The 288,358-nt window shown below is 40.7% G+C and overlaps 2 protein-coding genes across 2 annotated transcripts; one reads left to right on the top strand and one right to left on the bottom strand.

Annotated features, from left to right (window-relative positions):
* Positions 1-89,253: 89,253 nt before the first annotated feature.
* Positions 89,254-253,772, bottom strand: LOC125898586 (uncharacterized). Its single transcript, XM_049592428.1, has 19 exons — positions 253,739-253,772; positions 217,375-217,456; positions 163,939-164,045; positions 157,754-157,890; positions 129,595-129,766; positions 122,798-122,983; positions 122,481-122,616; positions 119,949-120,046; positions 112,970-113,089; positions 112,607-112,683; positions 109,242-109,414; positions 105,933-106,194; positions 98,095-98,207; positions 96,020-96,111; positions 95,519-95,711; positions 91,523-91,665; positions 90,956-91,170; positions 89,812-90,563; positions 89,254-89,348 (listed from the first exon to the last, which is right to left on the bottom strand). Exons 3-19 carry the CDS (start codon positions 164,023-164,025, stop codon positions 89,290-89,292), a joined length of 3,015 nt encoding a protein of 1,004 aa, XP_049448385.1. The 5' UTR covers positions 164,026-164,045; positions 217,375-217,456; positions 253,739-253,772; the 3' UTR covers positions 89,254-89,289.
* A 4,523-nt stretch (positions 253,773-258,295) lies between these two features.
* Positions 258,296-277,855, top strand: tmem218 (transmembrane protein 218). Its single transcript, XM_049591639.1, has 3 exons — positions 258,296-258,807; positions 259,996-260,098; positions 275,970-277,855. Exons 1-3 carry the CDS (start codon positions 258,698-258,700, stop codon positions 276,102-276,104), a joined length of 348 nt encoding a protein of 115 aa, XP_049447596.1. The 5' UTR covers positions 258,296-258,697; the 3' UTR covers positions 276,105-277,855.
* Positions 277,856-288,358: the final 10,503 nt, after the last annotated feature.

Raw genomic sequence — 288,358 nt, 5'->3', positions numbered from 1 at the left:
CCTGATGTGGTTGTCATCAGGGAGACACATTTATCACCATTGCCTTCTCCTGTTGTTTGTCAATCAACACAATGTCCAGTTGGTTTAGCCGTCACCAGTTTGTCAGTTTGGATCTGGAGTCCCTGAGGATTTTAGCTCTGTCATTCTCAACCACCTTAGGAGGTGTCTCCCATTGTGACCTTGGGACCTTCAGCCCATACTCAGTGCAGATGTGTACAGAGACTGTTATTTTATTGTACACTGGCACAGTGTACAGGGTTATGGCAATCCATGTGTGCTGTTCCTGCCTGCATCTTACACCCTGCTATTATGTGCTGAACTGTCTCAGGAGCATCTTTGCACAGCCTTCACCTGGGGTACTGTCTGCTGTGGTAGACCCTTGCTTCTATTGATCTTGTACTAAGTGCCTGTTCCTGTGCTGCCATGTCTCGCACACTCCTGGTATACACCTTGATGTCATCCACGTAGAGGAGGTGACTGATGGTTGCTCCACTTTGGAACTAGTATCCGTAGCCACTCTTTGTGATGAGTTGGCTGAGGGGGTTTAGGTCTATGCAGAACAGTAGCGGCGACAGTGCATCACCTTGGTATTTGCCACACTTGATGGGAACTTGTGCAACTGGCTTTGAGTTAGCCTCCACAGTTGTTTTCCACAGCCCCACTGAGTTCTTGATGAAGGCTCTTAGTGTCCTGTTGATGTTGTACATTTCCAAGCATTCCTGTATCTATGTGTGTGGCATTGAGTCATAGGCTTTCTTGTGTTGTTTTTTTTTTTTGTCTCCCCTTTTTACCATGCCAGTAAATCTGAATGAATTTTAAGGTCTTCTTTGGTGTTCATGGTTATATTTGTGTGCACCATTGAAGCAGCAAAACAACATTAACTTAAGTGGGCCAACAACTCCATTTTATACATCCCAGAATGAATATAAAAATGAACTGCTTGGCAACAAGACCAGGCGTCTATATTTGAGACAAGCATTGTATTTGTTAAAATGTGTCGCCACACAAGGCTAGTAAAAGGGACTTGGCATTTAATTAGGACTAGGCTTTAAATGAAGTTATATGGTAACAATATTGGCCACTATATTGGTACTGGAAACCTTATACACCCTCAAAAATACTGATATTGGTCGGGTTCTAGTTTTGTTATCTGATGGTCTCTAACAGTGCAGCTTGACAGGTGTCTTGCCAGTGTGGCATGCCATCCACAATGCCCCATTGACAAAGTCAGCTCATATTCTACATCACTTCAGAAACATAGATACGATATGTAGGAAAGGCACATATGTAACATATCCGTGGTGCAGAGAAACACACAATGCAAGCATTTTCTTCTGTTGACCGGGCTGCCATTCCTGCACAGTATACTTTTAACAGCCGACTGAACTCATTGAACCGTGACAAGGTTTTCATACAAGGAATACCATTCAATGAAATATACCCACAAGTATTACGACTGTAGACTATGGACTAAAATAACCAAATCTAAACAACTCTCCAAAGTTTAAAATTTGCAAATTAAGATCTAACCTTGTAATCAAGGTATAATGTTGGAGCTGTTCATTAATGCCTTCCAGATTGGGGACCGTTAAACAAATTATACACATAATTTGTTTGCGAGAGATCCCATTATATTCTATAACTGCACCAGACTGAACGCTGCATGCATGCATGCATGCATGCATGCTGTATTACTGAATTTGAATTTACATTTCAGTTGAGGATGGAACTCATCAGTTAAAAAGGCCATACTCCTTTTATTGGTAGTCTCTTAGGGTATTTAAGCTGACAGGTACAGGCTCAGCATAATACATTGGTAACGTGTCCTGCATGAGTAGTTTTGGAACAGTAGTCAACACAGAGAAGCAGAAGCAGGTTGAAGGTGCAGGATGAATGAACTCCACACAGCCCTTTACAGTGCCTTGATACGAGAAAAAAAAAACACTGAAAAATGTGTCAACCCACAGGTGCATAATATGAAAGGTTTTCTAAACTGAGATATCAAAGTCCCAAGCCTCGCTATCAGCAAGCACACTGGGTTACAGTTCCAAATTAACACAGCAGCACATTGACAAAACATGCTAATAAGATCTATTTGCTTTGAAGAGGAAAAATAATGACCATCCTGGCCCATCAGATAAATAAAAGCCTACAAACCCAATTAAAGCTAGCTTTTATGATGGATGAAAGGCACTCACTGTAATGGTTTGTTAATAATAAGCGCAACTGCCCGTTTGTACAACAATGGTCTAATTAGGGGAGACTGTTGGGATGTGACCCATTTGTATGAAACATCTGCAGCCGCTCAGCATCGCTGTGATTCACTGGTGTTTGAAGCGCCCAAATTGTGACAGATGAGTGGAAATAACGGTAGGTAGCAGAGCAGCCCCGTGAACGAATGCTGGGCATTGTGGGTAGGCAGTCATGCGTGTGCTGTGGGCAGACAAAGGGCCAACATGCCAGAGATACAATCGAAGTATTGAGAGAGCTTTGTGACATAACTGGCATCTTTCAGCTGCTGTTTAAAACTAAAGACTAATCAGTGGGCATATGGAGTAACTGGCAATTATGAGTCATTCAGTCTTATTGTGATGCATTTACCTACAGAAAAATATGGACAGATGATAACAGGGCAATGCATCTCTGAAACTTTTGTGCAATTTGTGTAAAGAAAAGAACAACATTGATCTATTCAGTCACACCAGTCTTCTAAATACAAATTGATTTCCAAATGATTTTGCTAAACATGCAATCAGTCATGTCCCCTTCTCTTGTTGTGCTGTAGACATGCAAGAGCATTTTGGGATGCGGAGCAGACTTATTTTGAAAATACTGTAAAATAAACTGTCATTTCTGGGACCTGCAGACTCATTCCCTTGGAGCAACCTTAGATGCAGATGCTAAATACTAAACATCCCCCTAGTGGTGTTACTGAAGCTACTAGCATTGACAGTCATTATTTTATTTAACTTTTTGTGTATGAAGATGTTTGATGTACTATAGGCACAATTTGCCATTGACTAAATTCTGATTCAGTGCTAATAAAAAGCTTGAATTGAAGCAGTCTTGAACAAAAGCCCCTTTTACACTGCCAGATTTTCCGCGAATGTTGGGCTGTTTTGCCAGCAAGCTGCAAGCTCTGTGTTTAGACACACAGAGTCGGATTGGCGAGTTGATCCAAGGTGCCCAATTTTCGGCCTCGAAGGGTAGACATATTGGCGGAACCTTTTTGATTTAAAAAAGAACGAGGCGGCCTTCAGCCACAGGAGGGGCTGTTGATGACTTGTGGGAGGAGCAGTTGATGACGCTGCATGTGTGACCCACTGGCAGTGGATAAACAGGAAACAGCTGAGAGCAGGAATTAGCAAGCTGCTAGTAGCAAGAGGGAAACGCAAACCTGACAGACACTAAAGATGAGCAACGGGGGAGACAAGGAGTTGTGCGCCCTCCTTGTCCTCGCAAACGAAGAGACCATTAACCGTCAGATGACGGGGATGGTGAAGGAAGGGCCAACTTACAAGAGAATCACCCAAGGACTGACTAGCCACGGCTTCCCTCACACGTCACTGTTTACGTCACACGCTGAGCTACACGTTTTGTTACTTGCTCACGCCCCCCCATTGCCCCGAAAAAGGCACATTCTGTATCAACAAAAGTAGACAGGCGGCATTTTGCTGCACTCCCCGATTTTGCTTTTATACTGCCAATGCTGAAAGAAGAATGATTCGGCTTTCCTGCAAATTTGCACAATTCCTGTTTAAAAAGGTCTAAAGACAAAGTCAGAATTTTATGCATCATGTTTACCATCTTTGTTCAAAATGTTAACATGCTAACAAGTAAAGCTCAGGCTAACAGGAGTTTCACTTATTTTTGAGGAATTTCAGTCATAAACATTCAGGTCAATATTTTTGACCTGAACATGGCACTAAATTAAAAGTTTGACAATCATCAATAAACACTTAACTGAATACCAAAAATCTATACCTCATGCTGGCAGGGAGGATCACCGAAGTAAGAGGATTTATCATCTGGGGACCATGAATGTCCATCCATCCATCCTTATCCATTTGTTCGGGGCCAGGTTTGTGGTGGCAGCAGGCTAAGCAAGGTATTTTAGATAACCCTCGACCCAGCAATGTCTTCCAGCTACTCCTAGGGGATACTAAGGCATTCCCAGGCCAGATGAGAAACATTAACCCTCCAGCTTGTTCTGGGTTTACTGCTGGGTCTTCTACCAGTTGGACGTGCCTTGAAATCCTCTGACAAGAGGCGCTTCAGAGGCATCTTGATCAGATGTCGGAACCACCTCATCTGGCCCCTTATGATGCAAAGGAGCAGCAGCTCTACTCTGAGCAGTAACTCAAATTCAGAATAAGTGCCCATTCATGTTGTTGCAGCATATCAGTCTGTGCCAAAGTGGTGGACCAACCGACCTAAGAGCTATGGTGCTAGCATGACTAAAATAGATAAATGTTACTGGAGTGAAATTACTGACTTGAAAGTTTTACAAGAGAAACAGAAAAAGCTATATTACAGTAAAAAGCAGGGATGCGCGATAATATCGGTACATCATCAGTATTAGCCAATATCGACTTTAAAATTAACTAATAAAACCGCCCAACATGATTTTCTTACTTTGCAAAATGAATGAATGTAACATACATTTAAAATCATTCTTTTTCATGTCTCCATCTGCTGGTGGGCCATCATGATTAGAGCATGCATGTATATGATAATATCATTACTTTTTTGGGGAAAAAAGTGGATTTATCAATATAAGTATCTGTTATCAGCGAAGTGATTCGTTAGATATCAGCATATCAGATATCAGTAAAAAATCGAATATGGTGCATATCTAGTAGAAGGGGATTTTCATATCAGCAACCTTTGTTCCCCACACACACACACACACACACACCCCTAAAGCACACACACACACACACACACACACACACACACACACACAGAATATAAAAGTTGGCTCCAGCAAAGTTATTTCATTCCCCTGTGCATATGCTGCTGTCATGTTCACTGATCCTGGTCTTGAAACATCTGCTGGTATTAACTACACAGGCAGATCACAAGGACATCTGAGTTTGTATATCACACTGGATGACGTATAGGTAATGAGGCCTATACTTTGAAAAACTGTCCTGCACAAGGGTATGTTAGTTATATTTGTTGCTCAAACTACTCTGAAATGTTTGGTCGTTTTCTGGTGGGTAGATCTCACCACAGTGTCCTTTTCATTAAATAAGTTACCCGAATAGATATTATGGGCTGGGGTTTGACCAAGTATTTATCACTAATTAGGGAATCTGAATGTGCCTATTAGCTATTTATACTCTACTCCTGTTAGCTTAACACACAAGGGTGCACCTGTAGTATCTCAAATAACCATAGGAACCAGGACATATCATTAAAATACATGTGTAGAAGCATAAATTCCATGCCCAGTCCATGTCATTGGTCCGACAGCCCATTGGTCCGACATCCCATTAGTCCAATGGTCCGCGGTGCTGAATGGCTCCTGGTGGGCGTATTTCTACCTTGATGGTGCGCCGCGACCGGCTCTGGGTCAGCTGGGAAAGGCTTGAGGTGAAGCAGGCTCAGGGCTTATGTGTTTGCCAATTTCTTTTTCATTTTAACCCACACCATGATCTTTTCCTGACCCTAACCAAGTGTTTTTTGTGCCTAAACCTAACCAGACCTTAACCGCAGGGCATCATGATGATTTTGGAACAATGGGACTTCGGAACAATGGGTTTAATATGGTCAGAACAATGGGATGTCGGACCAGTGGGCTGTCGGACCAATGGGCAGACCCCTAACTTTTGTACCGTGGTTTTTATTTTTTGAAGTAAACAGGTGAACTGAATCAAGAGGATCCTGTGGAGTTTTTTGTATCATTTTTGTGGATTACGAGAGGGATATGAGAGCGTCAAGCTTAGGCTTCATTAACTAGGAAACTACAACATGTATCTGCAAAGCAATGTCAAGCTCTAACATTCAAGTTTATTAATAACTCTACATTATATAACAAAGCCACTGCTCAGTTGTATTATGTGTCACATATCATCATAGTGTAACCACAGCAGTATTAAAGCAAGCAGAGGTTTGAATGACATGAAAGGACACTGGAGGACAAGCATATCTCCAAGATAAAGCAGTTTTTGCCATTTGGGTGACATCATCATCAAGTCTGTGTGCGCTCCCACTGTTCATCTGATCTAACTCCTGCCCATATTTCCATCAGAACTGAGTGCTGATGTCCGTCTCTTGGACTCTTTAAACGTTCCATTTATCATAATCCAGCAATGAGATTCCTATGACCATGTTATCAGCTGAACAATCAAACAGCTGTAGCAAACAGCAAGGGTGGATCACACTCATATACTGTGCTCATTATATGGCCTTCGCCCTGCCCTGAATGGATTTGAAGGGGAATAAAAAAAAAAAACAAAACACAAATCCCAATGTGCCGACAATACTGTAAGATTAATACTGCATTTATAGCAAGGCCCCCCAAAAATAAAGAAAAAACCTCAATATTTGATAATAAGTAAAAGTAGATAGCTCTCAGCGCATCAGTTTTTGGACTGTCCTCACTTCATGTTCAACAATCTTGTCGAGACATTCATGGTCCCCAGAGGATCAATCCCACTGACTCAAATGATTCCCTGCCTGTTCTCAAGTGCCACGCCTATTTTGACATTTTGTGATTCAGACTGATATCTTTACAAGTATTGGGTGGATTGCCATGAAATTTAGTACAGGTATTCAGTATCCCCACAGGATGGCTTTGGTGATTCTTTGACCTTCCCTGTTCCACCAGCAGCAGGTCAAATTTTCCACTTACATGGATTGGCTCATGTTTTACAGACACTCAAGATTTACCAACAATGCATTTTAATGTTTTTAGTGATCCCCTTACTTTCCCTCTAGTGCCACCCACAGGTGAACATTTTTGTTTCCAAGTGAAATGTCAGCTACTGGATGGATTGCGGTGAAACTTGATGCTGACATTCATGGTCTCCAGTGATGAACTGTTGTAACATTGATCTTGTGACTTTTCATCTCATGCCATATTTGTCCAGCTCTTTGGTTTATGACCAAATACCTGCAGAACTATTGACAGCTGTACTTTCTGTTTAGTGCTAACTAACAAAGGTTGTTGTCTTTAGAGTCTCATGGGGCTATTCACACATACAGACTCAAAAGTGCACCAGTGATAGGCTGGTATTCATTCTGAATGGGAACTGGCTTTAGAGAGATTTACAGAGCAGCATTACAGGGAAAGCTAAAAGAGCTAAAACGTATGTGAATGTTCTCTTAGGCAATACAAGTGACAACCACTGGGGTTGGCATTATGGCCCTAAAATAATAGCACAATCTTTCAGGGTATTATTGCGATAACGATATTCTTGACAATATGACAAATTAGTTAAAAAATAAATAAATGTATTTTGAATTTAACAACATAGAATTGCAACAAGGGCGGCACGGTGGTGTAGTGGTCAGCACTCTCGCCTCACAGCAAGAGGGTTGCCGGTTCGATCCCGGGCGTGGGAGCCCCTCTGTGTGGGGTTTGCATGTTCTTCTCGTGTCAGCGTGGGTTCTTTCCGGGCACTCCGGCTTCCTCCCACAGTCCAAAGACATGCAGATTGGGGACTAGGTTAATTGGTAACTCTAAATTGTCCGTAGGTGCGAATGTGAGCGTGAATGGTTGTTTGTCTCTATGTGTCAGCCCTGTGATAGTCTGGCGACCTGTCCAGGGTGTACCCTGCCTCTCGCCCGATGTCAGCTGGGATAGACTCCAGCCCCCCCGCGACCCTCAAGAGGATGAAGCGGTTAGAAGATGAATGAATGAATGAATTGCAACAAAAGAAGTGATATAGTTTTACATGTCAATCCAACAGTTTGCCTCCAAATATTCAGTAAAAACTAAACACATGATCTCTCATTTCTCTAGTTTGTAAACAACAACAGTACCTCAGAGTGAGATTCAAATTCTGTATGTAATATTAATAGTAACATAATCCTAATTGATTGAGTTGGGTTTTTTTCACCTGGACCTTCATGCGCTGCCATTTCTTGTCTAATCATCAACCTATAACCTGTGACAGGCTGTTATGCTACCATAACTATTGCACATTCACATACCATTTTTGTTGAGCTCAAAGATTTTTGACAATTCACTTGATGACACCAACTCCCTTGTGCACCCGCAGAGAGAGGAGAGGGAGAGATGCTGTGCTGCTGCCAGAGGAGCCACTGAATGAGTTCCTCCTGAGCTGTAAGTCACTAAAAGTGTCTGAGAAGTCCGGGCTGTTGATAAAACATTCAAGATGCCCAGGGGGATATTCCATCAACATAGCTAGGAATATCCAGACTAAGGTGTAATTTTGAAGTTTGACTAAACACCACCTCCCAGTCTAGCGCCAACCCGTTCCATCAAGTGAAATCAGCTGGCTCCAACTGACGCTAATTCAAGCTTCACCTGTTAAGCCTCAATTCATGCAGGCGCCCAGGGAAAATAAAAAGCCCAAACTAGTTGAGTGCTGAAAATGTGACAAAATGTCAAAAAGCAAGGGAAAGGAGCGAGCGGAGGCTTTTTCAGCAGCGGAGCAGACGCTCCTTATGGAGGTGTACGAGGACTACAAGGATATAATTACAAGAAAAGGCAACACTGCAGCGATTAATAAAGCAAGGGAGGTGGCGTGGCAGAATATTGCCAACAGGCTTAATGAAAATTCAGCATTTCAGCATAATATCATGTTATATAAATCCCGCATCAAAGGGACAAAATATATGTAGATAAGAACACCTATTAAATCTAACAGTTCAAGTATGCCTAATGAAATTCACCAAATGTGTAAATTAATATTAGTGACAGACTATTTATCACATTTATCTACTGATTCCTATGTACATTTCAGATGATGCATTTAATCAAACTATTTTATGTCAATCATCGCATTTATCATATAATTGATTGTAGATTATGACATTTCTGAAATGATCAGTTTATAGGAAATAATCACGACATTTATCTATTGATTGTAGAAAATTCCATTTAGCAAATCCATCAGTTCAGTGGAGATGAGGAAACCTATTAAGTGAATGCAGGTGATAGTGAATCAGTTATCTATTTCTCATCATTTGGGAGTCAGTTGTAAGCTCTATCCCTGATTATATCAAAATAAGGAAAATCCCCTTAAATGTATGACATGTGCTATAGGATGAGGAACAGACAGACCACAGTGGTGTGTGTCCCATTTTCATCTCTCACTGTTATGTCTCAACAGAAGCAATCTCAGTAGCCACAGGAGGACTTGGCAGCAGGTCAAGATAAAATATAAGAATATCCTGTTGAATGGTAAGTGCTCCAAAATGAAATGTGAAACGTATCAGTCAATATAGGTATAAAGCTGTGACTCTGTACCTTGCAGCTACCAGGAAAAAAACTGCGACAATGGCTACTGTTGGGGGACCCCCTCCTGAGGACTTTACTCCAGCAGAGACCCTGGCCCTCAGTCTCAATAAGGGGCCCAAGATCGATGGGATCCGGGGGGGAGTTCCTCCAACCCTGTGGCCCCAGAGATCCGGGCCCCATATGTTGAAGGTATTGTCCATCAACGCCCCTCAGCTGGTGACAGCTCCTCAAATAATCAAATAAATCTTCTGGATCCTCCAGTACTACCAGGGCCTGAGGAGGCAGTCGGGCCGGAAGACGATTCAGTAGGTCCCAACCTGTTGAAACACTGCACTACATGCAGTCAAACCCCTTCCTCTGCTCCGATAACTGCTGTTCCTCTATTTGCAGGGAGAAGGCCCCAGCCATCCAAATGATAATGATGATGAAGAGGAGACTGTTTCTGCCAGAGACAGCAAACTCCAAGATGTAAGCCTGATGATTAAATGTACATGTACTAGTTGTGTTTGCAATGACAAAATCACCTTAATAAGGAACCACACACCCTGCTGCAGGAGACTACCCCAGCTGGAAGGACTGCCACCACATCTGGCAGGAGTGAAGTGAGTAGCCGTTCCCTTTTACCCAACTTAACAACTGCATATTTGGCTGCACTGACACATTTCCTCATCATAGGACATCCACACCATTTATAAGAGGTACTTGAATTATGCCACAGAATATAAAAAAATACAAATAAAGAAGATTAAACTCGAAATTAAAAGGATGGAAAAAGATGTAAGTGTGAATTCAAATGCACAGCAAAAGGTAATTGTCTTTACTATATGTAATTGTCCATTCTGTCTCCACAGGCTGACCAGCATGACCCATCATAGATTAAATGTTTTTTAAGTCAACTTTGTCTACTGTGTCCAGTCTCTACAGTGTGGAAAAAAAGATTAATTAGTTTAGAAACATAATAATTGCATGGTTCTATATAGAACCCAAAGCACCTCAGTTAATGCCTGAAATTAATGGAAGTTGGCACCAGCCAAATGCTGGTGGAAAATGGAAGAGACCGGTTGCTTTCAGACACAAACTATCAAACATTTACTATTGTTGAAGGTGAAACATTTATCTGTCAGTGACTTGTGATATATCCTTTTTTTTTAACAATATCTACCCTAAAATTCTCTAAATTCATAGGTTTCAGGTGTCGTTCAAACAAAATAGGCACACATGTTCTAAATGGCATATTTATTTATTCACAATTTAGAAATACACAAAATTATATTTCAACAGAAAGTAATTGGGAATTAGTTGAAATGTGTGTCCCTATACAGGTCCCTCACAGTCCTCCCGTCTAGGGGTCCCAGGACTGGGTCGGGGTCCTCCCATCTCTCCTCCAGGACAACCTCAGGTGGCCTGTCCTTCCGGATTGTTGCAATATTGTGGAGGATGGCACAGGCAACTATAATTTCGCATGTCCAGTCAGGAGCAACCCTGAGGTATTTCAGGCACTGGAACCTGCAGGGACTGAAGTAAGAAGACATGCAAAACTGTAGGGTTGTCTGGGCAATATTGTTTTGAAGGCTATAATCTGAATTTGAGGCTGTGCAATGCGGCCTGAGAACTGTTGAGTTCTGAACCTGGATTTTAGCTGGCCAAAAACCATTTCAATCCGTGCCCTGGTGGTGTTGAGGGCTAGGTTGAAGGCCTCCTCTGGATCAGTCCCTGGCTCAGTGCAGGTGGTCAGCAGGTATGGGAGACATGGGTAGCCTCTGTCCCCAAGTAGGACTCCCTCAAATTCCCCTGCAGGGTGCAAAAGGACTGAATGTGATGTACGTGACATTCTTTTGAGTTAGGTAAATCACAGACCCTCTCCACATTACTGTTGAGACATAATGAAGGCTGATTTTTTAACATTCTCTTACTTTGTGCAAGCCTCTGTGCCAAAGGAGATGCCCTGAAGATTCTGGCATCATGGGCACCTCCAGGCCATTTTACCTCAATGCTGGTGATGAGGTAGTTTGCATCACAGGTCATCTGTCAGCATGTAGGGTGACAATCAGTGACACTTGACACTACCAGTGTTGGGACATCTGAGATTCCACATAGTCCCTCTCCACAGGTCCGGGTGGGGCCTGGATGCGGACATGGGTGCAATCAATGCAACCAAGGACATTGGGGAAGCCTATGTGAGATAATGAAGGTATGACATACTGTGTCAACCTGTGAGCCACTTTCTATTTTCCATCACATGCATTTGAATGTCACATACCTGCAATTGCACAGAATGCCTCCTTGATCCTCTGGGTATCATGATGTCCAGGGAAGGTGATAAAAATGTTCAGAAACTGTTTCAAGGCGAGGTAGACTGCTCTTACATGTAATTTGGTTGCTTTGTGTCATGGTTAATTCATAAATATAAAAGATAACCATATGTTAATGTGATCATCTCAAGCTCTATGCATGATGTGTGGTGATGCTAGAAATAATCAAAATGAATAGAAAGCATCGCCAACACTATACAGGAATGTACCGCTAGCAAAGAACCTCAGTGCAATACAGACTGACTGCACAGTGGTCAGAGACTGGCTGCGGCATGTGAACTTTATAATGTGTAGCTATGCAGCAAACTGCATAGATACACTATGCTTTGCCTGCTGAACCAGTACCTCTTCCACAGATAGGAGTCCGTCTGTATCAATGGGTTGGTCCTGTCCTGGAAGACCCTTGGGGCTGGTGGTGGTTGGAAGGCCCTCTGGACAATTTGAGCCTCCTCATCCACAGGATCCTCGATGAAGGGGCATGCCATTATTTCCTAATTTACTCTCTCCTGCTCTGTCTCTGTGTCTCTCTGGGTGTGTCCCTTTCCTTCTCTTGGATGCACTCCTTATATGGCCGTTGTCAGTTGACCTTAATTGGCTGTGAATTTGCTAGCCAATTGGAAACAGAGTGGGGTGGGGATGGAAGGGCAATCACATTCATGTGGTTTAGTGTACATATAAAGTCTTTTTTTAATGCCTCAGTTTCATTCTATTATAGTTTTTTTATCACTTTGATTTTGGCTTTATTGTTGTAAAAAAAATCTTATTTTTATCATACTTTAATTTGTTTTTTTAATAGTTAATGTTTTTTTGATAATTATATGATCTACATATTATTTTATCATTACATGACAGTTGTGAGTGTGTAAAAGCACTGGCAGAACTGTCTTTTAGGTGTCTGTTCTTGTCTATTGAACATTTTTTGATCATAGATAGAGCTAATCCTCACCTTAATACTGCTACAGACCAGGATTGCCTGGCAGCATAAGTTACCATGGTTACTAGGCTGGGATTCAGGTTAACCACCTTGATGGAACAGAGCTGGGGCTCAGTTTGATGGAACGGAAACCGGAGTTTAGCTCAATGTATCACGCTTAGCCAGAACCATGGTTTCCATGGTTACCGATATGAGGCTAATCTTAGCCACTTTGATGGAACAGAACTCTGGCTCACATTAGCCAGACTTGGCCATTTAAGCCTGGATTTGCCTTTAGCCTGCTTGATGGAATACCCCCAGGCCTAATGATGCCACCGTTTGTTCCACACTACTGAAGCTGCTCCTCTATTTGAACCACCGTGAAGTCCATAATAATTTCACTTTCAGCCATGCTTGTTGTTGCTATGAGTAACAGTTAGACGTCAATACGTAAACATGTCGAAATATTGCGAGTATCACAATACAAATTTTTCAAATCATATTAAAAAACTACGGCATTACCGTGAACAAGATGATATGGCACACCCCTACCAACCACACTGATTTTGATTCCCATAGAAATGAAAGATCTAAACTGCTCTCTGCTCCACTTCTGCAGGGCAGAAGAACCCACTTATTCATGTATTTTCCGTAACCGCTTATTCCAATGGGGTAGCAGGAGGGCTGGAGTGTATCCCAGCTGACATTGGGCAAGTGGTGGGGTAGACCCTGGACAGGTTGCCAGACTATCACAGGGCTGACACATAGAGACAAGTAGCCTTTCACACACAATTTAGAGTCACCAGTTAACCTAACCTGCATGTCTTTGGATTGTGGAAGGAAGCTGGAGTACCCTGACAAAACCCACACTGACACGGGGAGAACATGAAAACTCCGCACAGAAGGGCTCCCCCACCCTGGGGACCCTGACCCTTGTTTGGATAGCCAAACGACAAAGGAACAAAGAAGAAGTGGTTGGAATTTAATTTTAGCCCCCTTTTCACCAACATTTCCAGGAACTTTTATTTCCAGGAATTTATTTACCTGGGTAAAAGAATTCCTGGTCATCTGTGTGGTTTGCATTTCCACTGCACCTCAAAGTTCCTGAACATTTATTCAAATCAGGCTGATGACATAGATGATTCAGCGTGTGCCCTATATTTTTGCCCTGGTAACATGGTAATATTAGTGCTGATATAGAGAGTTGGGGCTGTTTGTCTCAGCCAGCAGCTAAGTTTAAAAGTATTTTAAGATGAAGAAGTGCCAAACTAAATAAGTCAACATTGAGAAAGCTATCATTTGAGCTTATACAATTCACTATCAGCCGAACTAGCGTGCTTGCTGAACACATGTTGATAAATTATTGGCTTCTTACCTGCTAAGGGTTAATGGCACTTACAGTAATGAGTGTAGTTGCCGTCAACTCAAGTAATTTGTCAAGTGTGTGCGTGTGAGTGTGTGTGCATATGGAGGAGTTCAGCGCCAGCACAGAGAGCAGAAGAGAGGCTGCAGGATGATAATGAATTAAACCAAAATGTGTAAAAGAATTGATACCGTTAATGCTTATCAATACTATGGTCTTTGAAATTCAGCCCTGGGGCTACAGCCACACTGGTGCAGAAGTGTGGAACGCTGCAAGTGTGTGTTCCACCAATCAGCGTTCTTCAGCAAACAGCCCCGTCCCTCAAGAATTCCAGGGAATCTGAAAAGTCCTACCTCCCTACTAGGTACTTTTTTCAGGGAAAGTTTGGGGTTGAGGGAAAGTACTTTCCCCAGGTAAGTTTGGTGGAAATATGCCAAGGTTTTCAAAATCCCAGGTAAATGTTAAAAGTTCCTGTGGCAGAAAAGGGGCTATTGATACAATAGACCATTTACACACTTCTGCATTTTTTGACCGGAAATACGAAGACGACGTGTAAAGTGATTTCCTCTCTATATTGTGGCAACTAATATCCTATGGAAAATGGCGGAAGCATTGAACAAGTTTAAAGCTAGCAGCTGTTGTAAGGATCCCTTTTCTCCTTTTATCTTTATACCTGTTAGCTAGCTCTCACACAAACACCTGTCTGTCTAGTACATTTGATACTATGGTGACACACTCACAAACACAATGTTATGAGAGAAAATGTTAGCTGATGTTAGCATTCGGCTAATATTATTGAAGACCTTCAACAACCATAAACACAACAATTTGATGCCATATTGCTTCATTCAAAACAGACTATGGTGCTTTAGTAAGGCCGTCTATATCCTCTAATACTTACACATAAACTAGGTCTTATAGTAGGCTCACTAATGATTTGTCATTCTAGCTAACAGTTCAATAACAGTTAATCTGATATATCTTTACTTACCTGGACAATTGTGGACGAATTCTTCGTGGAAGAATTTATATCCTTTATCCAGTTTGTTCCCTTTCGTGCTACAGTTATGCTTGACAGTTCTTACCACATCTGAAAATGTGATTTTTGGTAAAACCATTAAACTTGTTGAGAAAACTCTTTCCATCTCCATTTCTTTCAATATGTGTTTACGTCTGACAGGAAGTCACGTTACTCGTCGTCTACGTATTTCTGGTTAGTGTGTAAATGGTCTATTCCTCCACATTATAACCTGGACATTTATTGGGTTCCCACCATTTTCCTGAGGACTGTTTCACAAACTGGCAACAGTTCACTGCTGGATTTTCACTGCAGTTACAGCTCAAAGACGAGGCAGTTCCCTTTGTTGGACAAATCTGAAGATTCAGGATCACAACCTGTAAGTATGCTTTATGAGCTGTGAATATGTTGTGTAAAAACAAACTAGGAAGCTGTTCCCGAGAGTTGAAGCGTGGAGTAGATGGCTGTATGAGCTAACGTTAGGCTGTAACGTTACACCCAGTGCTTAGCTGTAGGCCTTGGCTAAATGGCTAACCAAAGCTAACTGATGTTTTTTTAAATTGATGTAATTTTAAAATGCTTTTGCTACTCGGCATACAGTTAAGTGACTGTATTGTGGAGAATATAACAGAGCTAAGATGTGCAGCATGTCCATATTGACAAAAGTTAACACATAATGCCCGAGCTAAGCAGCTACTGCCACTAGCTCGAGCGATTAGCCGACAGGCGGCAATCACACTTGCACTGATTTGTCAGAATGTGTGGCTGCACTCAGAGTTTGATTGTAAATCGTCTTTCATCATACATTTTATGTGTTTTAACTTGTTTTTTTATTTGGAGGCCGTTCACAATATCGTTACTAAACATTGTAGTTAGTCTGAGTTATAAAGCTGAGGAGGTATTTGTGTGATTAAAGGACGCTGTGTGTGTGTGTGTGTGTGTGTGTGTGTCTGTCTGTCTCTACATGTGTTTGAATACGTATGTTTGGTCTGCTGATTTCACAGGGAGGGGACAACACTGTCTAGCGTTTTAGATTTTGACTATGAATGGGTACCGAAATCTGGTACTAAGTTAGCCCCGGGGCTAAATTATGAAAGAGCATAGCATTGATAAGCTCTGACGGTATGTTCTTTTATCGGTACTTTAACACATTTTGGTTTAATTCATTATCATCCTGCAGCCTCTCATCTGCGCTCTGTGCCGGGGCTGAACTCCTCCACATACACACACATCCACAAATACACGCACACGCCTACACGACACACTAATCTGTAAACAGCTAAGCAGCTGTGGTAGAAACAAAGTGAAGATAACTAGGCTACTCAAGTTGGCGGCAGCTACACTCGTTACTGTAATTGAAATTAAACACACACACACACACACACACACACACACACACACACACACATATATATATATATGTATGTAGACACACATACTGTACATAGGGTAAACATCCCTATTAAACCCACCAAATCTGCTTTTGAGATATTTTAATTTAAGTGAGAACATTTTAGTTAAAATGACAGTCTAATCTCTCATTTGAAGTGTTAATAATTAATTTATACCAATTTTTAATGTTTTTATTGTTTAATTTGTCAAAATAAGTCTGGCATGGGCTTAATGGGTACTTAATGTACCCATTAAGCCCATGGGTATTCCAAATAAGCCCACTTCATGATTTGTTGATAAATAAATATATATGTATTTAAAAATCTTAACAATCCAAACTTGTTCTATTAAAATCCGTAATCTCTTAGCTCTCAATAGCTATTTTCATTTTCTCTCCACTCCTATCCTCTGCCCTGTAAATGGCATTTGAAATAGGCGTGATCAGCCTTTTTGCTGTGTTGTCAACACAGAAAAAGCTAAACTTACAACATGTATTCTTTGGAATGTAGCCAAAAAACTATTCATGAACAAAATCAAAATTATGCTGGCTGCAGCTGGTTGAAAGTGCAGATGTTTTTATCAAGATTTCTTAAGACCTAATGACTAAAAGAAAAACAGTTTCCAGGTTCAATACTAATATTTTAAGGATAATAAATGAGTCAAATTCAATATATCCAATTAAACAAATAACTTTTATTGATTTTTAAAACATTATAAAAACACAGCTTAAAAACAAACAATTAAAACCATTGTGGAGCAGACGCACTCCAGGTAAAATCCTCAGTGTGGGAGAAAGAGTAGTGGGGAAACCTATGTTAAACCAAATATTAATCAACAGAGTATTTTTTATATAAGCTTACTTTAAAACATTTTACAACAACAATTATTGCTAGGATAGAATGTAGGCCTATCCAGAATGAACTGACCTATGCAATATCACTCATATTTAAATTTGGATATTTAAGTATCTGAATTATGGAGCTGATTGATTAAGTGAGGTCAAAGTTTGGCAGGAAAATGGTTCAAAAGTCAAAAGGGAGTAAATCTCCATTGAAACACAGTCAAGTGGGCTTAATGGGAGCAGGTGAGTTTAAAGGGAACATAAGTGAATTTCTGGTTAATAGTCAGAATATTTTATTCACACACGACTGTTAAAAAAAATATCTACATGAAATAAATCAATATATGCTGCACTAACATAACATGAAAAGCATCAATTGATCATGCACTGAAGTAATTAGCTATACTCATTTACATCCACCCTTAACAGTGTGATTTTTTTGCTAGTGTACCCGTTAAGCCCACTTGGTAAAAATGTTAATTAAAAATAAATAAAGACAAATATACACATTTATTTAGGGGTGACCCCAAATAGTCGATGATTCTGTAATTCAATTCGGAGAAGTCTGATTCGACTGCCAGTCTCGCCGTCGAATCGTTGCAAAATGTAGTTATGAAACAAGACCGTACCATTCTGACTATATGGGGGTGCTCACTGTTGCTGAACATCTTGATTTGACATAGAATGTATTTAATTCATGATATATAGCCTATTTTGATACAAACATCAGCCTAATTTCTGTTAATCAAAAACTGAAAATGACGTGTGTTTAATCAGTAGGCATAATCATTACTATGCATGAATAAATCACCCAGTTGCTCGATCCAAATAAACTGAGGTGAGTGAGTGCGCTGCAGGACCATCAGAGCAGCATCGAGGCCTACGGTGATTTAAAGTTAAAGTCCCACAGATTGTCACACACCTGAGTGTGTGAAATTTGTTGTTATGGTGGTGGAGCGCATAAACAAACACTTAGAAGGAGGTAGCCTATGTGCTCTCAAATCAAACTTTTTTTTTTTATGGGCATTTTTTGCCTTTAATTGATAGGATAGTGAAGTGTGAAAGGGGAAGAGAGAGAGGGAGTGACATGCAGCAAAAGGCCACAGGCTGGAGTCGAACCCGGGCCGCTGCGGCAACAGCCTGGTACATGGGGCGCCTGCTCTACCAATAAGCCCCTCAAATCAAACTTTTCTGAAGGATTATTCGTTTACCCGAAGTGTCTTGAAACAAATTTCACCGCTGATTGTTTTCTTGATAGACTCTTATTTATTTACTATCACTAGTCTGTCTGACCGGCTGGGAGTGCGGCCAGGAGTGGGGATTTCAGCCCCACCAACAGCGCGCGCAAAAAGACTTGACAAGTGTCTCCTTTTAAATGTGTTTGCTGCTAGAGAAATTATACATAATAAATGAAGACAGTGACATATTTTTAATAAAAAACAATGAGTTGAACGTTCATTTCAAGCTTTTGTAGTACAACAAATTTCAGAATTGTGCGAGTACGGCCGGAGAGCGGACGGCAGTGTTTGATGCAGGAAACTCAATATGGACTTGGATGGATTTATTTAACAATATAATAATATTTTGCACACATAAATGTAAACTATACATGCTTATCAGTACTCCCAAGTTTCTGGAAGTGGGTTTTACATTAGCAGACAGTGGACCAAGGCTATTTTCAATGAGAGTGGTGTTTGTGTTTGGGTGACTGAACAATATGTTTTCTGATTTTGAGTTATTGAGTTGAAGAAAATTTTGTGCCATCCAACAGTTGATATCACTAAGACAATATAAAACAGCAGTTAGGCTTCTAGGATCATCAGGTGTCAGGGGAAGGTATATCTGTGTGTCGTCAGCTTAGCAGTGAAAATTGTGTTGGTGAATGATTTTACCGAGTGGAGTAAGTGACTATATTGTTAGAAACCTTTTGCACTCTGCAGCAGACATTTCAACTTCATTCAGTCAGAGGACAAACAATCTGAAATATAAGACAGCTACAAAATAAAAACTTACCACTGTGAAACGTCCGGCTCCAGTCTTATGGTACATTCACACCATAAGCGACCTGAGCGCCAGCGGTCGCTCAGGTCGCTGGCATCGCGCTGCTTGGCAGCAGCTCCAGCAGGCGCTTGCAGCGGCCAAAGGGGCGGGGCCGGCTGCTGCAGATGTGTCCATCAAGGCTGACACGGCTGTTCACTTTACAAGGATGAACAAATATATCATATATGTCGTCACTTTGTATTATCCATGACTTTCATTACACAATTAAAATAACGCTAATAAACACAGTCAATATAGAGTCCTTTATAATTATGATTTTACTCTCCTGTTGGCACGTAGGACCACTGAGAAATGTAATTAAAATAAGTGGTGGTAAATAAGTGGGAGCTCTTTAATCGCACTTTCGGAAGCCTGCTTTGTACTGCATCGGCATATTTGCTGAGGAAACACAGGGACCGGAGCCGTCGGGCCGTCTGGGTCCACAGAGTCCTGCAAACCCGGCAACTCCACAGTGAATTTCACCGGCTCGTACAGCTCCGGGAGAGCCCAGACCTCCGTACCCGAATCCCAGTCTGCAATTGGCTGCTGCTTCAGCAGCGGCGCTGCTGATTTGCATAAAGTTCAGCTTCTCTCAACTTCTACTTGACGCTCTGGTCGCTGGCATCGCACCGCTCGCTGCAGCCGACGCCCCTGACGCCCTTTGTAGCAAGCGTACATTGAAAATGAAAGGCTGCCGGGCCGCTTATGACGCTCATGATGCTTTTGGTCTATCGGCTTGTGTTTATTCACTCACATTGATGATGGCAGACGGCCGCCGTCTCTAGCTTAGCCTCAGCTATTGTTATTGCGGCAGCCTCCAGAGGTGAAGTCAGACAAGGTTAGGGGCGTGACGTTTCCAGTACACACCCTAAGCGTTGCACCATCACAACAGACTGAGCAAGCAGACCAATCAGAGCAGACTGGGCTGCTGGGGAGGCGAGACATAAGCCCAAACACAGCGTTTCAGACAGAGGTGCTGCAATATTGAGCAGTACAAAACAAATAATGTGTTTTGAACATTTATGCACATAAATCTATTCCACTAGAACCCAGTATTACATATCTTTATCAATATGACCTTGAAAATAAGCATAATAGGTCTCCTTTATTTTGAAACTTTAGTTTGCTGTCTAAAACACAAATGCTGCAGTTGGATAAGACTCCACAGTTTAATTCAAAGCTGGTGTGTGAGGTTTGCCTGAAAATGATGTTTTTCTTTGCTGGATATATATTGGGCATTTATTTACCCTCGTTTCGAGCTGTGAGCGAGGAGATGATTCAAGGTGAACATCAATAAAGGAGTTCCATTCACTACCAAAATGAAGAAGCTTTGAGATGATCGAGTTTTTCACCAAGGACGCAGCTTCAACAACAAGGAGAATGCTTGCATTTCTGGCATACACCCTATTTTACCTGTACTATATCTGTATTGTTCTCCTTTCCAGTCATTTTGAATTCAAGATGCAATTCTCCTCTATGAAAATAATCTACTCTGGTCCACTCCGCTGTCTTTTATGCCATGCTAATGAGAAATTGTGCTCAAAAAGACTGATTTACCTGGATAAGCTGAGGGTTGGATGCATGAATAAATGAAAATTGTGATCCCAAATGGAAACAATGAATATGTTTTTTTATTCTGACCTTTGACTGTGTGAGATGAAATCCTGCTGGGTGATATTGTGCTTGAACTTTAATTTAAAATACAAGTAACAACTGAACATAAGCATCATAACAGCTACAAGGTACAAAACATGTTTTGTACACTCTCAGTCAGTGTGCAGAAACAAAGGAGTAATGGCATGTGTTCTACTACCTCCCCGCTTAAATGAGGGGGTCAAAGAGTAAATCTGCCTAAAGGCAATGCCCTTGTACACTATCACAATTAACTAATGATTGCAGTGTTTGTGGTTTCTACTGTACCGCATATGTCACGTATGTTGGTTGAGAAAAAGGTATTTAAACAGCATAATGTCAAGAATGATTTCTATTTTAACAGAGTGCTCATGGAGAAAATAAGACCAAACTTGAGTGGAAAGGCAAATGTTAATTACACACACAGAGAGCAGGGGCAACAAATCATTTAAATCTAATCAAGAAGTTGAATGAGACTAATTAGATATGATGATATGAATATACTGTTTTGCAGATTCAATGAACTTGATCAGGACTTTGGAGCAACAAATCATATTTCCGATCTCTAGGCAAATAAGGCATACAAATTAACAGCACATGGTATTTAAAGTTACCATTCTAGGCCAGTTAAATAAATACATGTAGGATCATTTACTCTGCTATGGGTCTGCCACACAAGATAATCCAGACATAAAAAGTTATCCAGAGCTCAACCACACAAGTTGTCAACTCAAGTCATCCAAAACCTTCACTGATTACCTGTTTTATATATATATATATATATATATATATATATATATATATATATATATATATATATACATACAGTACAGGCCAAAAGTTTGGACACACCTTCTCATTCAATGCGTTTTCTTTATTTTCATGACTATTTACATTGTAGATTCTCACTGAAGGCATCAAAACTATGAATGAACACATGTGGAGTTATGTACTTAACAAAAAAAGGTGAAATAACTGAAAACATGTTTTATATTCTAGTTTCTTCAAAATAGCCACCCTTTGCTCTGATTACTGCTTTGCACACTCTTGGCATTCTCTCCATGAGCTTCAAGAGGTAGTCACCTGAAATGGTTTTCCAACAGTCTTGAAGGAGTTCCCAGAGGTGTTTAGCACTTGTTGGCCCCTTTGCCTTCACTCTGCGGTCCAGCTCACCCCAAACCATCTCGATTGGGTTCAGGTCCGGTGACTGTGGAGGCCAGGTCATCTGCCGCAGCACTCCATCACTCTCCTTCTTGGTCAAATAGCCCTTACACAGCCTGGAGGTGTGTTTGGGGTCATTGTCCTGTTGAAAAATAAATGATCGTCCAACTAAACGCAAACCGGATGGGATTGCATGTCGCTGCAGGATGCTGTGGTAGCCATGCTGGTTCAGTGTGCCTTCAGTTTTGAATAAATCCCCAACAGTGTCACCAGCAAAACACCCCCACACCATCACACCTCCTCCTCCATGCTTCACAGTGGGAACCAGGCATGTGGAATCCATCCGTTCACCTTTTCTGCGTCTCACAAAGACACGGCGGTTGGAACCAAAGATCTCAAATTTGGACTCATCAGACCAAAGCACAGATTTCCACTGGTCTAATGTCCATTCCTTGTGTTTCTTGGCCCAAACAAATCTCTTCTGCTTGTTGCCTCTCCTTAGCAGTGGTTTCCTAGCAGCTATTTGACCATGAAGGCCTGATTCGCAGTCTCCTCTTAACAGTTGTTCTAGAGATGGGTCTGCTGCTAGAACTCTGTGTGGCATTCATCTGGTCTCTGATCTGAGCTGCTGTTAACTTGCGATTTCTGAGGCTGGTGACTCGGATGAACTTATCCTCAGAAGCAGAGGTGACTCTTGGTCTTCCTTTCCTGGGTCGGTCCTCATGTGTGCCAGTTTCGTTGTAGCGCTTGATGGTTTTTGCGACTCCACTTGGGGACACATTTAAAGTTTTTGCAATTTTCCGGACTGACTGACCTTCATTTCTTAAAGTAATGATGGTCACTCGTTTTTCTTTAGTTAGCTGATTGGTTCCTGCCATAATATGAATTTTAACAGTTGTCCAATAGGGCTGTCGGCTGTGTATTAACCTGACTTCTGCACAACACAACTGATGGTCCCAACCCCATTGATAAAGCAAGAAATTCCACTAATTAACCCTGATAAGGCACACTTGTGAAGTGGAAACCATTTCAGGTGACTACCTCTTGAAGCTCATGGAGAGAATGCCAAGAGTGTGCAAAGCAGTAATCAGAGCAAAGGGTGGCTATTTTGGAGAAACTAGAATATAAAACATGTTTTCAGTTATTTCACCTTTTTTTGTTAAGTACATAACTCCACATGTGTTCATTCATAGTTTTGATGCCTTCAGTGAGAATCTACAATGTAAATAGTCATGAAAATAAAGAAAATGCATTGAATGAGAAGGTGTGTCCAAACTTTTGGCCTGTACTGTATATATACACACATGTATATACAGCCTGTACTGTATATACACACATGTATATACAGTACAGGCCAAAAGTTTGGACACACCTTCTCATTCAATGCATTTGTAAGCTTTATAACTAAAAACACTTTTCACTACTCTCTATCGACGAACTACTAACACTCTCTGCTGTTTCCTCCTCCTTCTTCCTTCCTTCCGCTGTCTTCGTTGGTTCATTTATACACGCACAACGCGTTCTCTGGCTGGCTGGATTGTCCGCTCGGTCTGCCGTACATACATGGCGGCGCAAGATGGCGACCTCTCTAAAGCAAGGCCCTTGCTATATGTATATATATATATATATATATATATATATATACAGTCAGGTCCGTAATTATTTGGACAATGATACAGTTGTCGTCATTTTGGCTCTGTACACCACCACAATGGGTTTTAAATGAAACAATGAATACCTGCTTAAAGTGCAGACTCTCAGCTTTCATTTAAGGCTTTTTTCAAAAATGTAGTATGAACCGTGTAGGAATGACAACCATTTCTTCACACAGTCCCCCAACTTTAAGGGCTCATAAGTATTTGGACAAATTAACATAATCATCAATTAAACAGTCAGTTTTAATACTTGTTTGCAAATCCTTTACAGTCAATGACTGCCTGAAGTGTTGGACACATAGGCATCACCAGATGCTGGGTTTCTTCCCTGGTGATGCTCTGCCAGCCCTTTACTGTAGCCGTCTGCACTTCCTGTTTTGGGTGTTTTGCCCTCAGTTTTGGCTTCAGCAAGAGAAACGCATGCTCAGTTGGATTCATTTCAGATGATATGACTTGGCCATTGCAGAACATTCCACTTCTTTGCCTTAAAAATGTCTTTGGTTGCTTTTGCAGTATGCTTCAGATCAATGTCCAACTGCACTGTGAAGCATTGTCCAATGAGTTTTGAAGCATTTAGTTGAATCTGAGCAGATAATGGTGCCCCAAACACTTCAGCTTTCATCCTGCTGCTCTTGTAAGCAAGACAAGACTTCACTAGAATAAATACAGAGGGTTTATCACAAGATGCAAACCATTGGTTAGCCTCAAAAATGGAAGGCCAGATTAGAGTTTGTCAAAAACCATCTAAAAAGCCTGTACAGTTGTGGAACAGCATACTATGGACAGATAAAACAAAGATCAACTACCAGAATGATGGGAAGACAAGAGAAGGAAGAAGGGAAGGAACTGCATACCACCTCATCAGTGACGCATAGTGGAGGTACTGTTATGTCATGGCCATGCATGGCTGCCAGTGGAACTGGTTCTCTTGTATTTATTGATGATGTGACTGCAAAGAAGTGGAATGTTCTGCAATGGCCAAGTCATATCATCTGACCTGAATCCAACTGAGCATGCGTTTCTCTTGCTGAAGCCAAAACTGAGGGCAAAACACCCAAAACACAAGCAGGAAGTGCAGACGGCTGCAGTAAAGGGCTGGCAGAGCATCACCAGGGAAGAAACCCAGCATCTGATGATGCCTATGTGTCCAACACTTCAGGCAGTCATTGACTGTAAAGGATTTGCAACCAAGTATTAAAACTGACTGTTTAATTGATGATTATGTTAGTTTGTCCAAATACTTATGAGCCCTTAAAGTTGGGGGACTGTGTGAAGAAATGGTTGTCATTCCTACACAGTTCGTACTACATTTTTGAAAAAAGCCTTGAATGAAAGCTGAGAGTCTGCACTTTAAGCAGGTATTCATTGTTTCATTTAAAACCCATTGTGGTGGTGTACAGAGCCAAAATGACGACAATTGTCCAAATAATTATGGACCTGACTGTATGTATATATATATATATATATATATATATATATATATATATAAACCATGCCAAATATTACACACTGGCCCTTTAAAACAGAAAACACGTATTAGATTGTGATATTTAATGGAAATGATGAACAATAGCCAACAGCAAGTAATGTTAGCCTATTAGCAAGGGTCATTTAGCTCATCAGAAACATTCCCTGGTTATCTTGCTTCAGCCAGCCTCCATCTTATTTAGGTTTTTGTAGTTAAATACAGAGGTTTCATGTAGAAAATTCTTCATCTTAACTTCATGTACCTGGTCAATTGTGGGGCTTTCAAAGCAAGAGTAAGATATAAACAGGAAATGGGGTCTGATAAAAGTTCAGCATTAGTGTTGCTCAATCTCACTTATTGAGGACACCTCTTTCGTTGGCTTCAAATACAAAATGTTGCCATATTGATGGTTTTCTCGCCACGTCTCCGTGTGCACCCCCAGACCATGTCATAATAACAAATGCCAGTTTAGCTGGCTTGCATAAAATCAAACTGGTTTAAGCTCATACACCGGACTGCACTGGCAAAATGAAAAACAATAAAAAATAAAAAATAAAAAATATAATACTGTTGCCAGGTTGTTGTTTAAAACAGTTATCAGTATCAGCCTCAAAGGTCCAGCATAAGTTGAGCTACAGCAAAAACTGATACAAAACTAACACACACGTTGCACACACACACACACACACACACACACACACACACACACGGACAAACACATCAAATGCTTTGATTACTACAATGTGAACTATTATCAACATCAACCACAAATCAAATATTATTTTATTCTAAATATTAAAAATAGATTTTATCAATGGAGAAACTTTTTAGACTTTGAGTCCCTAAAAGAAGATTGAAAAACACACATACACTATTTAAAAAAAAGCTTTCAGAGAAGCTGAGAAGCCTCCAATTAAAAAGACAAAAGATGTGAGTGCTATTTGTTTGTGTCTGCAAATCAAAGTGCTCAGCGTCATCACGCTTTCTGTGTACAATAGCAGAAAGCCTGACAGAGAAAAGCTGTTTGTTGCTTTCGAAGTTCCCAAATCAGCATTGCAAATAGATTTTTCACCTAGCGATTCAAGGCACCCTCCTGCTGGGCCTGATGTACCATGGTCAACAGTCGCCGCAGACTGTCCACCACACTCCCTCCCGAGATTGGCAAATTGCCTTACACTACATTACACAGGAGTTTTCAGAGAGAAAGAGTCTCCTATTTCCTATTCGTTGTAAATCAGTTTGATACAAACATAAGTACACAGTAATTCCTCAAAACAGGCAAACAAGGTTGAACTAAGTGCTTCACTGGCGTCTGGGTTTTAGGGAAATGGGAGACTAAATAATTAAACTGTGAGGGTAACTACACCAAACAAGTAGAGGCTACATTTTATTGATAATGCAAGAACGTCCATGCTGACTAAGTTAATAATCCATACATTAATAGTTTACAGAGACGCTACTACCACTAATTATTACAGTTATAAGCACTGACTAACAGCTAGTACAATAATAAGCATTAAGTTACTGTTAACAAATGCCTCTTCTTAGCATTTAATATTTACATGTTAATTAAGGTATTCACATATTAGTAAATGCTTAAAAAATATGTTAAAAAATATGTTCATGTATGTCATGAAGCTCACAACTACTGCAGCCATTTCATTTAAGGGTAATCGTTGTCCACCTACTTGTCCATCTTCCAACTCATGACATACGTTTAGTATAAGCTCAAACAAGTGGGCCTGTGGCAGAGCTGCCCGGCCCCTAAAAACAAATTCCTGAACAAGGCAGGTGGGGGGTTGGAGAGTGATCAAGTCGTTGGGGGTTCTTGCAAGCAGTTGTAGCCCATGCCAAAAAGGCAATGAGGAGTAATGCTTAAAATTGTAACATTATAAGTGGCATACTTTGATTCACACTTGGGGAAACTTATTGGGTCACCACAACTTAGCCAGTCAATGGAGACTCCCAACTCTGTGCCATCTTGTTGCTCACGCTTTGGTGATATCACCTATTTTGCTCAGATTCTGTGTAGGCTGAAATCACACACTGAGGTTTAATTACAATTCTGCTGTCCTGTCTCTATAGGTTGTAGAGACCACCAGTTATTAAGCCCTTTTCACACAAAGCGTGCAAAGCGCAGACCTCCGCCGATAGACCCATTCATTGTGTATGTGCTACTGCGGGGCAAGAGCGCACCGCTCTGCCGCTGGGCTGAGTGGCGTGCGAGAGGGCACATGCCGCGGCGTCTGTGCGCCGCCAGCCTGCGCTTGAATTGAAAATTGAAAATTGAAAATTTCACCGCAACATGCTGTGACAACACCTCGGCGCGTCCAATAGCAGAGAAGAGCCTGAAGTAGACCCGGAAGCGGTCACCATGGAGCTGTAGCTCCTGAATGAACCTGTACTCCCCCAAATCCTGTCTTGCGCGCCTTGCTCTCCGCTTGCTCTGCGCCCTACCCCGCAGTGGGTGCCGCGAAAATCGTGCTCTGTGTGAAAGAGGCTTTACAGTTATAAGCACTGACTAACAGCTAGTACAATAATAAGCATTAAGTTATTAAATGTATACGCACAACTGTTGTCACTTAGGCTAACAGAACAAAGACTTGAACACCACTCACAGAAACTTCACACAAATGACAGCAATAAAGTCCATATCTGTGCCAAGACGTAAACACCTTTATTGCTCTCCAAGATGAGAAGATGATATGGTTCCTTTGTCCTAGATATCACTATCATTTGTAAGCTACAGTTCATTTTAAAAGTCCTTATTATTGCTGTGCATTGGCCTCAAAGTTTCTCAATCATGAAACTGTACTTTCAAATAAATTCAAAAAAATCTATTTTCAGTAGTATGTATCCACATACTTCAGGTCAATGTATTCTCATAGAATGGTTTGTATGAAATTCTACAAAAAATGCATGCACCATAGATTCCAAAACACATGGGACAAGACGTTAAAATCCTTTGTGCAAGCACATACAAGAGTTCATTGGTGAACAGTAGATAAGAGCTAAGATTAAGTTGTAAATTTGGGATGCATTTTCAGTAGTGTTCCTTTGGTTCCTGGGGTGTTTCGCCCATTCACACTATATATCCTCACCACAGGCGGCCAGCTACAGGGTGATCCGTCCTGAGCTTGCATCCCATGCCCAATTATTCATGATTATTTATTGTCATTTATGATTAATTATTGCTATTTGGAGACCAGCAGGGATCCTTCCTTTTCAGCCAGAGCCACTAGCTGCTTCTCTCTGCTGCCTCCGATGCAGCTTTGATGGCCAAGTGCTGGCTCTGGCCCCTGATTCCTAGGTCCCTCAGTAGTTTGGCGGTAGATGTTACCACAAACCCTCTGCACCCAACCTCCACTGGGCGGACTTCAGTTTTCCAGTCACGATGTTGAGCTTCAGCAGCTAGTTCGGCTAGCGCAGGTGTTTTTGCTCATATGCCTCATCCACTTGATCTTCCCAGGGTATGGAGAGCTCAATGATGTAAACCTTCTTTAGAGGAGGGGACCAGAGCAGCAAGTCAGGTCTTAAGCCTCTTTCACACAGAGCGCGATTTTCGCGGCACCCACCGCGGGGTAGGGTGCAGAGCAAGCGGCGAGCAAGGCGCGCAAGACAGGATTTGGGGGAGTACAGGCTCGTTCAGGAGCTACAGCTCCATGGTGACTGCTTCCGGGTCTACTTCAGGCTCTTCTCTGCTATTGGACGCGCAGAGGTGTCGTCACAGCGCGTTGCGGTGTAATTAAACAATTTTCAATTCGAGTGCAGGCTGGCGGTGCACAGACATCGCGGCTTGTGCCCTCTCGCACGCAGCTCAGCTCGGCGGCAGAGCAGTGCGCTCTTGCGCCGTGGTAGCACATACACAATGAATGGGTTTGTCGGTGGAGGTCTGCGCTTTGCGCGCTCTGTGTGAAAAGGGCTTAAAGGTGGTGGCGTGGGTGATCTCTGGAGGGAACACAAGCTGCCGTCCTGGTGGTGGTTGGGTTGGGAATTGATGGTAGCACGCTTGTCCTCCAGGGTGGATGCTAGGGTCTTTAAAACTTGGTTGTGACACCAAGTGTACCGCCCTTGGGTGAGGTTGGTTTTGCAACTTGTCAGTATGTGCCGGAGGGAGGCTGGCAAACCACTGATAAAGATTGGTTGGTGTGGGAGGGACGTCGTACGTAGCTCTGATTGCAAAGCTCAGGCTCCTTGCTTCCATTTCTCACACATCCTTCCAGCTGAACTTCCTCCTCTCCACACCATCCAGTCGAGTCCACTGTCTCTGTTTGGCAAAGGAAACTGCCTTGGCCCACCTTGCAGCCTACATATATATATATATATATATATATATATATATATATATATATATATACATACATACATACATACATTCATTCATTCATTCATTCATTCATTCATTCATCTTCTAACCGCTTCATCCTCTTGAGGGTCGCGGGGGGGCTGGAGCCTATCCCAGCTGACATCGGGCGAGAGGCAGGGTACACCCTGGACAGGTCGCCAGACTATCACAGGGCTGACACATAGAGACAAACAACCATTCACGCTCACATTCACACCTACGGACAATTTAGAGTTATCAATTAACCTAGTCCCCAATCTGCATGTCTTTGGACTGTGGGAGGAAGCCGGAGTGCCCGGAGAGAACCCACGCTGACACGGGGAGAACATGCAAACTCCGCACAGAAGGGCTCCCACGCCCGGGATCAAACCGGCAACCCTCTTGCTGTGAGGCGAGAGTGCCAACCACCACACCACCGTGCCGCCCACATACATATATATATATATATATATATATATATATATGTGTGTGTGTATAGTTTCTACACCACCTAACCTCTTGTAACTTTATTGGGTCATGAAACAGCCACCTGCATAACATTAAATAACGTTACTTTCGTCCAGTGTGTTAATATGTTTACAATGCTGTTTGGGGCTTCTTCTATTTTTTTCTCTTTGAAATTTTTACCGAGGTCCCTCCTATCTGGCTACGGCTATGGCTATTTACTTATTTATTAATTTACTAATTTGTCAAATTGTCAAGAATTCTTATCGCAAAATACCCTAAAATATTGTGATATTTTTGGACCATATTGCCCACCACTAATTTCATGTTGTATTTCCAGGCTGGACTCAGACCAGTAGACCAGAGGGACATCAGTTAGGCTGTGACCAAATTCGCTGGGAAGGGGAAGGCTGTTGGGGAAAAAAAATAAAAAATTCTACACCCTATGGAAACTGTTATGCAAAATTTGTTCAAATGATAGAAATAATTTTTAAGGGCTTATCTTACAATGACAGAGGAACACATTTATATGCACAAGACATCCCAATCAATGACATCAACTTCATGAAAGCCTCTGCCATTTTCCTGTCAGCTGTTGTGGATTTACAAAGATCACACAAAGGCAAACACAGTCATTTAGCTTTCCAGCGAATTAATATGTGCAATCATCCTGGCTTACATTGTGTTTACCTAACGTGATATGCCACTTAGCACAATATTTACAAGAAAAAACTGATTGTACAGCCCCTGACTGTCTCACATGTGGACAAGGGTTTTCAGTGAGAGGGATGAAGACAGCAGTCTCTTTGTCTCTCTAACATTTGAGTAGGCAGTCATCTTGGAAGCAAATTAAAATATTTGACAAGAAGAACAGCCTGGAAATGACAACACCAAGTGATTCTGCATTCTATAATATTCACATTAGGAATGGGGCTGCCTTTGCCCTGCTGGAGATACTGGCAAAGAAAAATTAGCATATTCTCTTGTAAGAAGAAAAAAGCACATAAATTGTGTAGGTCATGCTTATAGACTATTGATTGAGATTAATGCCCAGGCTTATGAGAATGAGCCCTAAAACAATAAGCCATTACATTGGGTAATTGATCATTTGAAAAATCTATAGCAATCCTTTCCCAAGGCAAGAATTAATGTCTCTGTGGACCATAATTCATTAACTGCTTGGCACGCTAGTTGGCATTTTTTCAAGACTAAGAAGCTGAAATGCAAAAAGAGGAAAATCTCCTGCTGACCTGTTACATAAAGTCACTGGACTTCATGTAGTGGACAATGATCTCAGCATAAAAGGTTGACAAATTATGCTCTATATGTCTAGTGTGTTCCACAATGTGATAAAAGTGTAGTTGTGAAATGCATGATTTAAATTAGAAGAAGGCTATAATTTAAGTGATAACTATATTAGTATTCTTCTTATGTAAACCCTGGGGTCCCTTGAAGGTCTCTATAATTAAAGTACCATAATGGCATGCACAGTTTGAATCAGTCTCACAGTGGAGGAAATCTATAATCATGGCTGAACAATGGTTAGGTTCAAACCTTTTGTGGTGGACTTGGATGACCTGTCTAGTGTCTGGTAGTTCAGGCAAATTTAACTCGCCCAGATTTTCTGTTCTCGAGGCAGCAATCAAATTTCAAATGTGGGGCACATCCTTTGAGGGTGCTAGAAAACATGCTGATGACCCAGTGACTGATATTACAGTGTAATGAAAAAAACTCTGTCAGATCGTGTGTGATGATGGTGAGCCAAGTTCAAAAGTTTAAAGATTGCACTGTTCTGTGGCTCCTGATTGGTATTTTAACTTCTTTTAATCTACAAAGGGAACAGCAGAGTCAAGAGTCCCTTTTACATGGGCTGTTTGAGGCTGGAATGTTACAGTGTTATTTTACCTCACTGTTCCGTATAAAAAAAAACATGATCATGGAATCGGGGGACAAAACTGTCTCGCCTTTAAGACGGCTGCAGCATCGGATCAAAACCTGTACAAAAAAGGTAAGTCTGCAGGACAGGGCGAGTGTGACGTTTTGATGACATGTTATATATGTGACCCACTACTGAGAAACTGAAAAAGCAGCTAGCAGCAGTTAGAAGCTAGTCTGATTAACTGGATGTAGACTGTAGCTATTAGGCTGCTATTGGCTGGCAGTGGCAGTGAGACACTGATGAAAAAAAGCTGTCATTTCACAGCGGTATGATACGTGGCCAGTCGTCATTATTGTTTAACAGTGCCCAGTGGGGTCTGGGGGAAATGTGGTGGGATAACAATGCAAGGATAAGTCCAACTAGAGTGGGCAGGAAGGGTGATGGAGGGGTCCAACAACCACAGACTTTCACCTGGGAGGTCGTGTTCACTTCCCGTAAGCCAAACCCTGTTCTTTTTTCCCAAACCCAACTGCATGCTTTGTTGCCTAAACCCAACCACGATCGTGTGTTGGCTAAACGTTACCACGTGTGTTTGTTATTGAAGGAAAAAAATGTCAATTTGTGATGTTGTACCGTCGTAGTGCATTTATTTTGAAAGAGACTGTATGCAAACTGTACATTTCCTGTGAAAACAGAAGTGTATTTTGAAAACAGGCAATGCATGTGACAGGCTGAAGATGACACGGCGTCTCAGAATGTCAAGAACCAACGCACCCAGGGCACCTTGCACATCATATGTTGAGGTGGAAAGTTTATAACCAAACGTCGATACGTGACGAGGTCAGAGTGAGGCTGTGTTGTACAGTCTGGCTTCACCTCTGTGCACCAATTATCAAATTATGTTTTTGTTTTTTGTTTTTTACCTTCGAAATATGTGTGTTACTGTTGAGGAAAATTAGCCATTTTTATGATAAGGCTTGTCCCCCCAACATGCAAATGCTTCACTAAAACAAGCTCCCCTGACACTATTTTGCATGGGCAAGATAGTTGTGATTGTTTTAAAGAAATACAAATCTATCCCCTATAACAGAATGACAATGTGTGCTTCTAGACTGTTCTCTAGCACTGACACAGCAGTCTGAAGATAAGTCTGGCTACTCTGCACTAGTCTGCAGCTAACTCAAAGAAGATGAACAGCAGCCAAACATGTCCACGAACTGGGGAGGCAATGAGGTCTGGGAGCTCATTCCCCTCTAAGCAGAGGGCGATGTCAATTGCAATATATTAGGGAAGATAAATTATGCTTATTGCCATGTTACAACAATTTTAACTGATGAGAAAGCACCGCCTGCCATGTATGTTAACACCGCATGCTATCTAACTTCTCACACTGGTGCAGCATCATGTCACTGATGTTCTGTATAAAAGAGTAAAGGCAGCATAATGAGGGGACTTAGTTGAAGCAGTAATGCAGGATGTCTGTGTATAAGGGGCTAAGGATAGCCAGGTCATGAGAGAAATCTAAAGATCTATGTGGCCTCATTTGGAAGGTGGGAGGCTGGGATTTCACAGACTTCTGCAGGCAACAACATTGGTACATCCAGGATGTCAACACACCCTGCAGGCACAAAGGTCTTTTGAAATCTGCAGGCATGCCAGACACTTTAATCATCACAGGGGAGAGATAAACAAACACATGCGCTATATCAAAAGTGGACACATAACCAGCTGTCAGAGTTAACATTATTAAAAAATATTAAATCTGATTAGAATTCACCTAAATTCATCCTTTGCATCTTGCTGTTTTGAGGGATAACTGATATACGTTTATAGGTTTCTGATGGAACGCAGTTGTTGGATCTAGATGAAACTGTTATCTTATCCTTGTTGCTGTCATGTTGTGACGTGTGTGTGTGTGTGTGTGTGTGTGTGTGTGTGTGTGTGTGTGTGAGCAAGCAAGGCAGCTCTGTCAGTCTCCTTCTGAGGCACTGAGAGAGCTGAGACTGACGTGAAGGACAGAGCAGACTGAGCAGCAGAGAAAAACTAGTCTTGCCAATAGTTCTTGACAACAACAGCACCAGACTGCAGCACACTGCGAGGACCATGTGTTGGTACTTTATGTAGTGCCCAAGCAACTGACATCCAGATTGATTTGCTGGCCAAGTTTGAGGTGTTGAATAGCAAATCGACTGAACTTGAGCAATCCCTTTACGAGAGGAGAACATTTAGGCCAAGTTAACCAGACTGGCTGAGGGAGCAGATTAGGAATCTAACTTTGAAAATGAGACAATTGTTTCAAGATAGTTTCTACTGTACATATCAAATGATGTAGCTTTAAAGATACAGTTGATAACTTTTATAAAAATAACTTTTTGTCATGTTTGCGCAAACTGTCACTACATCTACACAGAAGCATATGAGACAGATACTCTGACAAAAAAAATCAGGTTCTCCCATTCCTTGTGCTTCCAACAACATTTGCTAGAATCTACCACAGCTCTTACTCAGCTGTCATGTCAATCACTGCTCATGAACTGCGGTCAAACTGTCAAACTAGACAGTGCTGATCAAATATGAATTAAGACTGTTATTGCATTGCCTATTTCTCTCCTAAAATGTTTACAGAAACATATTTTAGTGTACTGTTTGGCTGTGAAATGGGAAAGTTTGCACCGACTGTTTCTAACATGGTGGCTGGGCAGAGGCATAAATACAGGCACTGCAGGGTTGCACTGGGGCCCATAGAGTGAGGGGGTCCATAGAGAGAGTGGGCCCTCCAACAATATGTTGGACAGAAAACAGGCCCTTGCGAGTAATTCAGATTCCCACCTTAGAAATATATGTCTGTTTTCAAAGAGGAACTCACATTAACTTAAAGCTGCAAGCAGCAATAACAAGCTCTTGCACCTTTGCGCCTGTCAGAGGTACTGACAGGACCCTGCCTAATGCCACTGGTCATCTCTGTGAAAGTCAGACAATGCACACAGGAGTGAGATGGTATATATTGTTAACAGAGTGTGGGCACTGGAATGACCTATGTCACATCTGGTTCCACTTCCTGTGTCCACTATGTGGCGCCCTGCAGAACATACTAATTTTAGGTCATGTCTTTGTACATCAATTGTAGACCACCCCGTGTAGATTTCATGTAAAAGAAAAGATAATTGACAAGTACTTATCTGGGGCAGAGTGGACACACAGAGATGTTACAACAGCTTTCTGTTTCATGGCAAATATGGGGTCACCATGACAACGCCCTTCAATTTAAACTCACAATCTTCAGTAGGAAGCATCATCAAGGTCTTTTTTGAGGAGGATCTGGTCACCCATGTGGGACAAGTACGTTCAAGTATAAAATGTTATTTCCTTTTGCCAGTAGGAGACGCTATGACCATAACTTAATTTTGGCATGTAGTCGCCATGAGGCCAGGACTCTTATCATGCATGAGCATAAGATTACACAATGTATGGTCAATTTACAACAACTTCCCGTTTTATGGTGAAGGCAGTTTTTGATTAAAACTCACATGATCGATCACATGATCGCATGATCAAGGTTGTAAGACTTTTTCCGAGCCAATTTGAGGTGGATCTGGTCAATCTGCTAGGAGAAAAAAATGAAAGCATAAAGGCAGCACGGTAATACAGTGGTAAGCACTCACAGCAAGAGGGTTCCTGGTTCAAACCCAGGGTGGGGGAGCCTTTCTGTGCGGAGTGTGCATGTTCACCCCATGTCGCGTGGGTTTTCTCCGGGTACTCCGGCTTCCCACATTCCAAAGACATGCAGGTTAATTGGTGAGTCTAAATTGCCTGTAGGTGTGAATGTGAGTGTGAATGGTTGTCTGTCTCTATGGGCTCTAGTTTCCCAGCGTGGCGCAGTGCGGCACACCCTGCGCAGAGCTAGTTTCGAGTGGCGCAACCCGAGGCGCGCTCAGTTTGGTAGTTTGGCAGGCCGAGGTGCGCTGAGATGCGTGTGGCGGCGCAGCAGGGGGAGGTGTCGACAGATCCAGCTTGGCGCAGTGACAGTTTTGTGCCAAAAGGCTTCGCCGAAGGTGCGCTAAAAGCTCGCCAGCTGAAACCAGGTCTACTGTCAGAGCAGGGGGAGCGCAGCCGATGTAAGCTGGCACATTTGGCATGCGTAATGGAAACCCAACCTGATTTGATTAACACATCTGCAAACTAATAAGTTCACATCCCTCTCAGCCAACCACAAATAGCCACAGCATCAGATAGGGAGTATATATTCAGCATCTGTCATCTTAGAAAAGTCAAAAGAAAAGAAACAGAGTGAGACTGCGAGAGAGAAAGAGAGAGCGCACTTTAGCATGCGTTTTGGCTCCCAGGAGGGCACTTCGGCTGCCAAGAGGGCACTTTAGCGTGCGTTTTGGCTCCCAAGAGGCCACTTTAGGGTGTGTTTTGGTTCCCAGGAGGGCATTTTGGCTGCCAAGAGGGCACTTTAGCATGCGTTTTGGCTCCCAGGAGGACACTTTAGCGTGTGTTTTGGCTCCCAAGAGGGCACTTTAGCATGCGTTTTGGCTCCCAGGAAGGCACTTTAGGGCGTGTTTTGGCTCCCAGGAAGGCACTTTAGCGTGCGTTTTGGCTCCCAAGAGGGCACTTTAGCATGCGTTTTGGCTCCCAGGAAGGCACTTTAGCATGCGTTTTGGCTCCCAAGAGGGCACTTTAGCGTGCGTTTTGGCTCCCAGGAAGGCATTTTGGCTGCCAAAAGGGCACTTAATGCGCATTTTGTCTCCCAGGTGGGCACTTTAGTGCGCATTTTGGCTCCCAAGAGGGCACTTTAGCGCGCATTTTGGTTCCCAAGAGGGCACTTAGGTGTGCATTTTGGCACCCAGGAGGGCATTTTGACTGCCAAGAGGGCACTTTAGCGCACATTTTGGCTCGCAGGAGGGCACTTTAGCGCACATTTTGGCTCCCAAGAGAGCACTTTAGCATGTGTTTTGGCTCCCAAGAGGGCACTTTAGCGTGCGTTTTGGCTCCCAGGAGGGCATTTTGGCTACCAAGAGGGTACTTTAGAGCATGTTTTGGCTCCCAAGAGGGCATTTTGGCTACCAAGGGGGCACTTTAGCGTGCGTTTTGGCTCCCAGGAAGGCACTTTAGCGTGCGTTTTGGCTCCCAGGAGGGCACTTTAGCGTGCGTTTTGGCTCCCAAGAGGGCACTTTAGCGCGCGCTTTTCAACAATTGGGCCACGAGGGGGGGGCAACCCCCCCCCCTGTGCACACCACTGCTTCAGATGGCACAGACAAAATTTGAAGTCAATTGGAATGTATCTCTAAGAGAAATAGTGCAACCCCTGATAATGACTAAAAATGCACAAAAAAGAAGGATATAATTAAAAATGGCTGACTTCCTGTTGGGTTTAGGGTATGGCTCCAAGAGACTTTATTTGTTTGTTTGTTTTTTGGAGGTTACATATGCCCACCAATTTTTGTATAGTAAGATAAACGTACCGTGGAGGCTGCTTTGTTATGGAATTGCAGGGGAAGTTACTGAGCCATTTTTTTTTAAAATCAGAATGCATCAAATTTTCCACCACTTCTGATATGTGTGCAAGTTTCATGAGTTTTCAAGCATCTCAAGCCCCTTAAAAGAGCAATTTATTTCTGGGAAGGAGACAGAATAATAATTCCTTCAACTTAAAAAGGGTCCCTGCACCGCGTGGTGCTTGGGCCACAATTAATTTTTCTTTATTTGCCATTGAAAAAGCAAAACTATGTTCATCCCCATTCTTACCCTTAAGTCTGAAAAATAGTAGAAATGGAATCTTGCAATGCACATGATATTCATGTTTTTTAATCATTTTGATCAATCTGCCTGATTTGCTCTTCAACATGGCTTTAATCTAATATCACTTAGCATAAAGGTACATCATGCACCACACAGAGCAGAGGCCCTGTAACAAATCTTTCCATTATTCTTCAGCATGTCTTTACTTTGTAAGATCTTTACGTCGGGGTGGCTATGGCTCAGGAGGTAAAGCACGTCATCCGCTAATCAGTAGATCAGCGATTCAATACCCAGCTCCTCTTGGCATTTTAAAGTATCCTTAGGCAAGATTCTGAACCCCAAACTGTTCCCAGTGGCTGTGCTATGCGTATAGCTTGGGATAATACCACAGTTACTGGTCCAGTGTGTAGGATTAAGGAGCATCTATTGACAGAAATGGAACATAACATACATAACTAAGTTTTGGGTTTCAAAATATATCTCTAGATGCACTGGGATGCATCATCAGTGATGTTCCTGGGGTCATAGGGGGTTTCAGGTCTTTCAAGATCGAACCCCTCACCCAGGTGACCCATTCGGTGGTCATCAATTCCTGGATTGCATCCCAGCAGCAGCCGTCCACAGGCTCGACCTGTTTATCCAAAGCCCCCGGGTGGCTTTCTCTATGGCTTCAGTGATGGTTCATATGGACCCAGTCATTGCAGTTCAAGCTACTCCAAGTCCGGTCAGAGCTTTACAGATAGAGAGCCCAGCAAACCCCCTGACAGCCTCTTTCAAATGACTTGCAGAGAGCCTGCCAGACTCGGCTTTTGCACCACAACACCAGCTCTTGGTATTTGGTGAGCTTCCTCTCATGAGCCTCCTCTATGTGCTCCTCCCAGACAGCTTCCACATGATCACCTGCTTGGTGGAGTCTGAGAAGATGATCAAGTCTAGGCGGAGACTCATGTGCCCAGTGTGATCAGAGAGCTTGTATTTTTGTTTTTTTTTCTTCCAAGATCCATTTTCAGTTGCCAGTCTGGGGCTGTGAACAGTCCATACGGTCTTGTCTGTGGTCAGGAATAGGGCTTCTCTCCAGCCATTAGGAAAGAAATGCTTTTCTTATCGGGGTGGCGTTTACTGGACTGAATGGCTGTGGAGACTGTTTCCGCAACTGCCTTGAACACCTGGTCATGGTGCCAGTTGTAGTGATTATTGGCCAAGGCTTTGGGGCAGCTGCTGAGGAGATGTTGGAGGGATCCTCTTCAAACACACAAGGGACTGTCTCATTCTTGCCTCAGTTGTGACGGTTTTTTGGACTTGGTAAGGTGTCATAGACAGCTTGGACCAGAAATCTAATGCAGATGATGTCAGCCCACCAGAAATCTGACCAAGTGATCTTCCACTGCAGTGTGTTTTTCACCTCATCCAGGCTCCTTGCTGCCTGAGCCCATCATCTTGCAGACTCGTACCTCCTCCACTCCTGCATGCACTTCTTCCTGGAGGAGTTGTTGTCGCTCCTTTCCATTTGCTTTGCTGATTTGGCTGCTAAGAAAATAGCCCAGGCCTGACTGCACTGTCGCCCCTGTCCCAACAAGGGCGATCTACCTTAGCCGGCCTCTGCCACCTGTAACCCTCTGGCAGCACTCCACTTTCTGCCCATGCAACCCTCAATGCCAGCTGCTGCCACCTTTGGATCCCTGGAGTGTCTGTAATGCATGGTTTCTCTTGTCTGTGCCACTAGGAACTCTTCCAAGAAGCTGTTGGAGGGGAGTTGTAGGGTGATGGTGGGCCCATACAGAGCAACACTGCTTACTCTCCTTGGCAAGCCAAGCCACCTTAAATACATATGGAGTGGGTCCACAGAGTCCGCCATGTTGTTTCCACAGTAGCCTGGAAGGGACAAACCAAACTCTGGCTCTAGGTAGGGCCATTAAGTTTTTGCATTGGCCTACATGCTTGACACACAGGTCACGTTTCAGTTGGTTGCAATCTACAACCTCACCACTAGATGCCACTAAATCTAGATGTTAAACCTAACTTCACATTATTAATGACAGTATCACTACACATTAGTTACTTTTCTAAAGCTACACCTAACAATAAATGTTCACCAGAATTTCACACACACACACACACACACACACACACAAACACACAAATATGTCCAGGCCATTTTCTATTGGTTTTCAGTGACATTCCTGTTAGGTTGATTGGTTTTGTAGATGATACAAATGGTTTATTATCTATTAACTTTAAAACTAGGATTTTCTAGAATCAGCTGTCAGCCAGCTGTCTGTGATGTCTGACAAGAAAGAACCCAGCACATGCAGTGCACACCAACCTCGGCATGTGTCTCTGCCTGCCATGTTTTTTTCCTACCCCTGCAGGCACCAAAGTTTTTCAAATCGTATATATTTGGGCCTTAAGAAACTATTTTTGAACAACCACTGTTTTTTATGTGTCATAACTGTCTACACAGCTAAACCTAAATCTAATCTCCACAGCACAACCTTGGGCCTGTAGCTGCAGCACACTGGATCCAAATAAAGAATAAATCATGAATAAAGAATAGTGCCACTACTGCATAGCATAGCACTTCCTGTCATGCATTAAAGAAATAGTTTGACATTTTCAGCAATAAGCTCATTTGCTTTCTTCCCAATACCTAGATGAGAAGACTGATGCACTCTCATATCTGTGCATCAACTAGAGTTGGGTCCATTTCAGGTTTTGCCTGTCCGGTCAGGTGTACAAGCTTAAACTGGATTGATTTAATGTAGGGCTGTGCGGTATACCGGTTCGTACTGAAAACCGGTATTTATTTTCGTTATGGTATGACTTTTTCATATACCGAAATACCGGTGAATAGCCCAAACCACGTCCGGAACGTGTGTGGCGGGAAAGTGTTTCAGTGGGTACCCATTTCACCGCTGCACACCACAGGTGTACCAGAGCCAGCTAGAGTGAGAGCATAGAGAAAAGTTTAGAGGCGAGAATGGCTGCTGGAGAGAGCCCTGAAAACAAAGCAACTGTACACGATGACCCAGAAGAACTCATACGAAAAAGCAGCAGCGCACGACAATTTACAATTCTCCTCTGCTCTCTGTGTCGCACACAGCAGAGTTTCAACCCGAAAGGGTTATATTAAGAACTGTGTGTCTACAGAGAGAGCTGCACAAAATCTGACAAATGTTCTCAAGTTATGTCACTTCAGTCAGCAAGACAAATTTCAAAATTTGAGAGAGAAAAGGTGTGGAGTTATGCTGGGTTCACAGTGGACGAAGAAGCATCGTGAAGTGCAATGATTGTCTGTGGAGTGCTGCCCATGTCATTTGGTTGCCCAAGTTAGGTAATTTGCTGTTCACAGTAGTGCCAAGCTCTCTGGCCAGCACGCGATTTGCAGTGATACTTTTGTCGTCTGGAGTGAATCTAGCAAGAAAACACAGTGATAATCTGTAATGAACAATCTAAAGGAAATATTATGTATCGTATAAATGAGCTGATTATGATATATGATAAAATATTTATTGCTTCCACATTTTTTTCAGTTGTGCCTGAACAAGAGGGCAAGAGAGAGCAAAAGATGAGCATGTGTTTTAGGGTGAGGAGAGAAGACATGGCAATCTCTCGAGAAAACAAACTGCACCAATATGGTAACATTTTGGATTTTAAGCTTACGAAAGAAGGATGTTACTGGTTGCAGATAATGCACAACGTTTGGTCATGGACCACATTGACACATGACATGCCAGGTACCCTTAGTGTGTTGGTTGCTGACGTTCTGGGAATCATGTCAATTCCAGCATGTTACATGCATTGTCTGTATTCAAAATAGACTTCATTTTCACAGGAAATGTACAGTTTGGATAAAGTTTTTAAAAACAAATCATCAGTACAACACCAAAAATTCACGTTTTTAACAAACAAACGTGGTTACGTTTAGCCAACAAAAAAACGTGGTTGGTTTAGGAAAAAAGAGTTTGGGTTTACAATAATACGGGATGTGAACACCAGCCTCCCATGTGAAAGTTGGTGGTTGTTGGACCTGCTTGTCCTAGTTGGACTTCCACCCCCTTAACTAACATTGCCATCCCACTGCATTTCCACCTGATGCCGCTGGGAGCAATTAAACAATAACGGTGACTAGCTGTATGCTGACATGAAAGGATGCCTTTTTTCGCTGGTGTCTGATGCCAGAAGTCACTGACCAAGCACCACTTTTCAACGACTTAGGAAGAGACAGGGTTTGATTCATTAAGCTGACTTGGGGAATTATCTACAGTGTCTCTCCCTGTTTAATGACAAAAAACCAACATGGGTATAAGCTTGCTGGAGTGATTTCCCCAGGGTGCTAAAGGTTCTGGTAAGGTAAATGACTATGCTAATAACAGCATGTGATGGCTATAATGTGTGTAATTTCTAGTAAATATCACAATACAAATGTTGTCATGTTTTCTGATTAAAAAGAAATATTATAAACTTACCCACCCAGCTGTAAAATGGTTACGTCTCTGATCTGATCTCAAGTGCACAGCTGATATTTATCTGGTTTGTTTACGTGATGTGACTGAAGTGCATATTTAATGGATTCAATGTGGACAGAGAGCTCTGATGTTACGCAAAGCAACGGCTACAATAGTCGGATGCTCATTTGCTGTTGGGACACAATGTCATTCTGTTCCACTCAGGACTGTCTGCCGAGTCAAGTGCATAAAATTCAGTACACTGGTCCAGTCCAACTCTTACTAACAAACCAGATTGAAAATTTTACACCAGCCCAACCCTAGCATCAACTATGATATTAATCTCTTACGCAATCCCCACATTTGTTGTATTATTTAGATAGTAGTACTTGCATTACAATCTCTGACTGTTAGTGCAGTATGTTGACATAAAGCCCAGCAGGTGGAGGAAGGTGAGAGCTTTGTCAGGGTTGTTAGGCTGTGGTTATTTTTTTTTTCGGGAAACAGTTTGAACCAGTGCAGTTCCGGAACATACACAACTTGCAAAAAAGACTCTGTAGAGAAGATTTGTTTTGCCAGCCCTACATAACATAGTAAAACTCTGAGCACAAAAGCAAAATGAAAGCCCATTTCCCAAAATAGCAACTATTTTATTTGATGCTCAATTTGATATTTGTGCATCCTCTATCACAAGTGGAACCTTGTGGAAAATGTTGCAAATACTAGGTAAAAAATCCTGCACATTTATAATCCAACACTGAAATAACACATTACCCCAGGTAGTAAGACATCCATGTTTTCAAAAAAGAGCAAGAACACACAGATTGCTGGTAGGGGAGACAGAATGGTGTTATGGTGCTTGAAGAAAATAGTGAAAGTCAAAAGCAACAAAGGATGATCCAGATGTGGACGTTTATCGACACAAACAGAAGCTGCATTTGAGAAAGTGCCACATGGTGCCACTTTGAGGTTTCAGTCAAGAGAAACACCAAGCCTTTTTTTTCCAACTGAGCCAGCCTTTTGCTCTTCAGAGTACCTTGATAAATAGCTGAATTGACAAGAGGCCAAGGGCATGTTATCAGCAGAAAAGAATGTGCTAAGGAACACATAGTGACAGGGGGAGGCAATAAGCATCACCCAACACCAACGCATACAAGTATGCTTAATTCCTCAAACCTATCTGGTGCCTGATATGCCACACAATGAATATATAGAGCGCAGACACCGAGGATTCAACACTTGCAGGTGTTCTGTTTTTCTGCTTGGCAGGAACAGACAAAATCCCTCGGGCCTTGAATAATGTCACATAATCAGTAAAAGTCTGAGAACAGATGCACAAACTGGATGAGGCTCTCAGTTATTTTGGAAAGGTAATGTTAAGAAGGCAAAATGCAGGTTCACCTTGAGCACCTAGATAAAGTGAAAGCTTTTATGTAGCTGATATATTCTCCTTACTGTACAAAGGCAGCTGTTTGAAGTCAGTCATGGTAAAAAAGGAAAAAAAAGAGGAAAGACTGACTCATGACTCTTTAAAATAAAAACCAACTACACCATTACAATGCTCTTTAAAAAAAAATCTTTCACAGCAAGGTTTCCCCACACATGCATTTAACTGTGGCAGGCAGCCTGCCGGAATTAAGACATCTGCTGCTGAGCGTTCATTAGGTGCGCTGTCCATGGATACTTTTTTCTTCAGTGATCTGATTGGACAGAAGTCACGGTGTTGACAGGCTGTGATCCGATACTCTGAAGTTAACCTGCTCTGGAGCAGGTTAGTTAGAGTGACAGAGCTGTTCCTGCTTCACAGTACAGGCCTCAGCTCTGATCGAAAACGACTGATCTTTTATCCTCCTTGCAACTTAAAATCAACAAACTGCTGCTGAGGGAAAAAAGAAGATTTGTGCCTGCGCTACGTTCATGGACCGGCAAAAATCTCCAAATTTAGCAAGGGGACTCAGACTGATACACAAGGACAAGAAAGGGGAAAAAAGCATTTAATGGGTATTTATCCAGTGCTGTACTTAGATAATATACCTGGAATACAAAGACATCAATCAGAGTACATGAATACATCTGGGCAGCTGTCTTTCTACCACCTATCAATGTACACATAGACACAGCTACATGAACACATATACACAAACACACACACACCTCTCTGGCATGTGATGCATCAGGACTGTTGACAGATAAAATAGATGCAGATGGGCCAACACTTGGCACATTTATATCAGTCTTCCCTTTCCTCCATCCTTCCCTTTCTCTCTCTCTAAAGCAAGCCATCAGTCAACATGGAGCTAACACTCAGCCACATCAGGTGGACTGCCACGATATTTATTGTATGGAGGTGACATGCAACTAGCACCACATGTGCCCTCCCCCTCCAGTCAGTAAAGGAACCAAGCTGCTTTCTGCAGCCCACTTCGTTTAAACAACCACAGCGGACCCTGGTGTGCCAGGAAATTCCCCACCATATCACCCTCTCCCGCAAGAGAAAATGAACAGGTCTGAGAGCTTTTTATGTGAGCCTCTCTCTTGAGTGGTAGGTGAGAAAAAAATGCATAAAAGGACATGAAAATCACAACTGGCAAATGCCTTATCTTTCAGTGCAAAGAACAAAAAAAACAGAGCAGCAATTTCCCATGGCTTTCCTATTCTTGTAGTCATTTTCAGACACTAAGAATACAACTTGAACCTCCAGCACAGTAAAACCCGCGAAGTGAAATCTACCGGGCACCATTTGGTACAGAGTATACCAGTGGGATTTGCCATTGTGTGGTAGAAACACTGAAACAAGATATGTAGGCAATGCCAGGAGATTTCTCTGAATTGAGAATTGGGAAACAACAATAGCAGTAATGACAATAAATATTTATTAGCAACACCAACCCTTTTCAAGGTGTGGCCTTTATCAGGATTTCTCAAAAGCAAATATTAATTCATGAGGCTCATGAGCCTGAATTCAACATTAGGGGCAGCTGAAATTAAAGCCATACAAAAACCGAGGATCATGTTACAATAAGACAAAGATGGCTCGCGCACTCTTCCTAGCATGAAAAAACATTATTATGTATTTGTCCACAAGGCTGAAGTGTGTAGGATCCAAGAATCAGAACCTCAATACGCTTTAAAAATAAAACTCAATAATGAGGCAAGCCGGTGAAAACACAGGAGACGTGTGTCAAAAATAAGCAAAACTGACTAAAACTGACAAGTACTTCAAAAGCAAAGATACTGTGGGCTCTCCCTTCAATACATCGGTGTCATCTCCGTGCAAATATTGAGTGGGAGATCATAGACTGTAAACAGTGTATGAGAATGATGCTGTAGTCTGGTAGAATATTGTACAAAGCAAGCTGACAACACACTGCTAAAACAATGACAGCATCTCCATTTCCAAGCACAAGAGCTATTAAGACAACTCTGTTTCTACTGGCAGACTGTGTTGATGCACAGGTCATAGAAGAATAAAAGTTGAACTATGATCTACAAGTCTGCTGAAATGGGCTGGAGTTCACAACGAAACAGGAAATGCTTTCTTGAATTTGCCAGTCATATGGGCTTCACTTAGTGGATGGGAGATGGGGCCAGTATTTAGAGACTGGTTTGGACTGAATTAGTTGTGATTATACCTGTGGCGCGTTTAAATACTGGTTCCAATACTGTGAAAAGTCAAGTGCACTTCTGTATCACTGATCCTCTATGGGCCATTGGAGCAAGTGAATAATAGTGTAGGCTCAAACTGAGTATGCTACCCAACATGCATTGTGTCCAGAGGGCAGATTCAATACTGTATAAAAGTCCAAAGTGTAAAATTTTGGGGGATCTATTAGCAGAAATGACATCCAATATTTAAAACTATGTCTTCTTTAGTGTATAATCATCTAAAACTAAGCATTGTGGTGTTTTTGTTACCTTAGAATGAGCTGTTATATCTAAACCTGCAGCTCTACACCTGGCAGTGATGACATAAAATGATGATTATTAAGAGTCTGAAATTAATCTCGATCTAATCTTGATTGAAAAGAAGTAGCCAAATGTATTACCTGTTTTAGATTTGTGGCTGTCTGTCCGTCCGTCCGTAGCACAAGTCATGTGCGCCACTTCACTACTGACCCGTGCGTAAAAGCGCAAACAGTCCCTCAGCCCTGCAGGCAGGGAGAGAGCAGCCCTCGTGAGCTGCTCTCTCTGTCCCTCCTTGAGGCAATGAATGAGGAAATAATCGCCCCAGCGTTTAATCGTACCGGTGTTTAATAAGCAAAATGGGGCCAAATCCCCAGCGGCTATTAGGTGCCCGGCGGCTATATGCCACCGGGCGATTATTTGGAAATATACGGTATGTGACAATAATCATTTGTGTATAATAACAGTAGAAGTGTGACTAATATTAACAGCAGCAGCAGCAGCAGCAGCAGGAGGCATCTAGCAGGACCGCAGCAGCTCTTGTAGGCTGAAATCAAGACGATCACATTAACCAGTGCGCAATCATCAGACTTGACAATTATCACAGGAAAACAATCTTTGTTATATCGAGATAATGAAATAATAAGTCGTTATCATGAGATAACAGTGCACAAAAAAAAAAAATACATGGCCGTTCTTGTATTCCGTACTGGACAGTTGTCTATGTAGGCTAATAATACGTCGGTTATGCTCAGGTATTGAATCAAATGTGTTTTAATTCATTTTTGCTTAGTTCACCTTATTGTCTATTTTAGGGTGACCATATTTTGATTTCCAAAAAAGAGGACAATCGCCCCGGCCATGACATAGCCTACTCGCAGTTTACTCAAAGATGCCTTATAATTTTAATATATTTAAAATTTATATGTATGGATAGAACATTCAGTTATATTACAAAATAATATCTCTCAAAGACAGAAATTTAGATAGGCTTCTCAGAGGTTACTCAACTTGCTTTTATTATGCCTGAAATAATAATCTTTTTACAAGTTTCAATTGTACAAAAATAAATATAAATGTAAAATAAATGATAGAAATGATAGAAATAATGTCTCTTCCCTATTAGAAAAATCAACTTGTAAAATAACAGCTATCTTTTCAAGTCTTACTGGACAAATAAATAAATAAATAATGTGAAATAATGTTCTAAATAATACCTCTTCTGTATTAGAAAATCCAACTTTGAGCTCCCCGGCACCTTTAATAGACACAAAATCATATGTGTCACTCACATAGACTGTATAAAATCAAGTCACTCAGCCTCCCATACATCCCGACCGGGTCGGGACGGTAAGTTGGGAATTTTTTCTGCAGTTCATCTGTGAAGCTGCACTTGCGCTTTGGCATCTTGGAAGCTTAGAATGCTGCGCTGCCGGTGTCTGCTGCTTCCTCGTTGTGAGTGTTGGAGATCCGCCGATAAGGCAGCCTCTCGGGGATTACGCACACACACACACACACACACACACACACACACACACACACACACACACACACACACGGAAAACCGGACATTATCATCAATTTATAAACACCCCCCGGACAGGACGTGAAAAGTGGACATGTCCGGGCAAAAGAGGACGTTTGATCAGCCTAGCTATTTGTCTCATCGTGTTTCATGGACACGGCGATGTGAATAGCGCTGTTTCAGCTCATTTCTGCTCACTTTTGAGGATTTCCGGGTCTGTTTTCCTCTGCTGAATGAAACCATGGCGACACGAAATGCGGGTACCTTATTGGTGTAGCGCGATCACGTGACGGCCGTGCCACCACTCGCGTACCAAATCGCATTACGCTCAGGCGGAACAGATCATTGCGCTCAGACGGAACAAGTGCCGAATTACGACCCCGATCACAGGACTCTTATGGGGTTATGAGCTACGAACTCCCGCTGGTTAGCTGAACATGTATCAATCTTTTTTATGAAGTAAAGATCGTGTAGTCCCCAGATGTCGGGGCGGAAATCAGTTTCTGTGAGACTGATTCACCTTACAGTCTATCACAGCCGTCATTTTGACCAGCAGAAAAACAGAACAATCTGCTGCCGTAGACAACTGTATGACAACAACACCCCAGCCTTTTTAATATTTCCTCTAGGATGTTACCACACAGAGTAAAAGGGGGAAATGATGGTGTGAAACAGCAGAGGCTTTGTAAAGTTAACATATCGCGTCGTCATTTCAAACTCAACACTTGTTTCAAATTGAAAGCCCCTTATAACCTCGGCTGAGAGAATCCCTCCATTTTCTAAATAGGCTTTTATTCTGAAACATTTATCAGAACTTCCTGTGGAAGATAAAGTAGCTTGACAGTTTACGTGTGGCGCTTCAAATGTAGGACTGCCATCTGCTGACACTTTTAGGTGACTACAACAACAAAACAACATTTCAGCTGGCACATGAACAGACACAGTGACTCAAATAATAGTAAAAGTAATAAAAATAGAACAAGAATATCCTGATGACATCACACACGCCATGAAAGATGACCGGGGATAATTGCTGAGTACCAGCGTGTAGCGTGTACCAAGCATAATGCAAGTCCTGAGTCTGACCTGTCTGTCAGCGAGTCCTACTCCACCTATTTAGACTCCACCGTAGACAACGGCAGCATTTCTCCGACCACGTAGCGAGCCACAAGCTCCATGGCTTCTTTCAGACTGACAGGTTTAATGTTATCTCCATTATTAGAACCAAACGACAGCCGTTGCTGTTTCAGAGCTGAAGGACCAGCGTTCTAAAAGTAACGGAAGTAACTGATGTCTTGTTTGAAAATGTACTCAAGTATTTGATTACTCAAACAGCAAACTAACGCGTTAGGTTACTCGTTACTGCAAAAAGTAATCAAAGTACTCTAACGTGTTATACCCAGCTCTGTTGAGGGGACAGGTCAAACTGATATGATGCTGATTTACAGGAGAGTTCATGTCAAATGGAGGATATACCATGAACATAAACTACAGATCACCTGTAAAGCATTTTAATAAATTATCTATCAAAACAAAAACAGCTGGAGACTGAGAACAAACTGATATATGGGTCTGATCACTTTTTTAATGAATTGACATCATTCCAGACAGGATGTTAGTGTGTCTGTGACTTCCTGTACGGGCTGAAGGCTGCTGGAAACTGTCGGGAAACTGTCTGACTTCACTGCGGCTTTTTGTCACCGCCCCCTGCTGTGGCCGCCTGCTCTCGTCTACTTTCCAGGCGAGGCGCAGTTCATCTCGAACGAGACGCATACAGCAGCCGACATCTCCCCCACAACAGTGTTCTGCTGACTCTGATTGGCTTACAGTGCTGTCAATCTCGTGTTGGTGGGTATAACATCATTCTATTGGCTCTAACGAATGAGGTGTCAATCACTCAAATCCTCCAAAGCACAGAAGAGTAAATCTGCTCCACATTTAGTTACTGTGTATTGGTCAGTTTGGAGTGGGAAAATGAAAATGAAAAAAACGAAACGGACAGTTGTATATGTACATACTAAACACCATTAGGGATTGACAAAAAACAAAAAATTAAACATATGGTTTTGTACATGACAAAAATCACATGCAAACATGGTGCAATTTTGGAGAGCTCGTCTGAATTTTCTGTACTGAAACCTTGCAGTATTGTTCTGCTTCACTTTATCAGAATCAACCTTTGCAGAGATAATGTTCACAAATCTATCTTCATTTACTCTTCACATATAACACATGTACTGATATTTACACATCTTAACAGATCTCACAAGTGCTCCCTTTACCATGACACCAAAAGTATTCAAATAGACCTTGTGGTTGCAGAGATATTTCATTTCATTATGGGTATGCAATTTTTGAGCAGAGGCCCATAAAATAGGCTCGGATGGACATTGTATACAAAACCAGAGCTGATACACCTACACTTTTCCTGCACTGCACGTTTCTTTTTTTTGGTTTATGACCTGTGAACAAGGGGGCCCCTTTAGCAATAAAGTCAACCGAGTGGCATTTTTTTTGCTGGCATGTGACTTTTTTCTATAATATTTTGTTAAAATTCCATATCACATGTAGCTACATTTTTTTTTACAAAGTAAAACTAACTGAACTAACTAACTAACTAACTATACAGTATTTCCCTGTAGGGTAGGCTCGCTGTTGTTCAACTTTTCCCATTGTGAAGTCATTGGCAGCCTGCAAAGCTATGCTTTCAAAGTAGCTTCCCCAACACTGCAAATTAATATAACTATCAAGTTAATAAAGTTATTACTTTGGCTTTACAAAGATATGGCCGGGGAGTATGGCTGCCATACAAAGTGCAGGACCTTGAGCCCCAGGTTCGCATCCAGGTTCGCATCCAGCCTCCTATCTTAGGTCAACACAACAAAGCACTTTGGTTAAGGTTAGGTAAAGACTGATTTCTGATAAATGTTAATAAGAAAGGTAATGATAAACAATGCTGCTTTGTGATTTGCCATGTTTGTTAATTACCACCACCTCCTTAAACTGTTACTGGGAAATACAATTCTCTTTGCATTACATCCTTGAAAATGTTTTTTGCTATTTTACATTTGTACTAGAAAAACTAGAATTACCACCTTGCTGTTGTACGCCTCCACACATCAGTCAAGATGCACTCATAGTTTGCATCCATGTCTGTGAAACAGAGATGCCTTACACACACACACACACACACACACACACACACACACACACACACACACACACACACACACACGCACAGAAGATCCATACAATCAGCACAGTTTCAAGGTGGGCACCTAAGATTGGTGTCACCAATTTAGTATCTGACTAAATGTCATAATTAATGTGTGAATTCTTGAGTTTGGGTCAAAACATGTTCTGTGAAGTAACAGTGACCTTTGACCACCAAATTCTAATCAGTTCATCTGTGAGTCTGAGTGGATATTTGTGGCAAATCTGAGGAAAGTCTCTCATGGTGTTCTTGAGATATTGCGTTCACAAGAATGGGATGGACAGGCGGGCGGATGGACAGACAACTCAAAAATATAATGCCAGCCAGCGCTGAGACATTAAAAAAAAACACATGGGGGATTGCTTTAAAGTTTGTAAATGGCACACATGTAACACACATCCCTGTGTTTTCAGTGGGTTTACTGTGCAGTATGAGTTTTCTGATAAATTGGTTATGCTCTTTCCTACTGATACTAAAGGACAACGCAACTAATTGAATTTGCAGCTACAAGGCAGAGGTCAAACTGTTTCTCACTGTTCCACTTATGCTAATAAGTCTGGGTCTTTGAAAATCATCTAACATCAAACTGAACAGATCTGACGCACACTCCAGCTTGTGAAGAGCTGCATAACGATGTATCTGATTCAGCATGAGCAGTTACAACACCGACATACACTCATTTGAAAAAGTACTGTGATGTCTTCTGTTGCATTCAAAGCCTTGCACAGTCTCGTTCTGCATGTGTGTTATATTAGACTCTGACACTGTCAACATTTATACAAATGTTGATATAAGTTCAGATTCAGATTCAGTTCATTTATTGGTCTCCTTAGAGAAATTTGACTTGGAGCTAGGGGTCAGCATACACATACAGTCAACATATAGTTACCAACATAAAATACACACATTACAACATAGAGTCACCCAATTACCTCAGTGCATCAAATTAAATACATAATACATACATAATACATCAGACACACTCCTCATTAATCAATTTAATCGACAACGGAATAAACGAGTTACATGAAATTTGGCACACATGCTCATATCCTGTCCTTGTGTTATAAGTAATCTGTCTCAAGTTCTATCAACCTACACCAAATTATTTTTTTGAACACCAAACTTTGTACTTATCCTTAGTAGACTATACATATCATTCACAGATACCCACTAGAAAATGCAGTTAAGGAGGTGGTGGTGAAAAGGAATGCTTATTGGTTGATTGCAATCACTACAGACTGACAGGGACTAAGCAGTGTGTATGTGGTGTCAAAAAAATGTATATTACTAACGAGTCTAAGTGTGAGGATCAAATAAATTGCATTACTGCTGCCAAGAAAGCAATGTTTTTACCCATCAGCTAGATTGTTGGTCTATCTGATGGCAGGAAATGCCAAGAGCCTAAGAACAGATTTCCAATAAAATCTGGTGGACAGATTGGACCGATTGATTGGATTTTGGTAGTCATCTGGACCTGGGATTGCTGCCATTTAGAGAATTACCATTTTCTAGCCATAATTATGAAACTAACAGAAGTAGACTTGATTACAAATCCCCAAAATATGTTTGCAGAGTCCAAAAAGATCAGCTCAAGTTAAAAGATAAGTGTTTGGAATGAAGAGTTTGAGTGCGACAGCAAGTTGGGAGAATTGCTCAGTGCTGGCAGAGCTTTGAGCTTTTCAAGTGCTTTTTAACTTAAACTGCATTTTGTACAGATGTCTCAATAAAACATAACAAAGTCGCCAAAAAAAGAAGAAAGACTGGTGTTGCATAATCACAAAACCACCAAAACTGTGCATTTAAAAAAAGAACGCAGCAGCAACACGTAATCAGTATTACACAGTTGCTTTTGAATGTGTGCATCTTGTTTTAGCACTTGTTTCACTAATGTGATGTGAATTCTTTTCTCCAACAACCTGCGTATTATTTTGGAGCATGTGGTGCAAATAACTAAATGACTAAATGAGCTGAAATGATACTGTAGCACTTGCTCTGTGTTCTGCTGAAGTGAGTAGAGTAGAGAGGAGATATATCCACCTGTCAGGACTTTATCAGTGTCAGCAGTTGACACCACTGACTGAAATACAATGTCAGCCCCCCTTTTTTCTGTGTCATCCCACATCCTTACCTGCTGACAGCTGTACTTGACTTTGACACCTGAGGTAAGCAGCTTACTCACTTGAGTCAAGAGTGAAGGGGGGACTAGAGTCACACTGGAGGTCAGACTTAGCTTGGTATTCTCTAAATGCAGTTTCAATAGCATAAACATACATTGTATTTATTCTATTACATTAATTAGTAGATAACAAATAGTATTTGAGAATTTTGTGGTACTAAAATTGCACCATCATTACAATCAGTTTAAAATAATGAGTCTACAGAGGGGGAAGAGCTGTCATGTGGTTCCATCTGTGTAGAAATTGGATCAAATAGAATATTCTACTTAAGTAAAAGCATTGTTACTTTTAACAAAATGTATCCAAGTCAAAGTAAAAGTGTTTCTTTAAAAATGTACTTTAGTAAAAGTAAAATGGAGGTCAGTCAAAATGCACATCCATCTTCCTATTTTCTTCCGCTAATTCTGGGCTCTCTCCAGCAAGGTTTTCCAAATACTCCTTAGGGATCCCGAGGTGCTCCTTGGCCTCCAGTGTGTTCTGGTTCTACCTTGGGGTCTTCTACCAGGTGGATGTGCCTGGAAAAGCGGGAGGCACCCAGGAGGCATCCTGATCAGATGCCTGAATCACCTCAAATGGCCCCTTTTGACATAGAGGTGCAGGTCTCTACTCCAAGCTCCCTCCAGATGTCAGAAATCCTCACTCTAAGGCTAAGCCCAGCCACTTGGTCTCTACCCAAAGCTCATGACCATAGATAAGGGTCGTAACCAAGATGGACTGGTATTGTATTCCATTTACTCACCATTTACCAGTTCATCCCTGTTAAGTGTGATTAAATGAATTGCATTAAATGTCAGCATACACCCTTGTGGAACACCATCAACAACAAGGGCCTTGAAGTCCAAATCAATAACAAATTCCTTTTATATAGTCGCCATTTTGCACCCTGTGAGTAAAGCTTTTTATCAGCTCTAAACACACACCCACTTTCCTAAGTGTGGCCGCACAAGAATTAAGGACAGGAGACACAACTCGGACAATTAAACAAATATACTATAAATGAAAAGAATTGTAGACACTGTGGCTGCAACAAGCAATAGTAGGCTACATACATTACATTGTTAAAATAAACATCACCAAGGCGTATAGCATGGACATGTAGGCTATAAACAATGTAGCTCCACAGCTGCTACAGCCAATAACACATATTAAAGCAAAGGAGAGACTGCACAGTCTTTACACACACACACACACACACACACACACACACACACACACACACACACACACACACACACACAATGTTATGTTGCTAGGCAACTCAATGGTTGTTGACCTTCTTATCTGCTTGACTATGTTCATTAGCAACTCAATTATCAAGGCATTTTATCTATTTTTCCTGGGCTGTGGGTCAAAAAATTCAAAAGTTTTGCAACAAGTTTTTTTGTTTGTTTTGTTTTTTAAATTGTATCTTCAGTACAGATTTTTATGTTTAAGGTCTATGGTTGTTTAGATTTAAGACCAAAGATGTCTTTCAAAAGTCCAGAGGTACATGAAAGTGACCATGTATCCTTTGAGACTAACCTGCTGTAGGTCCATCTGTCCTCTGTCTATGATTCCCTGTTCAACAGGCCTGACCTTTTTAGTCTGAGAGAAAAGGTGTATACTCCTGAGCAATTACTTTCATTTGTTCAGCCTAACTTGTTTTGAAGTGCAACAGTTCTTGTTTCATATGAGGGGAAAAAAAGGATTACAGCCATGCAGTTGTATGCCTCTGCATGTCAGTCAAGTTGCACTTAGTTTACATGCATGTCCGTGAAAACATGGACACTTCACACACCATCTTCTCCCCAGCAGCACAGACGGTCTATACAATTAACACAGTTTCAAGGTGGGCACCCAAGATTAGTTTCACCACTTCCCTAGCAAATTTCAGCCTCATTGAGAGAGAGTGGGAGTACTTGTAGATAGATACTTTACAAGAATGTTAGAAATTTTAAGGAATAATTCCCCACTTATTAATGCAATAGAACAGAATAGAAGCCGGTGTCAGGTAGGTCTTTTCATAATATAACTCATGCACTGTGCAGCATCAACAGTGCTTTATGTGAAAAGGGAGGACCATAAATTGTTTCAAAATAATGGACCTTGCCAACATGATGGGACCCAGTGGTTTGCGAACTCCGGTTTTTAATCCTCGAGCTTGGCAAATTGGCCATCACCATATTTGATATTTGGAGCCAGAAGTGACCCAAGGTGACTATATCTGGACAAGAGGGTAGAGCTATGGAGGAGCGAGGGGTGGATCAGACAAAGAGCCCAAGGTGACACTTAGCAGGCACCCTGTCATGCCTTGAAATTTAAATTGGTGAGTTAAATTTAAAAAAAATTAGGGGTGCCCTGCCAATAATGTGAAAGGCGAAACACTGCACATCATTCAAATGAAGATCAGTGTGAATCTGTTAAATCAACTTTTAATCCCAGGCCTCGTGAAGAACCTGTTAGCAATGGCACAACCACCTGGAACAAGCGCTCCGCTTGGTTCTTTTAAGTTCATGTCACTGACCCACCACCAGAAAATTGACTCATTAAACAAGACTTTTGGTTCACCAAGCCCTTTCCACCCCATGTGTAAGTAAGGGTGGAGTACAAGCACTTACTTTTTTCCACTTTGAGTAATGAGTGGCAGTGAACAAGCTAAATAAAATGAAGCTCACAAAAACGCATAAAGCGGTGTCAACGATAATAGTGAAAGCAGTGAATGCTGAAACAAACATGAGTCTTGGAAACCAAGGGTAAGCTTTCGTAAAATGAAGAGAAGGGTTACTGAAAATGAATGAGCAGAAAATGGAATGTTGTATGAGAACTCCCAAGTCAAAGAACTGTGGAAAGAAAAAAACTCAATTTGAAAGAGAAGCTTCCATAGAAACAAAACATTAAAAATTGACTTAAAGGGCCAGTGTGTAATATTTGGCATGGTTTATTGTCAATCTGAATCTGAATCTGAATATTCTACCCATTAATATGTTTATATAATTATGCTTTTATATATATATATATATATATATATATATATATATATATATATATATATATATATATATATATATATATATATATAGCAAGGGCCTTGCTTTAGAGAGGTCGCCATCTTGCGCCGCCATGTATGTACAGTAGCCCGAGCGGACAATCCAGCCAGCCAGAGAACGCGTTTCGCGTGTATAAATAAACCAATGAAGACAGCGGAAGAAAGGAAGAAGGAGGAGGAAACAGCAGAGAGTGTTAGTAGTTTGTCGATAGAGAGTAGTGAGTAGTAAGTTTTTTTAGTTATAAAGTTTGTGAATGGACCACACTTACCACGCAACAGGAGAGAATGAACCCGAACCGTCATCTGTGAGGAAAAGAAGACGCAACTTCACTCCTTGTGATGCACTCTCTGCGGCGCTTTTCCTCCTGATGATATATCTCCCCAACGATGGTAGCAGTAGCACCGAATCCCATTCTGTGCATTCAGCCTCTCTCGCTCAGCATCAAACACATGGAGTTCCTCATCTGTATGCTCCGGCTCAAACAGGTATGGCTCTGGGTCTGTGTCCGTTACAAGAAACTCTTCAAAATCGCGTTCAAAGTCGTCCATTGCAGCTACTATAGTCCGGAGATATTGCTAGGCTAAATAATCAGCTGAGCTCTGTTTACAGGCTACGCTGTCAGTCAGTGTGCGGGCTGGAGATTGGTGGAGTACGCTAGAAGAGTCAGAGTTTGGGACGGAGTCTTTTACCCCCTGGAGTGTTACCGGAGTTTCTGGAGTGCTCAAATAAACTGGCCTTTTCCCCGAACGCTCCTCTGGTCTCCTGCTCGTGAGGGATTCATTACAATATCGTAACATGGTTTAGATTTCTAAATAAATATTCACCTCGTCGCTAGATAGACCTACTCCTGAAAAACTCGTGCGCAAGGCTTTTTGTCCCTACGAGGCCACCGTCATTTACCCGACGGTAAGGGTGAGCGAGTGAGCCATGCAATCTAGAATTTGACCACTGATGTCACTGTTTTCAACCCATTTTACACACTGGCCCTTTAAGTTTTCAAAGTGAATGGCTAAAAGCTCACATTCAGGTTAGATACCCGAGCAGATTGCAACATGATACTTTTTACAAACTTCAGAAAAGTAGCTAAAAAGGATGCTCCATTATTGGAGTCAAGCCCCAGGGTGGTGATGTAATCCTGCCACAAGGTTGTGCCTTTTGGCATGGAAAAGCCCACTGTGAGTACAAAACTGAAGTGCATGAGTTAGAATTTCACAATTAATAGAAGCCAATTTCCAAGTTATCTTAGGAGGAGACTCTTGCACACAAATGGGACTAATAAAAAGACACTACAAGGTGGACAGAAAGATGTGTTCATAGGGTTGGGGTGTGTACCTGCCTGGACAGCATCACATTCACATTGATCATGCAGTAGCTCCAGTTATTCGTCCAACCAGAAAGCTGGCTTTAACACTGACAGACAGAATCAAAAGTGAACTGGAAAGGATGGAGAATCTTGATGTAGTTCAGTAATAGACATAACCCACTGACTGGGTTAACAGCATGGTAACTATCCAAAAGCCATACAAAAAATAAGAATCTCCCCCTCCCCCAGAACCTCAACAAAGCCATATAGAAGGAACACCATTCCCTACATACAGTAGAGAAGGTTGTAAAAGAGATGCCAAATGCAAATACAACTAGATGAGAGTAAGTTTAAGTTATGTCCCTTAAAGTACCATTTGGTAGGTACCAAATCAAACTGCTACCCTTTGGTGTCTCATCAGCTTCAGAGGTTTTCCAGAAATGCATTGCTCAAAAACTGAAGGAGTTGGAAGGAGTTGTGAATGGCATGGACAACATTCTGCTGTTGGGGTGCAGACACTGAACAGCACAACAAAAGGCTGAAAAAGCTACTTGAATAAATAAGGAGCATCAGTCCCAAACTGAACACATACGGGTGCATGATTAACAGAATAACAGTCTCTGAATAACAAAGACACACAACACGGGACAGTGCAGAGGGCAGGAAGCCAGACCAATGAAAGGTCAGAGCAATAAAGAACATGCCACAACCACATGACAAAGATGCACCGATGTGGGTCTCAGGCATGGTGCAGTATCTGTCCAGCAATTGAACACGAACCTGTCTGACGTGAGTACACTACTACACTTTTAGATGGGGATGCTGTGGGGCACTGGGAAGCCCAACAGCAACACAGAATTGAATGTTTGAAGAAACTGGTGAGCAATGCCTCAGTGCTCAAGTTTTTATGATGAACAAGGAAGTCACATTGTCAGTGGATGCAAGCTCGAAAGGATAGGGAGCAAGGACAACCTGAGGCATATCGCTCAAGATCCCTTAATGACACAAAAAAAGGCTTAAAAACATATGCAAAAACAGAAAAGAGCTCCTTACTATTGTGTATGAAAAATTCACCCAGTATTTGTATGGAAAACAGGTACAGATGGAGATACTGATGAGATTCTAGGCTTTTGACTTACGTGCAGCTTACAACCAGGAAGACTTGCACATTGGGGATACACACACTAGAGCTTATCTGCAAGAACAGACTGCTACAGACTACTATTAGAGGACAAATTAGAAGTTATCAGCACATCTTCCAATCTCAGTAGAAAAAAAATGAGTCAGTTCAAAATTGCAACAGCAGAGGATGATGAACTGCAATTAGTGATGAAAGTGGTTCAGTCAGGGTGGCCGGTGCAAGTTAGCCAAGGTCTTACTGAACTAAAGAAATATTGGAAATTGAGAGAAGAACTTGGTCGCTCAGAAGGACTTGTTTTTAAGAACTGCAGACTTGTCCCTCAAAGACTGGGAGCAGAAATGCTTATGTTAATGCATGAAGCCCATCTTGGGATTGTCAAATGCAAAGATAGGGCAAGAGATGTATTGTTTTGGCTGGTCATGCCCAAACACACTGAGGACATTGTGTAGGGGTGCCATCTGTAACCGTTTTAAAAACAGCAGTGTTAAAGAACCACCTCTGTACAATAACATTCCAGACAGATCATGGAGCTCTGGGGGAGCCCTTCTATGCGGAGTTTGCATGTTCTCCCCCGTGTCAGCGTGGGTTTTCTCTGGGTAGTCAGGCTTTCTCCCACAGCCAAGACATGAAGGTTAGGTTAAATGTTGACTCTTAATTGGCCATAGGTGTGAATGTGAGCATGAATAGCTGCCTGTCTCTGTCTCAGCCCTGTGATATTCTGATGACCTGTCCAGGGTGTACCCAGCCTCTGGCCCCAAAGTCAGCTGGAATACACTCCAAGTACAGGCCCAGGATTCCCATAATCCAATGGTCAATGCGAACAGTATGATAAAGGTAGAACTCAACCATGAGGGCAGTGCAGCACCCACACAGAATACAGCATGGACACACCAGAATTAACTTGTAATTCATCTTCCCAAAAGTCAGCCATTGCAAGTTTGTAATTTGATGCCTTAATAGTTACAATTTGCAAGATACACATCAAGTAGATTGTGAATACTTTCTACACCATTACTCAGAGACTAACAATAAAAAAGCAAAGCAGCAAACAGCAGTAACATAAACAAATGAGACCTGCTGACCAACATACACTGAAGCATTAGACAACTTAAACCAACTCTTTAGTGAAGAAAATAGCTCTCTGCTCAGTGTGTTTTACCTCAAAAACACTGCAAAAAGCCTGCCCAGCGTCCTGGCTTTACCCAGAACTAATGGATAGTTGCAATCTGACTGGTTTAAAAGCTCAAGAATGGAATCATTTTGGCTATAAAGTTGAAGGGGAAAGGGACATGTACAAGAGCACAAGAGCCACACTGTATGCAGAAAAGGTATATTTAAATGTTGATCACTACAGATACAGTGTGCTATGTTTAAAAGCAGCAAGTACTCACACTGAGGAAAATAAATTGTGTATAGAAAGCACAATTTTAGATGCATCCAGATGCATCCAGATGCATCTTTATGCATCAATGCTTGTGATGGAATGGAACTGTCTCTGCCTAACTGTTGATGGGTTAATGACTGAAAAAACTGCAACTGCTCAGCTGTTAAAGCCCCAGATGCAAAGGAAAGTGCATAAACAAATGAAGAGACAGATTAAATAAAATCTCTACTTTGATCGCAAAGTGAGAGACCTTCCAAAACTACAGGAGGGAGAGACAGTTACATGGCAGCCACCTGTTGTGAAACATAGCCATGTTCAGAGTTGGTCCTTTGTGAACCAAACACCTGAAGGCAGTATAATTCAGAGAAACAGACCTGCTGAAGGGCATAGAAGACAGTTTTCCAGAACCTAACAGAACAGATCAGGAAATCTTCCCAGCACCTACAAGTGAGCCAGCAGACACCACCTTGGTGATGCCAGCACCTGTTCCTTTCCCTGTGAAAGGAATTGTAACTGAAATGACTACAGCAATTCTAGTAAAGACATCATGCTTTGGTAGACAGATGAAACTTCCAAAACATCATTCACTATCAATTAAAGAAAGTGGAGAAATGTAAAGTTGAGTTAAGATTAGTACATTCTAGGTAGAATAGTTGGTTACAGTTAATACTGAGTTATCAGCAACATCAATCAATCAATCAATCAATCAATCAATCAATCACTTACTTGTCACATGGAAGTATACAAAGAACAACTCGTGCACTACAATTTAGTCCTTTTTTTGCATCTTCTTGAATTGTTGGCTACTGCTTCATAATAGTCCATGTTTCCAGATGGTTCTGCTAATTTATGGTTTCTGGTTGCTGCAAGATTTAACTGTCCACTGTCCTCAACAAGACAGCAACATGGTGTCTTTTCCAGAACAGGGGAGCACCACGCTGCAGCTGCCTCTGAACAGCATATAGCAGTGATCCACAGCAGCATCAGGACAACACCTCAGAGTCCTCTGCTCTGTCAGATCAGCAGATATAGAGAAAGAGCCTCCTGGTTGAATAGCACTGTCCAGCAGCAAATGCTAACACTGGCCAAAGCCAACAACATAAAAAAAAACTTGCTAAATGGAGAAATGAGCATAATTTTAGCATAAATTTAGCCAAAATGTGATGGAGCTGACAGAGGTGACTGAAAATGTCTGCGCCTGCATGACAAGATGATAATGTTGAGTGAGCCAATTACAAGCTAATTATTTAAGTTAAGAAGAAGCATTACTAAGCAAAAGCAGAGACATGCCTGGGGCAGCAGTCCATAGGGACTTGCGCCTGTTCAAGTCCCCGTCCGGACCAAAAATATGGAGCGTGGACTGGTAGCTGGAGAGGTGCCAGCTCACCTCCTGGGCACTGCCGAGGTGCCCTTGAGCAAGGCACTGAACCCCCCAACCGCTCAGAGCGCCTGTTATAGGCATCCCACTCTGACATCTCTCCACTTAGTGCATGTATAGGGCCAGTTTGTGCATGTGTGTGTTCGGACCTGTGTGTAATTGACAACATAACGCATAAATTAAAAAAAATGCTTTAACAATTTTTAGGTTATCATTTGTTCAGACTAGGGTATATCTGCAATGGTTATAAGTATATTCTGATGTTCTGCTTGAAAGATGGGAGATGTGATGTAAAGTAACCTGGCCTAACCTATAGGGGCACTGTTAAGTTAGTTACCTGCTGAATGACCTGGAATAATGAGGTAAAATAAGCATTCATGAAAGAGTCAAGTTAAAACCCTCAGTGCTCCCTGCCTGAGTTTATATGCACTCATTGTTTCACAACAGTATATGACAGAGTGAACATTTATTCCCTCTAAAGATGAAGAGCTCTCCATGCTGAGAGAGACTGCTGGAGATTCAGCCCTTTTTTTTGGGTCAAGTGTCTCTGATTAGCCACCATCTACAGTGAGTCACTATACTATTTACGCCCCCCTGGCTCAGTGATTGGATAGTAAAAATATGTGAATCCAAGCATCCCCATTGGCTATTCAGGAGACAGCGTCAAATGTGGGACAAAAGAACAAGGCTCGTTGGTTTGATTTGTACTCTGAAATTTGATTCGTATCTGTAAACGTGGGATTCACACTTACAGTTAAGTTCTGTGTGAACTTTTTCCACCCACAAACAGATTGATGTGCAACTGCAAACCTTCTTTTGTAACTCAATCCTTTGTGCAAATCTTCTTAATGCATTAACACATTGATAATTATGTGTGAAAATCTTTTTCATTTGCTCACAAAATGTCACGCACAGCTACAAATCTCCTTACAGATTCAAAAATTAAAGCTATTTGTTCAGATATTTGACACATTCAAACATTTGAATTCATTTGATCAAAACGATTTTACATATTCACACATTTCAGTGTATTCATACAAAATGTTTTCACACATTCAGATATGGTGATACACAGCTATACTTTTGACTCTACTTTGTTTCTGTAATTATTGAGGATACTGTGTAAAAGCACCGAAGCAAAATAGAATTTTGAAGTTAGCTTCTGGTAAATGAAATATTTTCATTTTAAGAAACAAGTCCACCAGCTCTGTTGATTTTGATCATATGTCCAACAATAATCACATTCTTCCCTGACAGGCAGCTAAGGCTTTTCAAGACTCTTCTTTTCACTGCAACAACAACACAAAACTGGGGTTTTCTGCTCAGTGTGGCCATCACTTTTAATTTAAGGCTCTGTCTTCATCAAGTTGCCATCTGAACAAGGAAGTGAGAAACAGTAGATCAATTGTGTCATGAACTGGAGGTCACCTCAATTGTGCTTAACGGTTTACTATCAGCTCCTGTTTTGCATGCTGTCAACACTTTAAACCTACTTTAAATTCCAAGAGAATCTCATCTGTAGGCTTCTGACCTTGAGTCTTCTACAGCCAGCAATCTAAATGGCATAGCAGGGTATTTGTAGAACCACAACATGGAAGAAGCCAGCTGTGTTTCAGGTAGCTATTACTTGACATGTAGACAGCATCTGTCATCACTAAGAATAATCCATTTTCAAACACATCAGTCCTAAATAGATACCGGTCCAATCCCCTACACACACAGCCCTCTTCTCTCACAGCCTGTTCTCATTCCCAGGGTGACAAATATGGCAGCTTGGTAAGTGGCCGTCCACATTTGATTCCAACGGACAAGGCACTCTGCATTGCTTGTTTAGAACTGGTATTAACACACGTTTCGGGGATCCAAACAAATGTGGACTATTCACACCTGTGCCTACATTTGTCTCCAGCTGACCACTTGTGTTCAGATTTCGTTACTGCTCCACCAATAATGTCCACATTTTTGCTAGCTGCTCTGCAGCATGCTTGCTACTTATGTTAGCAGTTGTGTCAGTACAGTTGGAGATATCGCTGTCAACAGAATTCAGCATGTCTCCTTCCATATGGCAAAACAACGGATGGTCACGTAATACTTCGTCCAACTGGACTTACACTGTGCCCTAACTGTATGCAACACCAGCAAACCTCAGTAACTAAATCAGATTGATTGCATTGTTTTCTGTTGGACTGTCCTAACTGCCCTCGAGTGACATGGCGCAAAGTAGCGTGCCATCTTGAGCTGAACTTTTGTTGGACGCCCCATTTCTATTTCTATTCCGTCACTCACGTTGAAAGTGCTCTAGTGGATGAAGAACAGCTGATTTATCAGATTGAAATGAGGAATTACCCACATGATACCTGCTGTTTCACTACAATAACCTAAAGAAATTGGCATCTGGCTGGAGAGAGCTCGCCAGGGAGATGAACATTTCTGGTAAGAACTGTGTAGGATGTTCAGCCGAGCTAGCTTGTTTTACGAAGTGGTGATGGTGGTACAATATAGTATGGAAGCTACAACAATCATATCTATAAGTTACCTGCAAATAGTATTGCTGTGAGTATGAACAAAAAGAAAGAACATATTCATCTTTTCATTGGTTACTCTGAGACAACAGCTTATAGGTATGTGGTTTGTTTATGCGACGTTCCATATTTAACGGATCCAGTGTGGACAGAGAGCATCCGTAATGCAATAGTCTGACACTCTCATCCAGTTAGGACACGGTGATAGAATGGGTAAGTTATACAGCATTAATGCACTGTCACCAAAAAACCACCATGTTTTTTTTTTATCATGACTGTTGCAATTTATAATGAAACAGAGCTGATTGGGAAATCATAGTTACGGGCACTAATATCATAAGTAGTGGTAGCATTATCCGAACCCGGGCCGCTGCGGCAACAGCCTTGTACATGGGGCGCCTGCTCTACCACTAAGCCACCGACGCCCCAAAATCACCATAAGTTACCGTATTTGTTAAAATGAGCCAAAGGGAGGTGCCTGCTACCGTAATTAGGATTCTGGTATTCTGGTATGCAAATCAGAGTATGAGAATAAAATGGGGGGGTGCGGTCTCTGCTCCTTTTGGTGTGGGGAACGGAGTTCGCCAGGGAGGGATTCTTTCTCCTGTCCTCTTCAACATTTATATGGACGATCTTTCTGCCCAACTTAAGGGATGTAACACTGGATGTATGATTGGTAGCACTGTGGTCAACCATCTTATGTATGCTGACGACCTGGTTATTATTTCTCCAGTAGTGCAGGGTTTCAGCAACTGCTGAATATTTGTTCTGATTATGGTGTTAAATTTGATGTAAAATCTAATGCAAAAAAGAGTGTGGTGTTAATCTGTAGGGCTAAGGGGGACAAGGACCTCAGATTTCCTCTTTTCTATCTCTCAGAGGAAATTTTATCTGTCTGCTATAAAGCAAAGTATCTGGGATGCATAATAACTGATCGCCTGCTGGATTATGATGACATGTATAGACAGCGCCGTGTGCTGTATGCACAGGCTAACATGTTTGCTAGGAGATTTCACTGGTGCTCTGACTCTGTCAAATTCACACTTTTAGATCATTTTGTACATCATTGTATACTACCCCCTTGTGGGTGAAGTTTAGGAAAGCGAGCCATCACAAATTACGGGTTGCGTACAATGACTGTTTTAGGATTCTCATGAACAAGCCCAGGTGGAGTAGTGCCAGTGAACTATTCTGCATGGCCAGAACTCACACATTTGAAGCTCTCCTGAGGAACTTGATGTACAAATTTATATGTTGTTTAAATGGGTCAATGAATTGTGTAATCCAGGTGCTGACTAACCCCAAGCTGAGCTCTGTTAGATATGGTTCCCAGTTTTGGATTTATCGGTATCAGTGCCTTGTGTTTTTTTATGTCCCTGTGTGTTTTTAAATGTAGTACAGTATGTGCTTTTTATGGACCCTGATTCTGCTCAATAAACTTGAATTGAATTGAACTGAATTGAATTAAAATCAAATTGGGCCAACCAGGTATTTGCCACTTCATATTACTCCAAGAGAAGAGGTGTTACAGTGTTGATCAATAAAAAAAAACACCATATAGCAATAACTCAACCATTGTAGATCCTTGAAGGAAGGTACATAATTAAGTTTGTATTGTTTCTATCATTGTTAGCAGCCACCATTTGCCACGACACACAAATCACCAGAATCACTATAGACCCATAAGGTCAGTTTATATGGTGATGATTTATCATTATACATACAAACCCATCAACATCACTTCCTGCACTGTTTAAACTCATGGAAAGATTCTCTTCCATTTCAGACTATTCTGTTATGTGGTCCAAATCCCCCATCCTCCCAATAAATCATTTCCATGCAAAGACAGCACCTCCCAAACTACCGTTCAATATCCAAACTGGTAACAATCGATATCTGGGCACTGATACTGTCCGACAATGTTAACGTCAGTACTCCATTGATGGTTCTTTTGTGGACATTAAAGACATGCACAATAACTTTAAACAGAAACGCCATAAGGAATGACAGGAAACTCCACCGTCCTTCTTGCTCTTCACACACAGAAACATCTCTTATCAACTCCAGTCCAGTAACTGGTCCCAATAGGCTCTCAATTACTTGGACATGCCCCTTTTCAATCCAACATCGGTTTAGGTAAGCCCCACCCACCCCACCAAACCTGACGGCCACACTGGGCAGCCAACAGGGAGACAGAATGTATGTTCAATTCCATTCTATAGAAATTTATTTTCCCGAAGAAAATTCTCGTGCCAGAGAAAACTTCGATAACAGTAACACAAATTACAGGAACAACAATTAACCAACTAGTACAATCAGTGGGCTCCCTGCCTCAGGGTCACACACTGTTTAAAACAATAGAGTATTAAGTATCAGTCAGTATTAAAAACAGTAATAAGACAAGTGCAAGAGTAAATAAAAATGAACTAAAATGGTAGAAAAATGCAGATTGCCAGAGTAATATATGTGTGTGTGTGTGTGTGTGTGTGTGTGTGTGTGTGTGTGTATATACATATACATATATGCAGATATGTAGATGCAGTGCAATGTATAGAATCTAGACCATGTATATGTAGACTTAAGGTTTATGAGAGTCATTTATTTACAGGGGTGTACAGGGTGAGTTGAGGAGTCTGAAAGCCTGAGGAAAGAAGCTGCTCTGTAGTCTGGTGGTACAGCAGTGGATACCTCTGTATCTCATGCCAGATGGTAGCAGGGTGGCGTGTTTCGTTTTTCCAACCAACTTGAGATTAAACCACATGACTAAAGCCTCGATGTCTGCATTCCCATGAAAAATACTACTACTATTACTGCTACTGTGATTACTACTGCTGCTACTATTACTACTACTACTACTACTAATAATAACAATAACAATAAAAATAATAACTTTATTTGTATAACACTTTTCAAAACACAAAAGTGCTTTATGGGACAGATAAAACAGTACACACCATCAAGATAAAAACAGCAATGTCATACATTAAAAAAAAATGAACATAGGCTAAAACCAGATAAAACAGAGTTTATAATAAAAATAAACATATAAAATTAATAAAAGAGCTATAGAAACTAGGAAAACAACTTTACTGTAATTTTTTTTTTTTTTTTTTTTTTTAAAAAGCCTTATTGTAAAAGTATGTTTTGAGGACTGTTTTAAATAAAGACACTGAGATTGCTAACCTAAGTTCCACAGGTAAGGTGTTTCACAGCTGCGGGGCTCTAACGGAAAATGCCCGGCTTTCCTTTAACCTGTAAAACTCCACCAGCTGGCATCCATAACGTTTCTCATTTGGCCATAATGGACAAGAGACATATTTCATATGACATTTTCATTTGACATTATAATCGGCAGCTTGTTTTGGACAAGTTGACATTGCTGGCATCAGTTGCAGGCTCAGATATAGTCTCCAGCTAGCTACATGTAGGCTACAAGACAGCCTTGACCCTGACAATAATTCTTTTCTCATTTGTGGCTTGATGAACAGTAAATTCATCAAATTATGTACTTCATACTGCTATAGCTATTGTAACTGTGATATTTCACAGGACCCGTATAAGTACGGTTTCAATGGGAACACAACTGTTCAGGCTTTTGTTCTGTGTAAGTGGCCATGGTTTCATCTAAAGTGGGATAGACAAAGCTGGGTGAACAGGCTGTTGCTAGTATCGGTATTTTCTTTTAGCATCCTTTGGGCTCTGTGCATGCACCTCACCTTACCTCACCTCACTGATATCACTGATGCTTGGTAGATGGGTACCAGTGATGTTTTGGGAGGTTTTAATTACCTGCTGCAGAGCTTTCTGTGTGTGTGAGAAAGACAAATGATTAGTGCAAAGTAATTTGATGTTTCTATCCATTCCCATCAATAGATTCCTCATGCAGAACTAAGGGAAAAGGTTAGAACAAAGGGAGGTGTCAAACTGCATATATAACAGTACAAACTCAAACTTACATCCTGCACAGAGCTTTCTGCTCCGCTGTGAGCTGCATGAGTTATGTAAACCCTGTGATGATATCGCCTCAGTATTGTTTGGATATAACAGAGTCATCTTATCCAGACAGGCTGGAATGACAGTGTAGAGCAAGCTGAGGATGCCTTTGATCTCTCATTTCACCCAATCAAATCCCGCTTTAAAGCGTGAGCATTATGCCCAACATTTTGGGAAACACTAAGTGCGAACAGTGGAAGAGGGTGTCCAGCCTGCTGACATAGCTGAACTCAATGAAGATTGCCAGCAATTTCTTGATTCCAAAAGGCAGTGCTCCAATCACAGCAACACCAGCCTCCTCACACTTACTGACTCTGGGAAATTGGCTGCGGCACAGAAGCTTTTACAGACTCTGGCAGAGGAGTCTGGACCTGGTGAATGCCTGATAAGGCTGATTTGAATGAGACTGCATTCTCTTTTGTTTTGATTACAGGAATTATAAATATCAACACTGACCCCACTTGTGATGCAGCCCCAAATTAATATATTGCAGCTATCAAAACAATGCGGGCAGTCTGGTCTGAGCATGACTCAATGATGCCCTCAAGTGGCCTGAGCCAGCCAGCTGCAGCCAATACAACAATTCCATCACAATCAGCAGATACTTATATTTTTGTCTTTGTGTTAAGTTCTGAATTAAGTTTGCACAGTTATACACAGATGAGAACATTCATTGTCACCATCTGTCTGCCTTTTTCTAGCTCTGTGCCTGAGGGATGGGCAAGGATGGGATCTGACATGCATGACTGTCGATGACAAGAAGAATCACTGGTTGTTCTTTTAAGTTTTAGAATGGAGCAGCATGACAATTATTTAGCATAGAGGATATCTAGGGGCTGAAAATGCCCTCATTATAAAGTGCCCTGTGACTTCCTGTTTCAATAATAAGACACTGCACATACATTTATTTTGCATTGACCTGATATTCTGCAAATCTCCACACACACCCTTTGTAATTGGACTAGGCAAAGGTGGTAGACAATGTGCCTCCATTGTCTAATAAGTGTCAGATCTATATTGCGTTCCTGCTGTACAACAGTGGCCCCTATTACCCACCAGGCAACTTGCCTGCCGTTGTGTCTTTGACTACATCAAAATAATTGTATGCTTTACTCTGTGGATAATTCACTGTTGCTGCAAAGATGTCATTCTGGGCTCACTCATTGGAACAGTCACACATGGTGACACAAGCGATATCTTGTGTAATACACACACGTGCGCACGCACGCACACGCACACACGCACACACACACACACACACACACACACACATATATATATATATATATATATATATATATATATATCAAAGGCAAAAGTAAAGAAGTAAAGCCCTGTACATACTCCGCAAGAACAGACAAATTTGTTCTTCTTCTCGAGGTGGCAAGAACAAGAACAAAGTTCATTCTGGCCAGGACACTTCATACTTCATGAGAACTCCTGGGAAATCCTCACGGGCCCCTCCCACTGCCGCATATGTCACACGCGCTAAACATAGTGGGAATCTGACAGAACAACAACAATAATGGTGGAGATGGCAGTTTTTTAGTTGATGGAGGAGAAGGAGGAGGAGGAGGAGGAGGAAAACAACATGTTTGAAGCGGTTGTTTCATGGTGTTTGATGTGAGCGTCAAACCAATGCAACGAGGTGTACAGTGCTGGAATTGATTTCCTCACGCTGGGGTCACCACTCTTCTTCATCTGTACATGCTGTTTGACCTTTGCAAATTTGTCACAAAGGTATCCCCATCTTTTGCGACAGACGCTCTCCTCTGTACACAATGTTCGGGCTGCCTCTTTCCACGAATTATTAGCCATTTGTGTGTCTTTATATGCCTTTAAAGATGTGTTGTATAGATGTTCATTCTTCCTCACCACCTCGGCCAGCTGATCCTCAAAACTATCCATTGCTGTTCAACCTTCTGCACCAGATCCTCCTGCGCATTAACCATGCCCACTTCAAATTTCTGACCAATCATACAATAGTTCTGGGACACCACATGAGAAAAAAAATCTGCCCAGATGATGTTTCAAGAACAAGCTGCAAGTAATCCCAAACCTGGGCTGCAATGCAAAAGAGAACAACAAATTTCTCTGTTCTTGTGGAGTATGTAAAGGCCTTAACTCGAATAACCACTCGTTACAACCAAGGTATGCAGAAGACCATCTCTGAAGGAACAACACATCAAACCTTGAAGCAGATGGACTCCAGCAGCAGAAGACCACACCGGGTGCCACTCCTATCAGCTAAGAACAAGAAACTGAGGCTACAGTTGGCACCATAAAAGGTTAGAAAAACATTGCCTGGTCTGATGAGTCTCGATATCTGCTGCGACCAGATCTTAATCCAATAGAGTACCTTTGAGATGTAGTGGAACGGGAAATCTGCATCATCAGCTGACAAATCTGAAGCAACTGTGTGATGCTATCATGTCAATGTGGACCAAAATCTTTGAGTATTGTTTTTAACATCTTGTTGAATCCATGCCACAAAGAATTAAGGCAGTGTAGGAGGCAAAAGGGGGTCCAACCTGTACTAGCAAGGTGTTACTCTGTGACAGAGACTCCTGCACCTGTGACACAGTTTGAACTGTTCCACTCAGTGATCAGGAGAGCCACCCCGATCACAGAGGACCCTTCTCACTCTTTCCTGTTACTGACATCAGGCTGACAGTAGTCCTGTCCTGGCCCGGAAAAACATCTGTAACCCCCTGGGTTATTTTGTTCAATAAAGCCTAGGCTATTTTCTTGTTTTATTTGTGTAGCCATATAATGGGTAATGTGTTTAAATGTCTATTTCCGCTTGAGTGATGCCATTTACTATTGACAGTGAATGCACCGCAAGACGTTCGTTTGCAAGGTGTAGAGGCATACAAGTGTTAAAACTTAACATGATAATTTGCATCTTATACTGCTATTTTTTTTTTTTTGAGTCAGGGCCAGTCAGGGCTCTGGTTCAATAGGCAACATCAAGTTCCTTGGTTTCTGATTGGTTAGGGTTAATAATACCGTCAGAGGTTGGTAAGGGTGTGTGAGAGCGGTTTACTTTGCCCTTCGCTGCTTGGCCGTCCTTCGGGTATAGGACAGAAAACAGCTCCCGATTTTCAGCTCATCTGCACGATGGTGTTGTTTCCACAAACGCTAATAAGAATCATATTGATATTACAAGTCACAGTGAGTTACTGCCACTGTCATTGTGAGTTAAATGCAGTGCGTTAAGTGTGAGCCTGCAGCTAATGTTAAGATAATAGCCACACTAACGTCGAAATAGCATGTGTCGGTGGGTCCATGTCATTGGTTCGACAGCTCATTGGTTCGACATCCCATTAGTCCGACTGTCCGCGGTGCTGAACGGTTCGCGGCGGGCGTATGGTGCGCCGCGACCGGCTTGAGGCGGAGCAGGCTCACGGCTTATGTGTTTGTCACTTTCTTTTTCATTTTAACCCACACCATGATCTTTTCCTGACCCTAACCAAGTGGTTTTTGTGCCTAAACCTAACCAGACCTTAACCACAGGGCATCATGATGATTTCGGAACGGACTTCGGAACAATGAGTTTAATATGGTCGGAACAATGGGATGTCGAACCAATGGGCAGTTCCCATGTCGGCTTTGGTCCGCTTTGGACTTCATTAGCTTTGATTCTAACCGCTACGCTCTCATCAAGCCCACGTCTGTCAGCTTTGGAATTAATTAGCTTTGAGGCTAACAGCCATGCTTTCATTATGTAAGTGCTTGTGGACTTTTGACTTTATTAGCTCTGGTGCTAGCCGTCCGCTAGCACTCCAGCGGATATCAGCCCGACATTGCCGGAGAGGAAACCAGACATGCTGGGTGACCAGGTAAAGCCCAGCTGCACCTCTAGCACCGAGGTAGGAGAAATCTTTTTTTCATATGCTGAGGACTGCTGTGCGGAGCCGCTTCTTCACTGGATTAAGGACTGCCGTTAATTGAGTGAGGAGCCGCTCTACAGAGGATTAAGCACAGAGGTAAACTGGACCTCGGGAGGGTGAGTAGCTGCTTCATGGGTCGCATTTGTCGGCTGTTGTGCCGGATTAACTGGTAGCTGGATTAAGAGTAAGGTAAAGCTGCAGTAGTGGAAGCTGCAGTTTCAGGACCGCAGTTTTAGGACCGTTTAATTTTCATCACAGCGCCACCTACCAAGCAGAGGCTACAATTACCTGAAGTTTATATTTATTATTTTGTTGTACCCAAAAACTACTTCTACTACTTCTTATTAAAAAATTATAATCAGTGTTGGGCAGCAGCGTGTAATTTGATTACTTTTTTTTAGCAACGGAGTAATGTAAAGCGCTAATTTCAAAAATAGGAGAAATTAATTGGTAATAGTAATTAGAGTATAGTTACAAGCCCAGGTTGCTGGTCCTCTCTGCTCCTCTCACCCACACTCGCTCCGCTGTCCTGCTGGAGTTTGTTCTGTGTTTATCATTATTATTATTATTATTATTATTATTATTTTTATTATTAATTTTATTAATTTTATTTATGTATTTATTTTTTTGAGGAAATGGAGTAACTAGTAATGTAACTAATTACTTTTGTAATAAAGTAAACAGAACAGTAATGTGATTGCTTTTAAAAGGAGTAAAAAGTGATTTAATTAATTTTAACTAGTAACTTGCCCAACACTGGTTATAATTTAGTTTAATATGTTATAATAATATATAATAATAATTAAAACCTCAGTGTGTAAAAATGGTGCGTAACAGTGACATCAGCGGTCAAATTCTAGATTGCAGCACTCACTCGCTCACCCCTCCCGTCGGGTAAGTGACGGTGGCCTCGTAGGACAAAAAGCCTTGCGCAGACAACAGAGAGTATCTCGCAACGAGGTGAATATTTATTTAGGAATCTAAACCGTGTTACGATATGTTATAGCTTACCAGTGAGATATAGGTTATCTGTGAGATATATGTAAGGATTATTTTATTTCTAATTGTTTTGGTAACACGAGCAAACATTAGCACAGTAATGCTAAACTAACACGTTTTATGTGATAGTCACGGCACAGTGCGGCAAATATAGGTTGGTATGATTATAATATATATATTTCCAGAGTGTTCTTCCACAGGACACAGGGAGAGGAGGAAAAGGAAGAGGAAGAGGGAGAGGAGGAAGACCAGAGAGAGGAAGGGGGCGAGGGGGTAGAGGCGGTGCAGGAACGGCCAGGCAAGGAGGTAACATTAGTGTCTCAGCTACCCAGAGGGAAGAGGAGGAGGAGAGGGTGGCAGCCTTCGCAGCAGCGTGAGAGGAATCAGTAGATAAGGATTGTAGGCTAGGCTAAATATTTAGCTGTAGCTCTGGGATAACGTTAGCCAAGGCTAGGATAATGTTAGCATGTAAACGTAGCCGTCACTCGAACTTAGACGAAAGGGAAAAGTAGTTGCAAACATGAAGCCAAAATGATTTTAAAATATCAGATTGAATTACCTGTCTAGCAGAAAGCAGGAAACCTCCGCATCCCTTGTGAAATCCTTCTCCTTAAGGAGTTCTTTCCACCTGGAATAAGCAACGCCGATATTCACTCGGGTTTTGTCCCATTCTTGTTTATCTGATCTTTTTCTTTTATTTGGTGGCGTGGTTTCCCTCTTACGGGGCAAAACATATGTGTGCTCCTCCATTTAAAGTGTGACAGAATCATAAAAGCACAAAGCAGGTTCACGCAGAAGCGCCTCGGATTGCGCTTCACTGTAACCATCTCCAGTGACAGCAAGTTCTAGGTAAACGCGAAAGGCGAAGTGCGTATATCCGTTTTGGCCACTGTATTCAAATGTGGCGACGCAAGAAGGCAGCCTCCAGCATATCGCGCCCTGCCTGTGTATATATAGAGAGAAATCATTCTAAGCCTATGAGAAAGCTTCCATTTGTATGTGAATTGCATTACACTTCAGTAAATATATATTTATGAAAGCAATAGTTGATATTTGCTAATAAACAACCACATAAATTACACAGTGTAACTTTAAGTACACCTGGAAATAGTAACAATTGCATGTACAATTCAGATCTCCATCAAAAGTTAACAGACCTCTGTTACTGTATGATTGATAAATAAAGCTGAGTTGACTGACTCACCAGATATTAAAAATTACAAAAACATAAAACACAAAGATTACTGTGAGGGCAAATTAAAAATATTAAACTGAACATTTATAAATATATAAAAATGTACAAAAAAACAATAAGAAATAAAAAGTGAGAGACAAAACATTTTTTTCCATTTTTAATAGAAATTCCATCCCTTGATCTTTCTTCTCTTTATAAGTTTCTGCGCGAAGTCTTCCATTTCACTAAATTGGTAACAGACAACACAATGATTGCCAGTTATATCCTTTTGTTTGCTTTCATGCTTCCTAATTATGTGCCTTTTTTTTAAAAAAAAAAATTGTTCATAATGACAACATACAGGACTTTTTTCTGTTGCACTGATGTCATGCAAACTCTTTGCATGTGTCCATCTGGGATGGCTAGCATGGTCCCTTCCACAGGGGTGGCAGAGGATGGTGATGGAGCTGCCACAGGGGTGGAAGGCCAGGGTGATGGAGCTGCCACCAGGGTGGCAAAGGATGGTGATGGAGCTGCCACCAGGGTGGAAGGCCAGGGTGATGGAGCTGCCACAGTGGTGGCAAAGGATGGTGATGGAGCTGCCACCAGGGTGGAAGGCCAGGGTGATGGAGCTGCCACCAGGGTGGCAAAGGATGGTGATGGAGCTGCCGCAACAGGGCAGGCAGGCCAGGGTGTGGAGGTGCCACGGTGGTGGAAGACCAAGGTGATGGAGCTGCCACCGGGGTGGCAGGCCAGGGTGATGGAGCTGCCACAGTGGTGGCAGGCCGGGATGATGGAGCTGCCACAGTGGTGGAAGATGAGGGTGATGGAGCTGCCACAGGGGTGGCAAAGGATGGTGATGGAGCTGCCACAGGGGTAGCAAAGGACGGTGATGGAGCTGCCACAGGGGTGGCCGGCCAGGGTGATGGAGCTGCCACATGGGAGGCCGGCCAGGGTGATGGAGCTGCCACAGGGGTGGCAGGCCAGGGTGATGGAGCTGCCACAGGGCTGGCTGGCCAGGGTGATGGAGCTGCCACAGGGGTGGCAAGCAATGGAACAGCCAACTGTCTCTTTCAGCATATTGCCAGGTGTTCTGCTTTTCTGCTTTTCTCACCAGTATTGACTGGCAGTTAACGCAGTGTTAATGCAATTAGGGCCGACAGCCTTAACCACATCTGTGGATGGTGTACCCTAAAACATAATTTTATTTTAGTATCATTATTTAAAAGAGAAAATTATGAATTCCCACAGTCTGAATTAAGTTCGTTATTCAACAGAAATTAGAGAGGGACTTATTTAAATTTATTGCTTAAATTAATTCTATTATCACATTCTGACTGCTTGTAATGAGGGCTGCTCCTGCAACTATTATCGTCTACTATCAACTAACAGCTAACCCACAGCATACTATGGGTTATATGAACCTCTTTTTTCAAATACATAGTTAAGTTTTTGGTCCCCAATGTGGCTATCTGAGGCAGGTAATTAGCTCTTATCTGTACTGGCAGAACAATATCAATATTGTGCTTACCATTGACAACTGCACGAGTGAAGTGGCTGTCCAGATGTGACTCTACTTTGCTCAACTTTGTGGGTTGAAAAACTGTTGAGCTGCAGAATGGACAATGACATTTTGATACTTTTTCTTTATTGCATTTTTGAAAATGTAACATAGATCTCCCAAAAGAGGAGACAAATAAACACAAACCCTAGAAAAAGAACATGTTGGATTGTCATGTCTCTACAATTTGTTCCTATATTATCAGTGTGGTAGACCTTATCCTGTTGTTGGTGTGTAGATAGTCCATTTTTCTCTGCATTGATCTTCTTGAGTCCTTATCTTATGAGTCAGCTGTTCCATAACACATATTTCATTCATATTTTTCAACCAGTCATCTTGTGTTGGTGGATCTGACTTATACCACTTTCTCGTGATTGCTTTTTTACAAGCTGTTAACAAGATTTTCAGTCAATACTTGTCCTCTTTTAACACAACATTCCCTGTCATATTGCCAAAATACAGTAACATACATGATTTAGATATATCATAGCCCAGAATTCTGACAATAACAAGGTGAACATCTTCCCAAAATTTTGTAATATTAGGGCAAAGCCAGAAAACATGAGAAGAGAGATCTACATTTATAGCCCCACATTTTCTCCAACATGGCTGTAATACAGATGAGTACTTGTTCCTAATTTTGGGTGTGATAAAGAATCTTATTAAATTCTTCCAACAATATAATCTCCAAAAATGTGATGATGTAGTTGACTGTTGTGTTTTCCAAATCTGCGACCATTTATCATCAGAAATATTTACACCCAGTTCCCTTTCCCATTTCAGTTTTACATATGAGGTTGTATTCCCTTTTCTCTCCATTAGTCGACTATCTATTGTAGTAGATTGATTTACGTGTAGATTCCAATTATGGTTCTGATTATTCCATTTTTCTGGCAGCGATCGCCCGCTTTATATTGAAATATGCACCCTAAAAACAGAGCCGACATAGTTAGTCAAATCTCAAATTCATTCATTCATTCATTCATCTTCTAACCGCTTCATCCTCTTGAGGGTCGCGGGGGGGCTGGAGCCTATCCCAGCTGACATCGGGCGAGAGGCAGGGTACACCCTGGACAGGTTGCCAGACTATCACAGGGCTGACACATAGAGACAAACAACCATTCACGCTCACATTCACACCTATGGACAATTTAGAGTTATCAATTAACCTAGTCCCCAATCTGCATGTCTTTGGACTGTGGGAGGAAGCCGGAGTGCCCGGAGAGAACCCACGCTGACATGGGGAGAACATGCAAACTCCGCACGGAAGGGCTCCCACGCCCAGGATCGAACCGGCAACCCTCTTGCTGTGAGGCGAGAGTGCTAACCACCACACCACCGTGCCGCCCCCAAATCCCAAATTAACCCTTTAAATCTATTTCACAGACAATGAAGCCCAGGCCTGGAATTGGACAAAATACATTTGGATCTTCTGTCCTGGACTAATCTTAGGTTGTATGTGTCCCTTAAATCACCAATATTCCATACCAAGACGATGCCAAGATGCAAAAAATTTGGCGGTACCTGTTTTTTCTGGGGTACCACAAGTTAGGGATGTCCCGATCCGATATTCGGATCGGTATCGGCTGCCGATATTAGCAAAAAACGTGCATCAGCATCGGATCGCACTGCATGGAAAAATGCTAATCCAAGAACTCCAATCCCGTTTTTCACAGACTCCGATCCAGTTTTTCTGGCCAGCCCAGCGCTCCACAATTCAAAGTCAAAGTCAGCTTTATTGTCAGTTCTACAATATGTACAGGACATACAGAGGAAAAGAAGAGAGAAGAGAAGAGAGAGAAAAAACTTTTTCTCTTCAGACCCTCGGTGCAGACAGTACACTTGACATAACATTAGTAGTGCAGTACACTTGACATAACATTAGTAGTGCAAATTGAAGCTTATGGACTGGATAAAGTGTATGTGTGCATGTATAGATCAGAGTTCAGTGTTGATAGGGGGAGGGGGTTCGTCATCCAGCGATTGAGTAGGCAGGGGGCAGAGAGGGGAGGGGGAGCAGAGCAGGGAGAGAGTTAAGCATCCTGACAGCTTGGTGAAAAGCTGTCTTTCAGTCTGCTGGTCCTGGCCCGCAGTTTCCTCCCTGATGGCAGCAGGCTGAAGAGGCTGTGTGACGGGTGGGTGGGGTCACCAGCGATGCAGAGGGCTTTGCGGGTGAGGCGGGTACAGTATGTGTCCTGAAGGGAAGGGAGAGGGACACCAACGATCTTCTCAGCTGCTCTCACGATGCGCTGGAGGGTCTTACAGCAGGACGCGGGGCAGGCGCTGTACCACACCGCTGTACAGCCCCATTGATGGTCAGAGGGCCATGCTGGGTGTGCACTCTCCTGAAGTCCACAACAATCTCCTTCGGTTTCTCGACATTCAGAGAGAGATTGTTGTGTCCACACCACAAGGCCAAACGGTTCACTTCACTTCTGTAATTTGTCTCATCTTTGTTACTGATGAGACCCACCACAGTCGTGTCATCCGCAAACTTGACGACGAGGTTTGAGCTGTGCGACAGTGTGCAGTCATGGGTCAGCAGAGTGAAGAGGAGGGGGCTCAGCACACATCCTTGGGGGAACCCCGCGTTCATTATGATGGTGCTGGATGTGTTGCTGCCGACCCGTACCGCCTGTGGTCTCCCGGTCAGGAAGTCCAGCAGCCAGTTGCATAGCAAGGTGTTCAGCCCCAGCCGGTCCAGTTTGGGAATGAGCTGTTGGGGGATGATGGTATTGAACGCTGAACTGAAATCAATGAACAGCATTCTGACGTATGTGTTTTTTGAGTCCACATGTGTGAGGGCTGTGTGGAGGGTAGTGGAGATGGCATCATCGGTCGAGTGGTTGAACCGATATCCAAACTGGAAGGGGTCTGGGGGGGGGACAGACTTGATGTGTTTCATGACCAGTCGTTCAATGCACTTCATGAGGATGGTTGTAAGTGCGACTGGGCGGTAGTCATTGAAACAGGAGGGTGATGACTTCTTCGGGACAGGGATGATGGTGGTGGTTTTGAGGCATGTGGGGACAACAGCCTGGCTCAGGGAGATGTTAAAGATGTCTGTGAAGACATCTGTGAATTCCCCTGCACAGTCCCACAGCACACGGCCAGGTATGTTGTCTGGACCCAAAGCTTTGCGAGCGTTGATCTTACTAAGTGCTCTTCTCACCCTGTCCGGGGTCAGTGTCATCACCTGGTCGCCAGGAGGGGGTGGGGTCTTCTGTGCAGGCGTTCTGTTGTGTGCCTCGAAGCGAGCAAAGTCATTCAGATCATTCAGCAGTGAGGTGGTACCGTCGCAGGACTGCGATGGGGGTTTGTAGTCCATGATGGTCTGTATCCCCCTCCACAGGCTCTGTACGTCTCTGCTGTCACTGAAACGATGGGCTATCTTTTTGGAGTACTGACTTTTAGCCTCTCTGATGCCACGGGACAGGTTGGCCCTAGCTGTCCTCAGGCCCACTTCGTCTCCAGCTTTGAAGGCGGCGTTTCAAGCCTTCAGGAGCCTGTGGACCTCCCCTGTCAGCCATGGCTTCTGATTGGCCCGAATAGTGATGGTCTTGAGATCTGTTACATCATCAATGCACTTGGTGATGTAGGCAGTGACAGTGTCAGTGTACTCCTGGATGTCTGTGTTGTTGTTGTAGGTGGCAGCTTGTTTAAACACATTCCAGTCCATGGTGTTAAAACAGTCCTTGAGTGCCTCTGAGGACCCTTCTGGCCACACTTGTACCTGCTTGCGAACTGGTTTGGTGACTTTAACCAGTGGACTGTATGCTGGCACTAGCATAACAGTGATGTGATCAGAGGCACCGATGTGGGGGAGGGGGAGGGCCTTGTAAGCTCCTCTCTGGGTGGTGTAAACTTGGTCAAGTGAGTTGTTACCACGTGTTGGAAAGTCTATGTGTTGGTATATTTTGGGAAACACACTCTTTGGGTCTGCATGGTTGAAATCCCCAACCAAGATGAGAAAAGCATCTGGGTGGGCTGTCCGCTGCTCACTGATGTGTTGATACAGTTCATTCAGTGCCTCTCCCATGTTGCTGTTGTTGGAGCTTGGAGGGATATAAACAGCAGTGAGGAGTATTGCTGTGAGTTCCCTCGGGAGGTAGTAAGGACGGCACTTAATAACCATAAACTCCACTAACAGTGAGCAGTGTTTGCAGACCACAACAGCGTCTCGACACCAGGCATCATTGATGTAAACACAGAGTCCCCCGCCGCGGGTCTTACCTCCTTCAATGAGAGCTCTGTCCGCTCGGTAGCATGTTAGCCCCTCGAGCTGAATGGTGTTGTCTGGGATGTTGTTATTGAGCCATGTTTCCGTAACACAAAAACACAGCAGTCTCTCATAGTCCTCTGAGTTGTCTGTAGCAGTCGTATGCAGTCTAGTTTATTGTCCAAAGAGCGTAGGTTAGCCAGAGCGATGGTGGGGATGGCCGGCTTGTGTGCGTTAGCTGCTATCCTAGCTCGGATACCTCCGTGCTTACCCCTCTTCTGCTTCCTCTCACGCCACTTGTGGCACCTCCACTGTGGGCGAGATGCAGGGGTGGGGGTCAGTGGTGGTGCTAGCCTCCGGAGCAGACCGCAGTCACGTAGCTCTTCTTAACACGCGGAGTTTAACTCCAGAAATGTGGTTCTGCTGACTTCGAGCAGAAAATCAAGACAGTATGTGCGCTTCGGAACAGGTAGACATGACGAAGACATACAAAAACATAACGACTTACAAGACAAAAAGAGAGAGAAGCTGCTGCATCTGCACGCGCCGCCATGTTGGATTAAAATTAACATTCAAGCAGTCCATTCCAGTGATCCACTCCAGCACTTGCTATCAATCCACCAGGCCAGCATGCAGACGGCAGACACACATGGAGGGTAGGAAGAGTAGCGGACAATTTAGTTTACTGACTATTTGTTTTCTGCTCTGGTTTTGTGAGAGTGATATTTTTATTTGGTTTACACTCTTACTGTTTAAGTAAAGAGCACTGATGGCATTGTTTTGGGCACAATTAATGAAACTGGAGCCATGGATGGACTATTGCTTGTTTAAACAGTTGTACAATATTGTGTGTGGTTTTTTGTCCCCTCTGTTGGTCCCAGGAAACAGCAGCACCAGGCTGGCACTGACACTACTAAAATAACTGAAAAGGAAAGGCTGCATTGTTTGTTAAATGTCAACAATGTCTTGTGGTGTTAATCTATTTTATATTTATTAGGGGGCCAATGCACAAGTGTGTGGAGTCTTGCTGCTATTTTAATTTCAATGTTAGACATTTTAAAGATTTCTTGTGTTGATTATTTATTGATCTATTTATTAAGGGGCCAAAGCAGCCAAAGCAAACCAGCTATATTTTTTATTTAATGTTAATGTTCAAGTTTAAAGTTTGTTTATTTAACCCTGTTAACAATAAATGGGTCAGTTTCTCATACCAACTATTGTGGATCATTCTAACTAACCTGATTAAGTAGTTGTTCTTGTTAGAGTAATATCGCTTGATCAAACCTTTTCTAACATGACTGAATATGTATAATACCTGTTTGGATTGGATCGGTATCGGCCAAAACTCAAGGCTGTAATATCGAATCGGAAGTGAAAAAGTTGGATCGGGACATCCCTACCGCAAGTACCAGATACAATTTTGCCCTCAGCAGGCCGTGTTGATTCCTGTCTGAACTGATGGGCGCAGTATACATGCGTCAGTTTGTGCCAAGAGCGAGTGCCAAAGAAGAACACCCGTTCTCCATCGCCTTTGCTAGAAACAATGGCTTCTACAAGTGCTGCTGGAGCCACAACACCTCAGCTTGTCAAAAAGTCAGGTAGTAGGAGTTGTGTGTAGAGACATTTTGCATTTGAGGCAGATGAAAGCGGAGTAATTATAAATTCGCAAAAACCAGTGTGCAAACGGTGCCTCCAAAGTTTCTAGACCAAAGAAGGAAACACTTCAAACCTGGCTAAACACTTAAAAGACAGACATCCTGACTTGTTTAAAGAATTCAAGGTGAGCGAGTTTCAATTTACCATCACTTGTGTTATGTTATACTTATCCTGAAATACATTATTTGGGTTTGAGAGCCAGCTTACTACATTTATAGGGGCAGCTACTTGTACTCGCTAGCACAGTATTGTTTGCTTTAAACTGGAAAGCTACATGCCACTGCGGTTGTTGTTTTTTGTAATGCTTAACAGTTGTTTGCCGGTTTTTTGTTTTTTTTTTAACCTTTCTTTTCACATTACATCTTGGCAGTTGGTACTGCAATTTAAATTCTTTGACATCTGAGAAATTGTTGAAGCACAGTGGGCTTAAATACTTCAAAGTTTGAAACAGTTTAGTGAATTTAGAAATAACGTTACATGAGTTCTGCTTTTTGATTTTTAACGGTATCGAATGAGTATTGAGAATCGTATTGAATGGTATTGGTATCAACTACTGAAATTCTGGTATCGTGACAAGCCTAGTTCTTGCATGAAACTGCTCAAACCAAAACGGGAAATTGCACCATAGGGGGTATTTTCCTGAGATCCTAGGGGTAATTGTTCCTCGATGTCGTTGCCTTTGACCCTGATGACACACTGAACACTTGGATGTTGATGATGTCTGTGTTTTCCTTGATGTCAGTGAATGTGTTATACACTTAGAGACTGAGAAGCCTGTCATTCATTTTTGTTGCCATGACAATGGGTTGTTTGGCAGTGGGTGGGAGGGACATTTCTTTAACCTTGTAAAGCACTTTGTGCTACATTTATGTATGAACAGTGCTTTATAAATAAAGATTGATTGATTGATTGATTGATTGATTGATTGAAAAACACGTTAACATGTAATGTTGTAGCATCTGTGTGAGCTATCATGCTAACAAGCTAACGCAGTTGCAGCAAACTATCATAAAAGTATCATGCTCAGTAGGGCTGCACGATTCTGGAAAAAATGAGAATCACGATTTTTTGGCTTATAATTGAGATCACGATTCTCTCACGATTTTTTTCAACATAAAGATATATTGTGCTTATTTCCTGATACAAAAGGAAAAGTAACAAAAATTAGAAATAAATAATAAAAAAATATCATTAAATAACAAAGCCTATGATTGTGCCTGATACAAGAGACACAAGGCACATAAACTCTGGTCAGCAGAGAGGGAACACTCCTGTTTTAGCTTTAGTCACTTGTCTTCTCTTACAGCTTTTGAACAATTTTAACAATAATATCAATATTGAACATTTTTCTGAGGTAGGTATTCCAGGCCTGGAATTAAGTCAAAATTAAATGTTTCAACACCATGCATTTGACAGGAGTATTCACCTAACACAGCCTACATATCTTTAATTATACAATTATTTATATGTCTCTATGTATATTTTTACACAATCTGGAAATCCATCGGTAAAAAAAAACAACAACTTTTTTTTTCTTCCTTTACCTCTGGAGGCACAGCCCGGAGTTTTTCGACTAACTGAAGTGCCCTTCACTTCTGGCGGTGCCCCCAGGGAATCGCTGTGTTGTTTACTTACTTTGGGTAGAAAACCAGCAGAGTTTAGCTATATATCACATTTTTCACGTCACTATATCACCGTGTAGACTAATCTGATGTTTAAGTCTATAACCACAATGACTGAACAAACATTACTATTTCTGTGTGCATGTTTTGTAAATAATAACAATAATAACATCGTAGATTAGCTGGGCTAACCGTTAGCTGTTAACGTTAGCCGTTAGATGTGTCTGTAATAACCATAGACTGTATAAAAATAAGGTAATAACTCAATAAACGGTCCATGAATAAAATATTTTTTCCAGCGGATATCTTAGTTACAACATGATTGAGCTAGCAAAGCAGTTTTGTGTTGCTATGTGTGCAATCACCTGCTGAATTTCAACAAACAGCAGTGCCCGGTTCTTAAGATAATTGAGTCACATACAGACAGTCAGAAATTCCTGCCTTTACATATATATAGATGAGGATCATGCAAAATGACCATGTCAATTGTCATGTTCTGTCATTTTGATTTTTGTTTAATCTTTATTTATACAGGTAAATCTCATAATATACTATAAGTATGACAGTATGTCAGCTGACCACTATGTCACTTGACATAGAGTAAGATGTCAATTTGACATTGAAAGTGATATAATAACCATTTATGAGTGGATATGTAGGCCTATATTTATGTTGGGTGTCATGTAATGTGTATGTAGGTGTTATGAATGCTTATGTATACTCTCTTCAAATGAAGTTTTGTTGGTTTGTGGTTGTTTTCATGAGATAGTGATTTGTTGGAAATCTGTGAAGTGAAGAGGTACATTTAGGGAAGAGTTACCTGGGGTCTCCAGTGCTGCTCAGAAGCTTATCTGAGCTGGAATTCTGGTCTCCCAAGGAGGTAAGTTCATCGCCCACTCAGTAGGACCAGGATGTAGTTGGATGTGCATATGGCTGTATGGTACTCAAGTTACAATAATGTAATAAGGTATTACATTATTGGTAAAAATGTTATTACAATATCAGTCGAGATATTTTATTACATTAATGGTGAAGTTATTACATTATTGGGTTTTATTACATTTTCGATCAAGTTACGTGCACATTTTATTACAATTTCAGGCGTTATTACATTTTCAGGAAATTATTACATTATAGGGTGCTACATGGACTAACCAGGATATAAACATGTTGAACGCTTTAACGCTCTATCGATCGCATTCATTCGTGTATTCAGTCAGTCATTCTTTTATTCATTCTGCCATGTGACGGTGCCTTTTGAAACACCACGACAGGATTGGTTTGCTTGATTGGTTTGGTTTGAACGTAAAAAAATCAATATTTTAACTAGAAACACATTAATGGTGACGTCACATAGTCAGGAATAAAGATTTATTTACAGTTTGTACAGTAAGGGGACTAATAATAATGATAATAATAATAATAATAATATATAGGCTATTTTAATATGATATATTTTAATGCTAAAGCAGTAATCAGTTCTGATATAAATGGTCCAAGAGGCCATACATATATATATATGTATATATATATATATATATATATATATATATGTGTGTGTGTGTGTGTGTGTGTTACCTTCCCTCCAAAACTGGCATATTAAATTGATATTAAAACACTTCAAAACTTACACCTCAGGAGTTCTTACCTGTCGGGATCCTTCGGGAAACGGCGGAAGGCCAGGTGCGGGGTGTCCCACTGTTTTCTTTTACTTTTTTTCTCCTCTCTCCTTGACATCTTGCATGTTGTCTGGGCGCAACAGTCCAAGCTCAACAGTCCAAAATGGCGGCAGCGCTACCGCAGTGCCCCTAGTGGCTGTTGGCAAAAATTCAACGGAGCTTCGCCTCTTGGTATCCATGCTCTTTGCCTTCAGTTGGAGGTCTCCATATCCACCGCACCACTCTCCAGGACAAAATCCAAAGCTTCTCGCAGTGTGTATTTTTTCTCCATGAATGCAATGATGAGTCAGCTGAGCTACATGCATTTATAACTTTTGCTCTGACGCCAGGTGCATAAACACTAGTGTTGTGTCGGTCATGAACGTGTCGTTCAAAAGAACGGATCTTTCAAGTGAACGTACTGAACTGAATCACTTCCTGAACCGATTCGTTCCTTTCTCAGTTCAGTTGAGCTCTCAGCAGCGAGCATACAGGCCGGGACTGGAACTGCCGATTCAGTCCGTGTGAATGATGAATCACTTGTGAGGCAGAGACAGCCAGGCTACAGGGAGGGAGGGACCGCCTACCCGCCTGAAGAATCACTCGGTGAATGACGCTCTCCCTGAGTGATTCACATCATTTCCTCTCAGGGATACACTTTCATGGGGACCGTTTTCTCCAAGCTAACTGATAATGCCAGCAGTCAAGCCACATAAACATATACACACACCTCTCTGTTGTTTTAACAGATTTAGTTTCCAGATCAACAAACTTAAAACATTAGGCTGGCAGCAGTGAGAAGAGTGAGACTCACCAGTCAGTGCAGAGCAGCAGCTGCTGAGAGTGGGGGTGTGCTGTGTTCAAGTGTAATAGGCACTTCATTGATCCCAGAGAGAAATAATTTTTTTTTAATTTTGCTAATTTGCCACAGCAAGCAACAGCTCATGTACAGTATAACACAGCATGTAACAAGTAGTGTAAAACCCACAATTTGAGAAAACACGTGGCTGAGACTGTCAGATCCTCTCATTACGAGGTAACTATGCAAAAGTGTGCATGTTAAGTGACTCAGTGATCCACAGTACGTTCAGTGAACGGATCACTGAGTACTGTGGTACGTTCACTGAACGGACTACACAGTAAGTAAACGGGAGTTCGTTCATTTCTATTATGCACTTTAGTTTAGTTACCTTGGAGTGAAATAACTTTTACTTTGCCAAATTCCCACAGCAACAACACATGGACAGTACAACACATCATGTAACAAGTACTGTATAAAACAAGTAGCAATAGAACGAAATATAAGTGATATTAATGGCTGAAAAAAAATTGTGGTAGAGTAAATATACAAATGTCAACAAAATTATGAATAGAATTAAAAGATGAGAATCGCAGCAATAAATATGAATGACAGCTTATACATGTCAGATTATGGCAACACATATATGAATGGAAGAACACAATATCACAGGCTCCTCCCGCCAAGCACTGAACGCTTCGGTGAACGAATCTTTTGAACAGATCTTTTTAGTGAACTGATTCTAGTGATTGAATAACATCTAAAGAACGGCTGTGCCCAACACTAAAAAACACACTGATGCTCTCAACCAAATAAAGTCAGTTTTATTTTTGTTTAGTCCGTAGTGGCACCTTTGAAGCACAGTCAACGGATTGCATGATCGTAGGTGTGTATTGCACTGTGTAAGTGTGTAAGTTTACTTCAAGACTTCAATAAGTTATCTGTCTCTGAAGAACAGCGCAAATGTAAAAAAGACACTCTTTAAAAGATGCATGCACAGACAGCCACACACACGCATACACACACACGCGCACCTCTAAAATATCACAAAACCTCACATACCTACTGAAATCTTTACAAAAATGCACTGCACATATGAGTGTGTAATAAATTATTTTTTGCTGAGTTTGAAAGGATGCGTGTGCACATGTCTGTGTGTGTGTGTGTGTGTGTGTGTGTGTGTGTGTGAGTGTGTGGATGAGTAAAAGTGGATGCATATGTGTGTGTGTGTGTGTGTGAGAGAGAGAGAGAGAGAGAGTGAGAGAACAGTAATGTAACCTTACAGCAACCTGCAGCTCATAATTTGCAATTTTTAGCTCCAGAATTACACACATGCACATGCACATGCACACACATACACAGAAACACAATATTTTTTTTTAGTAGCTACACAGCTACAACCCCCAGACATCCATATCAACATTAACATAGCATTTATTTTAAAAAAAAAAATTCTGCAGCAATGGCTTGTAAACCTCAATAATGGAAAAATTAGAATAAAAATACATGCAATTTTCCTGCTTATTATTTGGTGTGTGTTTGCTCTGCTGGGGAAGCAGGAGAAAATTAATGATTCAGCTGGATTTTAGTAAAAACTTCAATTTTGATCCCCTAACTCTGGGATGCATGACTAATATCATCAAATTCATCTTTCTAAGTTGCCATGAGGATGTGATGAAGAAATATGGTATTTATGGTTTTACTTTGAGCTATATTTTCACACGGGATTTGATATTGTGTATTTTGAGTCCATGTACACACACACACACACACACACACACACACAAACTAATACTGCAATATTTTGATACAGACCACACTGTCACATCCTTATGAGCACAGCAAGACCACTTTTTGATCTACTCTGCATCTGCCCTCCCTGTTAGGGGCCTATAGTGCCTCAAGTGGCAAAACCAGGAATTGCATTGAAAAAACAGCAGGGCCCCAAAATGGAAAATGGCTTCATCTGGTATTGGAATCAAAAAATCTTGTTGTAATGGGTTTCAATGGGGAAGTTTTTCGTCCGAGAGGGCAAGGTGTCGTAAAAGCTTGTCATTTGTGTATTTTAGGCCTGATTTAGGAGCGGCTTTAAAAATATCACCTAAAATAAGTTTTCTGACCAAATGTCATGCTATATGCACGAACGCAGCCAAAATTATCAAAAAATGAAAACTGAAAAATGGCTGAAAAGGAAGTTTTTCATCCGAGGGGGACTGGAGGGTTAAAGGTATTCCTTGTAAGTTTAAAAGTATTCATAAAGAGATTAAAAGTATTCACGACATGTTAAAAGGTACACCATAAGTGAGAAACACACAGTTTGAGTCTTCATTCTTTAATAAAGTAGACAGCACTCAATACACATAGGAAGCATACAAAACAGCAGTTTTACTCTATTGAGTATAGGTAAACAAATCTGGGGCACTGTTCATAAGGCCAGTAGACCAGAACAGTGTTACACATCCACAAGAAATCCTTTCCATTCCCTCTGCAATAACCACCCTGAACAATCTAAAACAGACACTGTACTTTAACCTGCTATTTTCAGTTGCTGTTTGAACAGTCCTCTTAACAGTCCCTTTTTTTATGTGTTTTGAATGTGAATCCTGTGTACTCTTTAGCCTTGTCAAAGGAGAATTTCTGTCACTGCTGAGACAGACAATGAAGTTAATCTATTTATCGTTACATCGCCAAGGCTGGCTGGTTCATGCAGGAAAGTCAGTAGGTCTCTAATTTGTGTCCATCTGCACCTCTCCTCAGATGGCGTTTGGTCACTCTGGAGACCGCAACTAACAGTGGATGCCACATGTTTACTATCTATTGGTTGCTTGCTGTATCATCTGTTTGATTAAGAGTTAAACAAAATTTAGAAGCACTTTGACCAGAACCAACTCTAAGTCAATTAATAGCTGTGCTGAAATGTAGAAATGTCAACATCCTTTTCCCCTCAAAACTCATACCTCATTCTAATGAATGTAATGATAAACAATTAGTAATTTTGAATAAAACATAATTTAATGCTTGTAAATACTGTGATGCTAGTGACAACTACACTAACGCAAATGTAGAGTTTAATCCATCTAGTAAATAAACGTCAGCTGGCTGACATAATTAACTATGACCCTAATGAGAGTACAGTATTTTGTTTATTCTATGTCTACCTTTTGTTAAAGAAACTTTAGTCCCTCCAGCTCTGGAAGTGCATGTACTAAAAACAGAAGCACTAAAAGATGAGTGGCTCTCTGCTGTCCTTAAGTGGAAAGTTCAGCTTGATTTTCTGATGTATTATTATATTGGAGGATTGTCTGTCAGAAACATACAACTTTAGAAACATGGACAAGTGTAATCATGGGTTATTTGGGATAATGATATAGGGAACACCAGTGATTATACAAACTTCATTTATTTAGAATTACATAGAATACACTTTGTTAATTCACAGAAAGATACATCTCATTTCATTTGCTCATGAAGTAAATAACAACAGAAGGAAGTAAAAGAAAAAGTGAGTACAACAATGTTTTATATCTTACCTCTTAATAAATTCATGAACAAAATATTTCTCACAATGAAATCCGTAGTTGCCACTGAAAATGTCTTTCTGCCGCTCAATGGACATACATACATTTACTCTCACTACTCCTATTTCTCACAAATGTGCAATATAACCAAATCATGTTGACAAATACTTTATAGTCATACTTGCTCATGCTTTGTGTTCTCGCACCATAAATACAACAGCCACTTTCACTTGCATGCTCACCTTTGACTACTAGCCATTACTGACTCCTAAAAAAAAATCTGACCAAAGTGAGGGAAAGAAAGAACATCTGTGGCAGCTACAGATGTACACACTGACAAATCCAAATCATTGACATTTCTAGCCAGAACAATTTGCCCTGTAATTCTAAAAGAGGTTTTTTTTGTCCTCAGACTGCAGAAACCCTTGATTGATGTCCACAGTCTTTGTGGGTACAGTACTCTTGAAAATCTACTGTAGAGCGTGTCCCGACCCCCCCCCCCATTGTTATCACATTGATTCAGTCCATAGGAGGCCTAGTAATGACTAAATGGTGCAGTCTCCTTCAACTCATGGTACCCCTGGTGGTTAGGCTCTGTGAAGAGACAGAGAGGGCAGTTAGGGCTAGGAAGTACCACAAATCTATCTCTTCTACATTAGCCAGTACTTTTAAAAGACTCTTTTAGAAATATAGGCAGTTCAGTCTGGCTTCAGAAAGAAAGAGCAAGAGCAATTTACAGACAGTAAAAGTTAAAAAATACTACTAATACTACTAAACAATGTTTTCTTGAATTTATTTGAATTCGCCTACAGTTGAAAATGTTTCTCAAACTGCTTCCTCAGGTTCACAGGGATATGACCTTATTCTGAATTCTGTCAATGTCTGTTCAATGGGAACTGCTTATGCTACCTTATATTACAAGCACTTTATATTTATTTTTGGAGCCTGTATGTGTAGTCTGGAGGTCACTTAATAATTTTCTGTACATCCCAAATAATGTAGACGAAAATAGCAACTAGCAGAATGCGTTTGAGTGTATAGATAAGTGTTACGGTACCGAGACTCATATTCTCCTCCACCAGAGGCCTCTTCTCGCTGCAGTTTACCACTCTTCCCTGTGCCGCTCCCAGAATAGTCATGATATCCACTAAGTTGAGTTTCCCCTCCTCCTTGGCCTCCTCCACCTCCTCTGCCAGCTCCATCGCAGCCTCTTCTCGCTCTTCTATCTCCTCTTGGGTCAGCATTGTGCTCAGACCCTGTCCCGCGGTGCTGTTGCCCACCTGTGGTGGCGCAAGTGAGCACAGCGCTCTCACTTTCCCATAAGACATCAGATGAGCTACGTTGGCACGCAAGAAGAGCAGGAGGACGTTTAGGTCATTCAGTGGGCAGCCTAGTCTACGGCGGTTGATGAGGTCAAGGGCTGGGAGGACCTCGTAGACGGAGATGAATGTGGTGTCCCAAACAAAGAGCCGAATCAAACTGAAGAGGACGATAGGAGCCAACAGGACATAGATGGCACCATTGGCCACGCTTATCACCTGAAAAACCAACTGGCCAATCATTTTACACTGAACCAATTCAGGGACCCAGTTCTGATCACGCAGCATACCCGTGCGGACAAAGCAGCTGAACTCGTCCTGCAGGAAGGCAGAGAGGTGGAAGTAGGCCAGGTAGAGACAAGCAGCTGCCATGAAGGTCAGGAGGAGGAAGCCCCGCAAGAAAAGCATGCTAACAAGGAAATAGGAGTTTTGTTTGCACTGCATGTATCTCTCCAGTAGAGGGTACTCAAAGTATCGCTTCTTCTTGGCCCTGCAATTGGTCAAGGAGAAGAAAATTAGCACCATGCTCTCCTTTATGTTCATACAGCTACACACATTTCCAGCTGGGAGGGTCCCAACCAAAACACAGTCTTATACTTTTGGTGTCTAGGAGCTGCCCACAACACCACCCACAACAGTCCTCCACTAAAACAGTTTAGTCCCTATGTCTAAGTCTATGTCTAAGGTAGTTGCTGAGGATGAGGAAAACATTACCAGTAGATCATCTTTATTTGCTGCTGCAATGACCCAATTTTTCTACAGGAATCATTAAAATGTCATTAATGAAGGCATATTCTAGTTTCAACACTCATAAGGTTACTGAAAACATGGACATAAAGAATTATGATAATTTATGCTACAAGCCAACAGCTGGTATCTTACCTTTGCAGTTCTGCCTGAAATGTGAGGGGATTCTTAGTGTTCTGGCGCATATCTAGAATGCTCTGGGCCAGTCGGATCGAGCGGTTGTACGACTTGTCCAGTTCATCAATTATGAAAAGCAGGTCCGAGCCCAGAGAAGGCATGACGAGCTGGCGCCAGATCAGAGCCGGCAGGTACATCAACACTGCCATGGCCAGTAGAGAGTAAGGGAACATCTGCATAGACAACAAGAGAAAAGGATGACAGAGAGGATAGACAGATGGAGTGGAAGGAAATAGTTGAAACAAGCAGATGAGTCACATAAACAATGGCTTCACCATCTAGTATTACAAATAGTCCTGAATTAGAACTAATTTCCTGGGCTTTAAATGTCAACTGTGCTGCAAATGGTACTTTGGATATGGTTTTAGCAACAAAACAGGTACTGCTTTGTTATAAAGTGGTACACTGACATTTTCAACTGAAGTTTTGGAAGTTACAGTGAGGGGGAAAAAAGGGTTTCAGCAGTTTAACTTTGCCAGTCAAAATAACAAGTCAAGTAAGGTTGCTCAGAATCTCTCAACTTACTTTGTGTACCCAGAGCGAGCGCTCCTCGAAGTTCCCATCGCTGTCAAACTCATGATGCATGAGAGAGTCCCAGCAGTATGTGTCTACATAGCTGGCCTGCTTGATGGTGAAATTGCTGGGAGGGAAACAGCTGATCTGAGGCCCTGCAGAATAAACCAATGTTGATTTGTAACATTATCTGTTGAAATGGGGAATAATCCCCCCACACACACAAACACACACACACAAACACACACACACACAAACACACACACACACACACACACACACACACACACACACAGTACTGGAGGTCCACTACCAGACACGTACGCGTGCACTTCTGCGTGCCCTTTTCTTTTCAGTGGTACAGCATTTCACTGGAGAAATCATATGTTTCCAAATGGCAACCTGGCATTTAAAACCCTGGCTGACTCTATTCCAAACTTGGCCTCCTCCACCTTATATTTAGTCCACCTTGATATAACCACATGTAGTCCAACCACTTGAATCCATGCTCTGCACCCATCTGTCATTTCCCATGGGTGCTCCACCCTTAAACAGAGAGCTTGGAAGGGAACACACCAAGCAAGGGTGTGCCCCCCTAATTCAGAGCCTTAGAAGAGAAACATGGAGCTTCTATTTTTTACAACACCGCATCTGCCCAACACTCTGTAAGTAGAAACATACTGCCACTAATTTACTGTCAGGATGTGATTTCTCCTGCCAGTCCACCTCGTTATAGGCAACCATTACATGATCCAGTTATACTACAGGCATATGTGAGTGTGTAATTAATCAGCCACATTTTAACATATTGATAGTGACACCTAAAATATAAATTTGGCAATTGGTTATGATGGAATAATTCATTTTAAAAGTGGCCTGGGTATTTACAGAAAGTAAAGGTTATAACTCGTATTTTGAGAACAATGCTGAAATAAATGTATATCGTCTCTGTTGGTTAGTGCTCCATGTTGATTGTAACATTGTCTTTCACATACTGAGGGTGAAAGCAGTATGGTACAGCTGCATTTGCCACAACCTTCTTCAAATGTCACTTGTTCATATTGAACAATATATGGAAATTAGCCAAAATGTTTCTAAGAAATGAACATGTTGCATTTGATTTGAGATGAAAATAATATTTATTGGTCACTATAAACATTTTTTCAAAACAATGCAATCTAAATTCATGTGAGGTTTTGGGACCATTTGTAAGGACATGTATTGAAACCCTATTCTGAATTAAAAGTGGACTTTATCAGAGGCCAACATGGTGAGGCTAATGGTGAGGACATATGGTCTAAGTTGTGAGCCAACACAGTCTCACTCCTACCTGGTCATATTTTAAAGTTTGGTCATGGACTTTCCACTTAAACATATGACATGCAAGGTACCCTGGGTGCATTGGTCATTGACATCCTGGGACACGATTCAGTCTAAGCGCTGATATTCTATGACTTTGGAGAGAGACCTGGATGATTGAGCAGTATCACCATCCATTAGTGGCAGCCACATAGTTACAAGCTTTTTTTTTAGGCCTCTACCCTCAAAGCTGCCACTTCACAAACCCCCGAAGGCATCATGGTGGAGCAATTAGTATCATTTGCTTCCAATTGACCCTTGGCTAAGCCCTGCCCCTTTTATGATAGTTGTCGTTAACATGGATCCCACACTGTCACTAACTGCACTCCCTGAGGGCATGTTATCAAATCAGATCAGAAAAAAAGTGATTTCAGAGAAAAGCAGATCAAGAATGTACAATATGTTTCTTAATGATATATCCAAGCAAGAACAGGTTAAAAAGACAACAACAGAAGCTAAAGCCTAAAAGTGAGCCAGAAGATATATAAAGCTGTGTGACAACGCAGTGTGTGCAGATGAACGGTATTTGGCTTCACCCCTGCTGGAGCTGTAGTGCGAACCTTTGCCAGCAAACCTCCTCCAGCAGACGGGTGGGGCACTTAAGAGGAAGCCAAACAGCGTTCATCGGCACACACTGCAATGCCAAGCAGCTGGTTGAATATCGGCAGAGTTTCCCTGTTTCCCATCACTGGTTCCTGTAAAGAAGGGTAGGCTTTTATTCACTTCACTTTAAAAAGCAAAAGTGTGTATACATTCAGTTGGCTATACCTTCAGTAGCTAACTAGCCAGCTAACCCTACTCTTTTCAGGGTTTGCTTTTAGTTTCGGAAAGGGGAAGAAACATATATCTACTCTGAAATGAGTGCACGAGTGTCTGGTGGAGCACAGCTGTGTTGTTGTTGGACCCTTGTCGGAGCTGGCCGATGCTACACTATAATTGGCCAGTCTGTATTTGAGGGGCGGGACTTAGCAAAGGGTAAATTGTGCAGACACGTCAATACTAAACAGATCAGCGAAAACTCATTTTTAATGTAATTAATACCAGTTTGTAGACTACCAACTAAGCCAAAAGAACATAGTGTTACTAAATGTTTTTATGCTTTGGGGGGCTTCTGAAGAGTTTAATCATATACTTTTCTAAGCACTATACTGATGGGAGCTACATCAGTACTTCAGGTTCAGGTTTAAGTTATGGTGAGTGCTGCAGTTATAATACTAAGTGACACCACTTTATGTTCTCATGCAGTTTACTGTGGGAATTTCTTCTTCACTTTGTGAGTTTATGTGTGGGTGCACGCGTTCAAAAGTCACCCTAAATAAAAAACGACAGCACATGCCTGCTCATGAAATTTGTAAAATATTCTTCTCCTCAGCTCCCCACCCCTGTGAGTCATTTGGCAAAGCAAAGGAACTTAAATTTCTGCCACTGCTCCTATCTCCTGCTCCCACTCCCCAATTAACATTGGCAGATCATCCCCACATTTGTGCTTTGTACAGGAATTCTTGGCTGAGAGTCCAGGTGCAAGTAAACCAGACTCCAGACAGCAGCGCAATCAAGCACTGTTGTGAAACTGACAACCCAGCAGATAGGCAGCCAAGATCCATCAGTTGAGCCGCGTACCCCGCCACCACAACATGTTCTACCCCCCAACCCCCACCCCCTTCTAGTTAATCAACATATCCTCTCATTTGACTCAAATAGGGGGGAGCTGCCATAGAAGAACTTCGCCTTGTAATTACAGCGTGCCAGCGTTAGTGAACACTGCTCTCAATCATCCCCCATGGCAATTAGCATCAGGAGCATCACACTGATTGCAGACCAGCTCTGGAGAGACAACGTTTAGTTCAAAGTCAAGGGAGTCAGCCTCCTCTGCAAGAGACTTGTGCTACAGACTTGCCACGTATAGTTTGGATTGTCAGCTGTGCCTTTTTTGTGTTCTTTGAATGATCATGGACAGACAAGTTGTTTCATGTGAAAAAACACCCCTATTTTTCACAACGTTTTTTTTTCTCTGGTCTAAAACACTCCAGGCAGTTAAAGAAACAGCAGAACAGTCAATAAACTGATAAGAGTTGGAAACAGTTTTTATTTTGTGTTGCTGAGGAGGTCTTAATGGAGTGAGCAGTAAATGGCTACCTTTTATGATAGGTGTTGTTTAAGTGTTTTCTCCTCCTTTCTTTCCAGCACCCTAATTTTGTTAAAGAAAGTGCCATGTGATTACAGCTCTCATTGTTACAGCTCTTAATATTTAGTTTCCTGAAGTAGGCATTGTAAGAGATGAGATATCTGCGTGCAAAAATAAAAGCCTGCTGGGAGAGAGCACAGATGTGCTCACTTGTCATAGGTCAGGACTTTTGATGCAGAAATAATAACAAATTTGGGTCACTTCCTCAAGCCATGAAAAAATACATTTCTGTCTCAACCTTTATGTTAATTTTGAGTTAAATAAAATGGGCTACAGGAATGATAACTTTACATTAGTATGTATGACATTCCTCCTTATTGCAAGTTCAACCAAATGCAGCTAAGCGAGTAAATAATAAGTAGTTCAAGGACACAGTTACTTAATGGAGGACACTACATGACGGTGTAATTAAAACACAGGAAATGTCCTATCATAGTTTTAAAAAAGGACAGAGAGTTGCTCACCCAGGGAGATCTCGCGGGCGAAGGCCATACACACCAGCATCAGCGGAAGGCCGACAGACACAAACTTGATGACCTTGTCCAGAGGAAGCTCCAGCTCTAGGTGGCTGATCCGGTTTATCCCGGAGCTTCCCTGCAGCAGGGCATCAGATAGCATGGCCTTGGCCGCCGCCTGGGCGATGGACATTTTGAACTCCTACCCGGTGATAAGAAAAAGGTTTATTTTTTTGACACTGTCAAGTAGCAAACTAAGATATCATGTGCTCTCAGTTCTGTAGGTACATCAGACTCATGACCTTTGTCACATGCCATTGCTTGACTTTCTCTACCTTGTCCTCTCTGTCATTCCACAACAAAGAAATACCTTTAAATCTACAATAATGAAAGACAACTCCTAAAGGAGTGGATTGCTTTACCGATTTGGGGGAAATTTAATTAGTAAAGCAATTAACAGTATTTCAGGGAAATGTCCTTAACATATGATGAAAGGTAAAGTTAACTTACCTGAAGTCTTCCAGCTTTCTTTGGTGATACTATTAGAAAATATGTGTAGCGCCAAAGAGTTCCTCTAAAGGCCTGCACTTGTTGGAAGGCTTCTTAAGTATTCAGGGAGGGCCTCAGTAAATGAGAGGTTGGATCTGGGCTGGACCAGGCCGAGCCGGGTCTGGCTCTAATTACAGAGAGGACATCTGGGAGCATGTAGGCGCCCAGATGGCACTGACTGCAGCAGACCTCCAGTACTCAATGCTGGGCAATGCAGTTGTGTGTGTGTGTGTTTCTCCAGTCTGTCCACACTGTGAAGCATGGTGGCTGTGTCCCACTTCAAACAAGTGAACCATCGCCAGTGGCTTTTTCAGCCTCTGTCATTCTGAGACTATTTTTACTGCACTTCACCCTCTGAGTGACTGCTGGATCAGAAACTGTACCATACAACAGGGATGCTTATGTTTCTGTTTGGTGCAGTAGCTTACATGTGTGAGAGAGAAAAACTAACATTGTGTGAAAAATGTATTTGATTGAACAGATCTGACAGGACATCTATGGGTAGACAGAATTCCATTGTGGTGTTTTTGAACTGGAATACATGTAAAACACAAATGAAACAAACAAACATTTGGCTGCTGCAGTGGATTTGTACTATATTTATCTGTTTTATATTTTAAGATCAGATTTGTAGAGTGCGGTTGAGTGTTACAAATAGTGTGTTGGATTACATTTACAATTAGAATCGTTTTCATCAGAAAAAGAGCAACAATGGTCATTTGTTGAAATGCCATTACATTCTCACTCTGACCGTTGACATGTCGAGTTACGATGTGCAAGATAACCTGCGTATGTTGGTTGTTGATGTTCTGGAACACCGTGTCGACTTCAGCCTGTTACATGCATTATCTGTTTTCAAAATTCACTTCTGTTTTCACAGGAAGTGTATAGTTTGCATAAAGTCTCCAAAATAAAAAAACACACTATGCCAGTACAACGCCTTCAACAACAAACATGTAGTTACAGTTAGCCAACACACACATGACTTTGGGTTCAGGCAAAAAAAAGCACAAGGTTGGGTTTCGGAACAAGATCAGGGTTTGGCTTTATAATCTTCCGGTAGGCGAACACTGGCCTCCCAGGTGAAAGCTGGTGGTTGTTTGACCCATCCCCCACCCCTCTCACCTGCCCTTCTCAGACTTCTGCCTCTTTAACTTACATTGTTGTCCCACTGTGTTTCCCCCTGACAACACAGGGCGCTGTTACACAATAATGGTGACTGGCCGCATATCTTGCCGACATGAGAGGACGGCTTTTTTTCTTCATCAGTGTCTGACGCTAGAAGTCACTGCCCAAGCAGCGGTATTATACGACTTCAGAGTGAGACCAGGTTGGAAATGCTTGCAGGTCATTGAAAGTTCTTGAATTCATCTATTTCTGTATGAAATTGCATGAAAATACGATTTCGCCGTGTGAACTTTCAAAATTTTCTTGGATTTTTTAAAGCAGATGATCAATACTACCATCAGATTGACGAAATTGACCTTGATCTGCGCCGTAAAACAAATATTGAGCGTCTATGGACATATGTGGGGCTTAGGCCTATAGATATGAATATGTGTGCATATACATATTAACTCTTTCAAGGTTAAAAAAAAAGTGCCGCCTTGTCCACGTTACGTATGGTCATGACCACGCACGCACAAGCAGATATTACGTGACAAGGTAAAATCTCAGTCCGGCCCTCTGACCAAAGTTGGCAACCCTGTGAGAGTGCTAACAATCTCCTAATCCAACTCTTGGAAACAAACTGAAAAAGGAGCATCATTAATTGAACAATTAATTAAGGTTGTTGCAACCTATGCAGACGTGCAATTGTGCTAACCATAACCCATAAAAACATGATCCTTAATTTCGTTCTGTTGTAGCGCATTTGTACTTTTCACTAAATACTATATAATGGCTGTGACCACTGTTCTGCACCCTTCCCATCCTATGCTTTGCCAGTGAACTTCAACATTTACAGCATGTATCTCTTCCATAGTGTCAGCTGAGTGCATGTTTAGAGCTCTGCCCTCCTGTGGCTACACACACACCTGCAGCCTCTTCGCTGCTGCAGCTTATTTGTCTCCTTTCTTTTGTTCCATTCTTACACAGTTTATCAGGCCTGATTCGTGTGACTTGGTTTTTACTCTGTAACAGATGTGACCTGAAATGTAGCAAAGTACAATACATTAGATAAGTAAGTAACATTAAAATTACTTGGAAATTAAAAAAACATTCATCCCTGGAAATATGATTTTTCAGTTAGTCCAGTTTAAAGTGATCCGTCAGAGTTTGAAGGCTTGTCTGACACCCAAGGGATGCACAGTAGTTTATAATACTATGAAAAAAGATTCTGAAGTTTACAGTTACAGTATTACCAGATAAACAATCAAGCCACATATCAATTAATCTACCAGAAATACATTTGATTGGCCACCACAGGTTTTGCCCATAGGCTGTAAAAATAATGGACATGACTACTGTGACTTCACCCATTTGTTTGTGGATTCCTGCTTTGAAGCCTCAAGTTCAGAATTTTAGCTGTTGCAAGCTTAGTATTTTGGAGCAAGAAGTGATCATATCTGGGTGAGAGGCTGACACTGTGGAGGAGACGGGTGAATCTGACTGAAGAGCTAAGGACACTATCAGCAGACAACCTGTCAATCAAAACAGCCCATCCTTGATTATGTGTAACTTTAAGCCTTAATAAAATGTAAATGGGTGAGTTATATAAAAATTCATCCCTGTACAGTTCTCATGAATGACAAAATTAGCTATAAAAATTGTTGTTTGTACCAGGCAGTAAACATGTTTATTTCTGCTGTTAAGTTGGGCATTTTAACATGAGGGTCTATTGATTGGCCTCTGGAGCCAGCCTCAAGTGGACATTTGAGGAACTGCAGTTTTTGGCTTTATTTTTCAACCCCAAAGGTTGCCTCTTGGTTTTGCCATATGTTGTTTTGCGTTGTGGCGTGTTGAGCGAGGTTCAGCTTCTTAGTCTAAATATACAGTATCCTACTTTTTTCTTAGCTGGAGCCAACGCAGTGGTCCTATTCAAATGACTGAAGGTTCAACCCAGTCTTATTTTGAAGTCATCGAATACCTGCACTTGGTCACTGACTTCCACTGTCAGACACTGACGAAAAAAGATGGCATTTCATGTATGCATGATTTGTGGCTGGTTGCTGTGATTGTATAATTGCACTCGGCGGGGTCAGGGGTAAATATGGCGGGTCAACAACAAAAGTTAAGGGGGCAAAAGTGTGAGTAGGGCTGGTGGGAGGGGGCCCGTCTTCACTGCCCGTAAAACTGTAAAGCAAAACCCTGGTATTTTTTTCCTAAACAAACGCATGTGCTTTTGTTGGCCAAATATAACCACATGCGTTTGTTGTTGAAGGAAAAAAATGTCAATGGCCGGTGTTGTACCGATGTAGTACGTTTATTTTGAAAGAGACTGTAAGAAAACTGCACATTTCCTCTTAAAACAGAAGTGTATTTTAAAAAAGACAATGCATGTAGCAGGCTGAAGCTGACATGGCGTCCGAGGACATCAACAACAAACGCACCCAGGGTACCATGCATGTCATATATCACCGTGGAAAATCCATAATCAAATGCTGATGTGTGATGAGGTTGGAGTGAGAATGTTATAGGTTGTGTTTTTGTTGCCTGTCTGAACATGATGTGATAAACTGTAAACATACACATATAACCCATCTTTTACATGATATTTTCACATGTTCATATGAAAATATATTTTAGCTGGCCATTCTTGCATTATTTAGTATTGTATTCTTTGAAACTTGAACCCTGCTGGCAGTGAAAAGAACCTTACTGTACAGCAACAACCTGAACAAGAATGTGTTGACCCGACTCTGTATTAATAAAAACAAATTCTCCAGTAAATGATTTATGACTAGTTCTGCTGCTGTAACTCATGCCACCTCATGATAAATTAAAACCCCTACCTTAGCTGTTGTATGGGATAGATTCATATATTTACATTTTATCCTGTTTGTGTTCTTACGGCTCAGATGGGGTCCCCGGCTACTCTGCTCCTCTGACCTGCTGTACAGAAAGTCCCGTGAGGAATAATTATAGAAGAAATGTTGTGATGCCCATACTCTCAGTTTTTTATTAGATCACTTTTAGAAATATAATGGTTTCCTCCCACATATGAGAACGTCTGAGCATTTCTTCATTTTCTTCGTCAGTTACTGATGACCTCATCACACGTTGCCCACCCCCTGATATATTACATTGTAGCCCAAGATGGCCACTGCAATTTAAATTCCTCCTACTGGTAAATGTGGCTGAAGGAGGAGAAACGTAGCAGAGGTAGACCAAGACAGATATTTAATAAGCGTTGCTGCAATTAAAGCATGACCCGTTGTAGCGGTGGGGGCAGAAAACAATGCAAGGATGCAATTATACACACATGTACAAGCTGTGTGAAAAGAATACAATGTGGTTTGTGCAGGAAGCATCCACAGGAGTGATTACCATTTGCTCAAGGGGAGCAGAATCCACATCTCAGAAATTAAAACCCTGTGGTGGAGTGCTCTGTTGGGTTCTTTTATGGTAGGTGGGAGAGTGTTGAAGTGGGCGTCTTCCAGCAAGTTAAATCACAGGCTAGAGTAATAACCAATGGGTGGGACAACACATGACAGGAAAATGGGAGAAGTTAAACCAATATTTAGACTACTAACTCTGCAATCTGGAAATAGGTTACATTGAAGCAGAGCTGGAGAGGGTTGGGAAGTGTCACGCACACTTATGCCTTGCTCTATTGTGATCCTGGCTCAGATGAGTGCAGCAGGGAACAGTGCTCATGTTAATTATGTAGTGTTTTGTTCTTTTAGTTTAGTGCTTTTCATCTCTATATATCCCCATATATCACACTGCTTACCTCTCGTTCAGGAATTTATGGCCCATGGCAGCATGTTCTCATCCCGAAGTTGTTAAATACTGTCGCTTTGTCAGTGATTTCATTTTTTTAGTTTTTTTTTGCTTTGTCAGTTTTCTGTCTTTTCTTTTTGGAACCCATTTTCTTCGGGAAAGACATAACAGTGTATGTTAGTACACCAGCAGCGTAAACAGTCACTCCCTTAGCTTTAGCTGTGTTTAGAGATTATTACTACTGCAGGGGCGGACTAAACCATTTTGTGCCTTTAAGGGATGCAAGGTGGGTTAGACAGCTTCATCTATTTTTTCTTTACAAAGTCCAATCAATTATTCAGCCAATTTTAGTTAAGTTATGGCACTAAATACTTAGAAATGTAAAGAAAGTGCCAAAAAACAAACAAATAAAACAACTTTTCATTCCTTTTTGACGGCCCACCTCCCACTGGGGCCCCAGACAATAAGTCCCACTTCCTGTGTACAATGCCCCCCTGATATGCCCCATCAGTTTGTAATGTGGTCGTATGGGACCTTTTGCAGTGTTATGATACGCTGCTGGCTGGCTGGACAGCACCTGCTGCAGCAGTATGATACACAGACGGGTGCCGTTAGTTCACAACGTGGTTGTATGGCACCTGTTGCGGCGGTATTAGGGTTGAAACTGTATGAGATTTTTATGGTACGTCTCAGAAAATATTGTGGCTTTACGGTATCACAGTATTACAGAAATATTATTATTTTTATTATTACCAGTTAGAATGATCCTTAAAGGAAGGAAAAGGAAGGTTTTTTCATGGTGGAACAAATGTTTTATTACTATAACTGAAACCTGAAATCATTTTGTTAATGGAAGTATTTGTAAAGAGTCTCCCTTTTGAAAGTAACAAAAATAAAAATGAGATTCTCCTAGTTTTTTAAATTTTTATATCGTAGATAAGCAAACGTACATGGTGACAACTGTCAGTTTTCTTTTCACAGTACACCTTAAACCGGTATATCCCTGAAACTCTAAGCAGTATGATGTACTGCTGGACGGTGTCAGGTTGAAATGCTGCCACTAACAATGTAATATATGGAACTGGAAATTCCTTATGGGACAGGTGGGAAGGGTGATGGAAAGGTCCAACAAACCCTGGGCTTTATTCAGGAGCCCACTGTTAGCTTCTCATATGAATGTTGAGCCAAACCATGACGATGTCTTCTAAACCTAACCATGTGCTTTTGTTGACGTCCTGGTGTTGGTTGCGGCGTCCAACAGCAGTCGCAGGAGGACACCTGACGTGTAACACGTAGACAAGAAAGGCCACTGACAAAGCTGCGATATGTGACGACTTGAGATGAGAACATGTTGGCTCTGGATGGGTTTGTGCAGCCTAAACATTCATATCACAAAGTCAAAACCAGTACCTTTACATGTTTAATTATTAAAATTGGTCTATTGAAACACAATAGATTATGACAACCAAGTGTACAAATGAAATAGAAATATTCCCTATTGTCTGTCACTTGCTCTGGAAGATCCATTTAAAAAAAGCAATCGAGAAAAGAATATTAATGAGCAACATACTTCACAATGAACAATCAGAACATTCAATATAACATGGTTTTTCTTTTTCTAGACATCTTCACATTAGAAACGAGCGACTCCGCTTCTGTGTTTTAGTACAAAACAGAGAGCTGAAATTGTTTCACAGTTTCTTCAAAATCCTTCACATAAAATTGAAAGAGCTGTTACTACTGAGTTTTTTTCTTCTCTTTCTAATGTTCCTCAAAATTGTCTTCGTCCTTGAAAAGTTTGTCAGTAAAAGACACTGGCTCTGTCGGTTGGGGATTCCAAAGTCATTGTGTGATTTCCCTCCATGCTGCGATGTGGGTGACAGTTTGTAGTGACTGGCAGTGCTTGCCATGCTCTTTTGTGACAGAATCACCCAAGGTCACAAAAACACACAAGCAATTTTCTAAGACTTGATGGTTGAAGTCAAACGTGTACGGCCACCAGCGAAAACAACAGCCTCATTCAGAACATTTGCAAAACCTATGAACAGTATATGCAGAAGCAACTGTCATTGTCATGTTGTTCCTTGAGCTACCCTTCGAGGCCACACCAAAGGAAAAAAAAAAAAGAATAAATATGCAAACCTTCAACACCAGAAAGCAAACATATGAAAAATCTGATATACATACTATATGTGCAGTCAGTATACACTGGTTTACTACCTTTTTTTTTCTTTCTTTTTTTTGCTCATGGGAGAAGAAATAAAAAAGAACTAAGGTTGTTTAAAACATCATGCTCTAAAAGGTTTGCTGCAGCAATGAGTCAAGTGTTTCTCTCATGAGGAAGAAACACGCCGGATGAGAGTGTTGTTCAACCTGAGAACCTATGAGTCATTCAAAAGGCGTGAATGATGTCCCAGCAGTGGAAGCCAACACATACAGTCATTTTTGCAGATATTTGGATGGCATTACACCTGTTTTACTTCGCCTTTCCTTTGGCTCCTCACTTCTATTTTAGGAAGCAAAAGGAAAAATGAACTGCAAAGTTAATGTGTAGACTGTCAGTTGTAAATTGAGAGTACTTTCAGTCACATGAAATGAACACTTTAAAAAAAGCTGCAGACTAGGGCTGCACCTGACTTAGAATTATGTCAGCTGAATCAAATTTGGTTGTTTAACACAAATATTTGACTTCTCGTTCCTCTTATTCCATATAGATTCTGAGAGTTTGAACGTGGTTTGGTGGGATGTAAAAGGTTACAGTGATGTTCATGTAATATCCACCTTATTCCTAGCTCCCATGATACCTTGTGTGAATTATGGGTGCGACTTCTAGCACTGAACCAGAACTGGCATTTCCTAATAGTAACAGTAGGCTAATCCTCTTACCTAGAGCAATAAGGTAATTGGGAAATATGTGTAACATACATCTGTTACACCTCAGATGGTACAACGTGATCATACCTGTGCCATCTCTGATGCCATTTCAAAGCATTGGTTGTTTAATCACCGCCTTTTTAACCAACTGCGTTAGCAATTAGCTTACCTTTCTATGTTAACTTGTTAAATCTAACGTATCCCGAGCTAGCTTACGATAAACGTCTACTCCTTCTAAAAGATGATTTATGATTTCTTCTTGCACATTCGAACATTAAACATAATTCAGTACTAATTTTAGGTCCATGTAAAGTGAATAAATGTAATGCCTTAGGCCCTGATCACACAGAAAACGTCTTCGCGTTGCAAAACGCGAAGTGTAACACCCTGCATTTTTTATTTTTTTATTTTTTATTTTTTTTACTGAATGCCACTAGCAAAAAAAACGCTTGCTGCACCTTTTCATTGTTGCCAGGCAACCACCCCACCACTTTCTTACCCTAACCTCCCTGTGTAATCAATCTGTTGTTTTGGCTAGCTAAAACTACCTACTTATTTTCACAGTTATTAGTAGCTGGTTACTAAAATGGACAGGCAGAGGGTACTTGCTCTAGCTCTGGTTGAGGGTGAGAGGCTGTCAGCAAATAGTTTGTTGGGCACAGGGAAACGGAGATCTGTGTGGGTACATAAGACCCTAAAAAAGAGGGTGGATCACAGGTACCACCAGTTTCTCCTCCATTGTTCACCAACTGTAAACTTGTTGTTGTGACTACCACAGAAGGCCCGCCTCTTAAATCATCCGATTGGACAATGGGAAAAAAAAGCAGAGATGACATGGGGTACTTATCTGCTCAGTTTTTTTTTTTTTCCCTCAACTCGAGGAGGTTAGAGAGCTTAGGCAAAAATAAGCGCCTAGAGCATGGAAACATGAGATGCCTAGCAACACAAAAACAGTACAGAATAAGCTTCATTCTTATTAAAAACAATGACAAAAAGCCGCCTCAAATTGCTAAAATGCTTTCTGTGTGATCTGGGCATTAACAACACAGTTGAAGAATCTCAGTTGACTGAGGGGTCTCCACCTTTTAGGGGGCAGCCCTACTGCAGATCTTTTTGTAAAGCCTTTTTTGGTTTAAAAAACGTCTAATAGCTGTCTACATGAAGACCTGACGTCTAGACTAAATCACGGCTGAATTTGGGCTGTCAGTGAAATTTTGGTAGACGTCTAACCATAGCCAAAGTGTAGACTTCATCAATTATACGGCAATGTAGAGACCATGCCCAAAAAATGGAGATAAACATATTTTAATTACTGTTGACTCTCCATACGTGATTGAAAATCATACCGCACGCCATCTGCAATGGCGAAAATTACATTTAATCAATTTCAAAATTAAATTGGCTAGATTTGGGTTACATGTAGCTAGACTAAATCGGAGCTAAATATAGCCAGTACGTTTAAATCACGACTATTGCTTGCTGGGTCATTTCATTGTGCCGAAATATTTAGATTACATTCAATCAAGTAGCTATTTTTCACACAGAGTCAAAAAATCTCACTGTGCAAAGATTTTTTTTATGCAAGTGCAACTAATCAACACTTCTTGTTCTCTAGTTTTCTTTTTCAGTTTGCTCTAAGCTGCATTTAACACTGCGTTAAAATGTTCTTGCTCTCTGAGAGCATCAAACTGAAAGTGTTACTGTAAAGTGGTGAAAATGTCTCAATTTAAAACTGCCAGTAATCTTTATAACCTTTTAGTTCCTGTGCCATTTCGGTCCATAAATAACAGGAGCTATAGAGTCAAAATGTGCTACTATCCAAATATTTCAAGCGCTCACTGCATGAGAACATACAATAGTAAAATGAAACAACACAGATTCATCATTAAACTCATATTTGTCCTGTATAATCATGATCATGATGGTCATTGTGTCTGATTAGACACCATGGTGGCTCTGCACAAGAGTCTCTGGTGAATTTGGAGAAAACCTAATATGCCCTCACATGCTCTCAAGAGTCACTTAGCATTAGAGTTGTCCTAGTTGAGTTTGAATGAGGCTGTATGGAGGGGACAACCGAGGTTAAAGTTCATAGTCTTTCCCTCTGGTCGACTACTCCAGTTCCTCTCTGTGCTCCATGCGCAGATCTCTCCTTCCTCCTCCTCCGCTAGACATTTGCCTCCCTCTGTCATTTTCCTCCTCTCCGTCCTCCTCCTCTTCTTCCTCCTCCATCCCTTCCTCCTCTTCCTCCTCCTCTTCCTCTTCATCCTCTTCTTCAGTGCCGTCCATGGAGTCGTCAGCTCCCAGCATGGCTTGCTGCATGGCCAGGGTGGCTGAGTCTGAGGACAGCGACTGGAGGCTGTCCATACTCAGCGGGTCTGAGGGGAGGCAGGGAAACAGAGAGGGGGACGAGTTATTGAGCCAGAGACAGACCAAATCCATTCATCTGTGCACCCTTCTCTAGTATTTATCTAAATTTGCTTTTAAGCAGCTAAAGAATGATGGCCAAAGGTAGCAGGCCCATTATTATTTAAATATTCCAACACCAGAATCAGACGATCATTACTTTAAAGGTCTAGTGTGTAGGATTTAGGGGGATATATTGACAGAAATGGAATATAATAAGTAAAATTTATAATAATAATCATTGTGTTCCAGTTACCTTAGAATGAACTGTTTATATGTACATGGGGACCAGGTCCTCGAATGAGGAGATCTCCATGTTGCACTAGCATGTTTCTACAGTAGCCCAGAAGGGACAAACCAAACACTGGCTCTAAATAGTGCCATTTGCTTTCTCACATAGGCCACCATAGTTAGAAGCTCCTCTGTGACATGCAACATCGGAAAAACCAGGGTCCCTTTTCGTTTGGAGAGGCCTTGGTGGATAATTCAGCTCCCAATCAAAACATCCTGAATGAATAGATCTTAAGTTATCAGAGAATAAAAGTGACTACACATTAGCAGGTGCTCAGGTAACAGTCTGTCTCTAAAACACCAAACAGGGTTGGAGAAACACTAATCTGTAATGTGAAACTGCTTTAGTCTGTGTTTTTACCAGCACACATTAGCAGGTTCTGGATGAGCGGCCTGTCTGTGAAACACCGATTTGCCACATGAAACTGCTTTGTTAAGTGCTTTTACCAGCTTTAAGGCCCGTATTCACAAAGATTCTCAGAGTCCTCTCAGAGAGCTCCTAACTTAGCCTAAAAATTCCTAGCAAGGAATCTTAGCTTAAGAGTGATTCAGGAAGTTTCTGAGAGCAACTCTGAGCGAGGAGGGGACAGAAACGTTTATCTTAGTGAGGAGGTGTGGTTGACCCCGTTGCTAGGTATGACGCAGTCTTCTAAAAGCTGTGATTGGTTGTTACAAAAAGAAAAAAAAAAAGAACAACAAATGCGCTCCTAGTAATGAATGGACAGTGAAATGAACCGATCATACAACTTAGACTGTATTAAGAAATGTGTAATCGTGAAAATAATTTTATGTCATGATGATGAAACTCAAAATTAAATTAATTGTTACACAGCTTCAAAATGTTTGAACATACCTCATTCACATGCCGATTATTATACTGATTTGCTTATAGTTATGTTTACTCGCCATGCTGGTAATTTTACTACTTAATCTATTTGATATTAATGGTGGACGCAGACTCAGCTGTCAGCAATTAGTGATTGCTGGCCTCCTTGTAAAAAGCGGTTTGATTTGGCAGAATGACCAAAACAACGAATGAAATGGAGAAAAAAAGAACGAGAAAGCCGAACTGGACAGAAGAGCAGTGCCTGCTGTTGGCGCAGCTCGTGGAGGAGAACAAAGGAGTTTTAAGAGGGAAATTCGGTCCTGGTATCACGGCACAAGGGAAGAGGCAGACTTGGGAACGCATTGCCAGACAAATCAATGCGTCGTTCCCTCTCCTTTTACGCACAAGCGATGAGTGTGAGAAGCGCCGGTACATGCTGCAATCCAAAGCGGGCGTTATTGCGTTACTATGCTGGGAGGGAAAAGTAAGCTCATCCCTGATGAGGTCAACCACAAACATTATCCCTGCACTATCAAGCCGGTAGCGTCTTATTAAATCACTGTCGTTCAATATACGGAGAATATCTCTCCTTCCTCTCTGTCTTTCTGCCATCTTCTCTGTTTAAGACACTCTTAGGCTTCTTAAAAGTCCTCCTCCCTCCTCTTAACAGTTTTTCACCTTAGGAGCTCTCTTAAGGCCTAAGATGCTTTATGAATAACTGTTATCTTACAAGGGAAGATTCTAAGAAAAATCTTAGAATTTGAGGAATTCTAAGATTTTTCTTAGAATGACGTCACTAAGAGCCACTTTTAGTCTTAGGATTCTTTGTGAATACGGGCCCAGAAGTTTCAGCTGGTTGCAATCTGCAGTCCTCACCACTAGACGCCACCAAATCCCCCTAAATCTTACACACTGTTCCGTAAGGAAACAGACCCAGACTCACAGTTTACAGCTACTCCTTTGGAATTCAGGATCTGCCCTCAGGGATCATGTGGTCCATGGATGCTGTCAGATTTGTGTGTGTGTGTGTGTGTGTGTGTGTGTGTGTGTGTGTGTGTGTGTGTGTGTGTGTGTTTGAAGCAAACTTCAAACACAGTTTCCTCTGGGTAATTAAATACTTTTCAGATTGCATGCAACCATATACTTACCCATTCAGTCATATACCCAGATATGACTGAATGGGACAATTTTGATGACTTCAATGCCAGTGACAGTAATGATGGAGATGCATTTGATTTAAAATGGTATTTATATATTAATAATATTTTATATCAGAATGTGTAAAGTTATGTATTTGGCAGAACCTACTCTCAATAAACAATTTAACTATAAATTTTTACAGAGTATTATTGCCTAGAAACAGAGCTTCATTTTCAAAAGTTCCCCCCTCTGCCTGAATGAAAACTACACTGAAGAATATCCTCATATTAGTACTACTACTCCTATTACTGTTCAGTTTAAAGGATGACAGTGAAGTTCTCCACACTGGTCTGTTGTTACTTACCACAGCTGCAGTACAGAGATAGCAGATAACAAATTACACACAATGACTAAAATCTATAACCCAAAATGGGACTCAACATGAAAAACTAGACAGTTCTCCCTTGGATGACTGAAAACTATTTCTTTATCTAACTGCTCACAAGAGAGTTGGACCCCTGCCGTGTTCAAACACATTCAGATCTAATTTAAGATTCCTGTATGAAAAAAAGCAGACCCCCCCCCCCCCCGCAAATAAATTCAATACTCTTTGTTCTTGACTCTGGCCTTCACATCCTCCCACATAAATACAAGGAAAGAGTCAATAGTGACATCTAGTGGGGACATTTTAAACACACAAGTTTTAAAACATGGGCTGTGTTTGTCTATTTTATTTCTTGGGAAATGTTAGCGTTGGCATACTGTCTGAGTTGTTTCCTGATCTGTGTGTCTGCAGAACTCCTGCCACAATGGAGTCAGGCCAGAAGCGCTGTGTCGGGCGGTGCTGGGACTTCATCTTCTTCGCTTTAGGAGCAGGGTCTGGGTTACTGGCGTCCAACATGGGCTGGAGGATACGCCGACGAGCATTGATAAACCTGTGAGGATGAGAAAAGGACAGGGGTTGAGGGGTTGGGAATGATGGAAGGGATATATTTTTCTTTTTTCAAATCAAGAGACGTTCCATTTTAGAAGTGAAATCAACACAGTTGACAGGTTATCAAAAATCATTATATAACTTTGTGTATAAACTTTTCTGGAATAGGACACCAGGGGAAATTAGGGAAGAATGAGTGCATAACAATTTCTAACTTTAAGACTGAACACACAGTGAGGTCCAGATGAGCGTGAGTTTCGAACAAACTCAATCCAAAATTATTCATCAAACCTTTTCAGCTACACTGCTTACATCAGGGTGGTGTGTGAGGTTGTTTCTGGTTTCTGTATAGTTTACAGATCAGTCATGTGACTCATATATCACAAAAAATGCCAATTATATAAACAACATTGTTGTCATATATTTTTAAAATATGTTTTCTAAAACATTACTACAACCCTGATTCCAAAAAAGTTAGGATGCTGTGTAAAACACAAATAAAAACAGTAGGCAATGATCTTTGATATTCTTTGTAACCTTTATTCAATGGAATTTGGTACAAAGACAAGATATTTCATGTTTAAATGGATACACTTTATTGTTTTTTTGTAAATTTATGCTCATTCTGAATTTGATGCCTGCAACACGCTCCAAAAAAGACAGAGAAAATTGTGGAATGTTTTAAAAAACACCTGTCTGGAACATTTCCCAGGTAAATAGGGTAATTGGTAACAGGTACTAGTATCATGAGTGGGTTTGAAAGGGGCGTCCTCGAAAACCTCAGCTGAGGTTAACCACTTTGTGAAAAACTGTGGTCAAACAGTCCAGTTTAAGAAAAACATTTCTCAGTGCTAAATTGCAAATAATTTGTAGATTTGAGCATTTACATACATAATGTCATCAAAAAATACATAGAATCCTCGGAGGAAAGGAAAATTCAAAATAAGAGGTCTTCTTTGTCTAACCCATTTCTCCTAGACTTAACTGAGCGCAGTATAACATTTGACCATTTTCTCATACTTCTTAAATTTAGCTCCTGAGAAATAGTCTTCCTCTTGTCTCAGCCTGATCATAATTTAAGATCTGAAAATGCTGTTTTTCCTCTCTCATGGCAGTGATCTTTATTTGTCTGAAAAAAATGCAGCTCTTGGGAAAAAAGTAAGATCCAAGAGAAAACTTGATTGGCTTACAAATGAGTCTGAACATTGTTGAACATTTTCACAAATTTGTCTCAGTGATCAAACTCAAGTCCCAACACGATGTATTTGATCCATTCTCAGAGATGAGAAACCTCTGACCACAGCAAAAGAACTTCTGCTGATTTATTCTTTTGTTCCCTTATTTCTCCTAAGAAGGAGGTTAGGAGAAACAGATCAGAAATTAATAATCTCCAAATGATAAGACAAAGAAAAGACTATTGTGAGCTGCAAAAATGTTTCTCTGGATTTTAATCTCTGCACATAAGGGGCAAGACTGAATATCAATATTGAATGCCAGTGACCTTTGACCCCTCAGGCTGCACTGCATTAAAAAACAACCTGATTGTATAAAGGATATTACTACATGGGCTCAGGAACACTTTGGAAAACCATTGTCAGTAAACACAGTTCATTGCTGCATCTACAAATGCAAGTTAAGACTCTACCATGCAAAATGAAAGCCATATATCGACAACATCCAGAAACACCGCCAATCTCTCTGGGCCTGAGCTCATCTGAGATGGGCTGACACAAAGTGGAAAAGTGTACTGTGGTCTGAGAAGTCCAGGCTAAAGAGGAAAAGGACCATCCAGATTGTGAGCAGCTCAACGTTCAAAGCCAACATCTGTGATAGTATGGGGGTGTGTTAGTGCCCATGGCATCATGGGTAAGTGGCAAGCGCAAAATAAAACAATGGAGACCCGGACTGTTGAGCAACTTAAGTCTTACATCACGTTTCAACGATTACTGTCCTTGGTTCCCAAACGCTTACTGAGTGTTGTTAAAAGAAGAGGTGATTTCACACAGTCAATATGTTTACATGACATTAGAAAAAAACAATTTATCATCTAGTCTGACTAAAACCAGACTTTTGAAATACATGTAAACATTTTAGTCCAACTGAAATTGTACTAAATCAGTTTCTCAAAGTCGGACAAACACACCCAGATAATGCAACTGGGAGTCGAATTACTCCTGCATACAGTCAATTGCACCCAAACTGGCCTAGGCACTCAGCACATGCTCCACAGTTTCCGCCCCGGGCTTTGACCCAGAAGTCAAATAGCATTTAATGCACAACAGAAGAAGAAGAAACCTGTAACAACATGGCGAAATCTACATCCAGAACTGTTCAATTTTGGATGGACAAAATGTACAGAGCTATAAAGTTGTCCACCATGTTACCAGTTTGCCACTAGCTAACCATAGCTAACTTGTCTGTTGATTGTTTGACGTAATTGCTTAACCACAAAACAAGCTGAAAGGGGGCATATAACCACCTATTGTCGTAGAATCAGAGATACTTAATAAATCGATTCCCCTCCTGTGATTGTAGACTGGGACAAGGAGAGTAGTCCAATCAAATGGCCTAGTTGAGCTACAACCATAGCTCCACTTAACTGTGCATTTTAATGTACCGAGCGGTAAATATGCCCCTGTCCCAACTATTTTGGAATGTTTTGCAGGCATCAAATTCAGAATGAGTGCATATTTATAAAAAATAATAAAGTTTATCAGTTTAAACATTAAATATCTTGTCTTTGTGCTGTATTTCATTGAATATATGGTGAAAAATGCAAATAATTGTGTTCTGTTTTTATTAACAGCAACTTCTTTGGAATGGGGTTCTACATTTATTCCTAGTGAATAAGAAATTTTGCACTTTCAATCTTATTTTTAAAAGTATACTCTAATCTCTTCCATTTCCAAAAGAAAAAGAAAAGAAAGGCAATATATAAAAGAGGAGGGAAAGTGTATGAAAGAAGGCAGTTAGTTTTGTCTTCAGTGTACTTGATATATAAAACCAGGAGATGGCGCCACCTTGCCAGTAATGTGCTGAGGAGTGATGGTATATTCAAGTTCAAGTAAAACATCTTCTCCACACATTGTTCATATACCATCATAAAAAGCAGCGTATTTCTGTCTGCATGTGCACATGAGAGCTCTAGAGCAGCAGGAAGACTGCCGTTCTTCTTATAGGAGAAGCATCTTACCAGTTGTTCACTTGCAAAAGGGTTAGATTTGTTTGTGCTGCAATCTGCCTTTTCTCGTCTTCTGTCGGGTACGGGTGCTGTAAGCAAGAAGAAACAACATCTCAGTTTTCAAGCAGTTTTTAATTAATAGCATTTGTGTGTCACTCTCTAATTGATCCTGACTTCTCATGTGAAAGCACACATTTTTTACTTTCTGACCGTTCAGTAAATATCCTTCTTCAACTTGTTTACGCTTTACATATCATCAGTTCCTTTTCTGTGTCTATGTAGAGTTGCCACCTAAACACTTGCCATGAAAAGGCCAACATGTATGAACATTTCAGATGAAAACACACACACACACACACACACACTCTGCCTCACCATGAGATGCTGAAAGAGCCAGGAGCGCATGATGTTAGTGGCATGTTTGGGCAGGACCCCCCTCTTATTCTTGGACTTCTTGTCTTCGCTGTCCAACAGGGATGACAGGTCCACGTTTACCTTTGGGATAAACACCGGGAAGAGAAGAGAAGAGAAAGGAAGAAAGGAAAAGAGATGGAAAGAAAGAGCGGATGGTAGGGCTTAGTTATTGTTGCCACGGAAACAAAGGGAGACTACCAATTACCTATCTTTTTTTCAGTGGCAAGGGCAGAAACACCTCCTCAAGTGTCACCATGGAAACTGAATTTGAGTAATGATACTTAAAATATAAAAAACGGCACTCTCGACTGTGCGGAAACACAAGAGGGTCAGTGGTCTATTTGGTGTTTTGACGTGACGTTTAAGGAGCAGAGGGTCAGGCAAGCCTTGGGTCAAAAGTTTGGATTTGACAGTTTGGTGCTGAATTAGGGGAGGGCTGCTACAAAGTGTGACTGTGTTTGGCTTGGTGTTTCATTATGTTGACGTAAGCCTGTCTATGTTCAGTGAGAAATCATTATTCAGATGTTATTGTTCGGAGTGTGAGTGGTGAAGGACGAGATGCTCTCAGAGTATTGACAGTGTTTGACAGACTGCCGTGTACATATGGATGTTTGTGAGTCCATGTGTTTGGTCTGGCTGAGCCGTTTCTGTGAGGACTGACTTTGTAGTCCAATATTCTTGAGAGGACATTTAGTTTTGTGATAGTCATCGAGGGTTTCTGATTAAAGTTCACATTAAGTTAAGGTTAGTAATTGCTTTAGATGTTTGAGCCAAGAGTATGTACTAGGTATGAGTTGGGCTGCAGGGCATAACTGCAACAGAGAAATCTATAGAAATGTAGAAAGTCACCATGGTAATATTTTTCTTATTATCAACAAATCCCATAAAACACAAATTAACAATTAATGCATCTACTAACAAATACTGTGTGTATCAAAGCCTAATATATCTTCTTCCTCTGTGCCACAGAGCCCCACTATTGACCAAAAACTATTTAAAATCTATCAGTAGGCCACACTGTTGCACTTCATGTTCCTTCATTACCATGAAGGTTTTCGACAGGGGCTCAGTGACCCCCTTGGGCTCCTCAGAGTTACTGCAGGGGGGGCTGCCAAATTATTGTTTAATATATATATATATATGTATATATATATATATTATAATTCCCCAAATTATAATACATTTAAAAATAATACACATCAACATGAATACAACATATTTTTTTTTTAGAAAACACAAACTGGCCTATTTATAGAAAAAATGAAATAAATAAATAAATAAATTAAATGTAATTTACAGTACACAACATTCATCACAGGCTAACTGTTAAACATAAATTCTTGTGCAATCATGGGAGCTAGCTTATGCTAAATCACTGTGCGGCTCCTACTTATGTCGGCAAGGTGAACTAGTTAGCTTACTGAATGAGGCTGACTGTGAACCCATGAATCCCTGTGCAATCATGTGAGCTAGCTAACGGTAAATGACGGTGTGGCATCTTGTTTTTTTTTTTGTTGTTGTTGTTTGTTTGTTTTTTCCACATATGGGCCAATTAGCTGTATAATTGCTACAATGGATTGTTTGTACTGTAATTTTTTCAAGCAAGAGACTCTGACAACACTGTCCACAAAAGTGCAGAGGCTGAGGCTAACACACCTAGCCATGCTACAACTGCTGTTGACCTAAGCCTAGTTCACATTACACGATTTTCACCATGATTTTGACGTCGCATAGGATCTTGAGAGCCACCTTGGGTCGGGGGTGAGTCGGCAGATAGTCTGCCACAACGAGTCCTCGTGTGAACAAGCCTACGAGCAAGTCACCCCCTCGTCTGTGACTGGGACTGGATATCTGGCATGCTAGAAAACTGGAGAAGTGTGACACGACTGATGAAGAGCATCAGCCAGTGAGAGGCGGGATACGTCCCACATCAGCACGCGGGAGGACGGAAGAAATGTGAGGAGGACAAGCAAGCCGGCAAGCAACAACAACAATGGCGGTGTCCACAGGATTACGGGGAAAGCGTTGTGTTTGGACCCGGCCCTGGAGGCAGATCTGAACCAACACTGGGAAGAATATCCATGCCTTTACGATGTGTCATCTTCAAGTTTGGTGACGTCACCGCGTTATCTGGGGCTCTGTTGGTGAAGGCTTGGTGGAGAAATCTTGTGGTGTGCACACACAGGTCGTAACGCAGTTGATGAGACTCCCACTGACAGAAACACACGTCGCCAGGTATGAACACTCAAAAGATTACAATAGTCTCTGCGACACAAAATCAGGGTGAAAATCATGTAAGGTGAACTAAGTTTCATCCTCTTTCAGCTAAGGGGTCCTTGGCCTGAAAAACATTGAAGAACTCTGCACTAGAGCAGCCCATGTGTATTTATCCACCAAATACAGTTCCCAGAACATTGACTAGTTGCTTCTGTTTGAATGATGTTTGACAAAAACTATAGTGGCCAGTTGTTTCAGGAAATTACTGAGCCTTTTTTAAAATTAAACTATACATTTGTGAGCCATTAAAGATGTATGTCTTCAGTAGGAACCAATGGGATCGGGGCTCAGTGCTGGAAACAGAGTTAAGTATTGAGAGATGGGGTAATTCATTGTTGGTTTTTTGGTCTCTTTGTGGGATTTGTTGACAATAACAAAAATATATAATGTCCATAGACTGATCTTTGAATGCCTGTTAATGTATTGCCTTTGTAATTTCAGCAAAATAGCCCATATTTCTTATGTGTGTAGTAAAATCTATCTACACATGTATGTGGGGACTCACCACCCATCTGGAAACAAAATGCTGGTGCTCACATGGTAAACCCTTAAAGTTTTAGATTCATTTTAGGATGTTGGTGTATGGGTCCTAGTTAGACATGCATTGGTTATGGTTAAAGGTAGCTCCAGAGTCCTCCTGAGTGGAAAAAAAGTGTATGTGTTCATGTCACTGTAGAGATAAATGTGTGCTCTGAGGCAGATAATATGAAACACAATGAGTCCTCAATAGCGACTGTTACCAAACCCTCTTTGACACTATCTGCAAAAAGCTATCATTCATACTCTAAATAAAGATGTACACACATTGAATCACATCACACACTATCTTCTACTGCCCGCATATTCATAAACGTGATGTATAATATGAAATAAACCTTTTTAATCCGTCACTATAATTGTGCCAAGCAGCACCAGCGACTTTGAGGTTTTTTTTATGATTTCCTTGAATGAGGTGCCCATTTGTGAAGGCTGCAACACTTCAGAGAGGAGCATACTGCATGAAAATTTCATATGCATAAGCATGTAGAACAAAATGCATGAATAAATAAAAAACACAGGTCTGTGAAAGAAAGAAATTGATTAATTTTATGCAGAGTGTAGTAGAGAAAAGAATAGTTGCTGTCTTGAAGATAAATAACAGACAAACCTATATGCACTCACAGCCATGCAGAACCCACCCTTAACCCACACAAGGCCCATAAATACACATTCACACACACTAACATCCCCCCTCATACTCCCCGCACGAAACAAGAGTCATTACAGTTGCAGCTGGGTGTCACGTGGATAACCCTCCTCTTATACCCCCTCAGCCCTGGGAGTGCGTGGGTTGCGGGGGAAAGCAAGGTTGAATTAATTGGCGGCACCGAGCTCGAGAGTGTGATTACTCGGGGCTTGTCGGCAAAGTAGCAACGGGGCTGTGTTCAATTCCCAGCCCACATGTAGCACTCTGCCTCAGCTGGGTCACGGCTATTCACCGAGGCCTCCTCTGACTGTCAAGCACAGAATTACCTGCCTGAAACTGAGCCACTCTTCAGGCCACTGCTGCTGCACATGGATCACATTGTGAAGTCCCCTGCTCCCAGTTTTTATTTATATCTATAGGCAAGTGTTGAGACTATCGAGGCCAGACAAAGACTGGCCTCACCAGTGAGACATTAAATCTGTCTGGCCTGGTGCTTTACTGAGTCATGCATATGTTTGGAATGTCTATAAAAAAGGGCAGTGAATATAAAATCAAATCCTAAAATTCTGACTACATTTCAATCTGTTATTCTGAATTCTAATTACCCACCCACTCAGATTGTGGTTTTGTGGTTCAAAAACTAGTAGGTTCATTTTTTGCCTGGTATCGCACATAGACTCCACCTCTGAAGAGCAGCATTAAATGTAAAAGAAATATGGGTTTCAACTGTTTTTCTTTCTTCTGTTGTATATTTTAAAAGTGCATTGTCAATCGGTTGTGCTCTTGTGTATAAAAATGTAATCTTTACACCACAGACCCTGCTAAAGAGCATGTACACATGCAAACATGTTAATTGGGTCATTTCATATGCACAACTGACACTTGCTATGAATGAGTTGTACTTTATGTTTGTAGTAAACTTAAGTGAATGAATGCTTATGCTAATGATACTAACTACCACGGGCGTTTCTAGAATTTGAGGACAGCGGTGCTTTTTTTTCTCTTTTCTTTTGTTTCTTTTTATGAACAAGCTCTATTTTGATGTTTTTTATGCACTCTGGCATCTTATTTACCAATAAAAACTTTTTTTAAATTTTTTTTATTTTCCAGATTATTATGAATTGCTATGTTAATAATATTAGTAGGTAGTAATTAATATTGAGTAGAAACAGAATACTTTACAACTACTTTCTTTAAAATTGTATTGACTGCATTTGAAAAAAAAAAAAAGTTAAATGTTATGTATTTATGTTTGAAGTTAACTTGAGTTTATCATTTGTAAGTATGAATGGAATGACAGATAATTAGACCTGGGGCACCTTTGTTAGTATTAGGCCTGTTCTTGGGTTAAAAAACACTTACAAAGCCTGTATATTTAGATTTGAGGCTATTTATAAAACACTCAGGGCTGAAGCCTCGGACGCCCAGGCTTAACGATGCCACTGCGCCAACTACATTAAAGGTATACCATGCCCAAAAACAATGTATAGACTCAAAAGTCATCTCTAAATCGGAAAGTGTGTGGTGGTATATTTATCTGCAGCGACTCCTCCCCCTGCCTGGATTTTCTTATTTTAGTGCACAGGTGAAATTGAGACTTAATAAAAAAGGTAGCAATCAGGGGCCAGACCGTAAGCATTGTGCATCCAAGGGGAAGCTAGGAAAATTGCAGACAATGACAAAAAAAAAAAAAAAAAAAAAACACACAACGCAAAAATAGTGAGACAAAATGCCAATCTGGGGTTGGCTTTCATTTTCACTTTTGCTGGTGATATGGTTTAAAAACAGTAACTGACAGTTCCTGTGTAGTATACCTTAAATGCAGTGCTACAGTGCTACTGCCACTGACAGACCCTTTACGTGGAAATTGACTTCTTGTGGTTTTTTTATGTTCATATAGATATATTCAATTATCCAGGTCAGATTCCTTGTGCACCTGTTGTACAAAGCAAAACAAAGACATTTGTCTTGTGAGCACACCTAACAAGGGCTGTGATGGTGTCTACTTTGAGAGGAGGGCTTCTACTCTCAGTACTCCTAGACCTTCTCCTTCTTAACAGATAAGCGTCTGTGACAGTAGATGACACAAAAAGAAAGTCAAGTCATTGATGCCAACGGTTCTCTCCTAGATTAACTTTTAACTTAACAATTACACTTTTGAAAAGCACTAGAATTATCTTTCTGATGGTTTATTGCTTTCCAGAGACACACAAAGGCAACAAACACTGTATCATGCCTACAGAATGTTCAATGAAGTTGCCTTTGTTGTTTTGTTTTATGATATTTATAAAAGAGAATGCCCTATTCCAAAGCTTTTTAAGATGTTATGGTTCAACTCTATATTCAGCAGTGATGACATGCTATGAGTGGAACTCAGCTAAATTAGTATGAGTAAACAAGTGTCAACTCAACTCTGACTCATCATTCAGAGATTAAACATGATGAGTGAATAATTTTTTAAAGAAAGTGTGCTGTATTAACACATGAGGCTACACAGTGTTTTTCTTGCAGAAGAAAAGTAAAAGCACAACTTAAGGGAAACCAGTGCAGCTCTTAGTTGTCAGTGCTTTTGGCCTTCAACCATGCTGCTCAGCTAACTGAGGTGAATCATTAACTGTGAACAGCTTTACTTAACTGCTGACAACAGCCTTTATCCCGAATATTCTAGATGATGTTTTGTCCCTTGCCATTACTAATGTTTAAATCAATACTCTTAAAGTAAAATTGTTACAGCCTCTTTTTTTGAATCATGTAGCTTTCACCTAAATGTGTAATTGATTACTAAGACTGGGCATGAGGCTCATTCATCTCTGCAACAACCAACCATTCAAAGACAAAGGATACAGTGTATGTCCCAAATATCCTGAAATAACTGCAGAAGCCTTTGAGGTGGAAAAAAGGAAATATTAAAACCACAAATGTGTCCTTGTGTCATAAAAAATCCAATTCCAGGTATCCACCTGGGTTATACTGTTCTAAAGCCTTTCATGGAAAGGAGATAAAACATTTGTGGTCATCATATTTCCTGTCCATAATAATTTCACAATACTTTACTCTCTCTTCTCAATGTGTGCGGCACCTTACAAGGACCAATTTTGTCAAAAGGTTGAGTGAAAATGTTGTGTACTGACTCTGAGTGTTATTTCCTGCACCTGAGTAAATCACATCATGACAAGTATTTAATCTACAGTATACAGTGTAAATGAAGTTGAGTGCATGTCCTTACGTGACTTTCCTTCACAGCAGAACCTGACAGGATCATCTAAGTGCCCTAAACATCATGGGAATAAACTATTTCCATTTTGTCTGTCAGCGGGGGAGCTGTGTTCAGACAGAGACAATGAAAAGGCACCCAGGGGGGATTCTGCGAGGTGTAAAGAGGCCCCTTTTAATAATAACAAATTGAGAGCTGGTGGTGAGGGCACAGGGAGGGAAGTGAAGGTGTCAGCCAAAGCGTCGTCGGTCAGACGGCTTTACCTGTGAGTTTTGGATCTGGATGGTTCCCGGCGGCAGCGCCTGCGTTAACACTTGCCCTTGCGATGTCACCATGGCAACTGGCTGGTACAGGGTCCCACCTGAGGGGATAATTTGCCGTCATGAGTATCAAGTGGCTTCAGCAGCTACTGGCAGCCACATCTCCCACTACCACCAGAGCCTTATTAACTTCTTGTCAGCCCCGCAAACAAAAACAAGGCAAACAAGAGACAAAATGATTAAATTCAAGGTGCGTTAATGTCCTTTAACCCAGGAAAAAAATAGAAGAAGGGAGTGTGTTTTGCTTCTGGCGTAATTAGTCTTGATCAAGACACTCTTATCACAGTCTGTTTGAGCTCTTCTGTGTGTAGTGATCAAAGGCAGATATTGATTTATTTTGGGTTAAAAGGGATTTCCAGAGGGCAGGATTAACATTTCACTGTACAGGCTTGACATTATAAGAAACTATCTGCAAAGCGCCCTGTGAACGATAGTATCATGGCTCTCTGATACACAGAAACAAAACTCGCACAATGGTGTATACTCTTTATGCTTGTGACATGGTTGAAATCAAAAACAAGCTAACCATACAGATTATTCTGAATAATACCCTCACATGTATTTGCCAGTATGGATTATTAAATACTCAGGTGGCGTAGTGGTAAACTATTTCTGATGCTCCATGCCTTGAATGTCAGCTTGTCATTTCAAATTTAATTTCATCACAAGTCTTCTGAAGAATATTTATTCTGATAATAATAATAATAATAATAATAATAATAATAACAATAATATTAATAATAATAATGATAATAATAATAATAACATTTATTTATTTTGTAAATCACTTTCCTAAATGTGGTTACAAAGAGCCTTATATTAAGAAAAATAAAAAGATAGAAAAAAATTGTAAAATTTGACAAAATAACAAGGCGGAAAAAAGAATACGAATAAAAACAAATAACCCAAATGATAGAAAATATTGTATTGAATAAATTAGAATCAGAAAGAAGGTATTTGAGCCAGGCAGTAGCACTTTGGATAAGCTGGAGCAAGCAATTATTGTCTTCTGGCTAAGACCTGAATAAAGGGATATGCAGTAGTCTGAACTAAAATGAAGGAAAGCATAGAATACTGTCTCAAAATCTCTGAAGCCCAGTTCAGACCAAAGATTAGAGACAAGACGAAACCATTTTAGAACGTTGCACAGAAAAGTTGCAGCAGTGTGAACTAGCTAGTGTTACTTCAGCTGTGTCACCAAGTCTAACATACAGCTGTGTGTCTTCAGCGTAGAGTCTCAGCAAAATGTGCCCAAGTGGCAGCATAATAGAAGAGGCCCCTCCACTGAAAACTATTACTAGTACAGTAAGAAACCAGTTAAGACCCAGAGGAGCAACTCAATATTGTATATCAGTGAATTAAAACTTCAGCAAAGTAAGCTATATGCACACAACTAACTGGTAGTTACCATTTAACATCTAGTACCAAATGTAACTGCATATCACTGTATAATGTCTGTCAGGAAGTGCAACAGGCTTTGAAGACAATTTCCATAGTGGCCAAACAGAGGAATAACAACATCTGAGTCTGTAACATGATGCCATTGGGCCCAAAAAGACTTCTTTCCACATCTGTAGATCAGTGGATTATTTTTTCTGTGCATCACTGCCCCCACAAAATGACTTGTTTCACTATCAAGATTTGATCCATTTGGTCTGATAACATTTGGGAAAACTAGAAGAGCTGCATGATTAAATCACTTCATCCCCATTCAAGTTAACAGAGGGCTAAACCAGAAGTTAGCTACTCTTCTGGCCAAAGTCTCTTGTGCGCTTGCTCTAAGGCCCAGTGAATGTGGAGGCAACGCCAATTATTGGGGTTATTTTGGCTTCATGCACCGCTGAGCAACTTTCATAAGAATGAACAAAGTCCTGCCCCTAATGCTGTATATAGTTCTCTTTATACATCCATGGTCTTCACTCTGAAACTTAAAGTATCAAACATAATTTCATAAAAGATAAACATAATCTTCCTATTCTGTCTTTTTCCCCTGAAAATGACAGCATGAATCTCTATTATTTCCAATACGTTTTGGATATCATGATGTCACTGTATTTCCAACATGCATTCAAACAGTACTACAGTTCAGTGCTGAAAAATGCAACTATAAAATGAAAAAAATTAATGAAATGGGATTTTAGACATAATCTATTTCCATTTACTGATAATAATGGAGCTATGCAAAAATAGGTGTAAAGTGTGACCTTGGAAACTTGAAAATTTATAATATGGCTGTGGAAAGTATTTGGAAGCTCCACCATCTGCTTGTCTGACCAGAACGACCTGATCCAATCCAAGTCCCATAGATATTATTAGGGGATTTTACTATAAGGAGTAAGTCAAAGAAATTCAATAGTTTGAAAAATCCCTACCTACTTTTAAATGTGGTATTGCACTACTAAAATGAAAATAAGAAATGAATATTGCATGTGTATGTGTCATGGTCCCACTGTTAATGTGTGATCACTTGCTTACCCGATACCACTTGAGAGTTGATGGTAGTCATGGCGACATTGCCCTGTTGCAGACCCCCGGCGGGCACCACAATCCCTGAAGGGTTAACAGAGCTGGAGACAGAGGTCATGGATGGAGAGGAGGTCTGAATTAGTTCCTGGGGGATCACAGAGAGACACTAGTGAGCAAATGTGAAGAGATAGCTCTACTATTTGTGACTGAAAGATTCTCAATAGCAAAATGTGCCTGGCGATAAATGACAAAGTTTATCTTGGGAAGTGCTACTCAGAGAAAGATACCATAAAGGAACTGTGAGATCCACAGAGTCCGAGACTGACCTGCTGCATGTTGAGACTGGTGTGTGATGGAGAATAGGGTCCTCCGAGGTCATTACGGAGGAGGTTGTCACTGTGCATCTTGGTTTTGAGGCAGGTGATGTAGCGGTTGCAGAAATCTTTACAGAGCTCATTGACTTTCTCTAGTTCTAATAGGTGGATTCGCAACACCTGAATGGCCTTTACCATCTGAAGGAAACAGAGACAAACCATAAACAGGTCACCTTCACTGTCATGTTCCACATCATACTACAAAATTAAATCACTTTAATCCTCTTTTTTTTTTTTTTTTTTAAACACTCTTGATTTATTTTTCTGCACAGTTTAGGGGATTTCTAGGAGGAAGCATTTGTTAAAATTTACCAAACAGCCTTAAGTGAGCCTTGTTTTTTCCCCAAACATCCAAAAATAGCTTTAATGTAAGTTTTAAGGTGTTAAAAAGGAAACAAGTCCACCTGTTTACAGCTTACAGCTGCTAACGGCTCTGTGGGGCTCTGGGAAGCATAGTGCGGCGTTAAGCTAAATGCTACCTAAATGCTCACAGTCACAATCTTAATATATTGATATTCAAGTAGCAAATGATGTTTACAATGTTAACCATCTCAGTTAGTGCTATTACACATAGAAACATGCGATTATTAAAACGTGTGATTATTAGCACTAAACACAAAGAACAGCTTAGGCTGATGGGAATTAGTTTTTTTTGCAGGTATTTGGCAAGTGGTAATCCCTGCTGCTGAAAACTGAAGCCAACATGGTAGAACCAAAAACTGCAGTTCTTTGAATGGCCATCTGAGTTTGGCTCCAGGATCCCCATGTTAAAATGCCCAACTTCACACCAGAAATATGCTTGAGGTAACTTTTATACAACTCAGCCCTTCACATTTTATTAAGACTTAAAGGTATGCATAATTAAGGGAAGGTCGCTTACAGTAACAGGCTATCTGACAATAATGTCCTTGGCCCCTCAATCGGACCTACTCCTCGCTCTAGCCCAAATATGGTGGCTTCTGGCTCCAAACAAAACAAGATGGCGCAGGCCTAATTGCTGAACTCCAGGCTTCAAAACAAGAGTCCACAAACCAATGGGTGTCGTCACAATAGTTACGTCCATTATTTTTACAGTCTATGGTATTCCATCATAAACCAAAGTATTGGGCCAAGTGAATATTTGACCTCCTGGCCTTGTTGGATAAAAAGTCAGGGGGCAGACTGATTGGGATTCAGCTTCTGGGAACCATGAATATCTCTACCAAATTTTATGTCAATCCACCTAATAGCTGTCAAGGCATTTCACCCAAGTTAGTGGTGCTAGAGAAAAAAGTAAGTGGGAATCATCTTTTGGACACCACAAATGTCTGTACCAAATTTAATGGAATAGAAATTGAGATATTTCAGTCTGGACTAAAGTGATGGATGGACTGCCCAACTGATATTACTATCCTTGTCCATCTCTATCCAAAAGAACAAACAAACATTAAAACCATTCTAAAACCATTCTCTTCTGCGTCCCAAATGGTCACTTCTTTCAAACCCGACACCTCCAAATTTGTATTGAAGGTCGTTTGGTTTAAAATAGTAAGATTCAAGATTTAAAAACGAGAAAGCTCCGTTCAGAGCCACAGAAGACATTATACAACTGTGGATGTCATGTGCACAATTGGTGGATTGGTCCTTTAGGATACAAATTCAGGGGATCCTTTTATGGTATTTGGTTAACCCTTAACTCAATGTGGGAAACCCAAATGCAACCACATGGGCCCAGATGACTGGATAAAAGGTTGTTCGAAATATACAGATGCATAGATAATCACCTACAACCGCCCTCACCGTACTTAAACACACATTTGGAAACACAATTTGTGCCTGCAACTGAAATTTAGAATTTCCTTTGGTGGAAGTGTTCTCTTGGCTTGCCTTAGCACAAACCTAAGGAAACATTGAAAATCGATCAAATGTTTTCTTAAAATATATGCATTTTCTGATCATTCTAAAATTTGTTTTTGACAACATGATACTATTACAAATATATTTTAGAAAAACAGTAGTCCAATGTTCCCAAAGACTAAAAATAGTATGTTAAGAAAATGGCTGTATCTCAAACACTTCAACGAGCACAATCAAGTATTTGGTATCTATGAACTCAAAACAAGTTGAATATCAAATGTATGTACACAGTATACAAAAATATTTAAAATGGAAAACATTGAAAATACAAAGGGTGGCACGGTGGTGTGGTGGTTAGCACTCTCGCCTCACAGCAAGAGGGTTGCCGGTTCGATCCCGGGCGTGGGAGCCCTTCTGTGCGGAGTTTGCATGTTCTCCCCGTGTCAGCGTGGGTTCTCTCCGGGCACTCCGGCTTCCTCCCACAGTCCAAAGACATGCAGATTGGGGACTAGGTTAATTGGAAACTCTAAATTGTCCGTAGGTGTGAATGTGAGCGTGAATGGTTGTTTGTCTCTATGTGTCAGCCCTGCGATAGTCTGGTGACCTGTCCAGGGTGTACCCTGCCTCTCGCCCGATGTAGCTGGGATAGGCTCCAGCCCCCCCGCGACCCTCAAGAGGATGAAGCGGATAGAAGATGAATTAATGAATGAAAATACAAAATGTTAACAATTTACATTTTTCAAAAAACCTGAATTTGATTTGATGGATAGCAGTGTGATTTTTCATGTGGTCTAAAAATTATTAGATATTTACCCAAAGTATGTCAAGACAGTACATGTAAAACAAGTGAGGTAAGATGTTTACAGTCAGTTTTTCAAGGGTGAGATGAGACAGGAGGAAGTAACATGCAGTGATTTATTTTATTGATGAGCAGGGAGTGAGTGACATCCACTTTTAATATTTATTCCAGAGATGCTTATAGGTAACAAGTATACAGGCAGACTGTAATCCTTTCATCCTTCATTCTGGTGTGCTCTCTCTGCCTTATGACTTTCCACGCAGGCCCATGGAAGGATGGAGAGGTGTGCTCTCTCCACCTTAGGCTTTTTACATAGGCACGCAGAGGGGCGGAGAGGTGTGCTCTCTGCGCCTTATGCTTTCCATGTAGGTGCGTGGAAGAGGCTATTTGCGTAGGCCTGAGGAAAAGCAGAGGGGCCCCAGAACAAAGCCATACACCAATTATAACACTGCAAATGGAGATTAAGGGCTTTAGTTCGCAGACCGGGCGAGGCGGAGGCGCAGCGCACCTGCGCTTCACCAACTGGGTGTGGCCAGGTGGATTTTGTAAGTTTGGCACACCGTGCGCCCTGGCGCAGCTACTCCTCTATCCCACCTCCGTCCCTCCTACCTGCAGCGTCAGACGGCCAAACTTCTCCCAGGAGGAAACTGATGTTTTGGTCCGGGAGGTCCAAGCTCGCAGTGTCTGAATATACGGAACTGCGAGCAGACCTCCACGGGCTGATGATGCAAAGGTAGCCTGGGAGGAGGTCACCACAATTGTAAATCAATGTTGCATTTCTCTCGTGCGCGCGCTCTCTCTTTCTCTCTCGCAGTCTCACTCTGTTTCTTTTCTTCTGACTTTTCTAAGATGACAGATGCTGAATATATACTCCCTGTCTGATGCTGTGGCTGTTTGTGGTTGGCTGAGAGGGATGTGAACTCATTAGTTTGCAGCTGTGTTAATCAAATCAGGTTGGGTTTCCATTACGCGTGCCAAACGTGCCAAACGGTGCCAATCCCCTTTGATCTGACATCAGATGTGACGGGACAGTTGATATAGAGATACATTTATGTGCTGATTGCAGATAGTTGCATTGAATAGTGGTGTTGTGGCTATTTATTGCATTGTAATGTGCCTGATATTCTGGAAACCTGCCTGTGAGGTTTTGGTGACGTGTGCGCACTGTCCGCCAGTCAGCCAAACTTCGGCTTACACCGGCTGCGCTCCCCCTGCACTGACAGTAGACCTGGTTTCAGTTGGCCAGCTTTTAGCGCACCTCCGGGGAAGCCTTTTGGCACGAAACTGTCACTGCGCCAAGTTGGATCTGTCGACACCTCCCCCTGCTGCCACACCACCACACCCATCTCAGCGCACCTCGGCCTGCCAAACTACCAAACTGAGCGCGCCTCGGGTTGCGCTGCTCTAAACTAGCTCTGCGCGGGGTTCGCCACCCTGCAACACCCTGCGCTGCGCCTTGAAACTAGAGCCCTAAGTTTTCTTTGACTTAAGTGTTCTTGACTGAACTACAGTTTTTAGTTTTTCTGCCTTAATGTCCCACAATATTTGCTGCAGTGACATTATTGCCCTTACCACATTACTCTCAGCAGAAAAACGCTCGCTGCTACAATATGCCAAAACCACCATGGAAATAGCAATGTGGTAAATACAGGCCTACCTGGCTTTAAATACAAATCCTTTGCCCCTTGTGCCTTACTTTGGGCCCAGACTATGCTCCATTTAACTAGCAAAAGTGGACTTGAATACACCCTAATTGCACTTGCACCCTGCACTTTAGAACATTCACTATTGACCAATTAAATAGGACCCTGTAGCTATTTACTAAGCCATATTGCATGTCACTTTATTATTGTAAGGTCATAAATCAATGTCAGTGTCATATAAATCACATTTGAATGCGAGATAACACAGGAAAGTAAAACAAGACTAAAAGAAAATCAAAACAAACAAAAATCCTGGTAAGCAATTATTAGACACCCTGGTTGTTGTTGCTTTTAGGTTATAAACCTATACAAGACTTAAAAACAAGAGGGATTAAAATACTAATGTATGGTATTTTCCTCATAGCAATGCTCCTGGCAAGCAAACAAAGATTTTACGACAGCATTCAGGCCATAATGGCATATTAAGAATCTCCACTAAACATGGCCTACAGGAACTCTTCAGGCTGATGAGGAAGATTTCAGTGCAGGTTTACAACCTGACGTCCCTGAAGCTGTTGACAAAAATCTCCCCAAACCAAAATGGAACTATTGCTCTGACCAGACAATATGAAATATTTTAAATGAATGCAATAGTGAGGGTCAGAGAGAAACTTCTATCATAATAGATACTGATGGACAAATGTCTCATATTCAGCAGACCATTTCATTGGAGTTGTGTTGCTAGGAAACAGCAATAGATTTATTTCCTCAAAGCTATTCATAATGGCTAAGAACTTATTTAAAAAGTAGTGTGAAACTATGAAAAGATTAGAATCTAAGGGTTTTGTTTGTAGTGATGGCATGATTTTAAGCAGGAATCCTTCATTCAATGTACAGAATCCATATAATTCTGTACTTTCTTTTATTCAATAGTTATCTGACCATCAATAGCCTGGCTTTTCACCACTCTGTGCAGCACACTGTAGTGCACTCCCTCAAAGTCACCACTCAAGGTCAACAGAATGGACAGAAAAGTGCTTGGCCAAGGAAGAGATAAATCAGCTAATTAAACTGCGCTCACTTAATCAAGGGACCAGTAACTCTTTGCCCATCGCAGCCAGTCAGGCCCAGTGTAACATTACTGTCCTGTGGAAGAGTTAGTGCCCTCTGGGAGGGATGCCCGTACCCAGTGCCTCATAAAACACACAGATGCAGAGTTAATTGACTGTTGAGCACTTGTCGGCCTGCCGTCCCAAGTACTGTAATGGCAAGAGTGCACTTTTTTTTCCCTTGTCTCTGTCTTTGTCTCTGTCTGGCTTCAACTCCTCCCCCCCTTTTTCTCAGTGAACATGATCAGCATCCTCCCTCCCTTAATTTGTAATTACTGCTAGCTGTTGTGTGAGGGGAAGTGCAGGGGGAGGATGGGAAATATTACATGAAAAAGGAGGGAATGATTAGGAGTAGTAATGATGGGATGCACCGCAAACAGACAAACATGCCTTTCTACACCTTTATTACTATTTTTTCCCTCTTATTCTTCATTTAGGTTGAGCAGGTTTCCAAATTTCAGTTGGGACGAGAGTCAGTACATTCAAGTCTGAGCATGGTTCTCTGCCAGCAAACAATGGACTGCACCCTCTGGGTTTGGAGAGAGTTATGGCTCCAAGTGAGGGAGCTCAAGAATCTTAGGGTCTTGTTTACGAGTGAGGGTAATATGGAGCGTGAGATGAGTAGGTGGTTTGGTGCAGTAACTGCATTTATGAAGAAGTTGCACTGGACCGTCATAGTGAGGCAAAGCTTTCGATTTTTCATTTGCATCTACGTCCCAACCCACACCTATGGTCATGAGCTTTGAGTAGTGACTAAAAGAACGAAATATTGCAAGCATCTGAAATAGGTTTCCTCTATAGGATGGCTTCGAGATAAGATGAGCAGCTAGACGTCCATAGGGAGCTTGTAGAGCCGCTGTCATTTGCGTAAAAAGGGGCCAATTGAGGTGGTTTGGGCATCTGATCAGGATGCCACCTGGGTGTCGCGAGGTTTTCCAAGCATGTCCAACTGGTAGGAGACCCTGGGCAGACCCAGAACATGCTGGAGGGATTATATATCTCATCTGACCTGGGAATGCCAGGGGATCCCTCAAGAGGGGCTGGAAAGTGTCGCTGGGGAGAGGGATGTCTGGAGTACTTTGCACAGTCTGCTGCCCCTGCAACCCCCGGATAAGCGCAAGAAAATGGATGGATAGATGGGTGGATGGATGGATGCATGGATGGATGGATGGATGGATGGATGGATGGATGGGTGGATGGATGCATGGATGGATGGGTGGATGGGTGGATGGATGGTTCCCAAAACTAACTAAATATTTAATTTTAAAAAAAGCAGCATAACGCAGTGACTTCCTGAAATCAAAGTGGCTGACGCCCATGTTGTGTTCATGATCGTCATGTATGTCAAAGCAGCTGGCTTACCAAGTTGTCCAGTTCTGGGTCTTCACTGAAGAAGGGTTTATGTTCTCTCTCCTGCTGGTGCACAAAGTTTTCAATGTCCACATCAAAGCTGGCTGACGTGATGCATTCAGATCCCTGTGTGGCCTGCTCACATTTTTCAAACAACAACGCCAGCAGGGGAAACAACGGATGTCTGAGGATAAAGACAGAGAGGCACAGTGTGTGTCAGTTTGTACAGATGTTGTTTGATCTTAATTAATGTCTATACAATTGACTGTACTGTATATTTCAAGTAAATAGTGCATCAAGCCATAACTGGAGCTTGGAAAATCTTCATTTCACTACATTTCTTAAGTTCCACGACAAGGTGATTAACACATTTGTAGGAGTTCTGGGCATTTTGTGTGTTGCAATAAATTCAACTGGTGCAGCCACTACCTTGTTGCCTCTACCTTTATACAGAAACTCTCATAGGAAGGTTGTATTCACCCAAAGAGTGAGAGAGAGGCGATGACTATTCGTTCTGCACCCTGTGTCGGCAGTACAAGTTTATGTTGCTTTTGCTGTCTAATATGTAGGGCTAATATAATAGATAATATTTGGTCACTATCTGATATGAAAATTACAGTGCCGTTTTTTGAGGTCATTGTGGGTAAAAACTAGATTTACCGCCTTGTGGTTGTATGTCTTCACACAGCATTCAAGTTGCACTTATAGTTTACATCCATGTCTGTGAAAACATGGATGCTTCACACAAATCTTCCACCTGGCAGCACAGAAGATCTGTACAATTAGCACAGTTTCAAGGTAGACACACAAGATGAGTGTCACCTATTCAGTATCTGGCTAAATGTCTCTTCTTCTGCTCCTGAGAAATGATGTTGAATGATGGACAGAAAAGTGTTTTCGACGAACAATATGATGTCACAGTGAAGAATGACCTTTGACCTTTTGGATATAAAATGACATCATGTTACCACTTCAGTTTCAGTTTTGGCTCAAAACATGTTTTGTGAGGTCACATTGACCTTGACCTTTGACCTTCGACCACAAACTTCTGATAAGTTCATTGTTGAGTCTACGTGGACATATGTGCCAAATCTGAAGACATTCCCTCAAGGCACTCTTGAGATATCAGAACAACAACAATAATAATAATAATTAAGCAATATCACACGAGAGGGAGTGATGTTATACTCGTATATCGTCACGGCTGTGATTCGGTCATAGGCACGAGGCCGATGATGATGGTGACTGCATGGTGCACTGTGGCTTCACAGGCACAGCCGACTCTGCCTTCTGATCTGACAGTATGTTGCTTTTCTCCAAGTCACTGAGCTCCGCTGATGAAACACTGACAAACCTGGATGTGTGCTCAGATGGTTTCAGCTTCTCCTCTCCCTCGTCTTCCTCTGCTGTCCATTCATAGTTCAATTCAAAACTTATTTTAGGAAATAAATCCATATTTTTGGCTGTTTGACAGTGGATGAATTAATTAGCCTACAACGCAACTGCTGACCTAACTGACACTAACCGTCAGTTTTGATTTGATTGTTGACTGCAATCAGCTGTGAGGCGGAGTGATACATACACAGTGAAATAACCGTGATGTTGTACTCCAGTATCGTCACGGTTTTACTGTCTCTCAACCAATCAGATTGCAGGGCCGGAACCAACTGTTGTATAATAATACATTAGATTTATAAAGCGCTTTTGTGGATACTCAAAGACGCTTTACAACAACAAAAAAGAAAGAAAAACCAGTAATCCATAGGAAGGGAAACAAGTGAGAAGTGAAGAAAAAAGTTTGAAGAACACAGTTTTGAATGGGACGTACAGATGGAAAAACATAATACCTCTGGCCACGGCTACTGCCGGCACAGAGGCAAAAGAAAATAACATAGAGCAAGGGGAGGAGGGTAAAATGCCAAAGGAAAAAAAAACAAAAACAAACAAACAAAAAAAAAAAAAAAAAAAAAAAAACGCAGAATTTTCTAGATTATAGTCATAAATTTATGAGAGAAATCTTGGATGTAATATTTTGACAAGGACAACCAGGAAGGACATCCAGCTTACGGCGATGTGTGCCAACAGCCAAGTGACTGAGGGGGCTGTTAAAAATTGAGAGTGGGCAACTATTTTTCACAACATAAAAATCATTGATTTAACCATGCAATAGCCTCAGATAGGCTAAATAACAACAGCATAAGGCTACTGTTTCAAAATCAAATAATTTATTAATCAGAACACTCATATAACAACGAAACACCAGTAGAGCACTAAATACTTTTTGAACTTATGACCAATTACCTGTCAAAATCATCAAAGAGTGTCAGAGAGAAACAGCTGTTTGTGGCTTGCATCACTCTTGGCCTTTCTCTCATTCTCTCCATACACACAACAAACAGCTCTGTCCATGGTCCTGAAACAATACTGGCTAAAAATCATTGTACTTAAACAGGCCAAACGCACACAAAATATTTACAATTATGTCCTACTTTAGCATGGTCTGATTTCACTTAAGAAATGAAATTTGATAGCAACATGTAGATTTTTAAATGTAGCGCTTTAAATGGTTGTTTTGTCAACCATGAACCAATGCAACACTCATGGCTCAGCTATCAAAATGAAAGCTTTTATTCTTCTGTATGTGCTATTGAATCTTGTATTATTCATAGTACTGAATGGAGAATGTCTACAGGTAAACAGGTAGGTCACATGCAAAGCAGGATCACAGTTACAATCACCCTGCTAAACACAGCCTGAAACAGCAGTGACAGAGTGACAGATCACTGGCCCTCTGTGAAGAGGCGTCATGGATCAAGTCGTCGGTGTCCACAACATCAAGTTTATATTGTGCGACCATGAGTGACAGCATGTTGATGCATCTCTGTCATTTCTTTTCAATACTTGACATTTGACTCTAAGTACCCTTTACAGTCTTATTTGCCATGTTAGGAAATGCTTGTTTTCAGTTGCTCTGTCCATCAGATCTGAGAGATCTGTGTCAGTTCTGTCAGTTACAACACTGTCTGATGCTCCAGTGTCTGGTATCATCATTATCTAGTGTCATCTCAAGATTTTTTGTTTTTAAGCTAACACTTGCCAGCATGTTACGAGTGTGATTTTCCCTTTGACGCTTGACATTAGCATTTCTTTATTTCAACTTACAAAGTAATTTAATTGGCTTTGTTAAAAAGTATTATGATTATTTAACATTCTTATTTAAATGTAAGCCTACTGTCATACAAACAGATTCCTTTTACACCTGGATCTTCAACACAAGCTCTCTGACCATTAACAAACATTAATATGAATCCAACATATTTTTAGCACAAATAAACCAGCTTATTTGAAACAAAAAAAACAAACATTTGGTTTACACACCATTGAAAACTGGCTAACTGTTACCTATAAATCCTTGTACAATGACAGAAGCTAACTTATGCTAAATCACCTATTCACAATGGCGAAGTGAACTAGTTAGCTTGATTTTTTGAAAATACACAATAACATGAATAAAAGATATTGGCGAAGATAAACGGGCCTTTTCATAAAACCTATTTAGTTTGCAAACACAAAATGAATGAGGCTGTTACCCATGAATCCTAAAGCTAGCTAATGCTAAATCACTACGCGATGTGCCAATTAACTGTATTATTACCAGTATGTCAAGTGCACAGGCATTCTTGTGAGCCATAATGAATTGTTTTGTAACTTCTTCAAGCAAGAGACTCTGACACACTGACGCACTTAGCCATGTTACAACTGCTGCAGGCTTAGCAGCTACAGGCAAGCACAAATAGGAGAGGGCCCAAAAATATTTAGAGACTTATGTCCAGTGCAACTCAATTTTGTACAATATATGTAGTTTAAGGTCCCTGCTCCGTCTCTCTCTCTCTCTGGCCTGAAAAATGTCCTGCAGGTACAAGGTTAATTTTTTACGCTACAACACAGGGCTGTATAACAAAAGGTCATAGTCATGCCTAACCAACATCCATAAATCTCTTTCTCTTGTGCATAGAGACAATCTGCCAAGCGCCAACCTCCGGGGCTGAAAAATGAAGCCAACACAAAGTGTCGAAAACTGCAGTTCCTCTCATGGCCACATGAGGCTGCTTCAGGAGCCAGTCAATCCCAAAAGACAGCCATGTGAAAATGCCCAACTTAACAGCAGAAATAAACATGTTTAAAGCCTGGTATGAAAAACGGTTTTGGTCTCTATAGCTAATTTCCCTGTTCATGACAACTGTATGGGGGTAAATTTTTATGTAACTCACCTGTTTACATTATATTAAGCATATTTAAAGGCTGCTTTGAGTGATAGGCCATCTGCTGATAGTGTCCTAGGGTTCTCAATCAGATCCAGCCCTTGCTCTTTTGCAGCTCCAAAATGGCGGACTTGAGGCTTCGAAACAGAACTCCACAAACCAATGGGTGATGTCACAGTAGCTACATCTATCACTGTATGGGGTTTGCCCATGACTTATGGTGCCGCACTATTACACACAATAATAGACAAAAGGCATTGCCATAGCACAAAGAATGTGTATCTTAACGTATGACATTAACAGTGTAGAAATGAATGTATTCTCTATAGGGGTAAATTTTACCCACTGGTGCTTAAGGGTTAAAATGGCCCTAAAAAATCTGGCTTTATCGTCACAATACAACAATTAGGGATGCTACCTAACAAACTCTTTCATGAAATCAAAGTTACATACAATCAAATAAACAGCTGCAGGTAAATTTTACCTGTTGGGTGTTCTAGTGTTAAAAACTGTCCTTACGACTAAGGACCCCCTTGACTACAGGGCTTTGAGTGTATGTCCATGTTGCTCATGCAGTACTTTGTCTATGGCCTTTTAATCTGCATATGCAAAGACACATTAATGGACTTTCAATAGAGTGACTAAACAGGAGAATCCACGAGAAGAATTCAAGACATTATACGACTCCACTCCAAAACCCCTCTCCCTCCCTCGCTGTACTGTTAATAGCGTGGCAGCTCCATGACATGACATTCCCTAAAGGACATGTGGAACATATGGCAAGGTTCAGCTAGAGATCAAAAAAGGATCTTTAAGTGGATAGGATATGGTCCAGTGACAGCGCTAGGCTTCACAGTGTCACCTACATTGTTACCATCTGCCTTTTATAGGGAATGTCACTCACACAAGATCCCCTAGATACACTGTGCAATGGTCCATACTGCGCTGCTGTACAGTCATAGTACATGTCAAATTATTTAGCATTTTCACTTGGAAGAAAGCTGCTGCCCTAATGACCAGAGTGACAAAACACAACTTCAACAGGAGACTGACTCAGAATAGATGAATATTTTTGCCCCAAAGACTTAAATGGTGACTTCTCTGCCCCCCCATGTTCTTATTTCATCCTCTTTTCCTGCACTCTGCCTCTCCATACACATACACTCTCATACACTGTCCTTTGTGTTACCTTTGACTTAGAGGAAACCCAGGAGAACTTTTCAAAATATGTCCCTGTCAAATTAATTATGATAAGGACTCTTGGCAGTAGGTTATATAACCCCTGTAAGCTACTTACTAGTGGCATATTTTATTATTTCCATCTATTACATCCAGTGGATGTATAGGGTATACAGACAGGTTAAAGGAATGAAGCCAAGTTTACTAGTGATGTTTCTACCATTTTAATGCAAAAAACAGTGACGAAAGAACTAATTATTCCTGTAGATAAGAAAATTATGATTTGAAATTCAAGACACTGTCATTCAACACTATTCCGAGCTTCATGGTGTATCCAGGACTGCTTCTTCATTTTATGTAATGCATCACACATTTTCTGCTCAGATTCTGGACTGCATGAAAGCTCCTGTGTGTAGCATTTAAATGTAATTGTAGCATCTTTAAAATGTATCTGATTGCCACAATTTTCTGTGAGTACAAAAAAATCTAAATTATGGTGAACATTTGGTGAGGTTTAAATGTTGCTTTCGGCCCATTACAGTACTGGTCAGATCTATGAGGAGGGGCCAAACTGACCCAGTGTACAGGTCAGTTTGATACTGGTAAACTTTATCCAGTACCATGGGTTGTGTTGATTAACTTTACATAACTGTTACTGGGTCAAAACAATCCCTTGTTCTGGGTGACTGTATAGCCAGGCAAGACTTGGTTAACCAAGTATTGTGTCTCTGCTATACTAATCATTATAATAATAATAATAACACATTTATTTTGTAAAGCACCTTTCACAATAATAAAATTTAAAAAGTGCTTCACAGAAGAAAGTAAAACCATGCTATCAATGAAAACAAAAGCCACAAAATAAAAGGAAAATACCATAAAACATAGCCTAAATACAGGCTAATGAGGATCCCAAAAGGATAACACTAAAGACATGTTATTGTGGGACAAAGGACATTTTGAATAAGTTGTTTTTAAAGGTTTCTATGGAGACTGCAGACTGTATACCTAATGAAAGAGAGTTCCATAGTGTTGGAGCCACTACTTCAAAGGCACAGTCACCTTTTGTTTTCTGTCTTGAAAACTCCACGCTGGTTCAATATACCCAGCATGGGTACATTGTGGGTACAGTGACTTGTATGTGCACTGTGGGTGTTTTTTTTAAAATCTCCATAGAGTGAAATTCGGGTTACTGGAGTTTAAGTTATTACAGACTAACTATTCTTTTTTTTCTTTATTTTTTAAGAGGAATTATAATAATAAGAGTGCTTTCATGCTTTGGATCATATCAAATGAACTCTGCCTGTTTATTTTAGTTTAGGCTAGTGTGAAAGCTGTCAATCAAACTCTGGTCCAGACTAAATGACCAGACTGAGGCCCCGATCAAACAGAAAGCATTTTAGCAGGTTGCAAAATGCAAGGCACGCTGTACTTTTTTTTTCAGCAACGCAAAAACAGCGAGCCAAAAAAAATATATATATATATATTTTTTTTTTACAAAAACCTGTCTCCAGCAGCTTAAACTCTCTCTGTTTAATCAGGCCCTGAGACCACAAAAAAAAAAGTCTCAGTCCATTTTCAAGCTGACTCTAATCCACCCTGTCTCCTAGAAATTAGGTTCACATTGGCTACAACTAATTTATAACAGCAAATATTGTATATAAAAATGTTGATACGGGACATATCAGCAAAATGTGTGCTGACGACAAATTTCATTTGTTTTCTGCCAAAACAGGCAATCTTGCTATACAGTGTCTACTCATAGTGACTGCAGCATTCTTAATTTTATTATTGTGCTATCTACTGACATTTAACTGAAATCACAATCTTTCCCTAACCTTAATCAAAGTCCTTTTGTTGCCTTATCCTGACCACAGACAGAAGTCTGAATGCAACCCTTTACTTTGTATGTCCACCATCCACCCCAAACCCTCCTGTGAATCCAGCATGGCAAATAAATGTAATGTTTCATTGACTCAAAGACACATCTCTGAACATAATCTAGGCAGTGATTACACTGTCACCAAAACACAATTATAAATGCACTTTAGTAAAATACAAACTCTATTTCTAGGAGACAGGGTGGCTCTAGTGCAGTTTGTTTGAAAGTAAAGCAGACTAACTACAGGACTCTGTGTTGGTGGGTCTTGACTTTAGAATGGTTAATGCTGAACTATTAAGTCTATTTACTGAATGTCAGCTATCAAAGAAGTGATCTAAGTCAGTGGCTCTAAATTTTTATTCAAACGATTATTCATAAGCACATACAGCAAGGAGCAGCAGTGACCCACTGCTCGACAACACCACACCGTGAGGACAAAAACAGAGGGCTCAGCAGGGACGGAGCATCTGCCGCAGCCAGTGAACACCTTGTCTGTGGTACTTTTGACTTGACCAGCAGACTTCACTACAAGCTGACTGGCTGTAGAAATAGGTGACCAGCCTTATGTTCTAAAACCAGCCACCAGCGAGTTGACCAGCTCAGTTGCAGGTGACACCATCAGCCGGCTTGAGTTGAGCTCAGACTGGCCAGTTCACACCTCTGCAACGTTCTAAAACAGTTTTTATCTTGTCCCAAATCATCAGTCTGAACTAGGCTTAAGACTTGTTTTATGCACTCAACAGATATATTTCTCTCACATTTTGGTTGCAGATTTGTTAAAATGAGCACTTCTCATTTTCCAAGACAGTCCATCCACTTGACAGGTGTGTCATATCAAGATGCCTCATAACCAACTTATGCAGTTCTGAGGATGGCTGGATGTACTGCCAAATTTACAGAAAAGACATTGGAGGTGTTTTATGGTCATGAAATGAACATTCAGTTAACAAGCAACAGCTCTGGTGGACATTCCTGCAGTCAGCATGCCAATGGAAAGCTCCCTCTAAACTTGTGTGTCTGTGGAATTGTGTTGTGTGATCAAACAGTGAATTTTTAGTCTTTTATTGTGACCGTCCCAAGGCACACTATTGTAGTAACGATGGAGAGTTTAACACATTTGCAACTAAAACTTGTAGGAAATATATCTATTGAGTGCATCAAAAAAATCTTCAATCTTTCACTTAAACATGTGAAAAATAGGAGCAAAAACTAAAGTGTCGTGTTTAAATTTTTGTTCAGTATATTTGTGTGTATGTATGTGTGTGGTGAGTGTATATTGCGGGGGACTGCACTGACATGGAGGCAGACTGGGCCCCTGCTCAGGCTCTAACCCATGGCTCTCATTTGCAGCCTTTAATAGTCGTCTATATTATACTCTAATCTGCCTGATCCCAATTTAATGCCGCTCCCTCAGCCAGACGTGGCAGGAATACTAAACAGGAGGGTCACGTGCAGAGTGGAGAGCCTCTGCCTCGTCTGTTTAATGTCTGCTTGTGGGGTGGAGAAGAATCCAGGTGGGGGTGAAGGAGAGGGGGGACTATAACTGAGAGCAAACAGGGTGAGTCTCAGCACTGCAGATGGTGTCTTAACAAGTTATTTACTCTCACATTCAGTCGCTGTGTTATTTTTATTACAGAAAGTGGTTAATTCTGCCAATGTGGTGAGATCATTTAACCTTCTCTTTGTGTTAATATCTATGAACAAAGGAGAATAAGACATGTCAGCCCACTGGTGCAAAGAAAATGACACTTTGTCTGAGTCGTGAGGTGCTTTATAAACATCACAGACATAGAACCACATAGACTAATGCATCTATTCACAGATATCTGCTGTCAAGAAGATTTGGCACTGCAGGGCCTGAGGACCCAGGGGCATTGTGGGTAGAGCTACAGAGTACACAACACATTTATTGGCTGGTATATACAAAGACTGTCTGTGCATGACATTAAATAAAATAGTCTAGTTTAAACAAAGCAAGTACAGCAATTAAAGATGACAATCCACTTGACAGCAGAATGTCTTGCATGTCAAAGAAAGTCTTCTCAAGAAGAAGGGTGCCATGAATATGTTAAATATCTGTCACAGACTAAGTAATGTTTATTTGATTGCGTAACATGCTATAAAGATATGCTATCTATTGCTGCTTTAGAACACATTTTTTTGTTTTTGTTATTATAAAAAGGATTTCTTATTTAAACAATATCATGTTCATTTTATAACAAAATATTTTTCATGTTATTTTGACAGTGTTCTTGGAGTTAGTTCTCACTCCCAACTCATCATATACCTTTGCTTTGTCAGCGATTTTAGCGCCAGTGAGCAATGCACAGAGGCACCTTTCGCAGTGGTAGGACACGCACGTCAATTTTAGAGGCAGCCAGCAACAGCCCACGTTGCCAAATACCACTGCTTTGTCAGTTGACGTTGGTGTCAGACACTCACACAGAGAGGCTCCAATTGCAGTGGCATGATACACACCAGTTGGCGGCAGTTTGTATTGCAGCTATGGTAATATGAAAAGTGAGAAGTCCTTATTGAGTGTGAGCTGGCTGATGATGTCACCTGCAACTCAGCTGGTCAAATCACTGGTGGCTGGTTTTTGAACGTAAAGCACATTACCTGTTTGATGCAGCCAATCAGCTTGTAGTAAAGTCCGCTGGTTGAGTCAAAATGACCAAAGACAGCATGTTTTCTTGCTGCAGCAGGTGCTCCCTCCCTGCATAGCACTCTGTTTGCATCCTCACAATGTGCCGGTGTCGGATGGTGGGTCACTGCTGCCGCTCTCTAAATATGCTTATGCCCCCTCCACAAACACACATTCTCACTGACTGATTAATTGGAGCTGGTTATTTATATTATCGTGGTGTATTTATTGCAAATACAGTCCATCTGATGCTCATTTTGTTTCTGTTTTTCGCTGTTTCATCACTACTACAAATGCAGCTGTAGCCAGTACGTAACTATCACTATCCACATTCATATTTTAAGAAGCTGCAAATTATATTCAGCCACAAAATAAGCCTAAAAAGCTGCAAATCACACTGGAAGGACAGAGAGTTGTTGCATTGAGATGATACACTGTCTCATCTAAATTAGTTGCACTGGTGTGAACCAGCAGGTTTTTAGAACATTGCAGAACGGCACATTGCAAGTAGTTGCCTGTCTCATTGTGAATCTTTGGCCTGGGCTTAACGAGTTGGAATAAGAATTGTTGGTTCTTTTTAATACTATGAACCAAATTATTCTATTTGTTATAACATGCTTAAAGAAAAGACCTTGTAGCCCACATCTGCTAGAAAATTTGACACTGAAATTTTGTCAAACGCATGAAATGAGACAAGGTGTCTTTTCTTTAGTCATCTGGCCTGGCAGGAGGGTGTACATCTATTCTTGAGTATGGACCTTTACTGTGTTGTAGCCATGCATGGACAAATTAAAACAGTAGAAAAGCTGCTCACAGACGTACTACATAAAAACACAACCCACCACATGTTTAGGTCATTATATCAATGCTTGATGAAAGGCTGCAGCGTCTCTTTCGGCACTGACAGGTTTACTACCAGCCGAGACAGTGGGGCTTGTATTGTTTTTACCTTGTGAGTCTTTGTCTTAAGTAGCGGATCACTGCATCGCTTGAGTGATCCCATCCTGTCTGTTGCTGCCGTGTTTTTGGCCTCTGAAGTTACTTAAGTCAGCTATCCGTCAGTGGTGTTGAAAAAAGAGCTAAAAATGTAGTTATGTTGTCATCAACTGCAACAACATCACAACAGCTGGTATTGTTTTCAACTTGTGAGTCATCATGGTAAAATGTGGTCCTGCAGACATCTATTGTAGCAGGAACTACCTTAGAAGAGCTTTTGAGTACTTTGCCATGTAATAATATGTCTGTCCGTGTATCTTTTTATTTTTATTTTTTTGAAGCCTCAAGTTCAGCATCTCAGCCTTTGCCACCTTATTTTTTTTAGAGCAAAAAGTGACCATATTTGGGCAAGACGCTGGCACTGTGGAGGAGCCAGGGGCGGATCAGAGGTTGCTGCTAACGTGTCCGGTATGAGTGTTGAGCCAAACCATGATGTTTTTTGGAAACCTAACCACGTGTTTTTGTTGCCTTAACCTATCCATGTGCTTTTGTGGAATTGGTTGCGGCGGTTGGTTGGAACATCAACAGCAGAAACAGGAGGATACCTAGCAAGTAATACATACACGTGAGGAAGTAAATAGGTCCGACAACCCCCAGATTTCCCTTGGGAGCCCAGTATTCGTGTCCGCTATAAATGTTGAGCCAAACCATGTTTTTTGTAAACCTAACCCCATGTTTTTGTTGCCTAAACCTAACCATCTGCTTTTGTTGATGTCCAGGCTTTGGTTGCAGTATCGCAGAGCATCAATAGTAGAAACAGGATGATACCATGCACGTAATACATAGACATGAAAGTCTACTGATAAAGTGGCGATATGTTATGACTTGGGATGAGAACATGTTTCCTAACAAGATGCATCAGTATGTTTCTATAACGTTTCTATAACGTTTCTATATGTTTCTTGTTTTAATGAATACTTAAATAATGTATCTAAATATGCAGAAAAAAATGTAAAAACATGAAAAAAAAATCTTGTTATAATATGAAAAGCAATTTTGTTTTTTTGTGGTGGAAGCTGCCACTGCAAGCCTAGGATCATTCTGTAAAATATTTTAGATGACAAAATGGTACCTCTCTCTTGTTTTGCCACTGCCATTGAATCTGAATAGCCTTTTTAAGATAGGAATTGTGCAAATTTGCAGGAAAGCTCAATCAGTCTTTTTTCAGCATTGGCAGTATAAAAACAAAATCGGGGAGTGCGGCAAAATGCCGGCTACCTACTTTTGTTAACACAGAATGCGCCTTTTTCGGGGCAATGGGGGACGTGAGCAAGCAAAATGTGTAGCTCAGCGTGTGATGTAATCAGTGACATGGGAGGGAAGCCGCGGCTAGTCAGTCCTTCAGCGATTCTCTGATAAGTCGTCCCGTTCCTCACCATCCCCGTCATTTGACGGTTAATGGCCTCTTCGTTTGCGAGGACAAGGAGGGCGCGCAATTCCTTGTCTCCCCAGTTGCTCATCCTTACAGTGTCTGTCAGGTTTGTGTTTCCCTCTTGTTATTAGCTGCTCATTCCTGCTATCAGCTGTTTCCTGTTTATCCACCGCCAGTGGGGTGCACGTGCGGTGTCATCAACAGCTCCTCCCACAAGTCATCAACAGCCCCTCCCATTGCGGAAGGCTGCCTCGTTCTTTTTTAAATCAAAAAGGTTCTGCCAATATGACAACCCTACGAGGTGGAAAATTGGGCAACTCGGATCAACTCGCCAATCTGGCTCTGTGTGTCTAAACGCTGGCAGTTTGCCGGCCCATTCTATTCTATTTTTTTTTTAAAGTTGAGTATCAGTGAAGCTTGTAGACCCACACTACAGTAAAAGTCATTTGTTTGTAACGCAAAAAATATTCTGCTCTGGTGTTCATTGTTTTTTACTGTAATTTAATGTGACCATATATATGATCTGAGAGGAAACCCTGGGAAAACCTGAATCTGTATTTTATGATCGCAGATTGATATGTCAATGCACAGCCCTTTCCACTAAATCCAGACTGATAAATCTGAAGTCATGTTTCACATAATGCGTCCTTAACTCTGTCCAAATAGCTTTACAGCTTTTACTTCTCAGTTATCAGCCATGTTCTTCCTGTTGCTCCTATTCTTAAAGAGAAAGAATAAAGCATGTCTTGTTTAATGATACTGACTCTAATTAACATTCAGAAACAGCAAAGTACATTAAACTGAAACTGCATTTGTTCGACAGACTTTGTTGATGATGCTTCTGAAATTTGTAAACAATGTGTGAACGTACATGGTGAGAATCTTATCAAGACAACAGCTTTGTAAAAGCTTGATGTGGTTCCATTTGCATATAATATATTATATTCACTTTTTCTTTTTTCACTGCTGCAGTTCAGTTCCTTCCTTTGCTCATTAACAGATGTGTCAACAAACATTTCTTAAGCATGTTATGTGGAGTCATTAAAACAGAAGTGTTATAATTAAACATATAAATTTTTTCAACTTGCTATTTTCCTGTTTAACCATGCAAAGACAATATTTCTTTAGATATTCAGCCCATATTGAGGTACTGTACACCATGAAACCAAGGTGTTCTCTTCTTTCTGTGAAGCTCTTAGCTGAGTTAATTTGACGTGATATGTTTAAGATCATTATGAGTTTTTGAAATTAGCTTCAGTGTTGGTGCTCTATGGGAATGATAAGCCCCACCTTGTCATTGGTGCTCTGCGGCTAGCAGTCAGATTTGGAATAAATGATGCAAAAGGCTAAAGCTATCAAGGCAATCAGGGTTTGCATGAGGAAACGTCTTTCCTTGACGATGCACCATGGTGCACAGTTGGACCTCGCCAACTTGGAGCGGGGTAAAAACACTACCTTTCGGCGTTTTCCATGACCTTTACACAGGAAGTCAGGATTAAGGTAGATGGGGTGTGAAAAGGCATGCATTTTTATGAACGTTAACATAGCCGCATGTGTCTGTTGGTGTGTGTGTGTGCATGTGCATGTGTGAGTGCATGGTCACACTATGTGTGCTTTCCAGTCTCCCACTACCTCCTGCAACCATCCTGAGCCCCCCCATGTCGGCTGCCAGAAGCGGCAGGTTCTCTCTGCAGTGTGACGGAGTGGAGATTGCCGGCTGGGGGATCATTACAAGGGCCATAAAAGAGCGATTTACAGGACGGCCAGTGAGTGGAGTCAGCACGGTCCCCACCCTCCAGCACTGCATCGTGCTGGGTCACCAACAAAAAGCCCAAAACAGAGAATCAGAGGCCAGCAGGGGAACGTGATGACTTAAACATGAAGGTGAGGGACGTGGCAGCTCTAGTGGCATCTGCTTTATGGTTGGTGAGTCAGAGGCTGAAGAAGGAAATAAGCTGTCACTTGATTTTGATGGTTGATGAGAAGATAGTACACTCAAAAAACATGACACGCCTGGTAGAAAACCACTGTAACACTTAAAAACATGCTGTTGTTAAGTGGCAGCATTTGGCAGCTGTTTTGGAGCTGTATAAAGCTTTTGGTGAGATTTCATTGTCGTCACTGTGTTTCTTCTCCTACATGTCACCAACATAATTTTACTTAATGTATTTAACTTTACATGAAGTACACAACGCCATTCACGGGGTGCTAATTCGTTAGATATGATATTAACTGTTGTATGTGCATTTTCGTAAAATATCATACAAACCCTTGTGTGACGTCATATTGTGATGCTTGACACCTATGAAGTCAGAAAGGTTTATAACATGGTTTGACTTGACACTTCATAAATGTACTGTAAGTCCAATATTTACTCTCTTTTGGCTCTAGTGAACTGTGTCTGTCAGCTGTTTGGTGCTGGGCAGGTAGTGTACTGTGAGTTTTTACAGCTGCAGCTGAAAATGGCGTTATGACAGCATTGAGAGTGAACCAAGACAGTAAAGTTACAGACATGCTGCTTGTCTCACCCAGGGAGTATCTTAAGACTGGAGCCATCAGCGCCAAACATAATTGTATTTTCATTTGTTGCAATGATTGGTTAAATCTATGATGAGAGTGTTTCTGACTGAAAAGCATTTACTTGTACTTTTGCTTTCAATAATTAAGTACTTTTAATATCATAAGATTACATGTGATACTTAAATAGGTAAATATCCCATCGGATTTAAAACTTTTACTCAAGTAGCATTAAATAGGTGACTAACTTCTACAAAGGTCATTTTCTGGTAAGATATCTGTACTTTTACTCAAGTATGGCTTTCAGGCACTTCATCCACCACTGTTTTCAATGCATTATGTGGTGATGGGTACAAAATGTGTTAAAATTTAAGTGCTGGCAACACGAAAACAATGCAAGACAAAGTCTATATTCACAGAATGAAAAACACTTGGTTGGGCTGTGCAACAAAAATACTTGGGTAGGATCAGGAAAAGATTGAGGACTTCTTTAAAAGAACTACAAACAAGATGTAAGTGAAGTAAACCTATCTACTTTACCTTCTTTACCTTCTAATGGGTACACAGTTGACAAGAAGTAAAATAAACAATAGTCCATGTTTGTTTGTTTGCCCCATCCATCACCCCTCCCGCCCTTAGCAGATTTTCTCGCTCTTTATACTTAATTTATGTGTGCACCACAACTCATGGTTCTCATTGACTTTGCATTACCAGCATGTACTGTAATTTTCACACATTCCATTCCCACCACCATGCTATGGTGTTGGTAAGAGGTCTTATCCATTTCGGATATTTCTATGTGAACGAGCTGGCATCCAATTTTCTAACATCTAATACTTCTTAATTTTTTAAATAGTTATGGTTACTCTGAAAAAGAAAATTTACAATACTTCAATATTTGCAACCCGGTCTCAGTTCAAAGACAACGATTACCAGCACTTGGTCAGTGACGTCTGGCGTCAGAAACCAATAGCTGTTATTGTTTAATGGCACCTGCGGCTGTCAAGGGGAAACGCAGCGGGACAATAACGTAAATTAAGGGGACAAAGTCCAAGTAGGGCGGGCTGGAGGGGTGGTGGATGGGTCCAACAACCACTGACTTCCACCTAGGACGCCAGTTTTCACTTCCCCTATGATTGTAAAGCCAAAACCTGTTCTTTTTTCCTAAACCCAACCACATCTGTTTGTGCTAAACGTGAACATGTGCATTTGATGTTGACAGAAAAAAAAAAACAAAACAATTTGCAGTGTTGTATCAATGTAGTGTGTTTACTTTGAAAGAGACTGTATGCAAACTGTACATTTCCTGTGAAAATTAAAGTGTATTGTGAAAAGAGACAATGCATGTAACAGGCTGAAGTTGACACGGTGTCCCAGAACGTCAACAACCAACGCACCCAGGGTCATGTTATATGTCTACGTGTAAAGTCCACGACCAAACATTGTATGTGATGAGGTTGGAGTGAGAATGTGTTGCAACTTGAAGCTAAATGCAAGACTTTAAGCGGCTGATAAATGGAAGCAGGACAACAACGCAATGCTCAGACTCAGACAGACAAGAGAGCTGAGACAAACAGTGAGCATCTACAATTCCATTACATGTGCAACTCTGCTAAGGCACATTGTGTTATAGAGTCACATGCTGCAGAACAGCTGTGAATGAACCTTGGGGTCAGATTTTTTTGTCAACTGTTTCCAGGTCAAGTATGAACTTCCAGTCTCAACAGGAATTATTCTTTGGTAACCAAAATTGGAGTTATCGGGTTTTCTCCCAACAATGAAAAAATGTGAAACCAGCAGATGCAGAGCTGCGCATAAAAACATGCTCCAATCAAAGCAGCGTAGACATTGATGGAATAAGTCATGTTTGCCTTCTTTCGTAATAATCTGGCAGGCCACCGAGGGGGTACAGAAAGAGGTGGGGGTGGGGTTTGAAGGTATGTGTTTATGTGGATGTGTGTGTGAGTTGGGGAGAGAGAGAGATGGAGGTCTCTCACTCTCTCTGCTCCCCACTGTTTGCCAGCCTAATCAGGCCTGCTGTACCCCCGTATATTAGAAGCCAGTTTGCAGTGGAGTCCTGCTGCGTTTGCTCCCGACAAGGCCCCCGTTTCCCCAGGCTACATGTCTGAAGCACACCCTGCGCGAGGGTGTGTGTGTGAGGCTGGGGTTCACACCCACACACATACTGTGCACACACACACACACACACACACACACACACACGCAAACACAAAGAACTCTCAGCACTATCTGAATAAATCCTGTCTCCTTTTCTCCACTTTTCAAACTCCCCTTTTCACTCCCATGTCTGGTCCTACACTTCACTTGGGGTTTTGTTCATCTGAGGCCTCCTGACCCAAAAAGCTCTATCCACTCTTTGGTTTGTACAACAGCTCTCCCACCAACAGCCATAACCACCAGTGCAGGCTGAGTTTGCAGTTGCCTGCGTGAAATTCTGGCTGAAGCCCACAGCAGATGTATACAGACGGGACAGAAGTGTAGTTTTTCTCCTAACCCAGTGTAAACTATCCTTGCTTTACAGTAAATTACAGTCATTTTCACCACCTCTTCTTTGTGTCCTTTCACATTCCTACATGCCACACCAGTCACAGTGGGAACATGAGGTGCTGTCCTGTTCCTGCTAGCTCTGTGCTACAAGGGGAATAAACACTCCAGATCACTGCTAGATGCCATCCAAAAATGGCTGCAGAGCAGAGTCACTGTCCATGTTTGGGAGGGGCGACCATAGGGATAGGGATGTACCACTTGTAAATTTCTGGGCCAATACGGATACTGATATCAATACCAATGTTTTTTGTTGCTGTTTATTTGGTTTTTGTTGTTATTAATTCCTCCTTTTGTGCCAGGGAAACAAAGAAACCTCCATTATAAAAACATAACTTAAGTGTTTTGAAGTCATTCAGGCTGTCACTACACTATGTTTCAATGAGCACAAATTCAATCATACGAATTTATGAAACAACCTTTAAAATAACCTTTTTTTTTTTACATGTACTGTAAAACATTTCTTTTAAAAAGAACTGCTTCCAAAGTCTTTTCACTACATCTAATACATCATTATTACCTCTGTAATATCTATTGTAAATTGCTGTGAAGACATCAAAAAAGTCTCCTTCAAACAGCTGTATTTATTCAAGTTTCAGGCCAAAAGAAATTTATTTTACAAGATTAGATTTGAACTCATCATGAGAATGGTATTATTTACCTTTGCCCAATCCTCATTTTTACTGCATAGTGCTTGAACGCATCATAATGTAACTCAGTGTAACGTTCCTTAGCTGCTCCTACCACCAGCTGCTAGCAGCTAATAGCTAAGGTTAACTAGCTCTCCTCCTGCAGATGTCAACACAGACTTGTTTTTCACAAGGTAGCATTATCAGCTACATCAAAACTCAGAATGTTGTCACTGTCTCCTCCACCACCTTGTGCATGTGTGTGACAATCATGTGTGTATTCAGTTAGCATTAAAACCAAAGTTAGTGGTGTCGTCAGAAAAAATGTCAAAAATAAGATTTACTGTTAATAGGTTGTTAACAGATCATCAAATTCATTTTCATTCTCTCTGCTCCATATTGAACCTTCCATTTTAATGGCCATGTGTCCTACATTTTGTTGATTGACTTTTCCAACAGATGTTTACATTTTTCTTCTAAAATTGACTAAGTGACACAACCAGAAAAACATCAGCAACTGTCATCAGTAAATGTCGTCTTATTTGCTGATAGGCCAATGGCAGTCAACAAGGCCAAGTAAACAAACTACTATGCAGGCCCCCAGTGACACGAGCGATGGAGCCAATCAGAGTCTGGAGCATGTTCCAGGACACCACCATTGATGAGCCTGTCGTGGATTTAATTTGTAAAACAACAGACGCAACTGTACTCAAAACTACAGTTAGATCATTCCACAACCAGAAACCATGGATTAACGGAATCATTTGGGATGCTATAAATACACACAATGCAGCCAGTCAGTTTCATTTCTTCAGGGGCTGGGTCCCTTCAAATTGACACAGCCACGAAGGAAAAAAGAAAGAAAACACATGCAATGGACCACCTCCCTCCTACAGGTCTGAAGTTCTGCTCCTCTTGACACATACCTGCACATTCTTCTGGTCACACAACACACTTTCATACATGCACAAAAAACATCTTCACGTATGTCTGTCTAATTTGTCACCTTATGTCCATTACACATACACCCAGGGATGAAGGCATGTTGTTTTAGACTGCATTAGTTTTAAATTGGTGTACCTAATAAATTGGAATCTGTGCGTGTCTGTGTATGTCAGTGTATGTGTATGCATACAATATATGTAAATGTAACACACACACACACACACACACACACACACACACACACACACAGCCCTGCATAAACTAATCAGTGAAGGAGAAAAGTCAATCAAATATAGGTTCTGTGTCTAGCAAAAGTTCCTTTCACTGAAACAAAAACGTAAAGATAAAATTTCCGTCTGAATGACTGTTTCCAGAGGGCATTACTTGACAGCTGTGAAGTGCAAATGGTGTTCTTTTCTCCTCTGTGTTTGCTGTAGGCCACTCTTGTGCCAAGAAAAGATAACACGGATTACTAAATTGCCCAAGTAAAAAACAAAAAAAGAAAATTGTGGACTTCCTTTCTCATCCAAAGTCAAGCAGAGAGGAAGCTCATAAAAAATGGGTATCTGAAAGAAACAGCCAATAAAACCACTTGAGCTTTGACACAGTTTCCTGCATTCAGCAGCGGCTGAGCACCAGCACATGCTGACCTGCTAAATGGGGGAGGCACAGCCTGCTTTAAGCCCGTCAGACAGTGAGAGTCTTTGCACTGCTGGAAAAGCAGCGCAGTGGTCGAGGATGCATTGATGCATTGTGGCAGTGAGGATAAACAGACTTTATGGTGCATTACGGAGGCAGGCAAACACATAGGCGAGCGCAAATGTGGCCAACGGCATCCTTGGACGTGTCAAATTAAACGCGCTCCCTCCTGTTGTGTACAACATGAGAGGTCTTCAAATCTTCACTTCTTTTTTATGCCATTAACAACGAGTGCATATGCGAGCATAAACGCACCCGAGGCTGGATAAATTCCTGTATGTCTTGGAGTTTGGCGGCTGTCAGCGTGACGGCATGTTAACCTCCCCACAAATACACACACACAAACCCTTAAATCCAGTCTCAATGCAAAATACCCCGGCTGACCAGCATGGGAGAGGCTTTCAGCAAAGACCCACTATGGAGGGGAGTGAATTATAATATGCACCATACAGGGCTCTGCACTGCAACACTGGCAGCTTTGGAAAAGGATCCCACTGCTGTCAAAACACAGAATAAATCAAATTTTAATCCTGTTTTCTTTCACTTTCTGATGCTAATAAAATATGTTACATATTATGTTTGTTAAGTCAAGTAGACTTCAGTATGTTTGATGAACAGGTTCTTATAAATTAAACATCTAAAGAACAGATTGTGTCTTTTATTTTAGACAAATCAGGTAATAGCCTCCTGTCTAGAATAGTGTGTAGACCATAGAAATGTAGTGGCTCTTACTGTATACAGCAAGTGTAATAATGGTCTTAGTGCTTATTATTGATTCTCTAAGTTCTCTACATGTAAAGCAAGTGAAGCAGTTAACTCAAACAAACGGCAAACATAAAAGTATGACCTTAAAACAGCGTGTTCTGGTAAACACAGCTCTTCTACCCGAGTTGTTTCTGAGCATCACAAGGACATTTCTGTTTTAAAAAAGGGACTATTATGAAGTCTCTTTCAATTAAGTGCATGTTTCCATCTCCAGCCGATTCTGCTTCCATCAGCCGCAAACGCTACATTCGCAACCCAAAAAACAAAAGCCTCACCGGCTTTTTAATAAGATGCAGGGAATCCAGAAGGATCTTTATAGTAAATGCCACAACTCATTAGGCTAATTACCCTATCACACATTTACTCCGCTGCTAATAACAAAGTAGGCAGAGAGACAGAGAGAGGGAGAGAGGAAACCACACATCTCCTCATAAAGTTGGCATTCTAGCAATTAGTGAAAAGAAACATTAAAGCCCACACAGACTTCCTGAGCAAAATAATTAAAGAAAAATGGCAGAGATGCTGATTCTCCATGCTTTTCTCTTTTCAAAGTCTACAGCCCCCATATGAGCACTGCGTAGAGGCAGGAACACTGGCGGATTCGACTTCTATTAAAATAAGAGTGCTATTTGTGTTTTCCTTTTTTTTTTTTTTTGCATAATTTGACTCACTGTGGGAGACGGTGACTTGTGAAGTCAAATTTAATTGCGTTTATAACAAGGTAACAAGGTGCGTTTAGTCATTAGCTCCTTGCATGGGCAAAAATAATTTCAAAAATTCTAATCTGCTCTGCCTCCTCTGGGTACAGAACAGCAAGGCTTTCACTTAAGAGCTACAAATAATCATATTTTAACAGCACATGCTGGTGAATCCTGAGCTTGTGAGGCTCCGTGAGCTCAATGCTGCCTCTGACACTGTTGATCACAACATTTTAATTGGCCATCATACACATTTACAGACTCAGCTGGCTCTATATTCTCCATAGCACCATTAACCAGTAAGTAACTTGAGTTCCCATCTTAATTCTCATTTTGTCGTGTCACATAAAGACACTGATAATATACAGCTATATGTGCCTGTAAAATGAAATAATATGGACCTATTTCAGGGAATTGCTAAAGTGCTAAAGGAGTAGGAGTTATTCATCTAACTGATGGTGTTTTAGAGAAGATGAGCCCAACAATAATCCAAACTTTGTAAACTACTACAGCTTATTTGAATTTCTCTGTCCATGCAATATGTCATATAAAGAACTCGCAGTGTGCATCTACTGCTAGCTCGCCTAGCACCACTGAATTAGCTAACGTTACAGCTCAGTTGAGGAAGACGCCACTAATGTTTACATCTCTTCTACGCTTCCTTCCGCATTGTGATACGGTTGATGAGTGTAGTTCGGTTGAAAGACAGTAGTTCCCATATGAAACTCGTCACAGCAAGGTCTGTGGATTATCCTGAGTAACCGGCTCATGATTTGTAGAAGAGACATTGCTGCTGAGTTTTTCAACTGTATTTTTATGTCACTTTGCACCACAAGCCGCTTTGCATTTAAAGAGAGAGGGCAGACATCTGTACAGCTGATATCTCTAACACAAGTTATGCATGTTTTACATTAAGTTCTAATTGTAAATATACTATGTCAAGTGTATTTTTCCAATGTGTAGTTTCACTGCTTGACTTTAAAGAGCTGTGTTAGCACAGTGGGTTATATTTACCTTTAGAATCACTGAAAAAAAGTGTAGCCTATAAGGAATAGGTCAGCATTTTGGGAAATATGCTTATTTGAGAGTCAGTGGAGAAGATGAATACCAATCTTCTGACTGTTGATGGTTCTCAAAGTCAAGGATGCTTCCTTGGTAGGATGGGTCCTTCTAACGGAGGCGAGGCAAGACTCCTTCCTTGCATTTAGGTCCTGTTTATACGACAATGATTTCAACTGAAAACGGTAAACTTTAGTTGCATTTTGGCCGATCGTTTTACATGACAGCGGCGTTTTGGGTGCCTGAAATCACAATTTAAAAACGGGTTCCAGAGTGCAACTTTTTGATAACGGTAGCGTCTCCGTTGTCATGTGAACTTGCAATATGCAGTTCCTCTGAAAACTGAGACTTTTCACACATGCGCATTACGGTTCCAGTAACTAGGCATGCCGACTGTCACAACAACAATGCCGAACTCTGTTTGTGCTGCTCACCCTGTTGATTTGAAGTGAAGTGTAGATATGTTACTGTAGCAACTCCACCTCGTCATCCATCCAGACAAAGTTATCTGTGCATGCTTTCGCCATTGTGTCTTCTTTGTTTTGGTTTGTAATCACCGCGTTGTAGAGGAAGGTGCTTCAGCACAGGCGCATGACGTCATGCTGTGGTGTTGCTTTGCAAATTGGCCTGGCTTGCATTCTACAGTGTCTCCAGTAGATTTTGCGGCTCCATTTGAACAGGGATCATTTCAATAACATCGTCATATAAACGCAGAAGTTTTTTAAAACGCCAAGGACAGACTTTTCTGTTTTTAGAGAAACGGTTGTCATCTAAACAGGGCCTTAGTGGAATAGGCTAGTGAATGCCCAGGTGTGCACCATCCTGGCAAATCATGCGCAAAGAACAGTGGGTACTTCACGCCCCCTGAGGAGACACACACACATTCTTGAAAATTCTCTGAAGGAAGGACACCATCTTCAGTAGAATTTAAAGGATCCTTCACATTGGAACAGTCCAGCAAGATCTGATGACGTAGCCTCCTTGAAATTCAACCATTTAAGGATCCTTCCCTGACTTTCAGAGACACCGTGTGTTATGTACAGTACACGTGGTTAGCCTAGCACAAAGATTGGAAGCAGTGGGGAATAGCTAGCCTGGCTCAGTCCAAAGTTATTCCGACGAATTTAAATGTCGGATTCTGTCTATTTGGGTTAGGGTTAGGGTTAGCTGTTGTTCCATAAATCAGGATGTGGCAGTTAAGTTCAACCATGAGCCTCCTTTTTTGTAACATGGTTCAATAAGGGCTCATCGCCTGTAGTTTTACAGTTGACATGACTATTATTTGACCATTATTTTTATACATTGAGGAATAACATTTAATTATTACAATGTTTTAAGATTACATCTGAGTGAAGGAGTCATTGCTCTCATAAACACATTAGTGCTAGCAGAGTTACAGCAACTCGTGGTACTTTGAATACAGTTGGGAAGAATGACTGGAACATATGTTCTGTGTAGCACTACAAGACTGGAGATTTACTTAATAGAGTGTCCAGCCATGATAAAGAGAAGCTTGCTTCACTTACGGTCGAGTTACACCGCTGCTGTTGTTATGCTGCCTTATGAAAAACAATGTAAATGCCACTCATTTCTTTTAGACTAGCACCTATTAAAGTTTCTGAGGCACAAATCAGTGTCAGTGAAATAGGCAAATCCATGTAACAAAATTCAATGGGTACATGTTAACTTTAAGTTAATTATGCAATGTAAACCCCAATCCATCCATAACACAATTTTTTTTTTTTTTAAGTCGACACAAATGCACTGGATTGTCAAAATGATATAAAAGCTGGATGTTTACTTGACATAAAAATCATCCCTTGTGAGCTTGACATCATTTTTTGAGTTTTGAGTTAATCTGACGGAAATTTATAAAGCCTATTTCACCTAATTAGTTTAGGCCAATAAACAACACTTGGTGCATGTAACATATTGTGGTGTGTTGGGGCTGAATGGGTGGAGTTTTCCAGCATGCCATGAGACAATGTGTTTAAGGCCATAAGCTGACGAAAACTGTGTTTAAATGTGCTCTAAATCACTCACATTACCCATTATGCAGTGATTAATGTTTATGTATTTCACAATGGTTCTAATAGGTTACATTTAATTTTGTGGTAAAAGACATTTTGCACCATGAGTTAAGCCGTATACACAATTAGTGACCTATGACCAGTTAGTGAAAATGAGTATATTCCCAATATGTTGATCTGTTTCTTTAATCCATACTGTTCGTGTGTATGCATGTACATTGCCATCCTGTTTGCTGCAGCACAGTGTCATCAGTACACTTTTTACAACCACACGCCACACAAACAATACACACTGCTGCAAGTCCTCCTCTACTGTGCATGTTTAAAAATGTTTTACATTAATTAACACACCCAAGAATGGATACACAGATCCCGGCTCTTATAGAGGCACTCCAATCAAGCAGCCAATAAAGTACATTAGCATTATTAGCATTAATATATTCTCTCCAGAAGACAACAAGAGAGCTGAAGCTAGATTTAAATAAACTTATAAATAATAAGGCCTATATCACTGCTACAAACAATCTTGTGTTTAGCTGTCACTGTGAGATTCCTCTGTTTTTGCTTTCCTGTTAATGTGGTTTAGAAAAGGAAGAGCAGGAAAGTGAAGATCCAGAAAGCCCGTGTAGAAGCAGAAGAGGGGCTGGCTTGGACTGAGGCACCCCCATTGCCACACAGCACCACCACCACCCGGAGCTGCTCTAAACATGGCTGCTAACATCAAAGGCTGCCTTGTATCTCAGAGGAGCTGCTAAGGACTTTACAGCAGCTCGCCTCAGGCCTGAGCACGGGGGCTCGCACCTCCTCAGACAGCAGTGATGGATACCCGCGGGTGGGACCTGAGGAGCTGGGACAGACGGCTCAACGTAGTCTGCAGTGTCATCATTACAGGACGGGCTGCACCAGACAGTGCAGGGCAGCTCGTGTCTCACTCGACTCAACAAATCTAGTAAGTTGTTGGTTTGGTGCCTACACCAGCTCGATTAAAAATGTCTGTATTTTGAATAATTTACTTCATAAATAGATAATACAAGCTCATTATAAGGGTGCATCAATATTCTAGTGATAAGCTGAGAGAGGAATGAGGTGTTTTTTTTTTCCTTCTTTTTTTTTTTTTTTACTAGAGTTTTGGGTTTCACCCAGCAGTGATTTTCTTGCTTATTTTTCCACACCTAACAAGGTGGTGCCTTCGAGGGCTTCTACATGGTAAATAAAAAAAACAATTTGGAACAAATGTCTGTAGGGTGATCTGTAAACATCCTAAAATAAGGGTGACAAAAGAGGAAAAAAGGCAAAAAGCTTATCTCCACTTCAGTGTCAACAACATTTTCTCACAATGATTTTACTCAGAGCTTACTGCAAAATATTCTTAAAGGGGAACTATGCCGATTTCCAAAATTCATAAATGTTATTCCTATCGTCTAAGACAGTCCAAGAATATTAGTAAACATGAACAACTTTCCCAAATCCAAAAGCCACAGTAATAAAACTCAAATTTGTGATGTCATATGCTATAAAGCCAAGAAGTGCTCCTCAGACATTGAATTGGGGAAGACATTTTAGATGACATTGATACTCTTTTTCCACTAAACAAGGTCTGGTTCTTGAACCAATTCTGTGAGATTCTTGGAGCCATGGTGCTATCTAGCAAACCAGCCTTTGTTTTTAACCCAGTCTCACTCCAAAGTCATCGAAAACTGGCCTTTGGACATCCAGCATCAGACACCTATGAAAAAAGCTGTCAGCATGATACGCACCCAGTCACCATTACTATTTAACCATGCTCAACAGCATCAGGGGGAATGCGGCTGGACAACAATGAAAGTCAATGAAGTGAAATTACAAGTAGGGCGGGCGGGAGGGGTGGTGGAGGGTCCAACTACCACCAACTTTCACTCAGGAGGCCAATGTTCACCTCCCGTATGATTGTAAAGCCAAACCTTGTTCTTTATTCCTAAACCCAACCATGTGTGTGTTGACTAAACGTAACCACCTGCGTTTGTTGTTGAAGGAAAAAACAATGCATGTAACAGGATGAAGTTGACAAGGCATCTAGGACGTCATTGACCAATGCATCCACAGTACCTTGCGTGTCATATCTCAATGTGGAAAGTCTATGACCAAACGTCAATAGGTGACAAGATTGGAGTGAGAATGTGTTAGCATTTTCACCAATGTCGCACAGAACCTCTGTAATCAAGGATGTGTCATCAACGGAGGCCGTTGCACAATGCACAAAGGTTAGCAGCAAAGTCGTGGATTACATTAATTAACTTCTAACTTTTTGCTTTGTCAGTATAGATATTTGTTTTCACGCACAAATCAAGCATGGACCAATTACAGACCACTACACAAGTTTTCTTCAGAAAATACCTCAACTGACTTCTCCATCCTCTTTTTCCAGCCATTAGAATATGGCACACTCACTGATGTTGTCCCTTTCGGCACTTCAGGTCAAGGACAACGTGCTATTTTTTGGTTCCAGCCCAACTTTTTGGGTTCTGAAACAACTTATGTTTGGTCAAAATATTCTGAACAGTTCAAAATTAGGTGCAGGAACCGGTTCCATGTTGGTGGAAAGGGGATACAAGAGCAACAGAGGGAATGTTCTGAGTATATAGGTACATTTTATATTTCAGAACTGTGAACACTACAGTAGAATAAAGCTCATTTGGGAAAAAAGCAAAGAAACATTCTGTGTGTCCACAAAATCAGTCTCCCATTCTTTGTCTATGGAGAAGCTCCAGATTTTGAACCCTATGACATCACAAGTTTGAGACTTACTTCTCTGGTTTCTGGCTTTGAGAGAGTAGCTTGTGTTCATAAATATTGATTGAATTTTCCAAGGCCATGGAAATATTGTATTGGAATTCTTAATTTTGGCAGTGTTCCCCTTTAAAGTTTGCCTAAAAATGTATTTTTTAAAAAAATCACACTGCCTTTGATAAACAGCAATGGTTTAGGTGTACTTATTTTGACACAAAATGAAATCTCTTTTACAAAAGTGCAGTGTCCCCCTAAGTGCGATTCATTTGTATATTTGGACTTCACCAATAAGTATTAGCAAACTAGTAGTTTAATATCAAAATGAGGTCTCTACCACTTGGAGAGTGATGCTTACCTTTGAAAATGACTGTTGGCGTGAAAGAGAAATACATTATGTTTTACAATTTAAGTCCGGAACCTTACACAAAACATTTGCTGGTTTAAATGCGTTTTTTTTTTTTGTTTGTTTGTTTCCTTTAGCCCTCTTGAGTGGTTATAACACAACACAATGACGGAAAAGCATTAGAAAGCATTCATTCATTTATGCATTCATTCATTGTCTCGCCCTAATAATCAGAGTCATAAGAGGCTTGAGCTTCTGTGCAGAAGTTAGAGAAACAGCCTGACTACTGGCAGTATATCAAATGCTTATTTTAAAGTCAATTTATTAAATCCAAGGAAAAAGAAATTGAGGGTGCTTCTGCTCGCCTTTGATGAGTGAAAGCATTTATTGAAGGTGCTCTTTGGTTTATGAACGACACTAAGTGAAAATTGAAGGAGGCACCCTTCAAGTGCAATTTTCAAAAGCTTTAAAGTCATGGCTAGTTTAGGAGAACATATTAAAAACAACACTAGTGCTTGTGGCCTTCATCAGCAAGAAGCACATCAAGTCAATTAGGTACAATTTCTTAAAGCTAGTGTGGGGTTAGAGAGAATATGCAAAAATGATTTCAAAGGAAAAAAGAAGTGGAAGAAAATTCAAGGGCAGGATGGTGCGCATAGCCAAAACTAGTTTGACAAGTACTCATATTTAATTTAGCAAAAGCCAAAGTGATTACCAGTTGCAAAAGAAAGTGGTGTTTCATAGTAGTGCATCATCCACCCAAGATAGACGTATACACCCTCTAATGGCAAATAAACTGCTTATGGGAGATTGAACCAACCTGTAAACAGCCCTCTTGTCAGACTCAAGCTGGGCCTGGGGGTCAAGGGTCACACTGACAGAGGTATTTCCTGCTGCAGAGGCTGCTGGGATATGGACCTGTGGGGTCTTGGTGTTCTGCTGAGTGGTGCCCGTCATCTGGGGACACAAAAAAAACAAGAACAGAACAAAATTACGTCACATTTAAGCTAACAATAAAACAGCCTACAGCTAGCATGCTAGTTGCTCTGTGAGGCTGTACTTAGGCACATCAGTGCTTTGAGCTAAATGCTAATACCAGCATGCTAACATGTTTAACTCAGTACCTTTACATAACATGAGAGAAAAATTGATTTATTGTGTTATCCAGCTAAAACCATACTAAATCCAATTTCTCAAAGTTGGACTAACACACCCAGATTTGGGAATCATATTACTTCTGCATGTACAGTATACAGTTAATCGGACCCAACTGGTCTAGGTGCACTGCTCATGCTCCACAGTTTCTGCCCACGGCTTTAACCCAAAAGTCAAATACCATTAAATGCATAGTAGAAGAAGAGAAGAAAAAGAAAAAGTAAAGCGTACACCAAAATGTTCAGAGCTTTAAAGTTGTCTACCATGGTACCAGTTTGCAGCTAGCAAATCGTAGCTAACTTGTATATTGATTGCTTGGTCTGTGACATAATGGGTCACCCACAAAAAGGTCCAGTACTAACAAGCTGAAAGGGGGTATATCACTACCTATCATGGCAGAGTGTAACATACTTTAGTCAGTAAATCGAATCCCCTCCCATGCTTATATACTTGGACAAGGACAGAAGTCCAATTAAATGGCCTAGTCAAGCTGCAGTGGCTTTCTCTGTCAAATAGCTGTCTGTTAGTCACTCACTCTACAGCAGGAAACGGCCTTTGCCAGTGTAGCTTGACTTAACTGTGCATGTAAACGTATTGACTCTTACTGTATACCCACCTATCTGTCAAAAAGTTAGTGAAATATAGGCCTATAGGAAAGTGTGCCCACTTCCCCTTGATTACATATCCATCTACCTGGTGGTACAACTACCACTGTGTAAACCAAAATTGTAAGAGATTGGTAAGGGCTATCTTCGCAGATCAAATTGCAGAAAACACAAAGGGAGATGGAGATTTCAAATGCAGCTAGAATGACAAAAATCCATTCAGCTACTGTAGAGATATCAATATCTAAAATCAAGTAAACTTTCTTTGCCGAAAACCTGAGATTGCAGGTTTCAAGGAGTATAACAATAGTCTGCTATAAGCTGTAGGTAGGTGATTTCTACAAACTGACCCAGGGAAACATATTGAACATTTGACCTGAGGGAAAAACATTGCATAAAACCCTTTGAAAGCTCTCCTAATGTGTCATAGTCAGATGATATTGAGTTAAGTTGCATGGTACCCTGGGAGACACACTCCCGCACAGTTTAGGCTGGATGGGGTGCCATCAGTTTTGCAGGTATTTTTTTCACAATTAACCCGAAGTACTGGACAGTGGGTCACCATGTACTGTATGTCTCTATGAGTTTCATGGCAGTCCATCTAATACAGTGGTTCCCAACCGTTCCAGCCACAAGGTCCAGATTTCTCTTTAGTCATTAGTTCAAAGTCCACATAGTTTTGTTTATCAAGCTTCATACTTGCGTTTGGCCATGAGGTCAAGCTAGTTTGCTTTCTCTGTCAAATAGCTGTCTGTTAGTCACTCACTCACTCTACAGAAGGAAACGGCCTTTGCCAGTAATTCACTTCACTTAAAAAATAAAATTTGTTTTTTTACAAACTTTACAAATTTGCAAGTCATTTGCAGTCCATTCAGAATGGACCGGTGACAGAACTTTTTGACTGCGACCCACTCATTCGGAACCACTGATCTGTTGATATTTTAGTTGTGGACCAAAGCTGTAGACCAACATTGCTACTAGCATGGAAACATAAATTTATAGCAGAAAATTAAAAAGAACAAAAATGAATGTCTTTTTTACAATGTATCCCTGTTTGTAAAAATGATCTAAACTGAATGGGAAAAAAAACTGCAAACAAACCAACCTATAATTCGCTTTAGTTAGCTTTAGCATGGGCTTGTTTTTTCTGATGTGTGGGTGGCTGCTAACCTAAAATCAAACCATTGAGTCACTTCAAGGAATAATGTGTAAGACTTAAGAAGATTTACTGGTACGTAACAGTGAGGATTGCAGATTGCAAGTGACTAAAATTTCTGACCCTTAGAATCCCTTCAACTGTTCATTGTTCAGGAGGTTTTTACCATGAGAGGTCTTTTCCTTCTCCAAAACAAACAGACCAATGATTTAAACCAGCAGAAACACCAAAAGTAGTTTCATGTAAAAAAAAGAAAAAAAAAAAAGAATCCATCTCTCTCATCACGGAGGTGCTTCTAATTACAGTGGCCAACTCAATAACAAACCAAATGGCCATATTTAGAGCCAGTGTTTGGTTTGTAGGCTACTGTAGAAACATGCCGATCTCCATAGACAAGGACCTGCTCCCTATTTGGATATAAACAGCTCATTCTTTCATATCACAAAAATGTGATAATTCTTAATTTTAAGTGATTATACACTAAAGAAAACATTCTAATTTTTTTCCATTTACACCAACATATAGCCCCAAAATACAACACACTGGAGCTTTAAACTTGCTCACTGAACTGCTGAACGTCAGGCTAAATATGAAAATTACACGACCAAAATAACCAGTTTTTCAATTATTTAAAAATCCTAACATAAACTTCTTCTACTTCTCGTAATGAGCACACAGCTGCTTGAGAGGTGTAAGTAATTTTTTAATCACTTTTCAAAAGCAATAAGGTGCAACATGCATCTGATGCCAACAGACTACAAATGAGGATGTAGCTGGAATGAATCATTGTTGCTTGACAGGTCAGTAGCCTTGTAATGAAGCTGTTAAACACAATGACTGAGATAGGATAGATTTCGTAATTGAACAAGGCATGCTCAGGTCATATATAGATTCCTGTTAAATGATAAATATTCAATTAGGATTTAGCAACTTAACAATGTGTTCACAACCAGCCATACTACTGAAGCATACTGTATTCCTTTGCTCTGAGGATCCACAGTACTGTTGGCTCAACATGGAATCATTATAGAATCTGGTCTTTGGTATTATTTGTGCTGTAGGGTGGCCAGGGGAGTGACATGCTTTACGAACACAATCCGTTGTCTTCTTCATCCCTTCCCACCCCACTTGGGTCTTTCATTCGTTCTCTCTGAGGAAATGAGTCGAACAACCCCCCATCCCCCGCCTTTTTTTTTTTTTTTGAGTCGTGGTGGGGTGGGAGGAAGCTTCAAGTCTTAATCCGAGCACCAAATGGGAAATAAATTAGCTTCTTCACACTTAACTAGCTCTCATTTGCATTTGCCGAGCGCGCAGACTGCAGCTCGGAAGCTCTCCCATGGCACTAATCCTCTGGGCGAAAGTAGACAGAGGTGGTGTGGACGTGGAGGAGGGTTAGGCAGTCGGATGAACCTGCTCTACCTCCCCTCCATGGGATGGTCTGCAGTGTTAGACTGAGCCTTGGTCCAGCCCCGTTAGGCTACATTAATTACACTGACCTGTTGGTGGCATCACATGTTATGTTAAACACCGCAGGCTGGGGCTTGACCTCTTATTCTTACACTCTGACATACAGTACATATCACTCATGTCTTAATTATAAAATGCAATTCAACCTCATGAAAAAATCGTTTTAATATTCCTGCAAAGACTTATGTTTGGGACCTCAGAGACCCCAGCTGTAGAACATGGTTACCTACAGTGGATGCTCTATACCTATGATTTGAGTTAACAATTGTTTTTGCGCAGCACTACCCCTTCCAAATCCAAAATCATGTGAGTAGTCTGGATTTTTGTGATTGGACTTTTCTAACAGTTTGTTCATTAGAGCACTAAAAGGGTGTTAAACCTCTCTAAGGTCTATTCAACCCAAAACGTCAGTTACACCACTATGTAAGATGACATATTGTATATTGTTTTATCAGCAAATAACTTTTTGCGTAAAGCAGTGTTCATTCTGTCCCATATATGAATTTATTTTCTCAGGATGGTAAAGGCAGGACCTGCCTTACTCTCCCTTACTTTGCCTCTGATTAGCATATCCTGATATTCTTAAGGCTTATTTGTACTCCCTTTAAATAGATACATCCATTTCTAACATTGTAAACAGCACTGCCCTCATACTTCTTTGCGTTCATGTTGGCATAGATACAGCAATAGATGGCACTAGAGGGCGATTTTAAAAGTTTCACACAACAAACGAGGCAACGGTGAAGGAGGTTGTAATATTGTACCTTTTAACAGAGGCAGAGTTGCAGACGGTGGTGGCCTGTAAGGCCAATAAATACATTGTGGCATGTGGACGGAGAATTACTTGCGCTACATTACTGACTTGTTCCATTACGGCATTTTTTAAATGTCTTTGTGGTCTCCTTCAGTCCTATCTTGCAGGCGCAGTCGCTTCCAGCTGCCTCTCTGTCAGCTCCACTAAATGTGTACTATATTCGAGTCTTCTGTCTATTTTGCAAGTCTTAGTGGTGCTTTTTGGAGTTGGTGTTAGACAGTGGCGTGTGGCTGCAGGCCACTCACTGGGATGAGAATATCAATTTATCAGTCTGTAAACTTTCCTTCTTACTTCTAGCTAGCTAGCTGCTAGCGAGCCAGGTGATTTTTCAAATGTAAACATCAGTAAACATCAAGGAAGATGGAGAGACAATAGACATCAGCTGAACTAGCATTCTCCTAGCCATACAAACTTTGGAAAATAAACTCGACGACCTCCATATCAGGAACTGTAATATCCTCTGATTCCTTGAAGCTTGGCTAAATCCTGGACAGTGCCATTCAGCCAGGTGACTCTTTTTCTATATGCCGATCTGACAGAGCAGAGCACTCTGGTGAGAGAAGGAGAGTTGACCTGTACTATATGGTGAATTAGGACTGGTGTGATGGCGGGAATGTGAGGTGTTGTCCCGGTCCTGCTGTGGATCATAGCTACCTATGGCTGCAGCGCAGTGCTGCCATTTTTCTTAAGCTTTCAGAAAACATGCAAACATATGAACTAAATGAACACAGACCAACAGACGGCTCCGTCCATCTCTGTATATGTATTCAATGTTGAGTATAAATGAGCCCTTACCCTAACCCTATCCAAACTCACTCCTCTTGCCTAATCTTAACCAACACAGGTCATGCCTTTGCCATCCTCGGAAAAGAAAATTTGAACCACTTTATGTTGATGCCTAGCCAGGGAAGTGTGCAGTGCAGAGCAGTGGCGATTAGATACCTAGATAATAGTGTTTTGCTGCTAAATTATTGATCTGAGTGTCTTGTATTGCACCATCAACATTGCCAGATACGGTGTTTGGCCTTGGCAGAGGTCTGTACTCTCTGTGTGTCCTTCAAGATATTATTGTCTACTATTATTATTATTATTATTATTATTATAACACAAAAGCATTGGTATCTGTGAGGAAGTAAAGCCAGTGTCATCAAAACCAAAGGGTTAACTGCAGCTTTTATCTGTTTTGGCATCACTGTAATATTACTTTAGGACTACCACAGAGTCTTTCTGTTTACTACAATTTATTATCTCCCACAAAAACATTCCTAGACTTTACAGTGATTACTAGTTGGTGGGGGTAGAAGTCATTAACTTAATGGTTTTTTTGCACACAAAAAAATGTTTGCCTGCTCTAAAAATCTCTTTAAATCACCTACAAAACTTAAGTTTTAAAATATGAAGTGCTGCCTATACTAGCATGAAATAATCATGGCTAAATAAGCAACACTTTACATTTTAGTTAGTCCTTACTTATTAAGGCTTGAGCACAGAATGCTAACCTACTGAAACTAATTAATTGTCACAGGATAATGATCCAAACTGTTAGGTTGCTAAATTCTGATTGGTGCACAGGATTATATGAAATCACTTGTTTTCATGTGAGCCTCTTCCACAGTGCAAAGATCTACCTAAACATTTAACACTGTTCTAGCTCTGACAGAAAACCCCATTACTCACAGTAAGAACTTAAGAAAAATAAGTTTTCAGGGTCTTTAACTTTAACAGGGTCATTCTTGAGGTGCTACTATGTGTTGAGTGTCGAGTGTTGGAGTTCAAACACTGAGGTTTATTCTGATGAAACCTCTGACCTGTTGGCTCTCCTGGTACGATGGTGGAGGAACGCTCTGGGTGGCCATCATTGTCACTGCAGGTGCTGGGGACACATGTTGCATCATGGGATAGCTTCACATCTAGACTGGGAAAGACACAGATAAAAAAGAGAAACATGAATCCAGTGCAAGCAGTGATTGTAAATTCTATTACAGCAGCAGCCACCAGGTGCTGCTATGATTAAATAATAGGAGATGGGATTCTAACACAACATCTCACTCTTCCCTCTCACACTTCTTCCCCTTCTCCATTTACTAATTTATTTCTTTGCTCTGTCTCCCCTCAGCCTCCCTCTGCATGTGTTGCATAGAGCTGACAGAAGAGCCTGGATGATGTATTAATACTGGCTGATCTAACAATGCTGCCAAGCAGAAAGAAAACAAAGCAACACAGACTCAATCATGGAGCCCTTTACAGAAATACTTTACATAGCAGCAGGTTCATAATGACACCGCAAACAAACCCGACTACTTGTTTACCAATTACAGACAGCTATGCTTGTTTACTAATTACAGTACAGCTGGCTTTAAAGCATTGCGTCTTGGTGGAGTCACCTTGGTTGTCTCTATGTGTTGGCTGCTGGTGTTGTTGTTGCGCTGTTACCAAGCCAATCAAGAGGGCTAATTAGAGCTCTTGTTGGTGGGCTAATTGCTATTGGCCGGGACCCCACAGGGCTGAGGGCTGTACCCTGTGGAACACCGCTGTAACCATCACTCCCACCCCCACTGAAGGAGCTAATTGGTTCAGGGCTATGTTATACACACATACAAACACACACACACATGCAGACCCCCCACCATTGCCCCAACTTACTATAGGCAAGCACAGCAGGTGCTCCATCCTGAAGCTACATATAACCTATGTGTATACGCTGCATGAAAATGTCCTGTAAATTAACTATTTGACCTGAGGGGGGAGGGTGTTTGATAAATGCGAGGGTAAACTTTATTAAACCTTTTATGTATCAAACTGTCCTGTTTGTAACCATTACAAAAACATAAATTTGTGTGAAAAAACATATTAGTTAACTAAAATAAAAATAAAAACTAGCCTTTAGAAAAAAAAACCTAACTGAAAAGATATTGTGTACTTACAAACTAACTCAATTAAATTAAATAAAATGTATTTAGTTTTACTCTTTGTCAATCTGATCAAATTTGTAAAGCCAAGGGCACGGGAAGGTGGGTGACAAGGGATGGAACAACACAGTCTGCTAATTGTTGGCTAATTCACCGTAAGTCATGGGCTATCTGAACATTTGTTTTAAATTTTAAATAGCATAAAATGATGTGCCTGTCGGAATATATATATATATATAAACACTTAAAATGTTCAAATTTAATCAATTCCTCTGATCTGACATGACAATGTCATCACATCAGGTCAAAGTGCAAGGGTCAGGGTCATCTTATGGATCAGCTAAACTTGGGGAGAGATTTGCGGTAGCAAGAGCTAATCAATAGTGCAGAAAGGCTGAACAGGTTGGGACAAATGGAAATTTGCCAGGACCATTTTGGAGCTGCTTTAGATCCATAAAATAATTTGGATACGAGGCACTGCGGGGGCAGATGATGGAGCAGAAACACACGGATGCAACATTTTGAGTTGCCCAGGGAACATGAACAGACGAGAAGCAAACAGACAACTGGATGTCTGCCACCATTTAAAAGGAAATATTAGAAATTTTGGCACATGCAGTCCAGAGAGAAAATCTGTCGGAAGCGAGAGAGCACAGAAACTTTGAATTAACTGAGCCACCAACATCAGTACGTCTGCGCAGTTTTCCTGTAGCTCCTCAACCCAATCGCCAGAATAAACATAAATAAATAAATGGATGTTTTTGCAAACCACGAATATGTAATATTTTTACCTTATTATGTAGCGGATATTTTGAAACATTACATTTCAACAATGCTGTGGTTAACATGTGGTTATGTTCAGGCACAAAAACCGCTTAATTGTGGTTAGAAAAAGACTGATTTTTGGCTTAAAACACCCACTTTTGGTGATACAATTGCCACTGGAAATTCTGCTGATGTCTCGCTAAAAAAACCCGTCTCACTCCAAGGTCGTCGAAAACTGGTACTTGGTCAGTGACTTCTGGCATTAGACACTGATGAAAAAAGCAATCTTCTCACATTGTTTAATGGTGGCTTGAAACGTCAGGGGTACATGTGGCAGGAAAACAATAAAAGTTAAGGCATCAAAAGTGCAAGCAGGGTGGGGGGGAGAGGTGGGGGATGGGTCCAACAAACACCCACTTAAAAAATAAATAAATACATTTAAAAAAAACACAGTGAAAATGAGTTCCCACATGCATGCAACAAGCATGGGGAGGCACTGGTGCATGTGTTTACTGAGACAGGGATGTCTGCATCACTGTGAGTCATACTGCATACACACAGTCTTGTGTTTGTATTATAATACCTAATCTGAACTTCCTAAATCTTGCTTCTGACAAATACCTCGCATATTAGAAAAAATAATAACAATATCACTAACACTAATAAAAACAAAAAATAACCATTTTAAAACAATTAAAGTTAAACTGAAGTGAGCAAACCCACCCTAAAAATGGAATTGAAAATAAAAACTAATGAATAACTCTGATACGAATACTACAAAGTTCACTTGGTGTTTCAAACGTGTGGGCAGTCAAATCAGGTTACCCTCAAATCCAAATGTTCAAATCCAAAAATATGGGAGGCTTATCCCTGTCCAATACACTACTCTGCTGTTCAGCTCAACTTAAAATTATGACTAACTGATTAATGAATAGTAATGACTCTTTATGTTGGGGTCTCGAGTCTCTAGCATGTTACCTACCCTAGAAGGCTTAAATCCCTTTCCTTTATCAGCAATATAGACCAGTTGAATTCTCTTAACAGTAATATATTTATAACACACTCCTGGTCTGGAGGGATGTGAGAAGATATCTACATATCCCCTCTGTTATTTCTGCTTGATCTCCCAGGTAAGATTAGGACTATCGGTCTATTGGAGTGGTCTGTCAGATTCTGCAGGTTTTTGATCACAGATGCTGTAAAATCTACTGAGCAAATTAGAACTGATTAAACATACATATGAGGACTTTTTTAAATTTCTCCAATTTCATCACTTTGTTAAATCTCTTTTAGGGGAGAACCAGATCTGTCTAAAACTGTCAGAGTTGGAAAATGCCGCGTTCTCGGCCAAATCTCAAAGGAATCCCAAGGGAATAATTTCAAAGATTTATACTCTACTGCTGGATTCTGATTCCTCAGCTTATGACTCCCTGAAGCTGCTGTGGCAACGCGATCTAAGGGTTACATTTAGTCCTGTACACTGGACCAAGATTTGCAGTGGAATCTTTTCGAAACATACTTCAATTTCTATACATGAACAAAAATGAAAATTTTTCCATCAAACTTATTTTACCCTCACTGAATGTTCCCCAACAGATCAAGCCCCTGTTACAGATGTAAAACACACAAAGGTACAATTATCCACTTGTTACGGTAATGTGATTGCATCAAGACATTTTGGAAAGAGGTTCATTCTGGAGGTTAATGGTAAACAGTTTACACTGTCTTCTTCATTTTATTTGTTAAGCTATACTCCAGAAAATCTTTTTGATATCAAATTTCTGTTAATAATCCTCCTATGTCTGGCTAAAAAGTGTATCTTGCTATGGTGGTCCATATCACAGTTATCAGTTCTTATCCCCCTGGAGAAACTGACTTAAAATCTCCATCATAAATCGGACACACTTTGGAGACTTTGGGATCCTTTACATGCCCAGTTCAGACTAATGATTCACAATGAGATGAAACCATTTCAAATGTGAAAAGTTGCAGCAGTGTGAACTGACTTATCTGAGCTCAACTCAAGCTGGCTGATGGCGTCACCCGCAACTCTGCTGGTCAAACCGGCGGTGGCTGGTTTTAGAAAGCAAAGCCAATCAGCTTATGATTATTTATATTATTGTGGTGAACTGATTATGAATACAGTCCATCTGATACTTGTTCTATGTTTTTTGCTGTTTCATCACTACAAATACAACTGTAGCCAGTATCCCACTATCACTATCCTCATTCATATTTTAGGAAGCTATAAATTATATTCAGCCACAAAATAAGCCTGAAAAGCTGGATATGAGAACAGAAGTACAGAGAGTTGTTATATAGAGATGATACACCATCTCATCTAGTTGCACTGATGTGACCCTGCAGGGTTTTAAAAACGGGTTTAAAAAGGGGTTTTTTGCAGAATGGCACATTGCAAGTAGCTGGGCTTTACAGAGCCGCTGACTCACTTGTCCCTGATAGACAATGACTGAGTGTTTGATCTGTATGTGGTATTCTACATATTTATTTTCTGTCATATTCCTGTCTTTTTCTCTTTCTTTTAATTTATTTTTTTATTATATTGCAGTGATTAATGTTGAGTTGAGGTGGGATTTTTCTGTTGTGCATGCATATATGTTTTTTTTTTCTTTTTGCTGTTTATGTTAAATGGTTCATTTGTGTTTGTAAAAGTCAATATTCAAAAAAAAGTCCAAATGTTTGCTGAATACCTTGAGCCACCGGATTTTGGAAAAATGTTTCATAATGCAGCCTATGAGACAGCCTTGTGTGGTCACGAAAGGCAGGCAGCAGCAATTACAAAGGACTGGTTCACTTGGACTGAATATTGACCCGGAGGGAAACGCTTGATTATATGCTCATGAAATGCAACTGGAACATCTGAGCAAAATCTCTGCACCGGTTGCAACATCCGTTCAGATCTACTGCCTCAGGAAGTAAAAATGTGCAGTAACCCATCTGACCACTAAAGCCGGGGATCTGGAGTATGTGACTGAGTTATGAGGTTATGAATGATGAAAAAAGAAATTTGATGATTCAATATTTTTTACAAGAATACCATGCAAGGATCATCATACACTGATATACAAAATCAAAATGTACCACAATAGGCTTACTATAAATGCATCAATGGACACTACAGACACTATACAGGATTATTACAGGGGTGCGTGTTTCATTCTGTCAAAACTGAACACTGCAGTATCACACAGCACTCAGTAGCACTGTAAAACCTCTGTTGTATGCTCCTCCTATAGTTTCACACATCTGTATGTTGAGCCTTGCGCTCCTCCGATAAAAAGACTCTCTTCTGGGTAGTTTTCAGGTTCCTGCTGCCAAACAGGAAGACATGCGAACATCTCATCCCTCCTTTCAGAATCAGGACAATACACGACAGACGTTCCTTGCCACTGAGCTCATCCCCCAATGAGACTGAGACCCTGGCAATGTCTCTGACTCCTCCGTCACAAACAAGACAACTGGCTGAGACCCTTCTCCATTTGAGTGGCATCTGAATCCACCACTGCTGCCAACATTTTGATGTTAAATGCTGGTTTAGTTTCATTGACAAGTTGTAATTTGGGGTTTTAGCAGCAAATCTGCATGTTTTATCATGTCATACTGTGCTAGTGTGTGCTGGGTATGCATATGTGTGTGAGTGTGTATTCAGAGCAGCATTATATGAGCATGACTGTTTGCACTGTGTGTGTTCACACTTGTTTGTGTGCCATGTGCATGTCTCTGCGAGTCATTTTGTGTACTGATTGCGTCTCCTGGTTTCTGTTCTCATTCCAACTGGTATCAGCTGAAAGGCATCTTCTCTGTTATCAGTCCTCATTTTAATTGCAAATGCAGTGAGCGTGTTAGTGATTAAATGGAAAATTGCACATTAATTGATGAGACTGAAGATAAAGCAATTCCAATTACTGCACAGTATTTTAGGCAGCCTCTCAAGTTTCGCCATCCCTCGAAGGAACGGGCCACCAAACGCCAAATTTGAGCAGGCAATCGTGCATCCATAAATATACACACACCGAGACATAATATGCGCATAAACACATGCCATACAACGGCTGCTGAAGCGTGAATGTACATACAAGAGCAGACAAGAACACTGCAGAAACACCGACAAACAAGACATTTAATTTCAACAGTGAAATTAAACACACACACAATAAACTTGCCTCATGAAACTAAAAGTACAAATCTCTTTGAAAAAGGGAGACAATAAATGTCTGGGAAGCGCTCTCTCTGAACTCACCAAAGGTGTGTGGTTACACAATAAGTCGTAAAATTCATTTTGAGGACAAATGACATGTTTGTTCCTCAACAAAGGCCTTTGAATTATTACAGAGTTCATAATGCATATCAATTGAAAAGCGCCTGTAGTCGCAATCAAAATTCAAAAGCAAGCATAAAATGGAAAATGAGAAGTAGGCATAAAATTATTCCAACAAACATCAAAGGGTTTTGTGAATTTGGATTGGAGGCAGTCGTACTCCTTCATCGGATTCTGTGCAGTAAGAAAAGCTTCTATTCAGCATTCAATTTTCCAACAATTCTCAGGCATAGAATGGGCCTGTGCTGTATTGATGTAAGGTTAGTCAGTGGCATAGCTGCAGTTTCACCCCGTTTACCACCGACATTGAAATGAAAATCCATATCTGGTCACATATGATGTGATCACTGCCTCTGGCCTTCACACTTCAACCATGTCCAAAGCTTTTTTTTCTTGTCTGCTTTGGTTTAAAGGTGAATTTATTGAACAGTGTTGAACTTCTATCAAATGTGGAATGGCAATGCTTCCTGCTACAAACCGGGGCGATAAAAATAAAATGAGCCTCCTTGTGATTTAAACACAGAAAGCGTCATGGAGAACATTTCTTGCACTCCAGATTGTGACCTGGTGGGGGTTTTGCACCACTTCATTAAAAGCAGACTTGTGGGAGACAAAGATGTGACCTTCTCTCATGTTGAATTATCAACACTTCACTCTCTGCAAAATCAGACTAACGAAGAGAGGTGCCAGGGCTGACAGAGTTGCACGAGTTGTGGGGATCAGGTAGATGCAGTCCTCACATGCAAAACTGAAAATAACCACGTTGGTGAGTTGACTGTTTGATGTAACTGTGACTGTGATGTTCTGATTTTTATAGCACTCTTGAACACAGCTCAACTCACTCTTCTACCAAACCAAGGACGGGTGATGATTGAAGTGGAGGGATGTAGCTATGATAAGTGTTTACAACCCTGCATGCAAGAACCAACATAAAGAAACAAGCTAATAGCTCTGTGAGGATGCACTTAGGCACTGTGGTACTCTGAGCGAGATGCTAACATAAGCATGCTAATGTTTAGGAGGTGTAATGTTTACTATTGTCCGAAGATGGAAGAAATGAATTACATTTGCTCTCGTTACTGTGACAGTCGGCTTTTCGTGTACTTGTACTTTTTGAGGATTTTTTTTAAAATCAGTAGTTTTATTTTAACTTAAATTAACGTAACTTTTATTACAAGTATCACATTTCGCAATATTTCAAGTCCAATCTAGCATATAATTGGGGAAAAAAATCACATTAATCAGTCCTGATAAGCTGTGTGGGAATGGAACAAATGAAAGGAGATAAATCAGCTGCAGCAGAGAAGAAGCTGCAGGTGTGTCAGTGGCTGCAGGAGGGCGAAACTCCAGAAAGGTGACAGTGTGCCTCAGCTAGCATTCTGGAAGAGATACCTGTTGTAAATGTTTATGTTCATTGGCCAAGTGTCAGGGGGTGGAAGGATGTGGATGGAATGACTGTAGCACCTAGGCTGTGGCTAGCAGTGGTTATGGTTAGCTTTACTATACCTCGGCATAGCTGAACAAAAAAGTTGCATCTACCACAATTAATTATCATTTAATGCTCCACCCGGCAGGCACACTAAGTGACCAAATCAAACACACCTTCAATGTTACGTGACGCAGGTGCAGACTAGCCCGACTTCGGCTAATATGCTAAAATGCTCATGGGATCCTCTAGCGGTGACTTCTGTTTTCACTGGGGACTTTTTTTGTAGTCAATTTATTGAGCATGTTAAAACAATACAAACACATAATAAAACTTATAAGGCATTATAAGTGGGAAAAACAAATGGGATCCTCAGTGACATATAAGAAACAAATGAGTAACGCAGATAATATCGTTCACGTTCAAAAGGGGTAAGAAGAAGTTAAAAACCTTTCTGGTCCTACCCCCTCATATCTTTTATATATTAATCACTGAAAATGAAAGTTCAGTTTACAGCCATCAGTGTCCATGATATTGACCTTGGTCACCTTAAGCAAATCAACCCTATTGGACAGAACAAAAACAAAATAATTGGAACAGATGCACCAAAAACATTAAACACTCCTAAACAAGGAGTAACCAAAGTGAACATCACTGTTCCGTAACCTTTAATTGTTTTGATTCTGAAACGTTTTTTTAGTTTGGATAAAATCTAACATTTTTTCAGCTCACTGTAACCATTATTTCATAGACTAACACCCAGTGACAGTAAAGTTTTCCATCTATTCTTATTGGTGATTTTTTTAAGATACAGGTTTCATTCAACTTGTGTTTGTTTTCTCTCAGCTGGAACAATCCCTGGATACTACTGGGCAATTCTTGATTAGCTACTCTGAACATACTTTGATTAGTTTTACAATCAATCAAAACATTTTCATGTTTTTAGTTTGATAAATAACAGATTTGTTGGTTCTCTGTAATTATTCCTGTAGCTCATTTTTGGAGAATGAAGATTGGATGTGTATTTGTTTTGGATGTGTTCGTCGATACTTCCACACAGTAGGTCATGTATGGGAGTATCAAGGAGCAGTACAACATATACAGGGAAGCTTAATTTAGTAGGTCTTTGGCTTTATTCAGTATTCCTGTTGATTTGGATATTTTTCGCTTTAATATAATTTATGTGTGGTGTCCAAATTAATTTGTTGTCTATTAATACTCCAAGAAATTTTATTCAGATACTTTTTCTAATTCTGTGCATTTTTTCATGAGTTTCTTTTCTGAGTTGGTTGATTGATTTCCAAATATTATAACATTTTGTTTTGCTTAAATTCAGTGTTAGTTTATTTTTGTCAAACCAGATTTTGACCCTGCTCAGTTCCTTTTCCATAGTATCCAGGAGCTGTTACAAGTTGTCTCCACAGTAGAAAAGAATGGTTTTAACAGTTTTTAACATTTCACATATCTGTACAGAAAAAATAATAATAATAATTCAACCGTCAGTGAGGTGTGTGACAACTTTCTACTGGTTTTGACAATAATTTCTGATGTGACTGCATTCAGCTCAATATGATGGAAAACTGTGATCGCAGAGAGGCTGGACTGGGTATATTAATGTTATGCTTTGAGAATAACGAGCAGAGAAGCTGAATGTAGAGCAGATTTAAGAGGACTTCACAGTGCACAAGGCTCATGGAGGGATGGTGAGTATAACAACAAACTCTTTAACTCAATTTCCAGATGAGACTGTCAAAAAGCACTGCGTTGCTGAGCAGCAGTGGCATGAGCGCTATGTGGTATATAAAAATTGTGCAGTGCTTTGCAGTGATATGTGTTTGTGGCTGCAGCCACTGTGGAGATTATATTGCTTTATTCTGCTGTTGATTCTATAAGAAGTGTCAGGTTATTTAATGTGTAGCGTAATATTGCACTTTGCACCCATTGCCAGTTTCCATACATTTTTTTTAAAATCTATATTCATTGTTTGTCATTTTTGTCTGAGTTTTGTCTGGTTAATTAGGGCCCCCCCACCCCCAAAAAAAGTGTAACGCATAGGGATGGCCGCCGATATTAGCAAAAAACGTGCATCGGCATTGGATTGGACTGCATGGAAAAATGCCGATCCAAGAACTGATGATCCAGTTTTTCATGAGTCCAATCCAGGTTTTCCGGCCAGCCCAGCGCTCCGCAATTCAAGCATTCTATTCCAGTGATCCGCTCCCGCACTTAGTATCAATCCACCAGGCCAGCATGCAGGCACACAGGAAACAACAGCACCAGGCTGGCACTGACACTACCAGAGATATTGGATAAAGGAGATACCCAACCGTAGGCTTATCCAATGTTAAGAAAACGTTTACTCTTCCTGTCTCTTAAGTGGGCGTGGTTAGCTCTCCCTCCAATCAGAGCCTGTTCTCCCTCAACCCCCCCCCTCCCCACTACCCTGTTGAACAGAGGCTCTGTGGATGTCTGTGTATGCGGATCGAGAATGGAATGAAAATACATTCTTCCTATTATTGCAGCCTATTGTTGCACAAAGCTTGGGCATTTTTTATTTATTACTAGCGGTAAATAACTGTGTGTAAGCTAACTGTGATTTTACCGCCTGTTTATCAAGATGACAAGATCTCGCGAGAACTTGTTTTCTGAGACGGACAGGGCTCAAACAGGGCTCAAACAACTTTCTCTTGATCTGTGCGGATAAAAAATGCAGCTTTAGTGTCAGAATGTTGGGAACATGTGTGGCTTGTGGAAAATGAACCCAATATTTACTTTAGTGACTACACCGCGAAAGAATTGACCATAAATTGTGATCACGTTCATTTTCCTCATTGACGACAATACATTCAGAGCTGCCGCAAGTCTCCTATGGGGGCGTGGCACTGACGTCACTGAATCAGGAAGTGAGCTGAGTTGGGTATCTCGCTTCATCCAATATCTCTGACACTACTAAAATAACTGAAAAGGAAAGGCTGCATTGTTTGTTAAATGTCAACAATGTCTTGTGGTGTTAATCTATTTTTTATTTATTAGGGGGCCAAAGCACAAGTGTGTGGAGTCTTGCTGCTATTTTAATTTCATTGTTAGACATTTTAAAGATTTCTTGTGTTGATTTATTTTCTATTTATTAAGGGGCCAAATCAGCCAAAGCAAACCAGCTATATTTTTTATTTAATGTTAGTGTTCAAGTTTAAAGTTTGTTTATTTAACCCTGTTAACAATAAACAGGTCAGTTTCTCATACCAACTGTTGTGGATCATTCTAACTAACCTGATTAAGCAGTTGTTCTTGTTGGAGTAATATCGCTTGATCAAACCTTTTCTAACATGATTGACAACAAAATAAGTGAATATGTATAATACGAGCTTGGATCGGATTGGTATCGGTATCAGCCAAAACTCAAGGCTGTAATATCGGTATCGAATCGGAAGTGAAAAAGCTGGATCGGGACATCCCTAGTAACGCATAATATGTACTCAAAGTGCATTTTGAGCGTCCTGAGGTCGTTGGCTCCTGAAGCGTTTAGTCATAAACCAAATATTGAAACAGTCACCTGATGATGGTGCTCGATAAAAGTGTTGAAATCACCAAAGTTGTTGAAATTTTTCCTAAAGAGGATATGAATATGAAAATTTCATGGCATTGCTGTCAAAACATGTCTCTCAAAACTGAATGGTTGGACTAAAAGAAGAAAAGAAAAGGGCAGGAGGTCACCAAAGTCTAGAGGGGTTCCTTGTCTGGAGACCATCAATGTTAATGTCAAAATTTGTGTCAATACATTAAATAGTTGTTGAGTTATTTCAATCTGGATCAAAGTGGCAGACAAAACAACAGACCAAACACTGCCATCCCTCGAGTCGTGCCACAAAATTGTGTATCTGAATGTCCGATGTTGACATAGAACATATTTTTTTGTGTGTTTTAGGTGTGTATCACACATCAGATTTAGTAGCACTCAAGACCTGTCATGGTCTCGAGACCACTTTTTGAAGGTTTTCGTCTTGTCTCTGACCCGACCCGCATTTTTACTTGATTTTGTCTCAGTTTGGGACAAAGAAGACTCAGGATTTTAATTTCAAGAGAGTTCAAGACCACAGCTGGGGGGATATCTCTTAATTTCCTTGTGTCTCGTTATGGGGACCACTTCCTTCTTTAATAATGTCAGCACATTGGTCACATGGTTAGAGCTTTCCCAAATACTTATATATGAATTACTGACTCGTGATTACATATGACAAACAAAGGGTGCATTACTTTTTGTAGGAAAACATACAAAAATTGCATGATATACGTCTGTTATGGGGACACACTGACAGAGAATGAAGCATCGCTCATCTGAAACCTGGATCATCATTTCATCTGACTCTCAATAAAATACTAATCCAACAACTAAGCCTTAAAATAAATCATGGTGATATTTATGCATATATTTATTGACTTCACCTAGTATTTATTACCACCCAAACTCTTCTTAGGGCACTCTAAATTCTCCACGCTGTTTTCAACAAACTAGTAAAAGCCTATCAAAACCACACGAGAGACGGCCCATGTGCTTTCATTACCCAAAGATATGCTTGGAAAAAAGAATGAAATAATTTCACAAGGGCAGTCTGCAATTCTGAAAGAAATTAGCCCAATCCCCATGGTGCCAATTTCTTAAAAACCAAAACAACAACAGTGCAAAGGCTTGTCTGACTTAACTAGTGATCAATTGGATCCGCTTCTCAGAATCCTCAAGCTTTCCATAAATAATATCTCTCGCATATTCATGAAAACAGAGACAGCGTATCACAGTTTTACACTCAAGGCTAGATTCGCTCTCCAAATGTTGAAACCGTGACAGATTGCAGCACCCATCCTGATACCTGATCTGATATCACATGTACATGCATGAGAGGGAGAACCAGCTGAACAGCCTTTCTGTGGATATAAGGAACAGGGGAGCTGTCATTTGCACATCCTCCCATCAAAATCTCATTTAATCTGCCCTGTCTGAGTTTGTTGGTTAAGAGGTTGACCTGCAAATGCAATGAATAACATTTGGAAGTGGGTATGTCACCTTGGTCAGATATTATGCATCTTGATGCCCTGCAAGAGAGGAAGATGAATAAATAAATCAGGTGTTTTTGAATATGAGTAGGATCTAATCATCGCCTTATTGTCAGGCCTGATTTACAATGCAAACACCAAGAGGCGAGGCCTTGATGGCGTTGCGTAAAATGGTGGAGGGAAGGGCGGAATGGTAATGAGATTGGGGCAGGGGAGGAGGGGCCCTGTGTACACATTTGTGGTCGGACTCGACGCAGATATCAGAAAACACACAGATCACAGCACAAACACCCCACAAACACATGTGGGAATGGGCATGCATGCAAACATAGCCATGTATATTAATGCACAAATGCCAACATTAAACACAGAGATTGCAAAGCTTCAACCAGTGTCATCCTGAGGGCAATATCACACACACACTGTCTCTCACCCCAACGCACAAGCACACATACATCCATACACACACACACATACACATACTCAAAGGCGCAAGTGCATACACAGCCGGAGGCGAAGATAGTCTCACCAGTGGTCTTAGGGCTACAAATCCCCCCCAGGCTACAGAGAGCTCCACACATACTGCAGTCAGGACCCAGTCCACACTCCCAGACCACCTCATTAACCTGAGCCAGCAGCCCTCCCTCCACCCAGCCTCGCTACACCCTGCTCCTCACCAGCCCACACTTACAATTCATACTAGTATCATTTATTCAACTGCTCTTGTTGATTGGACTCATCCCACAAGATATATAAGACATGGATTTAAAGCTCGGTGAAGGACGTTTCAACATTGTTGTGGAGATTGTTAACTCCGGGTTCAGCGAGATCGTGGCAGAAGTGGTGAGGCGTGGTGAACTGATGTAGGCGGATGTTTGAAATGTTTTGTGTCAAGGGTTGAAGGAGAGAAGTTTGTATGTGATTTCATATCTCTGCAGTGTTTTTTTATTGCAAATACAGAGCAAGGGTCTGTTGTTGAAATTAAACACACAAAGAAGTGAGTACATCTGTGGTCATCACTTGTCCAAGCATGTTCCGGTTTAGATGTAATCCAGTCACACAAAGCAGAAAGCAACTCACCCATAAACACTCAACACAATGTTGTGTCACTTGCTGCTTATGAATCTCGACTAACTCGTGGCTGAGTTGGCGGCAGAGCGAGGGGAAATGAATTAAATGATCACAAGCTAGAGTCAGCTATAAACAAATTGGAATGCTCAGAATTTGTTATGGTCTCACAAGGTTAAATCTACACAAGGTAACATCACCCTTCAGCAGCTCAATGGGAGAAAATTCAATGAAAAATGTCAGAAATTTGTATTATTTTTAATAAAACCAATACGCTGCATCATCGTTGTCAACATGACGCTAAACATGTCCTTTGCCGTATTTCTCATCTCACTCTCTGGGCTAAGCTTCACTTAAAGGCTTCCTCTGACTTGTCCTTATCAATTTCCAATGACATTTTATGCTTGAATTTAAATCTATAACCTTTCTAGATTATTCATTCACAATGAACTTCTTAATGAACGTCCTTCACATATTCAAATATGCCCCACAGCCATAATGAAGACACAAGGAATTCCCTCGGGTGTGACAGTTTGCAAGATTCATGGCTTTCTTTCTAACTGCTGACAATGGCGTCAGTGCTCCAATGTGACTGCAATTCTTGTTTTCTTTGTATTTATGCAAATGTTTGTTTGGATATTACAGATTCCGGTTTGATTGTGTTCCTTCCTGCTTTTAAAAATTAGATTGAAGTCTCAAGTAAAATGGATGGTGGGAAAACTACAGTACAGTGGAATTTTTTTGTAATTCCCCAAGGACAAGTGGTTTGCATGCAAATAACCTTATTAGCATAGCTAAAAGCCCTTCTTATAATGAGGTGAGTTTTTTTTCTGAGGAGGCTAAACATATAAGACAAAGATGAAAAGAATATTCAGGCTGCAGGTAAATGATTGTACCATCTTTAATCATCTGTATCAAGAGGTACCTGATTTTTAACCTTTTTTTAAAGTCATTACTAATAATAAGTACAAAAAGAAAAAAAGCAAAGCAATAGAGTTCAAATTCATGTCTCTATTCCTGCTTCTTCAATTAAAATGCAAATGATGTGTCAAAATCCAAAAATGTAGGATTTAACTTTGTTTTTAACAGGTTGCTGCAATACAATAATGTTTCAGTTTGTTTTTGTTTTTTTTTAAATAAATGTAAATACTGACTTGCATACACTGAGTTAAAATTAAGACTAAAAGTAATTTTCTTTTCATGGTGCCACTGGAAATAAGAATTTTTAACAAAAATGTTTAACAATGTATCCAACATAAAATACCATGATGGTCTTTTTTAAATTGCATTTTAATAATGGTTTTATAACAATAAAGATCATATACGGGTAAAGTGTTTCCAGTAGAGCTGCAACAATTAGCCAAGTAATTGATTAGTTGATTGACAAAAAATGAATTTTTTGATTTTCTATTTTTGAATTTCTATTTTTTATCACCAAATAATAATTTAGTAATGTTTTTGAAGGAGCTATATACAAAGTTCAGAGTGTATGAGTTGTCTGAGAAGGTGGGTGCTTTGCTTCCCTTCCAATGAGCACAGTGCAAGGCAGCACCAATAAGCTAAGACATGATCACGCGGCTGAGGCGGCTTACTATAACAAACCACAGAGAAGCTCAGATCACAAAACTGTTAGTTCACTCTCTGCTCAAGACGCCATTACTCCACTTTACATAGCAAGCAGTGCTCTGCTGCTATATCAATGCTCTACATGTCATATACAGAATCTTTTGGCAAAAACATTTGCTGGTTTAAGAGCCAAGTGTGGAGAATTTAGTGACATCTAGCAGTGAAGTGCATAACTGAAACTTCTCTCATGTGCCAAGCATGTAGCAGAACTACGGTAGAGAATGCTAAAACGCAAATGGCCTTATCTAGAACCACTGTTTGATTCTATGGTAACATAAACACAATGATTATTATTTTAAGGTTATTATACCCTAAAGAAAACATAGTTATGAAAATTGTATTTCATTTCTGCCTACAGATAACCCTAAATCATACACACTGGATGTTTAATGCTTCTTAAATGTGATTATTTGATGCTTTTCTTTGACATAGATGATAACAACCTGAATAGCTTTGGAGTTTTGGACTGTTGACTGGATAAAACATAGTCTGAGGATATCACTTTTGGCTCTGGTAAATTACACAGGGCATGTTTCACTATTTTCTGACATTTCATTGACAGAGCAGTTAATCGATTAATTGAAAAAATAACTGGCTGATGAATAGATAATAAAAATACTTGTTAGTTGCAGCAAGTTGACAGCAACGGTATAATTCTCCAAGCTGCATCCTAATAGAAACAGCACAGGCATTGGTTTGGATAATTAGAAGGTGGGTATATAAGAGCGACCATGGACAGCAGGGCCACCAAAAACATACATATTAAATATAGTTCTGTATATCAGACAGATATTGGAAAATTGATATCTAAGTTTCAGACCAAAACTTGAATCAGTGCATACAAGATTACTGTCACATAGTTATCACAACAATCAATAATCTCCTTAATTAGAAGAGAGATCCTCTTTAGTGTGGCGTAAAATGCTGAAACATCTGAGTGAGCACTCATTAATGTGAAGCCGGCTTCCCATTGGCTACAGCTCAAATATGCCAGCATGGAGGTTTGTTTCCTCCCAGTAGGCTGCAGCACGCTCCTCAATCCCCCGACATAGAAAATGATAACAAGAACATGGACATGCTCCGCTACATATAGGCTACGACACATGACAAACATAGTGCATGGCGACCAAATGGTTGTCGGACCTGCTTCAGTGAACTTATTTTTGTTTCAGCTCTGTCGTGGATAAATTTACACAAACTGGCGCTGCATCATTTCCTAAAACAAACACACACACTCATACAGGCTCATGAACACACACACTCCTGGGAAGCGGGTGGGTGGGGTAGGTGGAGAGTGCCAACATTGCACTCCCCTCCACCAACAAAAATAGCACTGCATCAGCGTCTGTATGGTGCAAAAGGCTCAGAGAACCACGGATGAGATGATGTTTAGAAGAATGTGGATCTCAAGCTATATTTTTCTTGTTGTCAACAAATCCAATGAAGAGACCAAAACCAATATTGAATGTATCTACTAATACCTTCTGTGTGTGTATCCTGATACCTCTTCTTCCACTGTGCCATAGAGCTCCATTGTTGTCCAAAAACTATTAAAAACACACCAGTGAGCCACACTGTTGCTCTGGGTGACATGTTCCCACATTTTGATGAACATGGGCACTGTTGTTTATTTTGACTCAATCCCACACACACACACCGTTCTGCTGCTGTAAATACTCAGGCGCACATCAGATCAGCAGCTAAAAATAGTCCCCAGCAAAAGTACTATTTACTCCTGTTTGAGTAGTGATTGCTAGAAACTACAGTGCCCAGCTGTTATAGGAAATTACTGGGCTTTTTATGACAAGACTAAGAGTCTACAGCCATGCTAGCTGCTCTGTGAGGCTGCACTTAGGCACAGTGGTGCTTTGACTGTGACAGCCCTTTCTCCACTCAGTACCATGTTGCCAACACTCTGTCCAACCTTGCCCTTTTCAGCGTAGTAAACTACAAGAGGTGGTGCAGCAGTTAAGTTCTGCATCATGTGCTCTTGAACCAGTGCCTACTTAGTTGTTAAAAAATGTCTTCAGCTGTTTGATAGATGATGTCCTTGAGACTATTAATGCCTCCTTACTCTGTGGAATCTAGCCACAAATCTCAAACATACTATTATAACACCATTACTGAGGAAGAGTAAGCCTGATCCACTTGTTTTTGAGAACCATCAAAACCTTTCATTCCTGGAGAATATTCTTTAAAAAGTTGTACATACAGAATGCATCCGTCATACAGCAATTTGTTTGATGTTTACCAGTCTGGTGTTTGAGTTCACCACAGTACAGAAACTGCTCTGGTCAGAGTTGTTAATGATCTTAAAAATAGGTCAGACAACCATAAAGTTTCTATTGTGGTACATCTTGGCTGCGGTGTGGCCTTCAGTATTGTTGACCATATCATTTTTCTCAAGTGACTTGAACGCTGTGTAGGCCTTAACCCTTTCGTTCATTAATCTGTAAATCACAAAGTAAGATTTTTTTTTAATGTTTGTTTGTACTAAACAAAGGGTAAGTCATGCCCAGGTTTTTTTCACCATGTAATTTTGAAGGAGTTGCACATCGCAGAGCAGAGTTAGTTTTGAGCAGCGCAACCCGAGGCACGCTCAGTTTGGGAGTTTGGCAGACCGAGGCGCGCTGAGATGGGTGTGGTGGCGCAGCAGGGGGAGGTGTCGACAGATCCAGCTTGGCGCAGTGACAGTTTTGTGCCAAAAGGCTTCGCCGAAGGTGCGCTAAAAGCTCGCCAGCTGAAACCAGGTCTACTGTCAGCACAGGCGGAGCGCAGCCGGTGTAAGCCGAAGTTTGGGTGACCGGCGGACAGTGCGCACATGTCACCAAAACCTCACAGGCAGGTTTCCAGAATATCAGGCATATTAACAATGCAATAAATACCCACAACACCACTATTCAATGCAACTATCTGCAATCAGCACATAAATGTATCTCTGTATCGACTGTCCCGTCACATCTGATGTCAGATCAAAGGGGATTGGCACCGTTTGGCATTTTTGGCACGCGTAATGGAAACCCAACCTGATTTGATTAACACAGCTGCAAAATAATGAGTTCACATCCCTCTCAGCCAACCACAAACAGCCACAGCATCAGATAGGGAGTATATATTCAGCATCTGTCATCTTAGAAAAGTCAAAAGAAAAGAAACAGAGTGAGACTGCGAGAGAGAAAGAGAGAGCGTGCGCGCACGAGAGAAACGCAACATTGATTTACAATTGTGGTGACCTCCTCCCAGGCTACCTTTGCATCATCAGCCCGTGGAGGTCTGCTCGCAGTTCCGTATATTCGGACACTGCGAGCTTGGACCTCCCGGACCAAAACATCAGTTTCCTCCTGGGAGAAGTTTGGCCGTCTGACGCTGCTGCTCTCTTCTGCCATTTCGAATTGAGTAAACTGTCATTACGGGGAGGAGAGGGGCTCATCTGATTGGTGTGATGTGTATAAAACCCACTCCACGTCCCGTCACATCTGATGTCAGATCAAAGGGGATTGGCACCGCTTGGCATTTTTGGCACGTAATGGAAACCCAACCTGATTTGATTAACACAGCTGCAAAATAATGAGTTCACATCCCTCTCAGCCAACCACAAACAGCCACAGCATCAGATAGGGAGTATATATTCAGCATCCGTCATCTTAGAAAAGTCAAAAGAAAAGAAACAGAGTGAGACAGCGAGAGAGAAAGAGAGAGCGTGCGCGCACGAGAGAAACGCAACATTGATTTACAATTGTGGTGACCTCCTCCCAGGCTACCTTTGCATCATCAGCCCGTGGAGGTCTGCTCGCAGTTCCGAATATTCGGACACTGCGAGCTTGGACCTCCCGGACCAAAACATCAGTTTCCTCCTGGGAGAAGTTTGGCCGTCTGACGCTGCTGCTCTCTTCTGCCATTTCGAATTGAGTAAACTGTCATTACGGGGAGGAGAGGGGCTCATCTGATTGGTGTGATGTGTATAAAACCCACTCCACGCCTTCTCTCCTCCCTCTTTCCAACTTGCGCAGATAGGAGGGACAGAGGTGGGATAGAGGAGTAGCTGCGCCAGGCTCACGGTGTGCCAAACTTGCAAAATCCGCCTGGCCACACCCAGTTGGCGAGGCGCAGGTGCGCTGCGCCCCCACCTCGCCTGGTCTGTGAAACTAGAGCCCCATGTGTCAATGGTTTAAAAAGTTATTCAAAGGAACTCAAAATAGGTCCAAAGAACAAAAAGGAAAAAAACATGTGTTTTCAAATATTTTCTAAAAGCCAATCGTATGCATGCATATAAAAACTTCAAATAAAAACAAAGATATTTTTTGGACCTATATCGAGTTACACTGAATCACTTTTTATTGCATTCATGCACTGCAGTGGAGAGGTGTGCTTTCAGTCCCAGAAATAAGAAATAAGACAATAAGAAAAATATAAAATATTGCCAGCCTTTAAGGTTGGAGTGAATAGTCTCCTTCACATCCTCCAGATGATAAGAGACATTTTCATCAGCACATTTGGCACAGCACAGCTTCATCAATTATATCTTGATTATTAGTGTCACCGGACCCTTTTACTGAACATAAAGATTAGGAACAAAGAAGAGAAGTGAACTGATGTTTTATTTAAGGCATCCTGTTTTCTCTGCCAAAGAGATTCATGGATGTTTAAGTATGAAATATGTAGCCTACGTATACACATGTACTCCCACATGTACCTTGTAATCCATTCAGCTGTGTTCAGCCAACTCCAAGAATAGTAGCTAAAGCATTTTGATGTTGAAAGGTGGTGCGGGGCCGAGTGTCTGCGTCTTCCAGTTCACACACACACACACACACACACACACACACACACACACACACAGGAGGAGCATTTCCTCTGCTAAGCTGATAACCATCAGAACACTGAAAGTAGAAAAATTCAAGCTGAAATTGGAACAGCCAAGCTCATGGAGAGGAAATGTAATCTACAAGAGTTTCCCGCTGAATCCTTTCCAGACACTTTGCTCTGCTTCGCTCCCCTGCCCCTCCCCACACCGTCACTTCAGCCCTCCTCTTCCTCCACTGTCATGTTTGCTGGCACATACATTGTGCAGCTTATCTGCTGTTGCATCTGCGAGGTTCCTTTTTTTAAAAAAGATACCTCCTTATCACAGTAAGTGAGTGCCATCCGTGTCACTCTGGAACAACTTTAGCTACTGGTGGGGTGACGTGACTGACAAGTGAATGACACTGGGTGCAGGGTGGCTTATTTGCTTTAACATATAACTCATAACAGAATTAAAATGCAGCCTTGTCCGCACCAAGTGTATTATGCAAAGACTTGACAACTAAAAATATTTGAACTGAAAGTGATGAGAGTAACAGTTAGCCACTTTTCTGTTTACTGTTTATTTTATGCACCAAACATCAAGTAAGTGAAAACCAACCTGGTTATATATCTTATTCTGATTCTGACTGATGAAGTCTTTTGTTTGGAAAAGTATTTCTTTTCATCTAAAGTCGGCAGTATTCTGACTTTAAATATATTTAAAAATGAGCACAGAGCAGTACACAAAGGGGGCACAGCGCAGTGGAAGGACACCATCAGCTGATGCTTCCCAAGCTAGTTACTTTAGCCAGATGCGCAGATTTGACATGAGCTGATGGAATCAACAGGCTTTGGAAACTAAACCATAAAGACCTATAGAATAGAATGAAATCCAATTCAATAATCCAGCAAAGAATAAACCTGAACTATACTTGGTCTTGAAGGGTTAATACATCTCGGGCTAAGATTGTAAAATTTGTCCTGAAGGTGGCGCCATATAATCAACTCATTGGGTGAGGCTCTTTCTAGGCTATTTTCTCATTTGTTTTGCCATGTACATTTTGATGGAAACACAATTGCTGGCTGGATTATGTTCAGTGGTTATGTTTTTGTGAGTGAAAAAAAGTGCTATGTATTTGTAGTGGAGCGGGGAAGTGGCTGGGGTGAATGGGGACCGTTTAAAACACTTTGCCAAAAGAGACTGAGATTCACATCCTAAGTCCACTGTGTGGTTAGGTTTTGGCAACATAAGCATTTTGTTTAAGGTCAGGGAAAGATAATGATTTTTAAATGTTAAAAAGCAAACATTTTGGTTATTGTGCTATATGGAATTTTCAAACTTAAGCATGACCCTTATACTTCCCCAGCCTTAACCAAAGTGATGTGAGTGTCTAACATAACCATAAAAAAAGCTAATCATGCTTTTGTTATTATGACAAGATACTATATTGCAAAAGACGGTATTGTAGGTTAAAAAAAACAAACACCAGTGAACATTTTGCTGATGCTGATGATGTGCTGACTTGAGAGATATGCTCATTAAAAACATCACCCTCAATATGTTGCTATATAAAAAAGTGTCATTCACATGTGTCTCTTAAGGTATTTGCTTTTGAAAATTAGTATCATAAACAGTGGCTATCCTAGTACATTTGGTGCCCTAAGTTTGACATGATAACAATACAGCGTGTTTCGGGTTCACGTGATGACAGATAACTCCCCCATCTCCCCTAGGGAGCAGGTAAAGTGTAACCAGCTGGGGAGGGGGGCCGGGGCCAGGGGGCGGCAGGAACCCAGAAAAGAGCCCTCTCTGTTATTGTTATGTTGTTGTGGTCTCATGTAATATTTCAAAAAAAATAGTAGTAATAAGATAAACATGTAGATTTTTTTTCTTCCCCATTTGTGGTACCCCCCCATGGATGACGCCGCCCTTAGCATTCGCCTATACTGCCTATGCCACAGGCTGGCACTGAGTATAAACATAATTTCTAGGAGACAAGGTTGCTGTCAGACTGCTGCTTACTTTAAAAAAAATGTACTTAAACTAAGCTATGCTTTGAGCTACATAAGGTTTGTGTGTCTGCTAGAACCTCATAAAGAGTTGAAGTTTACCATCTTCACTTATTAGCATGCTAGCAGTAGCATGTACTGTAAGCAATCCAATCCAGTCTCCCAGAAAACCACTTTGAGGTGAGATGGTCTTTATATCAAAATCATAGGGTTACATAAATAGGATGAATGTTACCATGGGAACACAGCTAATGCACACCATGAAAAAACAGTCAATGGGTTCAGGTGTACACATGTCTCAGGGAAAGAAAGATAATATTAGAGGATGCCGCATTTAGGTTTTTATAGTCTAAACCTAACATGAGATTACTGTAAACATTGTGAATTCAGCTTCAATTCAACTCCTCAAGATGAATTGGATATTTACATCAATACCTAAAGTGTAAGAGGTAACTTCCGCGGGGCGTTGACGTTTCATCTGCCAAGACTGGCTGCATTTCGGTCCCATGTACTGCACTCACGGATTCATTTGATTTAGGAAATGTGAACCTTTTTGTAACACAGTTACAAACACAGGAAAATGACCCCTTAATAATGTTTTCTATTTGTCTTGGATCTGCCTTTTAGGTAGTTGGTAGGTAGTTGAACATGTTTGCAATTATCTAAATTATCTAAGTCCATTGAGAGCAGGGGAAAAAATCCTGAACAGTGTTGCAGGCAGCACCCCCAGACCCAACCCACTCCCCTCTGAGTTGCACATCTAATATTTGAGGTGGAATTCTCCTGGACTCCTGGATAGGTGTGTGTATATACTGAAAATTGGAAATGTTCTACCAAACTGAAAGTGAAATATCACTTTAAATGGACTGAAGCATCTGATGAAGGCCCTGTTGCACTACTCTCCCACCACCCCAATACCACCACCAATACACACACATATACACTCCCTCACAATGAGATCAGCAGAAGGGAATATTTGAGGAGAGTGGTGGGGGATTAATGAGAAGGGGATTAGCAGGTGGGTGGCTCTCTCTCTCTCTGTATGTGTATGTGTGCTTGTGCATATCTGTGTGTGTGTGTGTGTGTGTGTGTGTGTGTGTGTGTGTGTGTGTCTGCAGTGTTAGCCACTTGAGTGTCAGCAGAGATCTGGTTGGAGGGAGGGGTGGGGGTGGGGGGGTTGTCTTGGAGGTACAACACAGGCAGGCCGGCAAAGAGCTGCTGCAGGCCAGACAGAACCAGAGGATGACTGAGCAGACTGGCATGTATGACAAGTCTGCATCACGGAGCCCAGCCAGGGTAATGACAGGTCAGACTGTTTGAGCATGCAAAGCAGGAAGAAAAGAGGAGACATCTGGCAGCTTGGTTTGGTAGAGTTGGCTATCTTACTTGCAGTAAAACTGTCCAATATCTTGTGCATTTCACTACAAGCTTCAGTCTATTCACATGCAATACAAAAGTATAAAATACATGTCTAAAAGACTGTTTGTATTTTTAAAAAAATAAAGCATTACTGTCTCACACTTGTATGCCTCTGCGAAACAGTCAAGTTGCAGTAAGAGTTTTAAGCCCATGTGAAAACATGGACACTTCACACACACCTTTAACCAGGCAGCACAGAGGATCTATACAATCAGCCCAGTTTCAAGGTGGGCACCCAAGATTAGTGTCACTAATTCATTATCTGACCAAATGTCTCCCCTTCTGTTCCTCAGTTATGGGGCTGAATAATGTCGAGAAAAGTATTTTTGCTGAACATTATGATGTCACTGAGAAGCTGACTTTTGACTTTTTGGATATAAAATGTCATTTCATTTGTTTAAACACCTGTGTGAAATTTTGTCATGATTAGCATATCAATGCTTGAGTTGTAGCCAACAACATGTTTTGTGTCCTTGACCTTTGACCCATAATCACTAAATTCCAATCAGTTCACTTATAAATCCAAGCAGAAGTTGCTACATTTGATGAAATTCCCTCAAATCCTTTTTGAGATATGGAATGCCACAGAAACAAGATCATAGTAACCTTGACTTTTGACCAACAAAATCTAATGAATTTATTCTTAAGTCTAAATGGACATTTGTGCCAAATTGAAAGAAAATTCCTTCAAGGTGTTAAGATATCACGTTTAAAAGAATGAAACAGATGTGGTCACAGTGACCTTGACCTTTGACTACCAAAATCTAATCAGTTTATTATTGAGTCCAAGCGGACATTTGTGCCAAATTCAAAGAAATTCCATCAAGGCGTTTAGAGATATTTAGTTCACAAGAATGGGATAGACAGACAACCTGAAAACGCAATCCCTCTGGTCAGAGCCAGAGGGATTGTGAGCCAGTACAGAGGCATAAAAACCTGCTGTTGGGCCCCAGTCACACAGAAAGCCTTTTGCGGGTTGCAAAGCATTAAGTACAGCACACAGCTTTTTTAAAAATTGAATACCACCACCTTTTTATTGTTGCTAGGAAACAATAACCTCCTTACCCTAACTTTCATTTGTGATCAATTTATCATTTATTTTGGCCAGCTAAAACTACCTACTTATTTTCACAACAATTAGCAGCTAGTTCCTAAAATGGACAAGCAGAGGGTACTTGCTATACTGGTTGAGGATGTGAGGCTGTCAGCAAACAGTTTGTGGGGCACAGGAAAATGGAGATCCAACTGTGAACTTGTTGTCGTGACCAGCAGAGAAGGCCTGCCTCTCCAATCATATGATTGGACATTGGGGTAAAAAGTGGTGATGACGTGAGGCGTTCTTCTGATCTGAGTTAAAGTTTTTTCAACTCCAGGAGTTCAGAGCGCTCCGGCAAAAATGCCAGGCGCCTGGAGCACAGAAACACGACAGCAATGCAAAAACAGCGAGCAAAAAGCTTCATTCTCATTAAAAACAATTACAAAAACGCTTTCTGTATCATACTTCTACAAGTTTCTAACACTCCACACTGTAGATGTCACAAGATGTTTAAATACCATAAAAACTGAGATTTACTGTGTAGGCAATGGCGGTTTCATTCCAAGCTTCTATCTTTATCTGTTTATGTCATAAAAATATCTGCATTCAGCTCCATACCTGACATGGACAGGTCTACACCAAACACTAGATATCATCTAGACTGCCTCATTTCTATGTTGAATAGTATTCTTCTATCATCCACACTTCTTTGATGTATAACTTTAGCTACCAAGACTGCACAAGGTGTCAGCCTTCAATATCAAATCATGAAGAATAGGTAACATGTGCAACATTAGTCAAGCTTTATCCTGTACTGACTATCAATGAAATGTTACTGAGAGTGAACCTGCTGAATTTCTGACCATCTACAGCTCCATGTTTTTAGCCCACAGTCTATTTTCTTAATATTTAGATGGTGCAAATCTGCATCACTGAAAGTCCTACAGACAACGATCACCTGATCACTACGAAACTGAAGGAAAATTCTGGAGTCTGATGATTGTGAGACAAGACCAGAAGTTAGACTGAGCATTTTCTCACTTTTTTGGGGACCCTGCCACCAGTACAAAGAGTGAGTTCTACCAACTGTAGCAGTGTGTGCATAATGTCTGTATTTTGATTTATCTGAGCTCTGAGAGGGGATACAATGTTTCTGGCTAATTGTGTCAATCTAGTAGAAGAGTCAGGGAAAATATATAGCACATATTGCAAAAATGTGATTGTTATCTGTTCAGAGCGCATTATTTGTTCATGTCTGAATAGATAAATTCAGATTTGTTAACAATGAAGCTGTTAAATGTTCCTTATAGGTAACCAAATGCTCTTTAGCTACAATCTATGAACTGTACGATACTGCAAGGATGCCATCAGACTTTTCTTTAACAGACAAGTTCACAGACGTAAAAATGCAGTAGATCCAAAACTGAAGCTAAATAGAAAAGAAGGCAGAGGGGAACAAACCAAAAATAAAGTAGAACTGGAGTCCTCTGAAATGCAGATAAAGGCAACAGGTCAGCGAATGGCAAGAGAGGAAAGTGTGGTTTTAGTGGATACTGAATAACTTGGAAATTAATATAATTCTGGATTAAAGCATGACATTAAAAATGGTTGCTGCTGTAATTTATCATTATTCTACAATGGAAGGTCAGTGGCTGATAGAATAGTTTTAAAATTATGTTTTACTATAAATGTGCTCGACTGGAGAGGCCACTCTGTGGAGATAACCTCACACTCGCAATGTCAAGTGTGGAAAAACAACAATATGCAAACCCAAAGCCTTTGGCAATGACACTGGAAGGCACAGATCTGATGCTAAGTGGGGCTGAATGCCTGTTGCCCCGTGGAAATATGATTGGCTGTTTGCCAAGAACTGTTGTCATCATCTGCTCAAAGTTGGCAAAACCTTTTTTTTGTTTTATTTTGTTTTGTTTTTTAAAGAAGATAGGAACTGCAGTCACCATAAATAATGTAGATTACCTTCCACAGCACTAATGTGAAAGTCTGTCTTTTGAAGAAAGACTAAATTAATAAAATAAAACACCTGAATTTTAATATAAAATCAAGCAGCTAACTGCTGGCTTGCTAGAAAATAACATTTTTCCCATGTGTGTTATTTGGAGGGGATGGTACTTGGTAGGGCTTGGCGATATGACAAAATTTTCATATCACGTTTTTTTTTTTTTTTTTTTTTTTTAAATATATCGGTTTCACGGTATTCAACGGTATTTTGCAAGGGTTCAGCCCACTTGACATGCTGCTGTATTGTGCTATGGCCTATTCAAGTGCTGGGATTTGTTATTTGCACAACAACGCCTGAATGCACCACATGCTCCACTCCATTAGTGCTGTGCTCGGTTATAAATGTCTCGGACTTGGGTCGGCTTTGGTCAGGAAAATACGGCCCGAGACGTGCTCTAGTGTGCCCACCTGTGTGTGTGTGTGTGGGTGTGTGCGCGCATCGGGGCGAAACTACGCCGTGCGCGATACAGAGAGCAGAGGAGAAGTGTAAACGCGCGACCATGTAGAGACAGAACTGTAATGTAAATAAGATAAATAACATAAGGCTATTTAGTTAGGCTAAATAATATAACGGTGGTTTCTAAACAGCTAAGACGAAAAAAAAAAAAAAAATCAGCAGCAGCTATGCACCAGGAAACACTGCTCTGCCAGTTCTTCTGGGTCATCGTGTTCTTCTTCAGCAACGTGTTGCTTCGCTTTCAGAACTCTCTCCAGCAGCCATTCTCGCCTCTAAACTTTTCTCGATGCTCTCACTCTAGCCAGCTCTAGCACGCCTGTGGTGTGCAGCGGTGAAATGGGTCCCCGCTGAAACACTTTCCCGCCGCACATGTTCTGGATGTTGTTTGGGCTATTCACCAGTATTGCGGTATATGAAAAATTCATATCATAACAAAAAAAGACCGGTTTTTGGTACAAACCGGTATACTACGCAGCCCTAGTATCTGGTCACGAACAGGCTTTCAGGATCTCAAGCATCATTTTGAGAGGATCACCAAACATGAAATCAACAAGAAACATGGTAACATTGGGCTTGCACAGCAGAGCAAAGCTTCCCAAACTGACAGTGCATAGTGACAGTGGAACTGAACAGTACACCAGCATGTTGAAGAGAACAGGTATGTGTCCAGTCAGATTATCACCTGGGTCGAACTATGTTGAAAAGGTGAGATTTTGTCAAATTGCAAAATTGTGTAAAGTAAATCTGTGCAAAGTAGTTTTTCCAAGTATTTTTTCTACCTTAAAATGGCACTAAACTCGAAGACAAAATAATGAGGCCAACACCAGTGGTGTTTGCTGGTCTTGGCTGGATGGCTTCTGTTTGTCTTAGTGTTGGGGGGCAAAGAGAGCCGGCAGAAGAATGGAATTCTTGGAAACACCAAACAAACCCGTATTAAATTTCCCCTTGAAATGCCATGGGGAGAGGCATGGAGTACGCATGGCAGGGGAGGACGGATAGAGAGGTGGACAACAGAAGTATAGAGACACAAGCAGGAGAGGGAGGGAGAGGAGAAGGCACACTGTTAAGAGATGGGTGGGTCGGTAGAGAGCTCAAAATAAAAGAGAAAGTTGGAGAGAGAGGGGCAGGGAGATGAGGAGAGGCAGCGAGATGATGTTTGCAGGCTGTGTGGTGAAAATGGGGAACGTCGAGTGGGGACTGGAGAGTTCCAGGTCATGCTGGCGGTAAAGGAAAAGCTGTTAGAGGACAAAAGAAAGTAAGAGTAGCAAAAAAGAAAATTTGTTTTACCCTTCCTTCCTAGAAAATCAAAAACTAGAATTACAGTTTACATCCATGGCTGTGAAAATGGATGCTTCACACACATCTTCTCTCGGCAGCACAGAAGATCTATACAGTCAGCACAGTTTCAAGGTGGACACCCAAGATTAGTGTCACCAATTTAGTATCTGACCAAATGTCCCCACTTCTGTTCCTGAGTTATGACATTGAATAATGGCCAAAAAACTGATTGTGCACAACATTATGACACACAGAAGTTGACCTTTGACTTTCTGGATATATAATATCACTTTATATCATCATCATTTTATCCTATTCGACATGTGTGTGAAATTTTGCTATAACTAGCGTATGAATTCCTGAGTTATAGCCAAAAACATGTTTTGTGAAGTCACAGTGACCTTGACCTTCGACAAACTCACTGCATCAAATTCTAATCAGTTTATTCTTGAGTTTAAATGGATGTTTATGTCAAATTTGACAAAATTCACAAAGGCCTTCTTGAGATAACGAGTTCACAAGAATTAGGTGGTTGCAAAGTCACAGTGACCTTGACCTTTGATCATCAAATTCTAATCAATCCACCTTTAAGTCCACATGGACCTTTGTGCCAATTTGAAGAAATTCCCTCAGGCCTTCCTGAGATGTTGTGTTCATGAGAATGAGACGGTTGCAAGGTCACAGTGACCTTGACCTTTGACCATCACATTCTGATCAATTCACCCTTAACTCCAAGTGGACCTTTGTGCCAAATTTGAAGAAATTCCCTCAAGTGTTCTTGAGATTCTCTGTTCACGAAAAGGAGACGGATGCAAATACAAAGTGACCTTTGACCATCAGAATGTTATCAGTTCTTTCTTAAGTCCAAGTGGACATTTTTGCCAAATTTGAAGAAATTCCCTCAAGGCGTACGTAAGATATCGTATTCACAAGAACTTTTATTACTAATATTCTAATCAGTTTATTGCTGAACCCAAGTGGATGTTTGGGCCAAATTTAAAGAAAATCCTAAAAGCACACAACATAACGCTGCCAGCCACGGCTATCGCTGGCGCGGAGGCATAAAAATGCAACAGAGGAAGAGAGGGTAACATCTGTGTGAGGCATGGCCTTGTGGCTACGTAGTGGTGACGCACAGGGGATACAGAATAACCATCACTCGGTGTATGGATAGAGACGTGCATGGCCGTGTTTCCGGTCATCAGAGATAACCAGCCATGAGCAAGTTCTGTCTGTGGCTGACTTAAAGGCAGATGGTTTATATGTAATTAACCATTGGATAAAATATTTACAAATACTGGCGTGTAGTGTTAAGGTATAGTTTAGAGAAAAAAAACACTGGGTCTCACATAGGCCTATATAAGTTACTGTAACAAATAATATTTACCCCAAAAATATTTAATAGATTCAATTTGTCTTAAAATGAAAGTGGAAAATATCAAAATGGGGTGGAGGAGATAAAGTTGATTTGCATTTGTCATGTAATGCAGGGAAGATGTATTGCTCCAGTATACTTAAGTGTGAACAGTCTGGTAATGGAATGCTTATTGTTAATTCAGTATGCAGTATGTACTGTAGCACGCAGTACATAACTCTACATACAGACAGAGTATGTAGTACGCAGTATGTTAGCATGCAATTTTGAACATAGCCACTGGAAAGGTGGCTAAAGGTCTGGTAGAGCTTTGACAGCCACTAGAAGCATGTTTATGCCCCTCTGAGAGAGCTTCTGTGTGGGCACCTATGATGAAGCTCAGCTAGAGTCTCCTACGAGAGGCTCTCCTGGTGTTTGTGGGGGAGTGTCAGTGCATGTTGTTGCCCAGTTGCTATAGTGCTGTCATTGTGGTTAAGCTAACATTACTGTTTGTAAAGTCTGAATATCTAGTGAAGCTAAATATAGCGCATTTATCAGTAAGCCCATGTGTTGTGTTTACTACTGTTATTCATGTGCAAAGTTGTCCCTGAAAGCTACATTCCCTAGCCAGGCTAAATTAGCTTAGAGACAGAAGTCAAAAGGTGCAAAAGTCATTCAAAACATATATCAATATCAATATTGTGATGATATTGTAGACTTGAATATCAATGCTATAATCTTCACTGGTATGGATATGATGACTATGTAGGTAAAGGCAAAGAACAGCTAGAACTGTCTGGTAAGTTCAGAAAATTACATCACTTTACTGTAATGCAGCCTTTAAAAACAGGAAAGAACAACACTTATATCTAAAATCTAAATTTATATCTAGTCTCATATCACAATATCCATATAATTGATGTATTGCCCAGCCCTATTCCAAACAGAAAAATTATAAACAGAAAATATGACTTACTGCTATAAAATTATAAACATGTAACTCAGAGATTAATTCTCCTGCTCAGAATCTGATCCTTCTCAGTGTGACATATGAAAATAAGAGCAGATCATGATCTTGAAAAATGGTTGGCCTTCATCAGTCTGCTTTTATTAACCTTATGCATTTCAGCAAAGATGAGCTCTGACTCTGTACTTTTGTCTTTTAACTTGCTGTCTACATCAGAAGTGGGGATGTGTTGTGTTTCTGGTGATTATACTTAAGCAGATATTTGATCATATTTATAATAAGGTGTATAGCATGAAGGAAGAAAATAGACTTTCCTCACCAGCAGTCTGACAAACATCCAAAGCTGTTTACTGAGCAGTGCTAATAGATGCTGATAGAGAACCTAAGTAACTTGTTTCCACCAAACACCCCAATTCAGTTCACTTTACTTCACTTCAGTATACATTAGCACAGGTAAGTTTCTGTTTCCATTGTTAAAAGTTGTGAATGTTAATAATAGAACCATCACCATTTTTGGTCACCCCTCTGTTGGGGTACACTGATCTGATACTAAAAGGTGGAGATAAAAACCCTACAGTCCATTGAATGGTCAATAGAGAACCGTCACTCTTGCTCAGGGATGAGTTGTGGCTTATTTTTAAGCTTATGTAACCACTGTTAGTCTTACATACAATGGTAAACTATAACTATAAAATGAAAGGATGTTTTGCTGCCTGTAGCAGCAGCTGTAGACTGAGGAAAAAATAACTTGATTCACCCTGCTGTTCAAAGGCTACTGTCAGCAGCTACTGGCAACTTTTAAGGTGAAATGTTTTCTTGCATTTTTCTCACTGCATTAAAGCCATGGTCTACATTTAGAAAGATTGATCATTATTATTAACATCATTTAGATGGTGGTTATGGCCCAATAGTGCTAGCTACACAATGTGAAGAGCAAAAGGAACCAAAAAAAAAATCCATTTTCTCTGGAGACTGCAGGCCTGCAAAGAAATTGACCAATCACACTGACATGACCAATGACACTCCTCTGCTCCTTGTCCCGCCTCGTCCCAACCCCCCTACACATTTGAAAGTACGGTTTGTAAGGCCCTGAGCGATTCAGCTACACGAGTTTCGATATGGAAAATAAAGAGAGTGACAGCAGCAAGCGGCCTCTGCTTGCCCCACCGGCAAAGGCCGAAAGGAAGCATAAGAGAAACGAAGAGGAAATGCGACAAATTGAGGGCTCAAAGCAGAGTAAACACCGGGTCATCCTCATCGTGATGCTGATACAGTGGAGTTTTTGTTGAACAGGTAATATTTCGTTTTTATTGTGGATGTTGTGACATAGATAACTGTATGCCAATGCTGGCTTATGACTGTGGGAGGGGATGTGTCGTTAGGAGGCTCCAAGGGGAGGGGGACATGAGCTCAGAGGGGAGGGATCATGGAGCACAGAGGGAGGGGTGTGTGTGTGTGGGGGGGGATGCTTTTTTCAAATCTTTCTCATTGTCTTTCTAAACGTAGACAATAGCTTTAATTGACAACGTGAATCAATCAATACACCTTAAATGTCAATATAACAACTCTGAACATTCCATTTGTTTTTATAGTCTCTAGGATGACATATGCTTTAGTGATGTTTGGATCTTGAAGCGTTAAAAAAAGCTGTCTGAATTTCAATCGGATTTTGTGAACTGCGAAATCTATTTCCTCACTTGGAGAAAAAGGAATATCGTTCTGGTGTGCTCTGGCAGCGCTAAACCCCTGCTTTTGCCTGACAAGGACTCAATGCATGAACCCACTATTTTTAAATATATCAAAACAGACTCTCATTCAAGCCCGTTCCTTTTTGTTCTGAAACTGGTGACGTGTCAACGCAGTTTAGTGAATGACATATAAGATGCAGACTTCCCTCTGCTTCACTGGTGAAGAACAGAAACAGCGAGAGCTCAACAGAGTAAGTAATGTGCTGCTGTAACACACCAAGCTAGCTGAGCTAATTAATGTGGTAACTTGGAGCCAAATATCCTTTTTTGACTCAGTATCTGCGGTGAATGTGGTGATGCTGCATAATATGAACTCTTCATGAATGTGGATGTGTGTTCCAAAATTGGAAAAATTCATATTAGATGTGTGTGAACTGATCAACACCAAGATATGTGACGTGAATTTACTACACTGCTGAAAAATATTAAGGGAACACTTAATGGTCACAGTATAACACCAAGTCAGTTAAACTTTAGGGATATCAATCTGTCCATTTAGGAAGCACAAGTGATTGTGAATCAGTTTCACCTGCTTTGGTGCAAACTAAAGTGACAACAGGTGCAATGGGAAGGCAAAAGCCAGACGACCGCCAACAAGGGAATGGTTTTGCATGTGGTGGCCATAGACAGTTGCTCTCTCCTTACCCTTCCTAGTGCCATATCATATCATTCATAATAATACTGGCATCATTTTTAATATCATATGAAAAATTCATATTGTGATACTCATGATATTTATACTTGTTGTCAAATTGATGTCATACTGTTACCCACAGCAACAACAAGCAAGGCTGAAAGTGAAATTATTACAGACCCTGTGGTGGTACCAAAGAAAGAGGAGCAGCTTCAGTAGTGTGGAACAAAAAGTGGCATCCTGAATGTTATATAAACAGCCCAAACTTCTCAAACTTTTGAAGCAAGTTACTGCGAGTTACCCCTTCCAGAGGGAACTCATTCAGTGACTCGCGGCTTGCGGCTTTCACATATATCTGAATGTGCGATAGTTATTGTAGCATAACAACCTGTCACAGGTTACAGTGTGATGATTAGAGGAGAAATGGCAGAGCATTAAGGTCCAGGTGGAAAAAACAACTCAATCATTTAGGATTTTGCTAAAAGAGAAGGAAATCAACTGTTGATTTATGTATATAGATCCCAGGGTACATTTTTTGTTTTTGGGAGCTGTGTAAATGTGTTATTTGTGGTTGATTTTATGTTGTTGAACTATTAATATTGTATACAGAATCTGAATCTCACTGTGAGTTACTGTTGTTTACAAACTAAAGAAATGAGAGATCATTTTATGTTTTACTGAGTATTTGAAGGCAAACTGTTAGACTGACATGTAAAACTATATCACTATCATTTTTGTTGCAAATCTATTTTACTTAATGTATATAACTATTTATATACAAATATATATATATATATATATATATATATATATATATATATATAGAAATATATATATATTTATATATATATATATATACATTTTTATTTTTTTTACTAATTTGTCATATCGTCAAGAATACTGTTATCGCAAAAATACCCTTGGGATATTATTTTAGGGCCATATTGCCCTCCCCTAGTCCTTCCTGACTGATTCTTCTCTAGTTTTGTGTTCTGCTAGTGTCCTTGTCACTACTGGTAGCATGAGGCGGTACCTGCAGCCCAACTGGGTTGCACAGGTAGTCCAGCTCCTGCAGGATGGTACATACAGCCCTAAGAAGGTTTGCTAGTAGACACAGCAAACCTTCTTAGGGCTGCATGTATGGACGGAAGAGATACCAGAAGACAGGCTGTTACATGGGAAGAGCTGGACAGGGCCATAGAAGGGCATCAACCCAGCAGCAGGATCATTATCTGCTCCTTTGTGTGAGGAGGAACAGGAGGAGCACTGCCAGAATCCTACAAAATGACCTCCAGCAGGCTACTGGTGTGCATGTTTCTGACCAAACTGTCAGAAACAGACTCAGTGAGGGTGGCGAGAGCACCCAACTTCCTCTAGTGACACCTGTGCTCACAGTCCAGCACCGTGCAGCTTGAATGGCATTCACCAGAGAACACTAGAACTGGCAGGTCTGTCACTGGTGCCCCATTCTCTTAACAGATGAGAGTGGGTTCACACTGAGCACATGTGACAAGTGTGAAAGAGTCTGGAGATGTTGTGGTGAATATTATGCTGTTTGTTACATCATCCATTATGACCGGTTTGGTGGTGGGTCAGTGATGGTCTGGGGAGGCATATCCTTGGAGGGTTGCACAGACCTCCATGTCATAGCCAATGGTACCCTCACTGTTGTTAGGTACCAGGATGAAATCCTCAGAGCAATGGTCAGACCTTATGTTGGTGCAGCGGGCCCTGGGTTCTTCCTGGTGAAGAACAATGCCCAGCATCATGTGTAGGCAGTTCCTGGATGACGAAGGCATTGATGCCATTGACTGGCCCTCTTGCTCCAATTAAAGCACCTATGGGACATTATTTATCAGTGCATCCAATGCGACAGACTGTCCAGGAGCTCACTGATGCCCTGATCCAGGTCTGGGAGGACATCCCCCACGACACCATCTGCCGACTCATCAGGACCATTCTCAGACATTGTCAGGGGTGCAGACAGGCATGCAGGGGGCAATACACACTACTGAGTCACATTAGTTGCCGTGATAAAATTCACTTAAGTTCAGTTTTTAAACTTTGATTTTTGGTGTGATTTTGAATCTAGCCCTCATTGGGTTGATGATTTTGGTTTCAGTTGACTGTTGTTACATCATTATGTTCTTAACAAACTATACAATGTACATCAGTAAAGATTTTAAACTTGAATATTCCGTCCATAAAGATCTGATATGTGACGTAAGTGTTTCCTTTTTTTTTTTTTGAACAGTATAACTGGCAATAATGACAGGAAGTCAAAAAGACTAAAGATGGAAATGGAGAAAACAAAAAAATGGCCAGTCCACATAAGGTCAATACTGAGTGATTGTTAGGACAGTCATTTTAGACAACATTTTAGAATAAATCATTTCTACTTGTTTCATCCTTTAGGTGGTGCATGAGCCATATTTTCTTAATCTACCAGCATGTCTGTTTGTTATTACAAAATGACTGGTAGTGTTTGATTCTATGTGAGACAAGAAGTTCACTGCTCAAAAAGGTTTTTTGTTAATCTTTTAAGGAGCGGAAGGACAGCAGCAAAGACGATAAAGCCCCACCAGTCTGCAGGGGAAACACAAAGATGTATACACATGCGGCGCATCAGTATCAAACCCCTGAGGAGAATGTTTGACAAACCAGAGCTACAGTCCATGAGCCAGCTCAACGTCTACTTTGAGGAACTACAGCCTCACATTCTCCCTCTCCATTGCCCCCTCTCTCTCGGCTGAAGGGACATCTGGAGCGCATTAAGGCACTAAGGACATTGGATCTCCCCAGAGCGCCTGACTGGATGGGTGGCCCACTGTAGCCCCCTTTCAGCAGCAAGGCCTGGCCCTACCTGATTGATAGAGGAGCCCCACACGCACACTTAACACTCACACACACAGACAAATCCCATACAGTTGACATACAGCATGGACCATTGAAACATTGGTGGTGGTGCTGACATGGATTAGTATGGACACATGTACTTCCACCTTTCACTGTGTTTAGTTTGGCCTATCAATCATGCATTGGGTGCATGACAGACTTTCTGTGCTGTACATTCCAACAGTGTTACCCCACATATTACAAGTGAATTTAGAGATAGTGTGATGAAGTGCACTGCAATACAAGTTGGTAATCAACAAACACACACTGGCTTGCTTTTGATGTAAGTAACAACTCCTGACATATGGAAGTAATATGAACATGAATACAACTCTTCACTGATGATGTGCATTTTTACAATGCCTGAAGATTTTCAAAGCATTCCCTGACACCTCATTCACACAAATAAAGATTCAAATCAAAGCCCATCTTGTTTTCAGAATTGTACTTTTTCATTAAAGCACAGGATAGACATTTCTATAGGATTTTTTTCAGCGGATGCTCCCCATGCAATGAGAAAACACAAACTTTTTCAAAGGAGAAAAGTTCAAAGAACCTCCTCATTTCCAGTAAATTGCTTTGCCTGATTTGCCATTTCAAATAAATTGCAGTGTTGGCCAAAATTTGCAATTCACAGGAAGTCGTCCCCTCAGCCACACAGAAGAAGTTAATCCATATTTCACGTTTGAATATAAGATGGAAGCAGAGAAAAAGGGAAGGAAAGGGAAGATAGGTAACTCCTTGCCAGGAGATGAGGAGCGGGAGGGGAGGGGTGGCGGGAAAAGCTGTGGGAGTGGAGAAAAGGCGAGAGAATGGGAAGAAACAGGCGCCATTTAGAGTAAATGGCATCCAAAAACCCTCTCCAATTATCTTTGCCTACCATGCCAGTGAGACTGACTTAATTAAAACGACTTGAGAGGGAGGGGAGAGAGGAAGGAACTGCCAGTGATTGAGGGGGCAGGCAGGCGACGTATCTGCACCGAAACACAAAGCTCAGGCATCGCACAGGCTGTCGACCACTCTCCCTTTTCAATTCCCGACTTCAAAAGAGAATAAAGAAATAATAATAAAAAAGAGAGGGGGCTCTCACCATTCGCAGCCATGTAATTGCGCTATTTAAATCCTACATTTTTATCATTGTTAGAATATTCGTTGGGGGGAAGAAGAATGTATAAAAATGAATAATAAAACTGCTTTTTTTTTTTTTTGTTCTTGTCTGACTCCCCCCCCTATAATCCTTCTGCCTTTTTCTGAGAAAAACCTCTGACAGTGACCTTTTCGCATGAGGTCTGTTTCTATGGAAACCACGTCCAGCCCCTCTATGTTTGGTGTTTTCTTGTCATCGGGCGGCCAAAACTGGCCCACTTGTGACTAAGAGGAAGAATGCATCACATTTAAAGATTTGTCTGTGTGTCTTTTATTTAATGTTTCTACTCGTGTGCATCCACAGTGCAGACCTGGGAAGAAGTAGAGAGCATCTACTGCTGTACAGACCTGATATTATGCAGACCACCGGACTTTTTCACAACATGACATTTTGTTTTTTGACTTGAGCATCATGTTATAGAAAAAAACGTCACCTGTGATAAACAGTTTGATTATGCAGCTTTGGAACCAGACATTAAGTATCACTAATACAAGATTTGTTTTGTTAAATGTTAAATAATAAGCCAATGGCTTCTAGGTCACCCAATATTATTTCAGCAGTAGCCACAACGTTCGTGATTTAGTTGTTTTTTTATTCATTCATTCATTTTGGCATCCAGGTCTGTATCTCAGCTTTGAATCCTAATTTGCATCTGATAGTCTTCCACAAAGTTCAGTTACGTTGTTAACAAATAAATACATAAATAAAAGTACTGCATAAAGTGTTTTTCATGATGTATGCCTTACCTCTAACATTTATCATTTACTTAATACTACCAGTTCATTTTAAGTTTCACATTGCATGTAACTCTTATATGAGGCTGTTATGTACTAGTGCTCTTTGTATCAGCCAGTCCAGTTTAGAGTGAAAAACTTTGATGATTTGTATTCTTAGTGTGATTTTTAATTTTTGGAAACCTGTCACAAGGCTTTTATTTTGAAAGTTGCAGCAAATCTAAATCATTCCTCTGCCAGCCAGTCATCAAATGTGGCCTCTGTAGCCACACTGCAGGATTTACCAACCTGGTCTCACTCCCAGCTCGTCAAAGCTACATTTCCACCAAAAACTTTCGGTATAGTAACTTTGATCTCTCCAGCTCTCACTGTATTTACTCATCATCGGTCATACTGGTGATACCTATGCAGCTGGCAGTAGACTTTAAACAGCAGGGGAAACTAAATTACTTTTTCTCAGTCTATAGCTGCTGCTAGTGACAGCATAACATTCTTTCATATTTTTTAAGTTATAGTTTACTACTGCATAACCTTACTAACCTGCATAACCTGTATAACCTTAAAAACGAGCCACAACTCCAGCCCTGGGCAACAAGAGTGATGTAGAGTGCTAGTATGTGTAGCTATGCTAGTAATGTATTTCACGGGATGTCAGATTACTATAGTAACAAGTGTACTTATTTTAAGCCATACCATGATGTTTATTTCTACAACTAAGCGCGCGCTTAAAATCAGGTTTTTACCTTCATTCTAAGTTTACCGTAAAACTTCAATTAAAGGTCCAAGCTATTATTTGTTTAAATCACTGAAATCAACAGGCCTAAATTTGGGACAGGCCTTTACTTCCTTTCACACGAAACTATTGCTCAACAAATTGTTTATTCAAACCAATATGAATATTACTTGTTTAAAAATTAGGCTTCAGATAATATATAAATTATGAATCATTCATTTGATCTAGCTCTGACAGACAGTGCATCAGAGAGAGACAGTTACGGCACTTGAGGATTACAACATCTGACACACTGACACAACTCCTCTTTCTCCTGTTGAAACAATACTCACAACATGGATCAATTTTTGTGAAAAACCCTTTTGATGCTTTTAATCTGAGGAACCTTATGGACTAAAGGAATATGACAACTTACAGGGTAATCGAGGAATGGATATATAATTTAAGGTAGCCAACAACCCGCTTTTTTTTTTTTTTTTTTACATCCAAAGAACTGTTTGGCAACCAGACCAGACGTCTAATTGACACAGGCTTTTATTTGTCAGAATGTGTAGCCACACTAGTAAAAAAGGGACTGGGCGTTTAACTGGGACTAGGCTTTTAATTTAAGTTTTACGGTATTATGAAAAAGATTGTTCGCATTTAACAAGGGGAAGTTTATATTCAAAGGAGAAGATGCATGTAACGGGTGTAAGTTTACAAATCATCCAAAACTAATGGAGGGGTTGGGTTGGGGTCCAGAATGTATTGGATTTACATTTATTTGCCATTCATCTAAGAATATATATATTTTTAAATAATGTTGCAGTTTGGTAAAAGCTCATGCTGGGTTTGAATCTGTCCGTATTGAATAATGACAATAATCTTATAATAAAGTTTATCAGAAATATCACAGCATTACAAGCATTATCCCACAATACTATAGCACCAACAGGAGGTTAGAAAGTGTCATTAGTGCAATAATGTTCAGGTGGTATTAATGAATGTTTGAAATATGTGCATGCATTTACATCTGAATATGAGCACAGAGCCAATTAAGATCTAAATGTGCTGCTTTCCCAATAGTTTGATTACTCGCTGTACTTTGAGAAAAAACAGTGAAGGGAGTGAATTGAAATTCCGTTTGCACCAAACTATGTGCTGCTGATGTAAAGTCAAGCTCTTCTCCATCAACACACACATTCACACTCACACACACACTCCTCTCACACCTTGATCAGCCAATACACAGTAGCTGCTCATGTGTCACAGCTAACACCTGTTACTGTGCTTTTGTCTTGTGAGCTTATTGTAATAGACTGTACAGTATTTCTCACTAAACACAGCACAAACTCAGGCTGTTTCATCAAATGTGTTTGCACAGAAGGTTGGTGGGCGCTATAATTTGAAGTTTAAGTGTGAGAATACACTGTAGATGATAATTGCCAGGACTGGGCAACCACTGTATCAATATACATTGGCTAGAAAAGTAGGCAAAGGCAGCTTGGACGTAAATCAAAGTTAAAAAAAAAATGCAATGATTAAAACTTTGAAATGACCCGTTGGTGCATTTGTGTAAAAGTTAATGTATTTTTAAGTCATTGCAAAGTCTGACATTTTAGTGAGCAGAGGAAGAAATAGTTTTTACTTCTTAAAAACAAACTGTATAACTCCTTTGAGACAACACTGGTTTTTAATATTAGTAAAACCAGTTTTATTGCATTTGATTAGACACTAACTGAGAGGTTTGGAGTCTGAAGGTGAAAGAGAGAGTCTCAGTTTGTGTGTGTGAGACAGCGAAAGGGGAGGGAGGGCTGAGTTAGCATGACAACCGCTATTTTGATGGGGCCAAAGCCAAGTATCTCCACATATCCACTTTCCCTCTCCCATTCATCCCCTGTCCTCCCTGCTTTTCCATCTTCAGAGCCCACCCTCTCCTCTTCTCTCCATCCCCCCATCTTCTTTCTCATTCCCGCCATTGCTCTCTCTTCTTTCTTCCTAAACTCACATTCTCCTCTTTTCACTGATCCCCCCACCCCTTTTCCTCTTCCCTTTTTCCCCCTTTCTCAACGTCTTGCCCTGCTCAGGGAGCTTCACATTCCCTTGTGTTGAGCTTTGAGAGCAGTTAAAGGAAAAAAAGGAGAGACAGAATATTAATATCATCTCATTGTGGTTTGAGTGTGGCTGTTTGTTGGATTTTAGGGAAAAAAGTGACCGTGTGCACCGCTTTGGCCATGTCCAACATTGTCTCAGGGAAACAGTCAATGCCAGTCGTCTCTGAACTGAAAGAGATACAGATAAAGTGAGGATCGACTCCATACCCTTAACCCCGTACTCTGCCTCTCACTGGCCAGATTGCTCTGCACACATGCACGCACGCACGCACGCACGCACGCACGCACACACACACACACACACACACACACACACACACACACACACACACACTCTGTACACATATCACACACATACACAAACACACACACCACCACAGTCTCAGCTCCAGTTGCCAGGGAGACCGCCATACCAGGGCTCTGACCCAGGAGGTTTGGGACTGTTTTTCAACCACCCCCCCCTCTCCCCAAAAGCAGGAGAGATGGCAGCTGTAGGACAGCTGTTCCTACCAGGCCCGAGTCTTAAACCAGAACCATCGTCCCACCATCAGTGCAGCCTGGACGGCATTTTAGGGGACAAAAACACCCTGCAGCCCAAATGATTAGACACATCTGCCTTACTTAGTAGATTCTTCAGGAAACTCAGTGGAAAAGAACAGGAGATTATGTACAGTGCAATAAAGACCCGACTGAGTTTAAAGTAAATTTCACTATGCTCTCAGCTCCCTACCAGTCAATGGGCTAGATTTATTTCTTCTATGTACACAGTCACGTTAGGTTTGTTTCCTTTTGTTTTTGTGACTTAACATTATCATACTTAATGTAACATAATAGCTCACTTGAATATGGATCTTTAAGCACTCTGTGTTAAAGGAGAAAAATAAATATTTGATCAATCTTGTATTTCTTAATGGAGAGTTGAAGCTCTCAGTTATGATTGAAATGTGTTGGGACATAGTTGAAGCTTGGCTGTTCAAGTCTGGCTTGAGATCAGTATAGTATTGATAATACTAATGTTAAAGTACCATCAATACTGATGGTACTTTATCATTAATCAATACTGATGGTACTTTATCATTAGTATTATCAATACTAATATTAATGGTATTTTAACACATACTGTATTTTATTTTCTGCTTTAAAATCCTAAAAAGTAAAGAGGTTATAAGTGTCGATTACAGCAGCAGCTACAACGCAGGTGATCATGAAACCTTAATATCTGAATTAATACAAATAATCAACATTGTTTGTTTACTGATAAAAAAAAAAATAATAATAATATAAAGCACCATACTTCAAGTTTGTGTGGACCTAGCAAAAAAATAAATAAATAAAAAATACATATAAAAAGGCTACGCACACACACACACACACACACACACACACATATATATATATACAACTACAAATAACAACTACAACTCTACAAATACACTTCACTCCACCATCCCCTTAAAGCCTCCAGCATGTTCTGACCACGAAGATTACTCACTGCAGAAGTAGACGAATAAAAGGTGGTATCCCTTCTACACACCAAATGTTAGCATCAAATTATTTTTTCCTTATGTTCAAATTTTTTGAATGTTTCTGAATTTGGGGGGGAGGGCGGCTAGGTGGCTGACAATGTCACCTATATGAACCTCTGCCAGTGCCGACTATAACTTCAGTAAATGCACTTGCATTTGCATTATATGGTAATATGATGGCATTTTGAGGGCACACAAGTGAGACAATTTCACTAAAGCCACAGTGGATTTTTTTTTCTGTTTGTTTTTTAAGCTAATTGTAACATCAGACTGCATTATCTTTCCGTCAAATGACAATAGTTTTACCTCTGCTCAATGCCATCAACAGATATAGCCTGTGGATAATTGGCCTAATTTCCTGTGTGTGTCCAGACAGGCCGTACGATGCTTCCTTGTTGTTTAGATTGCTGAATTTCCCTTGATGCCCACTCTGTGATTCCTATTTGCATGTTGTCCCCAAAAGAGATAATTACTTCCCATTTAGCCTCACTGTGAAGAAGTAGCCATGCAGAGCCCTCAACTTTTCTACTGACTAAGGGCTGGTTAAAGTAAAGGACAATTCTGCCATGTTTATGTGATACCCAGGCTTTTGGTTTGCAGTGGCTTATATACTGTTGAACTTACAATAGTACATGTAGGATCCGTGAAATACACAACAGTCAGCTACGGCGTTTTTTCCAGTGGTGCAAAAAGTCAATATGTATTTCCTGGTAATCTTATAGCTTGATAACCAATAGTTGACACACATGAAACACGGATTCGCTCTCATTCTCCCATAAACAAACTATCAGATGCATAATAGCCAGGGAATGAACCTGATTCAGGGTTATGGTAGTAGTACACCCACTTTACAGTATCCATTACCCCACTGACTCTATAATGCTTGCTTCTCATAGGTGAACACGTTGGTTTATTCAGCGTGTAATAGAATTTGGCAGGCCCCTCATCTGCAGGAGCCAAAAAGGCCATTGGGCTGAAACCAACGGCAGACAAACCGTGTCAGCTTTAGGATGTCGTGGCAAATTAAAGTATAGGGCAACTGATCTTGCAACTGCAGAGCACAGAATGTAACTGTATTCCAATGGGGAACAGAGCAATTTTACTAAGATGGATGGCCGCCTTTCAGTGCATTTCAAGGGCAGACAGATCAGTACGGGATCATTACTTCCGTAGAGGGTTAGTGGTCTGAATGGAGAACTTTGTTAATGTGACTGCACTGAGCATTTTGCGAAGGAGGAAAAATTAAAAACGCAAAGTGTTTGTATACACTGTACATATTGTATATTAAGCACACATTGACAATGAACTGCTTGTATGAATGGGTTAGGGTTGATCTGTTACACAACAAAACTAAAGGGAAATTCTAATAAATACTGATTACTAAAAAAGATTTTTCTTGCAGCACATTTATAGGCATTCTTGTAGAATTCTTTCTGTTGATCTTTGATCAAAAACAGCAGATATTTTCATAGTAATTAGAGCAGCATTTATCATCAGGCAACAATAATAACAGATTTAATGGCTCTGAATTATTTTATGACCTGGTGCACTTCTGATGGCATTGAACCCATATGCAGATTTACAGTATGTATTATTGCCTTGGTCTCACAACATCCTGTTGTGTTTAAGCCATGTATTCACATCCATGTTTGCAGCCGTCTAAGTCTCTTTCTGTGTCTAAATGAAGTGTGAAATATGTGGGAGGATTTGGACTGGATTGTCCACTCACTTCTAAAATATATAATTTATACATATCTGTTGCTGTTACTTTGCCAAAAAATGAAATAGTCGCCTTGAGACAGCTTCCAAGAGCATGGCACACACAAAAATAGCTGCTTTTCATGTTCAACTGGACAGCCAGAGGAATTATGCACGCTTATCAGTTTATCAGTTTGTCTATTTTTCCACTGTAGTATTGTCTTTCTCTATATTAGGGTGGTGGTCCTCTAGAGGAAAAGTAACCTGTTCTTTTTTTTATCAGAGTGCCAGGAAAAGGAGCAGGCTAAGTTAGAGTAGTGGTGATTTGGCTCTCCCCCTCCATCTGTTTTGTTTTCCTTCCATCTCCCTCTTTTTGATGAGCTGGGTCTTCAGTCCCCCTTATAAAATCCCATTAGCTCTTAATGAAGTCGGGCTCCTAGCCTCTCGGCCTCACCTCATTTAGCACGATTGTCTGGCGGCCATTAGCATGGAGGCAATTACAGCCGCACGACAAGAGTAATTGGAAATGCCGACAGGGACCCTGAGAAATGGGAATAAATAAATATTAAAAAAATATTCAAACTAATAAGCTTCCATTCAGATGACGGGGAGGGAGCCGCATGTGTCTAAGTTAAATCAACATAATTACAATTAGGGTTGGTAGGGTAAAGAGCCCGGGTGAGGGAGAAATGGATATGGATGGATTGGACGGTGATGGTTAAGCATAGAGGTAGCAAGTGTGATGGAGGGGAATGTGGGATCACACAGTGAAGCTAATAGTGTAGAGCATAAGTGTGACCCCAAATTCATGTAAGGGAGAGGTCAGAGAGAGTATGTCGTTGCGTGCCAGTTTGCCTTCCTATCTTCTTTGATTAAAGTCAGATTTTCCATTCTGTGGCCAAAATAGAGCCGAGAATCATTTCATTACCTCAGAAAATCCCCCTAACCCAAGGCCAGATTGCAGGCCTAAGAATCTGACAAATTCTTTGCTAAAGATGGTGTAATATTAACCTAGAAGAGGCTAAAGGAGTTGTACAGTGGGTTCAGCTGCTGCTCTGTATGTAATTTAAAATTAGCAACCACAATTTTCTATCTGCTAAGAAGCTAAAATGCTATATGTTTAGTAGACACAGCATTTTTCAACATTACATTTTTTCAGCAACAACTACATTCCGCTCAATTCCCAAAGTTATAAAGCAGTTATGATTAAAATGCACTCCCAGACGTCTAGATTTAACTAAAATCTCACAGAATGAGCACATAAACCTGGCAGGGCTAAAATCACAACTGAGGAATCCTGCTCCTCTAAGTCAGGAGGAAAGGCAAATGAATTTCTCTCCATGAGCAGGGCTAAATGAGGCCCTAAACACTTTACTGCCAGCATTCCACGAGCATCCAATTTGTAATAACATGCTGTGTTTGTGAGATGAATTCCTGTGATGAATTACAGCAGGTTATATTATTTTGTTACCCCCACCAGGGAGGTTATGTTTTTGGTCCAGGTTCTTTGTCGGTTTGTATGTTAGTTAAAGGTATATCAGGATAAAATTTAATAGGCAGGATATTAGTTCCTAAAAAATAACAGATTAAATAGATTATTTAAAGGAGAAAGTTAGGCCGTGTCTAGGAAGCATCGGTTGTTTTTGGTGTGGATAGCATGCACCTAAATGTATATTCCTGGGGTTTCACAAAGTTTTTGCTCTTAACTCCTGAACTGCAGGCATATAAGCAACATATATGTATTTTTTTTGCTTGTTTTCCAACATGCATCTATCTAAATTGACCACACTCACTCCAGCTCAACTTGATTCCCCATCATTTTGAATATTTTCGTACAAAAAAATTTTTTTCTACTCTGCAATGTGCAACAGCATTTTCTTTTAAGTGGTTACTTCACTCTTGTGGGCATGGACTATTTGACATAAACTACTGGTAATCCATCCATCCATCCATCCATCCATTTTCATCCGCTTATCCAGGGCCGGGTCGCAGGGGCAGCAACACTTTCCAGCTCCTCCTGGGGACCCCAAGGCGTTCCCAGGCCAGACGAGATATGTAATCCCTCCAGCGTGTCCTGGGTATGCCCCGGGGCCTCCTACATGCCCGGGACACCTCCAAAGGGTGGCGCCCAGGGGGCATCCTAGTCAGATGGCTGAACCACCTCAACTGACCCCTTCCAACGCGAAGGAGCAGCGGCTCTACTCCGAGCTCTCTCCAGATGTCCGAGCTCCTCAACCTATCTCTAACGCTAAGCCCAGCCACCCCACGGAGGAAGCTCATTTTCACCGCTTGTATCCGCGACCTCATCTTTCGGTCACTACCCAGAGTTCATGACCATAGGTGAGGGACATTACTACTGGTAATGCAACATTTAATGTTCAGTGGTGCTACAGCAACATTAAAACTAAACAATATTCTCATACCTAAACAACATAATTGGTCAATTTTCACTGACTTCCAAAACAACATACATGACTGTCCCCAAAACCTGATTCATTACCTTCCTACACAGACTTTATTGCTTTTTATATGACATCACCTCACTTTAAACGCAAATATGGGTCATAATAAGCTGCTTGCACAGTTGACCTGTATGGCCACTTTTTTTGGTGAGAGTGAGCTTTACTGAATGGTCAAAGCTGGTGCACATTTGTTGAATTGCTTGAAATTCTCACTAGTTACTGTAAAAACATCACATGATATAAGCACTGCCCTAAAATGTTCATGATTGTCCATCACTATGTTTATGTGTATCGACCAAGGTATGATTAAAGTTTAAATTACAACTGTGCAGCTTTCTCAAGTGGATATTTGACAGGTAAATAAAGTAGTGACACAATCTACACAGATTAAATGTGTCCCATAGAGATATGATTAGATGTCATATGACTCCACAAAAATGAAGTTTAAGGAAATGTGAGACATTGACCTTTATTTCTAATAAAAATAACGTAACAAATGTAAATGTAGGCAATGTCCTTCAGTAAGGGTTTAAGCTGAGACGCCATGAAATGCACTGAACCATACACTTTATGTTTTGCCTTCTCTGTGTCATTCGGTAAATAGCATGCCACGTGAAATATATTCTATAATATCAAGTAAAATTAGGAAAAAACAATATGATACTATGATAATTATGAGATCAAACAGGGAAGTCACCACTGCCTGAACTAAAAGGACTACTTGAGAAATCTGGGAGGCTATACTGAACAACAGCAGGCTACAGGCTTGGTGCCAGATTGCCATGGCTTCTCTCCTATCAACCCCCCAACTCCACCCCGCCCCCTCACTCCCACCGCCCACAACCACTGTTGCCCCCTTTCCTGCCTCCTAAGCTGAATGACAGGTGGCAGAAACCCGATCAGCACGGGCCTTCATCAAGGAAGCACTCCCATCTGAAACAGGCACGCTGCCCACTCGCCCACCCGAGGGCCACAGCACAGGGGCTTCTAAGGCTGGTAATGGTGTGTGTATGTGTATGTGTGCATAAATGAGGCAAGGGACGGGGGAGCTGGGCTACAATGGCCACAGAGGCATGGGAGGGAGAGGGGGGTGAGGGGGTATAATGGACTTTTTGGCTGAAGAACCGAGCAGCGGAGCTGGCACCGGGTGTCCAGGGCTCAAACGGGAAACGGGAGGCTGGCTCCCACAATAGTCAATGAGAGAGTCCCAGAGGGTCGTCCACAATAGCAGGGCAAACGGCTGCTGTCAACAATGACCTCCAAGGCCTCACTGCTTGAACTGAGATTCTCCCACCCTTCAGCACTTCCCTTTGAGCACTGTCATACAGCTAATGCAGGGATTATTATTAGGGACATGTATCTGGAACATGTGTGCATTTTGTCAGTGAAGTCCTGTCACTTGGATTTGCTTTTGAGCTCTGGCTACTGTGCTACAATATATGACCAGTTAACAGCAAGAGTCAAGAAGGAAACCCTGTTTGTTGAGTTTAAGCTGAAACAAAATATAATAACACATGTAAAGGGCCAAGAATTATTTCACAAATATCAACAAAAACTGATGTTATAAAGATTTTTACCACCACTCTATACTAGTGGCTACTGACAAACTCATCAGCACTTCATATTTATGATGCAAAGACATCTCTATGTACTAGACAACTATTTCCTGCCCTTACACACTAAATCAGATTTGAGAACCTATTGGCTATCACAAGTGCAGCGGAGCATCTTGGCGCGAAATTGGAAATCCACAGAGTAACACAGGCCTGTCCTTGTGCAACCCACTGTCCCTGTTCTTCATGAAAAAGTTTATTTGTCTAAAATAGCTCTACAAGCAATCACCCCATGGGCTGGAGTGATTGTAAGTGGAGGAGGGGCGGGTGGGGGGGAGGGGGAGGGGTCTCCAACCAGGAGGAGATTTAATTAGTGAAATCTCATTAAGTCTAACAAAATTAAGCGTAAAACAATCCTTGGTGGGGAATCGTGCTGGAGGTTTTGGGTGGGAAGAGGGAGGGCAGGAGTGGGGAACACTTAGGGGCTGAGAGGACATGGAGACTGGCTGTGCGATTAGTCTGGCCTATGTGTAGGAAGAGACAAATGGCTCTGTATAACCAGACCTCCTCTGGCAATCAGCTAGAGACAGCCATGTGTGTACAGATTCCCCATTGTCCTAGCTCTAACTTTGTCTACAACACCTTCCCAATATAAGGGCATGTACAGTATTTGACTACAAAGACTAAATTGGATTAAGAAGAATTTGACAAAAACAACACTTTCCATGAAGGGGTTGGTGTTACAAGAGTAGGGTAATGACAGAGTATGAAGAGTTTGAATCCTAAAGCCAGCTGGGAAATTGTTGTGGAACAGCCCTGACACCAGGCAAGAGCATCAGAATCAACACACGACACCAACATTTTTTAACATCCATTTTTTGTTTCTTTCTTTTTCTCTTCCTTTTAACAAGATGGCAGCTATGGCTTAGATTAGGAAAAGACTGTGGTTATGCCATATACACTATGCCTAAGGGTAAGTTAAGCTAAGACTACAGGAGTTTTGGGCCATTTAGCACTGATTCAACCCTCCTGAGAATCAGAGGAGAAATTTGGTCTGGCACCTTGGCTGATACCTGTGTTCAAGCTGTTCTCATGCACTGTTTATATATTTTCCTATGAAAAGCAATGCATCCAAAATTTGTACATATCTCACAAAATTGTGAACCAATATCGATATATATCCACTTTTTTCCCCACCTAATTTTAGTAATCATCAAGTCTCTTCTGTGGTGGATTTAACATCATATTACAATATGTATGCATACCCTTATAATGAGCAGATGGAGACCTAGAAATGCAATACTTAATCAATCAATCAATCAATCAATCAATCAATCAAATTTATCTATAAAGCCCAATATCACAAATCACAATTTGCCTCAGAGGGCTTTACAGCATACGACATCATTCTGCCCTTTGGTCCCTCACAGCAGATCAGGAAAAACTCCCCAAAACTTAACTTACTTAACAATGTATGTAATATTAATTCACTGTGCAAATTAAGGAAGAGAATGTTGGCTTATTCTGATAATTCATTCTAAAGCCAATATTGGCTGATATCAATGGCATACCGATATAATCGGCATGTTGGCCAATTCTTATATTTCATTTTAAAACCAATGATGTGCCAATATTATAGTGCATACCTCATCCTGAGCAGTCCAGTAAAGAGGCAGGTTGGGATGATGGATAGGTCACAAAATGAGACTTTCCCCACAAGACCGGTGTTCAGAACTGTGTGAACTGTGAGTGAACTTGGAGTCATTTTAAGGTACGTCCTCACCATGTTTCTTTTCACTTAACCTAACTACATTATTTTTACTTACCTAAACCTAACAATTAAATTTATATTAATTACGCAATTTTAAGTTAAGGACATAACAATATACGTGGGGCAGTAATTCGTAGTAGGGATGCACCGAATATTCGGTAACCGAATATATTCGGCCGAATATTGCAAAAAAACACATATTCAGTATTCGGTGGAATAAGTGAACAGCAAGGCCGAATAATAGCAGCTTGCTTTTATGATGCAATCAAACAGCGTGTGGTGACGGACGGAGTAAAATGTCGGCAGTGTGGCGATATTTCAAAATGTTGGAGAGTGATAGAAGAAAAGTGGTTTGCAAAGAATGTGTTCGTAACTGTTCTTTACTTGTCAGGGGAGGAGGGTGGCTGGTTGATTTTTATTTTATTTATTTATTTTATTTTGATCCCCCCTATGTTAATCACTTATTGATGCCGTTTCTGAAGTATGAATAAGTCAGTAAGTAATTTATTCCATTGAAATATCATTGATGTATTATAGAAAAGAGATTTATCTTTTTATAAATGACAAAAGGCACATCTGCCTCATTTTCGCTGTGGTATTGTGATTCTAATCAGAACCGTGATACTTTCACTGGTATCGTACCGTGGGTCTCAATTTTGGTACCGTGACAACACTAATCTGGAGGGGGTTCATCTGCAAAAACTAATGAAAAACTAAACAATGGCATTCAGCATTCGGTATTCGGTATTCGGCCAAGCATTTAATTTTATTCGGCTTCGGCCACAAATTTTCTTTTCAGTGCATCCCTAATTCATAGGATATCATATGAACAGTTGAGTGTACATTTTCGTAAGATATCATATGAACAGTTGTATGAGAATATGTTGCAATGTTCAGCCCAGATTATCTGGTAGTTCTCTGGTAATAATTTCAGACATGTTTGATATTTAGGATTTTATATTTGGATTACAATCATGATTACATAAGTAGTTGATGGTGTTGCCAAGCAATGGTAAACACTGGGGCCCTTGAGGCTATTGCTAGTTAGCATACTACTGTTGACAGATATTAAAACTGACTGTTAAAATCTCACTCTCAGTTTTGTCGTCCACACTCATTTAGCCTTCTGCTTTTTTTCTTACTGAAAAGCATTGTTAACATTGCAGCAAGTTGTTGCACCACATCAGCCTCTGTTTCACTTACAACTGCTTCCCTATGAAATCATGTGAGAGAGTTCACTTCAGTGGCTTCTTCTGGCACAATAATCTTAATACTATCCTGTTAGTGTGTCATTATTTTCAAATCTTGTTTTGTGTACATTTTTGATTTTAGGGAGAAAAACATCTGTGTAGTTTCTCCTTATGTGCTTGATGCAACCTGATTTTAAAATCTGAGGATATTAAAACTCCTGTAGTCTGAGTCCAGTTTTGGGCAACTAAAACACTTGGTGATGCTCAGGGAAAGATCGTAGCTCTTCTTAATAAGCACTAATGTTAATTGCAGGTTTGCTACGAGGTGCAAACTCGAGTCTGTGTGAAAGTCAGATGCACCACACATCATCCACCTACCACCCCAACCTCCAAATTGGTACTTTCCGCCTTGCTGCATAAGGGACACAGTACTTCAAATGTTGCTACAGAGTGTTGCACTTGATGAAAACTATGAGGTGCAGAATCATCCATCATGGATCCTATGTTCCAATTCCTAAATCTTAAGAATACAGAGCTGTGTCAAAAGTGTAACATCCATTCCTCAACACTGTGTATGTCAAGATTCCCTTGAGAAATAAGTATTTAATCTACAGTTGATCCTGTGAAGCTAACCAGCACTATGAGACTGTTTTTACTGGGTAGCTGCAGATACTGATGAATATAGAAGCACCGTTTGCTAGAGGTTTTTACATATCCAAAGTTTTAGACACGATCCAACACTGAACTGTGAAAAAACCCACACCTGAAGAGCATCAATTATGTTATTTTTAAGACAAAGAGACCCGAGATCAGTCAGTTCCGACCCAGTGATGGTTAGACCAAATTCAAAATGCAGCTGGCTCAAAAAGACCAAAACAGCGAAAGAACGAGAAACACTGATGACAGCTTAATGCTACAAGAGAAAACACATTTTTCTCCTGCAATGATTATGATTCACACGTGGATAATCCAAATCATCCAGTTATCTGACAAAATGACACAGAGACTCAAGACACACCTGATGAAACTGGACATAATATGGGCCGAGGCCAACTTGGGTTCCAGGTTGAATTACTAGTAACCCAGTGGGCTCCTTAAGACCTCTGTGCTGCAAAAATGGTTGTGGCTCGCTGAGTAATAAAGCAAAGATAGAAAATATTGCAATATCTTGTGTGCTGTAAAGTGGTTTGAAAAAATGAAATCAGAATAGGCCAAAATCGGAATCGGCCATCCAAACGCCCTGCAAATCGGAAATCGGTATCGGCCCAAAAAATTGTAATCGGTGAAAGTCTAGCACAAACACCAGTAGTTTCAATAGTAGCTCTGCATCTTACGAAAAGAACCATGAACATTCATGGAGTAATCAACTTGTCTGACACATCAAGCTCATTTGTTTGTAATTTGCTTATTTACCTGTCTTCATATGTTCTTCCAATATGAACACAACATTACCATGAAACATCCACTTATCAAGCCAGATAAACCAAACCTGCACTGATATCACTGCATCAGTGCCTATAATTTACTTCAAAGCAAAACACCACACGGTTACCTCACTGCCTCAGTGACTCAACAGCAAACTCCACCTCACTGAGTGGTTTTGTGGGAACAACTCAAGTTCCAGTCATGGGCATCTGCAAACCATTTGGGCATTTGAACATTAAGGGCTCATTCTGTCATGGCAGTACAATACAGATCCATTCCAAAGCAACATTGAAGACAGACAATTGCTTGTTAGAAACCAGTTTACTGCTTTACTCATCTCTGGAAGCACCAGGTATTGGAAATTAAAGGTTGCCAGCATTCATTTGGGCGTATTTACATTTGCTTTTTGGTGCCATTGCCTCACCATTTCTTGTGAGGCAATGGCACCATTACCACAGACAAGCAGACATGTTCAGTGTTTGAGGTCCCTTTTTCTGGTCTTATGGGCTTGTTCAGAAATTTGTGGAAAACACAATCAAGGCTGATCATTTAAAGCATTAACTCTACAGTATAAGTCATGGGTCATCCTTATAGAACACAGCACTAACATCCCAAATTCCCATCAGGTCACATTCATTTTCATCCTGGCCCAAGATGCAAATAGTGTGTTTGTTTGAAAAATGAATCATCAGTCATTAAAAAAAACCCCAAAGGTATAGACAAAAGTTGCAGCAAGAACTAAGCAACAGAAATCGAAATTCTCATTTACCGGTTGAAGAAATGTTGAAAGAATATGCTCAAGTGATTGAAATGATTGTTTGGTTTCAACTGGCTTAAGTGAACTGCAGCAAGGTAATCGTTAGCCGTGTGCTCTGGCATGGCAACGTGTTTATAGCATGAATTACATTTGACTGCGTGCTCTTAAATTAAATCTGACTGGTGCTGGCCTCTGAAAAAAACAGATTAGCTCTGCCAGATATGTTGTTACTGAAAGTCACAATGAACATTCTGTTCATGAAACACATACTTGACAATTACCCACAGTTTTTGTTAATGACACTAAACAAGCACAAGTTATTACAACCTGGCTATATTATAAGGTCTATAGGAAGGCGACTGACAACTTACAGTTGGCTTGCCCACAGCAACGCAGCAGGTTTCAATGTTGTTCTCTGCTCTGTGGCCCGATATCCAACTCTCCACACAAAGCCTGTTGACAGACGACATTTAGGCTATGCAACTTAATGAGGTCATCATTAGTACTGAAAAGGACATTAAAATGGTGACATGCAGAAAATCTGTGAAAATTTTTTTTAAATGATATCCATGAAAGCAGAGATGCAGCATATCGTCTAGTTTTTACTGCTAGGATAGAAAGTCACTATATTCACCTGATATAACATCTTACAGTCACAAGTCCACTGATAGTCTCTGAGGCATCAGTATCAGTGGTGAAGCAGAGGCTATGTTCAATGAATCAGTCTGCTTCACATGCCACAAATGATATGTTTAAAGGAGCTATTCTATATTTTTCCTAAAGACAACAAATCACAAGAAAAGACCAAAAACAACAATGTGTTAGTGCACCTGTCAATTCTCCTAATCTGTCTGTAGCTCTCAGCCCCAAGACAACTGCTTATTAGTGAAGACACAAATGTTTCAGACTTCACACAAATATTTAGTAGAATATTCCATTTTTTAAAATGCTTGCCAATTTCCTAAAACAGCTTGGCACAGTAGTTTTTTTTTTTTTTTTATCAAATGTTACTCAAACAGTAGGAAAGGGTGCTTTCCTGGGGACTATTTTCAGCAGCGCATTAATCCACATTTGGTTCTCTAGTGACTATTTGGGGCAGCAGGTTGGTGTATGTGGGATTGAGTCAAAATAAACCACAGTGTGTGTGTTCAGGGTAATAAAGGAGCATAGAAGCCAGTGCAACAGTGTGGCTCATTGATGTGTTCTAATAGTTAGAATAGTTTTTTGGACAACAATTGAGCTCTGTGGCACAGAGGAATAAAATCAGGCTTTGACACACACACATACACACACACACACACACACAATAGGCTACTTGTGAGCATTTGATAAAATTAGAGTTTAGAGAATAACACCAGCCTTATTCTTTAATAAAATGTACTTGTGGGGCAGTAAACATCCTGTGTAGTGGAGACTGAATGCCAATCATGAAGCAGAAACTGATATAACTTGAATTCAATGCCATTTAAAGATTTTCTTAGATTTTAGGAATATAGATGCTGTTTGCAATACTCACAATGTTGTCACTGTCTTCTCCACCTCCGTGTGCATGTGTGTGACAACCATGTGTTGTATTCAGCTAGCATTAAAATGAAAGTTAGTGGTGTAGTGAGAAGAAAGATCAAAAATAAGATTTAGTGTTGACAGATTGTTAATAGATTGGTAAATTAATTTTTGTTCTCTTTGCTACATACTGAACCTTCCATTGTAATGGCCATGTGTCCCACATTTTGTTGATTGGCTAACAGATGTTTACATCTTTTCTTGAAATATTAATGATTAAATAAAATTTCTGATTCAGAGTTTCTACTAAAATCTACCAAGTAGTTCTTTTTGGCCTGCTTGAGGTAATGTTAGGTTTTAATGTATTGGGTGAGGTTATTTTAATTCAAAAACACTTGTTATCATAAGTAATAAGTATAATAGTAAGTAATAAGTATCATCAATGACATTACGAGCTAGATAAAAAAAATTAAAATTAAAATTAAAAAAAAAAAACATTCGGTAGAATTCTGCAGATTTTCATTTTGGAGACAGCAGATTCTGTTTGAGCCATTTACACACTATTCCAGTTGTGGTGTGTTATTTAATGGTGTTATATTACAGTTTGCCTACTACATGTTACTGACACACAAATTCCTGTTAGTGGTTGAATGTATCCTCATCACAATGTTATATAGTATTTGCATCTTGTTTTGCACTACATCATTCCCACCCACTATGATAACATGTTACTTCCCAGTTTGATTGCCGATATCTAGGGACATACCAAAAGCAAAAGGCTAAGCAAAACAAGAGGTCAGATAACTGCACAGGTTTTGAACATTTAAGCCAATAAATGCTATTCCTCAGAAGACTGTAAAGAAGAAGCTCTGGAAAAAAAGCTAGTGAGCAGATTGTAACATTTAAGAAACTGCTGTTTTCAAGGTCAAGAATTAACTTTCATACCACCACCCATCCATCCATTATTCAAAATGACGTGTCCATTGCATTGTCAAACTTTGGTTGAAGGCTGAATTTTAAAAAAACAGCTCTGAAAAATCGTCAGTAAATTAATCTCAACTCGGATTGGTTGAGTACTTAAAGGTTTGTGGTACATTTTAATATCAGAGTTTGTATATAAATGGCCAGAAACTGAATTTAACTTCAACTAATGTCATTAACGTCTATCACTTTTATGCCATGCCACTCCCCATCACTGCAAACAAAGTGCTCCTGATTATATTTTTCAATGACATAGGTGAAAACAAGGAGGTCAAAGAGCCACTGTGACTCAAATTCCTTCGAGCAATTGACTGGCTTGCCCTGTCTGAGCCACACGGGGCATAGCGCAGAAGAGAGTTATGGCGCACATGCAAAAGATTTAAGTTCAATCAAGCATTCAGGGCTGGACACCTGATCTTTCGCTTAAAGCTCCTCCAGAACAGTGGGAGTGTGGTCGGGCCTCACAGCAGGCCACTACCTCCAGCAATCTGCTAACACAGAGCCTCTGAAGGGTTGGTATTTATCCAGTCCTGCACAGCTCAGTGGGGACTACTGTGTGTGTGGTAGGTACTACCAGAGGCCCCAAGTGGATGGGAGGGGGGTTGGAATGAAAGCTGTGGAGATTTAGGAAGGAGAGACGAAACATTTCTTCTTTTTCAGAGTTTTATCAGTCTCCCTTGAGGTGGAGCAAGTGAGAAAACAATAAAAAGTTAATACTCTATCCCACTGACATGCACATTTTGAGGAAACTCAATTAGGAGTGTTTACATCATCTGAGATGTCGCAAATAAAGTGGTTCATTGAGCATGGAATAGATAAATATCCGAAGACTGTGAGAAAATTGCAGAACCATTGTTTGAAGATTTCTGAAGAATTAGTGATATACAAGTCGCTGTTGCTCGTTGGTTTCGGCCATTTTTCACACTCTCTACTGAAAACTAGAAGAAGGAATGTGCCTGATGATTTTAATACACTTATTAACAGGAGCTATGATACATGTGGAATGTATTTGATGTCAAGAGGTTTTAGAAAACCAACTTTGATTGAAATTGTCATTTATTAAACAAATTATCCAATCTAATATACCTCACACTTTCTTTTCATTACCATATTCTCAGTTCAACTCCTCCTATCATACTATAATGAACATTCTTTATTTAGAGGGAATCCAGCTATAGTATTGGTTGAACCTGGCTTTATTTCCACTAGGCTCTTTCATTACAATAAAAGATTTGGAGCTCAACCTCTGAAACAAAATAGGGAATGTTAATGATAGTAAAGACAAGCCCAAAGCCCAAGAAAAGGAGAAAGTGTTTAGGATGTAGCTTGAGTTTCCCTGCCAAACAGCCCCCTCAGACCATGGGAGATTTGGGTGAGAGCATTTCTTAGGTTTCTTTCAGCCACAAAGAAAACATTTTAGCCTCTCGGTAATCCTTCCCGAAGCCCTCCCTAAGCTCAAAGGGCCCTTCCTCCCTCGGTCATCCCTCCAGCCCCGTCTGGGATCCTAGAGGAGCGTCTCCGTATACTGAAGCACCACCATCTCCCCATGACCCCTCTGGGACCCGGCTGACCTTCCTGTTGACGTCAAAGTAAACCAGAGTGGGAGCCGGTGCAGCGAGGGGCTCCACCCAGGGGGCTGGAGGTCTAATCACTGTTTTCCTCACAAAAGCCACAGAGGAAACATTAGCATTCCTGAATCTGCCCAACATTACTCACACTGCAGCCTCCACATGTGCATACAGGTACACATATACAGCCAATGGTAAGTAACGCAGTCAGTTTACTTACTATTTCCATCCTCTGCTACCGTAATACTTCTACTCCACTAAGAAGCAAATAATGTACTTTTTACTCCCTTACATTAATCTGACAGCTATAGTTACTATGCAGATTAAGAATTTACATGCAACATTTAACCATCCTCTAAACATGAAGTATTGTTACAGACCAATTCAGTTCCATGTCGGCTTTATTGTCCCAACAGAGGACATTCTTTTTGCTGCAAGACACCAAAAAGCAAACAAACAAAAAAAACATACATACACAATATCACAACAGACATAATTAAAAGTGCTGGTATCATAAATCCAATAAAGTGTGCAATAAGAAGTTCATGTGGGCCCCTGCTTTTGGCCACAGACAGAGCTCCCAACTGATAGACGTACCCAACAGTATATTATCATTTATAGAGCTTAAATCAGGGGCATCAAACTGACGACCCACAGGCCAGAACTGGCCCGCCAAAGGGTCCAATCAGGCCCTCCTGAATGATTTTGCACACCTAATAACAATGCACTTATGAAGGCTGAGACATGCCAGATTTCAGGAAGTTAAACAGTGAGTAGCCTACTTCATGTAAAATGCTACTTCACAGGCTTTTCATCCTGACCACAGGACAGTTCTCTAAAACAGTAAATACTTATCTTTTGCAAAATACTGTTAGTCAGCAACTTCAGTACTAAAGAATCTGTATCAGACCTCTATCTTAAAGCAATATTGGTGGAGCCCTGTTGCTGAGGCACTGCAAAAACATTAATTTTGCAAATCGTTTGTAAAGGAGGGTTTATAGTTGTGCCTACACCATGGCCTACGCTGTAGCCTACGCACACAGTGTTGCCACCTCCTCAGTAAGGAAAGTAACTATTGGCTGTCCTAAAAGTCGTTAGAAGTCACTAAATGACATCATCACCAAATTTGCATAATTGGCCATGTGCATGTAATTGTAATGGCTGCTGTAGGAGAGAGGAATAATGTCATGGTAGAGACAACAAGTGAGTAAAAAACACCCTGAATATGTTTAGAACTACAAATGAACTTTCTTTCAGTGATTTATTTTAGACAAAGAAAGTTTTACATTTACATCCCGCCCTGACTGTAAATGTGATTCATCTGTATTTGTCTGTACGTGGTGGGCTGAACATCTCCTGCTCTGACTGCAGCTGGGAGGGACTGCTGTGCGAGGACTGGGCCACCTGTGAGTGCTTTGGGACGGGGAGGGGCCCACAGCAGCACCCTTTGCTCGTTGAGAATACTAAGAACGATAAGTGTTTTCACGTTAGAGTCTCCAGAAGTCTCCAATAACACTAGGCTGTAATAACTTGTGTCGCTAGTCACTTCTGTGAAAAAGAGTTGCTAGAGGGGTCTGGAAACTCGCTGTCGTGAGCAGTTACACTTGTGCATGTAGTGCCTGTGTCGCTCTGCAATTACACCTCCAAAACTCCAGCTGGTGGTGGAGTTTCTGCAGGGTATACGCAGGAATCCTGAGGTTAATTTCAATATCTTTTTAAGACTTTTTTAAGACCTTCCAAAGTAACCTTAAGACCTCATCGCCACTTCAAGTTGTCGTTAGCAGCAACGCATCTTTAACTTACTTAACAGTTGTAGTTTGCAATTAAATCTATGGAGCACAAACATACAACAGAACTCAGACAAGATGAGAAGGATTTTTTATTGTCTTTTGCTCCTCTGTTTGGCGCCAGGATGTGCACTGTCGTGTGATGTCGCACAGGTATGTGCATGGCCCCGAGTGACAGTCCGAGTGTGCACACCTACACATCGTTTGTTTGTAATAGTCGCGAGGAGGAAAATAAATCATGGATAGCCTACTTTTTGTCAAAGCTTGAATGCCAAGAAAATTTAATACTTCATAAATCACGATTAAGACTTTTTAATACTTTTTAAGGGCCTTCATTTTCCGACATTTGATTTATCAACTTTTAATACTTTTAAGACTGCACGGACACCCTGTTCTGTTACATGATTTAAATTTGGATAGATTCAAAACACACCTAAAACACACATTAAACATGGCTTAATAGCTACAATTTCAAACACAAGTACACAAATCAGCTTCATCATAACTCGGAAAATTCACAGACAAATCACTTGTCTTTTGCTGAACACATTTTCTTCACAAATATAACATGCTAACGTTATTTGCACACGCCTATGGCAGCTTACATTGTATAAATTAGCCTAGCCGCTAGCGGATTTTCCTCTACTCATGGCTAGGAAGAGCAGTAGCGTTTAACAAAGGTAACATTACAAAATCTGATGCCATTACAGCTCAAAAGATACTAAACACGTTTTCCCCACAAATACAACATGCTAATGTTATTAGCACACGCCTATGACATTTCACATTGTATACAGTTTTCCTCTACTCATATCAAGCCAGGATTAATCGCACACAGGACTTAAAATGGCATTTGCCAGGGCATTATTGTCTTTGTAATTTAATATATTTGTGACATAAATGTAAATAAAAGCTTCGTTTCCACTGAGGGAAATGGTTTTCAGCTCACAAAAGAGACAGGAGGTCTGCAGTTACATTTCTGGGGTGGTGTACATCAGGCTATGGTGGCTACATGTCTACACAAAGTCTCCGCTAAGGTACAGTGTTGATTCGACGCAGAAGTATAAATTCGCCTTAAGGCAGGGGATAACTTCCTGCTTCCTCAACAGCTTCCACTTTAGTTTGATGTGGTGATGCCAGCATTACTACAAAGGAGTGAAAATGTATGCACATGTGAGTAGTAGACTGACTGAATGTGGAAAAATGTATTTATCCTAAGACATCTTGGGCTGTTCATTATCTGTTTCACAAAAGCATACACATTTTCAGAATGTATTTCTTTACACTAAAAGAAAGGGGAAAATTTGAAGGTTTTGTTGCTTATAGGTTATTCTGCAATGGTTTTACTGGTCTAGCCCACTTGAGATCAAATTGGGCTGAACTAAAATGAGTTTAACACCCCTGGCTCAAATAATTAGCCATTTAGTCAATTAGCTCGTCAACACAATATTTATCAGCAGCTATTTAGATAACTGATGAATAGTTCTGAGAAATAGTGATGGGCATTTTTAACAAATCTTTTTCTCTCTATTTTGTTTTTGGCATTTTACCTTTAGCCTATTTGTTAGCAGACAGGATTAGGTTGAGCTGTATGCACTGAAACCACTGAACGTATTAGAATGCCCATTTTCAACTATTTTGTGAGTCTTTGTGTATGTCATCATCAAATGTGGTGCTGGTGGCACCTATTGTAGCGGGAACTACTACAGTATTACAGTACAGTAATATTCAAAAGTAGTTTTGAATATTTATGCAGGTGTTGAAACTTAATAGTTGAGGCAGAGTTTGAAGATGGGTGAGGTCCAAGAAAGAGGGTAAGAAGTAGGGGGTAGGAAGTAGGGAAAGGGCCGTTGCCCCTCCACTTTTTGCCTCTGGCCCACATTTGCATTGTGTTGTGGATGTATTGCAGCTCGAGTGATCCAATCACAAGATGGTCTTCAGTTGCTACAAAAAAATCATTATTTGCAGCCCTAAAAATTATTTCCATGCCAACTATCTGAAACATGTAAATGCTCCTTACACATACCAGCATATATCAATATGAAAGGGTCATCTTGCTTTATGAGAACCTTTGGTTCTGATACTTGTACTAAGTAGACTGAGCTGATACTGTGCTTTCACTTAAATTTTGAATGTAAGGCCTTTAATACAGTATATTTTATATGACAGTATTTCTGCTTTTACTTAAGTCATGTATCTGAGGACTTCTATCACAGCTTCTGAGTCCTAAAAAGGCAATGTCCACAATACTGATAATCCTGATACACACATCCACGGTCAGTGAAATCGGGGAAAAACTGAATACCCGTCATCCACCCAAATTAGCATGTATATGCAGGTTTATTAAATGTAGGGAAACCCATTAAAAATAGTCAGTAGAGTGCTTTTCCATTGCCAGTGGACTAGTGCTGTGCAAAGCGCTCTGCAGCAGACAAGTATGCCTTTCGGTGTGATTTAGATTTTCTAGTGTTTCACGTTCAATGTCACGGATGAGCTGGAAAAAAGGTTGGTAAACAGTACAAAGCAGCATGGAGGCCAGTGAAAACTGTATGGTAGTTATTGTTCTTACTTATTCAGTCTCTCTCTTGGTGGAGACGAAATATGGATCAATGTTTGAGCACTGCTTGGATGAAGACAGATATATTTTGTGACAGTCTGTCATTGCATTGCGCTGACAAAGGGCCTAAAATAAGTACATCCACCCCGGTGTTGTATTTTCGTAACTGCCGATCGAGCCGATCAATACCTTTCACTATTGCAGAGTCATCTGACCCAAGAGTGAATGCCAATTGTAAAGACAAAAGCCAGATGTTAGCGGTGTTGTTTTGTTTTTTCTGTCCAGTGGGAAAGGGCTTAACAGTGGGAGGATGAGACCTTGCTCCTGGGTTACATTTCACCATTATTATGGCTGAAGGAATTGGACAGAGAGTACTACTCCCCAGACGAGTTGTGCTTCTTGTGAAATGATTGTTTTATTGTTGCACTGTGTACAACATTTGCTCATATCAATAATGGGATACGCTCCGATGCATCAGGGAAACCCTGCGAGAGAATCTAGCCTCATTTGACTCATTTGATTTCACTGCTCGCATTTGTGGCAAAGCAGATTTGGAGAAGACACAGGCATGATTAAATATTCACAACTTCCTGCCTAAACTTTCTCTCTGATCATATGGAGGCTGTGTACAGCGGAGGGAAAACTCCAGATGGACATCTTTAAGATTCCCAAATCCTCTTCTTTTCGCTAGCACGAGTTTTGGGGTCAAGGTGTGAAGGGAGGACCAAAAGACCCGTTTCCCACAATCCCTCAGCAGCTATAGCCCCCCAGCTGTTCAAGGGCTTCCATAACAACAGCTGCGCAGAGGTTTAGTGGTTCATGTTGCTATGACAACAGCAGGATCAATTGGCATGCACAGACTCTGGGCTAATAGCAAAAGTGACATTATACCATAATTTCGTTTCAATAAAACACAGGCAGGTTTTTTACTGCACTGAGATTCAGGGGGACATAAAAAAGAGGCAAATAATTAATTTTGCATGATAATGCCCGTGGCTCGTGCGCCCAGAACTCGCAGGAATCTCCCACGCATAGTGACAACCAACCCAGCAACCTCACACTTCAAAATCATTCTCTGGCATTGAAGATTAAGTCAGTACAGAGTGTGATTGTTTCCGAGCTCATACAATAGAAGCTAAATAAGTCCTCATGCCCGGCAGCTGTATGTGCCACAGATCACTGACCGGCAGGATGTGCAACAATCAGAAATATTTCTGTTCTCCTGACAAACAGGATATCGGGTCACTTGGCCACCTTAACAGTGAGGAGTCAGACACTATGGGGGCTGGGGTTTACACTATTGTACAGGGCCACGATGAACCAGTCTCAGCTGAGATTAACATGTAGAACAATAGAATCTCAACCTCAGGTAACGCATCACAAGCAGGAAATGATTTACAATCCTCTTATTATCAAAAACTTGCATTTAACAGTTAGTCAGAGCTAAGTTGCCTTAGGTCTCATCTGACCAGCCAAACTTCAACCATTTGAGGCTAATTCCAGGGAATTATAAGGGGCTCACAATGACAATGGCAGGTATTCCCACAGGAGTAACCAGAGCCGGGGCGGCGTCAGCACGGGTTTAAGCCCAACATTTAACGAGCATGCAGCTAATACAGGCAGCTGTGCCAGACAAAACACAGCACAAATATACACATTTAGTCTACACACACACACACACACACACACACACACACACACACACACACACACACAGCAATATGAGCACTTTATCCAGCTGCAAGACACACTATATTAAACGTCCAGCATGACACAATGGCACAATGTTCTCTAACTTTGTGTCTCTGCCACTAATCAACTCTTGGCTGATATTTGACATTGATTATTCCTCCCTGTCTCACAGAATATGATAGCCCCTTGTGAACAGTGGGGGGAAAGCCAAACAGGAATCCACTGCTAAAAATACCCACATCGTGATGAGTCAGGATGGATTGAGCAAACAAAAAGAGACCAGTCTAATTTCCTCCAGTCTGGGCTTTCGATAAAGACTTTAAGAAAAGAAGTTCCAATCCTCAGTGCCACCAGTGGATTCCTCTATTTAATGAATCCAGCTGCATCAAGAAGGAAGAAAAAAATGTGCAGACTAGTGGGATAAAAAGAGATTATCTAAATGGAGGCTAATGATGTGAAAAATGATCACAGACTTAAAGAGAATAAAGGTACGGGAACATAAAAGTGTTTTGTACTGATGTTTGGGGGTATTCAATGACAGTGAATTACTATAAGCCGAGTGACCAAATCTACCTCCTCTACATCTAATGGGCAATATTATGGATGTAGGCTATACATAGGCTATACACGCACAACATACTTCACACAATCATGTGTATGGAGGCCCAAAACCAACATAAATTAGTAAAACGTTAACAGATAAGTCAAAAATATTCATTATATTATATGTCTACTATTGCTAGGTAAATCATTTCAATGATGAATAAAAATAAATATAAAGGTATTTTTCATCTCCAAACACTAAATAAAATATCAATTAAAGCTTTTTTATTTACTTGCCTTACCTCCAATCAGTTGATAAAATCAATTAAAATGTATTCTAAATAGGGCTGCCACTAACGATTATTTTCATTGTCTACTAATCTGTCGATTATTTCTTCGATTAGTCGACTAATCATTTCATCGAAAAATGTGTTAAAATGTTGAAAAATGTCGGTCTGTCTCGTCCAAACCCCAAAATTAGGTCATCTAATGTCTTGTTTCGTACTCACGCCAAAGGGTTTTAGTTCACTGTCACAGGAGAGTGTGTAAAGCTGCCAATATCTGAACGTAAGAAGCTGCAGTAAGAGTATTTTGGGGCACTTTTATAGTGCTTTTCTATGAAAAATTACTCAAACCGATTAGTCGACTACTAAAATAGTCCCCGATTATTTTAATAGTTGATTAGTCATCGATTAGTCGACTAATCGTGGCAGCCCTAATTCTAAATAATTTACAAAATTTTTGTTAGCTTGCCCGCTAAAATGCTTCAAGGCTCTCTAAGTCTTCCTAAGCTTGAAAAGTTTTTGTCACATACAGCAAACATCTCCTCACAATCCGCTAGCTACATGTCCTCTGAATATGCTGTGAAAAAGTCTGGTCTCTGTAGGCAGCCCAGGCTCCGCAAATGGCAACAAAAACATTTGTGTCCAGGCTGCACCAACCAGCCAGAGCGAGACCAGCGAAAGCAAGCACACACACATGAACGCGGTGCCTATGTCTCACGGTCTCTTGCAAGCGCGTACACGTGAACGCAGTGCCCAAAGAAGCAATTACAGCTACAGGCTACAATGAGGCTAAAAGGAGAGCTAGCTCCATTGTGTTTGATAACATTGTTGAACGTAAACAGAAGTGAAGTGTTTTTGTTGCCATTTGCGGAGCCTGGGCTGCCTACAGACACCGGACTTTTTCACAGCATATTCAGAGCACATGTAGCTAGCGGATCGTGAGGAGATGTTTGCTGTATGTGACAAAAACTTTCCAAGCTTAGGAAGACTTAGAGAGCCTTTAAGCTAAGCTACTGATATGAGAATTTACTGCAGTGTGTGCAGTATAATTATGATTGACACTATCTATTGGCTTTTGTACTTATATGAAGGAAGTTATATGTAGAAAAGCAACACACTGAAAAAGCTTTTGTTTGTCTTGTGTGTGTGCGCGTGTGTGTGTGTGTGTGTGTGTGTGTGTGTGTTCAGATAAGCTAGCTAGGAAAAAAAAAAAGAAGCTCCACACAGTCTCTTCATTGCTTATAGGCGGATGTTAAAAATCAAGTGAGCAAGTGAAAGATAAAGAGAAGAATAAAAAATCTCCAACATGATGGTTATGGGGTTCAACACATGTAGTTCATCATTGATACGTCAAGTTAAGCCATTATTTATTTCTCGTAAGTGGAAATCAAGGCCCCAGCAACAGCACTGGGCTTTGAGGCCAATTTTACATAGTGGCCAGAAGTGCAATTACACCGTCAGGGTCCAACACGTGATGCCATGGGGCCCAAAAAAACTTTTTCCCATAGCCTGACAACTTGAAAGAGATAAACTGGAAGTTAGCCATTCAGCTGGTGGAAGTTAGCCACTCAGCCACACTTGGCTGCGCCTGGCTGCATTAGGTCACTGTACGTCTCTAGCGCGCCTTCTCTTTGGGCCCCGTATTGCAGAAAATCCGGGCAATTTCAAACAGCAGAAATAGATCCTATTTGGCTTCATGCTCCACTGAGCAACTTCCATAGGAATGAACAGGAAACCATCTTAAAAGCTGTATCCAAGTCTCTTAATACATCCATAGCAGAAACCTCTGGGAATGAAAAAGTAGGCCAATGCAGAAGTGCCAAAAACTGCAGTTCCTTTGATGGCCACTTGAAGCTGGCTCCATACGCCATTCAATCCCCATAGACCTCCATTTTAAAATGCCCGACTTTACAGCCGAAATACACATTTACTATATGACATCTGTATAACATAATAATTGTCTATGAGTCAGATCCATCCCTCGCCCCTCCACAGCTCCACTCTCTCATCCAAATATGGTCACCTTGGGTCACCTCTGGCTACCAGAATTTAAAATAGACATGGCCAAAATGCCAAACTTGAGGCTTACAAACAGGAGTCATATATGTATAATAATAACTAGATAGCAAACCCCAAGATGGTGCTTGTTCATTCCAAGGGTATTGCTCACCTGGCACATACACCACATACTTCTGGGTTTACTTTCTTGGTGTGCGACCCACTGAATATGCACAGTAGTGTTTCTCTTACTAGCCCCTGCCCCTACTTTCCACTCAGCTCATAGACTTCACATTATGATGACATCATGGATGGATTTAAATCACTTTTCTTGGCTTAAGTGAAGTTTTACAAATAAAACACTTCCATGGATAAAAATACACAATAGAAAGAGTCATAATTGAGCTCGTTTGCAGTTTGAGGTGTCCTGTCAACAGTTTTACAGATGTTTCTTTTATGACAGTGGCCTATAGAGAAAATGCTTTTTGGGCCACAGGGTTTTTTGTTTTGCCTCAATATTGCAAGTTACCACTGGAAAAATTGAAGGTAAGGCTGAGCTGTGTTCCTGGGGGCCTGACGGGAGACCACAAACCAATGGGTGATGTCACGATGGCTATGTCGGTTATGTTTAAACAGTCTGTCATTTCTTTATCTATATACCATTCAACTGTGCTAAAATTCTGCATTATCTTCAATAGTGTATACCACTATTGTGTATACCATTTCTCACTGTGCAATGTGCTTATTATATATCAGCCCAACTTCCCAAATGCAATAAAAGTAAGGTACTATAAGTAGTAAGCTACTGCACATAATGTCTATCATCTGAAGTATGCTTCTTTAACCCCTTTACGCTGTGGTGAGATTCATATGCTCTTTTACTTATACAAAGGCATATACAAGGATCTGGTTTTCAAGTGGACATCAGCAAGCTCTCTGTCCAAAGGCTGTAAGTAAGTGTGTTCAGTTTTGAACCATGCAACACTTTTTTGTGTAACACTATGTTACATGCTCAGTCGTAGGCTACTGCAGTCATTCTTGTGCCCTCTTATGTGATAACGTACTTTTGTTATTGAAAAGTTTTCTGTTATCAGCTGTTTTTCTTCCATGTTTGAAACACAGCAGTACTGATCATGACAATGTCAGAAACAGATCAGATTTGATTTGAAACTAATAGAAATGTTTTGACCTGAAACTATGCAGACCACCTTTCACATGCAAGTCATTTAACAGAGAGCTGTATCTTGTTTTGTCTCAAAATACGAGACTTAATGACAGTAAAAAAAAATATCTTAAATTACGTGGGATCAATTAATAGATAGATCGTTTGTACAATTTGGAATATTGCCACAGGAAACGGGATAAATTCTATCACTCCAGTGGCAGATATTTTTACTTGTTCTATGAAAACAATAGCCTCCTCAATAACAGACTAAATGACTTGTTTAGACAGGATACTTTTGCAGTGCAGAAATCCATTAACTGCACAGCAAGTGGATCTGGACGGAAGCTGATTAAACTGAATTTGTTAGAGACAGAATCTTTTCTTCAGCTCCAGAGTAAACACACTGTGTTGGTCCAGGAGGGCGGCTGGCTGTCATGCTAGTGGACACAAGACCTGCTGGATTTTAGACTTAAGAGCAGAAGCTCTGATACTTACTGCAGTGACTGACATAACAGGCAGGATCCAGCTGAGGCTGCTGTTGTGATATGTGGTGTATGTAGAGTGCATGCCCCCCCATTTTTTAGTGTTTTAGTTTTTCTGTTGTGTAAAATTGGTTTTGGCTAAAAGCAGGGCTCGAGACCAGCTGTCACAAACTTATACTAATGAGCAGTTACGAGAGGTATTCAGTGACTGCAAACAGGCAGTGTGTTCTCACTGCTGTGTGGCTAGCAGTTTGGGATGAACAAATATCGAAACTGCAAACTCACCTGTTGTTTCCCTGATAATGAAACACTGTGAACAACAAATCCGTGTTAGGCAAGAGGAGATCTTGGTAACGTTAGCAATTAGTTGTTAGCAGCCGGTGGCCGCTGCTGATGGTGGTTGAATTGAGTTACATTATGATGCTTTCAAGCTCAATTGAGTAAAAATGAGAATGAGAATTACGCAAATGTAAATTACAAGATTCTCATGATGTGTTCAAGGTAATCTTGTGAAATGTAGATTTTTAGTGAGAAACTTAAAATACAATTATTTAAAGGAGGATTTGTTGATGTTTAATATAAAATATATGTTAGAGAGAGATTTACTACTACAGTTTACTACTCTGCCTCAACCAGTGGCGATTGCTCTAAGACTGCAAGGGAAGCTCAGCTTCCCCTAAAATGTCAAAAAATTAGTGGTCAAATATGTACTGTTGTGTTTACATTTCATTGACTAAATATGCGCTAGAACGCGTTCAAATTTTGTTCAGAATCAGCTACTTATCACAGGTCACTGACGCGACTTTCTTCTCATTCATTCCCGTAGCGTCACAGTGTATTAAACAGTGTTACAAAGCTCAGCGTCCAAAGAATTCAATGGGGAAGCACAGAGTGGGTTGTTCCACTGCAACGAAACTAGACAGTCATTGGATAAATGCTCGGTTTTGTCCTGCCCATCAGACACTCAGCATCTCTGGGGGTCTATGGGGCAGTGGGCTGGCCTTGGCTGGCCTGGACGCTGAGACGCTGGGCTTCTGCATGATGATTGGATGATCTGTCTGAGGCTGAATCCCTTTTTGATTGACAGCGAAATGAGCGAATCAGCGATCTTGAAATATAAACCACCACCGGAGCATTTTTCAAGTTTCATTCTGTTGTTCCAAGTTGATCTGGAGACTTTTGCAATCCTCTTAGTGACTTTTTCTTTGTTAAAAACGACTAGCGACAAATCTAGCTTCTTTTTCTGGTGTTATTGGAGACTGTACTCGTGTTTGGAGACTCTGACTTCTGTCGCTCTGCAGTTACTGTCCCCAGCGAGCAGCGGGTGCTGCTGTGAGCACCTCCACTGTTCCAAAGCACTCACAGGCGGTCACACTAGCCTCGCGCAGCAGCCCCAGAGGGTAGAATTTACGTATAAATAAACGGACACATTTTATGATGTAGGCCGAAAATGAGCTTCCCCTCCTTGAAAGACCAGTAGCCGCCACTGGCCTCAACACACCACTGGCCAGCTTCAGCAACCTTAAAGGGGCACAATTCAAACTTAAAATTATCAATAGAGTTCTCCAGGGAAGACGTTTTGTTGTATGCCAACCAGGCCCAAGGGAAAGCTGCTCAGCTTTGCAGAAAATTTTCCCAGTGGTCACTCACGGTATTGCAGTGAAAAATCCCCTGCGGACCAGAAAGCATTTAGACAATTATAAAAGAGATGTCTGTAAAACTGTTGACAGGACACCTTGAACTGCAAACAAGGAAAAGTATGATATTTCTATTCAAAATTTTTGAGCCATGGAGGTTTTTATTTGTAAAACTTCCCTCAAGCTGAGAAAAGCAATTTAAAAATCTGTGACATCAATGTATAGTCTATGAGCTGTGCGCGAATTTGCTGGTGGGGCCTGAGGGAAATACTCTAGAAAACAAGCTAGAAAATTTTTTTGGCAAGTAACTACATTGGATTGAATAGGTGCCATCTTGGCATCCAGGATCTAATCATTATGAAAATCTATGAGGCCAAAGCAGAAGCTAGCGTCCCCCTCGGGGGGAAAACATTAGGCTTGGTAGCTTGGGACCACAACAAGGCAGTAATGTTGTGCTCAGCGTGCCTACGTTCTGTAGTCTCATTTAGCCACTTGTTAGTGACATGCCTTTTTTAAGACACATAAAAGCCTCAGAATTCACAGGTGGGGTATTTACCGATGTATATTATGTCATAGAACTACTATGACTTGTGGCTTGTGTTAACCACAGATCACAGAAAAACCCATTGATTTCAAGACGAGGAATCTGGAACTGCTATAATGCTTACTCATTTCTGGATTTCAGGACTCATTCCAGGGGCACTCCATGGGTTTAAAAATACAGCCACTGCTAGATGGAGAAATTGTATGCCAACAGAGGGCAGCATATAGGCTTATGAATGTATTTTTGATTTTGGCCTCATATTTTATTTTATTTATTATTTTCTTATGACGCTAAAAGCAAACAAAATCACAATGAATCACAATATCTTATCACAATAAATGCAGAATGGCAATACATATAAAATTGGCACCCAAAAATCATGATAGTATCAAATCAGCAGATACGCATATTTTCTCAGCCCTAATTTAAAGACATGTTCGACCGCACGTGACTTGCTGTGATGGATATTTTCAAAGTGTAAACTCTGGGATTTAGTTATGCCTAATCCAACACACAACCCTACTGTACATTAAAACAAGCTCATACATGCGCAGAAATGCATACTTGTCATGTGCATGAATACTTTATGTAAAATGGGTATGTTCACAATGCTGTACAGTATGAGGTAAACAGCAGGTAAAAAGACACAATAGTCACACCATATGGACAAAAAACTGAAGCATGTCTTTACACACGTCTTTGGCTGTCCGATCTAACAAACTGAGGAGACACTGCAGAAACGTTTTTGGTTGAATCTTCACTTGTTTCTCTAAAAAACAGTAGGGAAGTTATATGAAGTCAACCTAAGGTAGTAGTTCAGCAGCATGGCATTCAAATCTTCCTTTAATCAAATTAACAACCTGTCAGTGAGGACATTTTTACAGTGCAAATGCACCTCTAGTGACCTCAGATATGTTGGAAAATACCCCTCTATTATCAAGAAAATGACACATGAATCTTCCTAATATAAACTGATGTGCATTGAAAGTGAGTGACACTAATTATCCCCTTTTGGCATAGTTATGGCCTCCATAATGTAACAGTGAAATTATAGAGCATGGTGAGAGGGACAATAAAACATGTGTTTATTTTGTACTTTTATCTATTCAGCACTGATTGGATTCAGTATTGCACTGATCATCCTACAGTGGATGACTATAATTAAGAGGTCAATGAGACATTTTAACAACTATAAATCATTGCTGCATTAATTGTGGGAGAGTGTATGATCCTCTATCCATCAGCAAACTCTAGATTCATTTTCACATCGTGCAACCAGATCAGATATAGCATGAAAACGTGCCAGGTTACTTCACCTTTTTTTTTTTTTTTTTTTTTTAAAAGGTAGATTGCTTTATGGCACCAAACAGGAAGCTGTTCTTCAAATGTTGACAAGGGTTTTGCTGAAGTCTCTCCCTATTTATTGCACTATATAACCCTCCACCATTTCTTTTTTTTTTTGTTTTTCATTTTAAGTGTAAGCATGACATGTACTTACTAGAACAAAAAATAAAAATGTGTCCATGGTACGCACACTACTTTCCGCTAACAATTCCACCATGCAGTACATTTACATGCATTTTAGAGATGCAGAAAAAACAACTCAACACCTCAGTAATGACGCAAAATAACCATGATTCATATCAGGGGTGTCATAGCGGGGGAAAAGTGGGACTAATTACTCAGGGCTCCGAAGGGAGGGGGGCCCTTGAAAAAAAACTGAATTGACAAGTTTTGTTTTGTTTGCAATTTTTTGTTTCTAAGGAATAAGTGCCATAACTAAGGTAAACTGGCTGAAAGACTGGGCTTTGTATAAAAAAATAGTGGAGGCTCTCCGAGGCCCGTCACATCCCTTGAAGGTTCAAAATGGTGTAGTCCACCCCTGCACTGGGATTTGTCTCAAAAGTCAGTCAGAGCTGAGCGAGTGACTGCTTATGCTGCTGGAGCACCAGCGTACACTCTCATGGCTTTATAGGGTTCCAAAAAACAAACAAATAAAGAAAACTGACTTTATATAGGTGTCCAAAATCTTGATTTGCTGCCTTTTATAGTTAATGACTTATATATTTGTGTGTATATTTTGGTTTTGACTTGATTTGATATACTTTATTAATTCCCAAAGAGAATTTCTTTTTTTTCCCACTCTGTCATATACACACAGGCCCAAAATACACACTAATGCACAAACAGGACCTATACATGCATTAAATGGAGAGATGTCAGAGTGAGGGGGCTGCCTTGGATGGGCGCCCCAAGCAGCTGGGATTCAGTACCTTGCTCAAGGGCACCTCAGCAGTGCCCAGGAGGCGAACTGGCACCTCTCTAGCAACCAGTCCACGCTCCATACTTGGTCTGTATGGGGACTTGAACTATTGACCCTCTAGTTCCCAAGTCAAGTCCTTATGGACTGAGCTAAGCCCCATAAAGATTTCTTTAAAAATCAGGGGACAGCTGCGTTGACGCAGTCCCCCACTACCAGAAATTATGCAATCAAGATTCCCACAGCAGAGAATACAGGTGACCAAAAATGGTAGCCACCCAAAGTTGAAATATGAAATATGTTGAATATGTAGGAGAATCAATTGGCGATCTGGACAATTACTGGACATTACTAGATAAGTACATAAAATAATGGACATAAATTGTCTTATTTCATGTATTTTATTGCATTTCTTTTGTAAAAAAAAGAAATAGGACAACACCATTGCAACACATCATCATGCTAGTTTTGTTTTACTCTCCTGCTATTCCATCAGACTGTTTATTTATTTTTCCCATGCTGTCCAAAAGCTGTTTTCCGTCTGCTGTTGACCGTCTGCCTGATTCCATGTGAATGCAGCATTATATACAGGTAACACTTATGGGATATAAAAATCTAATTATATTTTTGTGGTGAATTTAAACACTCTTTCATTGTCTGGCCGTGAAACAGACAGGACAGGCAGGGAAGACAGAAACACAATGGACTTGGCAGAGACAGCTGAGGCAGAACTCGGAATTCCCCATCAGTGTCTGAAGTGAGCTAACCTTGCTTTTCTTTTTTCCTTCTGACTCTTCCCTCCTGGTGAGAATCCAAGGGAACAAAGTTAACCATTTCACTGACATGCTGGATGTCTGCTTCAGTTGTTTGTTCAGTGTGCACAGTTCCTCATAATAGAGCATTACATCCCTATAGACCGAGCCTACAGAATTTACTGACGGTCAGGTATTCTCTGTAGTCTCTGTGCATTTCCACACATTAGAAATGCACCACTTGTTTCACAGCCCCCCTCAGCTCCATATCCAGGTAGTTAAATACAAAGTGCTCTCTGTCCATTTCCCAGCACAGAAAATAGTGTCTTTAAATTTAAGGTGCTCTGCCATCTGTATTAAATGTCTATGGCGGTTTATAAATACCACTGACCACGGGGGGAAAGAGGGACAGCAGTGTGTCGCTTCACTGAGACGGAGAAAGATTCTCACAAACACACGGCGACAAAAACTCAGACACCACATCTCAATCAATTTCTCCCTCCTCTTTCTCTGTCCCTCCTCGTACACATACACTCACTCTCTCCCTCTCTCTCACACACACATACACACGTATAAATAGGCCTGTTTTGAAGTGGGCGTCAAGTCATCCCTCATCTCTTGCCATGGCACGTCTCACCTTCATAGTCCGACTGACAGCGCTCTCCGAGCCACTACTCTCACAGAAGCATCTCCCCGCCTCCGTGTTGACCTTTAGAAGTACACCAAGTTTTTGGGAGATTCTGCTTTCTGTTAAGTTAAGCCCAAAGAGATGAAAATGTAAAAAGGATGATTGTGATTTGATCTTTCTTTCAATGTTCAACCCTAAGCATGAGCTATATGTTACGTGATAGAAACCGACTGGTTTAATTCTATTTCACTAAAGGAAAATTCACATAAAAAGTAAGTCACCTGACTAAGAGAATAGATACGCTTCCATTTTATCACACTGTAACAGTTCACACGGTCTCAAACAGGAGTCACCTCAGACCCTGCATGTCTATTTTTTATGTTCTCAGTCAATTTTTTTTTTAGTGCGCAAATGAAGCGTAATCTCCACAGGCAGCTCTTCAAATCACACATATCTCCCACTGTGTGTATGTTTTGAACATATTAACTGTATGTAAAATGGTTGATCAAGGCATCAGTTTCCCTGTGGACATACAGTATTTCTCAGTGCTTTTCAGTGTCAGCATGCAGTGTTTGAGCAGTCTAGTGAGGACACACGGATGACTTCACACAGACGATCAGTTGACCGACTAGCCTACCCCCCAAAAAAACTTTCCCTTTGAAGCTAAACAAACAAATCTGACCCGCAATCAGCACTATCGCATTACAAACTCCCATTTACACCACACTGACACTGTAGCAATGCCAAAGCGGTGCCAGCAGGGAGACGGGCACAGACATACCACAGGGGTAGTGAGACCTTGACCGGAGTGAAGCGGCTGCAGGGAGGGACAGTTGGAAAGCTTTTTCTCTCCTCACCCGGTGAGAGCCCTGTCATATAGCAGCAGACATGACACTGTACTGCCTCCAAGCTGCCTTATTTACCAGCACACTGCCTCGGCAGCTGTTTCCAACTCACTTTTAGCACACAACCCTCATCACTCTTTGGAGATGAACCTTTATGAAGTTACACAGGGAGTGGGAGGTGTGTGTCGGTGCGTGACTGTGTGTCATTTTTTAATCTCTTATTCATTTTTTTTTTTAGTCTGTGATAATTAAAGTTCTCTGTTAGTATTCCTTGGAGATGTTTTGTCACCTCAAACTTTTGTATTTGGAGGAACCTCAATGGGGTTTTGATCATTTTCAGATCCTATTGTTATTTTTATTTAGAGATTGTGTGGGTTATGCGAATAACGGGGGTATCTATGGAGACTCAGTGGGAAGAATAATGTGGCCTTGCACTGTCATGCTGTGTCTGCTAGGCACAGAGATGTTGCCTAAAGGAAATCTTTGCAGTCAAAGCTGTTTACCTTACAATCAACGCAAAAAAAACCCAAAACAAACAAAAAGAAACTTTGTACCAAAAATTCAGTGAATCATCTCTGTTGTACCCTGGTAATTATGTGTTACCGCCATTTATTGATAATAGCAGGAATCATGTTGAATTTAATTAAATAAACTCTGACAGCCATCTTTTCTTAAAATAATGGCTGTCATCACATTCTGAATATGAATTTCTTTCTCTTTTTTTCCCTGAACTCTTGCTGAATGAAAAAAAGTCATCTCTGCTGAAAATAGCTCATTATGTTTGTGTTTTACAGGCTTTTGGCACAGGTTAGTGAAAGGTGTCACTGCCAAAAATGCTGCAGGGCCAAAAAACTGCAACTGAAACATTTGGCGTCAAAGAAGTTGTTCTTGTTATTTAGCGGTGGAAAAAAAGCAAGAATCTGAGATGCTGCTTTGCAGTGTGACCAAACTTTTTTTGTACAACTATAATTTGAGAGGCTGATTTGTGGATAAATGTTTAAGGCATTAAAATTAGTTTGGTTTACAGATCATTTTGAATCTGGGTGGCTGCAAGTTTCCTCAAGTTAAATGTACAACTTTTTAAAGGCCTTTTAAATGAAACTGTGTACATGGAGATCATAAATTCTACATCACTGCTGGTTCACATTTCCCTCATATTTCCCTTATATACACGACTTTTCACTGGTGTTTAATACACTGTGAAAATTGGACTTTAATTGGGTGGTAAAGTTTGAAGTTATTGCATTTTCAGAAATCCCCATGTCTTTATAGGCAGTTCAGATTAACTCCAGGCACAGCATCACAACTGGACTTGGTCCTGATTGGCTCCCCTCATTAAATAACTACTGAAATGTTTCCAAGCAGGGCAGCATGAAACTGGAAAAGCATCCAGCAGCAGGTTTACCTCATTTGAATTGGAGGAGCTGCTGTTGTCGGTCAATAAGAGCCATATTGGGACTGATCTGCCTTCACCACAGTTTGAGTAGTTCAAATCAACCTTTGACTGAACTTTATATATTTGAAAAACACAGTAAAAGAAATGTTATTGTACATTTACATAACAGTATGGAACATTTAATAATATTTGAGGAGAACCTGTAAATACCATTATCTGTTCAGAACCTCTGTCCATTCCAATGGACGTAACTTTTCTAGGATGTCTAGATCTTTGGCTGAATCCAAATGTCCAGACTTGAAAGTCCGCTTGGGGTGCAGACTTCAACAGACTTTACTGATTTATTTTCTATTTCCAGCAGCTGACTAAACAAAAACAAAACTTATGTGTAGTAAAACAGTTACTGTTATTAAAGAAATACCGATTTGTGGCCAGGCTAGAAATAATATCATGATACAGACATATGTAAAAAAATATAAGCTATAAAGGGGACTCAAAATGCACAGTATTATTGCAGCCAACCCTCTAGGTTGTGCAGTGTAATGGCAAATATATAGGCTAGAAAAGTGGCTGAAAAACGACAAAGATCTTTTGATGTAACTAATAGGCCTATCCAATTTATTTAGTCATAGTACAGTCCTTATTTATGAATATTTCTGTATTTGAATGTGTGCAGTTTATATGTTATACAAAAAATTGTTTTGGTAACTCACAGAACAACTCTACATGTGGGATTTTTATCTTATCTGAGCGGACAGAATATGACAGCAGCTACAACAATTATAATCATTGCTCAAACGTTTCCATGGCAACGTGTAAAACAGTCTTGAGGGTTGTCTATCAGCAGCTTGCGGTCTCTGCCCTTGCAGACTTTGCATGATGACGTTGAACTTGTCACAGTACAAGTCGGCGAGGGCTCAGTCTGCAAGTCCAGAGGGTGGACATTTGGAGCCAATCACAGTGTTCCACATCATCTGAAGTGGACTGCAGTAAAGCCACGCCCCCTTTTTTCAACAAGAGTAGCCAAGGAGGAAGCACAAGGCACATTTCACTCCATTAATCATAATGTTAAAGTACATAATTTGTGTTTAAACTTTGTTTAAACTAAACTCGACATGTTGTAGTTGTTATATATGTCAAAAAAAATCTCTAGATTCACAGCTTTTTCTCAGGGTTAAAAAATATCTGTCCATTGGAATAGTTGGGATGGACGTTTAACTTGAGTGTCATCAGAAAATGAACAGAGAAATGATTATTACGATTTTATTTTCTACTGAAACAATCAATGTATATAGAATATTAATCTCTGGACATTTTCAACACACTGTTTTCTGGAGATACTTCAGAAATTGAGGATATTTTGAGTTGGGATGACAAATACAATGCAAAATATATCTGCAATGTGTTTTAAAGCATCCGGCTATTCATTGATGTGAGATTGCTATTCGTGAAAAATAAATAAACTCATGGATTTTGTTGAAAAAAGGTCTGTTAAGATAATTTATTGTCATTTTCCTATTAGATGATTTCTGCATTAAGACTATATAATAAAGTATCCTGATCAAAAAGTTTATATTTTCTGATTATTTATGAGTACATTTAGAGTAGAAATCCATCATCACATTTTTTATCATTATTTATTTTTGTGTGTTTGGAAAATAATTGGGTTTTTCAGGGGTGTAAAAAAAAATCCTGGAACACTTAACCTATTGCATCAACACCATCGAAAGCTGCTTACTTATGACTGAAATCTCCACTGAAGTGATGCACATCTGTCATATGGATTGTACAAGATCTATGCAGCAGACAGCTGCCAAAGTCAAATAGCATATTGGTCTGTCTTTCACAATCGTGTCTGTCTTATGTCTTCTGCATATAAACGACTGTCTGCTCAAGACTCCAAAGTAAAATTCCTCACAATTTACATCACTTAACATGAAAAGTAAATATACGTTACACACGTTACAAATCGCATGTAAGAATAATGTTTTCTAACACACTAGTCACTATATTTCTTAAGATGTTCCATTTCTTTCCGCATTTCTCACTTTTCAGGAATGACTTGAACAATACAATCTTTGAGAGAGCAAACCTCTTATCGTGGCACATATCCTAACATGCTAATTACCCCACACACAGTTTGAGTTCATTTATTATGCATGAAATAATCTAATATGATGACTGTGATAATTATGCGCACATAGATAAGATAAAAGAGTAGTAACCAATTATGGCGCGGGAGTTGGGAAAAGTAATTATTCTTTGTAGTGGAAAGAAGTCTCGGTTCGAAAAAAAAAAAAAAAAAAGGGGGTTCAGTCTGCTTTTTTCATTTAGTTCACAGTGCTGCAATTAACATGTGGAATCATGTCTGCACTCCGTGATAATGTTTAAGGAATATTTTCTTGATTAAGCATACAGAAACACAGATATGTCTTATTGTTGTGAGCATTTGACGATGTATATGCTTTTCACTACAGGACAATATTGTAAAAATAAATAAATGAATTAAGGCTGCTAAGGTAAACTGCTTCCTGCATAGTTTCATTTACAGTGATGTGTCTGTTATGATAATTGTGCACGCTCGCTCCCTGAGACTCTTCACACACTCCAGAAATCTGACATGTTTATATTATGACTTGAAAGGCAACATGACTCGATGCCTTGGGTCTCGTCAACAGCAGCAAATCAGAAAGGACACTAAAACAAACGAGTGGTACTCAGAATCTAGCGCTCACAAATCAGACGCGTGTTGTAGAGTCATTAAATATTACCACTTCTAAAATCAGAGCTGGCGTGCGGTTAGCCCGCACCACTGTACAAACATACTTAACACAGCACAGCTTTCTTTGACAAATTGTGTGCCTGCCACCGCAAATCACAGGAAACAGAGACTCCACAGTAATTTAATTTTTCTGGGACTGTTTTGGCTTGACTGATGTTATAAATCAAACGTTTACGTGATGGAATGTGGCAGCATGGAAACAGAGTTTAACAGGGCTTAATATGTCGACATGCACTTTGCTCGTAGTGGAGGAAAGAAATGTTTCACGGCTGCTCTTGGATACTTTGGATATGATGCAAACTTGAGTCATTGCTGCAGTACACGCAAGAAAGAACACATAAAACATAATTAATAAATAGAGCAAATGGGGGTTACATAACCCCGTTTAAAAAACATGTACTAATGCATAATTTGTATAATATAAACAGACATTATCAGCAGGAGGATTGTCTTACTGACCTCTAACTAAAAGCACATTTATGTGACTCAGGAGTACACACGTCATCTTCACACTCCTCCGGAAACCTCTGTCACCCATTATCCAGTCCAAGTCTCTCCTGGACCGCTGTAGTTGACTCATGATTGCTTGCAGAGTCTAAGCTTCAGGCCAAACATGATACTCTGACACCAGACAACAAAGCTCAGAGTTGTCCAGAGGACGGCTCTCACAAACAATACCAGCTTACTTTTAACAGGATTGCCAGATTTTCAAATTCACACCAAACATCAGCAGAATCGGGAACATGTTCTTGGAAGAGACGTCTTCATGTAGGTGTTGATCCTGCACTCATTTCAGAGCAGAGAATAAAAGATAATGAACGTGTGAATTTGAACAAAGAGACTAAACTAACCATCAGCCCTTAGTATGCTCTGCAGCTTTAAACTGGAGGTTAATGTCAGTGGCACTCATGTTTCCTTACACTCTCAGCAAAGTCATAATGTTCTGAATGTAATGAAGTGAGGAGAGGAGAAGGCAAGGACGATGAATACGGCCAGGACGACAATTGCTGTTTCATGCGGACAGCTGATGTTCAGAATAACCAGTCTACTGTATGATTCTGCAGAGATGACTTTTCCACAGACATGATAATCACATTGGAATTCTATAGATAACACTTACTGACATGAGTTAGAGTGTAGAGTGTGTGTGTCTCCTATGCGTTTATAAAATACTTATTTGTTTGGCCAGTTATGTTTCAGGAAAACTTTATGTCTGTCAGAATTATGTTCGGATGTTTTTGTGTTTTTTTCTAGGGAACAAAGTGCTACATTTTTTTTTACCACATGGCAGATGTAAGTGGTAAGGGTGGATGGTGGGTGTACAAAGTGCAGGACTTTGACTTCCCAGACCAGAGCTCATGTCCTGCATGTGGTTAATTTTAGGCAACAGAGACACTTTGGTTAAGGTTAGTGAAAGATTGTGGTTTTGGTTAAATGTTAATAAAAAAGCGTCTTGGCTTCAAGCTGCATTTTACCAGCTGCGACAACCACGTGATGGCTGGTAGTGTGAGTTTGTGCATGTCGAAGAGTATGGCAAAGTGTGGTCCTGCATGTGGCGTTGGTGGGTTAGTGGATAGAGCAGGCGCCCCATATACAAGGCTGTTGCCACAGGGGCCCGGGTTCAACTCCAGCCAGTGGCCATTTCCTGCATGTCACTCGCCCTCTCTCTCCCCCCTTCACACTTGTCTGTCCTGTCGATTAAAGGCTAAAATGCCCAAAAAATATCTTTTTTTTTTTAAAAAGTGTGGTTCTGCAGACATCAGTTGTAGCAGCAACTAAAACAGACAGGGTTTTGAGTACTTAGCCAGGAGGTTTATTTGTCTGTCTGTCTGTGGACAGAGCTTGTCACCCTGATAGCATTGCAACTGTGCAAAATGCGGCCGCAAAACCTTTACAGGTTTATAAACGATATCACAATGAAGGCCACAATGAAGTTCAAAGATGGGTGTTGTCCAAGCAAGGCGGGCAGGGAGTAGGGAAAGGGCTATTCCCCTCCCCCCAACACCACCACTTAGTGCCCCTGGCTCACATTATTTTTAAGTCACGGATCACTGTATCACAACTGACACGATCCCAAGATTGTCTCTAGTTCAATATGCAACAAACACCATGGTCTTTACCTAACGTAATAAGCGCTCATCAATAATCATGCTTTTATTGCTATGATTGGACAGTGAACTGCAAGGGTATGTTGTAGATAAAACTAATTGAAGTCGTTGTCAGCATTTTGCAGATGCATGCAGTTACAACATTTTCATTCTTGGCAAATTTGATCATTAAAAACATTTCCTCATTATGTTGTTTGGATAAAGTAATTAAGGTGGCATTCCATTTCTCTCAAAACGTATTTGCTGTTGCAAATAAGTTGTTCACAACAAATCCTCAAACCCACAGGACCTCATACGTCATATGTTCCTTCCCTCTGAATATGATCCACAGGAGCATTTCCTAAATTGGCCCACCTACTAGTGGACGACAAAATAGCTTGTGTATGACCGTGGCAGTTGTAAAGACGTGGTTAATGTTGTGAAACAGTCACAGTGGCACCTAAACTATGTAGTTAGCAGTGTTGTGGGTAACGCATTACTTTTGTAACACATTACAGTAATATATTATGTTACAAAGTAATATAACACGTTACCAACAGGATTTCGGGTAATATTATTACATTTTCAGTGTCACATTACGTGTCACCACCTGAAACAAACTATTTATTGTTTTCATATTACATTCATCCACACTGATCTACACCACTCTGCTACTGGCAGTGCGGCACCAGAAAATATCCCCATGAGGTTGTTGCGTGTTGTCATGTCATTGTTTAATATGAATATTCAAAAAAAAAATGCTCTATATAAAATTTGAAAGTTTGAACAGGGCTCATCAGGATGTTCAGTGTGATAATGGCATTCACATGATAAAGTAAACAAGCTTACAGCGCTAACGGCACATCAGAAATGTGCAACATTTTTTGGTTGACACTAGATATCAAAGAAAAGCTAGAGATTACATTGTATGAAGTTGCAGTGAGCTGTAAATTCACCACTTCTAAGCAGAGGGTAGAGGATAATATTATCTTGGGGCGGTGGAAAGTTTCTCCTCGACTGTGCTCAAGTCTGCAGCTGTCTGTACAAAAGAGTAGTATGAAAGTCCAGAGCGCTCACTCCGTAGTAAAATCCAGGGACCAAGACATCTCCAGAAGTACACTGCACAGCATACTGACAAGCAAAATAAAAAAAAATGCTTGACTTGAAGCAGTCTCAGTTAACTGAGGGGTTTCCAACTGATGATTCAAATCCCCAACTTTTAAGGGGCAGCCCATCTCAGCAAACAGGGTTGCTGTGTCTGGTTACCACACAGAGTATCCCAAAGTGTGCATTTTGTTATTTTGGACTATGCCATATTTATAAAATGTGATTTATTATGTCACATTAGCAGCACTCAAAGTTAAAAGCTGCTGGCTAAACTCCAGTGTAACATGGGACTCTTACAGTGTAAGAAGCATTTAGATCCTTTGGGCACTGATATGAAGTGATATAAAGCCAGCAGCACCGAGGCATCCAGGATGCCAAAAGCCTTAATGAAAGATAATACAGGAATAAAACAGTGTAGTCCTCCTTTAATTATTTTAAGAGCGAAAATTCTTCTGAAACACCATAAAAGATGTAGCCTTCCCATGGAAAATGAAATGCACTTTGGTTGAAGCCTGTGCTCTCATAAAATCATGGCGCTTTTATAGCAGAGGACAGAACTACATAAAGCAAGTCATTTGCAGCTAATAAGAGTGATCACTAAAATGCATTAGTGCAAATTATTCTGTCCTTGCCACTGTACAGTGCTTTTATTAAAGTCTGTTGTTAAGCTGCTGTTTCACCCAAGAGCCTGCGCACTAACAAGTGTTTCATCAGGCATCTGCAAAGAACACTTGGAGATTAACAGCAAGGTATACAAATGGATTTCAAGAGAAAGCCATTTTTGTTAAAGCCTAATGTCAAAATAAAGGAGCAGCTATAGACTGAGTGAAAATATCGTCCTTCAGATCAATTGTGTCCTGGAGTGCGATAGGCTGAAACATTCAGATGAGATGTGAGTGGCAGAAAGAGCAATACACTTGAATAATATCTTTGGAGAGGATTCTGAAAAATGGAGCCGTACTCCAGTAAATAGCCTTCTGGAGGTCACAACTTTAGTGTTGTTGTATTTCTATTCAAAGTGCAGCAGACTTCAATGGGCTCCTCTGCCAATAATCAAAGTAGGGTGATTTCAAAAGGCCACCACCATTTCAAAGAGGCAAAATTTTCATCTCTACTGCACACTTTTCACGTGTTGCCTTATGTCTTAGCCACCCAAACTGTCTCTCGCAGCAGTCCATCTGTGTATTAATAAAGCTGAAAATGTACCAAAGAGTGGGAAAAAAAACAACTTCAGGAGATGGAGCACTTCACAGCAGTAATATGAGTTAGCTCAGTGTTCACAGAAGTAACTTCTGTTGATGTGTACTTCACAGTGTTGTCACAGTACTGGAATTTCTAACTTTGATACAATACCCTGAAACATATCGATAGCCAACACCACTTCATTATGAGGAAAACTGACACTGTGATATGAGACTAGATATCATCTTAGATTTTGGATATTGTAATATCATATATATGTAATATCATATATATATATATATATATATATATATATATATATAATATCATCTTTTCCTACAGTACAGTGATGTCATTTTCTGAACTTACCCGACTGATATAGCTGTTGTAGTGTTTGTCTTTACCCACTTGGCCAATATATGCACATTATTAAAGATCATTTTATCAAACATGTCATTGTGTAAATATTTTGTGAAAGCACCAGTAGTTAACTTTACAATATCATAGTAACATTGATACTGAGGTATTTGGTCAAAAATATTGTGATGTTTGGTTTTCCTTTTTTTTTTTTTTCCTTTTCCTTCCTTTTCCATTTTCTAATAAAAGATCAAAATAACAGGGCTATAAAATTACAACTGCGACATTTCTTTTCTTGGTTGGTAGCAGAGAAAAGCATAATGACTGTAGTAAACACTGAAAATAAGAGCGAACAGTAAAGCGCCAGTGGTACTATGGGTGGGGGAAACAATTTGATATGGAGTATGGAAACATTGTATCAATACATGGATGTCAAGTTTGTTTTTTTATTATCACTATTTCAAATTCCAATTAAAATTTTGGTAGCCTAGAATCATACAATCAATTGCTTTTTCAGTCCACTCTACCCCCTTTTTTTTTTTTTTAACAAAAATTACATGTATGTTGATTTATTAAATGAGGGGAAACCTGCTAAAACATGGCTATAGACTCCTTTTCCATTGCCAGTAGACCAGAGCCTGCTGCAGACTAGCATGCCTGTCTGTTTTTTGTTTTTTTTTTTGTTTGTTTGCTTTCACTGATGTGTTTCGTTCAATATTACAGGCAGGCCAGAAAACAGGTGAGTAAACAGTAGAAAGCAGCAGGGAGATCAGTGAAAATGTCAGTGGTTATGTCTTTTATATACTGTATCTCTCAGTTAATCAGCCTCTCTCTCAAACTCAGTTGATGTCTGAGTGCTGCTTGGGCAGAGACGGACGGTATTTTGTGGCGGCACATCACTGCATCTCGCTGATTAAGGGACTAAAATAAGCACATTCACCCAGGTGTTATGTTTCTATTAATGCTGATCAGACCCAGAGCCGATAAATACTTGTGACTACTACCTAGTCATTTGACCTGAGTGTGAATGGCGATTGTATCCTTTCCTATAACTTAAATAAGCCAGATGTTACCAGGTTTTTTTGTGCAGTTGTGCTGTAACAAAAATGACTGAAGTAAGTTGAACAGGCTAAAAACTTTATCTTGTCTTATCTGATAAAGTTTCCCTTTGGGGACATAATTTGCAGTTGAGAAAAAAAATGCAATATATGACATCGCAATACTTAGCCTATGGCAAAACATTTGAAGCAGTGATGATACTGTATTGTGACTTAAGAATTGTGATAATATTGAATCCTGGGGCCTTGGTGAATCCCATCCCTAGCTGGTCCTGGTGTATCAATACTATGGAAAATGAGTTTTGAAACTGATTAAAATATGCATCACTAAATCAATATTTTTGTCTGTCTTCAACTTCACACAGAGGAGGGACAACAGCTTAATATTTCACTACAGTGCTGGAAAACAGCTGGAACTTAACCTGCAGTATGAAAAGACTGAAGTTTAAGTTTAAAAAAAAAATCATACTATTAGAACAATAGCAATTTTGCTAAAGACATCAAGCTGCAATCTGCAAAATTATATTTGCATTTGGCAAGGGAAAGTGAATGCCACTATAGCCATCTTTATTGTATGAATACATTATTGCGTGCTCTTAAGTCGATGCTATTAGCATGGAAAACCAGCATTCATGACATTTCACTCAGAACTAAGTTTTAAAGAGTATTACACTGGGGGAGATTTTCAACAGTAGTGACACCATTTTGGCCCATGCATTTATTCATTTTCAAGGGAAGCACAAATATGCAGCCACACAGTGCTTGGTGGGATTTTCTCTGCTGTGATCTGCTGTTGAATTCAAATCAAATATTTTGAACCTCACCCAGCTCAGCTGTTACCAGGACTCTCAAATATAATAAATTCAGGATTTACTGGCAGGCTTCATATTTCTCCGTGTGAAGCTCTACTCATTTATTAGGATTATCTACATTCCACCAGAGATAAGAACCAAAGGCACAATGAGGTTCAGAGTCTTGTTAAAGGTCTTTAAATGCAGAATATATAATAAGCTGTTGCTAATTTGATTTTGTGCTTGATCCTTGAATAATAACCACTGATGTCTAAAAATAATATGTTTTAATTGTTTTTACTGCAAAAATAATGACATCAAAAGCTATTCATACTAACATTATGAATACTGGAGACATTACAGAGTGGAAATAGCCTACTTCTTACAAATCTTTGAAATTTCACCCACAGTAAACACTCTGTCTACAGTATGTGTGCATCCTGCTGGTGACAGACCTAAGCCGTATTGGAGTCCTCCATTCTATGCCATGACTTTGACTTAGTTTATGGAATGTGTCCCCGCTGGGTTTTCATTTCCTCTGTCTGAAAAAAGGAATGCAATCAGAGTACTGATGCTAAAATCATTACCTAATGACTAAAGCCTTTGTGTGACTTCTTCCATGCTGTGGCGTTCACTGTTCAAGCACACATCACATATTATTGTGTGGAGGAGAGCATTTCTAAAAGTTTATTTGGCTGTCTGCAGGCCCAATTGATTCAAATGTGCTCAGCCCAATCAATCACTGAACCACATACTGAAGGCTAATATGGACTTTTCTTATACGTAGCTAAGTAACGCCTACGTTTTAGCAGAATATGTTGATGACATGTAGAGAGAAAAGCCATATCAAGACAATTTGTTGTTGTGTAGTAAAGATACACAACACGTGATTTGTCCCAACTTTTAAAATAATATAACCCCATTAAGAAAGCACTGAAATGACTTCTTGTTTTACACATCAGTAATGTCACCTGAACTTAATATTTCTGCACATCCTGCACAACTGTACAGCTTATTCTGAAACAGCTATATTATACATTTGTTATGTTACAGGGGTATATTTGTCATATTTTTCATTGTAATTTTTCCATCTATATTTATTGTCTTGAGTGTTGCATTACTTTACCTTGTTTTGTTAGGGTAGAGCTAGGGTAGAGCCATTCCAGAAAAAAAGAATGGAACCACAATAGATAATGGCAAATAATCTGAAATTAGTCATTGAAAACCAATTTGTTTTGATCATTTTTGGCTCTTTTAAGGTGTGAGGTGTAAGATCTGTCTGAAACTGGGGAAATGTATTTTACAATGTTCTACTGGTGTTCAGCATTAATGCCAAAGTATAACACAATAACATGACTGCAGTTTTCAAACTCAATAACAATTTCACAGTCCTGCACTGCATGTATTTTCATGACATCTCTATGTCCTTCCCGAAACAACGCTTCGTGATGTTGACAGTATGGAGGATCATTAAATTTGCCTGCTGCTCCTCTTGGAGCATAAATCAAGCCAATCCATCTCTCTCCGACCCTGCTCCCTGGTGGCTTACTTAGAGCCATGCCAACGCAGCACTGGCTGCGGAATGAGCAAGGGTAAGCATGCAAGGGCTGTCCTTAAGCTGAGCGTCTGACGGTATAAACAGGCCTCTGTCTCCTCTTGAGAGCAATAGGGATCAAGCGGGCTTAGTGGGCATGACCTGTGAGGGCCCAGACATGGCCAAAACATGCAGCACAACACAATTGTCTTAAGGATTGCCGCTCTATTGAACATGAGAAAACTAGCCTACATCACATTGCCCACAGGCCCGGAACAGGACCTAGATGCACTCCGCTGAGGATACCCAGTAGACTGAAGCCTTATGAATAATTCTGAACATCCTCTCTTTTTCCTGCCTGATTTAAGAAAGCGGGGCCCTCAAAAACAAATTAGACAACTCACAATCTGATTGCTAAGAAAAGGAATCTTGCAACGTAAGGCCTATTAGCCTTTCAAGACATTAAAAAAAAAAATCTGTTCTTCTCAGAAGTGATGTATTGGTTTCTTTGGCATCATGCAGGGTGGAATTAGAGGCAAAGGCGAAGGAAATGACAAGACATTTGCTCGTGGTTTAATTTCCTCAATTGCTTTATGGCCATACATAAATGCTTAAATTGGTTTGTAACATATGCTCTCCTCGCTCTGTTTACTTCCTTCATTTAGTGTGACTGAATCACTTTATTAGTGATTATCCCCCCAAAAGCTGCAGGAATGCACAGCATCACACCTCATCATGTAATTTACCCATATAGTAGGAATGGGAATATGCAAATACTGTCAGAGTATTTTGCAGCACCAAATATGCCCCTGGGCTGCTTGTCCAATGACACAAATCATCAATTAAGATCTCAGCAGGGTTTAGGGATAAACTAAATTGGCATTATCCCTATCTGACAATATGTAGAGCCGTGTGGGGTACATCATAACAAAGAACAAACATCACTGAGGGTGATTAGTAGTGATGCGTTTCGACTCATGTGTTTGAGTGTGTGTGTGCACTGTCAAAATTCACTCCCAGCTGAATCATCCACTTTGAGACACAGACAAAGGTACACATTCATTTGAATAATGTAAAAGGTAACAGACCTTCTTTTGGTCTTTCAGCAGCGATTCACAGCAACAACAACACTGTCTTTCAAAGCATTTACTTTCACAGGGGGTGCGAGTTTAGCTCCTCATGGGATTTTATGCTCAGCACTCTGCACCTGCCGAATGTGTTTGACGGAGGAAGCTAAAGTGGTCTAAATCGCCATTGTGATTTCTCAGGGAAGCAGATGATTAGTAAACAAATGGTTCAGGCATATTTAATTAAGCTAATGTACTCCCAGGGCTCAGACTATAGTCTTTGCTGTGAGGGGCCTTTACTTTGCAATATACAGTTGTAACGTTTTTACCATTGACAGATGACAACAAAGAAACTGTCAAGCAACCCAATTATATTTCCTGAACTTAACATTTAGAAACATGTAATTTTTTAAAATTTTATTTAGATGTGTTTGCCAAATCTGTGTACATTATTTGATATCTGAGGGACAGAGATCGAAGCTGAAAGCGACTTGAACAGATGACTTGGTTTGACTCACACAACTACCAAAACACAGCCATCGACCTGCGAATCTGTGCCTTTTTAATTGCGTCTTCATTCAAATCAAATCCAACAGGGCCCCAGGATTCAAGACAAGCTGTCTGAGCGACACCGTCTCCATCAAATCGCACTGACTGCATTTCATGCCAGTCAAACGTCTCCTGTGAGTGAAACAGTCATTCCAGCAATTGTGGAATAAACTAGTCATCTGAAGTAGAAAGTGGTGAGTGGCACACAAAGAAGGCCAGTGTTCAGTCTGGAGAGGTTTTTGCAGGGCAGGGAAGGCTGGGAGTAAACATTAGACCTGACTGAGATGCAGATAGTTTGAGCTTTAAAAACACTTCAATCAAAAATGGATTCAGCGAGAAGTGCAAAGAGGGTTCGACCTTTTAAAATACAGATAAGTTATAAAAATAGCTGTTTGGTGCTTCACATTTTCCTGGAATAAATGGAAGACATTAGCTTTGTATTAATATATATGTGTGTATATATATATATATATATATATATATATATATATGTCTTACTTTGAAAAACTGCTGTGCATGAACTGCAATCAGACATAAAGACAGACGCTTTTAAAAAGTTATACTTATAAATAAGCATAAATTCACAAAACCTAAGCTATTTAAATCATCCATTAAAAAAGCTACATTTCCAACTAAAGGTGATGAGCAATATATGTTCTTCAGTTTGACATATCCTGTGGTTATTTGTTTGTTTTTGTCATAAACAAACACAGCCACACACACAGTGCACACACACAGTGCACACACACACACACACACACACACACACACACACAACTGTCTATAATAAAATTTATTATTAAAAAAACTGCAATATTAACTTCAAATCTGAGAGTAAGTTATTGTACACTGGAAAATCTTTACCGTTTTCTCTACAAACACACCAGTCAAAATAAAACCATTTTTACTCCAATTAAAAAAACACCGCGTAACTTTAACATTACGAAAATCGCAGTGGCAGTCAAAATACAAAACAACACGGTTTCTGCACGGGAGATTCACACCATCACAGATTCAGTGTAAACGTACAAATGATCAGAACGCGATGTAGCGCTCCGGTGCTAATTGACAAAGCCGTGGAAATCAAACGGCAGCTTCCTGCAGCTCTGCGCTCATTCTGTCCTCCGCTCACTATTATTATCATTATTCTCTAAATCACAAGCTTTTGCACAAACGCACCCTCCGCTAAATACAACAGTACATCCTACATACTTGCATCACAAACATTACCGACACATTTTAAAAAAAAAAAATCCAAACGCCGCATCAAGCAAAAGAAAAAAAATCCACTGGTCTTTCAGTCCAGCACAAAAATGCATCTCCTCTCCTTTCCCTCTCTCTTTTTTCTCCCCCTCCTCTACTCCTCCCTCCCTCTCTCCCTCCCTCACTCCCTCTCTCTCTCTCTCTCTCTTTCTTTCCCTCCCTCTCTCTCTCCCCCTCTGTCTCTCTCTCCCTCTCTCTGTGGCCTGGCTGCCTGTCTGACTGTATGAATAATGTCCTGCCTTTTGTAATGAAGGGGGGGGAAAGGGGAAAAAAAGGACGCTGAAGTGGTAAAGCCCTGCTCCCATGCACTGACATTGAAAATGAATGACAGCTTACCTGCATGCCAATCTTCATCAGACTGACACTGGGCTGACAGCACAGCCTATACTCCTCCACACAGCCGGTGACGTCAGCCATGCCAGGCCCCTCCCACCTCCATCTCCGCTCCCCGTTTTTCCCAACACCGGGCTGCTGATGCCTTCCAGTGTCCATGGGAAATACGGCAATCACGTGTGGGGGCTTCGCGAGAACGGTAACCCCTGCAACCACATTGAGAATGAGTGCTGAGGTTGTTTGGAAATACTGCTTCAAAGCGATGAGTTGGAGGTGATGATGCACCAAAAACACGTTTTATTCTTCCTGTAGCCTTTATTCTTTTCCTGCTCAGCTTGGATGACACAAAAGACTCACTCAATAACGAGGATTTTCAGTATCACTCACAAATGTATACGAGAAATGTTTTCTGTGTTCTGTTTTGGCATAAACTAAAAGTCAGTCAAATTGAAAAGTGTACAGCCTAATCTTATTCGATCATTACATTTGTTTTCAAATGTATTGTGCATCATGGCAAAAAGTAGATTGTGACACAGGCTGTGAGAGAGAGGGACATTGGTCTACAACCATCAACTACATTATCCTGCAAGAAAGGATAAACATGTCACATTTTTTGTCTTAATCGTTGCAAGAAACTCAATTAATCTGTTATTAATTTCTGCATTTTTCTAATAATAGCCTGTGCTAATGCACTCATTCTGGCCTGTGTGTAGCATCTGAATTATAGTAACCAGACCAGAACTGAAATTCAAAAATGGGCATCACTCCATTTGGACATTTGTGAATTTTATTTAGTCATTGAATATATATGCAACTCTCTTAATTCAGTTATTTTCTTACCTATTCTGGTTTACTGGTGACTAAGCCTTAACAGCTCAAACAGAAACAAAACCCTGGATATGAGGTTACAAGTCAGGGTCTTAAAGAATCAGCATAGTCTTTGCTTGCTCTCTCCCCTCTGGAAGAGTATTTAATCCGCCTGTTATTGTTGAGATTGCAGAGGAAATCAAATCATCTTAAGGAATTCCAGGCAAACACTGTGAGAGCACCAAACTCCACACACAGTTTGGTAGTTGGGTGTGAACTTGTGGTTTACTTTTTATTTTCCGTGTTGATTGCTCTAAATGATATTGTGACTGGGATCCAGTCCTCTGCCATGTGACTTCTGAAGTATCCAACTCATTAATAAACGCTGGGGGCTTGGATCTTACGAGGGTCGCTTAAAGGCAACATGTCTTCTTCTAGTAAGCACACACAGCACCACTTCAAGTGGGACTGGAGCGCACACACGCACGCACGCACGCGCTGACACACATGCCTTTGAATCGCCGGTCTGGCCAGCCCCCTGTCGGTCCGCATTAATAATTACATGCTTCAAAACAGACAGGTGGACTCATGGGAACCTGAACCACTGCTGCACATAACAGACACAATAGATACAGATTTCAGTTGAGACTAGAAATGTCCGTCTGGATACAGGGGCGCAGCACCAAATTATGGGCCCTATGTGTCTCTGTGGGCCCCTCTCGTTCTTCTCTTGATCCAGGTCTTTGTGCTCTCACACACCTTTTGAAATTGTCTTACAAAGTCAGCGAGAAGGGCCTTAGGGAGCTCCCACTATTATTTTATACAAAGTTAAGTCTTCAACTTATTTATTCACCAAATTTAAATTTATGGTGGCACTAATTAGAAATAAAAAACAAAACTAAACTATTCATTCCAGGCTTTTCAAGGCCCCTCTCCCATTGGGGCCCTGGGTACTGGTACTGGTAACTTGTTCCACTCCTATGACACCTCTGTCTCGATACTCCCAGCTGAAAACACACAGCAGCATTGACTCTATATCAAAAGAACAGAACTTTGCAGAAAACCCCTTGTTTATAGCCTATCATTTCATAATGTTGTCCAATTAAGAAAATTGAGGATGGACATGGTTTTCAGGCAGTGGGTTTTAACTGTGATCTAAACCTGTGTCCAGTTCTATTTCTAACTTCTTGGGTCCACCAGGGCGGTTCCATACACTGAGAAGTGAATAACTTAACATCGCATGCTGTACAGAAGCCATCTGACCTAAGTGGCTTCAGGGAATGCATGTTGAACAAATGCACTGTAACTTGCAGTGAATAACACTATGACACACTCTGTCCATTAACAACCAGAAAATTGTTTTGAATGAAATGTCAAAAGAACCCAAGCAGAAGCTGTAGAGGCGATTTGCAGTGACCAGCCACCGGCAAAGCCAGTTACTGTGCGAACACCTGTGGTGATAATTGTAGTTGTAGCTATAGTAAGTGTGCCTGAATCAAATATGCTTTATGCTCAAAGTCATTACTGTAGCTTGTTTAAAATAGAATCTGAAGTAGCCTCCAGATTCTGAGCGTGTGTGTAGGTTAGGGTGAAGTCAGATAATTTGGGACACTTTTTGGTAGATCAACAAGAAAACCACCCAAAACTCTACTTTTCTGCCATACCTTACCTGTTCTTTTGCTGGCTGTTTCCTTGGTGCCATATTGTCTATAGACATGCCTGTGTGTGCTTGCATGTGTGCAGCAATGAGTGCATTTACATGGACATGAATAACCCATTTATGATTGTGTTTTTGGAGTATCCTGTTTATGTATTTGAGTATGTAAATACCACATTCTGTTTATGAGAAACCTGAATATGCTCACTGGAGCCCTCTGAAAGAAACTGGGATATATAAATAACCTGATTTCTCTGTGCTCATGTAAAAACCATAACTCCAATATGATCATAACTGGGATAACCCTCATAAATGGGTTATTCATATCCATGTAATTACACTCATTGATGGCTAATTCTGGACCACTGTGGCTGACATGGACTCACTGCATCATCTTTAATATTTTTAAGTGACATAAAATAGCAAAAAAATGTCTGCGATAGTACAGAGTGGCACACAACAGCATAACTCATGAATTTATCAGACCTGGTAGCCTAAAAACATGCTGGTTTCACTTCAGAAAAACGTCTCATTTTAGCTTCATTTTTTGGTTTCATTTTAGTCTCACACTCAAGACCCCAAATTCAAAAAAAGTGAGGTGCATTGTGAAAATATTTTGGTGAGTCAAAGTCAAACAGTTCATAAAATGCTAGATCCTACAGACATTTTTGTTGCATACCTTTATTGTTTTAGCCGCTGGACTCTAATAACCAAAAAGAGAAAATCAACATGCCACATGGCTTACATTGCGATCTCTGGGACCAGTGATTTTTTTAAATCCTTGCTTTGCAATCATTGTTGTCTCAGACAAATCCAAAATGATTGTTTCGTGTAGAGCACATTTGCACTCATAATGCAACAACATGTTTGGTGGTGACTGGCTGCTAATATTCAAAAGCCTGAGATGTGAAACCTTATTTGTCCCATTTTACCTGATGCAGCAAATTACCTGAGTTCACCCTGTAGCTCTGTGTGTGTGTGTGTGTGTGTGTGTGTGTGTGTGTGTGTGTGTGTGTGTGTGTGTAGGCTGTAGTAATTGAGGCCCGCTCATCGTAAATTGTTTGCTATTGATTTTATCTGGTTGCAGGTAGGCTAGATATCCATTTGGTGGTGAGGTTGATGAGGTGGCTTTTGAATGATGAAGTGATCAACCTAGTAGGCTATTAAATGGTGATAAAAAAAGAGAATATAAAAAAGCTTGATAAGAATGCTCTTTTAAGTATACTGAATAAAGGTAAGAGAACACATGGGTATTGTATGAATGGGCAGTGGCTTAAGGTAGTTACAATGATAGGCCCCAGTGCAAACTATTATGATGGGATTTTGTGTCTAAATTATACTGTATATTGTATCATCTGGTCACATGATCAAATGCCAATATCAACATCTTACCCAGCAATCATCTTTGCATATCTGTATAAGGCAAAAACAGCAATATGAATAACAAATGATTCATTTAACATGTAACTGTTTGTGTAAATTCTTTACATTGTTTTTTTTAGTTTATGTAGAATAAGTATGTAATTTTGTTATAGATAGCTACTGACTAGTTGACCAAAAATAAATAAATAAATAAATGAATAGGCTAAATAAATGAAAACTCTTAATGAAATGAGTTTCTCTTTTCAAGGGCATAAATAGCAAATGACATTACTTTCAATTAATTGTGAGTTGTTCTTTGATCAGTTGTATTATTGAGGGGGTATACTGTTCTTTTACCTACTCTCTATGGGCCTCCCACTCCAGGGGCCTGTCTATGCACCATACTGTCTGTATGTAGGCCTAACGTTATGCCACTGTGAATGGGGGGAAAGCACAATAGCCCATGAACTACATATCTTCACCCAGCTCGCTGCTGGCAGAACTGCCTTAAGGAGTTTCTGCTAGAGAGCCTTTTCCTGTTTGGTGTGGGATATGATCATGGTTTAACTTAAAATAGAAAAAACAAATCTACCAGAAAGGGCTTTCTTGCAAAAACTTTTCCCATGTGCACCATGGATGTATTATTAAAGTGTATTTCTAGTAACGACGCATATGATTGGCCCGTCTTGAATTCGTATATCCAATCAAGTTACAGTTTGCTGTTACCAGGAAGCAGAAGACGCGATGGGGAACGACTAATCCAGCACTTAAACTGATCACTACTACATGAGAAATTACGATTTATTGGACAGCAACGATTTTTTTCCACGGAAAAAATGCGTGTCGAACATCATAAGTTACATTTTTCACTTAGCATGCAACTGTCGGTGTCAGCATAGCAGATGTAACGTTAGCCGTGGCAGCTAGCGTTAACATGCCCACACAACTGTGAAAGTTAGAGTTAGCTAATGTTGCTAGCTACACTATGTAACTTAGTGTGTAGTTAACTTGTCTAGATACAGCATTGCGTCGTTATCAGTGTGCCGAACGTCGGTCGTAAAATCATATTTTACCCACCTCACCGATTAACTGTCCTGTCTGTTGGGTAAACTACCTTCAAACTTTGCTTTTCAAAAATGGCAAGCACCGTGTTGGAAGTCGGAACGGGCGTTTTCATCATTGCGGTCGTTTGGATTGCAGCTCTTGTGTTTGGGATGATGCTGCTGAGAGCTTCTGGATCAGCAAAGTGAGTGAGATGAGCACCTCCACATACTCCTTCCACTATCCCGGTTTGAACGCATTTGCATAATGTTAAACTACTGGACAATAGCGATCGGGGACAATTTATATGCAACTGAATCAATCAGTGCCTTATTCCATTGACATTTCCACCCCTTGAATGTTGGTTTGCTTCTTGGCCGCAGCAAACATTATCTCGAACATAAATAATGTAATATATAGCATTAGTAAGGTTTTCTCGAAAATTCGGCATATGTTTAACTTACCGGGTAGCCATTGATACAAAGAAAATCTAAACATATCTAACTACTTAACACAGAGGTGTGTTCAAGGGAGGAAAAATGACCATAGTCGAATTAACTGTCACATTGAAGATAAGACCCAGATTAATGAGTCACCTTTAGCTGTGAGGAAAAAAAATAAATTAAACGAACATATTTTTTTTTTATAACAATTTGGCATGGATTTTACACAAAAGAACCACAATCAGAATAGCATTTATTACAACGGATTTTTTTTACTTAGAAAAAAAAAATAGCCTGGTGTTTGGAGCATACAGTTAACTTATTGGGAAAGAAAACTAGAGGCTAAGCCATTCAGCACTCATGAATATATAACATTTAACAAAAACAAGAGACAAATGCTGTAAAAAATAAGATAACATAAAAAATATGAAACTATTTTTTGCCATTTAAAGTTTTTGTTTTTTTTACCCAGATAGACCAGCAAAAATAACGTTTCCTGACCTCTCACCAAAATTCTGTCAAACAATCAATTAATACAACATGCAGCTTTACTGGTTGATTGCTGGGACCATGCACCTTCCAGTCCCTGCTGATTAATACTGGTGCAGTGACCACAAAATACCCTAATACTATTCAAGTCAGTAAATGTTTATGTCTATGTAAAATACACTGTGACATTGAACACCACGGTTGTGTAAGGGGCAATTACAGTAAAGTTTAAATGGGGTGAAACATGGTGCTATTTACTTGATTGGAAAGTTAACAACTTTTTAAAAACACAATAAAGAATGCCATTGTTTTGATTGGTACTTTATAAAGACATTATCCTCAGATAACCCTGTGTTTACTGCAAGTCTTACCACAAATCAGCAGTGGGTGTCCTCATATTATCCTCTTTGTTTTAACTGTGTGTGTGTGTGTGTGTGTGTGTGTGTTTTGTGTCTCTCCAGGTTGGGTGTTATCCCCATTTTCTTACTGGCTCTCACCATCACTTTAGTGCTGGTGTTTTTCCCTCGCAGCCCAGAGACAACTCCCCCATTCAAAGAGATAGAGGTGAGCTCTACACTGATCTCATTCACCTTTACACACACTTAAAGACTCACACCCATGTACGCGGGTTTCTTAAGCATGGGGAAACTTGCTAAAAATTGGCTATAGATCCCTCTCCCCTTGCCAGTAGACTAGAACTGTGTACACGGTGCTGCAGCAGATGTGATGCATTTCTGTTTTTTTATTGGTGTGTCATGTTTGACGTCACGGTCAGGTCGTAAAACAGATAAGTAAACAGTCGAACGTAATGCAGTGAAAATGTTCCGTTGGTTACTTTTTTTTATGTATCTCTTAGTTATTTAGTCCTCCTTTTTAAATTTGGTGCAGACTAATTTGGATCGATGTTTGAGCGCTGCTTGGGCGGAGGTGGACGGTATTTTGTGGCAGCCCGTCATTGTATCTCGCTGGTAAAGGGGTTAAATTAGCGCGTTCACATGGGTGTTGTATTTCCATAACTGCAGATCAGAGATGGAGCTGATAAATACCCATGACTACTGCAGAGTCAATTGACCTGGGTGTGAATCTCAGTTGTAACCTTTCCCATTACATACAAAAGTCAGGTCTTGGTTGGTGTTAGTCATTATTTTGTGCAGTGGGAAAGGGCCTTCAGATAGCTGATTTCCACTAAAATTATCGTGTATATGGAGGGTTTTTTAGCACAGGTGTCCCACTGGTGTTTCATGTTCAACATCACAGACAGGCCAGAAAAAAGGTTAGTAAATAGTAGAAAGTAGTTACTGTGGTTACTTCTTTTTATATATGTCTCTTAAGGCTCAGACATACTTTTCACATTGAATGTCTGCAGACAGCTGTGGTCATGCTGACACGCACACCGTTACATTCATCGTACAATTGCAGGTCCGTGTCAGCCCCTGGCAGTGAACGGGAGGTCTGGGAAGTGAGCTTTCTGTCCTCCTACTGCCGTCGTCGGGCGAAACTGAAACTAAGAAGCTGCTGCTGGGTCTGGACTGAATGTCTATCAAATATCCAACTTAAAACTAACTTAACCACAGTGCAGCAGCTGACTTGTCCTCTGTGTTTTGGACTAGACTGGAATGTGGAACAAGAGATTGGAGCATGCGCAGTTGGCTTGCTCTGCATACAGTCTGCGCAGTCACAAAAAAGGGCTGTGCACAGAGGTCTGCAGACCCTTGCTGATGTGGATGGATGATGAGATTTGCATCACATGGACCAAAGCAATCATGCGAACTTGGAATTTATGAAATGGCCTTTATTTATTCAGTCTCTCTTTCAAAGTTGATGCAGACTAATTTGGATCGATGTTTGAGTGCAGCTTGGATGAAGACGGACAATATTTTGTCATGGCGTAGCATTGCATTGTGTAGGCGAAGGGGCTAAAATTAGCATGTTCACCCTGGTGTTGTGTTTGGATCACTGCAAATCAGAGCCAGAGCCGATAAATACCCGTGACTACTGCAGAGTCAGTTGAGCCAGGTGGAAATGCTGACTGTAACCTTTCACATTATATTAAAAAGCCAGATGTTTGCAGGTGTTAGTGGGTTTTTTTGTGCAGTAGAAAATGGGCTAGATACTCACACCCCTATGTTCGTTTAATCACATCTATTAGCTGCTGGTTTGAATTGTCATAAGTAAACTCATATTCACATCTGATATCCTGGCTACAGTATGAACAAGTATGTTGTACTATATTAAAATGCAAATACCACAGAGAAATATTTTCACTCGAGAGTTTTAGAGATGCAAATTATTTGGACTGAAAGGTGTTAACTTGCTGAGTAGGCATTTCACTTCATGAAGAGGCAGTTTAAACTTATCGTGCTGCCAAATCCATGACAAGGAAATATTCCAAGTCAGTGTTCTATCAAACCCTTTATTGCATTAAAAACACAAAGTCTTGTGTTATTATCGTCTGTTATTGTGGCTAATGCATAATGACAGCATAACGTACTTCAGTTGGAAATAACAGCAGGGCTGGGATGTTTTCAGTTTTGTTCTGAGGCCATTTGGCTTTCATTACTACCAAATGTTTTGAGACAACTGAGTGAAAATGAGGATTCAGAGCCCAAAAACAAACAGCTTACTTTAGCTCAATGGTCATCTCATACTCACTTTGGTGCTCCCAAAAATGATATTTAATCACAAATGGGGTCTGTTCTCTTTATGCGTTATGAAATTGAAAAACATTTAGGATCAGTAAATGAAATGAAAATCCTCTTATACTTGCTTATTAAAGTTTACAGTACATGTATCTGTATCCTGGTTGTATGGTTTTAAGATCTCAAAGGGTAATTCATGTTTTTTTGTTTGTGTCTATTTGTCTGTGTGTGGGAAAAAAGCCAAAAGGCAAAGCTCAGATCATGTGTGGCTGTAACTAAGAGCAGAATTCCTTTATTTGTACTGATTGAGGATTCAGGCTCTATTTAGGTTTGAGGTAGGTGAATATAAACAGCCTATCCTAGATAAAACCTTAACTGTAATATAAGCCAGTATCCTCTGTACGCCTGTAAATGGCATGTGTCACTGTGTGTGCACGTCTGTGTATGTGCTTGTCATAAAGGCCTGTTCTGCTTTATCTTAGTCCAACAGCAACACAGAACAAACACTCCCCCATGTTGCCTCCGGGTCGTGCCAATAAGCCAGCCAGATCTGCCAAGCAAGCTGCCACCCCATAGAAATAGCGGAGCAGAGCCCCGTCCCGGCTAGCTCACATTTTATAGCCTTTGTGCAAAGGCAGATACCAGACCAGCAACAGAGAGACACAGCAAAATGTGACTTCCTGGATTTCTGTACAAGGCTTACGGGTAAAATCAACCCACGGCTACTACAGTAATCGACTCCAGTGTTTAAAAGAGGTCCCTTATAAAATCACTCGTAATAATGACACCCTATTCTACCAAAAAGTCATAATTGGTTTGCTTTGTATAGCAGCCTTTATTAATTACCAAGTGGCCCTTTTGTTTCTATGAACTTGGAGCATCTGTAATAAAATATTTAATTTGAAGAGGAGCTCACATGATTGAAGAATGTAACAATTACAAGGTGTCTTCTTTCAGTAGTTAACTGTTTTTTTCAAGAAGATGAATATGTTCATCTTTTGCTTATCGTAAAGAGTCGTTTTAAGAATAGAATAGAATTGAATTTTTATTGTCCATAATTGTGGAACATTGCCCATCTGCCATATCATTCAAGCATCAAAATATACTCACACTACATAACAACACTGACACGATGAATACTCTGTCTGTGTGTGTGTCTGTGTGTCTGTTCCACGTTTTTCTCCTCACTCACTTGGTCAATCCATGTGAAATTTGGCAGTGGTAGAGGGTCATGGGAGGATGCGAATGAAGTAATATTACATCAATTGGCCAAAGGGGGGCGCTATAGCCACCGATTGAAACTTTGAATGGGCATATCTCATGCCCCGTATGTCGTAGAGACGTGAAACTTTGCACAGAGATGCCTCTCCTCATGAGGAACAAATCTGCCCCAAGAACCCATAACTTCCGGTTATATAGATTTTCCGCCATTTTGAATTTTTTGAAAAACACAATCGATCTCTTTCTAGGAAGTTTGACCGATCTGCATGAAACTGTGAACATGATCTAAGGACCAATATCTAAAGTTCCCTCTTGGCAAACGTTGAAAACTTACTAAAACTGAGCTTCTATAAGGCAATGAATATTGCTGAGGGCGTGGCTCATCACATAAAGATGTATAACATCTCAAGGGTTTCACCCATCACCACGCAACTTTGTAGGCATATGACCACACATAATCTGAGGGGACCCCTCCATTATTGACCCCATCAAACAAAATGGGGGCGCTAGAGAGCTAATTTCTTATCTAGGCCGAACCACCATATCGATTTTTACTAAACTTGGTAGATATGTAGAACAGGACGCCTCAAGGTGACTGGAGAAATTTAACTTTGATTGGCAACTGGGTGGCGCTATAACAACAGAAAAATGCTTAAAATGGGCTAAAATGCGACCGATCGCTGTGGCTCCCCCGTGGCTGAATGTTGTTGTTTTTTTTCTAATTTTTGGTATGACTAACTCATGGTATGGTATGCTGCTGCAGCAAGGGCTAGCCGCACCTTTTCCATATGAAGTACCAGTGCACCCCACTTTTAAGTCAATACAAGATATAAACACTTTAACTATCTGCCTTTCAACGTGCTACCTCAACTACTAATGTACACTTTTAGCCCACTAACTATCCCACTATTGGAAATGGTACTACTGTACTTTCAATAAAGCAATCGTACTATCAAATTCACAAAAACTCTGTCTGAATACATTGCTCTTCTTAGTGGGTTCAGTTGACTGTGACCTGTATCCCAAACACACACCATATGAAACTGTACGTGGGCAACTGTGCACTCAGTGGGTATGGACTAGTACACAAAATGTAAAAACACCTAAAACGATATTAAAATTGAATTTTTAAGAATTGAGCAACTGTTTGATAACTGATGAGCCAGAACAAGAGACAACCTCCAGTCCGGAAAAATGGAGCCAATGCAGACTTGCCAAAAACTGCAGTTCATCAAATGGCCACTTGAGGCTGTCTCCAAAACAGTCAAACCCCATAGGGCGTTTATACAACTCATCTGTTTACATTTTATTAAAGCCCAAAATCATGCATATTTAAGGGCGGGGCTGCTTGAGTGACAGGCTGCTGCGAGCATTGCTACAGTCTGAGTCAGATCCACTTCTTGCTTCTTCACAGCTCCACCCTCTCATCCAAATTTAGTCACTTCGGGCTCCAAAAAATCAAAATGGTGACAGCTTAATTGGTGGGGGACGTCAAGGTAGCTATGTCCATTATTTATACAGTCTACAGCCCTTTTACACAGAGAATACGCTATAGGGCTGCTATGAAGTCCCTTCTTTTACATGAACCAAACACCGGTATCATGCCACTCCAGTGTGTGATTTTGAACAGCATGCCAACATAGCAGACATGTAACACAACAGTGTCGGCCTCTAGTGTGACATATAACATATGCATTGACAGTGCCCTCTAAACAATAACATGGCAACAACAATCATTTACCATTTCTGGTGGCTGATCTTGTCCTCTGCTCGGAGGATAAGAAGCTTGTGGACCTGATCGTTTTCCCACTCTGCACATTTTCGGCTATTCTTCTTCTTTGAGTTAGCTACAAACTGCTAATAGCCGCTTTTTAAATTTCCCACGGTAGATAGCACGCATGTCGTCAAAACATCACACCGTTGGTGTCCATGATCCCATCCTGCTGGCTGTCCCTTTTACACAGAGTCCATATCGGCACTCTTTCTACATCCGATAACGCTTTAAAGGTGAGCAACTCTGTCCCCCCTTTAGCGATGGTACCTTTTGAACGCAATGGCAAGGTAGCATTAAATTCCTGCCTTGAAGAGGCACGGTAAAAGGGTGTAAAAGGGCTTATGAGCCAGAGGCATCCTGTAGTTCCTATTAAAGTTTAGCTTCTCCAATCTGGAATACAGAGAATGTTCCTCTGTGACTCATCTTTGATATTTTAAACTGAAAACAATGAACGTCAGTAGACAGTTTAATTACAGGACTAGAAAAACTGAATTGTAAGTATTATTGACATATGTCACATAAACAGTAAACCAAGGGAAAATGCATGTGAAGGTGAAAAATTGCATTACTAGGGATAGTCCATGACTTATTGTGTTCATATCATGTCTAATTTTTTGTGAACACACACAAAGCCTGAAATCTTACTTGCCAGCAGAGACAGTGTGTATGGCTGGGTGTGTTTTCCACTGTGTGTAAAAGTGTGCAGACTGTGTAAGAAATGTCTAACCTCTTGCTGTTAAACAAAAGTAAAATATCATAGTGCCAATTAGGCCAGTCCCAGACTAGGGGTGGGGGTGGTTTATACTACACCCCCCTCTCCCACCTGCCCCCCACCCGCCTGCCAGCTACCACCCGTGCGCTCAATGGCACATTAATAAAACATGGCCCACACTTTGGGTTCCTGCTTGCTGTGTAATTGGCAAATTAAAAAGTGAGATGTGTTAAATGCATCCATAAGAGACGGCATACATCATCCCCACCTCTCTTAGACACTAGTGGATTTACACACACACACACACACACACACACACACACACACACACACACACACACACCTTCTCTCATTCCACAACAGTCCCTGTGAAATCTCTCTTTAGTCAGCAGTAGGGCTGATACTCTTCTGGTATTATCTGGCTTAAGGGCGTTTTCTCAGTTTGTATTCACGTATTCATGGGTGGCTCATGATCTAAATATTAACACAGACCCAGAGCTATCAGTGAAGTGTTGATTAAATCTATTGATGGCAACTTTATGAACTCCAAACTTCCCCTAACTTAAGCAACACTAATGCCAACCTAGAAGATCTACTGTTCTCTAAGTCCTGCCCCCCGTTTGCTTTAGATCTGCTAATTGACGCATTACAGGCATTGTTGTGTTGTTTGCGTCTCCACTGATCATCCATGTAGATAAAAGCACAGCAGGATCAGAAAATAACCAGCACCCCAGAATCAGCATTGAAACAACAAACATGCTGTGTCTTCAAATATCCTGCTGCACAAGTTATTCCCTGAACGTACAGGTCTCATTCCTATATGAATCAATAACCACCACTTGGCTACACATCAGAGCCTTTGGCCAGGTTTGAAAGAGTACTGCTGACGCTGACTTTGATACTGTCAGTCATGGCGTGGTTACAATCAGGAGATACAGTAATACATAAGGTTTGACTAGCAGATCTGTTTATTAAGTGGTCACCAATCAAAGATGCTGCATATCAAATTCTGGAAGCGCCTCGATCAATGCTCCCTTTCTCCTATCCTCATTATGCTTAACTCAGGTTATTGGCTGATTAGTGATCCAATATCAGTACCTGTGTTTCTCTCCCTGAGAGCTGACTGGATTTATTTTTCTATGTTTAATGCATTGTAGAGCTATTGAATCGTCAAGCATAGGCTATACATTGGATTGATTTTAAATACTTTAAAGTGTGTTAAAGTTACAATGTGTAATTTACATGGTTGTTTATTAGCAAATATCAACTATTGCTTTCATAAATATATATTTACTAAAGTGTAATGCAATTCACATACAAATTGAAGCTTTCTCATAGGCTTAGAATGATTTCTCTCTCTCTCTCTCTCTCTCTCTCTATATATATATATATATATATATATATATAGAGTACAGGCCAAAAGTTTGGACACACCTTCTCATTCAATGCGTTTTCTTTATTTTCAAGACTATTTACATTGTAGATTCTCACTGAAGGCATCAAAACTATGAATGAACACATGTGGAGTTATGTACTTAACAAAAAAAGGTGAAATAACTGAAAACATGTTTTATATTCTAGTTTCTTCAAAATAGCCACCCTTTGCTCTGATTACTGCTTTGCACACTCTTGGCATTCTCTCGATAAGCTTCAAGAGGTAGTCACCTGAAATGGTTTTCCAACAGTCTTGAAGGAGTTCCCAGAGGTGTTTAGCACTTGTTGGCCCTTTTGCCTTCACTCTGCGGTCCAGCTCACCCCAAACCATCTCGATTGGGTTCAGGTCCGGTGACTGTGGAGGCCAGGTCATCTGCTGCAGCACTCCATCACTCTCCTTCTTGGTCAAATAGCCCTTACACAGCCTGGAGGTGTGTTTGGGGTCATTGTCCTGTTGAAAAATAAATGATCATCCAACTAAACGCAAACCGGATGGGATGGCATGTCGCTGCAGGATGCTGTGGTAGCCATGCTGGTTCAGTGTGCCTTCAATTTTGAATAAATCCCCAACAGTGTCACCAGCAAAACACCCCCACACCATCACACCTCCTCCTCCATGCTTCACAGTGGGAACCAGGCATGTGGAATCCATCCGTTCACCTTTTCTGCGTCTCACAAAGACACGGCGGTTGGAACCAAAGATCTCAAATTTGGACTCATCAGACCAAAGCACAGATTTCCACTGGTCTAATGTCCATTTCTTGTGTTTCTTGGCCCAAACAAATCTCTTCTGCTTGTTGCCTCTCCTTAGCAGTGGTTTCCTAGCAGCTATTTGACCATGAAGGCCTGATTCGCGCAGTCTCCTCTTAACAGTTGTTCTAGAGATGGGTCTGCTGCTAGAACTCTGTGTGGCATTCATCTGGTCTCTGATCTGAGCTGCTGTTAACTTGCGATTTCTGAGGCTGGTGACTCGGATGAACTTATCCTCAGAAGCAGAGGTGACTCTTGGTCTTCCTTTCCGGTCGGTCCTCATGTGTGCCAGTTTCGTTGTAGCGCTTGATGGTTTTTGCGACTCCACTTGGGGACACATTTAAAGTTTTTGCAATTTTCCGGACTGACTGACCTTCATTTCTTAAAGTAATGATGGCCACTCGTTTTTCTTTAGTTAGCTGATTGGTTCTTGCCATAATATGAATTTTAACAGTTGTCCAATAGGGCTGTCGGCTGTGTATTAACCTGACTTCTGCACAACACAACTGATGGTCCCAACCCCATTGATAAAGCAAGAAATTCCACTAATTAACCCTGATAAGGCACACCTGTGAAGTGGAAACCATTTCAGGTGACTACCTCTTGAAGCTCACGGAGAGAATGCCAAGAGTGTGCAAAGCAGTAATCAGAGCAAAGGGTGGCTATTTTGAAGAAACTAGAATATAAAACATGTTTTCAGTTATTTCACCTTTTTTTGTTAAGTACATAACTCCACATGTGTTCATTCATAGTTTTGATGCCTTCAGTGAGAATCTACAATGTAAATAGTCATGAAAATAAAGAAAACGCATTGAATGAGAAGGTGTGTCCAAACTTTTGGCCTGTACTCTATATATATATATATATATACACAGGCAGGGCGCGATATGCTGGAGGCTGCCTTCTTGCGTCGCCATATTTGAATACAGTGGCCGAAAGGGACATATGCACTTCGCCTTTCATGTTTACCTAGAACTTGCCCTCATTGGAGACAGAGAAGGTGAAGCTTAATCCGGGGCGCTTCTGCGTGAACCTGCTTTGTACTTTTATGACTGTGTCGCACTTTAAATGGATGACCACACATATGTTTTGCCCCGTAAGAGGGAAACCATGCTACCAAATAAAGGAAAAAGATCAGATAAGTGAGGACGGGACAAAACGCGAGTAAATATCGGCATTGCTTATTCCAGGTGGAAAAAACTCCTGTGGAAGAACACTCTGGAGACGCATATATTATAATCGTACAAACCTATATTTGGCACACTGTGCCGTGACTATCACATAAAACGTGTTATTTTAGCATTACTGTGCTAATGTTTGCTCGTGTTACCAAAACAATTAGAAATAAAACACTCCTAACATAACGTTATATCTCACAGATAACCTATATCTCACTGGTAAGCTATAACATATTGTAGCGTCCGCCAGGATGTGTGGAAAGGATGACGCAGTTATTCGGCAAACCACCATTTATTATTGAACAGTACAGGTTACTGTGGGCCGTAACCACGCCAAAACAACCAACAAACAAGAACTTAGCTGTAACTCCAACTGTGCACTCCTGCTCTCTCCTCCAGCTCGCTCCTGCACACACCAGCACGCACACTCACACAGCCCTCATCCTCGTCACACTCGCACCCCGCACCCCGCACCCCTGCCTATACTCATTCAATCCCAAACATACCATTAACTGACAGAACATTGACATTATAACAGAACATTTACTGCAGGGTCGCTACAATATCGTAACATGGTTTAGATTCCTAAATAAATATTCACCTCATCGCCATATAGGCCTACTCCTGAAAAACTTGAAAAACTCGTGGATGATGCCATCTCTGTCTGCGCAAGACTTTTTGTCCTACGAGGTCACCGTCACTTACCCGACGGGAGGGGTGAGCGAGTGAGCACTGCAATCTAGAATTTGACCGCTGATGTCACTGTTACTCACCATTTTTACACACTGAGGCTTTAAAGGACAACTTCGGTATTTTTCAACCTGGGCTCTATTTCCCCATGTGTATGTGTGCATATGATTCATGGGTACCACTCGTTCTGAAATTGGTTCAGTATTGAGCCGCAAAACGAGCTAAAACAGTAATGGGGGCAAATGCGTCCCGTATAAAAGTGCTTTTTTTCGCCACTGACCGGTTCAGATCGCTAGTGTTATCTCTGTAGATAGCATATTGTAGCGGCCCTGGGGCAGTGGTGAGTGTGAATGAGTGGAGTCAGCTGTCAGTCAGTGTTGGAGCAGAGAGGGGGAGGGCGGCCCCGCTTGGTAATGTAAATGAGTATGTGTGTGTGAAGTGTGTGTTACACTAGGAGAGTCAGAGGACCGAGTCTTTTACGGGCTACCCTCTGGAGTGTTACCAGAGTTTTTGGAGTGCTCAAGTAAACGGGCCTTTTTCCCGAACGCAAGAACAGGATGTCACGCAACACCCCGTACAGCTTTCATAGGCTGCCTTTGTCGGACAGCGACTTGCTGAAGTTGTGGCTAGTTGTGCTACAAATGGATGCTAACACTCCTGTCCAGACACTGCGCCTTGCAGACCATCGGGTCTGCAGTGCTCACTTCTCCCAAGATGACTATTGCCAGCCGAAGAAGAGAAGACATCCAATCCCGAAACACCTCTTCCTCAAGAAAACGGCTGTCCCACGAGTAGAGAGAGCTACAGACACAGTGGAGCAAAGCTCGTGACATCACACAGCCCAGAGGTAAGGGAAAGGCTAAGGTAGTATGCTATTTACAGAGATAACACTGATGATCTGAACCGGTCAGTGGCGAAAAAACACACTTCAAACACATACTCATTTACATTACCAAGCGGGGCCGCCCTCCCCCTCTCTGCTCCAACACTGACTGACAGCTGACTCCACTCATTCACACTCACCACTGCCCCAGGGCCGCTACAATATGCTATTTACAGAGATAGCACTGTCGATCTGAACCGGTCAGTGGTGAAGAAAAGCACTTTTATACGGGACGCATTTGCCCCCATTACCGTTTTAGCTCATTTCGCGGCTCAATACTGAACCAATTTTAGAACGAGTGGTACCCGTGAATCATATGCACACATACACATGGGGAAATAGAGCCCAGGTTGAAAAATACCGAAGTTGTCCTTTAAGTGTACTGGGCACTGTGCAGCTATATTATCTAGGAAAATAGAGGTGTCAGATCGGGACTTGATATCGGCAGTTACTCAGTAATAAATTACTCTGATCAGGCTTGGGGGCAAAAAAAATGGCAGAGTCACAACAGGGACTAAGGCTACAACCAAACTTACACGTTTTAGTTTTTTTGTTTTAAAGATATTTTTTGGGCATTTTTGCCTTTAGTCGATAGGAAAGCTGAGTGTGAAAGGGGAGAGAGAGAGGGAATGACATGCAGCAAAGGGCCACAGGCTGGAGTCGAACCCGGGCCGCTGCGGCAACAGCTTTGTACATGAGGCACCTGCTCTATCCACTAAGCCACCGACACCCCACATTATTGTTTTAAAACTCATAACTATTACAACGTTATGTCTAGCGTCCACACTACTCAGCCATTTTGGACCCCTAAAACAGAGAACTTTGGAAAACACTGCTGACCCCATTTTAGTTTGAAAATTCCAAGGTTGCATTTTAGTCTGTAAGGGCACAAGACTTTAAAAAATGATGACACAGACACCCACATTCTCTTCCTGATTGGGTCTTATCAGTCACTACGAGTCAAGCTAAAACATTATAACAAGGTTTATGTACCCTTTGCGATTTAATTCTTCTTGTGTGGGGGCTCCTTTCCGGTTGCCATGGCTTTTTCCAGTTATATATAATGCTCCTGGTACCGCTGATATGTTGCCGTATTTGCCTTGTATAGACTCCCAATCTGCTTTCTGCTAGTGTTCATTTTGACAGCTATTTTTAATTTAGACTTAGTTTTGAGACAAAAATGTTTATTACTTGTAGTCACATTTTAGACATTTTTATCCTTCACAGTTTTAGTCTAGTTTTTAGCAAAAAAAAATCAAAACATTTCAGTCAACTCTTAGTCATTATGTTTTTTATGTTTGTTTGGTTTTTTTTTTTTTTTAATTTTTTCTATCTTTAAACCAATCCAGTTGGGCTAATTTGATCTATTAGAATTTAGAATCAAGGTGATAGGACTTTTTTTTTTTTACAACTACAAATAATTTCTGCACACTTACAAGCTGTCATTTCTCCAGCAGTTTTTGCCAGGTTTAAGGGGTGATTTACGAGCACACGCTTACTGATCATCATTTGAAAAGCTCAACATCTCTCTATTTATTGTCTCAAAAACTAAAACCACAAATAACTAATCTGGGACAACTAGGACTTGTACCCAGGTTCATTGTAAACTCTGACTTATCCATACCACTGTTAAGAAGCAGAAAAATATTTAATTAAAGTCTGAAGTATTTCTTAATCTGAAACGTTAGTCTGGAGGTTTAAACTCATGTCTCACAGACTTATTTGTTAAAACTAAACTTTCAGCTGTCAGAGAAAACTGATCTGAGTTCAGACTTTGTTCACTTACAGTACAGCTACACTCTCAGGTAACTGAGCCTCCTACCTCCCTGTCAAACTGCATCAAACCATAAACCTTCTCGAGTCCGCATCTGAGTGGAGTCCTGCGGAGATCAGATGTGAAATCCAATGGCTGGTGGCTGCTTGCTCCACTGCCGTTCAGGAGCTAACAAGTGGAGCTTACTGCTAACAGCCACCACTGCAACTAACAAACTCCACAAATCCATTCAACAGCTCCGCCATCCATAGTCAGACACACGGCTGATTATTTACTGCTGAATTACAGCTCAAGACTTGCACCAACAGACTTCTGCCGGCCGTGCTTGAGGAATTGCGGCATTTGTTAGCCAACAAACTGTAAACTCTGCTGTACATTCACTTGATATCTTCACTGCTGAACTTATGCCGGGTTCCGACTACACAGTATCAGCCCGATTACAGCCCACAGTCACCCCCAAATTCCACCAGATGTGTGTTGGTTGCATCTGCACTCCGGAATGACGGCGGAGCCAATACCTTTCAATTCTAGTCAATGTGTGTGCTTCCACCAGCTGCGACCGCTGCGTTCCGGCTCTGTCACAGCTGCGGAGCCCTCTGCAACAGATATGCAGGACTTCTAGTTTTTGCTGGACGCCGGAGCACAACGCAGCAGTTCAGCACAGAGCAGATCATGTGGGGCAGGAAGTCGTGCACAGAAACAAAATAAAACATCCGGTTAATTTTCAAAATAAAATACAAAGTGTTCACGGCGGATCATATTTCCCTGCACTACACCTTGAAAACGTCATAATAGGCGAAGGCCAGCCTGAAGTCAACAGGTGAGAGGTTTTCAGACGTCATTTCACCCCAGTGACACCATGGAAGAGGAGATGTTAATCATGGCAGTGCACCGAGATGTCTTCCTACTCCTCCTCTGGTTTTGTGGTTCTGTTTATAGAAACTACATCTTGTTATATCGCGTGAATTCGCAAGATCTCATGGGTCCTCCTGACTCCCACTGTCTGGCGGTGCTGCACCGCTCCGCACAGCAAATGCAGCCGGTGGGTGTTGACGGATGGCGGAGCACACAGCGGATAACCAGCGGGAATGACAGTGAGTGCCATGCGTGATAATCCATCATTTTATCTTGTGTAGTGTGTCATAGTAGATAACTACCGATGCTGCGTTTGGGATGCATTACATCCCATTATTCACAACCATCACTTTGAACAATAGAAACACAGAGTGATCTGCCTGTAGACTTTCTGTAGACTGTATGGTAACAACACCCCAGCCATCTTGATATTTCCTCTTGGGACTATCACAGAGTTAAAAAGGAAAAAATGATGGCGTAAAACAGCAGAGGCACTTTAGCAACCTGGTGAGTACTGCCATTAGCATCAAGCTAGCAAAGAATGAGGATTCTTCATAATGGAGGAGGATATAAAGGAAAACAATTCTTTGCCTGTACTCACCACAACTGTAGAGGGTATCAGCTTTATTTGAAACGGACTACATTAGAAACGGACGCAGGCCTTTATTTCTTGTTCCCTCTGTATTTTTCTATTTTTACCTTTTAATCCGCTCCTGTTTGCCCCGTTAACTCAACACTTCCTGTATCCATTTAAAATTAAAAGCCCCTTTTTGTTTTGGTTGAGAGAAACCCTTCATTTTGTAACAAGGCTTTTATTGTGAAACATTTACAGGAACTTGTAGAGGAATAAGTGACTAAATTGCATGCGGACGGCTACTTCAAACGGAGCTGGGGACACGAACAGCCGCAGTGACTGAAATAATAATAATAATTATAATTATAATAAAGATTGAACAAGAATAATCCAATGACATCACACACGTCATGAAAGATGACCAGCGATGATTGGTCATGAACCAATGTGTAGTCTGTCATGCCTGTCAGCCAAGTCACAGTAAGATTTATGACTCCACAATCGCCTAATCTGACATAGTGACTGTCCTAACAGACAAAAATGTTGTGTAGTGTGAACCTCTAGTTGTGTTGCTGTCCCGCTTGTCTGCTTTCCCATCACTCTCTCTTTTTGCTCTACAACACACTGACTGTGCACACTCACACAAGCACTACATACTGGCTCTTTGTAAGAACAATCATTTTCTACGTTACACCATGTTAAATTAACAGAATTTCAGGTAGAGAGGGAAAGACTCTGCGATCCCTGCAAGAAAGCAGTCGCACTGTTACCCTCAGGTTTGTCCGGCCTGTATTAGTTAACCCTTTACTTGCTGTTATTTGAGATGTCTTTGTCAAGAATTGATCAGTGCTATTAGGTGAAGAAAATATGATATACCTTTATCAATTAATTGACAAGTTGGCTACTACTTGGAGTCATCGTGAACATGCTAGGGTATGGTGATCATTTTCATTTTAAAACACAGATATAAAATGAGAATGCATAGTGCACATGAGGCCAAGAGAAGGTATTGTGGATCAGTCATGTGTGGCTGATCTGTTAAATAATGTCAGTATCGGCACAGATGCAGATCTAGTACATTGAATCAATTTATCACTGCTCATTAAGTGTTGTAAATCTTAATTTCAGCCCAGTAGCATGCAATGTGCTTATTTTTCTGCAACCATTCAGGACCCAAAATGTCCCATTCATAGTTTGTGCTGGCTTTGAGGTCTCCGTCACTTTCACAACAGATGAAACATTCAGTGCCGGTCTGCTGAATGCAGCACAGAGTTAGGCAATTTGTCATTCAGTATTATCTCAAATTAAATCTAACTGTGCATTCATGTAGCCAAATATGCCCTTTTCTCTCAAAGCACACAGTTGGCAACAGTCACCAGTTTCCCACAAAAAGCCAGCTAAAATGTAACCTGGAGCAAAGTTGTCTATCAGTGGCCAGATATGTCTCAGCACTGGTGCTGCAGGTAGGCATCAGTCAGTGTACACTCTGCAGCAGCATGAGTGGAGCTGGTGACTGCTTACTCTCTAAGACACTATGAGAAATACTGAATAAGTGTCCCTTGTGCACTCTGCTTGGTCAGCTGTTTTTTAAACAAATAGTAATATTAGTTATAATTTTGATTCAAACTTTCAAGGCATCAAGTTATTGTAGATTTTCCTCTGTGTGTGTGTGTGTGTGTGTGTGTGTGTGTCTGTCTGTCTGTCTGTCTGTCTGTCTGTCTGTCTGCATAGAGTGCCCATTCATGGCCTCACATTATGCCACATTTCCAATTTGCCTCTACTCAAAGCTTTTGTGAAGGCCCTCTCCTGACATCTAGTGGCTAATTGAGAACATACTGCATTTATATACAGCCTCCCATGCTTTGGATACTGTTTACTAAGTAAAATAAGCTCTAGTATGTGATTACTAAAAACTCCTTAAAGTGAACGGGTTCACTCTTTCTCTCTACAGATTGTGGACACTTTGTTCATCGGCCGCTACGTACTGCTGGCAGTGGTGAGTGCAGTCTTTCTGGTGGTGTTCTTCATGCTGCTCCCTTTTCATTTCCTGGAGCCAGTGTATGCCAAGGCCTTAAGAACACACTAGAGCTGCCAGGGTCAGAGCTGGCACTGGGATCACATCGCTGATGTACACAACTTAAGACAAGCAGGGCTGACAAGAGGCCCCCCCTTCATATGGAAGCAGGCCACAGAGTGCATCCCAAACAGAAACAGCAGGAGAGCCAGTGTTTTCTTCATGGCCAACTGTTTGCAGGTTGTTGACTGTTTATGTACAACTGCTAGACATGTGTTGTCCAACAGCACCCAGGGTGTTTTATGTACATTTTGTATCAGTGAATACATGAGATGATTAAATATTTTTTTTATTTATACCACAGAACTGAAACACTCCCTTCACCTTTTATAAATAAATGAAATATTCACAGTGCCACAGTGCTTTTGTTAAGTTACTGTATAGTGTTAATGACACTAAATCACACACATTTAGGATGAGCCGGTGCACTCAGCTAAAGTTCATTTCAATTCATCATGCATCTTAAATGATGTCCCATTTACAGTACAGGTGGCTGAAGCCTGGATATTGCATTTGTAGCTCTTAAACTTAAAAAAAAGCCAATGTTAATATAGTAAAGACTTTTGTGGGGATTGGAGGGATTTTTTTCAAATTTGGCACAAACATCCACTTGGGCTCAACAATTTACTGATTTGTTTTTGGGGCTCAAAGGTAAAAGTCACTGTGACCTTGTCCATCTTATTCTTGTGAAGGTGATATTTTAAGGATGCCTTGAGGGAGTGTCTTCGAATTTGGCAAAAACATCCACTCAGACTTGAGACTCAGACTCTCAAAACCACCTTGAGGGAATTTCTACAAATTTGCCACAAATGTCCACTTGGGCTCAACAATGAAGTGATTGGACTTCAGTGGTCAAATGTCATGGTCAGTGCGACCTTGCATCTGTCTTATTCTCGTGAAAACATTATCTCAAGAACACCTCAAGGGAATTTCTTAATATTTGACACAAACTTCCAGTCAAACTGAAGAATAAACTGATTCGAATTTTGTGGTCAAAGGTGAAGTGTGATTGTCAGTGTGACCTCACAAAATATGTTTTTGGCCATAACTCAAGAATTCATATGCAAATTATGACAAAACTAAATACAAATGTCTAATAGGATAAAATAATGAAGTGAAAACATTTTGTATCCAAAAGGTCAAAGGTCAACTTCAATGTGACATCATAATGGTCTGCAAAAACACTTTCCTGGCCATTATTCAGTGTCATTTCTCAGGAACAGAGGGGGAGACATTTGGTCAGATACTGAATTGATGACACTAATCTTGGGTGTCCACCTTGAAACTGTGCTGATTGTTATCTGTGCTGTTGGGGGGAAGATGTGTGTAAAGCATCCCTGTTGTCACAGACATGCATGTAAACTGTAAGAGAAACGTAACTGGTGCATGGAGGCATACATCTGCAAGGCAGTAATTCTTGTTTTTAATTTATTATAGATAATTTGAATCATGCCAATAAAATGTACAACTTTATTTTTTATAACTTCATCACAGTCATTGATTATTTTAACTTTTTCCTGAAGTAGCGTGGCAGCAGAAATGTTAGTAACCTCACACAAACAAAAACATGACACAGAAAGCAATGACATTTATTGTTTCATTAATGCATATGACTGAACAAATGCAAGATGTGCTACTCATTTTAGATGACAAGTAGTTTTTTGTTCTGTGCAGACATGGTCAAAATTCAAATTGCAAATTTTGCATTTGTTGCTGGGTAGCAACAGATATTTTAGAAACACTTATACTGAATTTGATGGTTAAACAACCAGCTGAAACTAGACTGACTAGTTTTGACATTGTCACGCCAACATGGAGAGACAACTGTGCCCGCCACATTACATAGGAGTGAGCACATCCTCATCTTTTAATAAACTGAATGGATAAAAAGGTAGGTAAGACGAAAAAATTTGTTTTCTGTGTTTTGTGATAGCCTGTTCATTTAAATATAAAGGCTCGTTTGCTTTGCTGTTGGTTCACATGATTGAAATGTAAATGATGAAATATGAAATGAAATATAAGTGAATATCAGTCCTTTTAGCCTTACTGTTCTGAGGCCAATTGTTAAACCTGTGTGGTCCACCAACAACATTAGTGTGGCTCATCACCATCTCCGTGGTATAGTTTTCCCACTCATCATCTTGTTTCCTGTGTTCGGATGTTTTTGCTCAACTCCTGGAGACAGATCAGTTTGTACTACATGGATTAGCCTTCAGTCCTTCACACACACACGAAAAAAGGTGAAAGTGGTGTTTGACAGTCATGTTCCATATCCGACAACAAACAAAAAATGCAGGGAAGTTACTCTTGACATCAAAGATCAGTGGCAACAAAGGCTGACTGTTGCATCACCTCATGTCGCCTGTTTCTGTCTGAAAGTTGCATTTGAACACACCGCAAAGATTACAGCCAACAGCCAACTAGCAAGTATGTTCTGCACCTGCATGAGAGAAAGTAAGTCTTCATACCAGCAGGCAATGCTAGTCTGTTTTCATCATTCAAAAGGGAAACCAGAAGACCGACAGGACAGATTCACGACGCTAGTTAGCCAATTAGCACATTCACAACAATACCCGATATTGAAAAATAAAATAATATTTATCATGCGCTAGCAAACAATAACAAAAACAAATACAAACCATTTCTGCTAAAGAGCTCAATGGCTAACAACACAATCTAACCCAATATAACAAGTTTGTTTCATGTTCATGCCCTCTTGACTTAGCCGTTTGTTTGCTTTCCTCACTTCGGTTTCTCTTCTGGTGCTCTGAGCTGAACTGCCAGTCAGGCTCTGCTGTCTCAAACACAGATTCAACATGCTGAATCAGCTGAAAAATAGCTGACGGGGCTGACCATTGCCAACCGTGTGTGACAAACCACCAAAAATGGCAGACTGTGGGCTTGGTGTTATACGAGCCTTAGAGCTGCTGGTGGGTGGATTTGATGACTTCTGGACAGAACCAGGTTATCTGTTTCAGTCACCAGAAGAAAATGCATTGGCACTGTGCTTTTCTGCAAATCACAGCTGTTTCCAGCTTTTTGGTCACCAAATTTGGGTGTTTTTATAGCAACCTGTCGTGTTTCTAGTGGCTTTTTAGGGCTCCAGAAGTGATTGTCATTTACTGAAAGATTGCTGCTTTTCCTGCCAGGACTTGTGCCAACAAACCAGGTATTTTGAGCCAAAACATTATCTTTTCCCAGCCGAAACCAAGTGGTTTTTGTACCTAAACATAACCACACATTTTCAATATATCCTCTACATAATAATGTGCAAATGTAACGTAAATTTGGTTTGAAACATACAATACCAATCTGGCAATCTTTTCAGCAAACTATCAGCAAGAAAGCAAATAAGCATTAGGGGTGGTCAATATTGCCCTAAAATAATATCACAATATTTCAGGGTATTTTTGCGTTAACAATATGACAAATTAAGAGTATTATTAATTGAATAACATAGAATTGCAACAAACTAAGTCATATAGTTTTACATGTCAACCTCACAGTTTGCCTTCAAATATTCAGTACAACAGGCGATTTCCTTCTCTTTTGGCAAAATCCTAAATGACCAAGTTGGGGTTTTTTTCCACTTGGACCTTTATGCTCTACCATTTCTCCTCGTATCATCATGCTATCATTGTCCCTGTTGTCTCTTTGTTTGCTTTTACCGAGTGACCTAGCGTACCTGTTGCAGAGGCAGCTGCAGCTGTTGCTCACCGGTGTATCCATCTGCGCAGGGCGTAAACACACTATAGTTCTGTGTATCAAACTTCTTCTAAAAAGACTTAAAAGGACTCTCGTTTTTCAAATTAATGTTTAAACATGTTTATTTTAAATGCACGTGCAGAAATACCAGCTTCAGGGTTTCTGTAACGTTTATTTGTTCACTTTTACCGAGTAGGCTACTGACCCCCTATAGATTTCAATTGTATTCGCTAAGCTAAGCCGCAATGCTAACCGCTGAGACCCAGCCACTGGACGTACAGACGCATAAAAGCTATCAATCATGTTGTCTCACTATGAAAATGATAGAGAAAGGGCATAACTCCCAAATCGTCTGAGTATTCTTTTAAGCTCATAAGGCAAGAAACTGAAAGCTCGTTCAGTTGGTATGAAGAAACCCTGTTAGTTTTAGTGTGTGTAGTGATAAATTTAAGTGAGGATTGGGCAGGTGATGTATGAAGAAGGAAATGTCTGCCTATTGCTTTGGGCTGCAACACTGTCAGTCATCTCCATTTCCTTCTCAGGATATGTAACATTACATATGTAACCAACGGTTGTAGATTTCTCTGTGAGAATATATTTAGAATCTAAACATGTATCTTTGTGTTTTGCTTTTGTGTTGCTATTCTACATTTTGGTTACGCATTTTGCCAACCACTGACTCATATCCTGTACTGTGTTGTTGCTACTTTGACAAACACAGTGCTGCATTCACATGGTTATGATGCTGATTCCATGGGGTATAAATAAGCAGATGATTCCATAGAGAGTAATGAGCTTTTGCAGTCTCGAGGCTCAATTATAAACACTTGCCCCCCTCCCACCTCCATTTTAAAAGTGTGAAGCCCGAGGAGACGTGGAGTGGAATTCCAACCAGGATGATGAAAGAGAATCTAATGAATCAAAACCAATCCTATTAGTTCCAGCCCACATCTCCATACTGTGGTCCTTTTTCTGCACAACAATCCACCGCATGATTTCACACAAGCTAGGGAACTGGGGGATTTCAGCAGGGTGGGACAAGGGATCTAAAACCTTTCAACCTGGAGGGACTTGTTGCCTGTAATTGACCGCATGATTACCGCAAAACATGATCCTAGCCCCCGCAGAAAGTGGTGCTGGGAAACGAGCAGATTAAAGTGCACTGAAACTAAAGGAGAGGTTCAGCTGGCTGAGATATTCCCTTTAACTTCTACAGAAACTTTTTGGTTTATCACGTTGACTTGTCAGCAGAATTGCCCGTTTGAGAACATTCAGCTGCAGTTTATGTGTCAAGGTCATGATGCAAAAGATGTTTACATCAATTCCTTGATGTCTTGAAGCCTGCAAACTCAAGGTCTCTGAATCCCTTAAGCCTGCATCTACAAGATCTGACAGTATTTCTTGGTTTAGTCTCTCGTTCTCACACACTTTCTCACTCTACCTCACCTTTTTAATCTCTCTCCCCCATCTTACTCTCTCCCTCTATCCTTTCCTCATTTTAATTTTTGCTTCTAAACTCTGTCTCTGGGGAGTGGGAAAATGAGAAGAACAAAGCATGTGGGGGTTTGAGGATCATTTGGAACTGGGAGACAGAGTCTTTGTGGCGCAGCCAGCTGGACATATAAAGAGATGGGGGCGGGCGAGATAGAGAAAGGGGGAGCAATGCAAGGGCAAAGAAGTGTGAGCAAAAAGCTCAGGGTGCTTGGTTTTGAAACTGTGGAGGGGATGGGGTGGTGCTCCTCTCCTCCTCCTCTCCTGCATTCAGATGCATTCAAGCAGAACTTCTGGCTTGCCGTTCACATCCTCAGCCATCTCGCCCTCTTGTTTGTGATATGGATACCGTCACTGCCCCACCCACCTCGCACAATACTGAATATCCATTAAAGATTTTGGGCAAAGTTGGTGCACTTATCCCAAAAGAATGTGATTCAGTTCATGTTAAATCAAGCAGATGGCAATGTTTGCAATCCTTTCAAAAAGTTTGGTAAATAAAACTTGATGAGTGCTCCATGAGGAAAAACTAAAAGTGAACCAGTTCATTTTAAATCCTTACATAGGCACGGATTAAATAAGGCTTTATTAGCCAACAAGTGGATGTTTGGCAAACCTGAAGACATTAGGGTTCACTGGTTGGGTATTTCACTAAGCTGTGAAAGAGTTGGTGATAGAAGGTGGAAATGAACAGAGGCCCTGTCACCCGAGCAACAAACTATGCAGTCTTGGGGCCAAGAAGAGTTTTTCTCAGCGCTGCCTGGTTGTGCTCTATTATGCACTTTGTGTATAGCCAGGGATGCTATCATTGCAATACACACTAGGGGGGCAAAATCCTCAATCTGAGATCCTGGTGTTGCCTTGGCCTTTTACCTCTCTCTCAGGAAGGAATTACCCTAAAGCTCTGCCTCTCGGCTGGACCATGATTAGAGATTAGAGGTCAGGTCGCTCACCAATAGTCCTCTGCTGCTTGGACATGATGCCCCATTGCGGGCCGAAGCTCGACCCCATGGGGGGTTTCATTTTGACAGTGTCCAAGACATGATTGAATATTGGCCAGGCTTAGAAAGGCAATGGCTACACTGATCAAAGAAAATGTTCTCAATAGTTGCATGGGTGGCCACAGGGATCCACAGAGCATGCTCAGTTGACATTGACCTGCCTTTATGTACAAAAGAGCAACACTAACAATGGTGATGTAATTTTGAAATATGATGATACTCATACAAATTAGATGGACATGGTAATAGACTGAGTGTCATTATAGAAATATGCCAGAACTTCACCATTACCATCTGCAACATTAAAGAATAGGGTTGTTTTTTTTTGTTTTTTTTTTAAATCTGTAACAGTGCAACAGTCAAGTGCCCAGAACACTGAAATGGATTTTGCTTGCTGTAATCATTCCTCCTGTTCATAGTGGCCAGTAACAGATTCTCTTCTCATGTGCTTCCAGTGTGAGTGATGGGAGACAAAATTCACCATCTGTTTTTCTTACAAAAATATATTCCAGATTTTAGTTGAAGCAAATATGAGCCTCCAGCAGTGTGTGTTAGGTAATGATGTGGCTGTCTTCTAAAATTAAAGGTCCAGTGTGTAGGATTTAGGGGGATATATTGGCAGAAATGGAATATAATGTGATCAGTATGAAACATGAAACTTCTTTATTCAGTGTTTTTAGTGGTTTAAGTCACTTGGTCTGTTTGTTTTGGTGAGGAAGAGATCTCTGTGGATAATTCAGCTCCTAGTGAAAACCTCCTGAATGTCTCTATCTTATGTTATCAGAGAAAAAAGGTGAGTACACATTAGCAAGCAAGCTGCCTGTCTTCGACCTTCAAGGCTGAAAAATGAAATCAACGCAGAAGTGCCAAAAAACTGCAGTTCACTGAATGACCACTTGACTACAAAACAGAGTCAGTCCCCATTAACGCCCATGTTAAAATGTCCAACTTAACAACAGAAAAAAAACAAGTTCACAGCTTGGTAGAAAACATTTTTGGTCTCTATAGCTAATGTCAACATTAATGACAACTGATGGGAGGGGGCAAATGTATTAATCAGTCAATCAATTAATCAATCAATCAATTTTATTTATAAATCCCAATATCACAAATCACAATTTGCCTCACAGGGCTTTACAGCATACAACATCCCTCTGTCCTTAGGACTCTCACAGCGGATAAGGAAAAACTCCTACGCCTATTGCCGTAATCCCTATAGTCATATGAGCAGGTACATTACCTTTAATTGTCAGTGCGTGCTGATCTGATATCGAATTTGCCAAAATGTCGAACTATCCCTTTAACGGGAAAAAAATGGTAGAAACCTCAGGAAGAGCAACTGAGGAGGGATCCCTCTTCCAGGACGGACAGACGTGCAATAGATGTCGTAACTCACTAGTTTACATTTTATTAAGGTCCAAAGTTATGCATATTTAACAGTGGGCTGCTTGAATGACAGGTTGTCTGTGGAGATAGATGTAGCCTGTGAAGCGTCACTACAGTCTATAAGTCAGACCCACACACTCCTGTCCAAATATGGTCACTTCTGGCTGTTGAATTTGAGGCCTCAAAACAGTGGTCCACAAACCAATGGGTGACATCATAGTAGCTACATCCATTATTATTCACAGTCTGTTTCCAGCATAGACTGTGAATAATAACAGTAACAGCATTGAAAAAATACTGATTTGTAGAATGACTCTGCTTTTTTTGTTTTAACTCTCAGTTATCAGAGAAAAATAGTGAGCACACAATAGCATGTGGTGGGCGAGCCCTCCTTCTCTGACATGCCAAACATTGTCTGAGAAACCCTTATTTATAATGTGAAACTGCTTTATTCAGTGTTTTTACTGGTTTAAATCACCTTATCTGTTTGCTTTGAAGAGGTAAAGACCTCTGTGGATAATCTGACCCGCAGTAAAAACCTCCTGGACAATGGAATTCTAACCAGGAGAAGTTTCAGCTGGTGGCAATCTGCAGTCCTCACTGCTACATGTCAGTAAATCCCCCTAAACTGTACACACTTAACCTTTAAGGTCTCTTCTGTACAAAATCCCCTCATTATGGTTCTCTGATTCCTTGCTGAGAGGCAGAGGAGAGATAGTAACACAAAAAGAAAACTTTGTACTAAAATCATTGTAACTTGGAAGAACAGGTTGCAGGCATTTCTGGACCAAAGTGAGAGTGCCATTTCTTCAGCATGTTGATGCGGAAGCTTTAGGGTGGTTCTTAAGTCATCTCCTCAGTCTTCCTCCTCACTTGATAAGGGCCTTGTTACGATGTCAAAAGTTTGAGGTACGATGTTGGCAAAAATCCTGTAACAAGACTTGCTCACCAGGTTCCAACCTGCACTTCCTGGCTGATTGGTCATACCAATTCCTTTACTTGGCCTGGGACTCAGCAGGTTCTCACACATCATCACAAAGGAGATGATGTTCATACTTTTGGCTGAGTCAGCCTCCTCCTTCATCCCTGCTGTGCACATCCAGAGGGCCTCTGACATGATGGGTGTAAATCAGCTCAAATGGTGAAAACCCAGTTGAGCTCTGGGGAACCTCACAATCAGTGAACAGTGACAACAGCAGCCACTTCCGGTCCCTTTCTGATTTTGAGACAAATATTTTCAATGTGACATCTTCTTTAGAAATGCCTACCTGGCTGAAAAACCTTAGCGTGGCTGTAGCTACTTAGCTGTTGCCTGAGTGACTCCCTTTACTTTTGCTAGATATGACAAGGCTAATATGTTCAAATGGTGTAAAAATAACAGTGAGTGGGAAAAATGTCAGTATTTCATCATTTGTGTGAATTTTTCTCATAATGAGCGAATTCTTGAGTTATGGCCAAAAATGTGTTTTATGATTGTTTTTGACCTAGACATTTGATCTTTGGCCACCACTTTCTAATCAGTTCATCCTTGAGTCAAAGCGGATGTTTGTGTCAAGTTTCAAGAAATTCCCTCAAGGCGTTCCTGAGATATCTTACTGATGATACAGACTGATGGACAGACAACCCGAAAACAAACAGCCGGGGGTGTCACTGGTGGGGAGGCTTAAAAATGAAAAACAAAATAAAACAGGGGTGACCTCCAGCTCACCTGGCAGAGCATGTGCCCCATATAGGCTGAGCCTTTGCAGGGGCCTGAGCTCAATTCCAACCTATGGCCCTTTGCTGCCTGCCACCCCCACTCTTTCTCCCACATTTCCTGTCTCTCTTCAGCTTTACTGTCACTGTTACTGTGTTAAAATATTTCTTCCACATACTCCTTCATTTCACCAGGCTCTCTTGAAGCTCAAATAGTTCATGAAATAAAACTTGTTAACAGCAGACATTTTGGTTTGTTGTAGTAGGAAAGGCACAGGTGTAACTGATAACATTAAAATTGACTGTATTCCAGTTAGATGATCTAGTCTGGGTCCGGGTAATATTCATGCTGGCTCACTGTCATGGTTAACTGGGACATTTGATAGAACTGAGCCACCGTCAAAAAAATTTGTGTCACCTTTGTTTCATGAAAAAAGGTCTATTGTTAATCCTTAACATACTGGTACTATAGTGTTACGAGCTTCAAACTTCAAGTAGTATAGCTTCAAGTTACAGATTCTACAAGAGCATTCACCTTTTTATAGGAAATATTTTGACCTGTCAAGCACAAAGGTAATAAAAACATTAATAATGCTTGCATTCAGTTGAGGTCTGCCAGGTCCAAAGACCTTTTTAACAGTGGACATTTTGATGTGTCCCAGTGGGAAAAGAGCAGGTGACGAATCAACTATTAAAATAATCATTTTTTCATAGGAAAGTACTATAAAAGCAGTGGTGTAGTGGAGGGTATACACAGGTATACGGGGTGTACCCACATCTTTTTCTGGCCATTTACAGTATACCCACCTATCAGCCAAAAAGCCATCAGAATATATAGGAGAGTATGCCCACTTCTTCCTGTGTAACTTACCCATCTACCAAGTAGTACATTCACCTCATCAGCTACCACTACACCGCTGTATAAAAGTACCCCAAAATACTCTTATTACAGCTTCTTATGTTCAAATATTGGCAGCTTTACACACTCTCCCATGACAGTGAACTAAAACCCTTTGGCGTGAGTACGAAACAAGACATTAGATTACATAATTTTGGGGTTTGGGAGAGACAAACCGACATTTTTCAACATTTTAACACATTTTTCAATAAAAAAATTAGTCGACTAATCGAAGAAATAATCGACAGATTAATCGACAATGAAAATAATCGTTAGTTGCAGCCCTGTGTAAATCATAAAACAAATGATGGCTATATTCCATTTATGTGATTCAAAGTAAAGCAAAACTTGATTTATACAGTACATTTCACTGCAGCTGGAAGCTGCTGCACAACATGTGAGCTACCACAAAAGTGCCACAAACCCTATGTGAGCAGTGTAAAGATAAAATATTGACATAAGTTAACACAGTTAAAACAGACACATAAATAATACATGTGAGTTAAAGTTAAAGAGTTAAGGTTTCATGGTCGACGTGGTAGTTTTCATGCTGACTCACTGTCACACTGTCCTGGTTTACTGGGACTCTGAGCTATTATTAATGCCATTAGTAACAGCTGTGCTTTTCTTACAAGGTAAAATGTGTGAAGGAAGTGAAAAAGGCCCATTGTGTATGCTGATTCACTGACATGGATCACAAATACACCTACACAGAACAGAGTAATCATTATTGTATACCTCTGCTTTTCCTGCTTTTATAAGTTAAATGGCCTGCCGTGTTAAGGTCTGTTGCTGCATACTACAGTGAACAATGAGTAAACTGCACTTCACAGCATCAGCACCATTAGAGCCATTTCCTTTCTATGGTGAACCTGAATAAATATTGCTACCTCCCTTTAAACAATGCATTTTTATTAGGCTACACATAATCTGAATGGATGCTGTAGTCCATACAAAATAACTTGTCAGGGAACTACAATATTTGGAGCTGTTAGTGCAAAACATTGTAAATATGCAATTTCAGTTAACAGCTACTAGCCTAGGCCAGGGGTCAGCAATCACGTTAAAGCCTGGTTTTAATTTTTGACAGGTAAGGTAGAAATACATTTTTCAGTATTTTTAGTTTCTTTATTTTATTTCATGTAAGAATAAATTTAAGGTATAAAACAGTTTGACCTCAAGTTACATCAGCTTACTGTATGGTAATACTTACTCGGGAAATAAATGACACATATATGCAGATGTATGTTCTTTGTTGCACTGTGAGACAAGATTTAATTTATTGATTGATCTTCAACACGTGGGTGGCCTCCTACATTTAAGGTTGCATGAAAACACTGTACAAATCTGTCTTGTTCAATCAGACTAAAGTCATCAAATTTCAAGTTTGTTTGAATGATGGCGATGTTTAATTTAAGTCAACAATATTATTTATCTGTGTTATCTGTCTGTTTTATTAACGTTTTGAAAATATATTAGACTTTATTTCAGCACTATCTGCTGTTCAAACAGCCTGATGAGAATGAGACACAGCGGATTGCGTAGTATATTCAACCCAATCATCAGAATAAAAGTTTGCATTGTATGTGTCTGCAAAACATGCATACATTTACTTTATTATGCAGCAGATACATTTCAACAACGCTGTGGCTACAGGTCAGGTTTAGGCACAAGTCTGCTTAGTTATGATTGGGGAAAGATCATGTTTTTGCTTAAAATACCCATTTTTTGCAGCAATTTCATGTCTTGGAGCAGTGAGTGTCTGTGCCACTATCCACACAGGCAATGCAGTGATGTCACTTAAAAACATCCACATTTGGTGCCTAAAAAGCTTATGGAAACACAGCAATGACTCTAAAAAACAGCCAGTTTTGCTGTTTGTTGGTCTCCAACAGTGGTCTGTAGTGGTTTGCAGTTTGTCAGGCATCTTGCCTAAGTAACACACCATCCATCATCCCCTCCACCCAATGACCAAGTCAGCTCACATGCTATGTCACTGTAGAAAGCTAATATGATATGTATGAAACGTGCAAACATAATGTATTTGTGGTTTGCAAAAACATTGGGCTGCAGTTTGAGATGTTATGAGG

The sequence above is a fragment of the Epinephelus fuscoguttatus genome, linkage group LG12, assembly GCF_011397635.1.
Source record: "Epinephelus fuscoguttatus linkage group LG12, E.fuscoguttatus.final_Chr_v1".
NCBI lineage: Eukaryota > Metazoa > Chordata > Actinopteri > Perciformes > Serranidae > Epinephelus > Epinephelus fuscoguttatus.
Note: the sequence above shows the minus strand (reverse complement) of the source record. Positions and strands in the feature narration are given on the sequence as shown.

Excerpts from the sequence above, each read along its gene's own strand:
- tmem218 (XM_049591639.1), top strand. The coding sequence starts at position 258,698 with ATGGCAAGCACCGTGTTGGAAGTCGGAACGGGCGTTTTCATCATTGCG. Across the intron at positions 258,808-259,995 it reads AGAGCTTCTGGATCAGCAAA|GTTGGGTGTTATCCCCATTT; the intron begins GTGAGTGAGATG and ends GTGTCTCTCCAG. Across the intron at positions 260,099-275,969 it reads CCCCATTCAAAGAGATAGAG|ATTGTGGACACTTTGTTCAT; the intron begins GTGAGCTCTACA and ends TTCTCTCTACAG.
- LOC125898586 (XM_049592428.1), bottom strand. The coding sequence starts at position 164,025 with ATGATGCAACATGTGTCCCCAGCACCTGCAGTGACAATGATGGCCACC. Across the intron at positions 122,984-129,594 it reads ACCCAGAACTGGACAACTTG|ATGGTAAAGGCCATTCAGGT; the intron begins GTAAGCCAGCTG and ends TGTTTCCTTCAG. Across the intron at positions 96,112-98,094 it reads CAGCAGCGAAGAGGCTGCAG|AAGCCTTCCAACAAGTGCAG; the intron begins GTGTGTGTGTAG and ends TGAATACTTAAG.